A 288358-nucleotide genomic window follows, 5' to 3' on the forward strand; every position below is an offset into this window, starting at 1 on the left:
TATAACAGTGATTGTGAAAAAGAGAATGGAGGAACCCTTATGACTATTGTGGTTACTATAGGGATACCATTACCAAATTGGCTACTGTAGGGACACCATTACTATATTGGCTATAGTGGGATCACCATAGCTATATTGGCAATAGTGCGGGGGAAACCTACAATCTCTTTATAATCCAGGGTCCATAATGCACTTTGACGTTAAACTCATGTTATCTATGTGATGTTGTAGTATATGATGGGAAACTAATTAGCATGAGATGGACACAAAATTTGCCAGTCAGGAACATCAATATTCCAAGTGCCTTTAATAGAAAGGAGACTAAGCCCTGAAAACCAGGACTGGCCAGTTGAATCTAAAACTTAAGGCATAAAGTTCCTTATTTTAATTCTGCACTTAGAGTATATTTAAGAGCACAAACTAAATTTACTTTACTGTACAAGAGTAATTTATTAAAACTTTTTTTTGTACCACTGTACGCTTTTACAATATTATAGTTTTTTAAAGATTTTGATGCATTTCTTAAGACTGATTTATTTCATATATGATTACTTTATTATGATCAGAAAGGGTTAGTTAGAAACTGTTGGTATAAATGTATACAAAGAGTGTATTTCCTGACCAGCAACTAAATAAAGACAAGGCCAACTAATGGATGCAATGCAGGTTGCTTTTGCTACAGAATTTCCTTGTAGAATTTCAGCAACACTATCAATTATTACTGGTTCTTCAAAAAATACATAAATTACATGAGGCATTAATAAACTACAATGCTCTAAAATGCTTAACTGATATTTTTACTGATATTTTATATTTAGCAATACAATGATACTGTAATATGGATAAATTAGGCAAAAAAAATACCCAAAATATGGATGTTTATGCATCAAATACAGCTAAAACGATATCAAAAAGCAGATGGATTGATCTTATTCTCTTTGATAAAACACAGAAATTCAAAGGCTTAATGCTATCGGAAATTCATCACTCCTGCCAAATTCTAATTTCATAAAAATATGTCTTATCATTAAATATACATATCCAGAACATTTTGTTTGGAAATATGTTCAAGTCTTCATGACATTCTGCAGACAAACATTGCATTATAGAGGAATAGCAATTTTTAGTGTTGTTCTTGAAAAATGAACTAGATGTTTATTGCTTTAACCCCACAGCTATTTTCCCTTTTTACATTTGTGTTATTTACTCACTTCATTCCTAAAGCCATAACTTTTTTTTTAGTATGAGGACTTGTTTCTTTTGTGACATGTTCCAAGTGCAACCTTTAATAATTGAGCAAAATATTGTCTTTTAATGTGCAGTACAAATGAACCATTTATTCTTTGTGTCAGTACCCAAATTCTATAGGTTTTGCTATGCTTTAATAACTTTATAAACATTAGACACTTTAGGAAACTACATATTCTAAAAGATATAACTTATTTATACTTTACTACACAAAGCTGTATAAGAAGTCAATTTCTGCAGGACAAACTGTTGTAATGACAAAATATACTTCCTTTAATCACTTTTTTAGAAAAGTTTTTATGGGTTCCAAATTCATAAACAACAAGTCACAAGTAATCCCTGAGTGTATGAGAAGTATCCCATATGATTGAATCTGGAAGGCCAAAAAATAATTTTGCCTCTGCCTTGAGCTATTTTTGTACATGTTACTATGTTACATGTTAACTAACAACATACATGTGACAAAATATCTATATAAAATACAACAAAATACATAGTGAGCACAATATTTATATATATATATATATATATATATATATACATATATATATATATATATATATATATATATATATATATATATATATATATAAATACACATTTGAACACTACACTAGTTCCATCCATCCATTAGATGAAAATATAGAGACGCATGCACAATAGTATATATATATATATATATATATATATGTAGATCCAAGAGTTAATGGGATAAGGCTACAGGTTGTAAATGTAGTTACACTTATACTAACATATTCACTGCAAACACTTCCTTATGTATATATGGTAAAAAACATAACACCTTAACGGAGCCAGCGCCAGAAGCTGCAGGTGTCAGCTATATATTATAGCTGACACCTGCCTCTAACACCCACGATCAAAGATTCCTTTGATCGCGGGTGTTATCCCCTTACACGCTGCGGTCATGCTTCACTGTGGCGTGTAAGGGGCATTTCACAGGAATCGAACCCCCCACGCAGTGCTTACCGTGGGGGTCCGCTGCTCCGATCGCAGCCCCGGGTCTACTAGTGCTCCAGGGCTGCACGATCCTCTTCTGGAGCCGGGTCCTGCCTCCTAGAAGGACCCGGCTGTAAAACACTGAGCATGCGCAACAGCTCAGTGTGTTACATAACACAGAGTAATACATCTGTATTACACTGTGTTAGGTGAAGAAGAGCTTGAACAAGCGATCAGCCAAACTGTAAAAGTAAAGAAAAATTTTTAAAAACACCTAATAAAAACTATTTTTAATAAAAAGAATTAATTAAATAAAGGAAAAGTCCCCTTAACACAAAAATTCCCTATACACATCTAATAAAGTAAAAAAAAACCCAGAAAATCACCAAAACCCCCCACATATTTAATATCGCCACGTCCGTAACAATCTGTACAATAACTCAGAAACATTACTGGATTTTTCACAAATTTTTCAGAAAATCCCTTCACAAAAATGTTCCAAAAAGTGATCAAAAAAAGTTAAGTGCGCCAAATGGTACCACTGAAAAGGACAACTCAGTACCTAAAAAATAAGCCCTAAACTAGCTCTGTCAACCAAAAAATATTAAAGTTATATTTCCTTTATATTAGTTATTTTCCAGTAAAATTGTAAAAAAAAAATATATATATATATATATATATATATATATATAGCAAGCCCCCTGGTATCAATCAAAACCCTATCTATGCCTCTCACCTTCAGTTTTGATCCATCGCACTGTGCGATGGATCAAAACTGAAGGTGAGAGGCATAGATAGGGTTTTGATTGATACCAGGGGTGGGAACTGGAGAAAGGTGTTGGCACAAAGAGAAACAAAATGGATTTACCTTCTGAACACCGTCACCCCACGGGGTCTCAACGAGAACTTGAGCTTTGCGCCATTCTTGTAATCATACTTTCCTTACTGGGTCCCCTTTTAAGTGTAGGTTTTCTTTTAATGTAATTTTTTAATTCTCTTCTGCATTATTACTTTGTTTGTTGTTTTTAGACTCGTGGGTCTTTCACATGTTTTCTTTATTTTTTCAGGAATAATTTTGGACCTCTTGTTCTGCATACTTCAGGAGTTTGACCTTGGCCCCATTTTCCATGCTGCCCTCCCCACCACTTTTATTGTCACCATCACGTGTGTTTCACTGTGTGGCACTTCACTGTGTGTTCACATACCATATGGATTACCCTTTTCCGGCATGCATATGCCGGCTTTATTTATCATAACCTATGCAATTTATTGGAACTTGTTCTTTCTATGTGGTTCTTGTTGTATACTACTGTATATATATACACTTTTGTATGAATTATATCAGTCTTCATCGCAATGTTATAGGTATATTCCACCTTTTGCTGACCTCATCTCTGCACTTTATACCGTCTTGCACTTTATAGTATTGAAGCTTTATTCATTGTAGCACTTTATTCTTTACATTCTCAGTTCTTAAACCTTATGCCTAGTGTATATTATAGATTGTCATATTCGTGTGTCATTTTTATCCGTATTACTGTTGATGCATTTTTATAGCACCTGCACTTTATCATGTTCCACATATCCAAATTACATTGGACCATTTTCATGTTTTTTGTACCTTTTTTTCATATAGGCATGGGTTGACCACTGGCCATTTTATCTTATTGATACATCTTTTGGTCCACGTTTATATCACTCCTTGATCTAATCTACCCTTGGTGGCCGTCTTGGTCCTCTCTTTACAATTATGCGCCTGGTTTCATACTTACCTGGTATTCTCAACATAGTTGTATGATCTGCGCCACTTTTCTGCGCGTGCGCCACTTTTCCAGCGAGACCAAAATCTCGCGACACTGTGGAAATCCCGCGCATGCGCACTGGGCAATCGCGCAATGTAGTGAGCCAGACCGTTTTTACCTGTATGTGCGGCTCCTTTCCGGTCCGGACATTCACTGCACTCAGGCACTTTCATAATTCAGGTGTGTACAAACAACTCCATTGGTCCGCTTCCCCTTTTTATACCCATGAGTCCCTCTTCTCCTACACTCCCCTTGATAAAGCGCTCATAGCGAAACACGTGTCGGGGCAACTTCCCATGTGTGATCTGATTTGGTATGGTATTTGTTTTCCACTTTCCTTTTGTCATTTTTTCCTGCAGGATTATCTGTGCATCTATTCTAACCCCATTGTCTTATGCATGTTTACTTGGGGCTATGCTATGTGACAAACTTATTACCTACCCATATACATAGACATAATTATTTATTGTACCACAAATGGCTTTTAACCCATTGTAGTTCATCTATTGTGTGTCTTGATTATTTGTATGTTACTAATAAAGATGGTAATTTTTTACATTTATTCTTTGTAAGTGTTACATCACTTTTTGTTCAAACTATTAGTGTTCTGCATTGGGACCCGAGTGTGGCCGACTTTATTGTCCACATATATCGGGTCCAATAAATTCTGTTGGTGTTCTAAACCCCCAAAAGATACAAAAAAAGGAAACCATAATTGATAATTTTCTTTTCCGCCATACATTCAAGAGTTAATAAAATCTCATTAAAAAGCTAATGACCCACTACAATGAAGTATTTGGAAAGTGCATCTTATGTCGCATATAATAAGCCCTTATATGTCCAAATTGCCAAAATAATAAATATTGTATAGCCTTTATAAAGGGACAATGCATAATCTGCTGTGAATGGCGCAGCTTCCCTTCAATGCTCTGGCATGTGCCCATACAGCAGGTTACCACCACATATGGGGTATTGTTATACTCGGGAGAGATTGGGTATCAAACTTTGTGGAGCGTTTTGGTATTTTATCCACTGAGAATTTGTACATTTTATGAAAAACACATTCATTTAGCCAAAAAAAAATGTAATTTCAAAATGGCATCCGATCTTGTTCTAACCCCTTTAAAACAATTAAATGGTTAACAATCTTCATAAAAGTTGTTTTACGTACGTTGAGGGGTGTAGTTTCTATAATGGGGTAATTTGTGGGATTTTACTATTATTTAGACCTCTCAAAGTGACTTCAAACCTGAGCAGGTCCTTCAATAGCATTTTGCGTTTTGTATGAAAATGAGAAAAATCGCACCTAACGTTCAAAGCCCCATAACATCCTACAAAAATGAGAGAATGCATAAAAACTATGGCCACATAAAGTAGACTTTCGGTGAATGTTAGTTATTATGTATTTTGCTGTTAAGAATATGTGTGGAAAAAGTAGAACATTCTGAATTTCGAAATTTGAGAATTTTTCCAAATTTTCACCAAATATGTGATTTTCTCATAAATAAACACATACCACCAAAATTACATGAAGTACAAAGTGTCACGAAAAAATTATTTCACAATCACTTGGATATGTTAAAGCGTTCCAAAGTTATAACCACTTAGACTAGTGACACAGGGCAGATATGAAAAAATGGGCCATGTCAGGAAGGGGAAAAGTGGCTTCGGCGTTAAGTGATAAAAATAAATAGTGTTGTTATAAGAATTAGCTCACTATAGGTATTGGCATTTCCATGGCAGGAGGAGGCTGTGCACGAGGATTAACAAGACTGGTCTGATCACAGTTAAATTCAGGAGAATATTGTATGCTCAGCACAGACATTGCTGGAGTTTCAAAGATACTTAGAATCCAAATCTTTAGTTAAGAAAAGATTAAAAATATAAAAATGTAGCGATCAGTACAGCAAGGTAACGTATTTCAGACAAAAAGAGTGTATATTCATACCATAATACACGAGCGTAAACACCAGGTATATAAACAAGTATGACACTAGAGACGGGAGGGTAAGTGTGGGCATGGCTAGAGCTTCAGACACTCAATTTCACAGTCACGTGATAGTATAGTCATGGCAACAGGACAACAAAACCCATATGAGTCAGTATTCAGATAATGGAACAATGCCAAAGAGGAGAACAATACATATATTTCATCATTGTTGGCAAACTTGGACATGGCCAATGGAGAAGAGACACATTTGTATTAACCCCTTAAAGACGTGGCCTTTTTCATTTTTGCGTTTTTACTTTTCTCTCCCCACCTTCAAAAATCTATAACTTTTTTATTTTTCCATGTAAAGAGCTATGTTTGGGCCTGTTTTCTGCATAACAAATTGCACTTCATAGTGATGGTATGTATTATTCTATGTCGTGTACTGGTAAGCGAAAAAAAAAAATTCTGAATGCACTGAGCGCCCTATATTACATGTCTACTACTGGTCAGTATGATCATGAGGATTCCAAATTTATATAGGTTTTATAAAGTTTTCATACATTTACAAAAATGAAATACTCCTGTACAAGAAAAAATTTCTTCAATTTGCCATGTTCTGGTGCTAATAACTTTTCCATATTTCGGAGCTGTGGGTGCTGTCATTTGTTGCGACATGTTTAATGCTATCATTTTGAGGACTGTACGGCCTTTTGATCACTTTTTATAGAATTTTTTATATTTTTCAAAATGGCAAATAAAAGTGGCACTTTCGACCATTATTTTATATTATTATATTTTGATAGATCGGACATTTTGGGACGCGATGATACCAAACATGTTTATGATTCTTACTGTCTATCTACTTTTATATGTGATCTAGGGAAAGCGGTGTGAGTTAAACTTTTACTTTTATTACAATTTTGTTCATATTTTTTTTACATTTAATTTTTTTTTTAACCATTATATCAGACCCTCCAGATTACTTTAACCCTGCAGGGTCTGATTGTAATGGTGGCGCCCATTTAATGGTAAGTTAGATGCTTGGTTGGCTACGACTGCTGCACTTAACAGGTTAACTGCATGATAGGTGCCAGCACCGACCACGGCAGTAACAGGAGGGCGTCAGCTGTATTATGCAGCCGACACCCGCTGTGTATGGAGAGAGCTCAGCTCCTGAGCTCTCGCCATACACCCTTCGTAGCACGAGGACGATATAGTTTGTCCTGGGTCGCGAAGGTACAAATTGTTTTATTAACAATATAATATAATATATAGAGAACTGCCACATGGTATAGCTGGGAGATCATGAGGCAGCCGTGTTTTTGAGGAGTCTTTTAATATGATTGTACCCTTCAATTTAGTATGGAGTATGATTCCTCTATAATCTCTTTCCTTGCTGTTAGGTCATGTTGCCTCTAGAACTGTACAAAACAGTCTATATTTCAAATCCATAGCAGGCAACACATTGCTCATGCAACAAGTTGTCATCCTCAACATACAATACTTAACCTGCCTTTCGGTGAGTTTATTTCAGCCAAGCGCTCGTGCTCTACTGGTCATGTATATCAGAAAGAATGTCAGACGTTAATGTTAGATGTTAATCCTAGGTTACAAGAGAGGGTATATAAGAAAGGCTTATACCATAGAGCAGGTAACATAGTAGACTCCGAACCCAGCAAACACTACCATGATATGTTAACAAAGTGTGTGGGAGAAACTGAATATAGCAGTAACTTTAAGGATGTTGTACAGATTGTTAAAAAAAAAGGACTTCACCATGAAAAAGATACTGGTTACTGGCATTTCCTTAGTATCTATTAGAAACCCTATGCAAGCCAATATACTTTCCCTAATGTCTTTCAGATGGCACCAGTCCTTTACTGGAATTATATGTTGTGGTGGAAATAAATGTTCCCTATTTCGACATATGATTAAACCGCCCCCTTGCAGTCTAGAAAATTTTTAGGGTAGATAATAATGGATCCAGATGCAGGTGCGAACCTGACTCAAAGGTAGGCAAACAGGTAATCCAAAAAATAGAAGACGAGGCAGCACTCCTGGAGTATTAAAGGCGTTTTATTCACCCAAAGTAGAAAGGTGCAACGTTTCAGCCCCTCAATGGAGCTATTTTCAAACTGCATTGAGGGGCTGGAACGTTGCACCTTTCCATTTTGGGTGAATAAAACACCTTAAATACTCTAGTAGTGCTGCCTTTGCAGTCTACTTTTACACAGTCTACATGTAATATAAAGAAATATAAGAATTCAAATGTAACCAATTATCTTAATGAGGGTAATGCATGCAGACTAGAATAAGTTGGATGCATGTCCAGAAAACTCAAAGTTTGTATCAATTAACACATTACAGAAGCCACAATAGAGAATGTCTTAAACCTTTTCATGATTTTCACCATGGTAATATTTCATCTATGTGGGTCACTGGTATTGAACACCATACACTACACTATCATGTAACCGTGGAAAGAAAAGGTCTGATGCTGTGGACAATTAATGTTTTACCTGCAAAAGATTTCACTTCCTCTCACGTTTTTTTTTTTCAAAATTCATTTATAAAATAAAAACATGCCTGCATTACAGTTCTGCTTTATTTTACACATCTCCTCTGCTGTCATCAGCATGATACAAAAAGGTCAGGAAATGCTAGAAGGCTCAATTATTGTTTTCCACTATGTTAACTAGATTAATGCTCATTCATGACAGTAAAATATGACATTAGTATTTAACTGATGTGGAAAGCATCACATTTTCCCTATAACATGTAGATAATACTTGCCATCATAGCATGCAATGTTCAGATTCACCTGTTTTTGATTCAAAAACACATAAAACTCATGGCTCAGTGATACAAACGCTAAATGTTGGGAAAATAAAAAAAAAGAGTTTGTGCTTCAATAAAGTGATTAGCCAAAAGATATTTTGAAGGTAAAATTCTTCCCTTTCCCTGGTAAGGGGGGTTTACATGACAATCCAATAAAATAGCAAGTCAATTGCTTGCAGCAAAAATTCCATGATGTGATGGCATATAAAGCATATCTAGAGAAAAATTGGAGTCATTGGGGCCAAGGAGGACATGTTGAACATGGCTTGTAAAAATCCATAGTATAATTCTATTTTCAGTTAACATGATCTAAGCCTCCTAACCACAAACTGTGTTGAAAATTGCACGACTTTGCTTTTTTGTTGCAGCGAACAAATTATCTTTCACTTGTGTCAGATTCTATCTGCTCTGAGCTACTTTCTTGAAACCTGTGCAGTAAAAACTGACTACATTTGGATGCCTCCTAGTGCTGCCAAGTCTATTTCCTCAGACTTGGATCAAAATAGTAAAAACTCAGATAAAAATGCATGTCTGAATAAAACAATATACTAACTATGTGTCAGAGTTTAGTCCAAGTCCAATGCAATGACAAATTTCATTGGACTTTGAATGAGAAAAACACTTGTGGGCAAGGGCCTAAGGGTCCCCTCATCAGGTCTAGATTAGGGCATAATTTCCATCTGCAGCTTGGTGTTCACTAAGAAAAAACTGAACACAGCACAGCTTTTATTTCTTAAGAACTCTATAAAAAAGAAAAGGAAGCTTTGCTGTGATTGGTTGCACTTAGGGTGCACTCTTTGTTTTTTTATGTAATAATAATAGAAAAAAACATTTTAAACCATAGCCAATTTTTGAAGAAAGGGTGTGTGGTAACATGAAATTTACTATGACATGGTACCTTCTCCAGAATCTGGGTGGGAGCTCAGTAGAAACACAGGAAGTTCTTCCTCTTCTGCCAATATATGATCAGTGCACACTCACAAGAGAAAATGGTAATACAACTAGGCTGAGTAAATAGGGGTGAAATAAGAGAATTGATTGCAAACAGGGAAAAACATATAGAATATCACAGATAATAGGATGAACTATTAATTGTAGAAATTGATTTAGAGAATATCCCAGTATTGGCATATATTTTATATTATTTTCATTTCTTTATGCATTGATCTGACCTAGAAGGTTGTTCTATTACAACTAGTGCCATCTATTTCTTTGGATTGCAAGGGAGAGTTATTTATGAAACAAGTGGTGTGTGACACGTTACAAGTGGGAACAGGAAAAGACAACATCTCTTGGAGGGGAAGAGGTGGCAGTTGAGTTATGCAAGGGAAGTGACTAGAGATGAGCGAGCATACTCGTCTGAGATTGATGCTCGTTCGAGCATTAGTGTACTCGCAACTGCTCGTTGCTCGGACGAGTATCTCACCAGCTCGAGAAAATGGCATCTCGCGGCGTTTAGTTTTTTGGCAGCCAGAAACAGAGCCAATCACAAGCCAGGAGACTCTGCAGTATGCCCAGCATCACGTGGTACCCTTACATGTCGATAGCAGTGGTTGGCTAGTCACAAACCACTTGTCAGGTTGCTGCTGAGCTCTTTCCCGATGCCCAGGTTTTCCAACGGTTGCAGTCTGTGGGTCATGATGACATTGTTGATGTAGTGGAAGAAGTGTGTAAAGAGGTGTCGGATGATGAGGAGACACGGTTGTCAGACAGTGGTGAAGTTGTTGTCAGGGAAGGAAGTCCGGGGGGGAGCAGACTGAGGGATTGGAGGATGATTAGGTGACAGCCCTAAGCTGGGTTGATAGGCCGGGTGAAGACAGTGCTTCTGAGACTGAGGCGAGTCCTATACCAGAACAGGTTGGAAGAGGCAGTGGTGGGGCCAGACGGAGCGGCAGGGCCAGAGCTGGTGCATCAGCGCCAAATGTTTCACGTAGTGAAGCTCCCGTGGCGAGGGCTAGATTTTAAAGAAACACCGGATGACCGACGGACTGTGGTGTGCAACCTGCGCCACACCAGGATCAGCAGGGGTTCCACCGCTACTAGCTTAACCACCAGTATGCGCAGGCATATGAACACCCCACTCAATGGAACCAAGGCCATTCACCTCCGGCCAGGCAAACCACTGCTCCTTCCCCTGTGTCATTTGCTGCCTCTGCTAGTCAGCCCCCTGCCCAGGACCCCGGCACAAACACCTCCCGCTCGAAGGACAAATCAGAAGGGTTAAGAAAAATTGTATGAATGAGGAAGATATAGAAAAACAAACCCAGGTGATTAAAGAAAGATTTAGGGAACGGGGTTACCCGGAAGAACTCTTCAGTGAGAGAGTAAAAGATAAAGAAAAAGAGAGTGAGAATGGGGACAAGATAAACCCCCTTTTCGTCACAACCTACTCTAAAGATGCACTAAAAGTCAGAACCATAATTAAAAAGCATTGGCATATATTGAAAAGCGATCCAATAATAGGGGAAAAGTTGGTAGAAAAACCTCAGACAGTGTTCTGTAGAGCACCCTTCTTTAAGGATATTTTGACCAGAAGCTATGTCAAAAATGAAATAGGCAATTCCCAGACCAAAATGGAAGGCAAATTCCATGGAAGGCAAGGCATGCAAAGAAACTAGACAGATAACGAAACCAGATAATAGGATTATAAAATACAATGGACAATATATAAAACTAAAAGAAAATATGAGTTGCAATACCACCAATGTAATATATCTCTTGATTTGGGGTATGTAGGCAGAACTAGTCGTAAGATCAAAACCAGGGTGGCAGAGCATTGCCGCAATATCAGGAAAAGCATCACGAATCAGTGTTCTGGCACATTTTAAGAAATGTCACAATTCAAACCCATCAGGGCACTTATTTCACAGCCATAGAGAAAGTTAGGACACACTGGCGAGGAGAACATATCAACACAAAATTGAACAAAAGGGAGGGATATTGGATACACAAATTACACACATTGGCACCTAGAGGACTAAATATAGATTTTGAATTGAAATGTTTTCTAAAAGAGGATTAATATACACGGATCACAGAGCTTTAGTCGAAGTCACATTTTTATCCTCGTTTTTTCGGTTGCAGACTACATTGATAAAACCTTGCATTATTATAAAATGATGGGAATCCCCACTGACAATATTTAGAAATATTTCAAAAGAAATGCATATACACACAAATATTGCACTTTAGTGGTGAACTTCTAATTGACACTATACTTCTAGACAATATTGAATACATACCTAATATTTGGATGGTTGAATGTGTTCAGTAACATGTCTACCTACATTTAGAAGAAACTGGAAGATCTAAACAGGGTTTTAAAAGTGGGATAGTTGTTGAATCATAGAAAAATATGGATGTGCTAAATAGAATAATCGAATTTTCCTTTTCGACCTATGGGTAATCTCCGCTGTAGACAGTAGAGAAGCACGGACTGTTAAACAGTTCATTCAGGACTAATGAACAGTATACCTGCGGGTGGGTTAGTTTGAATGCTGTCTCAGTTGGGAGGATTTAAAAAAAAAAAAAACCTTTTATTCGAGTGAGAGCTGCCAAGTGGCGGTAAAGGGTCTGCGATGACCCACGTGGGCCATGGGGGTGGTACTTGATCGTGGATTGGTCCAGCCAGACAAGTAGGACACCCATGGATTGGTCCGCAGTTGGAAACCGCCCATCAGCGACATACGTAGCTTTGGGTGGACGGGGCGGCAATGCACCTCTGGTATAGGTATAGGTGTAGCACTGGGAACAGTGCAAACTCAGAAAATATGCCTGCAGCTAATTTGAGCAGGTCACGTTGACATCTTAAGGAAATCTGTGTTATATATCGTATTGTTATAATGTTGCTATAATGTTGTATGCTGTATGTTGTATGCTAATTACCTCTTACAAGAGAGGACGGGAGTTAGACACCAGCTACACCCCGGAAGAAGCCGAGACGGCGAAACCCAGGGTCGGGCAGTCGTGTGAGGCTGGTGTCCATTCTATAGATATGCACATTTTTACTAAACGTTTGTGAGTAGTACTTAATTTTTTCAAAACATTTTATGAAGACATTCTACACGATTGGAGTGTGTGTTTCTTCTAGTGGTCCGCTGTGGTAAACAGTGGTAACAATAGGAGGGTCTGAACAGTGGGCTACTGTTATCTAGAGAATCTGTGGATTTGTGCTGTGAGCAGAACGGAGGACAAACGAGAACAATTATTGTGAACGTTTGGAGTGAAAACCTCTGTGAACGTCTGGAGCTCCGATCAGATAAGGAATCTATATATTTTTATTTCTATCACTTTATATTTCTACAATGAGGAGTGGACGTGGATGTCTGATATCTGTCAGGTGCTGAGTAACTTTGAGGAGTCAACACAGATGGTCAGTGGCAATGCCGCCATCATCAGCCTCACCATCCCGCTGCTTGGCCTGTTGAAAAACTCTCTGGTCAGCATGAATTCGGAAGCTTTGCACTCATCACAAGAGATAAAGGAAGAAGATTCCCTTGTTTATAGCCAGAGCACCCTCCGGTCTGTTTCTCAGAACGTATCGGAGGAGGTGGAGGAGGATGAGGAAGAAGAGGAGGAGAATGTTGGCGACACAGAAGAGGGGACCATTGCTCAGTCCTTAACTGTTCAGCGTGTTTGGCAGAAGAAGAGGAGTTGAAGGAGGAGGAGGAAATGGAGAGTCAGGCCAATGAGGGGAGTAAATTGTTGCGCGTTGGGACTCTGGCGCATATGTCAGATTTCATGCTAGGCTGCCTATCCTGGACCCTTGTATTCAAAGAATTTTTTCAAGGACTGATTACTGGGTATTCACTCTCCTGGACCCACGGTACAAGCATAATCTTTCCACTCTCATCCCTGTAGAGGAAAGGACTGTGAGAGTGCATGAATATCAGCAGGCCCTGGTGCACAACCTGAAACAGTCTTTCCCATCTGACACCGCTAGCGGCAGAGTGCATACTTCTGTGGGACAAGTAGCCCAGTCTCATCAGAGTAGGGCTGATCTTTACAGAAAGATGGTGAGGGAGTACGTAGCTGACCATACCATCGTCCTAAATGATCACACAGCTTCCTCCCTGAAACTGGGTTTCAAAGCTGAACATCTGCTCGAACTGGCGCTGTACGCCTTGGAGGTTCTTGCCTGCCCTGCCGCTAGCGTGTTGTCAGAGTGGGTTTTCAGTGCAGCTGGTGGCATCATCAACGATAAGCGTACACGTCTGTCGACTGACAGCGCTGACAGGCTGACGCTTATCAAGATGAATCAAGCATGGATTTCTCATGATTTCCATTCTCCACCAGGTGAAAGCAGCTCAACCATAATAATTCTCATGTATGCACTCCACCTCCTCATTCTCCTTCTCTTTGTACACTAAAGCAGAGGCAACTGGCTATTTTTTGTCAGGGCCAACTGGCTCTAGCTATAGTACTCTATGTATTTAATTTTTCTGGAGGGCCACCTACCCAGTCCTCTGTTTTAAAAAATTTTTTGGGAGTGCCACATACAGGTACTCGATCTATTTAATTTTTCTGGCGGGCCACCTACCCGGTCCTCTGTTTTAAAAATTTTTTGGGAGTGCCACATACAGGTTCTCTATCTATTTAATTTTTCTGGCGGGCCACCTACCCAGTCCTCTGTTTTGAAAACTTTTTTGGACTGCCACATACAGGTACTCTATCTATTTAATTTTTCTGGTGGGCCACCTACCCGGTCCTCTGTTTTGAAAACTCCCACATACAGCATCGCTCATCTCTAATGGTGATGCTAAAATGAACAAAATTTTCTCCAAATTAGCTTTTATTCTTTACAATCAAATAAAATACAAAAAACCTCCACATATTTGGTATTGCTGCGTCCTGTCAGGCTTGTGGGTTGTGGATCTTCTGGACCACTGCAGATGATGACTCAAGCCACTACCTGGGACCGGAGTCTAAGTGGTACCCGGTTTTCACCAGAGTCCGGCTCAAAGCGGGTTAGACAAGCTGCAGCGTGGTACCACCAGGTCGTTCCTCAGGCGTGACTTGTCTGCAGTGGCGGCCAAGGTTGAAGTACAGGAACAGCAGTCAATATCGAGGTCAAAGTCCAGGCACAGGGTCAGGGCAATGGCACAGGAGTCCAATCCGGAGTCAGCAACAGGAGGTCCAAGCAGAGGGGTACAGGAACACAGCACACAGGACAGCAGCACGGAGGAACACTGGTACACAGGAACACGGAGGGGTTCAGGAATGCAGGAGACACAGGAATGCAGGAGACACAGGAACGCTGGAGACACTGGAACGCAGGAGACACTGGAACGCAGGAAATTCGCAATAAAGCTTTCTATCAGGCTGTGAGGCACAAAGATCCAGCATGGTGTGATGAGAGAGGCAGGTTTAAATAGCCTCATGGGAAATGGCCAGCTCAATTAATGGCAGGGCTGGCCCTTTAAATTTACTAAAGCTGCCGTGCACGCGCCCTAAGGCACGGGGGCGCGTGCTCATGGAGCAAGGCCAGGACTAGGAAGAGGGGACAGGTATGAGGCGCTGGCGCTGCGCCTGCGGGGAGCGAGGTGCACAGGGGAGCCCAAGACCCGCAATATGGGTCGCGGGACCAGCCATGACACATCCGTAACAATCTGCATAATAAAACAAAATTGTTTTTAGATTCTCAAAGGGAACCCCGTAAACCCCCCCAAAAAAAACGCTAAAAAAGAGATAATTTTTAATTTATACCCTATAAAAAATGCTCTAAAACTGGTTAAACACTAAAAAGAACAATCCTTCTAGCAAAAAATAAGCCCTTAACCAGATTTGTGAGGCAAAAAATAAAAAAGTTATGCATATGAAGGACGGTGATGCTAAAATTAACAACATTTTTGCCAAATTAGATGCCCCAAAATTACTTACCAGAAAAGTGCATCTCATGTGGCAAAAGAAATAAGCCCCTATAGGTCCACATTAAAAAAACAAAAACATTATAGGCTGTACAATTTGACAATGCAAATCTGCTCTGGATGGTGCCTCCTTCCTTTCTATGCCCGGCTGTGCGTCCATACAGCAGGAAGGAATATAACAATTTGTAGACTGCACCTCCATTTTGTTTTAACCCCTATAAAACACCTAAAGGGTTAACAAACTTCTTAGAAGTGGTTTTTCATAATTTATGAGTTTAGCTATTATTTAGGCTTCTCACAGTCAATTAGAAGTTGAGCAGGTCCATCTAAATACGGGTTTTGGTGATTTTACAAAAAATTTGAAAAAATGGTACCTAAATTCTGAGCCTCATAACATTCTAGTAAGAGATGTTGAATCTTAAAAAACCATGGCAACATAAAGCAGACATTTGGGAAATGTAAGTTATGAATTTATTTGGGTGCTATGACTATCTGCATCAAAAGTAGAGAATTTAGAACGTTGAAAATTAAGAATTTTTCCAAATTTTTTCCAAATTTTTTTTCTCTCATAACTAAACACAAAAGATATCATCCAAATTTTTAAACTAATTTGACGTACAATGTGTCACGAGAAAACAATCTCAAAATCCCCTAGATAGCGTTCCAAAGCTATAACCACTAATAGTGACACAGGGCAAATTTGAAAAATGGGGCCGCGTCCTAAAGCCCAAAATAGGCCCGTAGGGGTTAAAGCAATGAGAGAAAGGGAAACTGCATGTTTATTGTTATTGTAAATGTTATTGCTGTGGCTTATATGATAGGTATATCACCTATACGTAATTTTTTAAATGTATTATATTATGTGTACTTCTCACAGTAGTTATTTTGTACATATGACTGATGGAGGGACCTCAGTGCTCTAAAACTTGCAATATAATTTTATGTTTAGCCAATGAATGTATTTTTTAGCACTTTTGTTTATATTTTTTTCACAAAGCTACTTTTAATCCTTTTTTGGCAGAGCAGTATTCGACTGCTGCATTATTTTTCCTTCCATATGATAAGAAACCATATTTTACAGAAAGAAACAGCTTATATGCTCCCTATCTTTTCAACAAACTTTGCAATGTGTGTGAAACAATTACTTATGCCTCAAAGAGAACCTTTCATATGGATTTCACATTTTCAACTAATGACATTGCTTCCCATTGCTTTTTTAATGCTAATTCCTAATCTTTTATAATTAACATTACTGCTTCCATTCACTTTTAAAAGTTTCGAAAAGTATACCTGGCTCCCTGATATTAAGCTGCATCACAGTGACACAGTCACAGAGTCATCACCATTATCTGCACACTACTCTTACTTCCTGCTCCCCTCAACCTCATGTAGACATGAGCTGACAGAGATTTGCTTGCAGCACAGGGTCAGCTCATGTTTGCAAGGGGAAGGGGAAGGAGGGAGGATGAAGTAGAGTTGCTAGAGCAGCGAGAAGACAATAATGAAGACTCTGTGACATGATACAGTTTGTTGGCAGCAGGGAACCAGGTATACCTTTATATACTTTTAAAAGTGAGTGGAAGCAGTAATTTAAATTGTAAAAGCAGATTAGGAATTAGTATCAAAAGGCTATGGGAACCTGCCATTAGGTGAAAATGTTTGAACCTATTCGTATCACTTTCCCTACCTATATACTTGTACAGGAACTTCCATTCCATTTACAGCAGATGAGAGCTATGGGAGTCAGGGGGACTTATTGCAAATTCTCTAAATAATTGTTGGTGCCATGCATATGCTATTACTTTTTAAGTTGACAATACCCCTCCAGTGATATCTCACCAAACACAGACTACCGCTGCTTAGGGTATTCTCTTATTTATGCATCAAATATTGTTGGAAACTTAGTGAAATACAAGCTTTATTCATTATAATTAAAAGAGCCATATCTATTGATTAGATATTTTACATTTACAAAAATTAAGAGTTTGCAAAAGCAGTACAGGCTGGAATTGTAGTAAAGACCAAACAAGGGCATGGACAGGAAAGCAACACCTTACATACATTTTTTGGTATGATGATAAAAAAATAAAATTGATGGGGGACCCTCAACAATCAAATGTCTCTGTCTAATGTATTGTGACTGCAGCCCGCGTTTAATTAAAGTAAATGGGATGTGAGATGCAGTAACACAGTTTAGCCACTACACAGAGAAAGAATATGCTGGTATCCTGAGTTTCAGATTCCAACCAATCTGATAGTAATGATCTATCCTTGAAGGTATAATACAAACAATATATATAAACATACATCCAATAAATAAGTTGACAATAGGAAAGGAATAACATAAATGGTAAAGGACAAGTACAAAGATGTTCTTTAACATATCTGAAAGCAAGTTACCAATGATTTGGGTATTCAACTTGGTTTTGCCTATGATGTGAAGGTCTGGATTGATCACCCAGTGGATTCTTTTCATCTGGCATCCAGAAATCTAGAAGGTCTTTTACCAACACAATGACCATTTCATGATTCAAAATATCTAATAATCTGATGTGTGTCTGTCTCCACTGATGTCATAGAAGAGCTATGTGCTATGTGTATTTAAGTTCTTCAAGGTCATTATGGTTGCCTCAGCTGTATGATAAAATGTAATGTTCCTTTCATAGTCATTTTTGTAGATAAAAATATAGATGCTACAATGTGACATAGTAACGTGGATTTCACAATACAATTTGAGATGCAGCAATTCATTCAATGAAAAATGCATTTAATTTAGGAATAATTTTCTTCATATTAAATTTGATTATATATTTATAATGAAATCACAATACCATTAACTTGGTTAACTAAAGTCTTTCTAGAAAAGGCTTTTATCTGTATCATTATATATACACATATAGTAGATATGATAGATAATTTCCATTCACTACACTTGAAGGACGCCATTCCAGGTGTACAAAGTTTTAGAGGCCAGGCATACTCCACTGAAGACTTTTGGAATAATAATACGTTTTCTAGGTAGGAAAAGGAAAATTATTGCTGTAATTTATCACCACGTTGTCTGGTTTCATTTACTAAACTTTTAGACTTATTTGTCTTAGTTGAAAGTGGAACAAATAGGTTTCAACTGGGACAAATACATCTCAACTGGGACAAATATGAATTAAAAAGTAGTAAAAGAAATCAAACAATGTGGTCACCACCCCATACTTCTATTGGTATCTTACATAGATCATAACTGTTTGTTATTGGAAATTATTCCCTAGTAATAATTTCTTTCCTCAATTCTATGATAACAACAAATTTTCCTATAATGCCAAATTCTTTTTTTGTAGCACGCATTTTAATGCTTCTTTGTGACTGTATTTAATATTAAAGGGTGTTGGCAACTCTGTTACAAAAGTGCCCATGTGCCTTTACTGCCTTGTGGATAATCCCTGAATGTTCATTAAGTGAATCAGCATTCCTGCTACCTACTTGTGCTGTATGCAGACTCTCAGTGATTCTTTGTTGAAATGTTTGTGACTCATCCTGCCCCTTTCCCTCTTCCTGTCTCTGTCAGTGAGGTTGGACAGTGATAGAGAGACACAGTGGGTTACACCAGGAGGACGGCCTAGAACAGTTAGGGGTCATTATATCTATTTTTATAATTCTACAATATATATATATATATATATATATATATATATATATATATATAATTAGATATATTTTTGTAATTCTACATTTCTATCGAGATGGGATATTTCTTTTGTGGACTTTTATAGTATGTTCATAGTATATATCATTAACACCTTATAGATGTGTTGCCTACTCTTATTTTCAGAATAGGGGGCCCCAGCAATACAGTGCTCATCAATCACATATCCTAAGAATAGGCCACATCTATGATGAAAATACCATTTATATTTACAAAGACTTAAAGAGAAATGTAGTCTCAGATTTTTAAATATTATATAAGATGAAGAACTTCAGAATCGCTTTTAATTGTGAACTGTAGGACATTTTGTTTAGACCAATGCAGACCTCTTAATTTGAAATTCCATAAAAGTGAAAAAATATATACAAATATACTGGATGTTAATGAGAATGTACTTCATTTGGAAACTTTTTATTGATATATTTTTGTAATGCAAAGGAAACTAAAATCCTATTTTTAAACAAGAAGATAAAAGGTAGCGTAGTTTAAGATGTATTAATAGTATAAAAAGTCAAAGAAACAGCGTTCAAACTTCACATTCAAATTATATCTATTTGAACCTACGTTTAAATATAACTCATGTTAACTAATGTATTCTATATGTTCATACTTCAAAATAATTTACTGTAAATCAATAAATTAATACATGTGCAAACAATAATGAACACAATGGAAAGAAAGTGGAAGAAAATATTCAAACATTTTCCATTATTATTCATATTCCTCAATAATATTCCATTCCGTAATAATATTCTGTAGCATTTTAAAATATAAAACTGAACTGTTTGTTGCAGAAAATGACACTATACATAAAATGTTGCAGGCACAGTGTTTGCCCTATAAAGCTTACAGTCTACTGCACTGTTCATAGGGAGGTAAGGTCATTGCTCCAATACTATCAAAAAGATTGGGCTGTGGAAACATGTTTGTCCATTTAAAGGCAACATCATACACATTTTACTACTCCTTGAACCCTGATCTTGAAAAATGCAAAAACAAGACATAGACGGAGGCTTCAAATTCTGTACTACAGTTTGAGATCACTGTTGCAGCATTTGCATTTTTACAGCTTATGAGATCTGGAAATCTTATATGCATTAAAAAAAAATCGATTGCATCTTTCCCAGTATTTTAACAGTCCAGGTATCCTTCTTCAATCTTTAGAAAGCCATGTTCTGTGTTGGTTGGTGTGAAGCCCTCCAAATCACAGGCATGATACACAACCTGGTCTACAAATATGTTAAAATATAGCAGTATCCAGATCCTAAATTCAGAAATTTTCCAAAATATCAATGGGTACAAATCCTTTTTTCTTCCCACTTATTACTTTAAGAAATCCATTGCTCTCCTTCTCAGAACTGGCACATATCTGGAAGTAAAAAAAAAAAATTGATTAAACAAGACAGAATGAAAAAAGCATGGAATCAATGTATTAGCCAAAAAAACACAAAAACTGTGATGTTAAATACATGCATGTAAAAATACAAAAGTGCTAAAGCAGTGATACGTTTATTAGCTAAATAGAAAATGTATGTTATAAGTTTTCATGACACACATGCCCCCTCATCGGACACAATTATTAAAGGGGTATTCCCATGAAGACAAGATTTTTAAATATACTCAGGATAACAAAATAACACATTCCCTAATTTATTGTTAGTAACAAAAATAAAGCATTTTACAGATATAATTACATCCTTTCTCTATTAGTTCTGGTGCATGCAACTTTTGTTGCCCTTGGATCTGATCATAAATTTTCTGGCAGGGAAGATTTTTCTCATGAATAGCCTCTCCTGTCTGCACGATGCAGTGTGCTCTCTTCCCCTCACTGTGCATTACGAGCTCAGACACTCACAGGAACAACATATGTTGTATTCTGTCAGTGCTTCATTTAGCCTGGTGAAGGGATGTGTGTGCCCTGAAAGCTTAATAATAAGAATAAAAAATCTTTATTTTTATAGTGGCTCAAATTTTTCAATGAGCTCAGGCGGGCAGGTCAGAAAAAAGGTAGAGAGCTGATTGTGGCCCAGGTCATGGATTACAGGGTTCATATACAAACAAAATAACACATCACAGAGTAATAACATGGACATATGAAACAATAGGAATGTAAAGCTTGAAAATATAATTTTTCTGGATAGCCAATAAAGGAATTATCTCCTTTGCACGTTTGCAGTGTTTACACATAAATATTTAGCATCACAGAATAATGTTATGAATAAAAGTATACAATGGCACCCTAAGAGTTTACATGAACAACATTATGAACACATATATCACTGTCATAAAGATGTAACTAGAATATTTGTAATGTATATGCAGACCACTCCATTTACATAAGGTGCTTGTTACAATTGCTGTGGCCCCATTTGTTAGACCCCCTATAATTAGACATCTTGTTGGAAAGCTCCTTTATTTCTAAAACTTCTGTTACTCCACTTTCTACAGTATATGCTACTTCAACCCTTTAAGGGAGTGAGATTGACAATTTATATATATATAATACACCAAGGTCAATACATTTATTTACATTGGCATGACAAGCTAACCAATCCAATTTTCCCACCACTTTTAAATAACCAACGCCAAAATGCAACTTATATTAGCAGAACGTGTAATCTTAATAATTTTTTTGTATATATTTTGACTTAACTTTATTGCTCCAGCTTATTATAATTTTTTAAAGAGACAATGAGACACTGGAGAATGAAACATAGATCATTATATAAGATACAATTGTTTTTAATAAATGTAATAGGAAAGTTGGCCACTAGAAAAATGCTAGCAAAGTTTCACAGTTTTGCTCATCTTGATGTATAACCTTAAAATATAGTTTAATGTATCGTACAGTTACCCTAATCTATCATCCATCATCATAGATACATTCATTATCATGCATGCCACTTTGCTATTTGTTTGCTGTACAGTCATATCCCAGGCTGTTACAATGAAAGACCATGCCCATGGCATTTTTCTTTTTTTTTTTTAAGTTTTTTTTTTATTCCCGCCTTCAAAATCCCTAACTTTTTTATTTTTGCATGTAAAAATCTAAGAAAAAATTCAAATGCACAAATGCATGTATGCTATTTTCCTCCCACTTATTCTTTGGGTTATTTAAATTTTGGAGATAGCAAATTTGAATACATTTTATTATGTTTTAATAGATTACAAAAAAAACCTTTCTGAAACCCAGAACTTTTTCATACTATGCTTTACAGAGCTTTGTAAGGTGCTACCATTTTGGAAACTGTAGGACCTTTTAATAACGTATTATTAAAAAAATATTTTTGTAATTTCTTATTTTTATTTTACAGGTTTGAGCCCCCCTAGGATCCCCTGATCGCTCATAACCCATAATGCAATACTACTATACTACCAATACTCAGGGGCTAGTGCCCCAGATCTTTTGGCCTGAGCTCCGGATCTCCCCGGGTCAGCAGGACATTTGTGAAGGGAAAACAGAGTAAGGACTACATGGGGGTAACAGTGTGGGCCACATTACTTACTGGGGGGCAGTGTGGGGGACAATACTGGGGGCTGTATGGGGGATATTAATGGGGGGCTGTGTCGGGGACATTACAGGGGGGATGTGTAGGCACATTATTAGGAGGCTGTGTGGAGGACATTACAGGGGGGGGGGCTATGTGGGCACATTACTGGAGGCTATGTGGGCACATTACAGGGGGCTGTGTGCCCACATTACTGGGAGGGCTGTGTGGGGGACATTACAGGGGATAGCTGTGTGGGGGACAGTACTGGGAGGGCTGTGTGGGGGACATTACTGGGGATAGCTGTGTGGGGGACATTTCAGGGGATAGCTGTGCGGGGACATTACAGGCGATAGCTGTGTGGGGACATTACAGGGGATAGCTGTGCAGGGGACATTATAGGGGGTAGCTGTGTGGGGACATTACAGGTGATAGCTGTGTGGGGACATTGCAGGGGATAGCTGTGTGGGGACATTACTGGGGATAGCTGTGTGGGGACATTACTGGGGTCTGTGTGGGCACATTACTAGAGGGCTGTGGGGGACATTACTGGGGTAACTGTGTGGGAGTTATTACTGGGGGTAGCTGTGTGGGAGACATTACTAGGGGTAGCTATGTGGAGGACATTACTGGGGGTAGCTGTGTGGGGGACATTACTGGGGTAGTTGTGTGGGGACACTACTATGGGGGCTGTGTAGGGCACATTACTGAGGGTAACTGTGTTGGGCTTGTTAAAGGGGAGATCTGTGGGGGACATTTCTTGAGGCGGGTTCACACGTCGCACTAGAATGGGCCTCGGTTTGATCTCATTTGCGTTTCCAGTGAAACACATGTGATGGGTAACAAGCACCTGGTGTTGTTTAAATGCAAGACAAACGTGTGAGCGCAGCCTTACAGTATTTGGGGGAGAGTGTTAGGGGCAGAAGCAGGGATGTCATGGTAACAGATCATTGCCCCAAGTGGTGCTCTGGGGCCCTGTGATCCTTGCCAAGATGGTAGGACACATGTGCTGTCAGCATTTAAATGTCAGCATTTAATGTCAGGGTTAAAGGGTTAACACCCATAATGGTTGACAGCACTAATTGCAGGTGTTAGAGGCAGGTTTTCCATTTATTGCGCTGCAAATACCCATGCTACGTGCTGTGGGTCCATGTCCATCATTTACATCCTGCAGATATGTCATGAATAGTTAATATGGGAGCTCAGTAAAACATTGTAGGGACATCAGCAGTGTTATTGCATAGAAAATACAAAAACTGAAGAAAAAACTAATATGTTAGACAAACTGACAGATCTTTTAAAATAACATTTACATAAAAACATAAAATTTATACCTCAGTCACTGTATGTTAAGCCTGGTGATATTTTGGCTGTACATCATTAGAACGTAAAATTCTTTGATCAGAGGCAAAGGATATCATGTTGCGTGTCAATTTACACATGCAGTGATAAATTAACACTCACAGTTTCACCTATGTACATCAAGTAGCCATGGAGATATGTGTTAATGGAAAAACAGCAGCCATATATCATGACATAACAGGCAGCTGCGGTGCTATAATTTGGGATAATTTACGAAGCTTTAAACATTATAGTGTAATATAGTCAGTTTTCATTTTAAAATGAATTACAAGGCCAATAATACAAAATGTAACGCTAATGTACCGTATTTTTCGGCCTATAAGGCGCACCGGACTTTAAGGCGCACCACTAATAAATGCCTGCTAAGACATCTACACCCACCGGCCACTTTATTAGGTACACCATGCTAGTAACGGGTTGGACCCCCTTTTGCCTTCAGAACTGCCTCAATTCTCCGTGGCATAGATTCAACAAGGTGCTGGAAGCATTCCTCAGAGATTTTGGTCCATATTGACATGATGGCATCACACAGTTGCCGCAGATTTGTCGGCTGCACATCCATGATGTGAATCTCCCGTTCCACCACATCCCAAAGATGCTCTATTGGATGGAGATCTGGTGACTGTGGAGGCCATTTGAGTACAGTGAACTCATTGTCATGTTCAAGAAACCAGTCTGAGATGATTCCAGCTTTATGACATGGCACATTATCCTGCTGAAAGTAGCCATCAGATGTTGGGTACATTGTGGTCATAAAGGGATGGACATGGTCATCAACAATACTCAGGTAGGCTGTGGCGTTGCAACGATGCTCAATTGGTACCAAGGGGCCCAAAGAGTGCCAAGAAAATATTCCCCACACCATGACACCACCACCACCAGCCTGAACCGTTGATACAAGGCAGGATGGATCCATGCTTTCATGTTGTTGACGCCAAATTCTGACTCTACCATCCGAATGTCGCAGCAGAAATCGAGACTCATCAGACCAGGCAACGTTTTTCCAATCTTCTACTGTCCAATTTCGATGAGCTTGTGCAAATTGTAGCCTCAGTTTCCTGTTCTTATCTGAAAGGAGTGGCATCCGGTGTGGTCTTCTGCTGCTGTAGCCCATCTGCCTCAAAGTTCAACGTACTGTGCGTTCAGAGATGCTCTTCTGCCTTCCTTGATTGTAACGTGTGGCGATTTGAGTCACTGTTGCCTTTCTATCAGCTTGAACCAGTCTGCCCATTCTCCTCTGACCTCTGGCATCAACAAGGCATTTCCGCCAACAGAACTGCTGCTCACTGGATGTTTTTTCTTTTTCGGACCATTCTCTGTAAACCCTAGAGATGGTTGTGCGTGAAAATCCCAGTAGATCAGCAGTTTCTGAAATACTCAGACCAGCCCTTCTGGCACCAACAACCATGCCACATTCAAAGGCACTCAAATCACCTTTCTTCCCCATACTGATGCTCGGTTTGAACTGCAGGAGATTATCTTGACCATGTCTACATGCCTAAATGCAGTTGCTGCCATGTGATTGGCTGATTAGAAATTAAGTGTTAACGAGCAGTTGGACAGGTGTACCTAATAAAGTGGCCGGTGAGTGTAGGCTCACATATAAGGCGCCCTGGAGTATAATACGGAGGATCAAATGCAGTACCTAAAATGACCAGCAGGTGGCAGACCTGTGCACAGTTCAAACCAGCTACTTGTCTTCAGCGTGTCAGAGAGCTCCGATCTCAGAGGTATGGGCTGCTGGGGGTTAATGCAGGGTGATGCAGCAGGGGTTAAGCGGTCTCCCTCTGCCCCTTCTCCTTCCCTCCTCAGCCAGGGTGTTATTCCTGTGGGGTTCCCTGTGGCTGCTTCTCTTTCCCCTGTTACAGGGCTGTCAGGTATGGGGGATTGTTTACTGATGATGATGATTGCCTCGTGGTCGGCACTATGGCAGCTCCTGTCTCTCCGGTCTAGGGGAGGGCAGGATGGGCACAATGTTAGTTGTGGTGCCAGGGCACTTCTGGAGCTAGGGACCCTGTATACTGTGTGGGAAGGTGCAGGAAATTTCTGGGAATGGAGCTATTAAAGGAAACCTACCACTTGTAGTGGCAGGTTTCCGATGGCAATACCGAGCACCAGCTCAGGGTGAGCTGGTGCCGGAGCTTATTTTAGTTAGTGTTTTAAACTGTATAGCCGGCGCAGGCAGGTACGCGCTCGGCGCTTACCATACGCGCGGCTCTCATTCACTTCCTATGTAGCCGCGCGCACGGTAAGCGCCGAGCGCGTACCTGCCTGCGCCGGCTATAAAGTTTAAAAAGTGTTTTAAACCGCGATACCGCGGTTTAAAACACTAACTAAAATAAGCTCCGGCACCAGCTCACCCTGTATTGCCATCGGAAACCTGCCACTTCAAGTGGTAGGTTTCCTTTAAACACTGGTAAATATACAGTACTACTTGTCTGTAGTACATTTCTGTATAAGTTCATATATAAGGCGCACTGGCTTATAAGGCGCACCTTTTTGAGAAAATTAAAGGATTTTTGGTGCGCCTTATAGGCCGAAAAATATGATAATACAAATCAAAAACATATTGAATGGTGTGAAGTTGATATGTGTTTTCATTATATTTTAAGACTTTTGGCTGCATGTGGGTAGAAGCTTTAATAAACCATTCCACTATACAGCTAAATAAAATCGGTGTGAGCTAGCTTCTGAAGATTCCACTAGGAAATCTGTCCAATGTGTCCATGGCCTTAAACACAATTTTAGGAATTTATAGTGGTTTATTTTAATTTTTCTTGTCACTATTTATATTTAGAAGAAATCCCAAAATATTTCATTTTCTGTGCTGCCATTGTTTCCTAAGCCCAATAATATTCTTGTTATTTATACCTTTCTGTTCATTTTTCAGCAGTCATTTGATTTTCATCACAGGCAGGATAAAAATGAAGGTTGGCATCTCTATTAACATATTAATGATGCAAGCTTGTTTGCATCATTGTTATCATTGTCATTGCATCATTGTTATCATCATTGTTTTTTATTGTCACCTTCCAAACAAAAGGGACTGTGATTTGTGTTTCACAGTGATCCTTTTAGGGGTACTACAAATGTTTTTTAACCCCTTAATGACCTGGCCCTTTTTAGTTTTTTCACTTCCATTTTTCACTCACCACCTTCAAAAATCTATAAATTTTTAATTTTCCCACATAAAGAACGCTGCGGCAGCTTATTTTCTGTGTAACAAATTGCACTTCATAGTGACGGTATTTAATATTCCATGCCGTGTACTGGGAAGCGGGAAAAACATTCCAAATGCAGTAAAATGGTAAAAAACGCATTTGCGTCTTTTTCTTGTGGGCTTGGATTTTACAGCTTTCACTGTGCACCACAAATGACATGTCTACTTTATTCTTTGGGCCGGTACGATTACAGGGATACCACATTTGTATAGGACTTATAATGATTTCATACATTTACAAAATTTTAAACTTCCTGTACAAAATGTTTTTTTTTATTTTGCCATCTTTCTGAGCCAATAACTTTTTCATACTTTGGTGTACAAAGCTTTGGGTGGTGTTATTTTTGCAACTTTTGACTGCGTTTTCATTGCGATCATTTTTAGGACTGTGCAACCTTTTGATCACTTTTAGATTTTTTTTATATTTTTAAAAATGGCTAAAAAGTGCCATTTTCGACTATGGACGCTATTTTCCGTTACAGGGTTAAACACAGTGAAAAACTGTTATTATATTTTGATAGATTGGGCTTTTTCGGACACCTAATGTGTTTATGATTTTTACTGTTTATTAATATTTATATCAGTTCTAGGGAAACGGGGTGATTAGAATTTTTAGGTTTTTTTATTATAATTTTTTAAAAACTTTTTTAATTTTTACTTTTACAGTTTTTTTTTATATTTTTCAGTCTACCTAGGGTACTTTACGTTTGTTTGAGGGATGGATAGACAGATATTGAAGCAATAAATCGATGTATTATAAGTGTAATTAAATAAACTGATTCTTCAAAAAAACTGATACTAACTGACAACTGAAAGACAAGTGTCCTTTCTTTTAACAAGGAAACATTAGGGTATCAGTTAAAATAAACGGACATTATGTCATCAATTACTGTCAGTTTATCTACCTTTATTTATCATCCGTTTTTTTAAGCGTAGATAAAGAGCGATTATGCCGACAGAAGTGTGAACTTAGCCATACATAGCTATCAAAGCTTCTACAATCTTTATAATATTTTATGGACTAATTCCATGTGAAAAATCTGCTGTGGATGCTGACTGTTAGCTGACACCACTGTGAGCAATATTGTCTACATACTGGATCCAATAAGGGAACCTGTCATAATGAAGGTAATTTTTACATGAAAATTATCTGTGCTTAGACTTATTAGGACATTTTCCACTTGCATATGGATTTTATGCAGTATTGAGATTTTGCTAAAAAATTAAGTCCGATAGTTTATACACTTTGGGCGCTCATAAGATATTAGATAAATTTGCATTCAACCCACCAGCATTTGCTACCATATGAATTATAAATCTATGCAAAAAGTACCAGGGATAAGTACCATCTTAACTGCAATTACTTTAAGGTTTCTAGGTGGATGATAATGTTCTATGTAATGGGAAACATCTATGCATATCTTTATTTCAATTTAGCATATAACTTACTTTTGATTTCAGGTCATTTGCCAGTAGCTCAGCATGTATGAGTGAGAAACCACTATTTATTTTATAATCTAATAATCAACCTAGTCTTCAAACATGATTCAGTTTGCACCTAATCTCACATATTATGTTAGTGGAATTTTAAAATCTTGTATTTGGAATTATTTAAAGAAAATTAGCATTTGGCAACTCTTTAAACTTACTCTGCAGTGTCGGAATTTTTTTATTCTATGTGTCAGCACCTGTCCAGCAACCAGGCAACCACAACCAGGCTTGGCGCTAGCTGTCGGACTAGGTAAGTGGTGGCGAACTCACCCTGCGTCGTCCCTGCAGGCTAAGGCCCTGCCTAAAGCAGATGAACCGCCCTGACAAGGGTGAACCCACTATCAGGTACCGAACTGAGGGTCCCTTAGTCACCCTACAAGATGACAGGGAAGACTTACTTCACCTGGCAGCTGCTGGATGGTGGAGTGGACAGGTAAGCGGAATACGGAGATAGACCAGTGTTCACACTGTTGCACAGAATACAAGTTTGAGACAGGGAAATTGGGATAACACCGGGAGAGACACAACACTGAGGTACAAACAACAGTTACAGAAAGACAAGCGGTACAGGTACAGAATTGTATAGCAAAATAGAATGGTCAGTAGGCAAATCAGGAGTCCATACACAGATTAGCAAACAAGATGGCAAGAGAACTAGAGATCACAGGAGACTGACTAACCAGCAGCCAATGAAGGGGCTGGGCAGAATATAAGGCAGTAATGGACACTACCTCGAGCACTGACTGGCTCAGCCGTCTTTCACTCAAACCGCAACTGCAGGCAAAACAAGTTCAAAGACACACCCAGCTTTCCCAGGATCAGAAATGGAGCTGTCAATCACATGCAGCCCTGGGTGTGGTTTTCTGCCAAGAAACCTGAAACCAGATCCCATCACAACAATTTGCGAGTTCTGACAATATCTTTGTGTGCAGTGATACCTCTAGAATGCCATAAAGATAAATTCCAGCTGTCTTGAAATATTTGCAATAATCAAGGCAGAGATCTTCATAGTTTCTGGCTCATAAATATAATTTACAAAATGGTAAAACTGTTCTTGTATGGTCCATGCCCCAGTAGCCTCTTTGATCCTCTTACCAGAAATTTTCAGTACGCAGCTACGAGGAGCTGCGCGCCTTTGTCCGTGAAGCCTGGCATCTGCGCATGCGCATAATAGCAGGCCCCTGGCTGCACAGTCACTGCTCCGAAGCTGTGCAGCCACGGGCCTATTGTTTTGTGCAGACGGCAGGCTTCGCGAACAAGGGTTCGTAGCTCTTTGTAGCTGCGCGTTGAATATTTCTGGTAGGAGGATCAAAGACGCTACTGAGGCATGGAGTAGCCGCACCGTGTAGCCACAGCTCCGGCTACTCTATATGCCCCAGGAGCCTCTTTAGAAAATCTGCATATTAGGGAATTAAAAGTTATTAAAAGATTGTGGGGACATGAGGATTAGCCCTTGAAAGAGCTTTCCTCACATCCTATAGTTGCACCTACCACCCGATCTACCTTTATAGGTAGATGCTTGGTGGTAGGTTTCCTTTAAAGCAGGGATGGCAAACCTATGGCACGGGTTCCAGAGGTGGCACTTATAGCCCTCTCTATGGGCACCCGCGACCTCACCCCAGCGCAGAGTTCACCAGACAGGACTCAAGGCCTCTTGCAGTCCCAGGCAGCCCAGGACCCTGATAGGAAGCTACAATGGTGATCCAAACTACTTCTTTCTACTGTATTGGTGTCCTCAAGTGCCTATACAATTTCAAGAACATCTACCCCCAGGATCAAGGAATGTAAACCAAGCACACTGACATGCTGTTGTGTGCCCTATTTGTCAGAATCTGCCTCTCTTTTAGATTGTCCTGGTTTTTACAAAAAAAAAAAAAAAGGCTTTTCAAATAATGCAAATAAGCCAGAGGTGCTCCAGGTTCCATTAACATCTATGGATTCTGGAGCCCCACATGCTTATTTGAACAACCTTTAAAGCCTCCTTCTCTTAAAAACAAGGGCATATCCTGGCAGAGGGGGCACAGCCTGTAAGTGTGCTTGGTTTACAATCCTCGATCTTGTGGTAGATGTCCTTTAAACCTGTGACAGACCAGGGAGTAATGCTTAAAGTCACTGCCTAAATTGTCACATTGGCACTTTGCGAAAAATATGTGGGTTTTGGTTGTAGTTTGGGCACTCGGCGTCTAAAAGGTTTGCCACCGCTGCTTTAAAGCATTGATCCTGGCTAGCTAAAGATGAAGGATATCTTGTAGGTTCCTTCAACTCCTTTTTAATGATTCCTAGTATCGCATTAAAAAAGGACACTTTTGAATAGTGGGTGGGGAAGTGGGCATGATTACACTCTCTTGCTGTATGTAAGCTAGATTTACCAAAAATTTATGAAAATGAATTGCTATAATTGGGTGGAGTAGAAAGCAAAGAAACCCAACTGTATCAAATTTAAAAACGATGCTCAATTTATGGTATTTCCGAATCCAGTAAAACTGACTTCTAAAATGTCTTTTTGATGTATAAGAAATAAACAGAAGCCATGCGGGCTTCTAAAAATTACAGTGAAACCAAGAATAAAATACATCATTTTGGCTATTTTATCATTATTTGTGTAATTTAGGGGCTGTCTGTGCATGTTTGCTGACTCAGCTGCACACTTTTATTCTGCATACTTAATCCTTGATTAAGTATGCACACTAGAGATGAGCGAACATACTCGTCCGAGCTTGATGCTCGTTCGAGCATTAGCGTACTCGAAACTGCTCGTTGCTCGGACAAAAACTTCGCCCACTCGAGAAAATGCCAGCTCCCGCCATTTTGCTTTTTGGCGGCCAGAAACAGAGCCAATCACAAGCCAGGAGACTCTGCACTGGTACCCTTGCACGTCGATAGCAGTGGTTGGCTGGCCAGATCAGGTGACCCTGGAATAGACTAGCCCCTGCCTGCGCTGCTCGGATCATTCTGTGTCTGGATGCCGCTAGGGAGAGAGCTGCTGCTGGTCAGGGAAAGCGTTAGGCTGTTCTATTAGAATAGTGTTAGGAAGGAGTGATTCTACAAGAACCCAACAGCCCTTCTTAGGGCTACAATAACGTTATACATTTTTTTTTTTTATTTGCAGCTAGTACCATATTGTGAGGAATTTGCAGGGGGACTTGCTACCGTTGTGTTTAGCTCTTAGTGACACACATATCCACCTCAAACACTAAAGTGGGACTCAGCGTCATCTCATCTGGCATAGCAGTGTGCTTTCATACTTGGCTAGAAAATAGCCATAGGAGAATCCAAACGGCTTACTTAGGCCTACAATAGCGTTATATATTTTATTTCTGGTTGATCTGCTGGTGGCTGTCCTTGCTGCAGTGCATCTACTACCATATTGTGAGGAATTTGTAGTGAGACTTGCGACCATTGTGTTTAGCGCTTAGTGACGCACATATCCATCGCAAAGACCGAAGTGGGAAAATTTATTAGGGGTTTGATTTCAATTAGGCACAGTCTGCCATTTACTTTTTATTTTACGTTTATTTTTTCGTAACTCAGCGTCATCTCATCTGGCATAGCAGTGTGCTTTCATACTTGGCTAGAAAATAGCCATAGGAGAATCCAAACGGCTTAATTAGGCCTATAATAGCGTTATATATTTTATTTCTGGTTGATCTGCTGGTGGCTGTCCTTGCTGCAGTGCATCTACTACCATATTGTGAGGAATTTGTAGTGAGACTTGCGACCATTGTGTTTAGCGCTTAGTGACGCACATATCCATCGCAAAGACCGAAGTGGGAAAATGTATTAGGGGTTTGATTTCAATTAGGCACAGTCTGCCATTTACTTTTTATTTTACGTTTATTTTTTCGTAACTCAGTGTCATCTCATCTGGCATAGCAGTGTGCTTTCATACTTGGCTAGAAAATAGCCATAGCAATAGGATAGCATCGTTTGGTTTTAAAAACTAAAAAACACAAAAAAAAGTTTAAAAAAAATTAGTTATAACTATCATTTTCAAAATGTTTAACCCGAGGGCTAGGGGTAGAGGACGAGGGCGGGGACGTGGGCGTCCAACTACTGCAGGGGTCAGAGGCCGTGGTCCTGGGCGGGGTGAGACACCACCTGCTGATGAGGGAGCAGGGGAACGCCGCAGAGCTACACTCCCTAGGTTCATGTCTGAAGTTACTGGGACTCGTGGTAGAGCACTGTTGAGGCCAGAACAGTGCGAACAGGTGATGTCGTGGATTGCCGACAATGCTTCGAGCAATTTGTCCACCAGTCAGTCTTCCACGCAGTCCACCCATGTCACCTAAATCAGCACTCCTCCAGCTCCTGCACCTCAGCCTCCTCCCCTCCAGTCTGCCCCCTCCCAGGAAAATTTGGCATTTGAACCGGCATACTCTGAGGAACTGTTTTCTGGACCCTTCCCACAGTCACAAACCACTTGTCCAGTTGCTGCTGAGCAATTTTCCGATGCCCAGGTTTTCCACCAGTAGCAGTCTGTGGGTGATGATGACCTTCTTGACGTAGTGGAAGAAGTGTGTAAAGAGGTGTCCGACGATGAGGAGACACGGTTGTCAGACAGTGGTGAAGTTGTTGTCAGGGCAGGAAGTCCGAGGGGGGAGCAGACTGAGGGATCGGAGGATGATGAGGTGACAGACCCAAGCTGGGTTGAGAGGCCGGGTGAACACAGTGCTTCTGAGACGGAGGAGAGTCCTCGACCAGAACAGGTTGGAAGAGGCAGTGGTGGGGCCAGACGGAGAGGCAGGGCCAGAGCAGGTGCATCAGCGCCAAATGTGTCACGTAGTGAAGCTCCCGTGGCGAGGGCTCCCGCAGCGAGGGCTAGATTTTCAGAAGTCTGGAGGTTCTTTAAGGAAACACCGGATGACCGACGGACTGTGGTGTGCAACCTTTGCCAAACCAGGATCAGCAGGGGTTCCACCACTACTAGCTTAACTACCACCAGTATGCGCAGGTATATGAATGCTAAACACCCCACTCAGTGGCACCAAGCCCGTTCACCTCCGGCCGTGCACACCACTGCTCCTTCCCCTGTGTCAGCTGATAGTCAGCCCCCTGCCCAGGACCCTGGCACAAAAACCCCATCGTCACCTCCACGATCCTCCACAGTATCCACCAGCGTTCAGCTCTCCATACCCCAGACGCTGGAGCGGAAACGGTAATATAGTGCAACCCACCCGCACGCCCAAGCCCTTAATGTCCACATCTCCAGATTGCTTAGCCTGCTGCCCTATAGGCTAGTAGAGACCGAGGCCTTTCGCAACCTCATGGCGGCGGCCGCCCCTCGGTATTCGGTCCCCAGCCGCCACTATTTTTCCTGATGTGCCGTCCCAGCCCTGCACCAGCACGTGTCAGACAACATCATCCGTGCCCTGACCAACGCCGTTTCTGACAAGGTCCACCTGACCACGGACACGTGGACGAGTGCTGCCGGGCAGGGCCACTATATATCGCTGACGGCACATTGGGTTAACTTGGTGGAGGCTGGGACCGAGTCTGACCCTGCGGCTGGTCATATACTGCCGACGCCGAGGATTGCGGGGCCTACCTCGGTCCAGGTCTTTCAGGCATACTATGCCTCCTCCTCCTCCCACCCCTCCTCCTCCTCCGAACTACCATCCGTGGGCATGGCGCCATCAGTCGCTAGCTCTAGGCACAGCAGCAGTGCCGTCGCTAAGCGACAGCAGGCGGTGCTCAAACTGCTGAGCCTAGGCGATAAAAGGCACACCGCCCAAGAACTATTACAGGGCATCACGGCGCAGACTGATCTGTGGCTGGCACCGCTGAACCTGAAGCCAGGCATGGTTGTATGTGACAACGGCCGTAACCTGGTGGCGGCTCTGCAACTCGGCAGACTGATACATGTGCCATGCCTGGCCCATGTGTTAAATCTGATATTCAGTGTTTCCTCAAGACATACCCCAATCTGTCTGATTTGCTCACGAAGGTGCGCCGCATCTGTGCGCATTTCAGGAAGTCCAGCACAGATGCTGCCACTCTCAGGGCAGGGCAGGGCAGCGCCGCCTCCAACTGCCCGCTCACCGACTGTTGTGCGACGTGCCCACGAGGTGGAATTCAACATTAACCATGTTATCCAGAGTTTACCAGCAGCGCAGAGCGATTGTAGACTGCCAGATGTCAACTTCCACCAGAACTGGTAGTCAGGTCAGTCAGCTTCCTCAAGTCTACAATGAGGAGTGGACGTGGATGTCTGATATCTGTCAGGTGCTGAGTAACTTTGAGGAGTCAACACAGATGGTCAGTGGCGATGCCGCCATCATCAGCCTCACCATCCCGCTGCTTGGCCTATTGAAAAACTCTCTGATCAGCATGAAGTCGGAAGCTTTGCGCTCGTCACAAGAGACGGGGGAAGAAGATTCCCTTGTTGATTGCCAAAGCACCCTTAGGTCTGTTTCTCAGCGCATATCGGAGGAGGTGGAGGTGGAGGAGGATGAGGAGGAAGAGGAGGAGAATGTTGGCGAGACACAAGAGGGGACCATTGTTCAGTCCTTCACTGTTCAGCGTGTATGGGCAGAAGAAGAGGAGTTGGAGGAGGAGGAAATGGACAGTCAGGCCAGTGAGGGGAGTGAATTCTTGCGCGTTGGTACTCTGGCGCATATGGCAGATTTCATGCTAGGCTGCCTATCCCGTGAGCCTCGCGTTCAAAGAATTTATTCCAGCACCGATTACTGGGTATTCACTCTCCTGGACCCACGGTACAAGCAAAATCTTTCCACTCTCATCCCTGGAGAGGAAAGGAGTGTGAGAATGCATGAATACCAGCAGGCCCTGGTGCACAAGCTGAAACAGTATTTCCCTTCTGACAGCGCTAGCGGCAGAGTGCGTAGTTCTGCGGGACAAGTAGCGAGGGAGAGTAGGCGAGCAGGCAGCTTGTCCAGCACTGGCAAGGGTACGCTTTACAAGGCTTTTGCCAGCTTTATGTCACCCCAGCAAGACACTGTCACCTGTCCCCAGTCTCGGCAGAGTAGGGCTGATCTTTACAGAAAGATGGTGAGGGAGTACGTAGCTGACCATACCATCGTCCTAAATGATCACACAGCTCCCTACAACTACTGGGTTTCAAAGCTGGACATGTGGCACGAACTGGCGCTGTACGCCTTGGAGGTTCTTGCCTGCCCTGCCGCTAGCGTGTTGTCCGAGCGGGTTTTCAGTGCAGCTGGTGGCATCATCACCGATAAGCGCACACGCCTGTCGACTGACAGCGCTGACAGGCTGACGCTTATTAAGATGAATAAAGCCTGGATTTCTCATAATTTCCAATCTCCACCAGGTGAAGGAAGCTCAACCTGAATAATTTATGCACTCCTCCTCCTCATTTTCCTCCTTCTCCTCCTCTTTGTACACTAAAGCAGAGGAAACTGGCTATTTTTTTGACAGGGCCCACTGGCTCTAGCTATAGTACTTTATGCATTTAATTTTTCTGGAGGGCCACCTACCCGGTCCTCTGTTTTAAACAATTTTTGGGACTGCCACATACAGGCACTCAATCTATTCAATTTTTCTGGAGGGCCACCTACCTGCTCCTCTGGTTTGAAAACTTTTTTGGACTGCCACATACAGGCACTCAATCTATTTCATTTTTCTGGAGGGCCACCTACTTGCTCCTCTGGTTTGAAAACTTTTTTGGACTGCCACATACCGACACTCAATCTATTCAATTTTTCTGGAGGGCCACCTACCTGCTCCTCTGGTTTGAAAACTTTTTTGGACTGCCACATACAGGCACTCAATCTATTTCATTTTTCTGGAGGGCCACCTACCTGCTCCTCTGTTTTGAAAACTTTTTTGGACTGCCACATACAGGCACTCAATCTATTTCATTTTTCTGGAGGGCCACCTACCTGCTCCTCTGGTTTGAAAACTTTTTTGGACTGCCACATACCGACACTCAATCTATTCAATTTTTCTGGAGGGCCACCCACCTGCTCCTCTGGTTTGAAAACTTTTTTGGACTGCCACATACAGGCACTCAATCTATTTCATTTTTCTGGAGGGCCACCTACCTGCTCCTCTGGTTTGAAAACTTTTTTGGACTGCCACATACAGGCACTCAATCTATTTCATTTTTCTGGAGGGCCACCTACCTGCTCCTCTGGTTTGAAAACTTTTTTGGACTGCCACATACAGGCACTCAATCTATTTCATTTTTCTGGAGGGCCACCTACCTGCTCCTCTGGTTTGAAAACTTTTTTGGACTGCCACATACAGGCACTATCCAAATTAAATTGTCTCCATAGCAGCCTCCACACGTTGTCTCCATTGCTACCTCCAAAAGTCGTCCATATAGCTGCCTCCATACATCGTCCCCTTATCAAACGAGGTGTGTCAGGCAGAAATTTGGGTTGTTTTCATGGATTCCACATCAAAGTTGTTAACTTTGTCGCCACCCTGCTGTGTAATCCACAAAATATACTGGCAAACTTTTACCATTTACGGATATTATTTCAGCGCTTCTTGCGCATCTGTTTACATTCCCCTCACCCGCCATATCCCAAACTTATAAGAACGCTACTACACTTAACTTGGTGGAGGCTGGGACCGAGTCTGACCATGGGGCTGGTCATATACTGCCGACGCAGAGGATTGCGGGGCCTATCTCGGTCCAGGTCTCAAAGGCCTACTATACCTCCTCCTCCTCCCACCCCTCCTCCACCTCCTCCTCCTCCGAATTACCATCCGTGGGCATGGCGCCATCAGTCGGTAGCTCTAGGCACAGCCGCAGTGCCGTCGCTAAGCGACAGCAGGCGGTGCTCAAACTGCTGAGCCTAGGCGATAAAAGGCACACCGCCCAAGAGCTATTACAGCTCTTGTCAGGCAGAATTTTGGGTTGTTTTCATGGCTTCCACAACAAACTTGTTAACTTTGTCGCCACCCTGCTGTGTAATCCACAAAATATACTGGCAAACTTTTATCATTTACCAATGGGGTAACACGAGGTAAAAGAATATTTAATGGTCAAGCCATTCTTCTTAGGGAATAGAACAAAATATAATAAATGGAATTGCTGTCGCTTGAACCACTCAGCCGTCATCTTATATACCAGGTCCAGGGTGAATGGGACTGCAGAGAAGTCTGGTGCCTGTTGGTTGCTGGATAACAGATGGGAGGACGACACAGGTTAGTAGAAGAGTTAAAATTTCATGCAGTTAATGAGTGTTATAGGCTTGCCTAAAGAAATGGGTTTTAAGAGCACGTTTGAAACTTTGGAGGTTAGGTATTAGTCTGATAGTCCGGGGCAGAGCATTCCATAGAATTGGTGCAGCTCTAGAGAAGTCTTGGAGACGCGAGTGGGAGGTCCGCACTAGGGTAGAGGTTAATCTAAGATCACTGGCGGATCTAAGAGCACGGGTTGGGCGATAGACTGAGATAAGAGAGGAGAGGTAGGGGGGTGCAGCATTATACAGAGCTTTATGGATGAGGGTTATTATTTTAAACTGTATTCGAAAGGAGACTGGCAGCCAGTGCAGCGACTGGCATGAACTGTAGGCATACATGGTCCCCTTATCAAACGAGCTGTGTCAGGCAGAATTTTGGGTTGTTTTCATGGCTTCCACAACAAACTTGTTAACTTTGTCGCCACCCTGCTGTGTAATCCACAAAATATACTGGCAAACTTTTATCATTTACCAATATTATTTCAGCGCTTCTTGCGCATCTGTTTACATTCCCCTCACCCGCCATATCCTAAACTTATAAGAACGCTACTACACTTGATCTTATACAAAAGGTTCTTAGAAGTGCTGTTTGGGGAGTAGCCTAGAGACAGGGGCTTGGATTGGCGAAAGCTCGCCTGGCAGCGGAGCGCCAGCTCCATCCCAAGATCCAACTAACATAGTTTTAACTGCAGCACCTTTAATCTACTACTAGTTCACTGCCTCCATACATGGTCCCCTTATCAAACGAGCTGTGTCAGGCAGAATTTTGGATTGTTTTCATGGCTTCCATGTTAACTTTGTCGCCACCCTGCTGTGTAATCCACAAAATATACTGGCAAACTTTTATCATGTACCGATATTGTTTGAGCGCTTCTTGCTCACCTCCTTTGGTTCCTCTCTGCCACCCATTGGTTTGAAGCCTGAGTCCATTTAGGGTATGTCGCCATGCCACTCTCTAGCCTGCCGCTGCTGCCGCTGCCTCTGCATGCCGTCCCCTATAGTGTCAGGGTCAATTATTGGATGTTTTAGATGCTATCTAGCTTCATTCTGTCACTCTGTCATGGCCATGCTGTTGCGCATAATTTTGGCATAATGGTGCGTTTAAGCAGCCTCAGAGGCATCCATGCATGCTGCCCCTGCTGTTTCCTGTCCATTTCTGTGGTGTTTCCATCCTTTTCTGAGGTTTCCAGGTGTTTGGCCAAGCTTCCCTGTGCAGAGCCTTGGTCCCCTTGAAAAATGCTCGAGTCTCCCATTGACTTCAATGGGGCTCGTTATTCGAGACGAGCACTCGAGCATCGGGAAAAGTTCGTCTCGAATAACGAGTACCCGAGCATTTTAGTGCTCGCTCATCTCTAATGCACACCTATAAAATAAAATTTTCTCCCTTAAACTTCATGGTCTATTTAAAAGTGCAGAACAAAATGAAAAACAGAGCTCAATTGTAACGACAGACTTTTGTACCTCAAATAAGGATGGTGGGCACTAAAATGTAATAAAACAGGCATAGCACTCAGTTCATCCTCTGAATGGTTTAAAAGCTGGGTTAGTAATGGACTGGCAGCTTAGAGATTAAAAAAAAACATTTGCGACACTGACTGGACCCAGGGGCGCACCTGCCATGAGGCAAGTTGAGCATCTTGCCTCAGGCAGCGCACCTCCTGTTCAACCAGGGGGTGGCATTGGCCTGCACTGAGCTCCCGGGCCGCACGCCGGACGGGACCGCATTGCAGCTCTCTGTCAGCCCACCTTGCTCGACGCTGCCGGCACCTTGCACCCGCCCCCCGATGCCGCCGGCACCGAGCTTCCGCCCCCTGCCTGCCTGAATCAAAATCCTGCCGGTTGGCAACACTTTCCGGTGCTCTGTCTGGCACCATGCTCTCAATGTGCTGCCGCCCCGCACTCTCCGCATACTTTCGCTCCCGCCCATACCTCCCCTCCCGGCTCCCCCTCCATTCCCTTCTCAACTCTGCTCATGACTCCCCTTCTCCAGGCTCTCCGCTCCCTGCTTCCCCCGCTCAAGTTTCAGACTGACTTCCCGCTCTCTGCCCCCTCCAGGCTCTCGGCTCTCCACTCCCGGCTCCCCCTCCATCCCTTCTGAAACCCCGCGTTTCCGCCCCCCCCCAGGCTCTCGGCTACCTGCTCCCCCCGTCCCCGCTCAAGCTCCAGGCTCCCCTTCCCCGCTCCCGGCTCTCGTCCTACCCGCTCCCGTCTCCCCCACCGCCGCTGCAGGACAAGGCCCCGAACTTTCCAAGAACAGGTTATATATATGTGTGTGTAATATGTATAAATATGTGTGTGTAATATGTATATATATATATGTAATATGTGTGTATATGTGTAATATGTGTGTATGTATATATGTATATGTGTGTGTGTGTATGTATATAAGTATATTTGTGTGTGTATATATGTGTATGTGTGTATATATGTATATGTGTATATATGTTTGTGTGTGTATATGCTGTATCTACTGTTTGTTTATGTGTATATATGCTGTATGTATATGCTGTATGCATTTTATACTACATGGCGGTACGCTGTATGTATTATATACTACATTGTAGTACGCTGTATGCATTTTATACTACATGGTAGTACGCTGTATGCATTTTATACTATATGGCGGTACGCTGTATGCATTTTATACTACATGGCGGCACGCTGTATGCATTTTATACTACATGGCGGCACGCTGTATGCATTTTATACTACATGGCAGTACGCTGTATGCATTTTATACTACATGGCAATACGCTGTATGCATTTTATACTACATGGCGGCATGCTGTATGCATTTTATACTACATGGCAGTACGCTGTATGCATTTTATACTACATGGCAGTACGCTGTATGCATTTTATACTACATGGCAGTACGCTGTATGCAATTTATACTATATGGCAGTACGCTTTATGCATTTTATACTACATGGCGGCATGCTGTATGCATTTTATACTACATGGCAGTACGCTGTATGCATTTTATACTACATGGCAGTACGCTGTATGCATTTTATACTACATGGCAGCACGCTGTATGCATTTTATACTACATGGCGGCACGCTGTATGCATTTTATACTACATGGCGGCATGCTGTATGCATTTTATACTACATGGCAGTGCGCTGTATGCATTTTATACTACATGGCAGTACGCTGTATGCATTTTATACTACATGGCAGTACGCTGTATGCATTTTATACTACATGGCAGTACGCTGTATGCAATTTATACTATATGGCAGTACGCTGTATGCATTTTATACTACATGGCGGCATGCTGTATGCATTTTATACTACATGGCAGTACGCTGTATGCATTTTATACTACATGGCAGTACGCTGTATGCATTTTGCATTGCTTTATTTTTACACCAAACCAATATGATGGATCTGGTCCTGACACTCCCTGATATATTACATGTATGGGCGGGGGGGCATCTCTCTATGGCTCGCCTCAGGCAGCAGACAGGCTTGGTACACCCCTGACTGGACCAGAGGACAGAACTATAGTTCTCTTTGATTCAAGTTTCAGAACCTCCCATTCATTTATTAGGCTAAAGTAGGTTAGGAATCTTTAAAGCATTTCTGTAAAGTTATAGTGATTTTACCAAATTATTATATGTGATTCCCCATTCAAAATAAACAGAACCTTGCCCACTTTGTGCTGCTTGCCCTTTTCTTTCCAAAGCTATGGCATTTTCTCTTCTGAAAGTGTTTGACCAAAATCTTTTTACCAGTTAAAGTGGGCGGAGACTAATGTCTCTCTGTCTATACCCTCAAGCTGAGGCAGTTAGCTTGCACACAGATCCCATGATGCATTGTGTTCTCTCTCAAAGGAATTTATCATTAAATCCATTTAGTTTCCCATTAGTTAATTCACTGAACACTGCACGGTGCACATACAGGATGTATATGGTGACTAGCATGACAGCTTCCATCACATTGTGGAGCAGGGAACATCTTATGAAAGGATTCATAAATAAACCAGTTACATGAAGTATATAGCCTGTGCTATGGGAGCACTAAGGCTTAATAGCTCAAGTGCAGACTTCAAAGTGCAGACTGCAAGGCCGGGAAAGGGCTGCAGCATTGGGTGCAGAGAGAAACAGAGCAAGCCCTGTAGAATCACAAACTGGGATGTAGAAACTGATAGGAAACAGGGGAAATTTTGTATCTCACTATTCTGTACAGGAGACGTCTGTTTCCACAGTCTTGAACACTCCAGCTCTGTTACATCCCATTACCTTCCCCTTTGTGAGCAGGGAGCAGCAGCCCCCCCCCCACCTCCCATGAAACCACAGAATTTGTTCATATTACAGATTCACAGGACTTGTCAGCACAGGCAGAGGAAGCTGGTACTTAAGATCATTTGAGGTGTATGGCAAAGAAACTGCTGGACATAAGTAACAAAGATAATAGACAAAGTTGTTCTGAGTACCATTTACATTCCATAATGACATAAAACATAAAATTTGATCACAAATCCTAAAAAGATTTGATGATAAGAGTTTTTAAGGTATAAATATATAAGGTCAGCCTTCCTATTGCTGTTCACTTTTTGATTGCTGCCTCCTTGTCACAGTGGCTGTAATATTTAGTCAGCACCATGTTTTACAATGTTCACCACATTTTATCATAGATCTAACTTCTTTCAGGTGCTGCAAACACATGTAAACACAGGTATAAACTTAACTAGTTTTTAATTTACAGGTTTGCTTCCCTTTATAATTGTATTTTTCTATTACATCTGTATATTACTTCACTTTGAGCCACTCATGTTATTAGCATATATTATATGCAGATTTATTTTTGTTAAAAATAAATAAAAATATGGTAATATCAAAATGTGTTACCTGATTTTCCTTAAGTGTTATCTGTTCTTGTTCTTTGCACCCAATAAATGTTCTGGTACAACGGAATAGTCTCTCATTACTTTGGATCTTTTGAACAAAATTAGCAGGAAAAAAGCCAATTCTTTCCTCAATTTTACCCTACAAATAAACAACTTGTAAATTAGAAGAGGAAAATAGCCCATTAAATACCATTGCATTTTTATTGTTAACAAATTGGCTTAATGAGTTTTTTTTATAATTATATTACTAGGGAGTTCTCTCATCCTTTTCATTAACAGCCCATTCTGCCAAATATTTTTGTGCCCCTGCATTTGAAGGGTTATATTACAAAGAAATGTTTCTTTGTTACCATGCTATTCACCACATGGGTTAACATCTATTAAACGAAATCTACCATCACATTCAAGGGGAGACCTGCACTGCCCATTGTAACAACCATTAAAAAGCATAATTGAGGGGCTCTGGAAACATCCCAAGAGCCTCTCAGGTTTATTAGCATAATTTTAAAACTTTATTTTAGAAGAAAGGAGACCAAGGGTAACAAATATATGAAGATTACCAAAGTCACAGTGCCTGAATCGTCCCTGAGTGTCGCTGGTTAAACATGATGGATGTTCTGCAACATTCTACTCTTGAAATGAAAAGTCAAGTCCCCTGGTTCAGATATGACTTTTACCTTATCAGCCAGCCATTGCTGTCCATAAAATGGCAGCAGGTGGATCTGATCCTAATTGTCCATGATCGATCTACATTTCAGGATCGTTTGATTGTATGCATGAATATGATTTTAAAGTCCTGAAAGTTAGATCAGAGGGCGCTGATCTATTGCCATGACAGGTAGGAGCCTGCTAGAGGCTCCCAAAGCTGTAATTAAGCCTTTTATATTACAGTCTGTAATAGAGAAGCAATATGTTCACAAAATAATTCAATTTAGTTATCAGGGCCCTTAGGGCCTGAAGTACCCTGGGGGGCCTGACATCATAGTATTTACCAAAGAAGAGGGGAGAGGGATCTCTCCTAGGCATGTTATTAAAGAAAATCCAAAAGGGGGTATCAATCAACCCAAAGGCACCATAGCCAGGAGATTAAAATTTAACTTTTATTAGAAATATATAAATAGAGTGACAAACAAAAAGGGATAATGTTGAGACCTAAAAACACAGGAAAGCCACCAATAGAGTGTAATGATCCAGCTAGAACTGGTCTTCCCGGGTAGCCAGACTAGAAACCGAATCTGGACAGATATAATGGTGTACCTGCAAAGTGCAGTAAATCAAAATTGAGTAGGGCAGATCGCGGTGGGAAATGTGGGTGTGCTGTGACTATTGCTCCACAATAGAGTCTGGACCACTGAAAATGCTAGTCGCATCCTATCCCTAAAGTAACAGGGTTTAGTCTCATTCAAATGATCCAGGAGGTGGTGGGTGTTATATGTCAATTAATAAATGCAGAAACAATCCTGCATAGGGCCAGGTACAGTGGTCTAGATCAGTGATTTTCAACCAGTGTGCCGTGGCACACTAGTGTGCCGTGACACATTGTCGGGTGTGCCGCGGGGAAAGTTCCCCAAACTATGGTGCCCCCTGTGTTTTGTTTCCCAGAGAAATGTAAAATGAGAAATACTATAGTCATGAGGCTGGAGTACTACAAGTACCAGCTCATATGCTGAGTATATGAGCTGGCACTCGTACTCTGGCCTCATGGTCATAGTACTTCTCACTAGTGTCTGTACCCCTTTATTTTGCAGTATATGAGCCACATAATAATCAGCACCATATACTAAAAACAGGGAGAAACTCTTGGGGAAAGAGCTTCGTGTGTGTCTTTCCACCACTCCTGCCAGGATATCCCTTGTGTGTTTATCAAAACAGGCCCAGGTTTCACAATGAGTAAAATAAATTTAGAATCTATATTATTAACTATATGTGTAATATGACTGTTTTAGTGTAATTTTGTGCTATTTTGGTGGTGGTGTGCCCCAGGATTTTCTAAGTATAAAAAGTGTGCCGCGGCTCAAAAAAGGTTGAAAATCACTGGTCTAGATGACATGTACAGGTAAGGTAGCCTGGAAAACATTTCTTGAATTGTCAACCCACAGGGACAGTAGGTAGCTACAGTGGTTTGATATAGCATGCATCAACACCTATGCCGACTTGTGGTGTCAGCAGAGGTGTAAAAGATGCAGTCAAAGACACAGCCATCAGCAGGTCAGGCGATCAGATTGTCAGCCTTGACATCACACTTTTCTGGAGTCACACACACAGATTGTTAGATTTTAGTTTTGTACTCCTACTGCAGCACACGCACACCCCACCCCCTCCTAGTCTGCCCACGATTCTAGTCTAAAGTACTCAGAGTCATACACATAGTCGCTGGATCCTGCTATTTAAAACTTATTACCAGAAGCCCCCCAACATGTTTCGCCATTTGCACGGCTTCATCAGAGGCTTAGCTCGCGTGCAGCATGCAAGGCATATATTTATATTGTAACCCAGAATTCCATCTGTCAGGGGTGCACCCAATCAGAAGTCAAGTTGGAGATAGGAGGGCTTAACTAGGTGTGTTGCTGTTGAGAGTCATCAGGTGATGTCACAACCTGGTGTGACTGGGAAACACCTGACCGGTCATCTGATACATGGTTTCAGTGATGCCAATCATTATTCCCGCCCACACCATGTAAGGTGTGTAAAGTGTAGGCGGGCCGTCAAACTCCGCCCACGTATGAGGGTCTGATCAGGTGATCGGGCCACGGGCACATGACGTAAGTCATGTAACCAACAGAGATGTCACGTGATCACTCTCGGGGACGTCTCCGCATCTCGGTCGGTACCCACAGCATCATCCCGTCAGGGCATGAGTATCAAAAAAATACGTAACTCATCAAAAGAAACTTTTACAGGGCACACATTAATCCTAATCTCCATAGTAATAAGAATAATTGGAAGTAAAGATACTGTACTGCAAAAGGTACCCGACAGTGTGAATAGATCAACGCCACATGGACTCACACCTCTCAAACTTTTCCCCTGATGAAGTCACCTCGTGTGACGCAACACCTACTGGCTGCATTAGGTGTTCATTTAACCTTGCACATTCCTTTGTCCGTTTATTGACTGACACACCTTGCGAACTTTTTATCTGACAGGTTGTATAGAAAGGGTTTTTAGTATCTACCTATCCATGCCTGTATTTCATCATCTGTTTACATTGTTTACAAAAATGTTTACATAAACATTGCTTGAATTTGTTTGCAAAATTGTTTACAAAAACACAGCTGTTTTGAAATTCTGGGGGGTAGACCGTGTAAAACAAGGCCCGAGATTGGGTGACCAGAATCAGAAATTGCCGCAAATTGAGGCTAGATGGATACATCGCCTCAAAATTACTATTCACTATTACCCCTTTTCTGTGAACATTGGTCATTATCTGTTTGCCTTATTGGATATGAATATAGTTTTTTTCTCTCTGATTGTGATTTTGTTCTCTGATTGTTCAAATACTTTTGTACCTTTTTTTGACAGCGGATGTTTGCTGTCTAATGTCTATTAACAATTATGATTATGGGATAATTTGACCATTTACTTTTAATTTTGCGTGCAGTTTCATAAAATCTTAAAGAATTTCTTCTGCTTAACTCCTACGGGACTCAGCCTCTTTTGGCCTTAAGGACTCGGCCCCATTTTTCAAATCTGCCCTGTGTCACTATAAGTGGTGGTAACCTGCTGTATGGGCGCACGGCCGGGCATAGAGGGGAAGGAGGCGCCATGCAGATCAGATTTACTATGTCACATTTTACAGGCTATAATTTTTTTTGTTTTTTTATTGTGGACCTATAGGGGCTTATTTTTTTGCCACATGAGATGCACTTTTCTGGTACATAATTTTGGGGCATCTTTAGCTAATTGGTGAGATTTTATTATCTCTTTGTTGGTGGAGGAAATGAAAATCATCAATTTTTAGGAACTTTTTTTGTATTTTTTTTTTTGGCCGCTTACCGTACCGTAAAAATAGTATATATTTTTATTCTATGGGTCTCCATGATTACGAAAAGACCTTATTTATATATTTTTTTTTAAAAAAACACTTTCCATTTTACTGAATAAGACGTAATTAGGCAAAAATGTAAATTTCAGCATCACTGACTTTCATATGCATAACTTTTTTATTTTTCAGCTTGCAAATCTGTTTAGGGGTTTATTTTTTGTGAGAATATTTGTTATTTTTAATGGTCTTATTTTAGAGTGTGTAACTTTTTTAAATCACTTTTTAGAGCATTTTTTAAAATTATTTTTGTTTCGCAGTGTTTTTGAGGGTTTTTTTTTACTGGGTTCATTTTGCAGGTCCAATAGCAATTCTGTTTAATTATGCAGATTGTTACGGATGCAGGGATACCAAATATGTGGGGGTTTTGTGTATTTTATTCAATTTTACTGAATAAAAACTAATTTGGAGACAATTTTGTTCATTTTAGCATCACCATCTTTTCAAATGCATAACTTTTTTATTTTTTGGCTGAAAAATCTGGTTAGGGGCTTATTTTTTGCAAGAAGGATTGTTCTTTTTAGTGGTCTTATTTTAGAGTGCAGAACTTTTTAAAATCACTTTTTAGAACATTTTTTAAAGGGTATTAATTAAAAATCACCTCTTTTTCGGAGAGTTTTTTGAGGTTGTTTTTTACGGGGTTCACTTTTCGGGTCCAATAATGTTTCTGTTTTATTATGCAGATTGTCACGGACATAGCGATACCAAATATGTGGGGGTTTTCTGTATTTTATTCAATTTCACTGTATAAAAACTAATTTGGAGAAAATTTTGTTCATTTTAGCATCACCATCTTTTCATATGCATAAATTTTTTATTTTTCGGCTGACAAATCTGGTTAGGGGCTTATTTTTTGCGAGAAGAGTTGTTTTTTTTTTAAAAGGTATTATTTTTTTCGGAACGTTTTTTGCTCCCCCCCGCGTTTACCGTGCAGGTCCAGTAATGATTCTATTTTATTATACAGATTGTTACGGACGCGGCAACACCAAATATGTGGCGGTTTTTTGTGTGTTTGTGTTTTTAATAGTTTATTCATTGTTTTTATGGGAAAATGTCATTTTAGTGGCTTATATTTTTATGTATTATTTTTTATTTATTCTAATGTGTTAACTTTAGTGTTTTTCACAGGTTTTACTTACTTGAACTTGAACAAGCAATGCTCTGATTGCTGATTCAAGTTCAATACACTGCTCTACAATACTATTTCATTGTAGAGCAGTGTAAACTGTCTGAGCATGCAGGTGCACAGTCAGACCCGGAAGCTGCCCAGACTTCGGAGCTGACCAGAAGAGGATCGGATCCCCCGGTAAACGGCACAGGGGATCCGATCCACAGCAGGAACACCCTTAGGCGCCGCGGTCATGCTTGACCGCGGCGTGTAAGGGGTTAACACCCCTGACAGCCGCTGCTTCTGGTACCGGCTCCGTTCGTGAGCTGGTCCCACAAGCTGGACGTTATACTTCTTCCCGGCATAAATCTATTCACAATGTCAGATACATTTTGCAGTACAGTATCTTTACTTATAATTATTCTTATTACTATGGAGATTAGGATTAATGTGGGCCCTCTAAAAGTTTCTTTTGAGGAGTTACAAATTTTTCGATACTCACGCCCTGGCGGGTGCCCGTGCCCGTGGCCCGATCACCTGATTGGACCCTCATACGTGGGTGGCCGGCCTACACTTCACACACCTCAGGGCGCGTTCACACGTTGCGTTTTGACCTGCGTTTTCATTGCGTTTGAAACGCATATACAACAGCTGAGGAGAGGTGATTTGCCTAATTTCATCACTGTTAACGCATGCGTTAACAAAATGCATCGTAAACGCGATGTTAACGCATGAGTTAACAAAGCGTTAACGCATGCGTTTTGTTAACGCATGCGTTAACATTGCGTTTACAAACATAAACGGTAATGTAATTAGGCAAATTACCTCACATCAGCTGTTGTATATGCGTTCCAAACGCAATGAAAACGCAACCAAAACGCAACGTGTGAACGCGCCCTCACATGGTGTGGGCAAAAATTTTAATATATACAAAGAACAAGAGACAAAAAAAAATAGATTAAACATTTAAAAAGTGTACTGGTGTATACTGCAAAGACTCAGGTGAATAAAATCCCCACCACAAACCCCTCTGGCTGTAACAAATGCAAGCGTTTCTTTTGTAAACATTTTTTGTAAACAAAGGCAAGCTATGTTCATGTAAACATTTTGTAAACAATGTAAACAGATGATGAAATACATCACAAGTCAATGGGATGGATAGGTAGATACTAAAAACCCTTTCTATATAATAAAAAGTTTGCAAGGTGTGTCAGTCAATAAACGGACAAAGGAATGCACAAGGGTAAATGAACACCTAACACAGCCAGGAGGTGTGAGAATTCACCCCACGCGTTGCATCAAGTTGCGAAAAGTTTGAGAGGTGTGAGTCCATGTGGCATTGATCTATTCCCACTGTTGGATACCTTTTGTAGTACAGTATCTTTACTTATAATTATTCTTATTACTATGGAGATTAGGATTAATGTGTACCTGTGGGTACCGACCGAGATGCGGAGACGTCCCCAAGAGTGAGTGATCACGTGACATCTCTGTTGGTCACATGACTTTCGTCATGTGCCCGTGGCCTGATCACCTGATTGGACCCTCATACGTGGGCGGAGTTTGACGGCCCACCTACACTTCACACATCTTACATGGTGTGAGTGGGGATAATGATTGGCATCACTGAAACCATGTATATCAGATGACCGGTCAGGTGTTTCCCAGCCACACCAGGTTGTGACATCACCTGATGACTCTCAACAGCAACACACCTAGTTAAGCCCTCCTATCTCCAACTTGACTCTGATTGGGCGCACCCCTGACAGATGGAATTCTGGGTTACAATATAAATATATGGCTTGCATGCTGCACGCGAGCTAAGCCTCTGATGAAGCTGTGCAAATGGCGAAACATGTTGGGGGGCTTCTGGTAATAAGTTATAAATAGCAGGATCCAGCGACTATGTGTATGACTCTGAGTACTTTAGACTATAATGATGGGCAGACTAGGAGGGGGTGGGGTGTGCATGTGCTGCAGTAGGAGTACAAAACTAAAATCCAACAATCTGTGTGTGTGACGGCTGGGTCTTTGACTGCATCTTTTACACCTCTGCTGAAACCACAAGTCGGCATAGGTGTTGATGAATTCTATATCAAACCACTGTAGGTACCTACTGTCCCTGTGGGTCAACAATTCAAGAAATGTTTTCCAGGCTACCTTACCTGTACATATTATCCAGACCACTTTACCTGGCCCTATGCAGGATTGTTTCTGCATTTATTAATTGACATATAACACCCACCACCTCCTGGATCATTTGAATGAGACTAAACCCTGTTACTTTAGGGATAGGATGCGACTAGCATTTTCAGTGGTCCAGACTCTATTGTGGAGCAATAGTCACAGCACACGCACATTTCCCACCGCGATCTGCCCTACTCAATTTTGAGTTACTGCACTTTGCAGGTACACCATTATATTTGTCCAGATTCGGTTGCTAGTCTGGCTACCCGGGAAGACCAGTTCTAGCTGAATCATTACACTCCATTGGTGGCTTTCCTGTGTTTTTAGGTCTCGACATTATCCCTTTTTGCTTGTCACTCTATTGATATATTACTAATAAAAGTTAAATTTTAATCTCCTGGCTATGGTGCCTTTGGGTTGATTGATACCCCCTTTTGGATTTTCTGACATAATAGTAAAAACAAAAGATTTTCAATAATAGTAAAAGAAATTCAAATCACCCCCTTTCCCTAGAATGCATATAAAATGTAACAAATAAAATCATAAACATGTAAGGCATCTGTGTGTTCTAAAATGTTTCATCTATCAAAATATAAAAACAATTATTGCTGGCAGTCAACTTGTACCAGTAAATAGTCCTTCATTGACACTTTTTTGCCATTTTGCCTCCATTAAACATTTTAATAACAAGTGATCAAAACAAATACAGGTGTCACAATGGTATCAATGAAAACACCCTTTCATCCTACACCTTGGCATCTTACCCAGCTTCATACATTGTAAGTATGAATTAGTTATGAGTGTCAGAAAAAGGCATTTTGCAAGGGTTTAAAAATTTTTTTTAAGTATTAAAACAAAACAAAACTATATAAATTTGGTATTTCTACAATCATACTGACCCAAAGAATAAAGGGCAAATGTCACCTGGACCATATATTGAAAACCATAAAAACAAATCCCATCAGAAAATGTCCATTCCACCACATTTGGATTTTTTTTCCAGTTTCCGAGTATACGGTAAAGAATATGAAATTGTGCCTCTAGAATTTGTTTTGCAAAATAAAAGTCCTTGTATAGCTGTGTAAATGGAAAAAAGTAAAAAAATAAGGCTGGTAAAAGGAGTGGAGTGAAAAATGCAAAAGCAAGATCCTTAAAAAACCTGGCCCTGAGGTGGTTATGCTGTGGGACAGTTGCATTATTAGAAAGTGACTCTTGTCTATATTACAGATGCTTTTTAAATCACATTTACCTTCCACCAGTCTTCATTTGAATCATCCAATATAGTTATTCTATCTCCAGGTCTGAAAAAAAGACAATATAAGATGAATGAAGCCTTCTACTATTTGAGCTCTCAGCTGCCATGCCCCATGTTCAGCTGGTCCCTAACAATTTTGACGGCCCATGTACACGGGGGGCCATGTCATATAGCCTCCGAATAACCTCCCCGCAGGACTACGTCCCACTATATATGCTCAAATGCGAGGGGAACCCAAGTCCTCTACAACACAGCCTACAAGGAGATAAACTATAAATTGCTCACCAGGTGGTATAAGGTACACTATGTATTTCACAAAATGTTCCATGAGGTCACACTGAACTGTTGGCGCTGCCCCAAACCCATCCCTTAATGGAGGATGGTTCTGGAGGTGATTTTCAACATGACAGGTTACCTCTTCAATATGGGACCCCTTCTTTGCAACAGTGTCTGGGAAAGGTCAATGAGTTGCAACAGTTAGAGATTGAAGACAAATGCTGGGATCAAGATAAAGAGGAGCAGAGGTGATTATCTGTAGTTTTTTTTAAATTACTTTTTCCTACTGGTTGTTTTCCTTTAATAACTGCAGGATGCCCAAAACCTGTGGCTACAAAATAATCCCAAATAATTTCCCCTGTACTACTGTGCCTGACACTTAAGGGGAAGACGGGGTGTCAGTGATCTTTAGTTTGAAGTTTGGACATTTGTGCATGTCTTTTTTAAAAAGGTTTGAATTTGTTTGATTTATCTTAGAGGGTGATATTTTTGGCATTCCAGTTTGATGATTTTTGAAACTTATTATTAAAAAGTTTGGTACAGGAGTCTTGAACTACTAATACCTTTCTATTGTTTATTTCTGCTTGTGACTTGAGTTTTCTTGCACAGAAAATTGTGCAAAAATGTGTGACTTTTTTATACATCGACATGATATATAGCTTGTAACACCAAATAAAAAGGTCTTTGATGGTCGGGTAAAGTCATTCATTTTTGTGCAAATATTTAAAAGTGCCAAAAATGCAGAAAAAAAGGAAATTGCAAAGATAAATGCCCCCCCTTGGTGTTCGGTATTTGTGCTGAAAGCCTATTTTTAGTGATCACCTAATGTGAAGTTGTGCAATACAGCCAAAAACATCTTCACTTCAGTCTTGTCTGTGTGAAGGACATTGTTCCAAGTCTTGCTATATCCTGATACACAAATATATAGAATTCAAAGAGGTTGTACTTTTTTAATGACTTTTCAGAGACTATTAGATTTGAAATGTTACTTTTACAGTAGGATTCACTTTACAGACTGAGGCTACATTCACACGAACGTATGGGGGATTTATATACGGCCGACGTATACATTGCAATAGCACACGTGCCGCACCGTACCATTCTGTAGCAAGATAGGACATGTCCTATCCTTCTACGGAATACAGCACCGCCCTCCTCCTCTCCCTCGGCGCCGATGTATGCCCGCCGTACTACAGTACGCTGGGCATAAATCGTGTGCATGCAGTCTGAGCTGTTGTTGTTGTCAAATGAACTGGACATCTGGATTAAAAGTGGGACATGTGAACAGATTCTTTGGATTCATTCTTGGTTTTGGTGTGAATTTTGTCTCATACATGTTTTCACAATTATTTCCTAGTTTTTTCTAAAACAATAACATGTAACTAATCCAAAATATTTAAAAAAACATACAGTAAATGAACCCCTTAAAGGGGCACTCCCATCTCGGCATTTACATTTAATTAAATTCATTTGCCATATATAAACATTTCTTCAATTGGATGTTAATAAAAAAAAATGTTCCTGTGTGAAGATAATTTCCCATAAATGTAGTCATGTTGTCCCTTAGAAACCAGAAAGCTTCCTCGGATACGGCCACCTCGCACTCTGGCAGCGGTGGCCAGACATGCCCTATAAAGTCCTGCCGGAACACCAGGATACAGCAATCATTACCACAGAACTGTTGCGGGACCTGCAGTAACTCCCGGACATTTTATATACAATAACCTTTTGTTTCTTTGTGCAATCTCTCCAGCAGAGGTGGCCGTATCCGTGGAAGCTATCTCGTTTCTAAGAGACAACATGACTACATTTATAGGAAATTATCTTCACACAGGAACATTTTTTTAAATTACTTCTAATTGAAGAAATGTTTACGTATGACAGGCTAATGAAACTGAATGTGAGTGCCAAGACGAGAATACCCCTTTAAATATTGTTTAAGTTGCAGGGCATCATTTCTTTTAGGTACTGGTTGGTGTACAGCCACAATACAATATTACAAGTACTTTTGTTGCCTCTGTCTTAAAATTGTGCTGTGATGAAAAGCCTCAGCTGGTAAATGGTAAATGAGTTTTCAGCGCTGTCTGCATGGAGGTTGTTTATCTGTCACGGGTATAACATCTGGGCCATGAATAAGCTGTGCAAAAAAATTCAGATGGCAGATTTCATTTAGTGTTCTACAGAACAGTCAACTGCACCTGCAATGTTTATTGGTGCCAAGAAAATGAAGTCACAGATGTGTATCAAAGTAGTATACAGCAAAAATAGTGCACAACAAGAAATGAGCGCAAGGATCAATGTATTTCAAAACCATGAGATAGCAATAGGAAAATCAGGCCCATTTTGTACAATATGCTTATAATTTCAGAACAATACAATGGGTAGTTTGATGAGAGGGAATAAAAACTAGATATTCCATGTTTTTTCCATTACTATTTGTTTATATAAAGGGAATCATACTGTACATAATTATGATAAACTTGCTATAATAATGGGACATAGAGCTGGGGAAGTGTATGTACAAGGTGATCAACTAAGACCAAAGATTTATTATTGATTGACACAATGATTTGTAAAGCGCTACGGAATTTGATGGCGCTATATAAATAAAGATTATTATTATCATTATTATGGTAGTATGTTAATACTGGTATTTTTGAATCCTTCATATTATATTGTCAGAAAAATACACTTGATCACTCTTGCAATCGTGTTGTATAGAGCTTAGTGTATATGGTGATGAGCATATGATAAAAGACCTTAGCTCCATTAGCACACGTTGAATAGTTATTATCATAGATTTGCGTTTGTGTGTAAAGAAGGGGTGGCAGGGGATGAATGCAGAAGTGTTAGCCAAAGGGGTATCGGGTGAGTTTAAACTTGAATATCTTAAACTTCTGTCTTCGAATAAGCTAATTGAATTGATCAGGATGATTTTTGGGAACCAGAGAAATGTTACTGAAGTCACAGTCATTGATAGGAGTGGTAGTGGCTTTAGACACAATGGGGCAGATTTACTTACCCGGTCCATTCGAGATCCAGCGGCGCGTTCTCTGCACTGGATTTGGGTCCATCCGGGATTTATTAAGGTAGTTTCTCCGATGTCCACCAGGTGGCGCTGCTGCGCTGAAGAGCATCGGAACGCACTGGAATACACCGAGCTGGGCCGAGTGAAGGTAAGTGCAATTTTCGCAACACATTTTTTAAAAAAAATCCAGCGGTTTTTCCGAATTCGTCAGGTTTTTGTTCGGCCACGCCCCCCGATTTCCGTCGCGTGCATGCCAGCGCCGATGTGCCACAATCCGATCGCATGCGCCAAAATCCCGGGGCAATTCAGGGGAAATCGTTGCAAATTGGAAATATTCGGGTAACACGTTGGGAAAACGCAAATCGGGCCCTTAGTAAATGACCCCCTATGTAACAGGTATCCTGTCTTTTTCTTGTGATAGGTATTTATCCGTTCCCACAAGGTTTGGGAGGTATGGCCCACGTATTGGAGCAAGCATGGACATTTTAGCACATAGACAACAAAGTCTGAACACAGTTTAAAAAGGACTAAGTTTGTATTAACTCTCCCGTAGTTACAAATGTGGAAGGTATAGTGAAGTGTTGAAGAATTCTGCAAGCTAATCATTTATTCTTGATGCTGCAAAAGGTGCTGAAAATAGTGTGGGTTGTAAGATAGTTGTCACTCTATTAGAATTGGTAGCTTGTGACCTGGTGGGTGCCAGTAGGGTTTTTAGGGTGGGTGGTCTAATGAAGGTTGTTTGTGGTATCATGGGTAGTACCTTGGTTATATGTGTGTCTTTAAGCAGGAGGGTCAAATGTTTCTTTAGTGAAATCTGATGAGGTTGTGATCCGAGGTGTAGGTGGTAATAACGTTTAGGTTCTTCTTTATTTTGGTTTTAAGTTTTGTGTGTTGACCAGACTTTCCTTTTCAGTGAGGCCATTTGTTCAAGCAAAGGCATCTCTCAGTTCCCCGAGAGGTAGCCTTTTTGTTGAAATCGATCGCTCAAAACCTTTGATTGTTGTTTGAAAGTGGAATCATCAGAGAAGTTTTTGTGAATTCAATTATATTGGCTATATGAGAACTGGAGAACTCCAGAAAACTAACAACAATCAAAGGTTTTGAGGGATCGATTTTGAGGGATCATCAAGTCTCAAGGCTTAAAAAATGGCCTGGGTTGACAGGCCAATACTGGAATGAGTAACCAAGATTAATAAATCCAGGCATTCAATATGATGAGATGTTAAGGGTTAAATTGATGTCCAATTGGGTTACTGTTGATGATTTGTAGCAAGTATTGTCTTCTTGTTCGTCTTCTTCCAAGATGATAAACAAATGGTTAATATATGTCTCTTTATATAAATCTATGTTGACTAAAGACTCTACCATTGCCATAATGACTGTTACTTCAGTAATGTCTCTCTGATCTCCATTGAACAAATCCCAATACATCACCCAGATAGACTGAATCAACTTATTCAAGAGAACTTTTGGATATTCCAGCTTAATACTTTGGTCTTAATGAGTCCGTGGAAAGAGTTTACACTTACCCAGCATCCTTCTGGCTAACAGTGCTACACTCAAGGTGTGCACAAATACACAAGTGATCAAACATCAAGGATTCAACAATACCAGCATTAATATATGACCATTGTGACAATCAATAATAAATCTTTTGTCTTAGTTTATCACCTTGTACATACGCTTCTCTAGCTTATACCTCAGCTCTATGTTTAAAAATGTTGATTACTATATTATATATATCACTACCAATAATTCTAATAATGCCTATATGTTTTATGATGCTGATTATTATATTTATCACCACCAATCATGCTGATAATTTACCATTGATTGTTCAATTGTTCCACCTTGCTCATTTCTTAAGGAAACAATTGTATATACCTTATTACCACTCTTCAATATTTTGTATTTTATTGAGGGTGTTAACCTTTTTTTGAACTGTAATTATTTGAACTGCTAGTTTTTCGATAATTGCACAATGAGGTTATTATGTTGCCAGACTGAATACACATGCATGCACATGACGCATGTCCAAGCCGGTCACTACGCCTGTTCAGCTGCCTGCCACTGGCATTTTATCTCTGGATGCTGAGCAGGTTAGATGCATCACACAGCATTCCTGCCGGCACTCGCAGTCCAAAGTAAATCTTCTCTCTCACCGTTGTTCTTACACTGAGCAAGTTTAACAATGAATTTACTATTTGTCATTTTCTAATTTTTCTTAGATTTCCTATTTTAACTGTGAGCACTCCAAATCCGTCCTTTTTTATTATTATTCCTTCTATTACTCATCTTTAATAGTAAGCCCCTTTACACCTGATGGTATACCTTATACTCAGGGAGCCAGGTAATCAATCGACTACTTTCTTAATATACCACTTTCACTCTATCTTCTCTATTATTACTCCAGTGCAAATATATATATATATATATATATATATATTTGCACTGGAGTAATATATATATAATTTATATTAACCACCATATACAGGAGCCATTGTCTGCTAGCTGCTGTGACAGTTAGCTACCAATCACAGCTAAGTTTCACCACTGGTCGTTAGTAGCAGCTCTTAGATTTGATTGGTTACTATAAGCAATGATTATGACACCTTATGTGTGAGGTAATATGGATAGAGACAGAGAGACAGACACAGTGACAGACTGAGAAAAAGACAAAAAGAGACAGACAGAGAGAGACAGACAAAAGGAGATATAGAGGGACAGATAGAGAGAGACAGAGAAATAGATAGATAGATAGATAGATAGATAGATAGATAGATAGATATAGAGATAGATATATATATCTATAGACAAGAGAGACAGGCAGACAAAAGAGACAGAAAGAGACATACAGGGACGGACAGAGAAAGAGAGACAGACAGAAAGAGACAGAGAGACAGAGAGAGAATAACAGCAAGAGAGAGAGAGAGAGAAACAGAGAGAGACAGAGAAATACACTCACCGGCCACTTTATTAGGTACACCTGTCCAACTGCTCGTTAACACTTAATTTCTAATCAACCAATCACATGGCGGCAACTCAGTGCATTTAAGCATGTAGACATGGTCAAGACAATCTCCTGCAGTTCAAACCGAGCATCAGTATGGGGAAGAAAGGTGATTTGAGTGCCTTTGAACGTGGCATGGTTGTTGGTGCCAGAAGGGCTGGTCTGAGTATTTCAGAAACTGCTGATCTACTGGGATTTTCACGCACAACCATCTCTAGGGTTTACAGAGAATGGTCCGAAAAAGAAAAAACATCCAGTGAGCGGCAGTTCTGTGAGCGGAAATGCCTTGTTGATGCCAGAGGTCAGAGGAGAATGGGTAGACTGGTTCGAGCTGATAGAAAGGCAACAGTGACTCAAATCGCCACCCGTTACAACCAAGGTAGGCAGAAGAGCATCTCTGAACGCACAGTATGTCGAACTCTGAGGCAGATGGGCTACAGCAGCAGAAGACCACACCGGGTGCCACTCCTTTCAGCTAAGAACAGGAAACTGAGGCTACAATTTACACAAGCTCATCAAAATTGGACAGTAGAAGATTGGAAAAACGTTGCCTGGTCTGATGAGTCTCGATTTCTGCTGCGACATTCGGATGGTAGGGTCAGAATTTGGCGTCAACAACATGAAAGCATGGATCCATCCTGCCTTGTATCAACGGCTCAGGCTGGTGGTGGTGGTGGTGTCATGGTGTGGGGAATATTTTCTTGGCACTCTTTGGGCCCCTTGGTACCAATTGAGCATCGTTGCAACGCCACAGCCTACCTGAGTATTGTTGCTGACCATGTCCATCCCTTTATGACCACAATGTACCCAACATCTGATGGCTATTATCAGCAGGATAATGCGCCATGTCATAAAGCCGGAATCATCTCAGACTGGTTTCTTGAACATGACAATGAGTTCACTGTACTCAAATGGCCTCCAGAGTCACCAGATCTCAATCCAATAGAGCATCTTTGGGATGTGGTGGAACGGGAGATTCGCATCATGGATGTGCAGCCGACAAATCTGCGGCAACTGTGTGATGCCATCATGTCAATATGGACCAAAATCTCTGAGGAATGCTTCCAGCACCTTGTTGAATCTATGCCACGAAGAATTGAGGCAATTTTGAAGGCAAAAGGGGGTGCAACCCGTTACTAGCATGGTGTACCTAATAAAGTGGCCAGTGAGTGTAGATAGATATAGATATAAAATAGTTTCTGTTAACACATTCTATTTTGTTTTGGATACTTATAGAAAGTCCAAACAGCACACAATAGAGCAATGGCGGGTGCATGCCAAACATAACCGGGCCTCAGGTCCTCCAAACATATAAATAGAAAGTAGGCAGCACTCCCAGAAATTGAGTAACTAGTGGTCATCTTTATTCCATAGTCTCATATACAGTGATGTTTTGGCTCAATATGAACCGTTTTAAAGCAACATGTCTTTTTATTATCCCTCATATACTATTTATTTTATGTTTGTACATTTAACTTTTTATATTTGTTAAATATACTAAGCATTTTACTGTATAATTTGGAGTACACAGCTATATGGACCTGATGAAGGGAACAACAACTTTCCAAAACGTGTCGTCCCACTTTCTTTTTTATCAAAATAAAATAGGTTGCTTGAACTTTAAGCACTTCTACCCACATGGATATTTTCTACTACTACATATTTATAAATCTGGGATTCACAACTACACTATCGCCCCCCAATAACATCAGAAGGACACGTCTACCATTGTAAGGCTACTCATCCCTCTATTTGGGATGTCACAGGTAATTTTATCTCTCATCCAGAGATTGCTATGTGTCAATTCATTTGTTTTACTTCATAAGAGGATAGAATAAAAGCTGAAACTTTATTTTTCATATTTGCCTCAACTCACACAATAATTTTTGCCATATTACAAAACTATTATGTAAATGAATGAAAACATTAAAAATTACAAAAAAATCCTTAATTTATCTCTGATATAATTTATTTTGTTATTCTGATATAGCATTAAAAATCTTGTTACCTCATTGCTAAGTCTTCATGTTCTTGCGGTACAAATTTGTACAAGGCAACAAACGTATCTACCGTATCTTTAAATATTGGAATCTGCATAAAGAAATAGAAACAGGAAATAAAATGTGAGTACAGGCGGTCCCCTACTTAAGGACACCCGACTTACAGACAACCCATAGTTACAGACGGACCCCTCTGCCCACTGTGACCTCTGGTGAAGCTCTCTGGATGCTTTAAAATAGTCCCAGATTGAAATAATTAGCTTAAAATTGTCTGCAATGAAGCTTTATTGATAATTCTTGATCCTATTACAGCAAAAAAATTTGAAACTCCAATTGTCACTGGGGCAAAAAAAAAAAATTGTCGGGAACTACAATGATAAAATATACAGTTTCGACTTACATACAAATTCAACTTAAGAACAAACCTACAGTCCCTATCTTGTATGTAACCTGGGGACTGCCTGTAATGTTAACCCTCACGGTACAGATAAACAAGAAATGAAATGTAGAATTAGGATTATGGTACCAAGGAAAGAGAGCCTGCATTATGTATGACATAAATTGATTTAATTTAACAGCAGCTCAGCAGGGTCTTCTCCTGTATGCGCTGCTGGGATTGAAGAGAGTAAGAGGGAGGATGCGGGAGTGTTGGGAGGTAAGTAAGTTTGGGTCAAAATTATGCAGAATTCTAACTTTATTTCAATTTCTTATTTACCCATTATTATAATATTGGGGCCACCACATTATTTTTTATCATGGGGTCTATTTGTACTATTATAATATGTATAACATCAGGGAATGATATATAATACAATTAAAGGTGTTATCCAACTGTAATAAATATTTCGGTGCTAGGCTTGAGAGGCCTTTTAAAAAAAATAAATGTGTACTCACCTGCTCCAGTGCTTCCGGTGTCCCACACCACAGTCTGTCGGAGCTGTGTACCTGTATGTTTACAGGGGTATAAAAGTTTCCCTCTGACAACTTCCAGGCTGCCGGACATGCCCACTCGTCCCTATGACCCAGAGCTGTATCAGGCTCTGGGACATGGTGACAAGTGGGCGCGCCAGACCGCCGGAAGCTGTCAGTCCGCGGTGTGGGACAACGGAGCAATGGAGCGGATGAGTACTTTAATTTTTAAAAAAAAGCATTGCTCAGCCGGTCACTTAAATATTTATTACAGTTGTATAATATACTGCCAATAAAATGTCATTGATTGGGGGCAAACAGTATGATTTGTTTATGAACTAAGATGTATAAGTTATTTTATTGAGAGGGGGATTGTTCAGGCACCTTTCTACACAGCTTTTTATATAATGTCATTTATTCTGTAAAGGTGGCTGTCTATGTTATAATTAAAAAGACAATGGAGCTGTCAGGGGGGGTGTCTACATAACTATTATAATTTACAAAGGGTTCACAGTGTATTATGACATATTTCCTATGGAACACAATGGTGAACTGTAGTGTGTGCATCTGGATTCAGAGAAGGGAAGGGGCACAAAATGTAAACTTTATTCCTCACAGCAGCCGTGCTGCAACTTTTACCTTCAGATTTGACCTGAGTGAAGTTGGCCCCCCCACCTTGTTCAAATCAAACAAAATTGGTGTCAAACGTTTGTGCTACGTTTGTGCTGGTTTGTGCAGCAGAAATTTTTGTTTGTGCCGCTATCATTTTCGAGATTTTAATGAAATTTTCCAGAGGTCATCAGAGGTCAACCAGCCCCCCCACATTGCCCAAATCAAACAAAACTGGTGCCGAACAATTCTGCTACGTTTGTGCTGGTTTGTGCTGCGCAAATTTTTGTTTGTGCTGCTTTTGTTTTGAATATATGAACAAAAAATGAAAGTTCAAAAGTTCAGCCAGCCCCCCCACATTAACCGAATCAAACAAAACTGGTGTCAAACGTTAGTGCTACGTTTGTGCTGGTTTGTGCAGCAAAAATTTTCGTTTGTGCTGCTATCATTTTTAATATATTCATACTTTTTTGCAGAGGTCATCAGAGTTCATTTCTTCCAAAGTACAATGTGTTTGCTAGCTCCCCCTGGTGATCAAACCAGGGAAGTGTCACTAAGTTTTTTTTTTACCTGTTCATCCTAAACACCTCAAACACCTGAACATACCTTAAAAATTATAGCAGCACAAACAAAAATTTTTGCAGCACAAACCTGCACAAACGTAGCACTAACGTTTGACACCAGTTTTGATTCCGTTAATGTGGGGGGGCTGCTTGAACTTTTGAACTTTCATTTTTTGTTCATATATTCAAAACAAAAGCAGCACAAACAAAAATTTGCGCAGCACAAACCAGCACAAACGTAGCAGAATTGTTCGGTCCCAGTTTTGTTTGATTTGGGCAACGTGGGGGGGATGGTTGACCTCTGATGACCTCTGGAAACTTTCATTAAAATCTTAAAAACGATAGCGGCACAAACGAAAATTTCTGCTGCACAAACCAGAACAAACGTAGCACAAACGTTTGACACCAATTTTGTTTGATTTGAACAAGGTGGGGGGGCCAACTTCACTCAGGTTCAGATTTGTGGAGGGCAGATTTTACAGCATATTATGTTAACAGCAATATGGATGAGGTTTTAACAAGCCTAATTTACATGCTATAGAAAATATCTGCAGCCCACATTTAATTATGGTGCAAATTTTATACCACCAACATGGGTCAGGAAGAGAGTTAAACTCCTGCAATGCAATGTTAATATAGGCTTACTCTTCATAGTGAATATTATGTTCAGGATACTTTTTAATTGCGTTTACCATTTTAGAGGAACTGTGACTATCATCATGATGACACTTTGTCAGAGGACATTGTAGAGACTATTATAGAGGCAAAGTGGTATGTTAGTGGGGGCTGTGCATGTTCTCTGTGTGAGCATACAATGGGTTTCATTATGGTGGTACTGCATATGTTACAAAGGGGAACTTAGCTGTGATATATGTGCACTTTGTTTTTGTAGAGGTCACCTTGACTGTCATTATGGAGATATTGGCATTTTGCTTAATATACTATAAAGACACTAATAGCATTAATATCTCAGGACTCCAGGTTTCCATCAGATTCTAAAGTGTCTATGCAGGAACATACTTATGTCCAAACACATCAGTTCCATTAGAAGTCACTGTTTTCCATGTTGGTTTTGCGTAATGTTTTAATATGATGCTTGAATTAATTATCCTTAGATCTGTCTGTCTTGCAAAACACTGATGTGACATGCAAATCAACCTCAATGTCAAAAAGAATTTGTGTTAATGGTTTGCATTAGCATGGGCTATTGACATCAAGCATGTTGTCAAGTGAAGTAATTATCGTCAAACAGTTTTATAGCTCCTTTACAGTGCATTTCTACAGCAACTAAAACCCTGCATTAGTACGAAATGTAGTTCCATTTAAAATGAGCAGAAATGCAAAGTGTTTCTGAACACAGTATTTTGCATGGTCGAATGTAGGGGGGGGGGGGAGATATGCTTCCATTCTCCTGAAGGGAATGGCTCCCATTTACTCCAGTCTTGGGGGTTGTCCGATGTTAAGCACATTCCAGCAAATAATTGATATTGTTTGTGCAATGAAATTTTATATGATGTTCCAATACTCTTTCTGTATCAATTTTTCACGGTTTTCTAGATCTCTGCTTGTTGTCTTCTTGCTGTCATTCTGTAGGAATTTTCATTGTTCACTTCCTGTAGATAAACACTGATCCATGGCCATGTGATGTCAGAGAGGTGTATAGACTCCTTATATCACAGCGTAATCAGAGCTGTCTGAAGCTAACGAGCCATGCACCTGTGTGACATCACATGACCATGAACCAACGTTTATCTACAGGAAGTAAACAATGTAGCTTCCTGTTGCATGGCAGCAAGAAGACAGCAAGCAGAGATCTAGAAAACCATGAGGAATTGGTATAGAAATGATATTGGAAAATGTAATAACTTTGTTACATAAACAATATCAATTATTTTATATAATGTGCTTAAAGTGGACAACCCCTTTTAACAGTGGCTAACACACATAAGGTACAATGTGCATGGAACACATTGTATTTTGTGTGTTAATGCTGGTTTATTGGTAAAATCCAAAAAAACTACATATGAATATAAGACAATTTAGGAGAGGGGCATGGGCACAGGAGCTGGTTGTCAAGGGGTGCTGTGCCATTAAGCTCGTTTAATGAACTTAGATGCAGAATATGGACATATGGACATTTACATTCATGTTAATTCCCTCCATTGTAAGGATACATGGGGAGGACAGACAAGGCAATTTAAGGTAGAAAATAGTTGTCTGGTGAAGATATAAGATTAATAAAGTTATCCTGTTTGGCGGATGCAAGTGTGTATTTGTAGGTGGAGACGGCCTGCTTGTATGGCAGAAGGTCTTCCTTCGAGAGGGATTTCTTCCAAGGCTGTTCAGCACTCCTGGCACTTTGCCTCAGATGTTTTGTGAGGTCGGCATGCCAGGGTTGCTGGTAAGGTTGACTATTTGTAGTGACAGTGAGGGGGGCTACAGAGTCCAGGGCTGAAGAAGGTAGCAGCAGGAGCGGTTGAAGATTGGTAAAGAAAGTGAGTAAGTTGTGGTCAGATAGGAGGAGAGTAGAGTTAGGCAGATTGGAGGAGCAGAGGCGGGTGAAGATGAGGTCAAACGTGTGGCCCTCTTTGTGAGTGACTGTGGAGGACCACTGTGAGAGGATAAATGAGGAGGTAAGCGAGAGGAGTTTAGAAGTTGCAGGTTTAGAAGGGATGTCAGAGAAGAGAAATTGAAGAATCCAGGTATGAAAGTGATTGATAAAAGCATGTACAATGATTTTGATGTAGCCCCAAGCTACAAAACCTCATATTTATACACTGTCTAAATAACAATAAATAATACATACCGATGAGTTGATTCCTTTCTGTTGCTGGTCTTCATTTATATTTTCTGTACCATTTTCCATATAACTAAACACTGAAATAAATAGGACATTTACTGGCAAAATACTTCTATGCTGTCAACGGGGACACAAACTTCTAGCCATAGACTAGAATGTGCACTAACACAAAGCATAGATATCATCTAATACAAAGGTGATAATAATACTGTGTCGTATGTGCAGTCAGCATTCTACCGCTTTAATCACTTTATCTTGGCACGTTAACTTGCCAAACTGCCAAATTCAGCATTAAGGTAGAAGATTGTTTGTAATGGAAAAAAGAAATTTTCCTGGCAAACAAAATTCATGCTGACACAAGAGTAAGTAGATTCTGGACCTTATGTAAAACTTTTGAATGGAAAAATCATTAACCTAATCTGCTTGCCAAGTGCAACATCCTTTAGAGGGTGCGTAAAAGGAAAGGATACTAAAATTATCTGAAATTGTAAGCAGTAATCTTTTCATTGACAAACATGCTGCACCTAGCGAAATAATGAGAACTAACATTTGCTTGATGGCAATGGAGTTATTAAATCATCCTATAGATAATGAAAGGATTATAACCTGTAACTTCTCAAAAGAAATAATGGTAACTGTTCATTGCTCCTATGAATACATCTCATGGCATGCCTTGACTTAAAGTACAACTGTAAAGTATAAAATCTTTTGCCTAGCTCTGCATTAAGCTAATATAAGTAATCCTCTAATTTGCACTCATATGCAGCTGTTTTCCAGCTAGCAGGGGTATTGCCTTGTCCCTCTGGCTGTCTTTGGTTGGTTGCCATGGGAATCCGTATCTAGAAGATGGAGAGGAGGGTGGGTGGATGTTGTTGGGAGGGGTTACTAGTAAATGTGCGCACTCATGGACTGTAGCCTTCTAGGTGCAGGAGAATATCAGTCCCGGGAACATGTAAAAAACTTTAGGACCTTGAGTGATTTAAGGTCATCCAATTACATACTAGGAGTGGTATGTAGCGGGGCTGTTTGTGTTTGAAAATTTGATTGTATGTGTGAAAGCTTCAATGGACAAATAAAGACAAAGCTGAGGCTCCCCATCCATTCTAATGATCCTTCACACACAGCAAAGTATATTTAGTATATATTAGTGAGTGGTTTGTGCACGTTCACATAAATGTCCTCAGTGCTCTGGCAACACTGTCCTGAGCACTTTTTATAAAAATGTTTGCAAAATGGTGAAAAAGTGGTGGTTTGGACATTTGAACGCTATTTTCCTTGAGGGGGTTCAATCCCGGGAATAACCATTTTTATATTTTGATGGATCAAGACTTTTGAGATGCGTGGATACCTAACATAATTATGACTTGTATTGTCTATCATAGAATACCTCCAGATTTGGAGAGGGAAGCTAAGTTAACCCCTTAATGACCAGGCCCTGTTCCATTTTCCCATTTTCATTTTTCACTCCCCACCTTCAAAAATCTGTAACTTTTATTTTTTCCACATAAAAACTGTGTGGGAGATAATTTTCTGCATAACAAATTCATTGTGTTGGTATTTAATATTCCATGCTATGTACTGAGAAGTGGAAAAATAATTCACAGCCTTTTGATCACTTTTTATTGAATTTTTAATTTATAGAATTTTTCAAAATGGCAAAAAAGAGGCATTTTTCGACTTTCATCGCTGTTTTCCGTTACAGGGTTAAACACAGAGAAAAACATTATTATATTTTGATAGATCGGACAATTTGGGATGTAGCAATCCCTAAATTGTTTATGATTTTTACTGTTTATTTATATGTGCATCAGTTCTAGGGAATTTTAGGGTTTTTTTATTTTCATTTTTGTAAAAATTTTTTAAATCTATTTTTTAATATTTTTTAGACCCCCTAGGGTACTTTAAAGTGTGAAGGTGATATCACAGAAGGTTCCTATATTAACATGTAACTTGGCCTGTTACGATGTTTTGGATTGGAAATTAATTTCAGTGAATGTGACCTCCTAATGCTGCGAATTCAATAAATGACCATGTTCAGTTCTTTACAACCTATAAAATGTTTGGAAATTCGGTTCTGCATAATATTTTGGAACTGTGTGTTTTGAGTTTTTTTTAATTTTGAAGAATATACTGTTATCATTGGGAGGTTTGTTCAATACAATTCAATTTATACTCATGGGTGATGGCTTTTTTTATACTGACTGTCATTTTCATCAACCATGTAGGTAAATCGGAGAAAAATATCATTTGCCTAATAATTTGGAACATATTGTACAAAAATATGTATTAGTTGAAAGTCTCCTCACCTCTCCCAGATAACCAATGCTGTTATGTCTCAACCCCTTTTCTTTTGCATAAAGATATGTGTAGAAAATGTAGAAACACTGATAAAACCTCTGTGTCATAACGAAGAAGGCAGAAACATATGCATGGAACCAGTGGCGTACCGACCGCGGTCGCAGCGGTCGCCATTGAGACCGGGCCCGTCGGACGGGGGGGTCCGGGCGACCGTATCAATGGCGACAGCGGTCGGTACGCCACTGCCAGGCCCCTGCCCGTCACTGTATAGTGCTTGATGCGGCCGTTTCCGGCCGGTCGAGCACTATTACTGGAGCGACGTGGCCGGAAAACCACCCCGGCGCACATCATTCCATGAACTAGGATGCGCGGCCGCGTGATGACGTCATCACGCTGCCGCGCACCTCTTCCTGTCTGGCCGCGGGCTGAAGAACGAAGAAGTGGGACCTGCTGCCAGAGGTGAGTGTACAGGGTTTTTTTTTTAATCAATCAGTTGTAAAAGGGGCTTATTGTATATAATAATTAATTTGATGTAAAAATTAATTGTGCGGGGGGGGGGGGGATATGTAATAATTCATTGTGGGGGGAATATTAAATAATTCATTGCGGGGGGGGATATTAAATAATTAATTGTGGGGGGCAAAATATGTAATCACTGAAATGTCGGTTAGCAGAAAGGGTTTTGAGGGGTTTTTTTAGGTATAAATGGGGGGAGGGGGGCCATTAGGAATTTTGTCCCGGGGCCCAGTGGACTCTAGTTACGCCACTGCATGGAACTAATGATTGGGCTCTCCAGTTTTGCTTGGTGTCTTCTGTTTGTATGACAATATAAAGAAACTAATTTGCATAAACATTCCAATAGAATTTTCCAGAGAACCTATCCAGTGTCTTGCATCAGGAACATTTTACTTGTGGGATGATCTGGCCCCTGATACATACAATGCTCAAGCTGAAAGCCATGGATTTGAAATTTTAGACATAAAATAAACTCACCACTGTCACTGCGCTGTCTACCTAAATCCAATAAGTAGGAATTATCCCCTTCTTCAGGAACGTCTAATAAATCTGTAGTCTGCAAGTTAAATAAACAAAAATACATTTACTATATAGCCTAGTAAGAATACATTATAATGTTATATACATGGATATTAATAAACATATAAATAATATATATATAATTATAAGTTCAAAACAATACAGTTAGGTGCAAACTTAACTGGTTAGCGACACAGAATGAAATAGATCGTCCTAATTAGCGGCCAATTTCATCCTTCTGATCGCGCTGACACTGTCAGTGTGCCAGCGCGATCCACAGCAGGAAACTGGCTGAACTCTGGAGATCTCACTCATCCAGATTGCCATTTTGTGTGAGACATTTGTTCAGCGGTTGCAAAAGTATTCATATGCCTTCAAAAACTTAAAGGCATCTGTCACCAGGAATATCATTTTTTATCATTTCACCACATGCTGCCGGAAGGGAGCAAAGTAATGTGAACAAAACTATTTTAAAATACTGAAATGATTGAGAATGCTGACAAAGACATTTTTAAAATCATGAAAGCATAGGCTTTTGAACCTGTCACCAGTTAAAAATTACATTCCTAGTAAAAGGTTGGCTGTAAATGTTTTTTATTGATATTTTATGTGGTAGAGCAACACAAAGTATCAAGTGTTTTTTTAAATTGTAAAGAAAATGATTTAAAGTGTGATGTGTATTCAACCGCCATATACTCTGATATCCCCAAATGAAATTCACAAGGGGGAATATTTATTGAGACAGGTGCATTGTGTTCATCCCTCACACTCGGAAATGTAAGCCAGGTCCAACCTGGCAGTGTTTTCAGCCATACCATGTCATGGCTGGCCTAAGTGTTCCTTCCCTGACCTGCCTTATGCTCATTTATGTCCACTTCAAAAGGCACTTTCAGGTTGTTAAACCTCAAAAGTCAGAAAATCAATGATGTATGCCTTGATTTGCTTATGGTTTTCCTTCTACTTTATGAGTTAAATCAATGAATATTCATGCCTTAAAATGTCCCAGTCACAGGCTAGACCTAAATCTAATTGAGTATCTGTGGCTTGACTTGAAAATTGCTGTTCACTAGCAATCTCCAAAGTAAAATTGGAAAACGTTCCAGCCCCTAGATATATAATGCAAACCTGTTATCAGGAATATAATTTTAGCTGGTGACAGGTTCCAACAACCTATGATATGCTGATTTTAAAACTGCCTTTGTCAGAATGCTGAATAATTTCAGTAACTCATAAAACTTTATTTCAACTTACCCGCTTGTGTGTCTATGCCTCAGTCTCCAGTACTCATTCATCTCCCTCCTCACTTCCTGTCATAGTTAATGAGGAGACAAGGGAGGGGGATGATGTGAAGGAGAGAAAAAATGCATGAGGAGACAAAGGCACACACAGGCTGTAGCTGCGCCCATCCCTACCAAGACTCACCACATACTACTGGCAGGGAGCCAGGTAATGTGAAATAAAGTTTTTATAAAGACCTGAACTTATTCAGAATGCTGACAAAAGGCATTTTTAAAATCACCATAGCATAGGCTACTGGAACCTGTCACCAGCTAAAAATTATATTCCTAAACAGTCCAGACTTGTAGCTGTCACTGAAACTAAAGGTGTCCCTACAAAGTATTGAATCAGGGGTGCTGAATAGTTTTGTGAGCCACACTCTTCAGGTTCTGCAAATATTTGCAAATATTTCCAAAACTACATAATTAATTTAAAAGTCACATATACTTTATACTTTGTATTGCTCTATCACTAAAAAACAATAAATAACATTTAAGTTTGTGGTTATAATAGCTAAAGATCAAGAAAAGTTCTGCAGCTCACTCTACATGCTTTTAAATTAACTTATTCCATTTTATCTACTCTACATTCACTAGGTGTAAAAAGGATCCAAAAAGTTCCTTTCTCACAAGAAGTCCCCCTGCTGGAACCCTAAGCAGTCAGCTGTAATATGTTGGAACACACCATAAATATCTCAAATAACAGTAGCCCATGAAGCATTACACAATGGTCATGCAACTTAAAGTGAACCTGTCCACACAATTTTCACAAATACAGCTATTGACAGGTTACCATAGAGTAACTAAATGCTACCCTTCTTTCAGCTAAAAATTGTCTCCTTTAACATCCCCACAAAAGCAAGTCTTACTACCTGGCATACAGCCAGATTCGAGCAGTCAGATCACATGAAATCACAGCATGTCTCCATATAAGTATTAGGAGAAGTAGAAGTCCATGGAGGCATGCTGTGATTTCATGTGATCAGATCTATAGGTTAGATTTTGTTAATGTCAGTGGGTAAAGGACCTTAGATGATATCACACTGGTCACATGACATGAAGTACTAAATGGTGACAAGGAGGCATAGGGCATGGGCAATAGTAAAAGTAAGTGAGGATTGTAGGGGCCACTGGACTTGGCTGAGCAGGACACACCCTGCTGACCTGTTGCTGGAGTCTGGTATTCAAGGTAAAATAACAAAGTTGAGGATATAAGGCAAAATTTTTTAGCTAAAATTAGGGTGTCATTTAGTTAAGCTAAGGGAACCTGTCACTAGCCGTATTTGTGAAAAATTGTATTTGTAGTTACGGGTTCCCTGTAATGGGTGGACTGTATTTTTTGCATGTAATGTGTTCTTTGTAATTGGTAAATACAGATTTTCAACAGACGGGTTTTATGAAGACAGATCTTTTTAACACTCACTGTTATAAGACCAGTAGCAAGACTGGTAAGGTGCCTTCTATACCTCATATAAAATCCATATAAAACAGAACAAATTGGAGCATATGTACTTAGAACAGTGCAAACAGTGGGGCATGTTCTGCATGACAATTCTGTCAGACTTTGCATGTTAAATCTGGCGCACGGTCCGACTGAGCACCAGAATGCCCCATTCAGAGCAGAAATTTGTGTTGCATGAAGAATAGTGCAACTGTGCCACAGTACTGCATGTGCTGCATGCACTCAAGTATCAGCATAGTTTTTCAGCTCAAAAATGTTCTGAAAAAACAAAACTCAGATACTTGAGTCTATAAAAAAAAATAAACTTACCTTTCCGATGCCTCCCGCAGGACCTCTTTTACTCCTCATTTACTTATGGCCCTGCACCACTTTTTTGTCGGACTTTGAAAGTTCTTTCTAGTGCAAACTGCTTGCACATGTATTTAAGAAGTGTCAGCGCCACATATGTGTCTCATGAAATTCATTTGTGTCGTGGCTGCACTATACCCGATGTGACACAAAATTGTACACTAAAAGGGGCATTCCAGTGTACAGACGGACCATGAGATACATTTATCATACAAAGTCTGACAGAAATATGTTGCACTCCCTGTGTTAAATGGGCACCACTATTCCTGAATCTGGCGCACCCTGCACACTCCACAGGCAAATGGCACATAGTGCAGTTTGAACTGTTTTTGAAAAATGCGGGTCACTATGATATCAAGAAGTGGACCTGAGGGAGACATCAGAAAAGTGAGTACTGAGTTCCACTGGGAATACTTGGGGCAGGGTGCTGGTTATATACTGTGGGGCATGGGTTGGCTGGATACATACTGGGAGGTATGGGCTTGCTGGCTATATACTAGGGGGCATGAGCTGGCTGGCTATATACTGGGGGGCATGGGTTGACTGGCTATGTACTGTAGGGCAGGAGGTCGGCAGGCTATATACTGGGGGGCATGGGCAGGCTGGTTGGCTATATACTGGAGGGAAGGGAGATGGCAGGTTATTTACTGGGGGGTAGAGGGCTCATTAGCTATATACTGGGGGGAATGGGACTGCCTAGTTATATACTGGGGGGCAGGGGGCTGGTTCACTACATACTGGGGGGCAGGGGACTGGATATCTATATACTGAGGGGCAGGGGCTGACTAGCTATATACTGGACTGAGGCTGCCACCAATGCATTTCCCACCCTCGGCTTATACTGGAGTTAACAGGTTTTCCAGTTTTTAATAGTAAAATTAGGTACCTCAGCTTATATTTGGGTCATCTTATACTTGAATATATACAGGTTATATATAGTTATTTATACAGGTTATATTTTGGGTTTGAATGTCCAAGTAATTTTCTTACTTTTTTAAATCCATAATTTTTTCTCCACTATTGACATATTTGTATTGGGGCTTGTTTTTTTAATGTCTTGTATTTTTAGATTGCACCTTTCAATCACAGTTTCTAGGGGAATTACTTGGGAACTTTAGGAAACCTCTTAACTATCATGGTCACTAAAGATGGCTGTAACTGTTAGGTTACCCATCAGCTTTCTCTACTCCACTCATTATTCACTGTTTGCTTTTACAATACCTCTTGTAAAGTCTCATGATGGAATAGTGAGAAACTGTGTACACATGTGCAACACCCTCGTCGATGCAAGGCAGAGGAGTGGTTACGAATACGTCCCACCATGTAGCTTGCAGCCTGTGAAGGGTCTGATCAACCCCACAGCAGGTCACAACATAACAAATACCTCACATAGATGGGCATTGCAGTGATAGATCCTGCCTGGTAAGGCAGGAGTTAATTCTTTGATGTGATGTAAGATGTGTCATCCAATATCATGTGTTATCCTAATGTCTGTGAGCTGAGAGGTAATTGGAGGAGTAGCCACCACCTGACCTTTGGGAATAACAAGACCCCTGGTCAAGAAACTTCTAGAAGCAGAAGAGGACTGGAATGAATCCAGTGAAATCAGTTCTCTCTCAGAAGAGAGTGCAGTGTGAGGAGAGAGTTCACTCTCTCAGATTAGAGACTCTGAGGAGTCAGTGCAGCTAGCACATCAGACCAGAGCAGGTGAGCCCAGCTCCCTGCTGAAGACTGTAGTGAGACAGTTAGTTAGGAAAGGGATATCATCCTACCTTCAAGGGTGAAATCTGAAGCAACCCAGGACAAGCTGAAGCATCCTTCTAGGACACAGCTATCTCCCAGCCTGCCCTTGCATCCAGGCTGATTATCTACATCCTGTGGCTCCCTCCAACTGCATCTCAGCAATCTACCATTCTGTTAAGGCACGTTGCTGTGGTTCCTGTCGGTTCCAATAAAGAACTGTAAGTTGTTTTTGTTCAACGTCTGCCTCCGTCTGGTCCCTGCTACTACGGCTGTCACCATCACGGGCACCCTGTCCACCACACAGAGACCCATACTCTAGACACCAAAGGGTTGCCCCAGGGAGATCCGCTATAGCAGCCTCTCACTCATCATTTCTTTCCAACACCACCCTACTGGAGACCTGCCAGGCTGTAGGACAGCCCTCCGGTTCCCCACACCAAGCACTGTGACACTAGCGTGCCTAGGCCGCAACCGCCAGCCACTCAGGTACTGCGGACCCCGGCTGACTCCAGGCCCCGAGAAAAGGCTAAGCCCCGGTGGGGGATGTTGCACATGCTACACCTCACAAGCTGCTGTTTGTACACATGACTTACACTGCTGTTTGTATAGGCTTGTATTGTGCCAAATGGTGCATATGGGCAAGACATACCTCTTACAAGCAGAACCCCTTTATAGCCTATGCAAACCCTGTTGTTGAATGAGCCAATAAATTGTATAAAAGACCTGGTAAATGTGATGTGAGGTCATGGTTAAAGCTTTATGGCTGCTTATTTGTTTGTTTTTATGCAAATAATATACAACTTTTAACTGAATAAAATGTCATCTCTGTTACATCCAAGGGGCTCTAGGGGATAGGCCATCAACATATAAATCCCCTTGACAACACATTTGAACTAAAAATATGTATACACTTGCACAATAAAACCACTATAACAATAACATGATCAAATACGTAAACTGAGACTTCTACTTGTGCACTGTATCTATTTCTGTCAATTGTTTAAGAGTGGACATAACTTTTCAAATCATATGACATAGATGTAGCTTAAAGCTTCTGGTCCCATTGTAAAATCTACCAGGTGCAGTACAAGGTCCCCTACTTTAATGTCTTATTTAGAATACTGTATGTTTAGTAAAAGAGAGAGAATATAAAGGGAAACATCAAAATACTAGCCCCCTCGGGAAGGGTATGAATGAACCTTTCTAGAATTTCCTTTTTTATGTGAAATCTCACTGGCTTACCTATAAATGAAATCTCCTCCAAAGTCAAGTGAAAATAAGCAGAGAAGAGTTATAATTTACCTGCGATGAGTCAAGTTTAAAGGCTGCACTCAGTGTCACTTCATACGCCCCCTGTTCATTTCTATAGTACATGCTTTTGGTTTTATATTAAATGTACAAATTGCAGGCTTGTGGTTCTCTGAGGTACAGAACATGAGATGTATACAGCTGCCCAGCACCTCTCCAGCACGCCCGTTGTGTGCATATGTTTGTGTGAATACATCCTAACTAATAATATGATAGCTATATAATATTTATAGATACTATGGAACCAAAGATAGTAGAAGCTCAAGTGACACTATCGCTGCAGCCTCTTAAACTTGACTCATCTCAGGCGGACATGACTCTCCTCTGCTCATTTTCAAATTACATTTGTTATAAATAAAAGGGCAAGATTTCACCAAAAAGGCGGAATTCATACAAGGATGTGTCATACTCTATCTCATGTCATAATAGCAAAAGGGGTAAAATCCCTTAGGCTCCTGGACCCCCTTAAATAACTGCCCTCCTCAGTATGCATTCTATGCCTATATGCCAAAATATTTTTCTTCATAATCACTTTAAAAAATCTATATCTTTTAGCATATAAGGAAAGACCCACTGGTTGCCATAGTAACAAACAGCACCCTACAATTGCACCATTCTAGAACAAGGTCCCTTAAAAAGGCATATTTCCTTAAATACTACGGGGGTTATTTATCATTCCACAGGCTCCTTGCGATAATCATACCACTGACTTTGGAGATCCACTGCCCTTCAGTCGTATTAAAGAAACATTGGCAAAATAATGACAAGGTGAGTAAAATCATCTCAGTAGGACATACACCAGGGGGGTATTGGAGTGCATATGCTAGTCATAAATGTGGCTTTACACAGCGTTGCACTATGTTTTAAGGACATCTACCACCAGGGTGAAGGACTGTATGCAAATGAGTCTCATTGGCTCCACAGGCTCATTTGCATACAATCCATCATCATGGTGGTAGATCCCCTTTAAGCCACTATTTCTGGGTGGTGTAAAAGGTCATTGAGATTTTGTAGCTACTTTTTATGCCCAAAACATCAAGAGAATCCTATGATTATTGCCCCTAATAGTTTTATTTTGCAGTTTACAGTTTTCCCCTCCATAGGCTTCATCTTCAACTTTCATTTGTCTCTGAGTTAATGAGCGCAGAAGTTGATATGATGTCTCCTATGGAGAGCAGTTGAAGAGAACAGGAGATATTGAGGCATATTTACTTACCCTGTCACCGGAGTTGACAGAAAGTGAATTGTCCGACTCCAATGCACTGTGTCGCGATTCACTAAGATTGTGCGCCCGATATCATGAATGTGTCGCTTCCCCGCTCAGGTCTGACAGAGTTCACTATCTTTTTTGTGGTGCATGTAAGTGCTAGGGCTTGCGATACAATTTGAAAGTTAAATACTGTGCTCATTCCGAATCAGTTGGATCGTCCGACGGCACCCCCCCCCTAATTTGTGTCTCATGAAGACACAAATGCAGCGCACCCACTACTTAAATACCTGTGCAAGCCATTTTCCCCTTTAGAGATAGGGCACAGTGCAAAAAAAGTGTGTCACCAAGCCTAAGTAAATGTGCCCCATTGTTCACTTATTCAGTAGAAGCAGCAGCAGTACAAAGCAGATTCAGTATTTCACAGTGAGTTACTGATTTAGAAGGGGAAGATAAAGAGTCACATAAGTGTAGAAAGAAGCAAAACAAGTCTTCTAAAGTGCTTCCTCCTAGGTCCCATGAAAGGGTTCTCAGAGGCTACTTTTGCAAGGTGAACCTCTTGGTATGAAATGACTTACTGCTAGACATGACGGTGTGAAACACTTAAGGTCATTTTGCCAAGTTGACTGACTTTGAGAGGAGCTGCATCAATGGACTGAGAGAAATAAGATGGTTGTTTTGATGTACTGCCCTCTATGTAGGCTAATATCAACAAACTGTAAGAAGGTGTAACATGAGGGCATGTGAAAATGAAAATGGGATTTGGATGTCCTGGATAGTTGTAATGGTCACACAGACAACTGAAGGTACTTGGGAGCACTAGGGAGGAAAGGCTCTATGGGAAGAGTCCGGAGGCGGCCTGGAGGGATGGAGGCGTGCAGTGGGAGCGCGCGGCCTGGAGGGAAGGAGGCGTGTGTCCTCCATGCCGGGACCCGAGCAGAGCCATGAGCCAGGAAAAGTGAGTAGGGGCCGGGGGGACACTGCACCACGTAGGAGGGCATGGGTGTACCCGCGATCCGTACAGAGGATCGTGGGTACGGCTGTGACAATAGTCACCCATTAATGATCTGCTGACAAGCAGCACCCATAGTTCTCTTGTCCACCATCCAGACAAGTAGCATAACTAATACAGACACAGGTCTCCGTCCGGACCGTTTCTAGGATCTTAGCAAAAGCCACTGTGCAGATTACATGTCCTGCTTTTGATAGCCAGTCATTATTGCTGCCTTAGTTTGCAATGGTTTCTTTGACAAGAAAAAGGGACTGCTGTAAACTGAAACTGAAATGTCTTTAGTGAGAAATCCAGGTTTTGTTTGTAACCTGTTTATAGTTGAATTGGAGAATGGAGAGCGCACAGGGGTCAGCAGTCACATTTTATTTATTTCATCTGCAAAATGCAGTACAAACATTTCTTCAACTGCACTTTATTTAAAAAAAGGGACCTGTGTGAAGTTAATTTCCCATAAATTAAGTCATATGGTTCCTTTTGAAGGACAGCTGTCCTTGGATACGACAACCTCTGCTACACTGATTGCACAAAGAAACAAATAGCTTTTGCATATGACATCTCCTGCGGCAATGAGCGCTGAATCCAAGGGGTCAGGCAGCTTAATAGTGAATTCCTGGCCACTGCTATAAGGGCGTGGTGGTGGTCATATCCAAGGACAAGTATCTGGTTTCTAAGGGGCCAAGTGACTACATAAAACTGAAACATATCAACTGAATTTTAGCAGGTTTATGCTATCCACATACAGTTACCGTTTTCTAGGAATATCAGATTGAAAATGATTCTTGGCCTACCAAGCTGCTAGATTCATGATCAATCGAGCATTTATGGGGCCAGGCTGGACACCTAATGCAACAACCTACGAGTACACACTATCTACAAGCCCAGTTGTAGTGTCTGTGGACATCATTCACAATATTTATGCCTCTATGCTTGTAACTAGGGTAGAGTTTGCCCAACAAGTGGCCACTTTAAATTGTACAAAATTTGTCCATAAATGCATCCTTCCACTCTAATACTGATAACAAATTTATCTTCATTTTATTCACACATATACATTTAATTTTAATCCAACACCTATTTCTTAGCACATTTTTTTTAGTTTGTCATTGAGTGTATTTCGGGGGAGAGATGAAGAAGAACCACACTGCTTGACTCCCTGAAATACTTATTAATTGTTTATTTAGAATATATATATATATGTATATATATGTACAATATATATTCGAAGATACAAATATAAAGCACATTAAGTCATGCAGAAAATATTGGTTGCAATTCAAATATAAGCATCTAAAAAGCAAAAAGTTGCAAATACAGTTTTAAGTATTTGTACATTTTAGAAATAAAATATTGTGAATGATCATAATAATAAAAATAGACAACCTGATATACACACAAAGAAAAAAACCATAAGATAAAGAAAGGAAACATCCACAAGACACTGAACAAGCATGAATGATATTCTTTCACCCTTTTATAATGACTTAGGGCATTTAGAAAGCTTGAGGTTCTCCACACCAGACAATGTCCAACTATATAATGCTTCTCATCTAAATTTATACACACATTTGTAGATTTTAGCACTCTTTTTTAAAGGCATTTATTTTCTCATTGCCTTTATTCTTTCTAAAGATCAAAGACTCCCTGGTTAATTTAAAGTACTATACATCACTTAAGGTAAGCCCTTTTTCAATATCAAACAATGTATCCTGCATGCAGCAAACACCAGGGGGAATTAGCTCCATACTATATGGTCACAATGGGGGAGATTCATTATGCCTTCTATGTCAGAAGGCACATTAATCTCCACTCTTCCCCCCAATTTTGCTTTTTCCCTAACCTCCATGCCACTTTGGTCGAGTCAGGCGGAGAGTGGGATGGGTGTGGGGTAGGCCTCTGCATGAACACCCGATCTGCCAGTGGAGACTATAGTAAAATCTCAGCTAGTTCAGATCTGGTCCGAGTTTGCCCCTGTATTTACTAGGAGTGTCAGTATACCACTTTTACCATTGTTACTGGACACCACCAGGTGATGATAAAACTCTTATCTTTTCCCACATATGCTCTCCTCTGATTATTCTACATCTAAATAACAAACATGTCAGGACTTACAAGGTGAGGTAGTGCTTTTAACATGGTCTGGCTCAGTAAGGGAAATGTTCCACTAGGGCGATGGTCCCAAGTTAAGACTTGAGACAAGTGGATATTGTTATCATTTTAGCCTTGGAGGGAAGGACAGGTCCATTCCCTCTACCCAGGATTAATTATTGATTATATTGACCCGCATCATTCCTACATATCTGCCTGTTGCACAATGAGAGATATTATGGACATCTTTTGGGTGACTTTGTTTGACCTCTCACTATTACTTTTGTCTGGAGGTTAAGAAATATACCATTTATGACCTGTTGTTTTAGTTTATGATTATGCTTTTAGAGTAGAATATCGGTATACTGGGAATATAGTAGAATAAATTAGTAGTTATAGTTAGGCCTCATGCACACAATCGTATGCTTACCCGGGCCATAGCATACATCCAAGTGTAGGAGGGAGGAGGGTTGAGCACTCTTTACTCTTCCCTTCTCCATTGAAAGCTAAGCGGCTGTGTTGTAATTCGGTAAAATATAGGACATGTCCGATATTTTTCTGTGCAGCTGCCCGGCTGTTTGTGTGCATGAGGTCTTAAGCTAATACTATTACTGAACTTAATAGATCCTGCACAACTCTGTATTAGCTGACACTGGATCTGCAGATAGATTTTCGACCCAGTCTACTGCTGGGGCTTAGTCTAGTCATGAGAGTGTACTTGTAGTACAGAGTCTCACTACCAATAAAAAGAAAAACCCTCTGGGAAACACTTCTAGAAAGTGTAGCCCCATATACAGTACTTTTATAGAAAATTACAATACATAAGATCAAGTAAAAAACGTTGTGTTTCTACCTAAGTTTTCAACTTTTAAAATCAATACTGAAAGATGCATCAAAGATAAGAGAATATTGACATTGACATTCTATTCTAGATTATGCATTTGTGGTATATTATGTAGCAGAGTATATAGTTTCTACAAAGCAGATCCACCAATACTGCACAGTACGACATATGCATACCAAAGATCTCCATACAGGGACACATGTTGTCTCTCTAACTATTATAACCATTGCCAACCATTATAATTACTGTGACCATTCATGTTACCAATGTAAAATGTGTGATAATACGAACAGAAAGCCCGAGCAGAAAGATGGTGATGATGATGATGTACAGAGGTTTGAGTGACTGACAGTAAACATACAAATTCTTGAAACTAAACAAATGTTTAATTCAAATACATACGTAAGTATTTATCAAAACACATTGAAACTAGAATATCCGCTTATGTGAAGATTTCTGAGGAGCTCATCTTAAAAGGGTATTCTCACGAATACAAGATTCTTAAATATACTCAGGGTAAAAAAATAACACATTCTCTAATTCACTGTTAGTAACAAAAATACAGAATTTCACATGTATAATTCCAACCTGTCTCTATCAGTCCTGTTGTTGCAGCTGGATCTGACTATGGTAAGACTATGGTAAGATTCTTCTCATAAATACTTTCTCATCAGCAAGCAGCAGTGTGCAGAGACTTACTCTAAGCTACAGACAGATAAGGTCTTTATCCATGGGAGGTAGGCATATAGCAGAGATGAGTGTCACTGGGGGTCATTTATCTTATCTCTGTTTGTTTTGGCTGGTTTTTGTCTGTTGTTTTTCTGTTTGCTTCTTTGGTAATTTATCAATTTCACTTTTTTTCTTGTTAAATGTTTTTTTTAAAAAAGATCTCTTGTTACAAATGTGAAAAAATGTTGCACAAATGCCGTGAGTAACTTCTTTCTATTTTCTAAGTTTTCCTTATGGTAGTATGGTTTAGTCTGGAGTTTTTTGTGCCAAAAAAGTCACACAATTTAGACAATTTGAAATGATAAATGTCATTTGCGACATTTAGCACATCTGGAATAAAAGATAAATGTGTCTTCCTGACAAAAAACAAATTACCAGTAGGCAATTTCAAAATGGGGAAAGGCGCAAAAATTGCAATGCACAAAAAAATGGCTCAAAAAGATAAATGACACGTATTTTGTTCTAAATCCTCATCATCTGTCATCTCTGATCAGTTTCATCTCTCTTTTTCTGTCTCGGATACTAGTAGAATGTTCATAAGCTAAAAAAAATGTAGATAAACCCTGTGCCCTGATAATCTAAGTACATTGTAAGCACACAGCATCTCATAGCACAGAGGAATCATGAAGTGACTGCTTAAAGAGTTTCCGCCCACACTCTGACCACCACTGAGTTATAGGAGGTAAAATTTCTTTCATAGGTATACCCCTTTAACTAGTTGCATAAAACTCCTGATATACAAAAAATGCAATAAGATTGTTAATGGGGTTTTCCAAACTAAAAATATTGATAGAACACATTCCCAGTATCAGATTTCTGGAAGTTCAACAACCAGCAGTAACACAAATGGGGCACATTTTCTTACAAAGTCACTAGAGTTCACAAAAAAAAAACTAAAGTGCATTGTCCGTCTGCGTGCAGTAAGTCACTAGGTTCTTGTGCCAGAAATCATAAATATGTCGCTTCCCCGAACTGGTCCGACAGAGTTCATCATCTATTTTGTGGGCGTGCAACACAATTTGAAAGTTAAGGGGCATGCCCCTTAATTTGTGTTGCATGGAAGCCAGCGCAGCTGTGCCACTTAAGGGTTGTGTGGGACACAATCACAGTACACACACTTTTCAAATACCTGTGTGCACCGTTTTAGCCATGAAGAATGTGCACGGTCCGACAGAAGTGCAGTCCGCAACCCTTTGTAAATGTGCCCCAATGTGAATACGCAATGTGAAAGTCAATACTAGCTTTCTTGAAATGGATGGAGTCGATGTGCAGTAACCTTGCCTTACTATACCTGACTCCCACCAATCTGATTTGAAACACCTGACCTTGAAATAGGTCATCAATATTCTCCCCTTAAAAATAACTCAGTAGTGTTAACATTCCAAATGGTAAAGATTATCTATAAAATAGCATAAAAATACAGATTTTCTGAAAGTATTGTTTAAATAGCTTAATGACATAAAATATTGTCCAAGAAATAGTAACATTAATGAAGACAAACTATTACAGAGCTCCTATTGGGCGAGTCGGACCCACTTCCTGAGCTGCTCTTCTTGTTTTTCTGCGCCAAAGAAGTTCCAAACCGGAGGGTTTCATAGACAGGATCTACTTTCTTTCCACAAGCTGTAAAACACAATAAATGTGAAAGAATTTTTACTTCTTTGTGTCCACATAAAAAAAAAAGTGGAGCACCAAATAAAGATATTTTAAGAACAGTTACATTTATAACATGTTATAATTTACAAACAGTTGTATGGTAAGGCAATCTGTTATATGGGACTGTAGAATTTATAGATGCAGAAATATAAAGTATATATATAGCTAGATAGATGATAGAAGGAAGGGGTATTAAAGGTGCAATACATCCTCTGCCCACAAAAGTCCACATGCAGGGGGTCCCTTTAGGACAAGGGGTCCTGGTTAAATGCCGAGTTTGCCACCCCCTAACGCTGGCCTTGGGACCACGACCACTTCAAGGAAAAGCAACTTAATGACCTCTGTACAATTAATTCAATATCCCTATAAAGGGGTTAAAGGGTAACTTAACTTAAGAGTGGCTCGTGGCCAAACCAACTGACACAGTCGCCCTTTGACTCACTGCTAATTATCATTAGAGCTGACCTAGTGTAAGACTTGCTGTGATGTGATATTGATTCAAAGGCATCTTCACTCTACACACCCCATTTAGGTTTCAGCTACAAATATAATACAGCTCCCATTGTAACTAGCAGAGGGGGGAACCTCATTGCAGAAGTCCATAGGCTTCTTCTCCTTGAAGTGGTCCTAGGCAAGTGACAGCTGATCTAGGGCTGAGATTCACCGATGCAGAGCACCAGGTGCTCAGTAGCAGTAAAACATAAATGGCAGTTTAGCACATTTGCCTCATTTAAAGGATAATTACCTTTCAGTTCCCAATCATTTTTAAGTGTGTTATGAACAAGACTCTTTTCCAAGGACAGGTAAAATATAGCTTATATACTTTACTTTTAATCAGTTTCTTAAAAACTCCTAAAAACTGATTTTATGTGATGTTTGAAAGAAGAATATGTAGTAATGTTGTTGCAGGGAACTATGGAATCCTAGTGTGAAATGCAACAATGATGTTGGAAGTCTGAGCATCAGATCAGTGTTAAGTTTGGCAAATTAGAAATTGCTATAGTTCCTATTTTATGGGCTGAATAACCTATCTTTATGGGGACAGATTATGCCAAAGAAAATTGAGGAAATAATTGAGAAACCACAGTAGCACTACTTTCTAATATGATTAAAGTTATACAATTTATTAAATCATTAAATCATCAAATAAACCAGTGATCTTGAAAGATTACTCACCAATAGGCATTACTTCTTTGATGCATCCAAACTGCTCATGTATAAGTAAAGGTGAGCTATAGTAGCGTCGAAAACCTTTTGGCTAAATATAGTTATATAAAAAGAAAAGAAAACATAAATGAGCGAATATTCCAGTAGAGAAGCACAAAATAATATAAACTTTTCACATTGCTATTTCCAAAAGTATTTTGAACTAAATGGGAATTAATGTGCATGGGCTGAGCCGAATTTATAAAGATAGACATTCTTAAATTCTGTCTTATATTGTCGATCAGCTTTATATCATCTTACAAAGAAGCTGACATACTAAAATAATTTTTTTCCATATCTCACCACCATCCTATGAATATTTCAAATCCTCTAAACAGTCTATTAATGATCTCTTTAAAAATAGCACATTTTTTATGTATGTACATTAAACATATTGCCATGGATTATTAAGTATTAATTATACATTCTTTTGAAGTGGGCAATTTTATGAACAGAGGCATATCAATACTTTGTCCTATATTCTGTAAGGCATTTCCTTGTAAGGCAATGTCTCCCTTTTAACATAATTAGTCCCACAGTCGATCTGTGATTTATAGCCGGGTTACATTATTTCCAAAAATGATAAGAATTTAACAGAAAAAATCTAAATTAGGATACTAATTTGTCACTTAATAAATCTTACCAGTTTTCCCATGCATCTTTGTGAACCAACTGTTTCTGTACATTTGTGGTGAATGCTCATTTTGCAGGCTTTGCATCGCAGACCATGTTTTGTGTTAGTTCCTGTCAACAAACATAGATTTTAATTAACCTGGATCAATAGTTCTCATGACTCTGACAAGTAAACTGTCTGGAGAGCTCAATATGCTTTCTTTTATTAGGCAGATTTATGTAGCCTTGTAGCATTTGTTATAATGTTCTATTTTAATTTTCAGTGATGTAGAGATGTGCATCTACATACAGCCATGAAAAGAAGCATATGCACTGTATCTATATATACATTGTTAAGGCTACAATCACATTTTGGTTTTTGGATACATTCTGTGTATATGTCATGCTTAACTTACCCCTACACTAAACTGGCAGATAGAGTCACCCTTTTTGCCTCCCTCTGCACAGTATACATAGCATCCAGCAGAAAACACTGGATGGAAAAACACAGCAAGCTCCGCCTTATACACTCAGCTTAAGCCATGATATTTTACAGATGATGGTTGCAGTTTTGCACCCATACCCGACCTCCATGGAGCCTATTCTCTGGGAAGCCCCCTGTAATGTAACTGTCCATTTAAGGACAGTTACATCTCTCGAGAGACAACTGGAACTTGGGCTGTCCAGCTTTCAGGTGGGAAGGATGGAACAGAAGGACTTATTTCACTGCAGGAGCATACTATTGTATACATACTAGTCCTCCTTTGTTAGGATACATTGGGTATCTGCCTAATGTATCCTTACAATGGATTGCAAAAACATGCTCTGACAATACTATACTTGTTTCATTGTATCAAGATCTCTTATCACAGTCATCTGATGAGAACCTGGATATTTCCAGATGATTTAGACACAATACAAATACTGTAACTTTACTTTTTTTTCAATTTTTTAAATGAATAAATTACAATGAATAAAAGCATTCCAGTTTACACAAAAGGGACTGTGTCAAGTTTTTGTTTTTATTCCTTATCCATGTGATTTCAATCTGACCCTTGCTGATCACAAAAATAGGGATCTCAAATTCATGGACTGGCAGGGTGAGCATGTCCTCCCTTTCCCAATTCAACACAATGTAAGTGTTCAAAATTGCTAAGCACACCGCTTAGGTATCTGTGCATGATCCTCTATTGGAGCGCTGGAGATGGAATGTCAGGGATTGGATTAATCAGTTCCTATTTGTAAAAGGTGGGGGTCCCAGTGGTCAGCCCCCAGGAAACTTATTACTATATCTTACATTGTGGATAGGGATACCTATAAAATTTGGCACAGCCAATTTAAAAAGACTTCTGCCCTGGATGCTGTTCACACAGTTAACACAAATAAAATGTGATATGCAGGTATTTCAGCTCATCTGTCTGAGAAGGGTTTGGTCAAGATAACAGAAACATGTTTGATTGTAGAAATATTGCCAGAGCAAAAATGACCAAATAATTTTACAAAAATATAAATTGTAAAAAACTAAAAAGTGTGGGTTCAGTTTCAATGTGAGGAATAACCTGGGTGTCATGGTGGAGAGATGTAGAAATCTATTGAATTTGTCTTTACCCAGGAAAATCCTATGGTGGATGACATAATCAGGAATAATGTAAATACTCCATTAAATGTCAGCTGCTTAACCCAGGAAGAAGTGGGCTCCTTAAATCCGGAAGAATGGACAAATCACCAGGAACAGATAGCATACACCCCTGGATACTGATGGAATTATGTACTATGATAGACAGACCATTATTTCTAATATTTTAAGAATCCTTAAAAAAAGTTTCTGTTCCGCAGGATTGGCACATAGGCACATGTGGTGCCAATATTTGCAAAAGGGTCAAAAAGTGATCCTCGAAACAACATCTGTTGTTGGGAAAATATTTGAGGGGTTTGTTATAGATGCTATCCTGGAGTATCTCACTGTGCACAACCTTATAACCCAGTATCAGCATGGGTTTATGAAAGATCGGTCCTGTCAGACTAATCTGCATGGCTTCTATGAGGAGGTAAGTTCTAAACTGGACATAGGGGAGGCCGTGGATGTTGTATATCTGGACTATTCAAAGGAATTTGATTCAGTGCCACATAAAAGTTTGGTACATAAAATGACCAGGGACCATGGGAAAATAACAAAGCCTGTAGCCAGGACAAGGGGGTATTCTCTACGCCTAGAGGAGAGGCTGTTCTGCCTTCTCCATAGACATGGATTCTTTACATTAAAAGCAATGAGACTATGGAACTCTCTGCCACAGGTAGTTGTAATGGCTGATAATTTGAACATGTTCAAGAGAGGCCTGGATGCCTTTTTGGTAACAGTGAGAATAAAATTTTCTGTAAGTAGTTTTGTTGAAATAGGGAGTTATTCTGACCACCATATTAAGGCTCTGGAAGGAATTTTTCCCGGTTTTGGGCCAATTGGCATCAGCCTTGCAGGATTTTATTTGGCCTTCCTCTGGATCTACACGGTACAATAAAAAAAATGGGTTGGACTTGATGGACTGATGTCTTTTTCGAATCTTATTTACTATACTATGATCATACTGGACAATGTAGCCATTATACTTATTACAATGGCTGAGCGGTGGAGGCAGGACAATAATTATGGTGCATTTTAAGACTATTGACATAGATTGTATTGCTTATATTTTCACCTCATATGGTTGACTCAGCAAAATGCCTGTTGATTGTTAATTCCCAATAGCCAGTTGAATCTAAAGCAGTGCCCCTTTAATTGACAAAACACACAGAAACTAAAACATGCAATGAATCTCATGTATAATCGGTAGGGTAGTTACTGCCTCAAATTAAGCCAGAATTCTGCCCCAATCTTTCAAATATTGAAATGATAACAATGTACTGTTCAATTTATCAAGAACAAAATTTGTGGGTCGTTGTAGAACCACAACAGGCAGGTACACTGGATGCCATCTTATGTCTTCCAAGAATCATATAGTGCCAAATCAGCATTGGTTTTCCATAATAAAGCATTACTATTGCTCAGTTATTGGTATCAGAACAGGTTTTCTCAAGTATTAAATGGACATGTTTAACGTTTGTGCCTACCTATATAAAAAGCACATTGCCTTTGTAAATATATCACATTACTAATCTTAATTACATATTAATGCTCCCTGCATTGGCAAGACTATTTTACAGATCATAACTATCAATAAGACTAATAAGGATAGTAATATGACTCAGTATAACATGTGGATGGAGAATACATAGAAACTGTAAATAATGTTGAGAGATGAATATACTGTATGCTTTAATATAATTGATTTCCACTTGGTTGTGCCATGCTCAGATAACTAGCACATAAAGTACTGTGTTATTGCTTTACAATTTACAGCAGGAATACAGATGCTTATCTGACTTCTTTAAGTACTTCAGGAAGATGTAATGCCAGGAATGACCAGCTCTATTAAACATTCAACTATAGAAGGGCCTTGAGCAGGTCGTACAAATAGGTTCAGTCAGCTAAATAAAAAGTTGAGCAAATGTAACAGGTTAAATGACTACGCTAATAAGTTAATGGACAAGAAACAATTTTAGAAAAAAAAAAGCTTTAAAGTGGTATTTATGTATCTAAAGTGATAAAGGGATATTAAAGCAGAATAGTCTCAATCACTGTTTTTGATTTTGAAAATAAATCATTAATTTAAATTAGGTTTCTGCCCCATGTTAATTAAAATTAAGCTCCCCTCAGATACAGGAGGAAATGTTCCCCTCTTCTTCTTTTCTTCTTTGTTACAAGTCACCTCACAGCACAGCTTCTGTGATGCCTGCAAATAGTTTAGGTAATTTTTAAAATACTCTATTACAGTAGATGGTATTTGTACTCCTCTCCTTTCAAAGGCAGCAACACAGTATAGTAAATTACAGTCTCATTATTGTTCATCTCTATAGGTACAATAAACACTTTTGGAGCATGTAATAAAAACTAAGAACACAAGATGAATGCAAAATTTTCTGTTTACCTTCCATTCCACATTGACATCAGTGTACGGAAGTTTGCCTTCTGTTATACTTCTGAATGGGGGATATTTATGAAAGTGTCGGTGAGCAGACAAGTAGAGCCATATTCTGCACCAGATAAATTGTGGTGGATCATTTATCTGTAATAGTTTACGATTTCAGAGTTTACTTTAGACCAGCTACTGTATTTGTTGGTCGAGTTTCTGTCTAAATTGCTGCACCCCTTTTCCTGATGACACACCCCGTTTCTGCACAAGTCAGAAAACTGCCTAGAAAGGTTTAAAACCCTTAATAAATGTAGCACATGCCATTTCAGGTGCAAATCACTCCAGAATTCTGAAGTAGACAGATTGATAATATCCCCCCAATATGCTCATTGTTTCGTTTGTTCACTTAAGAGGTGTTTTGTTTGGATTTTAGCAAAGTTATCAGTGTCTCTGTGCAAAGCAGTGTTGGGGACACTTAGAAAAGAATATACAATGCCTAATGTTAATTATGACCATTGACAGTATGTATAGTACAGTAACAAAAAGCTATAGAAAATGTGGGAAGCAATTAATAAACATGCTCTTGACAGTCGCAGATACTGTAGTCCATAAATTCCATAAAGACATGTAAAATTATATTTTTTTATCTTCTTTTTAACAAAAACACAAAGCAATATCCTGATCTGAGGGGAACACTGTTTAACTGTTCTCACTCATGAATAAAAATCAAACCTCTAACTAAAAATGCAATGGTGGAGGTCAATTATTTATTTTGTTTTGATCTAAAAAAATGCTGTTTTGTCTGATTTGAGCTCTTACTACTGGAGGTGCCTCTATATCTCTATATTTATAGTACTATTCTGTAAAAGGTGACAATTGCTGTTTTGATGGTTTGACTTCTGCCTCTGTGATTGGCTTAAACCAATTTAAGGTATTGTTATTGTTGTTAAAGGTGGATACTGAGAGGATTGAGGCAAGGGGGACAAAGGCAGCACAGGCAGCAATAACATACACTACTGTACCATGTTGATGAATAAAGTGTGTGTTCTTTCAGGAGAATCTAGTTCCAGAACAATGTACCACCCCAACATTCCTAAACCTAAGTACCATAGACCCTGCAAATACAGAACTTTCATTAAAGCCACTTTTAGAACCAATTGTCTCAGCATCATGTATCATATTACTGTACCCACACATTATATTATATTGTGCTTTTATGTATTATAAATTATGTGACCACTAGTTACTGTGATTACACAGTGGGGTAGATTTATTAATCTGTTAACTACAAAATTCTGTTGTAATTTGCAATAAAAGAACTGTCTGTGCCGCATTTATCAAGGGTTTTAGACAGTTTTCAGACACCAGTACATCAAAAGGGATGTATGAAGGGGCCTATGAAAAGGGCATGTGACTTCACTCCATAAAGTCCATGTGCCAAAAATAATGCTAAGTTGACAAAACTTTGTACCTCCTATTAGCTGACTTATTTTATGCCAGAAAACCAGAAACAAAGTATGAGTAGACAGTCCTATACTACAACCGAGTTATCATCCAGCATCAGACTCTTATATGAATCTTGGGTAGCGTAAAACTGTCTACTATAACTCTGTCTTACCCTACATCACTTTTGATAAATCTGTGTGTTTGTGAGGTGTTTTTTTGCTATCTCTGAAAAATGCTTTCTGAATGCTACCTACTGCTTTCTGAATGCTTCCTTTCTATTTTAAGCAACTTACTCATTAGATCTCTACATTGCCACAGGCAACCTTAAATCTCCACGAAACCATCAATGCAAAGAAAATCTAGAGTAAAGCATGAAATAGCTTGTAATATTCAAATTATCATTGTTTTTATTATTTTTATACTTGGTCTCAGGTTTTAACGTTTATGTACAAAGACTGCTATATTCAAGTCTGCTGACGTCTTCAGAGCATTAGCATGACACACGAAAGCAATGTCCTTTAAAGCAATTTCCATGATAGTAATAAAATAAGAACAGACACCAGATGAACGCTAAAAGAAAAGATTGTATATAACAAGATGACAGTTTTTCCACTCACTTAAATGGCTTGCATAACTATTATATTATCTATGACTTGTCAAGTAATAATCTCCCTGGAATGCAAGTGTTGTCTTTGTAAACATGAAATGCTAATACATTAAACTGCACTGCCAGCAGAGTTTTCATTTTCCACTCTTTCTCTCTGCTTGCAGTAATTTGTCTTTTTACTTAATAATTTATGGGATGATTTTGCTATTATATAGTAGAGGTGCTAAAATTATATCAGGATGCATCCACAGATTCGTGACCGAAAACTACTGACTGCCTATGAACTTAGAACTCGAAACACCTCATCCTTGGCCTCTGTTCATCCTAAGATTAGACATCTGTCTTTAACTGATCTTATGCAGATGTGGGGTGAAAAATCAGGACCAATAGTCGCGCTTCTCAGTGTTGACAAGGCTTTTATTGAGATGCATACAAGGACGACGCGTTTCGGGAGCGTACCGCTCCCTTCTTCAGGTCCGTATAGTTTTTTAAAAACAATGCTCCGTATAGCCTCAGTTTCTCCTGTGCTGGTGGTGGGGGACACCGATTGTTCCCTAGGATGGTGTTAGTTCCTGGTGGTGTTAGCGATAATTAGTGTCGCTGTATTAGTTCTATGGACGGGAAGGTGTTAGTCCGTACTTTATCAGGGTTCGGGTAGTCTGGGAGACCTGCGTGTGGTGTCTCCTGTTGCTGGGCAGGGAGCGCTGTGCCTGATGCCTATGAACTTAGAACTCGAAACACCTCATCCTTGGCCTCTGTTCATCCTAAGATTAGACATCTGTCTTTAACTGATCTTATTTTAAATGGGAAAGCTTGATGGATAATAATGGGTGTGTTGCATTTCTATCCTTTTTTAAAATAACTTAAATGTAAAAACTTAATAAAACAAAACACAAATATAAAATGCAACCACAATGGGAACACTCTTCTACTGTGGAAAAAAGCATAATTAGCTCAGTCTCTTGGAGCATTTTCATAATCTGGTTATTGTGGTGATAGTGGATCATAGAGTATCCAGTATATTAGAAGAAGCCACAATCCTAAAATATACATCTGACACGTAAGTAGTCTTATTTTCTTTGGAGTTTTCCCTAGTTTAATATAATAAGCTAGTAATAAGTCAGTGAGGTTAATATTACATAACAAAAGTCATTATAACTAGCTCTTCAGCTTCAGTCCTCCTGTTATCTGTCTCTATCAGGGTAATATTATTGTCACCCGCACCTAAGTCTCATGACTATTCAGGAACAATATTTGTTGGTTATTTACACAAATATACTAGGTTTAGATGCACTCTTGAAATGTTTCAATTTGCCTCCAAGGTTGAGAAGAATGTTGATGTTGTATCATGTGGTGTGATATATGACATTGAGAAGGAGAACTTGTAGTTCAGAAGTAGGCAAACCATGTCAGAAGCAGGCAAACCATGTAGGCCCCTTATGTTTATAGACCCAGCAACAGTAAAGACCTGCATAAAGTTGTTGGCTGGTGCATACTGCCAAAACAAATCATTGTCTGCTTTTTTTTATACAGGCAGTCCTCGGATAACGTCCAAGATAGGTTCTATAAGTTCGTTCTTAAGTTGAATTTGTATGCAAATCGGAACTGTATACTTTATCATTGTAACCACAGTCAAATTTTTTTTCTCTCTGTAACAACTGGATTTTGAAAATGTTGGATTGTCAGAAGAACCAGAATTAACAATATAGCTTAATTGCAGACACCTGTAAAAACTGTTATAGCTGTTTGTTGTAGCCTAAGCCTTAAGTACAGTAAATTACCAACATCCAGAGGTCCATTTGTAACTAGGGGTCGTCTGTACGTCGGGTGTTCTTAAGTAGGGGACTGCCTGTATGCACATACTGTTGGTTAGTGCAGCAAAGTTACCTCTGTGTGCCCCCTACCTATAACATCATTGCACCAGTTGCAATCTTGCAGAAGCCCAGGAGAGAAGACTGGCTGAAGAAGAAGTTTCGGGACTGCTTGTTGTAAATATATACACAGTTAAAACTAGAAGTTTACATACACTGTATCAAAAGACACATCTGACATGAAATCAGAATAAACCTTTACCAATTTAACTTAAATTATCAAAATTATTTATATTCGCCATAATAATGAGAGAGAGAAAATTTTAAGGCATTTTTATGACTTATTGCAAAGTCAAAAGTTAACATACACTTAGTTTGCTATGCCTTTAAACAATATGGGAGAGACCATTTTATGATGTCATGATTTTGAAAGTTTCTGTTAGGGTTATTGGTAACATAAAAGTTAAGAGAGACACATGTGGACAACTGAAATACATTTCTGCTTCATCTATCTTTATGGAGATGTCTAAAGAAATCAGCCAAGGTATCAGGAAGAAAATTGTAAACTTGCACAAGTCTGGTTGCAATTTCCATGAATCTGAAGGCGCTTCTTTAATCTGAGCAACAAATTATATGCACACGTACAAACAAAATTGGAATGTCCAGCCATCATACAACTTCGATAGGAGACGGTTCAGCGCCAAAGAAATGTGCTTTGGACCCAAATTTGCATATCAACACAAGAAATAAAGCAAAAGACCTAGTGAAGATATTGACTGAGTATGTAATTATTCACAGTGGAATGAGTAATGTATTGACATGGGTTGAAAGGCCACTCTACCAGGAAGAAGCCATTACTCCAAAAGAAACATAAAAAAGACATATAAGTTTTTATAAATACACACAGAAACAAATACCTCAATTTTTGTAGAAAAGTCCTGTGGTCTGACAAATCTAAAATTAAACAGTTTGACCATAACCATGATCCAAAACGTTTCACCCAAGTCATAGAGTTTAAGGGCAATGGTACCAAATATTAATTCTCTCTCACACATTATTCTGGAATTTGCTAAATATAAATAATTTTGTCAATACTAATTTCAGATCAGATGTCTTTATTTGTCTTTATATAACTATACTGCAAGTGAATGATATTATCGGGGACAGTTTGGAGAGGAGTTATTGTTCTGAAACTGTATCTGATGGAACAGATGGTGATAATATTCACTCATTATGTAGTGGTGATTAGTAGTGGACATGGTGTGACAGTATTATTCAATATCAGTATGATAACAGTAGTATTTATGGTGTGGTGGTCGTATACAGAAGTATGGTATATTTTTTATGAGCACCTACTGTATTAACCCCTTAAGGACTAAGCCTATTTGACCTCATGGACACAGCCCCATTTTTCAAATCTGACATGTGTCAATTTAAATTGTAATAACTTTGGTTGATTTTGAGATTGTTTTTTGTGACACATTGTACAACATGTTAAAACATTTGAATGATATATTCCAAATTAATTTATGAAAATATTTTTTTTTAAATGGGCTCTTTTTTAAACTTAAAACTCTTATTATTTTTTTTCTTCACTGTTCAAGGGGTTTTTCCCACAAAGAAAAGTTAGGCCCTATCCAGGGTATAGGGCCTAACTTGCTGATCAGTGGGGGTATCAGTGCTGAGAACCCCACAATATCACGAAAACAATATGAACGTTTTGCTCCATTCATCTCTAAGAAGCTGATGGAGATCATCGAGTGCGGCACTCGGCAATTTCCGTCAGCTCCATAGAGATTAATGGAGCAGAACGGTCATGCACGGCCGTCTGTTCCATTAGTCTGACTGAGCGACGAGGGGTCCGACTGAGGTGGGACCCCATCGGATACCTCATTTTGTGATCTGTGGGGCTCTCAGCACTGCGACCCCAACTGATTAGCAAGTTTGGCCCTATCCTGTGGAAGGATTTCTTTTCCTCCCATGACATGTTGCTGAGAGCCTCTCAGAAACCACTGGACCTTTGATCCTGTCAACCTGTGTTTTGTCAGGGAGACAGACGCCATGACATTCCACAACGTCATGGTGTCTTTATGCACTGCTGCCCTTTACATTGGGGAACGTCATTGGCTTAAAGGACACCTGTCATCAGGTCTCTGTCACTATTTCTGTCACCCCTACCTGTTGGAACTGCGCACAAGGATCCATCTCAGCCTTTATCTAGTCAATTCATACATTAATCATTGCAAAATCATAATTTCTTTATTATGTAAATGAGGCTGGTCACATGGTCAGGGGCAGTGATGTCACCCCTGTTACCCCTCCCCTCTCCTCCCCCTGCTCATGTCTGTTTGTAATGTATAGTAAAGCATTGCTGGTGTGTGTGCTGCATCTGCTGACATGCTGCATCCTCCTAATATACATGTGAGAGACACAGACATCAACTACACAAGTACCTGACATGTTCTGCTATAACATGGCTGCCTGGAGCTGTTGTCTCTCTCCTATACACACACAGGCTGCAGGGGGCGCCAGCACCAGGAAGCACATCATTATACAGCCTCACATCATTATACAGGCTGTCAGTCAAGCACTGGGGGTGTGACTGTGCCTCCCACTCATGAATAAGCTGGACAGCTTGAATATGATAATGACTCATTGGACATTTCACAGGTCATTTGCATACAGCTTTAGGACCTCATTGCTTAGGTTTACAGGCATGTAGAGGGACAATGAAGGGATAGAGGCAATGTTCTCTAATGGCAGTTTATGAAAATATATTTAGTTTAGGGGGGTTATTTTGCATAATGGGTTCTCTTGAAGGAGTTATTGTCACGTTCTGTATGATGTTCAAAGTAAAACTTTGTTGAAATTTTTCAAAAATTTTAATACTTAAAAAAATCTGCAGGAAAAAATGTATGTAGATTTTTATAAGTTATCTTGATACAAAAGTAAAAAAGGGCAAATGTATATGTATTATTGATACTCAAATATAGGATAGTAACAATCTGCTGTTTCTAAATGAAAATAACATGATAATGTGGTGCTTTATCAGAGGGTTTAAATTATGTTTTTCAATTGGGCTAGTTGCACGTTATGTGGCACAATGCATACTGCTAGGCTTTGAAAGCAGTGAATAAATCACCATTCTCACTACATTGATATTTAAAGAAAAAGCCTTTACCATCTATCTAGACATGCTTATTACATACAAAACTATCATAAACGTTAACAGACCTGTTCTGAGCCTCATCCCTTTAACAATGACCAAACGTAATAATGTTCTACAAGTATTAAAAGTGAGAAAGAGACCAACACATGGCAAGCAAGATAAAATTCATCCTCGGTTTATGGATTTTCTAATTTTAGGATCACACAGGAAAAGCTGTTGGAAGCATGCTGATAGCACAGACAATAATGTGAGGTTTTTAATAATGTCTGTTTGTAAAGGGATATCTTAAGAGACGGACTGCATTAAACCTCCTGAATGACAAGTCACCGGAGATAATTGCTCCTTTTAGGTAGAACATAAAATGATATCAATAACATTACAGTATTACAAGGTGTACGCTATTGCAGAGAATAGAAACATGGAACACATATCAATGGAGTCATATTTTAGTTTTGGAATGCATCCAAGAAGTCCTGCACAATGTAATTCTACTTTGCCTTTGTACAGAATAGGTTTATTGCTAAATTTAATAATACTATTCTTTCAGGATTTAACACTTTCAGCACTGCCTTTTTCTGTTCTCACTCCCAGCAGTTCATAAGACTTTTTTGCTTTCTGGTAACACAGCCATATGAGAGTGCAACATCCCCCACCGGGGCCTAGCCTTTTCTCGGGGCCTGGAGTCAGCCGGGGCCCGCAGTACCTGAGTGGCTGGCGGTTGCGGCCTAGGCACGCTAGTGTCACGGTGCTTGGTATGGGGGAACCGGAGGGCTGTCCTACAGCCTGGCAGGTCTCCAGCAGGGTGGTGTTGGCAAGAAATGATGAGGGAGAGGCTGCTATAGCGGTTCTCCCTGGTTCAACCCTTTGGTGTCTAGAGTATAAGTCTCTGTGTAGTGGACAGGGTGCCTGTGATGATGGCAGCCGTAGTAGCAGGGACCAGACGGAGGCAGAGGTTGAACAAAAACAACTTACAGTTCTTTATTGGAACCGACAGGAACCGCAGCAACGTGCCTTAACAAAATGGTGGAGTGCTGAGATGCAGTTGGAGGGAGCCACAGGAGGGATCATCAGCCTGGATGCAATGGCAGGCTGGGAGATAGCTGTGTCCTAAAAGGATGCTTCAGCTTGTCCTGGGTTGCTTCAGGTATCACCCTTAAAGGTAGGATGATACCCCTTTCCTCACTATACTATTAGTTCCACTCTTCAGGCAGGGGCTAGGCTCACCTGCTCTAGTCTGGTATGCTGGCTGCGCAGACTCCTCAGAGTCTGTACTGGATTAACTCCAGTCTGCTTCTGCAGACTCCTGGGTCTGACTGCTCTCTACAAGTGTCTTCTAGAACATTCCTGGCCAGGGGTTTTGTTACTCCCCACTGGTCAGGTGGTGGCTACTCCTCCAATTACATCTCAGCTCACAGAAACAGAGTGTAACACATGTGATTGGCTGACACATATTACATCACAGGAAACAATTAACTCCTGCCTTACCAGCCAGGATCTACCACTGCAGAGTTCATCTGTGTGATGTAGTGACATGCTGTGAGGCTAATCAGTCCCTACACAGGCTGCATTGGCGAGGGTGTTGCAAGAGCTTGTTATCTGCATTACAAATAATACTTCACAGTAACTTTATTTAATTTTCTGTGCAATGCGCAGGGAAATAGTGGTGGATTTGACAAAGACAGCCCACTTTGAGCCATGTTCTTACATGCTTTTAAGAGCTTAGTACAAATACAAACATCATCTGTAATATCTGTTGCCCTTTAGGCTTGAGCGCCATCTCCTGACTATAAAGCACATCTCGAGATATGCTGATTGAGTATGATTTCATTATTAAGTCATGTAGGTCTTGCTAGTCTGAACATCATCTTACTCCTTCACTGGCTTTCCTAATTTATTTCCAACAGTCTCATGTGTCTCCTATGGATTTGCTGTAGGTTGCAAATAGTCCAGTCACCTGAGATGGACAGACTCTTCCTCCATTCAAACTCTCCTGCTGGTCTATATCATCTGGAAGTCAGGGATGGTCCAATCATATTCCGGACCAGGACTCTGACACCTCATAAAAGGTTTGCCTCTCATCTCAGCTCTGCTTGTTACAACTCCTTTTTTAAGTTTGCTGGCATTTATCTTGACTTCTGTTTCTGATTCCATGACCCATTACCTGCTTTTTGACCATGGATTCTGTACTGTATGTCTGTATGTCAGAATAGACTTGAAAGCAATTGTGAATAAGATAGTGGTCAATGAAGAGTGTGAGGAGGCTGAAACTTTGTTAGTTGAGATTCAAAGCCTGGAAAGCTTTGGAGTAATTTATAGACCCCCAATATCTCTGAGGAAATAGAGGGTCACCTATGTAAACAGATGGAACAGCTAACAGAGGGGACAGTAGTGATAATGGCAGAATTTAACTTTCCAAATGTAAATTGGGGTCATGGCTCTTCTTCATCTGTGAAGGGGAGACATTTTATCAACTTTCTGCAGGATAATTTTATGGTACAGCTTGTAGAAGATCCAACAAGAGGTGAAGCTTGGTTGGACCTTGTGATTTCTAACAATGCAGTGATTGTCCAAAATGCCAGCATCCGGGAAACCCTTGGGAACAGCAATTTTAAGAAAACTAATTTCACAAAATTGGGAGACATTCAAATCTATACTGGGTCATAATACTTCTAAATTTATTCCAATAGGTAACAAGTATAGACAAGCCAGATTATACCCCGCCTGGATTACAGTTAAAAGGGCATTAAATAATAAAAAGAAGGCATTCAAAAATATGGGTCAACCGAAGCCTTCAATAATTACAAAAAACTTACCAAAATCTGTAAGAAGGAAATAGAAATAAAATAGAAAATAAAAGACAAGTGGACAAAGATAGAAAAACAAATCCCAAGAAATGTATATCAATGTGAATAAAATGGGTCAGAGCAGCATAGACCCCTATATTCTGAAAATGGGGCTTTGGTGACTGGAGACCAAGAGAAGGCGGAGAAACCAAATGAGCTTTTTATCTCAGTTTATAGAATAGAAAGAAGAACATCTGGAGTGGGTGCTGCCAGTGCGGTTATGTATCCTGTAATAACCTAGACTGGCCGAAAGTATACATGATCCAATCTAAGCTCAATAAAATAAATGTGTACAAGGCCCCGGGACCAGATGGGTTACACCCCAGAGTTCTTAAATAACTCAGTTCTGTTATTGCTGTGCTGCTGTCTAAAATCTTCACAGATTTCCTAGTGACTAGCGCAAGGCGAATGTTGTGCCAATATTTAAAAAAGGCTCTAGAACTTCACCAGGCAATTATAGGCCTGTAAACCTGTACTAAAAGACTACATACATGAGTATATCAAATAGTATAATAAGTGAAAGCTGGCATGGGCTTACCAAGGATAGAAATTGTCAGACTAACCTGATCTGCCTCTATCAAATGGTAAGCAGATTCCTAGACAGAGGAGCTGCTGTGGATATTGTGTTCTTGGACTTTTCAAAGTCAACCAATTTCGACGCCTGATAGGTAACATAAGGTCTATTGGTTTTGAAAAAATAATTTGCAGTTGAATTGAAAACTGGCTGAAGGATCGTATCCAGAGACCTGTGGTCAATGATTCCTACTCAGAATGGTCACCAGTTATAAGTGGCGTACCCCAGGGTTTTGTGCTTAGACCACTACTATTTAATTTAATGATGTAGAGGTAGAAATTTATACCACTGTACCTATTTTTTTTAGATGACACCAAGCTGTGTAGCATAATACATTTTATGGAGGATGTTCATAGGCGGCAGGGTGACTTGCACAAAATAAGTTTTTGGTCATCCACTTGGCAAATGAGGTTCAACATAAAGTTAAATTAAAGGTTATGCACATGGGAGCTAAAAATCCACAGGCAACATATGTCACTGGTGGAGTAAATCTGGGAGAGTCCCTTGTTGAAAAGGACCTGGGCTTATTAGTAGATTAAATAACAGCATGCAATGTCAATCAGCTGCCTCTAAAGCAAGATCTTGTCATGTATCAAAAGTGGTATGGACTCTCGTTATAGGGATGTTATATTACCACTCAATAAGGCATTGGTTCGGCCTCACCTGGAACATGCCGTCCAGTTCTGGGCACCAGTCCATAAAAGGATGCCCTGGAGCTGGAGAGGGTACAACAAAAAAACACAAAAATGATAAGGCGTATGAAGGGTCTCATCTATGAGGAAAGCTTAAAACAACTAGATTTATTTAGTCTGGAAAAGAGACAACTGAGAGGGGATATTATTTAATAATTTATATAAATATATGAATTGTCCATACAAACAATATGGTGGAAAGTTGTTTCATGTGAAATCAAAATCAAAAGACAAGGGGACACTGTCTGCTTCTGGAGAAACCAAGGTTTAACCCCTTCACGCTCCGCGGCGGATATATCCGCCACGGAGCGCAGTGACTTAGCGCTCAGTGGCGGATATATCCGCCACGGCGCTTATGCCGGCTCGGCTCTGGATCAGAGCCGAACCGGCATCGGGAAACACGGGGTGCCGGCTGTAACTAATAGCCGGCACCCCAGTGTAACACCCGCGATCGGAGTTGTCTCCGATCGCGGGTGCTTAACCCTTTAGATGCCGCGGTCAGCGCGACCGCGGCATCTAACAAGTATCTTTCCCCCACGATCGGCCCCCCCGAACCGTTTTCGGGGGGCGCCGATCGTTGCTATAGTAACTCTGGGGTCCGATCTGGACCCCAGAGTTACTAGCAAGAATTGCCAGTAAGATGGCGTCTGTGACGTCATCTTACTGGCAAAGTGCCAGCCTATGCAAGTGCATAGGCTGACACTGATAATACTCTGCAATACATCAGTATTGCAGAATATTATCATGAAGAAGCAATCAGATGATTGCTTGTTCATATCCCATGGTATAAAAGTGAAAAAGTAAAAAAAAAAGTTATTCAATAAAAAAATAAAGTCATAAATCACTAAAAATGCTTCAAACCCCCAAAACATATAAAGAGACATATAACTCAAAAAAAAAGTCTAAATCATAACACAAACCCCACATATATAGTATCACCGCGTCCGTAACAACCTGTAGAATAAAAGTAAATCATTATTGAACCCCCACGATAAACGCCGTAAAAAAAAACTGTTATAAACCCTCCAAAAATTATGATTTTTACCTTTTCAATCCCACAAAAAATGCTATAAAATGCGACCAAAAAACCATATGTACTCAGACATGATACTAGTGCAAAGTACAACATGTCCCGCAAAAAACAAGCCATCAACCAGCTCCGTAGCCAAAAACGTAACAAAGTTATGCCACTTGGAAGATACAATATATGCCACTTGGCAAGTTATGCCACTTGGCAATACAAAAATTATAGATTTTTCCCCACATTAGGGTTTTGTTTGACAAATTTAGTAAAACGTAAGAAAATATATTCATGTCTGGTATCCCCGTAATCGTATCAACCCATAGAATAAAGCTAACATGATTATTAGTCTATACGGTGAACACCAAAAAAAAAAAAGTCAAAAATCCAGTACAGAATTGATGCTTTTCTACTCCTGCCCTCAAAAAAAGTTCCTAAATTTTCAACAATAGGTGATACCAACCCCAAAATGGTAACAATGGAAAAAGCATCTCATCCCGCAAAAAAAATGCCGTCACATGGCCCCAATAACGAAAAAGCGAAAATTTTATAGCCTTCAAAAGGGGCCAATGAGGAAACTAAAATCCTGGCAGCTGCAGCGCCCTCCTTCCCTTCTGCGCCTTGCTGTGCGCCCATAAAACAAGTCACAGCCACATGTGGGGGGTCTTTGTACTCAGGAGAAATTGCAGAACAAATTGTATGGTGGGTTTTCTCTTTTTATATTTTGGAAATGTGTAAAATTTAGTGCTAAATGAACGTATAAGGGAACAGTATGACCATTCTAAATTTCACCTCCATTTTGATTCAATTACTATGAAGATCTCAAGGGGTTAACAATCTTCGTAAAAGCTGTTTCTGATAGCTTGAGGGGTGCAGATTTGAAAATGGGTAGATTATATAGGGGGTTTTGATGCTAAATATGTAAAATTTCATTCAAAACTGTATTTATCCCCAAAATAGTCAATTCTGAAAATCCGGAAAAGCGATATTCTATTTGTAAGCCGTGTGACATCAAAATAAATTATCCAGACATTTCAGAAATTATGAAAATGTAAAGTAGACAAATGGGAAATGTTATTCAGCAACTTATTTAGGTGGTAAATCTATCTGCCTGAAAACGCAATGATTTAGAATTTCTCAAAAAATTTATCATATTTTCTTTTTTTTGTAAATAAACGCAAAACTTATCTGCCAAAATTTACCACTAAAATGAAGTACAACATGTGGGGAAAAAACAATCTCAGAATCGTTTTGATAAGTAACAGTGTTCAAAAGTTATAACCATATAAAGCGACGCATGTCAGAATCCAAAAAATCGGGCTGAGCCTTAAGCTGTAAAATGGCTGCGTCCTTAAGGGGTTAATCACTGAAGGTGACAGAACTTTTTTACTATGAGAAAATCTTAGGAATAACCTGCCTCAGGCGCTGGTCACAGTAGGGAGAGAGCTTCAAGAAGGGTCTAGTTGCCTTTTTACACCTAAATAACATTGATGGTTATGTTATATAGAATTGTTTCCCCTAAATCCCTTCCTCATCCAATCCCTACCCTTCCTTGGTTGAACTTGATGGAAACAGTATAAACTATGTAACTATGTAACTAAGTAACTGCATTGTTATCTTGGTTCCAACCCATATTTGATTGTTTTGTCTAGTCATTGTTTCCCTTTTTTGCACTTTGGCGCAGTAAGGGAACATTGACCAATTGTCACCCCCTGCTTAGGGACAGCAGGGAAGGGAGTTTAGCCTTAGGGCTCACTATCCTACGTCCTTCCAGTGCACCTAAGCTATTCCCTCACTGCATTACATCCTCTTTATTGCCCTGTTTTTGGTCAGTGGGATCAAGGAGTTAAAAATTAATGTATATATAAAACTTTGGGAAAACTATAAAACTATATGTTGATATAAAACTTTGTGAAACACAAAAAAGACAAAAACCTAAATGCCTGGAATTTTTTTTTTAACCCAAACATCATTTACATCACTTTGGGTATTATAATTACAACGTACAAATACAGCGGACAGCGCAGAGATCTGTCTAATGATCTTTTTATATCTAGGCCATTTAAACATTATCTTACCCCTAGGTAATAATTTCTCAATAACTTGAATAGGAAGTAAGACATGCCCTTTGATGTACGCAGTCATATAGGTTGTATGTGTTTGATTTCCACATACAGTACTGTATTTGTGGTTTACCTTTGTTAGTAATTAATACCTGTAAAATAGTATAATTTATATTTTAGCTTAGGTTTTTAACTTAAGTTTAACTTAGGTTAAAGGTATTTAGAAATATATAATAGGATAAATAACACATTTAAACATAAAAGATTAAAATAAATACTTACTGTATCAAACTTTCGCATATTTCTCCATAGTTAAAAGCATCTATTTGACGACTATAACAAGGCTTTCCTACAATATGGATATACTCAAACAATGTGGACAAAATATGAACATAAGACCTTTTCTAGCAACCAATTAATTAATATCCAGTCTAGTCATAAAAAACTGTAAAATGTATTAAAAGTCCATTACAATCAGTTAGTGGTGGAATACAGTATAAAAAATGATTCATAAAACCCAACGTAAATAGTCCCTTACTTTATGTACTTTTTAGCATCATATAGTAAAATTTACTTTTTAGTAATCTAAACAGTCAGTTATGGCTTTCACAAAGCTCTAGTCTTCAACAGTTATATTATATTAAAATATGTGAACATTAAATGTAGCTATCCTACATTTATGATTCACAGCAGCTGGCAACGAATAGTCACAGAGGTATCTTTACTTTATAGTTTTCTATATTCTTCGAACCAATAAAGTGCTTTTCCCAATGACATGAGGCCAGCATCATAATATTCTATGACCAAAACACCATAAAACATGGATTCTTTTTATCTAACCAGCGCTAAAGGATACAGAGGTAACACATGCAGCCGGACCTTAGAGGCTAAGCTGGTCCAAAGGCCCACTGCCAATTTTTATTTAAGGAGCTTGGTTCTAGTGCTGTATTTAGATCCAAACTAATTCAGTATTCATGGGGAGAACACTTTTAGAGATTGGCTCTGTTGGATAAGAATTGACCTTTACAGATATAACATTGTGCGTAGTGTGTCAATGAAAACACTTTATACTCCCTCATACAAAGAGAACTATGCAAATAATACAGTGACTATACACCTATTAGTCATCATGAAATATGCATGTTTTATGCGGCTTCTATAAATAAATCATCATTTGAATGTAATAATGGCTCAACCCTTTTATCTGTCAGAAACTGTGAAAGGCAAGAATCTTGAGTGTTTTGAAGATAATCTTACTTCTAATACAGCACAAAAAATACCATATGTGAATTTATTAAAATACTTTTGATGATTGCATAATGATCATTAGACAAACTTCAATTAAGTCTAGTGACCCTTAATGTTAGTCATCAAGGTAAAAGACACAATGAGGCCAATGAATCATTTCTTTATTGACAGTATTCTGGCCCTTTTTAAAACAATGTACAGGCAAAGAATCATTTCCTTAATCTGCTCCATAAAACTGATGCAGGATATAGCTGAGATCTACACCAGCTTGGGACTGTCATAAATTTCCATGACACCATTATCACGCCAGAATTATTAAAATGATGGAACCTCTTTATAATTCTGATTTGATGCATGTTGTCTGTAGCAACATGTTGCTTAATATATAGGCCTGTCTTGATATAGTGCTGGGTGTGCCCATTTTTTGTCTAACATTGCACTGAAAAGAATGTCTTTGGAGCTTACACATGTATATAAAAAGTGTCTGCACCAGTTTTGTGTTGCCAGTGTTTTGTATCCGACAAGATACCTAGTGCTTAGTCGTTTGCAACAAATTTAATACAGCCACTCCACAGAATTGTGTCGCACGCTGTTTATTAAAGGTGCACCTACAAAAGATGGTGCACACTTTCCGAGCAGTGCAGGGCGCGCCTTATAACTGAAGACCATGCACCAGTATTCAATTGTCGGGCACACCCTGCACATTCGTGAGGCAGGCTACAATATGATATACACTCACCGGCCACTTTATTAAGTACACCTGTCCAACTGCTCGTTAACACTTAATTTCTAATCAGCCAATCACATGGCGGCAACTCCGTGCATTTAGGCATGTAGACATGGTCAAGACAATCTCCTGCAGTTCAAACCGAGCATCAGTATGGGGAAGAAAGGTGATTTGAGTGCCTTTGAACGTGGCATGGCTGTTGGTGCCAGAAGGGCTGGTCTGAGTATTTCAGAAACTGCTGATCTACTGGGATTTTCACGCACAACCGAAATTTGAGGCAGATGGGCTACAGCAGCAGAAGACCACACTGGCTCATCGAAATTGGACAGTATAAGATTGGAAAAACGTTGCCTGGTCTGATGAGTCTCTATTTCTGCTGCGACATTCGGATGGTAGGGTCAGAATTTGGCGTCAACAACATGAAAGCATGGATCCATCCTGCCTTGTATCAACGGTTCAGGCTGGTGGTGGTGGTGTCATGGTGTGGGGAATATTTTCTTGGCCCTCTTTGGGCCCCTTGGTACCAATTGAGCATCGTTGCAACACCACAGCCTACCTGAGTATTGTTGCTGACCATGTCCATCCCTTTATGACCACAATGTACCCAACATCTGATGGCTACTTTCAGCAGGATAATGCGCCATGTCATAAAGCTGGAATCATCTCGGACTGGTTTCTTGAACATGACAATGAGTTCACTGTACTCAAATGGCCTCCACAGTCACCAGATCTCAATCCAATAGAGCATCTTTGGGATGTGGTGGAACGGGAGATTCGCATCATGGATGTGCAGCCGACAAATCTGCGGCAACTGTGTGATGCCATCATGTCAATATGGACCAAAATCTCTGAGGAATGCTTCCAGCACCTTGTTGAATCTATGCCACAAAGAATTGAGGCAGTTCTGAAGGCAAAAGGGGGTCCAACCCGTTACTAGCATGGTGTACCTAATAAAGTGGCCGGTGAGTGTATAAGTAAACTTAAAAAAACTCCTATTGCTTTTCCCTACAGATTGAACATGATCATGTTGTGCATGCTGCCTGTACTCATATCATTGATATTCCACTACTAAATATCAGTTGTTTGCCCTTAAGTCCGTAAAGGGTCCACTGGGGTTAAAATACTGTTGGTTAATCCTTATGATCATCCTTATGATCATCAATATCAGATTGGTGAGAGACTTAGAGCCTGCAATTATCAGCTGATGATAAGTTCTACATTTTCTCTTTGGTGCAGCATATTGCAATTGATATCTTGTACTACATCAGCGTTCTCTTTTATACATCAGAAAAACACGTTATCATCTAGACCCCTGAGGATTCACACAAACAAGTAATTCTGGAGACTGTACAAAATAAGATACCTTTGGATGCCAATTTTGGTAACGTGAGTGTACCCCATCTGTCAAAGATCAACATATGGCTTGTTAAAATCAATTAGACAGCAGCTCAAGGCAATACTCCCTAGGAACTGACTTGCAGCTCTTGGATCCATTGTCTTTTGTTTGTAATAGCTGAATAGTAATTGCAAATTTGGTAAACAACTTAGTTTTTTTTTATGAAGGTGACATATTTTGGATCATACTGTACACATATGTGTTTTATTTATATAAATGTAACAAAAAAAGTTTTTGGACTGCATTCTTAAATCTTTTTAATGCACCCAGCAATGAAACATCCAGCGGCGCGTTCTCTGTGGTGGATTCGGGTCCGGCCGGGATTCATTAAGGCAGTTCCTCCGACGTTGACCAGGTGGCACTGCTGCGCTGAAGAGTATCGGAACGCACTCAAGTTCACAGGCCTATTCCTAGTGAAGGTAAGTGCAAGCTCCGTGACACATATTTTTTTTAAAATGCGGCGGTTTTTCCGAATCCGTCGGGTTTTCTTTCGGCCACGCCCCCCGATTTCCGCCGCGTGCATGCCAGCGCCGATGCGCCACAATCCGATCGCGTGAACCCAAATCCCGGGGCAATTCAGGGGAAATCGGGGCAAATCGGAAATATTTGGGTAACACGTCGGGAAAAACGCGAATCGGGCCCTTAGTAAATGACCCCCAATATCTTTTGACAGCAAGTGGCTAGTTCCTGACACAACTAAGAGACAGCCACAGACTCTGAGGAGGAAATATAATTCATTTATTACCATTTCTGTCTATTGAATGTTATATATTAAAGAAATAAGAATCAATGCCATTGCCTCTATCAGCTCAGTTATTAGGCACTGGATGCCCCTGCAACATTCTAGATCTGTTCTGTGGTATATCACCAAAAATGTTCTCCTTTTTACTGGGACTCTAATTGATGTCCCAGTTATAGTGAAAACTGCTAAAGTAAGTGTAATTGACCCCTCCAATGCTATCTCCTTGCCTCTTTTTTAATTATATAATGAGATTCTTCATTCTTAATTTTAGGTGAAGGTGTTGAAAAGTGCTCTTAAGTGTCCTGGGTATGTACCTTTCTCTATGCCAGTGATTTTCAAACAGCGTGCCGTGGCACACTAGTGTGCCGCGGCACACCCGACCAAACTATGGTGCCCCCTGTGTTTTGTTTCCCGGCAATACGCAGCGATGCGCAGTCACGGCTTCTTACAATGTAGGAGACGTGTACACGTGCACAAGCTTTGAACCTCGCGCAACAAAATGACGTCACCGAGGCCGGTGCATCATCCTGAGAGCGGAGAGACTCTCGCATTTGCCCACCGCCAAGGTAATGACCACCAATAATGCTGACTATATGAGCTTTTGCCTGAGTATATGAACTGTTGGCAGAATACTGTTGGCAAGTTCCAGCTCATATGCTGAGTATATGAGCTGGCACTTGTACTCTGGCCTCATGGCCATAGTACTTCTCATTGTACCCCTTTATTTTCAAGTATATGAGCCACATAATAATCAGCACCATATACTAAAAACAGGGAGAAACTGAGAGCTGTTGAGGAAGAGCTTCGTGTGTGTCTTTCCACCATTCCTGCCAGGATATCCCTTTTGTGTTTATCGAAACAGGCCCAGGTTTCACACTGAGTGAGTAAAATAAATTTAGAATCTATATTATTAACTATATGTATAATATGACTGTTTTAGTGTCATTTTGTGCTATTTTGGTTGGTGGTGTGCCCCAGGATTTTCTAAATATAAAAAGTGTGCCGCGGCTCAAAAAAGGTTGAAAATCACTGCTCTATACGTATAATTTGTGGTTATATATAATATTTAACATTGTGCCTTGAAACCTCTTGAAACATGGTTGGTTCAAAACCTTATCTTATCTTTTGCCTTTTTAGAACCCAGACTGAGATTTTTCCACCTTTAGGATAAACCAGCTCTAATTTATGGAATTCAATAGAATTATAATATGCTAACAAACTTTTGAAAGGTTTTGAAAGATTTTATTTGCATATGCTTTACTTAAGAAAATCATCTGCCCCAGTAAATTAAAGTGAACCAGAGTTTTTGTTAGAAATCATAATTGACTTGCACACTAGATCAGGTTTGCTTGTTGCTTATTCACCATTTCTTATGTTTCTGAAACATTCTCTGATGGCACTGCTCTTTGATGTCCCAAAGATCCCTGGTTTCTCACTCAATGACAATCAAACTACCCACCCACATCAGGCTGTGAGGCCACCCACATCAGGCTATGAGGCCACCCACATCAGGCTAAGAGTCAGGTACTTGAAGCTCATTGTAAGGAAAATTGCAGTTTACTGATATTTTGATAACCTATTTCGATACCTACCGAAATTGTAACAGTATGTTAACTATGTGGTAAACTTTACCCTGATACCATTCCACAATTCTATCACATAACACTGAGTAACGACAAAGCCAATAGCTAGATAAACCACAATGACATTGAAGTTTATCCATCAATAAGGTTACCATTAGCGGAGAACACAAGTATGGAACATTGTGCAGACCCCAGTGTCTAAGAGAGTAACAAAGAGAGTTATAAATAATAATAATAATAATAATAATAATAATAATACCATATTGAAAACAGCGTCAGTCAAATAACTTGTTGGAAAGTTAACTATAATATCACAAAATTTTACTTCTAAAAGCATGAAACAGTTGAAAATGACTTACTGAAAAAGTGGATGAGCAATCTTTTAACCCATATAAATAATAGTAATAAGTACGAACAGTCAACCATAGCTAAGTACAGAAGGCTGAATTTTTTCTGGCTTTAGCTTGTAGGTGAAATTTCGAGAAATTATACCTTACTGGCTCACTAGATAACCATCACATTACTAGCTTTAGGAGCATATGTCTTCTTTGTCATGTTTACAAGTTATGAACTGAGAAGAAAGAACAATTTTTAAAAATGTTTAAGATGTTATACAGAGACATAGTACATCAATTACCGATGATTCTGTTGCAGAGGGAACGGTAAGAATGATAATGACTTAATTGGTTGTGATGTGTGAAGAGTACTTAGTTCTGGAATAAGTCTTTTCTGACAGTGGTGGAAAGTTACATAGCATGGTTTAATCCATTAACAGCACACAGAATGTGTCAAATTTGCTCAGTAGATTTTGCACTACACATAGAACATGAACAAAAGAAGATTGTGGAGTAGCACTGTGGTTTGAAGGGTTAATACCCTTGCATAGGATGCAAGCCTCAGCCAACCCAACTCATAGGTAGGTACTGTATGTGAAATCCAAAAAAGTAGTAGAGTAGCAGCACTCCTGGAAGAATAAGACATTTATTCAGCTAAAGTTAACCTAAGGAGCGAAATTTCAACCCCACAATAAAGCTATTTTAAAGCCCATTATTTAAACCCTTAATGATGTGGCTTGAAAAGGCTCTAGTGACCAGGCAAAGTGACCATTATTAGCAAATATTCTTATAAAATGGGTCTTACCTCTTTCTTTGGTGTGGTACCTTAAAAAATGTTTGCAGTGTTTTTTTTTCGGGACACGTAGAGCTAGTTAAAACGTAATAAATGTGTTCAAGATTTTTTTAAATTTTTAGTTTAAGTTGGGGTTAAAAGTGGAGAAAAGGCTTTTTTTAAATTCATAGTACAATTTTTTTTTATTTTCAAATCAACGAATAATGAACATTATTAATGAATTCCCTATTTTGTTTCAGTCATTTTGATTTATAACCTGTACAGTCTCGGGCAAATGGGGCAACTATGGCAGCAATTGTAGCGTAGCCTGGGATTTTTTTTTAATATGGGGAAATGCAAATGTATATTTAGGAATACTTATTAAAATCTTGTGTGTGGTATTACTTTGTATGTTCCCCATGATGTCATAAAAAACCCCTGGGGGTTATTTTCACAGTTTTTTAATCTTTATTTTTAATGGCGCATCAATAACAGCGCCAGTTACAGGGGGAAACAACTCAGCAGCTCTGGTTAACCCCTTTGCACCCGGCGGTCACTTCTATAGAGCCTGCGGCAGTGCCAGCACCGTGCTACTTCAACAAGATGTTGTGAGGAGCTGAGTAGGACAAAGCGTTAATAGACCTCATCTCCTGTCAGGGCTCAAGGTCAGTGAACCCCCTGGACCACCACGGGAGATGGTACTAGCCAACACCTGAGACCGGAATCTAAGTGGCACCTGGTCTTCACCAGAGCCCGCCGTAAAGCGGAGTGGTCTTGCTGCGGCGGGGTGCCACCAGGTCGTTCCACAGGTGCGACTAGCCCGCGGTGGCAGCCAAGGTCAAGGTACCAATTCAGGAAACAATCTTGTAGTCAGGTTCAGGCTGGTAATTAGGCCTGGCGGCAGAGATGCAGAGTCAAGGTTCAGCAAGGTTCAGCAACAGGAGATCAAGGCAAGGCAGGAATGAGGAACAAACGCAGGGAACACGGGAATCACAGAGGAAGATTTCTCTTATTGTTAGGTAGCTCAAAGATCCAGCAGGGAATGATGGGAACAGCTGGCCTTAAAGGATAACCCGGAAATGCCAGTGCCAATCAGTGGCGCGTTAGCCCTTTAAATCTTCGAGAATCGGCACCCTAGGGGGCGGGAATGCGCACGCAACCTAGCAGGGACAGGAGCAGGAGTGTGGAGTGCGGGCCAGGGAAGCAGTGCCATGGAGAGGAACACCCGTGACATCTCCCTTCTCCCTAGAGCTAGCGTGGGAGCAGTAAAAAACTGCAGCGACTGGCCTGAAGAGAGGAGTTAATAGTGGTGCAGGCTCTTAATTAATCTGGACTGTTTTCAGGATGTGCACACAGTTACACCTTTTTATATTGGTGCACTTTGCTTCATGCTGTTGCGGCACATATCTGTGGAAGTGCAGTAATAAATGTGGCACAAACTAGGAACACACCCTAAAAAGACCCTTTACATACACAGATTTCAACACAATAGTGATGCAGACAAATAATAAATACAAAGATATTTTTTTTTCATGCAAACAGACAACTTTTGTTAACTCTTTCTAGGAAGATGTAAATAAGCATCTAAGTTATTAGTTACTAACGTATTAAATGTATATGTATATTAGTATATATATTTTTGCAGGGGAAGCATTTGGTTTAACAGTAGACACATTTTACTTGTCATTTACTCATTGCAATAAATAATTTATTTACTGTACGAGTTATGTTACAGGGTTTAATTTCCATGTTCCATCCCACCCACCAAAAGACGTGCAGCAGAGGAAAAATTGTGTTAAATAAATATCTATATATCTTTATATTCCTGTACATTCCAGTACATACTTGTGAAAATTATTACAACTAACATTTTTGACAAAAGTATATGCATAAACTAAACTGTGGAAGACCCTATACTGTGGAAGACGACAACTATATTCCCGTTGAGCAAAGTAAGGCGGCCTGTAAATTTAAATGATTCTAGACCATTTGCCTTAACAGCTCTAAACATGAAGGTTTTTGAACGCCTTGTTTTAAAAAGACTTAGTGTAATTGACTCTCCGTATTTATAGCTACTCCAATTCGCTTATCAACAAAGGCTAGGGGCAGTGTATGCTATATATTTATACTTTGAACAATGCCGTATAATTAACATTTTTTTATTTTAGTACTTTTAATTGTATAATTACAGAGGTATTGGCGGATAAATTAAGCAGTTTATTTGTAGGGTGAGAATTGGCAGTCACTGGTCAAGTAAAGTTTTGTCCAGAGTAGAAGTCCCAGAGGGGTGGTACTTTCACTTTTTTTTGTTTCTTATATATTCTTTGGATTTAAGGAGGTATAAGAAGGGTTTCTTAAAAAAATACTCAGATGACACCATCTTAGTAGAATTGTTAACCCCTACACACACACCAGGACGTACTATAACATCCTGGTACTGCGTGGGGTGTATGGAGAGAGCTTGCATGGGCTGACCTGTCTCCATACACAATGGTTGTCAGCTGTATAATACAGTAACATGCCTGATACTGCTGCAGTCTGTGGTAATAAGCATGACAACATTGGAGGCCGGCAATTGGTTGCCATGGCAGCCTACAGTCTCATTGAGACTTGTAGGCTTGCCATGTGCAATGATCTCTAATGGCCAGCAGATGGCAGAATATTAGAGATCAGTAGTAAAATTGCTATATGCTGAAATACAGTAGTATATGGTATAAGCAATCAGATCTTGCAGGGTTAAAGTACCCTAGAGGGTCTGACATAATTGTAAAAAATTGAAAATTAAAAAAAAAAAAATTGTGAAAAAAGTAAAAGATAAATCACCCTTCATTCCCTTGAATACATATAAAAAAATAAACAGTAAAAATTAACATGATAGATATCGTCGCTTCCCAAAGTGCCTGCCACTTTTTCCCAATTTTACCAGCCATGAATAATTGAATAAAAAATGATCAAACAGTCATGTAGGTCCCAAATCGACATAAAAGAATAAGACAGTACATACTGCAAAAAATAAAACATTACATAAGTCCGTACACTAGTGTGAAAACATTATTGACCTCAGAACTTGGCAAAATAGCAAATTTTTTTATGTACAAAACATTTTAATTTTTAAAAATCTATTAAATACAACCTATATAGATTTGGTATCACTGCGACTCAAATAATAATCAGAAAGTATAATTTGGAGCGCAGAATAAAACCTGTAAAAACAGAGACCTCAACGAAATGCAATCAAATGTGTTTTTTTTTTATAATTTCACTGCACTTGGAATTCTTTGGCAGCTTTCCTGTACATTGCATGAAATATTAAATGGCATCACTAAAAAGTACAATTTGTCCCGCTGATAACAAGCCCTCACACATCTCTGTAAATGTAAAAATAAAAAAGTTATTGCTTTTGGAATGAGTTGATTAAAAAAACAGAAACGCAAAAACGAAAAGGGCTGAGTCCTGTAAGGGTTAAGAGATGGAGTTGATACGGAGTATAAGCACTCGGTGGCTACATTTTCTCACTGGTGTTCAGCAAATAGCCTTAAGCTTAACGAAAACAAAAGAGATGTTACTAGATTTTTCTAGGAACAAGCAGGATCTAATTGAACCGTTGGCTTTAGATGGGGTGGAAATTGAGCGAGTAAACAAATATAAATATATAACATAAGAGTAATGCTTGATAATAAATTAAATTGGCAGTCACAAGCAGGTGTATAGCAGCATGGTGAAGAAGCTGTACTTCCTAAGTTTTTTTACGTTACTTTGATGTCAATAAGAAGCTCGAGATCAGTTTTTATGACTCGGTAGTTATGGGGATGTTATTTTTTGGGGTATGTGCTTGGGGTCCTTGTTTGTCTGTGGTGGAATCAAGCAAGTAAGAAAGCAAGTGTAAGAAAAAGTGTAAGAAAAGTGTAAGAAAAAGTGTAAGAAAAATGAAAAAGGTGACAAACATAATTGGCCTACGGGTGGATGGATGGGAAATCGTGTTACTCCATCGTGTATGTAAAAAATTTGATCGGATGTTGAAAAAAACGCATCCCATCCACTCTATAGTCTACTACAGTCCTAGAAAAGTAGCGGTAGCGATAGTTTCAATGAGATGAAATGTCGCACTGGCAGGTCCAAAAAATCATTTGTGCCAAGCACTCTCTACTTGATGAAAAACCTGGGGCAATTAGGATTGTAGTAGGGGAAGACAAGTGTTCTTTTTGCATGTCTTTTATGCTTTTTATATATGTGTTTTATATTGTATCTATACTTTATGTTTTTATCCATTTTGTGCTTTAAAATGGAAGTGACATATTATTTTCCCTGTGAGGATAATAAATTGCTATTTTTATTATTATATACCTGTTTCATTTCATCACCAACTATTATCATAGGGTTATTAGTATCAGTGAGAAATGGCTGAGTGAGAGCAGAATAATGCTCTTAAATAACACCAAACAAACCAAACTGTGCTATTCCTTTTTCTGAAATCTTGCTTATAAATTATGTTTTGCCATTCAGATCTATTTAGCATAATTTACTTTGTGTGTCATCCTTATCCCACAAGCAGAATATTTTGAGAAAAGATTTACAAATAAAGTTTTGCAAATGTTCTCTGTAGGGACTCAGTGATAGATAGGGAAATATCATGACAGATTTAGCTGTTCTAGTCTAAATATATCTATCACTTGATCCCCAATGACAAAAGTGTGGACAAACAATGTTTTTCTTTAGCTAAATATATTCTTCCCAAAATACCAGAGGATAATTTCACTTGTTCGGTCTACATACGGATGTCCCTGGATACCTGAGACAGTAGAATAGTGGCACTGGATGGATTCCAAAAATATACCCCAGCAGAGATAATGTGAGGCCTTCAATTTCAAACTTAATAATAATACAATAAGTGTCTCTGACTGCATTTTATAGAGCAAGATAAAAAAAGCCCCTAACTGGAGTCTACTTATAGATCATGAGGGTGATTTATCATATCATTTTTGGCTTTTTTAAAAAAATCTTCCTTTTTGCAGCCTTTTTGGTGCAGTGATGGATTTGCGTTTTTTGCATTCAACATTTCATGCAAACAGAGAAACCCACCAACCAAAAAGTAAGATTTTACAAATGCTAAGATAAAGTAAACAAGCTCAAAACTCTGAAATAAATAGGTTCCACAAAGATAAATACTCTCCAGATTAAAAAAAAATAGAAAACAATAAACAAAGCACATCAATACAATTTTATTGAATTAATACATTTTAACTAAATCAACTATTTTGTACAAAAAGAAAATAATACAACATGAACATTAACTGCTTTAAAACCTAAGATTGCTTTATGAGACCTTAGGTTTTATATGGTCTACTATAGTTTTATGGCTAGTCACCCTTAACAGCTGTAGGATCAGAACAATTTAAGTATAATACACTAATTGATAGATAAAGGATTAATTTATCAAAATGGAAATATCTGTATATTAGTGCAAGAACTACATTAAATGATCAACACTGCTCCACTGTGAGAATATTGTTATATGCGGGCTTTGCACCAAAATTTGCACCAAAATTGAGACTTTTTTTTATCCACATCTGGATCTTAAATATATATCAGGCTCAACACAGAGAAATTCTAACTATTGCTATTGGAATAGAATAGTTTCACATTTTTGCGCAAATATGAAAATGCACCATAAAAAGTCATAAATATAATTAAAAAAAAAACAAAGATAAATTACCCAATGGTATCACAAAGTGGTGCCATACCGAACATTTGCTTTATGCAGTAGTCTATATACCAAAATATAAACATAACATAAGATAATATAAAGATAAATATATAGATAACAAAGATAATATAAAGATAACAAAGATAAGACAAAAATATATAGGTACTGTATAACTTATGGATAACAGTGGTTGAATAATGTACAATAATTAGAATACTGGCAAATTATATTATAAATGCTATAATCAGTGAGAAAATGTTCTGCAAAATCATTGAACATACTGTGTTTCCCGATGAGACCCTTGGGGACAATGAAATGAAGCATGAAAATACAACAATTCAAGAAGGTTTAGTGCATATGCTGGCAGGGATTGGATTAAGATAATAAAACCCATATTTATTAAAGAGTGGAACATTACATTTTTACAATTCCTCAAACTGTACAGTTGTTTTCCACCAGTACTACAAGGAAAATGTGTATTTTGGACTCCTTGCAACTGACATAAAAGTTATGGTAGCTGCTCCACTCCCCACTCTACTTGTTCTTCAGCTACTCTGCACTTTCTGCTCAAGTATTAATGCCCCAAAACAGAAACATGTCACCCAGTAAAGGCAATGATGGGCTCTAGGGATATCAATCCCCTATACTGGGATGTCATTACTGGATACGGTCCAAGAACTCTTTAGTTAACATGGTCTCAAAGAAGTCTCCCAGAGGATGAACTTCTGGCTATGAAACATGTGCAAGAGTTGTACAAGAAAGGAGTTGTGCAAGAAAACATTAGTACAACTTTTGAAGAAAAGCTCAATATGCTTTCAGAAAAGCCCAGCCTGTCTATTCTTTATGCCTTTGCACTATACACAGTCTAAATCGTCTAGATCTAAAATCTTAATCACTAACCCTTAAATACCCAATGGATTGAACTGTGGTACTAAGATAAATTATGTAAATCACTGGTAACATATCTGCCCATTTGGGATTCAGTGCCATCCTCTGTCTGTAAAGTACAGCTGAGGATGTGTTGAGAAGTGAAATGTCTTCATTGATTTCCACCACACCTGTACAGTCATGGTCATAAGTTTTGAGAATTACACAAATATTATATTTTCACATGATCTGTTTTTATGTGTGTTTGTCAGATGTTTTTATCACATACAGAAATACAAGTGCAATCATATTATGAGTAACAAGCCTTTATTGACAGTAAGAATGAGTTAATGCAGCAAGTCAATATTTTCAGTATTGACCCTTCTTCTTCAGGACCTCTGAAATTCTCCCTGGCAGATCTCAATCAAATTCTGGACCAAATCCTGACTGATAGCAGTACATTCTTGCACAATCAATGCTTCTCAATGGGATTAAGATCTAGGGAGTTTCCAGGCCATGGACCCAAAATTTCTATGTTATATATCTCTGAGCCACTTAATGATCACCTTTCCATTATGGCACGGTGCTCCATCACCAAACTGCTCTTTGACGGTTGGGAAAAGTTGATCTTGGAGGACATTCTGGTACCATTCTTTATGCATGGGTGTGTTTTTAGGCAATACAGAGAGAGAGAGAGAGACAATTCCCTTGGCTGAGAAGCAACCCCACACATGAATGGTTGCAGGATGCTTTACAGTTGGCATGAGACAAGACTGGTTGTATTGCTCACCTGGTCTTCTCCGAACAAACCGTTTTACAGATGTTCCAAACAATTGGAAAGGGGATTCATCAGAGAAAATGACTTTACCCAAATCCTCAGCAGTCCACTCCCTGTACCTTTTGCAGAACATCAGTCTGTCCCTAATGTTTTCACTGGAGAGAAGTGGCATCTTTTCTGCCCTTCTTGACAAGAGGCTTGTTCCAAGAGTCTCCACCTTACAGTGAGTGCAGATGCATTCACACCTGCCTGCTGCCATTCCTGAGCAAGCTCTGCACTGCTGGTAGCCCAATCCCGAAGCTGAAACACTTTTAAGCATTTTGGTAACAATGGAACCTCTCTCCTTGAATTCCTTGATGATGCGATAGATTGTTGACTGAGGTTCAATCTTTCTAGCTGCAATACTCTTCCCTGTTAGGCCAGTTTTGTGCAGTGCAATGATGACTGCACGTGTTTTTTTTAGAGATAACCATGGTTAACAGAAGAGAAACAATGATGCCATACCTACTTGAGTATAAGCCAACCCGAGTATTAGCTAAGGTACCTAATTTTAACAAAAAAGACTGGGAAATCCTATTGACTAGGGTATAAGCCTAGTATGTAGCCTGCCAGCTCATACCCCCAGTATATAGCCAGAAGCCCCTTGTCCCCAGTATATAGACAGCCAGCCCATGCCCCAGTATACAGCCATCCCATTGCAACAGTATTTGTCCAGCAGCTCTTGCTCCCCAGTATGTAGCCTGCAGCTAATACCCCTGAGTATTTAGCTTGAAGCCCCTACCCTCCAGTATATAACCTGTAAATGCTGCTCCCAGTATATAGCCAGCAGCCCCTCCCCTCAGTATATAGCCTGTAGCCCCCAACCCCAATATATAGCCTGTAGCACCTGCCCCCATTATTTTCTTTTACTCCATACATTCAAGAGTTAATAAAATCTCATCAATAAGTATTGTAAAGTGCATCTAATTTCACAGGAAATAACCCTTACATGTTCAAATAAACAAAAAATAAAGATTGTATAGCCATTATAGCCATTGTAGAGCAGTTTATCACCACATATGGGTTATCGGAATACTCTGGAGAGACTGGGTATGAAACTTAGTGGAGCATATTGGTATTTTACCTACTGAGAATGTCTACATTTTTTGAAAAATACCTTCATTTTGCCCCCAACAAATCTAAATTTCAAAATTGCACTCGATTTTGTTTTAACACCTGTAAAACAATTAAAGGGTTAAAAAAAACTTCATAAAAGTTGTTTTACATTTGTTGAGGGGTGTAGTTTCTATAATGGGGTAATTTATAGCGTTCTACTTATATTTAGGCCTCTCAAAATGACTTGAAATCCGAGCAGGTCAAACAAAAGCGTGATTTAGCATTTTTTATGAAAATGTAAAAAAATCACACCTAAAGTTCAAAGCCTCATAACCTCCTACAAAAATTAGAGAACACATAAAAAGCCATGTCAACTTAAAGTAGACATTCGGTAAATGTTAGTTATCAAGTTTTTTTGGTGTTATGACTATGTGTTGAAAAAGTTTCGAAAATCAAGAATTTTTCAGAATTTTCACCAAATATCTTTTTTTTTTCATAAATACGCAAAAAACGCAAAACATACCCTCACAATTTTACATGAAGTACAAAGTGTCACAAGAAAACTATTTCAAAATCATTTTGATATGTTGAAGCATTCTAAAGTTATAACCAGGAAGGTGGAAGGTGAAAAGTTGCAACAGGATAAAGGGAGTCTCCATGTATGAAACCAATAAGTATGGAACATAGTCCCAAGTCCACTAGTATGTGTGCTTGAGCGAGGGGATGCAGATAAGTATAGAGTCATAGTAAGGGGAATATTGGTTATAATATGATGCTTCTAGGCAATAACTATGATTATTTCAATCTACTGTAATCTATAACAGTACAGCAGATGTACCAGCAATTTTATATATCCTGTAAAACCAGAACAGGGTGGGTTTTGCAGCAGTAAATATGCTATTAATTTGACACATAAACAGTGTCACAAGCTAGTGCACACATTTATTTCATGTTGAGTTCAATTTTTACGTCACAGTAAACTGATAGTTCAGCAAAACATTGATACAAATGGGCTTCTATTACTCATGTTGAAGACTTCTGTTGATTCAGATTGATGACTAAGGACAAAATACTATTTACCACTCAGACTCATATACCAGAGAACTGTAATTGAAACTCCAAGACGAGACCTCTGCAGAATAATTGAATCGAGCGTCTAATCATCTGTTTCCATCTAAACCTGACTTCGGAGCAAGCTCATATTTGCTACAGAGAACAACAGTTGTTCCATAAAAATTCCTTTCCTAGTAAGAATATGAGGGATTGTGTATTCTGCGCATTACCTTAATAACATCATCGTAGACTTAGTATCGTAGACTGGAACAGTCACATAAATTTATTTTTAAGTCAATGATTTTGTAATCATTTATACTTTCTGCTGGAACAAAATCATGAACAAGTTTAATTCCAGAAAACAGAATGCGATATTGCAAAAAGTAGTACAGATCAGAAAATAAAATTAAAGTTCTAAAAATGATTTAGTGGCTTTGTAGAAGCTTTTTTAAAAGCAATTAAATGCTCAACATGGAAGAATCCCTAACCGCAAGGGAACTCTTTCAGCACAGGTACCACATTTACACATATAACTGTCTTCCATGTAATATGATAACAGTGATGTTGCATAATATTATCCCCATAACTGTTGTCCTTCATGCCCTTTAATAGCTCACTGAAAATCACCTCATGATCGACTGGGTTTAGCGTCACTTGTACTGAGCAATGTGAGCATCTTGAAGTCCCTGTGGCGTTATCTTACTATCCGCATGACTCACAGGATCTGAATTTGTACTGATCTTTTGACTTTGAACCTTGTGTGAATAGTCAAGAACATAGGGGCAGACCATCCTAATAGGCATTTGATTTGTTCTCATTTGTCTCCTGCACTCAATCTAATCTGATCAGTGTGAACATAAGAAGCACCTTTTTATATTATATTATGTTGTTGGATTGCCTACACTATAAGATTGTAGGCTTCATACATCACCTACCAGGAGGTGCAGAGATTCACATAAATATAGCTACCCTTTACATATAAATAGAGCACATGTGGCAAAGCTGTATAAGCTACTGTGCGAGTCTAACTTAAATTAGATTAAATTTTCTGAATGTTTATCCCTAGAATCAATATTTCTAAAAACATAAAGTTTTTGTTTTTCCTAAATACTGTATAAAATACAGGTGATCCCCTACTTAAGAACACTCGACTTAGATACGACCCCTAGTTACAAACGGACCTCTGGATATTGGTAATTTTCAGTACTTTAGTCCTAGACTACAATGAACAGCTGTAACAGGTATCACAGGTGTCTGTAATGAAGCTTTAGTGTTAATCCTGATTCTTGTGACAACCTAACATTTTTAAAATCCAATTGTCGCAGAGACCAAAAAAGTTCTGGCTGGGATTACAATGATAAAATATACAGTTCCGACTTACATACAAATTCAACTTAAGAACAAACCTACAGACCCTATCTTGTATGTAACCCAGGGACTGTCTGTATTTGCTAACAATTAAGTATTTGTAGCATAGAATCTACAGTATATACTTAAAGAGAACCTGTCATGCTAAAAAGGACTACGAGCTGCTTACTTACCTTGCACTTCACCCTCATTAATTTGCTGGACCACTATAAGTGTTCTGAGAGCATTGAGCCGCAGTGTCTGCTAACTTTATCGAAGAGTTGTGATAAAGCTAGTGATTTAACACTGCTAAAAATGGGGTAGTGCTAGGAGCTGCTTACTCTGTTTTTTTTTCGGGTGACAGGTCCTCTTTTACAGCAAGAGAATGTCATCTAACATTATGGTCTGTAGGAGTTACACCTTTAATTTAAAAAGTAAGTATATGTAACAAATTGATTTGGCGTATTCAAGTAATGCTTTACAACCCTGCTTTATGGAATTTAGAATAAGAACCACTGCAATAAACAGCATGCATTCTTTCAAAATATTTCTACACAGTGAATACACACCTAATAAATGGAAACCACTAGAGATCTTTCAACAAGACAATTACCCTTCCATGGGTTGATTTCAGCCTAGTGGCACCCAGATGTGATAAAACTGGGGAAGGCAGCTGAGCTGCAGAACAAGCTATTCCATCAGGGGTTTGAAATCAGTGTAGATAAACACTGACTATAACTCATGCATGTAACCAGAATTATAGGAGTACTGAGGGAAATCACATTTTGACATTTAAAGAGAACCCGTCAGCAGAAAATGTCAGATTCATGTGTAGCTGATGTCTGTGCCTCTCACCTGTATATTAGGAGGATGCAGCATGTCAGCAGATACAGCACAGATACCAGCAATACTTTACTATACATTACACACAGACATGAGCAGGGGGAGGAGAGGGGAGGGGTAACAGGGGTGACATCACTGCCTCTGACCATGTGACCAGCCTCATTTACATGATAAAAAATATGTGATTTTACAATGATTAATGTATGAAATAACTATATAACGGCTGGGATGGGATCCTTGTGAGCTGCTCCAACAGGTAGAGGTGACAGGACAAGTGACACAGACCTGATGACAGGTGACCTTTAATTGTCAAATTCACATACCAAGTTGATACATCAATAGATACTAGATGAGAAATAACACCATTCTTATATAACCTGCAGATTGCACTTTTGGAGTATTGTGATACCTCTATAAGCTACACTCCAATTTTTGGAAACAAAATGATCTGATGATAATTCATTTACTATGGGTTCAGGAGCCCAGTGGATGGTCCTACTCAACTATCTATAAGCAGCTGTAAAAACACAAATATCTTCTGATATCCAAAACTTTGCAAAGTCTAAATACTTTTACATCTTCTGTTAATGACTTTTATGAACTCTCATTTCACTAGTAGATATTTCATGCAGCCTAGAGGACTTATGCACCATCATTGCACAGATCCAGATTACAGGATAAAATCCAGATTACAGGATGAGGTGCAGTGTGAATGTGCTTTAACACACAATTGGGGACATTCATTATTGTGAAATCTATCAACTTCTAAACCCCTTTGTGAATGTGGTTTGATATTTCTCATGATCATTTGTTCTTACGGTACACCAAATATATTCTAATGCATGACATTAATGAAACATCACAGTGCAAATTACAGCTAGAATCATGCATTAAAAAAAAAAACCTAGCGCCTAAAATAATAAATGTTTCCCAATGTTTGAAGAAATGCATTACTAGATCTTCTAGATCTTTTTCCACAAAATCACTTATCACTCCATTTAACTATTCTAGTCTGTACTTAAATGATCACTAATATTTAAAACTGCATGAATCAATAAAAAATTTAAAAAAACAATAAAAAAATATAGAAAATATTATTAGAGCAAAGTGCTTCTTGCTCCATTTACATTGGATCCTACTCTCTCTCCGATTCATTTCTCTGTTGCTTTTCTCAAGCACAATTTACTCTACTTAATTTTGAGAGAAAATCAGACACAGTATATAGACTGCAGGTGGGAAAGCAGCCTGTAAATGAAGATTATAAGTCAAATAATGTAATGTTTTATTCCTCATGTACACACATCAGACTACTAATTTCTGCTAAGCTTAAAGAGAACCCGTCATGCAAAATAACCCCCCTAAACTAAATATATTTTCATAAACTGTCATTAGAGAGCATTGCCTCTATCCCTTCATTGTCCCTCTACATGCCTGTAAACCTAAGCAATGAAGTCCTAAAGCTGTATGCAAATGACCTGTGAAATGTCCAATGAAGCATTAGCATATTCAAGCTGTCCTCTCTATTCATGAGTGGGAGGCACAGACACCCCCCAGTGCATGACTGACAGCCTGTATAATGATGTGAGGCTGTATAATGATGTGCTTCCTGGTGCTGGTGGCCACGCCCCCTGCAGCCTGTGTGTGCATGTGTGTGTGTGTTTAGGAGAGATACAGCAGCTCCAGGCAGCCATGTTACAGCAGAAAATGTCAGATTCATGTGTAGCTGATGTCTGTGCCTCTCACCTGTATATTAGGAGGATGCAGCATGTCAGCAGATGCAGCACAGATACCAGCAATACTTTACTATACATTACACACAGGCATGAGCAGGGGGAGGAGAGGGAAGGGGTAACAGGGGTGACATCACTGCCTCTGACCATGTGACCAGCCTCATTTACTTGATAAATAATATGTGATTTTACAATGAATAATGTATGAAATAACTAGATAAAGGCTGGGACGGGATCCTTGTGAGCTGCTCCAACAGGTAGAGGTGACAGGACAAGTGACACAGACCTGATGACAGGTGTCCTTTAATGAAAGGTGGGACACTATCAATTAATATAACTTTATTTTAATTGTCTCTGACTGTCTCTGACTTCTCCAGCAGTTTCTGTTTTTGGCTGTCTCTGACTATTTTTGTCTCTGAGTGCCTCCAACTGTGTCTGTCTCTTTCTGTCCCTGACCATCTCTGACTACCGGTGACTCTGGTTTTCTCTGTGTCCGACTGTCTGTCTGTCTGTCTATGACTTTGACACTGACTGGCTCTGTCAGTCACAGACCGTATCTGTATTTGTCTCTTACTGTCTCTGTCTACAATTGTCTCTGACTGTCTATGGGTTGGGGGGGGGGGGGGGGGGGTTATCAGAAGTCTCTGAGAACAGATCTGTTCTAGTTGCCCATGGCAACCAATCAGAATTCAAGTTTAATTTTCCCACAGCTGTTTATAAAATTACAGCTGATCTCTGATTGGTTATCAGGTACAGCTGGAACTGTTTTAAATCAGACATTTCTGATAAATATTCCCTTATATCTGTATCCCAATCCATATTAGCTCACACATAAGCTGCCTTATACTCATTGCCTATAGTAACCAATCACGGCTCAGAGCTCATATTTTTGACCTGTGGCAAAATAGCAACCAATCACTGCTCGGCTTCTAACTGCCACAGCAGCAACAGGCAATGGCTCCTGCTTATGGTGGTTAATTAAGTGTATTTTAGAAAGTGTGGTGTGAAAATTTTGGTTCAAAACCGAGTCTATGACGTTCCCTTCCCTATGACGTGAGTCACATTGAGCGGCTGTGCAACATTTGGTGATTGTAAACATGACAGTACAGATTCCTTTAGTGGACATACATAACCCACATACCATACACACACATACACTCAGATTTTCTATATTAGATTAATAATATAACCTCGATATAACATAATCATATAAAATAAATATGTATGGGAAGAATTTACAAAAATTTGCAGTGGAGAATTCGTAATCCTTTTTCTATTAACCTTTGCTGAGACTTTACATAAATTTCAGCATCCCAGTTCTTATCACTATATACAGTTTTTTATTAGTTTTTTCATCTAGGTGAGAGTCGCGAAAGTGGAGAGGAGAAATGGGACATGAGTAAACAAGACAGATAAATGTTAATGGTGCAGTACAGCGAATGTCTCTATGGGGGAAGTAATTTTCCATCTGGCCTCTATACTGTAGACAGGCAATAAATTAAATTGTAATAAATGTGACTTATTTTTGTCAAAGCTGATGGCTCATGCTATTGTTGAACATATTGTCCTAAGCTTGTAAATTTCGTCAGTGTGACAGATAAATCATGGTACATTTCTTAAATAGAAATAACAGCTTCTGTTTCATGGCTTCAGTTGTTTGTGCTGCAATACCAGATGGCTCGTCATGGCCTTGGCCCTGAATCTTTATATCTGGAGTTAACAATGCAATGGAGCCAAGAATATCTAAGGTAAATTTCTAAATATATGGCAAGACTTTAGTATCTTTACATTTTAGCATCTGAAATATAAAAGCCTTCGAAGCACAGTTTTACTAATACATGTCATGCAGGGCCTGATTTTTTTAACCCCTTCCCACCACTCTTTTCTATCTTATCAGTTTCCTTCTGTCACTCCTTGCATTCTACATACCATAAATTTGTTTTTGACTTTTTATATCTACAGTACAGAGCTGTATGAGGGCTCCTAGAAACAATATGTGCTACCTATTGGCACAGGGTAGAGTGTACTAGAAGAAAATTACAAATGTGATGGAATTGGTAGTGCTCAGGTCGATACAATACAATTAAAGGGAACCTACCACCCCGATTCTACCTATAAAGGTAGAAGGGGTGGTAGGTGGATGAATGGGACGTGAGGATAGCCCTTTTTGGGCTAATCCTCACGTCCCGGCTATCTTTTTATAAAGTTTATTGCGGGCATATGCAAATTTATTTATGCGGCTACTGGGGCGTGGAGTAGCCGGACATGAGGCTACTAGTCGCGGCTACTCCACGCCCCAGTAGCCACATTACTCTGCCTACCATTTAATCTTCAGCGCGCAGCTCCTCATAGCTGCGCGCCCTCGTCTGAGTCCCCTGCGTTCTGCGCATGCGCAGAACCCAGGCCTTTGGCTGCGCAGCCGCGGCTCCGGGGCCGGAGCTACTGCGCATGCGCAGTAGGCCGCAGATGCCGGGGGACTCGGACGAGGGCGCGCAGCTACGAGGAGCTGCGCGCCGGAGATTAAATGGTAGGAGGAGTAATGTGGCTACTGGGGCGTGGAGTAGCCGCGACTAGTAGCCTCATGTCCGGCTACTCCACGCCCCAGTAGCCGCATAAATAAATTTGCATATGCCCGCAATAAACGTTTCTAAAAGATAGCCGGGACGTGAGGATTAGCCCAAAAAGGGCTATCCTCACGTCCCATTCATCCACCTACCACCCCTTCTACCTTTATAGGTAGAATCGGGGTGGTAGGTTCCCTTTAAGCAGATATCTATAAAAAAAAAAACCAAAAAGTGCAAAATATGGGCCATAAAAATGATTATTATAGTGATATTCTGACACTGGTCTTTTCTATACTTCTGTTACAAAGCTGTGTAAGGGGTTATTTTTGCAGGATGAACAATAGTTTTCATTCTACACAGTTTTTTTACACAAGTCTGTGTGAGCAATTTGTTCAAGGAGAATATAATACAGTGATTTGTACACACAGCTCAGCACTATATATTCCACTAACATTAGTTTACAGTCAGGACATTTTGCTCTCACACGGAGCATTTTAGACAAACCAAAAGATTGATACAGGTTTAAGGAGGAATCATGGGTCTGCATTTTATAAGATGTATATAAAATAAGGTAATGTTACTTTTTTATTTACCATTTTCTGTCTGTAGAAAGCTAGAACAACCTGTTTCTTTCCAACATTCCTCTGAATGCAGATTCCAGATAATAATAAATGAATGTCTACTGGCCATAAAAACATTATTTTTAGCGATCTGTGTACACTGGACAACTTTGAGGACACAGATCTTGTTTTCCTAATACCAGTATATCCTCTATCATATTGCTAAAAACATGTAATTCATTGAGATATCACAGGTATACAGCGGGTACAGAAAGTATTCAGACCCCTTTACATTTTTCAGTTTGTTCCATTGCAGCCAGCTGGAAAGATCAAAGAAGTTACTTTTTTTGTTCATTAATTCATTAACACTCTGCACCCCATCTTGATAGGAAACAGAAATGTGAATAATTTTGCTAATGTATTAAACAAGAAAAACTGAAATGTCACATGGTTATAAGTAATCAGACCCTTTGCTCTGTATTGAGTAGAAGCAACTTTTGAGCTAGGACAGCCACGAGTCTTCTTGGGAATGATGTAACAAGTTTTTCACACTTGGATTTGATATGCTCAATTGGGTTTAGGTCGGGGCACTGGCTGGGCCAGTCAAGGATGGTCACAGAGTTGTCCTGTAGCCACTGCTTTGTTATTTTAGTTTTGTGCTCAGGGTCATTGTCTTGTTAGAAGGTGAACCTTTGTTCCAGTCTGAGGTCCAGAGCATTCTGGAAGAGGTTTTCATCTCTGTACTTGGCCACATTCATCTTTCCTTCAATTGCAACTAGTCACCCTGTATCTGCAGCTGAAAAACAAAGCATGATGCTGCCGCCCCCATGTTTGACTGTTGGGATTGTATTTGGCAGGTGATGAGAAGTGCCTGGTTTTCTCCACATATACCACTTATAATTATAACCAAAAAATTCAATCTTCAGAACAGAGTATCTTATTTCTCATTGTCTGGTAGTCCTTCATGTGTTTCTTTTTCAAGCTGCATGTGGGCTATGTCTTGCACTGAGGAGAGGCTTCTGTTGGCACACTCTGCCATAAAGCCCGAATGGTGGAGGCTGCAGTGATAGTTGACTTTGTGGAACCTTCTCCCATCTCCCTACTGCATCTCTGTAGCTCAGCCACAGTGATCTTGGGGTTCTTCTTTGCCTCTATCACCAAGGCTCTTTTCCACGGATTGCTTAGTTGGAGGGAAGGCCAACTCAAGGAAGAGCTGTGGTCATCTCACATGTGTTCCATTTAAGGATTACAGAGGCCACTGTGCTCTTGGGAACCTTCAGTGCTGCAGAAACTCTTTTGTAACTTTGACCAGATATGTGCCCTGTCACAATTCTGTCTCTGAGCTCCTTGAGCAGTTCCTTAGACCTCATCATTCTTATGAGCTTTGACATGCACTGTGAGCTGTGAGTTCTTATATAGATAAATGTGTGCCTTTCCTAATCAATTCCAATACATTTAATTAAACACAGCTGGGCTGTATTGAAGGAGAAGAACCATCTCAAGGAGGATCAGAAGGAAATGGACAGCATGTGAGTTAAAAGGAGTGTCACAGCAAAGGGTCAGAATACTTATGACCATGTGATATTTCAGTTTTTCTTGTTTGATAAATTAGCAAAAATATCTATGGTTCCGCTTTTTTCTGTCAAGATGGGGTGCAGAGTGTAATTAGCAAAAAAATATTTTTTTTTAGTCTAACCAATTGGCTGCAATGAAACAAAGAGTGAAACATTTAAAGGGGTCTAAATACCTTCCATACTCACTGTATGTGGCAATGTTGAAAGAGAAAAGGAAGCTTCCTGAATTTGGGCCGCATGGCAGAACACCTTATAAGCATGTTTCATCCCAACCTCTTTAAAGGCAGAGCAATCTGCCATAACACTAGACCAGTTAAATTTTCATGGCTGTAACTATGTCAATAGACAGATTAGCAATATTTATCTTAACTTGTGATGGAAATATCCTTAGATGTCCAGCCAAAATAAGATGGACATTTCTGATTTTACTTGAATACTTGTTTTAGTGAGTCCAAATTATGCCTATAAACAAATCTAGACAACTCTTACCTACAATCATGTGGTTGCATACATCGCAAAATGTGGGCTTTTTAAAGACATGTTCCTGAAAAACATGTGCTTTGCTGTCAGGTGGCTGTGGGACTTTGGTAGGAGTTGAAGGCTGAGTCTCTGAACTTTGGATCTGGCTGGAATTGGTTGGACTACCTTCTGGCTCCAAATCAACTTGGAACTTTATTTCACTATTATTTCTTTGGAAGAAGTTGTCGGCACTTTTACTTCGTACACTCTTGGTCTTGAATGACAGCGATTTCTTGAGTTTCTGGAGCTGTAAACAAAATATGAAGATGTTATAATCAGTTTAATGTTTCCTTGTAATATTTTTGTAAACCTATGAAAAGAAAAAACCTTTCAGCACTCAATAAGTGCCACTCTACTGATGCTGTTGATGACAGTTGATTTTTTTTTCTTGAGCCCCAACTGTCCCTTAGTAATCACTACAATTATTATTGATAATAACCCAATACTTTTATTTAGTTCTCAACTGTCAGGTGGGTGGTCCTGGTACAGTGTAAGTTTGGCACCAACCACCTGACAGTAAAGGACCTAATTAGCCTATGATAGTTTAGGAATGGTAGGTGGATAAATAAAAAATCCAACTTCACTGGAATCTATGGTTAAGCACCTTCAAAAATATGACGATAAAGAGGGGTTCAGCAAGGAAAAGGAGTTGACAGATAACCTTGACAGATGATTTTGTTATATCAGATGTAAGTAACAAAACATATTTTTTTATATAATCCCAAATGTGTTGGCCACTCTACTTCATGAATATTATTTGCCAATATACATCTATTAAAAGTTCTGATATTGATATGTTCTTCATATGGCCTCAAAAGCAAGGATATGTGATCCTAACTGTTCATGACCCATCGCCCTTCCAGGACCTTATGATAGTATTCATGACAACAAGCTTAAGGTCCTGCAAGGGAGAAGTGTCATGGGCAGTTAAAATAACACAGGTTGTAAAATTGTCCAAACACTAAAAAGAGAATGCACATTTTTAAAAGATTGCTCACTTACAACATACAATTATGAGCAAGAACTTGCACAAGCTACTGTTATGCAATTAGAAGATATGATAACAGAATATAAACAGTGTAAAATCATCTGAAGATCATGTAAATGTGCAATTGTATAGAAAGGGTTAATCATTATTCATCTATTGTCATTTATCTGATGATGAACCCATTGCTGTTTAGCTCCAGCTCCAAAGTATGGGGTTTGAACATTCGTAGTGTATATTTCTGGTATTCAAGAGAAGTAACTATTGTGGCCTTTGTTGCTCTTAGAAACCAATCACGGCATAATTTTTTATTCAATAAAATCTTGAATGACTTAGTTGTTTCTTCAGCTACAACCTTATCCTGCCAGCCTTGGCCCATGGATCATTTACTTACACTATACTTGAGACCAGCCAATGGTCATTGTGATCCAGCAGAAAGCCAAATGTGGAGTAGTCCTGATTTATCCTTATTGAAATGTTTTTTATCTATTTTTGAAGAGAGTAGTTGTGTAGTATAGCAGTTGACTCCATGATCAGCACGAGTATCTGGCCAAACACATACCAGACTAGTAAAGTAAAGCTTGATTAATAAAAGATAAAAGTATTTCAGCGGAATTGACTGCAGTGAGTCACATTCACTTTGCTCCTAAAAAGACTCTTCTAATGGCCTAGCAGGGGATATAGCAATCAAACCTCATTAGTGCATCTAAGAAGAGAAAATTATAGAATCATGAAGTGTCTGGAATGACATTCATTATTGATTTGACATGTGCTGTAATTTAGAAGGGTTGCACTAAGCCAATTAAATAGCATATTTTATCTTATGTTGCCCAGATGCTTTCTATACAAGGAAAGACATCTTCACTTCAGCTATAATCAACTTCTAATGTATATCTTAGGACGTAACCTAAATGGCTAAGTATTTAGCTTCAAAATGTGCTTGGTGCCTCTTTTTGCCAGAGGAGTCTTCATGGCACTGAAAGAATTAAATCAATGTGACGTATGGAGGACAAGTTATGATAATACAAGATGATATGATGCTGTTCCAGTCTTGTTTATGTGCATAACCATATCCATAAGTATCTAACAAACGTTCCCTATGCATTTGTGTATGACTAGTTTTCAGCTTCTCTGCACTGCCTGTACATAAGATCCATTTGTTGACATATTGGGGCTTATTTACAAATGGTCAGCGGATCGCACTTTCATCAGATTTTCGAAGTTTCCGGGATGCGTGCCGATGTGACAGGTATTTAATTAGGGATTGCGTCAAATGCAATCAAATTGTGGCGCAGCATTTGACAGAAAAGAGGGGGGCGGGCCGTCGGATAATCCAACTTATTCGGACTCAGCACACAATTTAAGATTCAATTTGTGTCGCAAGACAATGCTCTTACATACACCGGGAAGAAGAAGGTGCGACACATGCAGGAAATCGGGCACATGATCTTAGTGAATCGCGGCAGATGTGCATTCTGGTCAGACAATGCACTTTCGGGGATCGCGCAGGATGGGTAAGTAAATGTGCCCCATTGTCTGTAGTGTGAATGATTTGAATTAGTCTGTACAAAATAAGGTCCATCAAAATTTCTAATCAGCGCCCTCTAGAGTTTGGCAAATAATAAAATATCAAAAATAAATTTACTTCCTGCGATCACACAAAGGTATACTCCTGCCAGGGCTTCTGGACATGTGATAATTTTTCTTGTTTAATTTGTTTAATATATTAGCAAAAATATCTACATTTCTATTTTTTTCTGTCAAGATAAGGCACAGAGTGTACATTACTGAGCAAAAAAAAGAACATTTATCTAACCAATTGGCTGCAATGAGTGAAAGGAATGAAAAATTTTAAGGGCTCTGAATACTTTCCATATCCACTGTATGTATTAGAATTTTAGATTATGTATTCATTGTACAAGTTTTTAAGGCTCTCTGGACGCTTAGAATTTGCTGAGAGTGATCTTCCTTCTTAACCCCTTACAGACATGTGACGTAGTATTACGTCACATGCCGGGTGCCGGGTGCCGGGTCCCGGGTCCCGGCATGTATGAGGAGTAAAATCTCCATATACTGCCATACTGTAGTATGGCAGTATATGATAGGATCTTACAGACAACCTAGGGTTAATGTACCCTATGGAGTCTGAAATATAGTAAAAATAAAAATTAAAAAAAGTTTTAAAAAAATATATTATAAAAAACCTAAAAACTCAAATCACCCCCCTTTCCCTAGAACTGATATAAATAAACAGTAAAAATCATAAACACATTAGGTGTCACCGCGTTCCAAAAATGCCTGATCTATCAAAATATGATAACGTTTTTTCACTGCGTTTAACCCCGTAACGGAAAATCGCGCCCCAAGTCGAAAATGGCACTTTTTTGCCATTTAAAAAAAAAAAAAATTCTATAGAAAGTGATCAAAAGGTTGCACCATCCTAAAAATGATAACATTGTAAACGTCATCAAAATCCGCAAAAAATGACACCACCCACAGTTCCATACACCAAAGTATAAAAAAGTTATAAGCGCCAGAAGATGGCAAAATCCCCCAAAAAATTTGTTATACAGGTTTTAATTTTTTTAGTTAATATGAAAACATTATAAAACCTATATAAATGTGTTATCCCCTTAATCGTAACGACCCAAAGAATAAAGTAAACATTTCATTTGGGGCGTACAACGAAATCCGTAAAATCCAAGCCCACAAGAATACGGCACAAATGCGTTTTTTTACCAATTTCACTGCATTTGGAATTTTTTCCCGCTTCCCAGTACACGGCATGGAATATTAAATACCAACATTTTGAAGTGTAATTTGTTACGCAGAAAATAAGCCATCACACAGGAAAAATAAAAAAGTTACAGATTTTTGAAGGTGGGGAGTGAAAAATGAAAACGCAAAAACGAAAAAGGGCTGCGACATTAAGGGGTTAATGCTCTTTTAAATATATTTGTATCACTGTTTCTATGGAAGTTTAGAAATATATTTCCCTTAATGTTTATATCCTGCTGTCAAGATCCAAAATCAAAATAAACTCACGTATACAGTGGTTAAACGTTTATATGATGCTGATGCTACAAATAATTTATGTATTTCACAATAACAGTGTTTGAATTCCAAAAAACTTTTCCATAAGATTAACAAGATTTTTAGAGACTAGTCTGGAAGAAAGGGATTCCACACAATAAAATGGTTACATTTCAGCATTCTAAAGAGGACAGATGGCTTGGTTCTACCTAACCTCTGACTATACGCTCTTTCCTCTCAGCTACAACATCTAGGAAGTTAGGGTGAGTCTTTTAGGGTTATCATCCTATATACTCCTAAAGTCCTTAGTGGGCGCAGATAATCTATTAGGTCTAGAGGCAGGACTTTTCAAGAAGGTTAATGGGACACATTTACTATGAATGGTTCAAACTGAACAAGTGTTGCTTGCCTGTGTATTATGCATGGTGCGCCAAATTCATGATTTGTTAATGAGTCTGGTGCTCCCCGAACTGGCCCGACAGAGTGCACCACTCTTTTTCTGTTCTATCTTTAACATGGGGCATTCAACACACTTCTGTTGGACTTGCATGTTAAATGTGGCGCACGGTCCGAATGAGCACCGGACGCCCCCTAATTTGTGTTGCATGCTGCCTAGTGCATCTGTGCCACAAAAGGGTCTCATGCAACACAATTGTGGCGCAGATACTTCTTAAATACCCGTGCAAGCAGTTTGCACTAGAAAGAACGTGCAAAGTCTGAAAGAAAACTTGTGTAAAGCCCTTAGTAAATGTGCCCCAATATGTTGGAAACCGCTATCTGGCCCAATATCCTCAGTCCTGAAATTTTAAAAACTCCCACACTTTGATTACAGGACATCCAGACGTGTTTCTATTTCTTTTCTTCAAAGGGGACTCCCTAAAGTCCTTTGACCAGTAAGATTAATTTATTTTCTTTCACACATATTGGACTTTTGGGGTATATTATGCAATTTGTTTTTGAGAACTTATACTGATGCTGGAGGGAGTGCATTGTTTTCTGTATGCCTTTCTTGTATTTCTAATAAAAAAAACTAATACAATTTGCTGACAGAGGATATGTGCATAATATCTGAAGGTATATCTCCTCTATATTCTTGATGTTATCCCAGACAATTTATCTTCAAAATCAATTTCTGCTGTGTCTCAGCTTTGAACCATTGATGCTCAGATAAACTGAAAAGAAGGGAGAAAAGTACTTTTACAACCAAGATGATGAATGGAAAAATGCAAAGCTATGACACACAGATAAAAGAAGTACATTCAAACAAACAGAATGTGGCTTCTCTTGACCCTTAATATTGACCATATTTTATGTGATCTACAGATCTACAGTCTAATATAAAACCTATATTCTCACACAGCAGATTTGTTGTAGAAATTTCTACAACTAAAATTCAGTTTTATTTTTCTGAATGAGTATGCGCTGCGTGTGAATATATACTTATAGGGTGTAATGCAGATCTACTGATGGGTTTAGAGTCAAACTCACAAACAGAGATAACATTGTGTTGATGCCTAAACCAAGCACCAGGTATTTAATTGTTTAAATTCCTAAAGACACAATAGGCTACAGTATAGTAAAGAATAGAGATATAATGATTTGTTTATTGCTATAATCAGTACTGTGAATCTACAGAAATTCATTCAATAATGAAGAGGGCTGTCAAGGAAACCTATTACTATACCACTACTAGTTCAGTTCGTTGAGGCAGCATCTTAGCAGCAGTCAATTGATAACATTATTAAGTAAAAAGAAATGGGAAGTATAATTTTTGTGGGAGCAGAACATCAATGTAGGGACACAATTTTGCTCCCTGGCCAATCCCTCAATGTCTTTTTTGATTTGTCATGGACCAAAATTTAAATTGGTAGCCTAGGGTGGGGTGGGGGAGGGGCATACGTCTGTCCTATCTTTTCCCTGTGTATGGAGCATTATGGTGCCGCACGTGTGCAGCACCGTATCGCTCTGTACGCCCATTGCTGTCGATGGGGGTCGTATGTACGTCCGCAAGCTTGCGGCCGTACATACATTCCCTCGACGGTCATGTGAATGCAGCCCTAGGATAATATTTGAAACAATGTGGTATCTTTTTTTCACATACATTGTTGTGGGAGGGGGCCCCGTATTGGCTGCTGAGCTGGGGGGCCCCAAACTAAATGAGGTACTCCATACCGCTGGGACCCTTAATCTGGCCCTGGGCAAGAGGATGAAATACAGCAAGAAAAAAATAATTATATAACGATATTATGATTACCCTGCTGTTTAATAAAGTATCACAGATGTTATAAATATATTGAGCATTAAACAGTATTAAAAACAATAGAAACAGTCAAAAGAAAACACCAGAGATGTAGTACAAACATTTACCTACTTCTTATATAGCTGAATATAGAAACTGATTCTACAATGCTTGGCAGCTTTATGAAAGGTGCTGAGCTACCTGAGATTGAATTTTAAATGTATCATGTACTGAATCTCTGGAGCTAGAATACATTTCATTATATTTACAGTAAAAAGATGGGTGCATATTGGAGATTGAAATTAAATAAATTAATAGAATAAAGTTAAAAGGTTATTTCTAACATATCATAAAAATTATAAAATTGAAAACCTCAAAATGGCACCATGAGCCACTAAAAGATGTCATAATATGTGACAACTAAAACATGTGGCACAAGCTCATAAATGGGCTTGCCAAAGCTACTGGTGTTTATCACAGGGCCGCGTGAGGTTCTATCTCCGCCAGTTAATGAAACCTTTGAACATTAGATCAAACAACGTTTTTTATTGGTGCTATTTATTTTATAAGTCATATTGTTTAGCCTACCCTGTAAGAGTTAGAAAATATATGTAATGTTAGAACTACCATACCATGGATGAAAGACATAACTCTAGCAGCAAGGATGTTCAGTGAATTTATGATTTGTGACTGTTTACTTTCCTGATGAATATATTTTCCAGATTTTTGTCAAACCCTCTTGCAAAGGGTAATGGTGGATTCACAAATAGATTTCTCTGCACAAGGGATTTTCTTACCATCTTAATTGCCATTTTTAATAGGTGTTACATGTAAGTCAATAGAAAAGAATCACATCAGTGTACGAATATATTAAAACATTTCTGACATTTATGACATGCTATTAGAAGGCATAGAAATATCACCCCAAGAAGAAAATCAAGACACAAAAAATGTTCATTCCTGTTCATTTCAATCAGGGGATGTTACGATATAAAGGTTGAGGCTTTTGGAAACTTGGCAGGTAATACATGCCTGAGATAAAGGACATGAAAGTTTTCCCTCTATTGAATTTTTTTCAATCTCAGCAAAAGAAAAGTAAGTATATCAATCATCAAAGTCCTCCAGTATGGATGAAACAGCCTTTACCCAGTAGTCTGAAACCCAAACAGTCTTAGTGACTAAAGAATAAATTACTTTACCTAATGAATAACTGGGTTTAAGGGTATTGTATACAGGGGCGGACTGGGAATTTAAAGTGGCCCTGGAAAAAAAGTGGCCTCATTCTGTGGGCGGGGTCAAAACAATTAGGCGTGGTCATGTGATGTAGTTGGAGTTACTAAACTCCACACAAACTGTATATAGATGGTCTAAATTAACATGTACAGCACAGTGAAAGAGACTCATACTGCCTCCCAGGAATAAAGCATCTTTAAAAAAAAAAAAAAAACACAACACAACTTAACACTGCCTTATATATAACTGCTATAATACTGCCCCATGTGTACAAGAATGTAACTACTATAATACTGCCCCCTATGTACAAGAATATAACTACTATAATACTGCCCCCTATGTACAAGAATATAACTACTATAATACTGCCCCCTATGTACAAGAATATAACTACTATAATACTGCCCCCTATGTACATGAATATAACTATTATGATTCTACCTGATATGTACAACAATATAACTACTATAATACTGCCTCCAATGTACAAGAATATAACTACTATTACTACTACTACCACCAGCCAGACAGCCCCCCAGTATACAGCCAGTCCATCCAGTATATAGCCAGCCCCATCCCCTGTATACAGCCCCAGTATACAGCCAGCATTCCACCCCAGTATACAGCCCACCTGCCCCCCAGTATACAGCCAGCCAGCTCCCACCCCCTGTATACAGCCAGCCAGCTCCCTATATGCAGCCAGCCAGCTCCCTATATACAGCCAGTCAGCTCCCCCCTGTATACAGCCAGCTTGCCCCCCTTCTGTATACAGCCAGCCCCCCTCTGTATGCAGCAAGCACCCTCTCCTGTATACAGCCAGCCCCCGTATACAGCCAACCCCCTGTATACAGCCAGCTACCCCCTGTATAGTCAGCTCCCCCGTATACAGACAGCCAGCCCCACCCCCTGTATACAGCCAGCTCCTCCCTGTATATAGACAGCTAGCCTGCCAGCCAACCCTATGTACAGCCAGCCTGCCCCCCTTCTGTATACAGCTAGCCCCCGTCTGTATACAGCAAGCCCCCTCCCCTGTATACAGCCAGCCCCCCGTATACAGCCAGCCCCCTCTGTATACAGCCAGTTCCCCCAATATACAGCCAGCCTGCCTCCCTGTATTCAGCCAGCCTGCTTCCCTGTATACAGCCAGCTCTCCCCTGTATACAGCCAGTTGGCCTCCTTTTATTCAGCCAGCCTGCTCCCCTGTATACAGTCAGCTCCCCCCTGTATACAGACAGCCAGCCCCAACCCCCTGTATACAGCCAGCCCCCCTCTGTATACAGCCTGCAGCCCCCCCTATGTACAGACAGCAGCCCCCACCCCATGTATGTATACAGCCATCCCCTGTATACAGCCAGCCTACCCCCTATATACAGCCAGCTCCCTGCTGTATACAGCCAACCAGCTCCCCCTGTATACAGCCAGCCTGCCTCCCTGCATACAGCCAGCCATCCCCCTGCATACAGCCAGCCCCACTGTATATAGCCAGCCATCCCCCTGTGTACAGCCAGCCCCACTGTATACAGCCAGCCCCCCTGTGTACAGCCAGCCCCCCTGTATACAGTATGCTCTCCCCTGTATACAGCCAGCTCCCCCTGTATACAACCAGTCCCCCCTCTGTATACAGCAAGCCCCCTCCCCTGCATACAGCAAGTCCCCTCCCCTGTATACAGCCAGCCCCACCCCCCTGTATACAGCCAGTCCCCCTGTATACAGCACAGCGAAAGAGACTCATACTGCCTCCCTTATACAGGAATAAAGTATCTTTTTTTAAAAAAAACATAACTTAACATTGCCTTATATATAACTGCTATAATACTGCCCCATGTCTACAAGAATATAACTACTGCCCCTATGTTCAAGACTATAACTACTATAATACTGCCCCCTATGTACAAGAATATAACTACTATAATACTGCCCCTTATGTACAAGAATATAACTACTATAATACTGCCTCCTATGTACAAGAATATAACTACTATAATACTGACCCTATGTACAAGAATATAACTACTATTACTACCACCAGCCAGACAGTCCCCCAGTATACAGCCAGTCCATTCAGTATATAGCCAGCCCCTCCCCAGTATACAGACAGCCAGTTCCACCAGTATACAGCCAGCCCCCTCATATACAGCCAGGCAGTCCCCCCAGTATATAGCCAGCCAGCCCCCCCAGCATATAGCCATCCAGCCCCCCCAGTATACCGCCAGCCTTCCCCCCCAGTATTCAGCCCGCCTGCCCCCTATATACAGACAGCCTGCTCCAACCCCCTCTTTACAGCCAGCCAGCTCCCTATATACAGCCAGTCAGCTCTCCCCTGTATACAGCCAGCCTGCCCCCTTCTGTATACAGCCAGTCCCCTCTGTATACAGCAAGCCCCCTCCCCTGTATACAGCCAGCCCCCGAAAACAGCCAGCCCCCCTGTATACAGCCAGCCCCCCTGTATACAGCCAGCCCCCCTGTATACAGCCAGCCTTCCCCCCTGTATTCAGCCAGCCTGCTCCCCTGTATACAGTCAGCCCCCCCCTGTATGCAGACAGCCAGCCCCACCCCCCTGTACACAGCCAGCCCCACCCCCCTGTACACAGCCAGCCCCCCCCCTGTACACAGCCAGCCCCCTCTGTATACAGCCTGCCAGCCAACCCTATGTACAGCCATCCTGCCCCCTTCTGTATACAGCCAGCCCCCCCTCTGTATACAGCAAGCCCCCTCCCCTGTACACAGCAAGCCCCCTCCCCTGTACACAGCAAGCCCCCCCGGTATACAGCCAGCTCCCCCCTGTATACAGCCAGCCTGCCTCCCTGTATTCAGCCAGCCTGCTCCCTTGTATACAGTCTGCTCTCCCCTGTATACAGTCAGTCAGCCCCACCCCCTGTATACAGCCTGGCCCCACTGTACACAGCCAGCCCCCTCTGTATACAGTCTGCTAGCCCCCCCTATGCACGGCCAGCAGCCCCCACCCCCTGTATACAGCCAACCTGCCCCCACCCCCTTTATACAGTCAGCCAGCTCCCTGTATACAGCCAGCCCCTGTGTATACAGCCAGCTCCCTGCTGTATACAGCCAGCCAGCTCCCCCCTGTATACAGCCAGCCACCCCCTATATACAGCCAGCCATCCCCCTGCATTAAGCCAGCCCCCCTGTATACAGCCACCCCCCTGTATTCAAACAGCCTGCCCCCTGTATACAGTCAGCTCCCTCCTGTATACAGTCAGCTCCTTCCTGTATACAGCCAGCCTGCCCCCTGTATACAGCCAGCTCCCTCCTGTATACAGCAAGCCCCCTGCCCTGTACACAGTCAGCCCCCCTCTGTATACAGCAACCCACCTCCCCTGTATGCAGCCAGCCCCAACCCCCTGTATACTTGCGGACGTCATAATCTGTGCGACTCTGGTGCACACAGAGCTGTCGCCACTGGCCGGACTGCATCAGCGGGTCTTCGGGGGAGCGTCGGAAAGGTAGGTACATGTTTTTTTATTTTTCGACCAGCTCCACCAGCCCCGTACCAGCCCCACACCAGCCACAAACTAGTCAAACCTAATAGTCAGTCCACCCATGATTGTATAACAGAATGATCATTTAAAATTGTGATCTATAAAAATAATAACCCTGGACAATTCCCATTTCATATACCATATATACTCGTGTATAAGCCAAGTTTTTCAGCACAAAAAATGTGCTGAAAAATGTCCCCTCGGCTTATACACGAGTCAATACTTGTAAAAAATAATTAAAAATGGACTAAAAAAAATTAACTTATATACTCACCCTCTGGTGGCCCCGGTGCGCAGCGCTGCTACCCCGATGTCATCGCGGCTCCTCTTCTTGCTTCTGCGCTGTCTTCTGTCTTCTTTAACATCGTGCTGGGCGCCGCCATTATTCTTCTCCCGTGCGGCGCCTAGTATGACGTCAGCAGCGTCGCGTCATACTAGGTGCCGCACGGGAGAGAACAACACGATGTTAAATAAGACTGAAGACACCGCGGAAGCAAGAAGAGGAGCCGAGAAGCCAGAAGAGGAGCCGCGTTGACATCGGGGGAGCAGCGCTGCGCATCGTGGCCACCGGAGGGTGAGTAAATAAGTTTTTTTTTTTAATTCTGGGCTGGCTGTATACTACTGGGGGCATGCTGTATACTACTGGGGGCAGGCTGGTGTGGCTGTATACTACTGGGGGCAGGCTGGGGTGGCTGTATACTACTGGGGGCAGGCTGGTGGGGCTGTATACTACTGGGGGCAGGCTGGGGTGGCTGTATACTACTGGGAGCAGGCTGGGGTGGCTGTATACTACTGGGGGCAGGCTGTATACTACTGGGGGCAGGCTGGGGCAGGCTGTATACTACTGGGGGCAGGCTGTATACTACTGGGGGCAGGCTGTATATTATAGGGGGCTGGCTGGCTATATACTTGGCTGGGTCTGTGACCAATGCATTTCCCACCCTCGGCTTATATTCGAGTCAATAGGTTTTCCCAGTTTTTGTTGGTAAAATTAGGGGTCTCGGCTTATACTTGTATCGGCTTATACTCGAGTATATACGGTATGTAAAATGCCCCCCTTCTGTATACAGCCAGCCTGTATGATATATATATATATATATATCATATTCCTGCTCTAATTATAGTAGCACAGATGTTAGGAACACACTCAGCAGTATACAGTAAAGCAAAACATAGACGTTGTAATATGAAAACACCAGAGGTGTAGTACACACATTTACCTACTTCTTACATAGCTAAAAATAGAAACTGATTCTAAAAATGCCTGGCAGCTGTGCGAGGGTGATGTGATATCTGAGATTGAATTTAAAATGTATCATGGAGCCTGAATATATTTCATAAAATTCACAGTAAAAAGATAGCTGCATATTAGAGATAGATATAAAACTGAGACATAGATAAATAATAGATTGATATGAGAAAGGTTAAAATTGGATATTAAAATTTAAATCATAAATATTAAATTGATATAGCTACAGATAGATACATAGATAGGAGATAGATATATAGATAGATAGAATGAATGACCATTGTGAATATCTAGGTTTGGGGTAACATGCGATTGGTACCAGGTAGGATAATACCATGTGTTATTGGCCATTAGTGAATAAAAAATGCATTTCAGAAAAATCTGCTTCACATTTCTCTCTCTTTTGATGTATTTTTATGTTGATTAGAATTATATTATATGTACTTCTGCTTGTCAACAATACAGTCATATTGGCATATAAAATTCACTAGGGTCAAGTGTTTCAGAAAAACAATGGATTTGTGCTTTATACTACATGTTGATATTATGTGCGGAGGGCAGAGCATCAGACCTATTCATCTAATGCTTGAACCTTGTTTACTAAGACCTGACACTCATGCACTCCATGTAGCAGCTCAGCTTATTAGACCTGTAATAAGGGCAGGAATTGATACTGTATAATAAGGACTTATTATGGTTGCATAATTCCAGCCTAATGTAAGTGTATTAACCTTGCTAAAATGTGAGAACGGAAACTGAAATAATGCATTTAATATGCAATCTAAAAATATTTCCTATAGGATTCTGCCCTCAGGCTGGTGGTGATAGCTCCGTTGATCTGTTCTGTTTATAGCCACCATTTAACAGTCACACTTGCCATTATCTGACAGTCTTTCACACACTATAAATGCAGCAAAAATACTTGACAAATTATAGCTCATGGAGTGTAAAGTTATTTTTCACACATTCTACTATGTTACCTATGTTGCAATTTGCTGAGCTCTTTTACCCTACAGGGTTATATTGCCAGGTATAGAATAAGGCTGGCCATTATCATTAAATACTTGTCCACAATGTGAATGGTGACGGCTTTACTGTACAACAGTAATAAATAGGATGAACTGAACATGCTGGCTGAATCATCTTTTGTAGAGGCACACTTTACACCTCGTAGAACTGAGGAGTAATGGGATATGGACTGAATGGATGTATCCACAGTTTGAACATTAAATTTGAGAACATGCTGTGAACATTGCCCTCAAGTTAATGTACACAATACTAAAATAAGTAATGCTATGGATACCACATTACAGATCCACCGAACACAGATTTATACACATGTATGAATTAAGACTCATACTTACTAGAAAGGAGCTTACTCCTTCAGTGTGGACTCTACGAGTCGCCATATGTATACAGATAATCAATCTGTTCTAGAAGCCTGTCAGGCTCATTGGCATAATTTAAAAAGTTGATTTTCGAAGGAAGGAAGGCATGGATAAAACTTGAAAAAGATTAGCACAGTCACATTGCAAGGATCTATGAGTAAGTGCTCCCGGTTTATCATGCTTGATTTTGATGGTAGATTTGCTTTAAAATATAGCCTGGTGCAGATTACAGCTATGGACCTCTAAAAAAGCACTTTTACAATCCTATAAAAAACATAGCTGGGCCCACTTTACAGCTCTACAGACCTTTATGAAAGCTCTTGTACAATCTTATGCAAAACACAGGAGCACGGTACAACCCAATGGACTCCTATCATAGCCTCTTATAGTATTTTACAAATGTAGCTAGGAGCACAGTACAGTCCATGGACCCACTGTATGACAATACTATTACAATAATATACAAAACATTAAAATTAATTTTATATGTGAAATGTGCACAAATTCTAGACTTTCGTACCCTCCGAGACTTTGTAGGACTCGCTGTGTCCGTAATGTGCAGAGCGGTTATTTGAGCCATTGCTTGGAGATACCGTTTCATTACAGAGGCAAATGCTTTCTTTGTCAGCCACTCATCAGGTTTCTCTTTTTTTCACAGGATAAAGAATGAGGTGCACTTTCACTGAACCCTGATCTATGCAAGGTGTCTGTTCTTGTTTGCTTGTTGGTAATAGTCTCACACATGGGACAAGCATACAGTCTAGATCAAATGGCATCACTGAATGAACTGTAATGTGCCTGGCTAGCTCCTCTTTCATAACATAAACACAAGGGCTATGAGTCACAAAGGATTGCAACTGATATTGTCCAGGAGAGATCTATTACTCAAGCATCCTGGCAGTAAAACAATGTAGATTATTACAGTCTATGTGACACAGCCAATGATACTCACTGATGCACGCACAGCCATGAAAAATAGTTCTGTGAACAGGTAATCTCAATACAAGCTTTAAAAATTCACTTCTTTCCATGGCTCCATTAGCACCAACATATACATAGCATATACTTCAGGATCTGCTGCACTATTAAAAATGTGACTGTCAATTTAGCATTCAGCTGAAATCTCAGGAGGAACTTCTATGTCTACAGTAGTAAAACATAAATTCTCTTGATCATCCGCTCTGGACTTGTTGGGCACAAGCAATGGGCTGTGTGCCAACGCTTGAAGACCATCTCACATCACCCCCCAATGTCTATAGGAAGTGACTGCCGGCACATGAAAGATGGGCAGGAATAGGATCGGACTTATGTTTTGCAGTGCAGGCAGTAGGGACATCGCCGTTGCTGTGAGGCACGGACTGCATGGACAAGCCAAACCACACAGTGAACGTGCCCCATAGAAGGCTATGGGGCTGTCAGCAAGCCGTTGTGTGGGTGGCTAGCTCAGCCTTAGCCCACGTGTGCATGAGGCCTAGCACTCAGTACAATAGCCCTCAAATGTGCAGCAAAACAAATGAACTAGAAGCCGAATATTACATATTTACATATTAATGTACTTCAATATTCAATATTCTATTATTAAAACAAAAGAAAAACACTGATTTACTAAATATAAAATACTGAAATGAATCACCTAACTGACCTTGATGTTCATTGTAAATGTGATTCTAAATGGAGTCTTTCAATAACACTCTTCATCGGCACAGTGTATTATAGTTATTTACGTCTCCCACGTTCATGTATTCACCATTGGCATTCAAAAAGCAGATTATTAAACAAAAGTTATGTCAAGTGCTTATTATATTTTAGTCTGATTTTAATTTGATTTTAAATTACATATTGGGAGTCAAAACAGAACACACAGAACAAGTGAACATCTTTTATTATGTGTTATTGTGTCTCCACACCTGATTTTGGCTCACAATAACTGATGCAAAAAACTTATGAAATAATTGAGATTTGAACTGGTTGTTATTTGTGAACTGAAATGCTTTTAGCTATTATATTAGTAATAGAGTATACTTAAAGGGAATTCCTCGGATTGAAAACTCAATTCAATGAAACGGCAGCATGTTATACAGAAGAAAGAACTAAACAGATTGGCATATAAATTAGTAAGGTCTATAGTTGTGAGATCCCTGTAAAGTGTATCACAAAGTGCTGCCCCTGTAACCATAAATATGAAATAAAATAAAGAAATCTACTATGAGAAAATAAAAAGTGTATTATTTTGTTATTTAGTTTCAGAAGAGTACCAAGCAGAAATTCCCAAAACATTCCCTTTACATTACACTGTACCAGTGACATACCTACAGAACATACATATAGGAATGATTGAGCCAAAGGTACTTGTGTTAGAGTAGTCAGGTTTTCAAGTGCTCATCAAATGTGCTCACAAATGGTTTCTATATAATTATCATTGAAATGATATATAATCTTTTTCTTTGTTATTATACATCTGTGTGAAGATGTTAATAGGAAGCCACCATGCTGTTACAAGTCTCTGCCCAGCTTAAAATTAAAGCCTTTATCATGCAAATATAATGGTTTTCCTTCAGGGAGGAAGAAAAGCAAATGCAAAACCAGGTTATCATTGTACTTAAGAGATCATCCCCATTCAGGTATTCTAAAAAGATTATGGAAGGCTGAAATGGTTAAATAATAGTGGAATAAAGGTTTAGCATGTACTCATTTCGGAAAAATTTTTCAGGGTAATTGGAAAAGCAGAACCCATATGGAAATCCTATAGAGATGTCCAGTGCAACCTGTGGAAGAATTCTCACTAGTCAAATGATTTTAGCGAAAGATAAGTTTTGCATACCAATTGAAAAGTAGAAGGTTAAACATACTTACGATGACTACCTATAGACTAGACTGGACTAGTACCATTATGCATTGGGGCACAGGAAGGTATGGCTCGTAGTAACCTTAAGAAAGACTCTGTCAAGGATGATTGCTGGACCATTTTTAATAAAAGGTTAGATATCAGAAACAAGCATCTGAACCAAACATGTGCTGGGAAATAATAATTCTGGGGAATTTAAAGGAAATCTATAAGCAAAATCAAGCATCATAAGCCATGGGGCACTAACTCATAGATCCAGGCATCATTACTGGGGTAATCTTCTTATATTTGTTAACCATGGCCTCATTCCTTCTAGAATCAACTTTTAAAATCATGCTACATCAGCAATACTCCTTCTTCCAGTTGTTATCTCGCCCAGTGGGAGGGAAAATTGCTCCTGCACGGTGAAACAGACTTTGAAGCTACAGCACGGAGGGGTTCTGGTAATGGCTAGTTATGACAATTTTAAAAGTTAATAGATGCCTGGATCTATAAGTATGTGTCCCTTTGTTTATCATGCTAGATTTTTATTGTAGATTTCCTTTAAAGGGATCCTGGTTTGGTTCCCAGAGTTCCTCGGTGCTGCAGATTAATAGGCTGTTACACTGTGGAGAGCACTTCCCCCTCCTACTGTGTGCTGAAACTTCTAATGCTACAGTGAGATTACAGGAGGCAAAGAGAGGGGTGAAGTGCTGAGCAGGAGCAGAGGGACAGTGCTAGACAGTCTATAGCCTTTTGTAGATTTCCTTTAAAAGTATCGGAAATAGAACTAGAAATAGAACAGATTTATCAAGCCATTTGCCCATGGTAAATGAGCACTGGTAAAACAAAAGCTGAGATGTGGGCAACTAGAAATATTCTGACTTTCAGACAGCTTGATAAATCTGTCCCATTAACTCCTTAACGCTCTGCGCCGTAGCTCTACGGTGGCGCATGGGTGTTGCCATCTATCTTCCGATCGTCGCTCCCCTGAACGTCATCGGGGGGCGGCGATCGGTTGCCATGACAGCCTCGGGTCTGATAATGGTTTCTGCACATTCGTTACAATGAGGCAGTAGTATTGCAGTATATGGTAGGAACGATCTGACTATCTAGGGTTAATGTACCCTAGATGGTCTAAGAAATAGTGAAAAAAAGAAAAAAAAAGTTAAATTTTTTTAAAAAATTAATAAAATAGTAAAAAATCACCCCCTTTTCCTAGAACTGATATAAATCATAATAAACAGTAAAAATTACAAACACATTAGGTATCGCCGCGTCCCAAAATGCCCGATGTATCAAAATATAAAAACTGAGCCCACAAGAACGTGACACACATGCGGTTTTTTCCATATTTGGAATTTTTTTCCTGCTTCCCAGTACACAGCATGTTATAATAAATAACATCACGGGAAAGTAAAATTTGTTACGCACAAAATAAGCCCTCACATAGCTCTGTACATGGAAAAATGAAAAAGTTATGGATTTTTGAAGATGGAGAGCGAGAAATGAGTGAAAAAAGCCTGTGTCCTTAAGGGGTTAATGTGTGCATGTAAATTATGTATGGAAACATGTCAAGGTTTGAATGGAAATAAGATCAATTTGGTTATTTTTCATTAAAATTTTTGTTAATGATATATATTTTTTTTTGTGCTTTATCAGAACCAGGGACTGCCGTCGGGATGGTTGATAGGGAAAATGCACATAAACCTCATCGTAATATTATGGCCGTTTGTGGGAAGTCACTTTTGCCAGTGCCACACATGAGAAACAGTTAAAGGTAAAACGCTTTTATTAAATCTTTAAAATAATTTATTCTGAATGACTAAGATTACACGAACCTCATGTAAATATCACACAACCTCATGAAATCAGGATCGCACGTTTGTAGCAGGGGTTTAAATTTTACTATGAGGATAGTAAATCCATCTCCTCAGGCAGGACTATCAAATTCCCTAACTGCATGTAACTTTCACTCTCTTTTCACTAACCTCCACTGTGCAGTCCTCCTGTCTATGTATTCCTGCAAGAAACCAATATACAGGTCACTGCACACCTTGGACTCTATATATAAAGATGGCGACTGGTGACTGCTTTATGCAGGATTATTTATTGATTTTTTATTTGTTCTGGCCCATAATAAAGAATTAAAGGACCACTGTACAAGCTCTTATACCTCTTGTGTCACCCCTTTATCCTGACAGATTGTAAGCTCTTGTGAGCTGGACCCTTACTTTTCCAATAAAATTATTATGTTAGGCATGTTTATTGTGGGTAAGATAATGTTTGTGTTAGTTATTATCCAATTTTGATAGATTTTTTTTAGATTTTTTGATAATTTTTTTGTTTTTTATGCCTTTCACAATATGACATGCTCTCAGTCAAGGTCAGAAATACTCATGATACCCTTCATGAAATTTTTTTTAAACTTTAACTTTTCTTTTAATGTCCCAACAGGGAAGACTTACACCTCCAAGTCCATGATCCCTGGTACAATACACCGCAGTACTTTGGGAAAGGTGCAGTAGGGACCGGGTTGTGTATAACAACTAGCCTCCTGCTGCTGATTGTGCTAGTACACTGGAAGTCCCAAGCATGATCTGCAGAACGAATATGCTCATCCTGATGTGTTAAGTATTAATTATTAGGACGTACATACTCGTCCAGCACCGTTAAGTGGTTAAATGACTTGTCACTGGTTACTATGTGGGCCAAAAAAACAGTTTCCTTCTGTCATCTTATTTGATGGAAAAATAAAAAAGGATTAATATCTCTGTCACACTAATATATACAGAGGCTCAATGTTGATGTAGCCTTGACAGTACGCACCCCCATCATCACTGAGCTGCTCTATACTTACAGAGACCGGTGATGATGAGAACGCTGTGCTGGACTGGAGAGACAGAATGAGGTATCACTTCTTCTTATTTTGACACATCCTGGGGGGCATAGTATACAAACCGAGAACCCCTTTAAAGCTAAGATTACATTACAGAATGATCTCATATGTATATGCAGGCATGACTGCAAGTATTTAATACATTTATTTTATAACCTGGCATGTTACTGCTACTAATGTACACTAATAATCAATCAAAACTGTCTAGAAAAAAAACCTTGAATTGTTGTGTGTGATGAACTACCACTCTTGAGTCCAACCGCGGGATGCACCTACTCTATGGAGTAGCAGAATTTAGCCCTTAAGCTCCACCTACATACACAAAATGGTGTCCTTACGCTAAATTTACTCCTGAGCACTCAGCACTCAAGCCAACTCACCGCCACCACCCACAAATTACTTATACTAAGCACCTCACCTAACCACACAGACAATGCACACTGATGTTTCACACAAAACATGCAATCACTACATAGGATATGCCGAAGAACCTGGCAAAGTAATCCCTTCAGGAACTTAGATTCTTTAGGGCTACAAGCAGAGTCTTATTAAAGGTAACACTTTAATGTACATAATTAACAATACACTCAAAACATAAACTTATCAGATTTAAAGGAAAAAAAAGAAGTTACAAAACAATATAAATACAATACATACAAACAGTTATGGGATGAAGAAACAAAATACCCTTACTATGAGATAGAGAGAGATATCTTGGTTGAGGGACACAGCATGGAGAGATTTGACCAGCCTTCTGATGATAACAGTTCCTAGATTGACCAAGGACTTTTTCCAGATTCCCTAATTCACTAAACCTATGGGGACGCCATTTCCTCCTCCCTCCAGAGAGGTACTTTCTGTGTCTGGGTTTTTATTAAAATACCATAAATTTTGATCGGAAGATGACACAACCATTGCCATTGTTTCCAATCATCAGGGTATCTTGTTTCCTCTCACCTCATACCAAACTTGGGGTGTCTAGGCCTAACATTAGGGGTGTTCTGCAAATGGACTAGATTTCCATGAAGCAAGGGTTTTGATACGCGGGCCAAGAGAGTATTTTGATTCTAATAACTCTGCCCAGTAACTGAGGAACCATAATTGCAAATTACCGTATATACTCGAGTATAAGCCGACCCAAGTATAAGCCGAGACCCCTAATTTTGACACAAAAAACTGGAAAAACCTAGTGACTTGAGTATAAACCAAGGGTGGGAAATGCATTGGTCATAGCCTCCCCAGTATATACCCTGCCAGCCCCCTGAAGTATATAACCAGCCAGCCCCCTGGAGTATATAGCCAGCCAGCTCCATCAAGTATATAGCCTGCCAGCCCCCTAGAGTATACAGCCTGCCAGCCCCCTGGAGTATATAGCCTGACATCATAGTGTCTGCCGATGCGGCTGACGCCACGAAGATTGTGACGGACCAGGACCTGATGTCGGAGCCGCGATGGATGCCGGGGAGCGTCAGAAGGTGAGTTCACTTTTTGTTTTTTTCCTTTACTCGAGTATAAGCCAAGTTAGGGTTTTTCAGCACATTTTTTGAGCTGAAAAACTAGGCTTATACTCAAGTATATATGTATAGTCATGGAAGCTATAATATCTTTATTGTCTGCCCTGGATTTTCGGTGGTAAAGCAACACACATGTCTTCTATTTCTATGATCTCCTGTTCTCAAGATGAGCTCACACTTGGTGCACAAACATGCTTCCTTCCTATCTTTGGTCACAAAGAGACCTCCTGTTGTGTTTGGACCCCAGCTAACACTGGCAGATTTTAAGGAGTAAATAGCATTTGCTCTGCCAAATGGAGACACATGCCTGTAGTGTACTTTAGTCAGTAATAAAAGCCAGCGCAGCTGCGCCACAGAAGGGTCACGTGGGCCACAATCCCAGCGCACACACTCCTTAAAAACGTGCACAAGCCGTTTTAGCCCCGAAAAAGATGCAAAGCCCGACAAAAGTGTGCAGCGCAACCCTTAGTTAAAAAGCCTCACTATGTGTAGTAACTAACCAATTCACAGGGATTGTTTTGATATAAAACAAAATGAAGAGTAAGGGCCTCCAGGTCTGCCAACTACGAAAGTCTAAAACCGAAAGTTGTTATACATTGCTATATAGAAGTATTTCTGTGAATTGTAAAAGTGATCAAGTAAATGCATGTTGCTTAGTGGAACATTCAAAAAAGTTAGTCTTATGAAATGATAAACATATTAAAAATCAAACAAATTATCAAGTTTATTATTTACTGTATAAAAAGAAAAAACTAAATAATAAAAAAAACCATAAAATGACATAGTTGATGGCCTTGCTATAAGGAGGAGCATAAGGCCTCTATGGGAAATATATCGCTGTATGCTATATGTAATATAAACTAGGATGACAGATGCCATTGAGGGGCTAGTCTTGCACCCAAAACAGTTACAAAAAATGGAGAGAGACATAGTGGAGTACATGCAAGTCCTATTTATTTATGCTATAAATATTGTGGACAAGACACCCAATTAGAGATGAGTGTAGATTCGTTTTTTGTTATTCAGGCGTGTTCCATCTTGGACATATTGACAGATTTGGCAAATTAACGACCCTAACAACTAGCCAAGGTTATGATGGCTAGGGGACACCTTTATATACAGTTGAAACAATACATTTCCGAACACTGTATAAAAAGACATGCATGTTTTTCTCTTTATCTGACATGAAATCAAAATAAAGCTTTTCCATTTAAGTCAATTACCAAAACTATTTATATTTGCCAAATGTTAGAAAAATGTGAGTGATTTTTATGACTTCCTACAAAGTCTGAAGTTTGCATACACTTAGACTACTATGCCTTTAACCCCTTATCACCGACGCTTGTTTTCAGCTTAATGACCAGACTCGATTTTTATAATGTGACATGTGTCACAATAATTGGTTATAACTTTGGAATGCTTTAACATATTCAGGTGAGTTTGACATTATTTTCTTGGGACACATTGTACTTCATGTTAGTTGCAAAATTTAAGTGATATGTTTTGCGTTTCGTTCTGAAAAAAATTAAAATTTGGCATGAGTTCGGAAAAATTATTCATTTTCAAAGTTTGAAATGTTCTGCTTTCCAGGTTGATATTTAAACTACCCAAAAAGATTGACAAGTCATATTTCTGGAATGTCTGCTTTATGATGACATTTTTCTAGGATGTTAAGGCTTAAAATTTTAGGTGCAATTTTTCTCATTTTTATGAAAATCACCAAAACTCACTTTTGGAAGGACAACTCAGCTTTGATGTGACTTTGAAAGACCTAAACAATAGTAAACCTCCATAGATTACCCCACTAAAGAAACGACACACCTCTACATACATAAAACAACTTCTATTACATCAATTAACTCCTTCCCATCACGCGCTGTTATAGTACGGCGAGCGCCGGGTCCCGATGCATGGAGAGGGGGTTCCTGGGAGGTCGATCCATGGGGCATACACTTACACGCCACAGTCATGCTTGACCATGGAGTGCAATGGGTTAAACACCCAGGATCAGAGATTTTCTGATTCCCAACTGTTAGTGCCGGGTCTGTGATGACACAGCCTGACATCAGCACTTACAGGGCCAGATGTCCCACAATCTTTTTCTGACCGCCATTGTAGATAGATGCCATGTCAGAAGAAGTACCCTGCTGGCTGAAGCTGGTCAAAGTGTCATTATCCATAGTAAGATTAAAACTGGAACAACATGGACTGAAAGGCCACTCTGCCAGGAAGAAGCCATTACTCAAAAAGAAACATAAAAAGCCAGGATAATGTTTTCAAATGCACACAAGAACAAAGGCCTTGATTTTTGGAGAAATGTCCTGTAGTTTGAAGAAACTACAACTGAAGTGTTTGGCCGTATTGATTATCTAGTTACATTTGGAGGAAAAAGGGAGAATCTTGCAAGCCTGATAACACCATCCTGACTGTGAAACATGGGGGTGGCAGCAGAAAAGGCTGGTGCACCTCACAAGATAGATGGCATTATGAGGAAAGAACATTGGAGAACATGTATCATTATTTCTGCTAGTCAAATTGTCTCATTTTTGCAACTTTTGTCGTATTTGCGACTTTTTTGCGAGTTTTCACTTGTCGTTTTTCAAGTACTTCTTGGTCGGCACCTTGTGCAGTGTGCCTTATGTATAAGATACATTAGTATCTTATTTTATCTTATCTGACTTTTCACTTATGTATTACTTTTTTTGCGACTTTTAGGCGCAAATCTGCACCTGGTCCAGGGCAGGTGCAAAGGAAGAATTTTTTGCACAGTAGCCTGGTTTGTTTTGAAAATTCTGAAATTTTTGCATTTACATTTTTTTTTTATTTATTGGATACATCTAAGGGTGAGGTCACACGTAGCGTTTTAATTGCACTTTAATTGCATTTTGAAACCTATTACAACAGCTGAGGAGAGGTGATTTGCCTAATTACATTACTGTTAACATTTACATTTACAAAACAGAATATGAATGCGACCTTACTGGGTGTGTTAACATCACGTTTACTATGTGTTTTGTAAACACCACATGTGACCACAGCCTCATGTCATCATCTCCCTGGAGTGTGATTACAGTACTTAAAAATGCAGTACACAGCCTCAAATCCCAAATTAACAGTAGTGTCCACTCCTGTATATAACCCCCTCACGTGGCTTGTGTCCATGTGGATTTGAGACATGTGCAACAAAAAGTTTCAAAAAGAAGCCAAAATTTGCGCCTGCCAGGATAGGAAAAACTGAACATGTATCACAAGTAAAAAGACAGGATCATACATAAGGTGCAAAAAAGAGCCGCCAAATGTCTCAAAAATTCACCTCAGAGAGACAAAACTATGATACATGTCCCCCATTATGTAGCAATACTGAAGTAACAGCTCAAAACATCAGCCAAGAAGTTAGAACTTGGGCACAAATGAGTCTTCCAAAGGATCAATAACCCGTAGTATACTATCAAACTGGTTACAAAGTGGCTAAAGGATAACAAAGTCAATGTTTTAGAGTGACCATCACAAAGTCCTGATCTCAATCCTATTAAAGGGGTATTCTCGTCTGGGCATTCACATTCAGTTTCATGAATCTGCCATATGTAAACATTTCTTCAATTAGATGTTATTAAAAAAAATGTTCCTGTGTGAAGATAATTTCCTATAAATGTAGTCATATGGTCCCTTAGAAACCAGATGGCTTCCCCGGATACGACCACCTCTGCTGGAGGGATTGCACAAAGAAATAAATGGTTTTTGTATGTGAAATGTCCGGAATTTACTGCAGGTCTCACAGCCATCCTGTAGTAATGATTGCTGAATCCTAGTGGTCTGGCAGGACTCTACAGTGCAAGTCTGGCCACCGCTGCCAGAATGTGATGTGGTCGTATCCGAGGAAGCTATCTCGTTTCTAAGGGACAACATGGCGACATTTATGAGAAATTATCTTCACACAGGAACATTTTTTTATTAACATCCAATTGAAGAAATGTTTACATAAGGCAAATTAATTTAATTAAATGTAAATACCCAGATGGGAATACTCCTTTAAGTATTATGTTCAACGCTGAAAAAGGCAGGTGCAAGAAGGTTGCTCAGTTACACCGATTCGTTTATGAGGCATGGGTCCAAATTCCTATCAACTATTGTGAGAAGCCTGTGGAAGGATATCCAAAACAGTTGACCCGAGTCATAAAGTTTAAGGGCAAACCAGATACTTATAAAATGTATGTAAACCATTGACTAAAAATGAGTAATAAAGTAATAAAGATGACTTGAAAAATTATCTCTTATTATTCTGGCATTTGGCAAATATAAATAATGTTGGTAATGCTAATTGGGTAAAACTGGGAAGGTTTATTCTGATTTCATGTTACAGAGTGAAAAAAAACATCCTTATGTGTCTTCATATAGTATATGTAAACTTCTGTTTTCAAATGTACCAATGAAATGTAAGCACCAAAAAATTAAAGCGGTCCTGTGATTGGCTGGTTTTGAGAAAAGTTATTCTGTTCTGATAAATGAGGTTCTGAGATTGTTTTGATGAATGAGGTTCTGCATTAGCATTTTGAAGTAGAAAAATGTTAACTGAACAAATGTTTATAAACCGCAGTGACATAAATCATTAACACTGGAGACTACGTTCTTCCAAACCTCAACAGAAAGAAGTATTAGTGACATAGTGTAAAGATTTTCCATAAACAGAGAAGAAGGAAGTCTAGGGTCACTAATGATGACTTGCAATGGTACAACATGTAACATTGCAGGTGCGCAGGGCACTTGGCCTAAATGACAAATAAATTACAATCTTCTGCTGATCTTGACACCTCATCATAGATTGGGGAACGCTATGCAACGGTGCAGTGTGTTCCTCAGTGAAAACTATTAAGTATTAGTAACTACTGGTCATGGGAAGGCATCATGATTTTAACATATTAATCCTATCACCTATGTCTCACTTGAACACAGATGTCACATTTGAAAGAGAGAAAATACTGTAACACTTGACAGAGGTGTTTTAAAGAAATATTCCCACCAAGGGAAGTGTAATTTAATCCAATCTAGGGTTATTATCTAGGGAAAAGACACAATCTACATTATATAAATACCATTGACAATTTGTAACTCTTATACATTTTAAAAAGAGTTGTTTGGTTCTAAACACCCCTTTTTTTTTAGAAACAACCTATAAGGGTAATATTAAGGCTAAGCACACAACCACACTGGACAGGAGCGCTGCTTACCCCTCCCCTCTCCATAGTGATGCATAGTGACAGAGGTGTTTTAAAGAAATATTCCCACCAAGGGAAGTGTAATTTAATCCAATCTAGGGTTATTATCTAGGGAAAAGACACATCTACATTATATAAATACCATTGACAATTTGTAACTCTTATACATTTTAAAAAGAGTTGTTTGGTTCTAAACACCCCTTTTTTTTTTAGAAACAACCTATAAGGGTAATATTAAGGCTAAGCACACAACCACACTGGACAGGAGCGCTGCTTACCCCTCCCCTCTCCATAGTGATGCACGGTGCCATAGCTGTCCATGGGGACCGATATCCAGCCATAAACTAGTGGCTGGATATAACTCCCCACAACGGCTGTGGGAAAGAAGACTAGCTACCCTGTTCCACCTAGTATTAAAGGGGCATACAGGCAGTTCTTTAGATTTGTTCTTAAGTTGGATTTGTATGCAAGTTGGAACTGTATATTTTATAATTGTAACCCCAGCGACAATTTTTTGGTCTCTGAGACAATTAGATTTTAAAAATGTTGGATTGTAATAAGAACCAGGATTATCAATAAAGCTTAATTACAGACACCTTTGATAACTGTTACAGCTCTTTATTGTAGCCTAAGACTAAAGTTCAGTAAATTTCCAACATCCAGAGGGCTGTTTGTAACTAGGGGTCATCTGTAAATCAAGTGTCCTTAAGTAGGGGACCGCCTGTACTTGCTAAATGCTCCTATAGCTGAACATACATAAAATCCTGCAGTCAAATCTTTAATGGGAAATGCACTAACTCCCAAACACTTCAACAATAAACAAATACATTTTGTATAATATGTTGTGTACAATATTGGTATACTGTACACCCTCAACACTGTTTCTCCTTTGCATCTGTAAAGTGAGATACACAAAGGCTTGTGTGCCATCATCGGTGAAATGTACTGATAACACTGTCCTCTAGAAAAGACCAACACAAAAACATACAATGGTAGTATAGGGTCAACTCTGGAGGAATTTATAAGAAATTGTGTTGTACAAGTATATTATATTGTACTGTTTAACTTACTCTATTGGAGTAACTATTGGAGAATATGGGGAAAAAAACAATATTCAGACATGGAAAAGATCTAGAAACTGCAGCACAGCGGGATACTGAAAGGCTGATCCTTTGTAAAATGAGACATGACATTGAAATTCTTAGTGTTTATAAATTACAGGTCCCTGTGACATCCCTCAGTCTCTAAGCTCACGTTGTGATTTCATTCTATCTTTTACCTAAACATAGATTAGTACCTGCTGCTCAAAAAAGAACTACCGAAGACTCTCAATAACCAAGAGAACACTTTATCATTAAATCTCGCCAACTGGACGCATAGAAAAAAAAGAACGATATTAATAAAGTGGAGTATATACACTCACCAACCACTTTATTAGGTATACCATGCTAGTAATGGGTTGGACCCCCTTTTGCCTTCAGAACTGCCTCAATTCTTCGTGGCATAGATTCAACAAGGTGCTGGAAGCATTCCTCAGAGATTTTGGTCCATATTGACATGATGGCATCACACAGTTTCCGCAGATTTGTCGGCTGCACATCCATGATGCAAATCTCCCGTTCCACCACAGCCCAAAGATGCTCTATTGGATTGAGATCTGCTGACTGTGGAGGCCATTTGAGTACAGTGAGCTCATTGTCATGTTCAAGAAACCAGTCTGAGATGATTCCAGCTTTATGACATGGCACATTAAACTGCTGAAAGTAGCCATCAGATGTTGGGTACATTGTTGTCATAAAGGGATGGACATGGTCAGCAACAATACTCAGGTAGGCTATGGCGTTGCAACAATGCTCAATTGGTACCAAGGGGCCCAAAGAGTGCCAAGAAAATATTCCCCACACCATGACACCACCACCACCAGCCTGAACCGTTGATACAAGGCAGGATGGATCCATGCTTTCATGTTGTTGACGCCAATTTCTGACCCTACCATCCAAATGTCGCAGCAGAAATCGAGACTCATCAGACCAGGCAACGTTTTTCCAATCTTCTACTGTCCAATTTCGATGAGCTTGTGCAAATTGTAGCCTCAGTTTCCTGTTCTTAGCTGAAAGGAGTGAAAGTTCGACGTACTGTGCGTTCAGAGATGCTCTTCTGCCTACCTTGGTTGTAACGGGTGGCGATTTGAGTCACTGTTGCCTTTCTTATCAGCTCGAACCAGTCTGCCCATTCTCCTCTGACCTCTGGCATCAACAAGGCATTTCCACCCACAGAACTGCCGCTCACTGGATGTTTTTCCTTTTTCGGACCATTCTCTGTAAACCCTAGAGATGGTTGTGCGTGAAATTCCCAGTAGATCAGCATGTTTCTGAAATACTCAGACCAGCCCTTCTGGCACCAACAACCATGCCACGTTCAAAGGCACTCAAATCACCTTTCTTCCCCATACTGATGCTCGGTTTGAACTGCAGGAGATTGTCTTGACCATGTCTACATGCCTAAATGCCCTGAGTTGCCGCCATGTGATTGGCTGATTAGAAATTAAGTGTTAACGAGCAGTTGGACAGGTGTACCTAAAAAAGTGGCCGGTGAGTGTATATATAGATCTACTCTCTGCTGTATTGACCAAGCTAATCGATGTGCATTTCAATTATAACTTCAAATAATAAAATCTATCAATAAAACAAAACTGCTTTATACAACCTGTGGATCATATGGCTGATAGCACTGGTTTCTGAGGATGTTATGTGGTTGCAATTGTCCGCTGGTGCCTTGTGGATGGCTGTGATATGTTTAAGAAATTCTTTCTGCTTAATAATTTCCTTTATACAGTTATACAGAGTGAAGATTTCTATTTGTAGTGGTAATAATGTAATACTGGTCATTATTAGAGATGAGCGAGCACTAAAATGCTCGGGTGCTCGTTATTCGAGATGAACTTTTCCCGATGCTCGAGTGCTCGTCTCGAATAACAAGCCCCATTGAAGTCAATGGGAGACTCTAGCATTTTTCAAGGGGACCAAGGGTCTGCACAGGGAAGCTTAGCCAAACACCTGGAAACCTTAGAAAATGATGTAAACACCACGGAAATGCACAGGAAACAGCAGGGGCAGCATGCATGGATGCCTCTGAGGCTGCTTAATCGCACCATTATGCCAAAATTATGGGCAACAGCAAGGCGATGACAGAGTGACCGAATGAGGCTAGATAGCATCTAAAACATCCAATAATTGACCCTGACACTACAGAAGACAACATGCAGAGGCAGCGGCAGTAGCGGCAGGCTAGAGAGTGTCATGGCGACATACCCTAAATGGACCAGGCTTCAAACCAATTTAAAAAATTCCTTTTGGCGAGGATAACGTGTAGCACTGTATGTATCAGTATTTTGCCTGGTTAAGGCGGCAGAGAGGAACCAAAGGAGGTGAGCAAGAAGTGCTGAAATGACTTCCTATGTGAACAAAAGGATGACGGTATTTTTAGTCGATAACACAGCATGGTGGTGACATAGTGACCAAGTTCCATAACGTATCTGGTGAAACACCCGAAAAATGAGCCTGACACAGCTCGTTTGATAAGGGGACGACATGTGGAGGCAGCCATGGAGACGACTTCCATGATTAAGAGCGACAGTATGGGACATCCATATTGCGCTGCTATGATTGAAACTTCAGGTCTCCAGCATGGCGGCGACAGATGGGCCGAGTTCCATTATGTATCTGGTGAAACACCTGAAAATTCTGCCTGACACAGCTCGTTTGATAAGGGGATGATGTGCTGTATTTCCTCTCGCGCTCCAGCGTCTGGGGTATAGACAGTTGAAAGTTGTGCATGGAGACATTGGTGGATGCTGTGGAGGATCATGAAGGCGAAGGTGTGTTTTTCGCATGGGAGGTGTTTGAGCCGGGGTCCTGCGCAGGGGGCTGACTAGCAGAGGCAGCAGATGACACAGGCGAAGGAGCAGTGGTGTGCACGGCCGGAGGTGAACGGCCTTGGTTCCATTGAGTGGGGTGTTAAGCATTCATATGCCTGCACATACTGGTGGTAGTTAAGCTGGTAGTGGTGGAACCCCTGCTGATCCTGGTGTGGCACAGGTTGCACACCACAGTCCTTCGGTCATCCGATGTTTCTTTAAAGAACCTCCAGACTTCCAAAAATCTAGCCCTCGTCACGGGAGCTTTACTACGTGAAACATTTGACGCTGATGCACCAGCTCTGGCCCTGCCTCTCCGTCTGGCCCCACCACTGCCTCTTCCAACCTGTTCTCATCGAGGACTCGCCTCCGTCTCAGAAGCACTGTGTTCACGCAGCCTATCAACCCAGCTTGAGTCTGTCACCTCATCATCCTCCGATCCCTCAGTCTGCTCCCCCCTCGGACTTCCTGCCCTGACAACAACTTCACCACTGTCTGACAACCGTGTCTCCTCATCGTCCGACATCTCTTTACACACTTCTTCCACTACGTCAACAATGTCATCATCACCCACAGACTGCGACCGGTGGAAAACCTGGACATCGGGAAAGAACTCAGCAGCAACCGGACAAGTGGTTTGTGACTCTGGGAAGGGTCCAGAAAACAGTTCCTCAGAGTATGCCGGTTCAAATGCCAAATTTTCCTGGGAGGGGGCAGACTGGGGGGAAGGAGGCTGAAGTGGAGGAGCTGGAGGAGTGCTGATATCGGTGACATGGGTGGACTGCGTTGAAGACTGACTGGTGGACAAATGGCTAGAAGCATTGTCCGCAATCCACGACATCACCTGTTCGCACTGTTCTGGCCTCAACAGTGCTCTACCACGAGTCCCAGTAACTTGAGACATGAACCTAGGGAGTGTAGCTCTGCGGCGTTCCCCTGCTCCCTCATCAGCAGGTGGTGTCTCACCCCGCCCAGGACCACGGCCTCTGACCCCTGCAGTAGTTGGACGCCCACGCCCTCGTCCTCTACCCCTACCCCTAGCCCTCGGGTTCAACATTTTCAAAATTAAAGTGTAAACTGTAGATTTGTATTTTTGTTTTTTTGTGTGGTTTTTTTGTGTTTTTTTTTTTAACAAAACGATCAGAAGAAATCACACAACAACCACAGGAGATGATGATGATTGCTATGGCTAGTTTCTAACCTACACTGACAGCACACAACAGGATTTTGTGCTGTGCCTAAAAATCGGCAGACTGTGCCTAATTCAATCAAACCCCTAATAAATTGTCCCACTTAGGTGTTTGAGATGGATATGTGTGTCACTAAGAGCTATATAGAATGTTGGCAAGTCTCCCTGCAAATTCGTCACAATATGGTACTAGCTGCACTACTAGTGCTAGCAAGGCCAGCCACAAGCAAATAAAAAAAAATATATATAACGCTATTGTAGCCCTAAGAAGGCCTGTTGGGTTCTTGTATGACTAGTTTCTAACCTACACTGACAGCACACAACTGGATTTTGTGCTGTGCCTGTGACTTTCAGTTTTGAAAAAAAAACTGAAAAAAAGCGGCAGACTGTGCCTAGTTCAATCAAACCCCTAATAAATTGTCCCACTTAGGTGTTTGAGATGGATATGTGTGCCACTAAGAGCTAAATAGAACGTTTGCAATTCTCCCTGCAAATTCGTCACAATATGGTACTAGCTGCACTACTAGTGCCAGCATGCCCAGCCAAAAGCAAAGAAAAAAAAAATATTCTAGCCCTAACAAGGGCTGTTGGGTTCTTGTAGACTCACTCCTGCCTAACAGTAAGCTATATAACAACCTAACGCTATCCCTGCAGCAGCAAGCAGCGCGGGCAGGGGCTAGTCTATTCCAGGGTCACCTGATCAGGCCAGCCAACCACTGCTATCGACGTGTAAGTGTACCACGTGATGCTGGGTGGAATGCAGAGTCTCCTGGCTTGTGATTGTCTTTGTTTCTGGCCGCCAAAAATCAAAACGGCGGGAGATGCCATGTTATCGAGCTAGCGAAATATTCGTCCGAGCAACGAGCAGTTTCGAGTACGCTAATGCTCGAACGAGCATCAAGCTCGGACGAGTGTGTTCGCTCATCTCTAGTCATTATTGATGGCGTCTTTTTATATGAAAGTGCTTCTCAATAAATTAGAATATCACCAAAACATATGTTTTTTTCAGTAATTCAATTCAAAAAGTGAAACATATATTTTTCAAGTGCTTATTTATGTTAATGTTGAGGGTTATGGCTTACAGCTAAGGAAAACACAAAAGTAATTGGGGGAGATTTATGGGGGGGAGTATGACCATTTTATTTTTACATTCTGTCTCTCACAGTTGAAGTTTACCTACAATAAAAATAACAGAACTCTAAATGCTTTGCAACTGGGAAAACCTTCACAATCGGCCTGGGATTAAATAATTTTTCCCACTGTATATATTATTATAATGATTTCAATCATAAAGGTAAAACATCTGTATAACAGCATATAAAGAGATAAATATGTAATGCAACAAAACTATGTAAAAAGAAACGTATTTTACAGGTGGGTCACAAGGTGAACCACCAAAATAAAATTTATTCAATATATCTGCGCCTACTCAAATTAACAAAACACTGAATCACACAGCAACTGTGGTACCTCAAATAAACTCATATACGTGTACCCTATGCGTCGTTAGTGGTATAACTCAAACACATCAAATTGTATGGGTACCTGTGAATGTAGTGGTGACTTGTTGCTTCCGGGTATTGAGTTTTCCAAATGCTGCAATAGCACGGACCACGATGCGGATCAGATCTTAGGGCATTTGTTCCGTCCCGGTTGGTCCACGTAGTGTGTGCTGATGCACAAGCTGTGTGATGTTATCCTGCTAGGAGTGGAGCCCCGGGCCGGTGGCTAACACTCCGATCGCTGGTTTGCAAAGTTCTGTTATGGTGACGTCACCAGGTACGGGAAGTCCAGAGGGACAAATTGCTTCCTACGCATTTCGAAGACCTCAAACTGTCTTCTTCTTCCCTGACAGCTTGTGCATCAGCACACACTACGTGGACCAACCAGGACAAAACAAATGCCCTAAGATCTGTTCCCCATCGTGGTCCGTGCTATTGCAGCATTTGGAAAACTCAATACCCGGAAGCAACAAGTCACCACTACATTCACAGGTACCCATACAATTTGATGTGTTTGAGTTATACCACTAACGACGCATAGGGTACACGTATATGAGTTTATTTGAGGTACCACAGTTGCTGTGTGATTCAGTGTTTTGTTAATTTGAGTAGGCCCAGATATATTGAATACATTTTATTTTGGTGGTTCGCCTTGTGACTCACAGTGTGGTTTTGGGTGCAGGTCACCGACCAGTTATATCAGCGACTACCAGTTGTACGTATATTAAAGGGGTATTCTCATCTGGGCACTTACATTCAGTTTCATTAATCTGCCATATATAAACATTTCTTCAATTGGATGTTATTAAAATAAATGTTCCTGTGTGAAGATAATTTCTCATAAATGTAGCCATGTTGTCCCTTAGAAACGAGATAGCTTCCTCGGATACGGCCACGTCTGATAGATTGAGTGCACAAAGAAACAAAAGGTTATTGTATATAAAATGTCCAGGAGTTACTACATGTTGCACAGCCGTCCTGTGGTAATGATCGCTGAATCCTGGTGGTTTGGCAGGACTCTATAGCGCAAGTCTGGCCACCGCTGCCAGAGTATGACGTGGTCGTATCCGAGGAAAGTATCTCGTTTCTAAGGGACAGAATAACTACATTTATGAGAAATTATCTTCACACAGGAACATTTTTTTTAATAACATCCAATTGAAGAAATGTTTACATATGGCAAATGAATTTAATTAAATGTAAATGCCCTGATGGGAATACCCCTTTAATATTAATTTTATAGTTCTTTTGGACGAGCGCCAATCCGATTGCTTTTTATTGTATCTTACAGGTGGGTTCGATATACCATGAGGCTACATAAACATACTGGAATACTTTGTGTATCACTCCTGCAACATAAAAAGTATCTTTGAATGTTTACTATAAATGTGTTTATACTGAGCATTTATATAAACAGTATATCAGATATGCTGCTTGTCAGATATGCTGGTTGAAGTTCTACGCTGGGGACCAGAATGTCAGTCACGTTGTCTGGAACTGCCCTGTCCTGTGTCTGCCGTCTCACTTCCAAAGTCCTCCAAGCCTCTGGTGGGTCTCCCTGCTCCGTATCTGGACTTTGCTGATATCTTTTCAGAGAAGCAAGCTGAGGATCTTCCACCACACCAACCCTATGACTGTCCAATTGACTTGATGCTGGGCGCATCTCCTCCAGGGGGTTGAGTCCATCCCCTATCTGTTCCCGAAATCACGCCCATGACGGCCTATGTGAAGGAGAACCTTCAGAAGAGCTTTATACGCAAGTCCTTATCCTCTGCCAGTGCAGGATTTTTCTTAGTGGCCAAGAAAGATGATTCTCTCCGTCCGTGCATTGATTACCACAGTCTCAATAAAGTCATGGTGAAAAACAGCTACAAACTACCTCTGATCACGGAACAGTTTGATCGGTTTTCACCAAGTTGGACCTGCGAGGAGCATATAACCTCATCCGCATACAGGAAGGTGATGAATGAAAGACCGCCTTCAATACTCAAGATGGCCACTTCAAGTACTTTGTTACGCCCTATAGACTCTGTAATTCACCGGTGGTGTTTCAGGATATGGTCAACGACATATTCAGGGACTTGTTTTATACCTATATCGTGGTCTATCTAAACGATATCCTGGTGTTCTCTGCAGACATTGAGTCCCATCAAGTCCATGTACGGCAAGTTCTCAAGTGCTCAAGGGCCAATCATTTGTATGCCAAGCTTGAGAAGTGCCAGCTCCATTGGAGGAGTCTCCTGTTCCTAAGCTATATTATCTCGGACAAGGGACTACAGATGGAACCTGCAAAGTTGTCTGCAGTACTTCAGTGGCTGCATCCAGTGGGGCTTTGAGCTATCTAGAGATTCCTGGGCTTTGCCAATTACTACCAGCAGTTTAACCCTCATTTATCCTCTCTGGTGTTTCCCATTGTGGCGCTGACCAGAAAGAACGTCAAAGAATTTTGTGGGCTCCTGCACTTCCTGCGCCTGAAACAAGCCATTTCATCTTAAACCTGCTGGTCTTCTTCTGCCATTACCAATACCTGGCTGCCCATGGACTCATGTGGCAATGGACTTTATCTTCCATCTTCCTCGGGTAATCCTGTAATCTGGGTGGTAACCGACTGGTTCTCAAAGATGTCTCACTTTGTTCCTCTGCCAGGTCTGCCGTCAGCTTAATGCTTTGCTAGCCTGTTCTTCCGGCTTCATGGAGTCCCCTTGCACAATGTCTTGGACTGTGGGGTCCAGTTTGTCTCCCGTTTCTGGCGATCCCTGTTCAGTCAGCTACAAGTAAAGCTGGACTTCTCGTCTCTTGTTATGCGAAGACCAATTGACAAATTCAGAGAGTTAATCAGACCCTGCCAGCTCCTTTGCATTTTTTATTATATATGGACTACATCCTCGTCCTCCTCTCCCACTTGCAAAGAGTTCCTGCCATGGAGGAATAGGTCCGAGATCTCAGATCTATCTGGGAGCAAACATGTCAATCTTTGCTTCAGGCATCTGTCCGCACCAAAACGCAGGCGGACTAGAAGCACAGATCTCCCCCAGTCTTCTCTCCACGGGACAAAGTATGGCTGTCTTCCAGGTACGTCCGTTTGAAGATACCCAGCTATAAGCTTGGTCCTCGTTTCCTGGGTCCATTTGAGGTACTGAAGCGCCTCAATCCTGTGGCATACAAGCTGCGCCTTCCTCCCTCCATGCGCATCCCGAATTCCTTCCATGTCTCTCTCCTGAAACCAGTCATCCTGAATCGCTTCTCTCGGCAAAAGCCTCCTCCTGCTCCTGAGGCTGATTCCACCAATGTCTTTGAGGTAAAGGAGGTCCTGGATATGAAGACAGTTAGAAGGAAGCAGTTCTTCCTTGTTGACTGGAAGGGGTTCAGGCCAGAGGAAAGATCCTGGGAGCCAGAGGATAACATTTTGAACCGTGGTTTTCAGCAAAAATTCCTCCAGGCTAAAAAGAGGGGGAGGCTGAAGGGGGTGGTGGTGTCACGGGTGCTCCTGCGACCCATCACCTGGTTTGCAGGTGCACCCATGCCCCAAGTGATGACTCTAGCAGCGTGATGCGTGCTTCCCCGGCTCTCAGGGCGCATGCAGCAGCTTCAAGAAATTTAAAGGGCCAGCGTGCTGATTATTGGCGCTGGCTTGCTGGCCAGCCATCTGCTTGAATTCCAGCCCCTTCCTGTACCCCCTGCCGGATCATTGTAACTCACAGCCTTAGAAAAAGCTCCCTAGCGATTATCCTGTGTTGCTGTGTCTCCTGTGTCTCCTGCATTCCTGAGTCTCCTGTGTTCCTGTGTAGCCTGCATTCCCGCTCCCGTGTGCCTGTGTTCCCGTTCCCATCTGCTTGGACCTCCCGTTGCTGACCCCGGATCAGACTTGACATTGCATCTCTGCTGCCTGCCCTGACCTTGTGCCTGGACATGACCAAGAGACTGTCTCCTGCTAAGGCACCTTAACCTGGGCTGCCACCGCGGGCTAGTCGCACCTGTGGAACGACCTGGTGGTATCCTGCCGCAGCAAGTCCAACCCGCTTTGCGGCAGGCTCTGGTGAAGACCAGGTGCCACTTAGACTCCAGTCCCAGGTGTCGGCTAGTATTACCTCCCACGATGGTCCAGTGGATTCACGCATTACGAATCCTGACACTGCTCCATTTATTATTATGCTGTAGAATTTCAATACTAGTAATGATTTTAATAAAATACAGGCAGTCCCCTATTTAAGAACACCCGACTTACATACAACCCCTAGTTACAAACAGACCTCTGGATGTTGGTAATTTACTGTACTTTAGCCTTAGGTTACAATAAACAGCTATAACAGATATCAAAGGTGTCTGTAATGAAGCTTTAGTGTTAATCCTGGTTCTTATGACAATTGAACATTTTTAAAATCCAATTGTCACAAAGACCAAAAAAAATTTGGCTGGGGTTACAATTGTAAAATATGCAGTTTCGACTGACATACAAATTCCACTTAAGAACAAACCTACAGAACCGATCTTGTACGTAACCCGGGGACTGCCTGTAGTTCATTTGTGTCTCAAAAATTACATTGTTGCAAATGTTAAATGAAAAAAAATGTCAATAAACAAAGCACAAAATAAAATCCAATCTGTCTCAGTATATGTTTGGAAGGCAGCAACTGTTTCTTCACATTACTTATGCCTCGTATCAGTACATAGGCGGAATCCCATAGAATCCATCTGTTCTTCTGCTTATCCACTTACATTGTGGATTCTCTCCCTGTGACATTATAAGAGTTACCATGGCAATCCCAGAAAACATCAAAGCGACAGGATTTCTCTGGCTTTCAGGTGTGGATCGTTTTATGGAAATTTGACCATACTGTCACTGTCAATTTAATAAAACTGCATGGAGCTACCAGACGTGAAACAGCGTAATAGGAAATCATTATTCTCTGATGCATCCACTTAATAGATGACATAGCCCCTTGATGTGTAGCAACAGAGGGGAAAATACATTGGTGATGCAAAAGGAAGTGAGTGCAGAAGCTATAAATATCCCTGAAAAGGGAAAGCTGCTCTTTGTCTACCATCTATCTATTCTTTTTAGTCTGAAGATGCAATATCTTAAGTTTCAAAGGCTGCCTAAGCCAAAACAGATAAAAGGATGCAAGTTTTCTATTGGCTATAGTAACGCATAAATACCTTTAATGTTACAGCTCATTACATGTGGCTGCTAAAAGAATAGAAATCTTATAAAAACATCACAACATATTGTAGAAATAGCTATGAATTCACTTCCCACTTAAAAAATATACATATTAGAGTTACAATCACATATACACATGTGAGTTACAAGCACATATAAATACACTCATGCTCACACAGCATATACACACACATACAGTGCCATGTGCAACATACTCACATACAGTGTATACAGACACCATATACACATCACAGATACTGCATATATAAATCACAGTATATGTTATATACATATTATGCTGGACAACATGCAGTACAATATAGATATAATGGTGCACATCCTCCATTCTTTATTATGTCAGGTCGGATGACGGGGCCAGCTGACACTGCGGGTCCCATAGCGGCTGCTATGGCTGCTCGCGCTGTAGTTATGCCCCTGACCAGAACCAAGAGAAGTTGTGTGTAGCATGTGTCACATTAGAGAGCCAGTCCGCTAACGTATAAGCTTGTCATACACCATTATGACTGTGGTGGTGCTCAAGTTCGATAACAGATCATGCTATAAATTGTAGATGATAACTGATATACTAAAGCTAGTGAAACAAACTAGGTCATAATTGAATAAAGGCTGAAAGACGGAGGAAAGAGTAAGAAAAAACTGACTATTTGGGATATACAGGGTGGAACAAAAAGGTAAGGATGGCGGAATATCTTGCAAAATACACATTGTATCAAAAAACTAAAAATATACGTGACAAATATTTTTCCTACCTTGACTCCTAACAGGGAAGAAACTTAAAAATCCTAAGTGGGAACCCCCTTCCTTCCCTCTCCTACCATTTAGGGGATACTGCATAATGAAGATTAGTTTGCATGTCTTTGGGGGATCGGGTGAGATAAGTGTTGGTCAAACAAGTTTTTATTGGAAACTTATTATTGGAAACTTTTCCACAGTACAAAGACAGTAAAGTGTTATATATGGCTTTTTGTATAGAAAAATGTATAGCAGTTTTATCTCTTAAAGCTGAGAACAATTCTTACTAGTATGATACACATCAAGCTTCTAGGAGCAAAGGGATTCTTTTTTTATAGGATTATGTTGTTTAATTGTAAAAATCTTTATATGTGAAATCTTTAAGATTTCAATAGATCACTAGACAGATATTGTCAGAATTCGTATCCTCTCTGTGCCTCTGAAGCCATGAAATCAAAGGTTAAGTAGATTCACCTTATTTGCATCTTAATTGCTTTCACAGAAAGCTCAGACATGAGTTGCCCACAGCCCTGTTGTCACTAAGATTTGTGTTCATATTGACAACCTAATGCAAGTCCTTTTCATAGGTCATGTTATGCCTAGTAGAGCTTAAGACATGGGGAGGCAAATGCTAATGTGACTGTAGCATCAATTCATTACAAAATAGACTTGCTTCAGCAAAAAAAATACTAGTTGAAAAAATAAATTTGTTAGCAATTTTAACTTTTATTCTAGTTGATCCCAGAAAAACAGGCAACCTCTGTCTACACGTTGGCCTTATTGTGTGAGTATGTCAGGGGGTTTGTCTACAAGGAAGAAAAGATAACTTGAGGTATCAAATTTAAGAGGTTATCTGGATTGACAATTGATCACATAGTTGATTCAACAACAGTTTTCCTTCTGACCATCTGCTGAAAACAGTGGTGGTGCTCCGGCCACACACCCCTTTCACTGCACAAGCTAGAAACATTACATTAATAAAATCGCCCCGGATGGTGCAAGATTAAGAAAGAACTTAGACTGCTTCAACAGATTTCACCAGCTTGTGACTGGATCCTGTACCGGTCCATAGCAAGTGGAAGTTGTTGATGTCGAGCATTCTAACATAGGCTGGAGGTGCTGGGAGATGTTGCACTGGAACGCAGGTTAGGACTGAGATAAGTTGAAGTACTTTTTAATTTTACACCACCTGAGACCAAAAATTTAAAAAAAATAGTCATCCCGGGCAACCCCATTATATAGTTGCTGAGCACTATCTATTACTACTGAATAAATCATCAGCAAAACCACATTAGGAGCATGGATTTTATTATTGGATATTACTGCACATCTTCTTTACAACAGTTTATTATATAGGTTTGCATGTTTTTGATTAGAAACAACTTGGCATACACAATTAATTTAATTCATCTACGATATGTAAACATTTGAATTGAATTGGTTGTGTATGCCAAGATGATAATAACCCTTTAAGTCTTTGATATCATATAAAGACATACAGAAATTGGTTTTGCAATAATGAAATCCAGAAGTTGGCCATACTCCTAATGCGGTTATGAGTTTATTCCCATAAATGGAGCCATGTTGCACTTTAGAAATAAAACAGCTGTCCTTGGATATGACCACTTCTGCACCCTGGCAGCTGTGGTCAGGCATGCAACATTAAGCCCTGCCTGATCACCTGGATTGAGCTTTCATTACCACAGGATGGTTGTGGGGCAAACTGTAACTCCCGACCATTTTGTATGCAAAAATATATTTGTTTCTTTGCACTCTCTCCAGCAGCAGTGGTCTAATCCAAGGGCTGCTTGGTTCTAAGGGACAGCATGGCTACATTTAGGAGAAATTATCTTCACACAGGAACATTTTTTAATAACATCTAATTGAAGAAATGTATCTATATAGCAGGTGAACTAAATAAAATGTGTAAGCCCAGATGAGAACACCCCTTTAAAGAGACGGTATGGCCCTATGAACCTTTGTATACATGGCATATTATAGCTCCTTAAAACCTTGAGACTGTATGGAACCATAAAGCTCTGCTTACACCTCTATACTCTTCAATTATAGTTGATATTACTGCATCCAGCACTATTTCTACTGTGAGAATGGACGCACATTATGACAAAGCCAAAGTAAACCCTAATGTAGACTGTAAACCCTTTGACTGGGTTTAGATGCCTGTCATTTAGCAGGGCATTTTGTAACTCCGTCCTCCGTCCTCTCTAACATGTTAAACTTCTACACCCAATTTTATATGCTATATAAAATAAGATTATGCCATATGGTCTACCGTCTACCGTTTAGGATTTACTGACCTTGGAGAATGCCCTAAAGCAGCTGTCCTTAACTCTTATTTGCACTTGCATGAATTACAACTGAAGTGACATTTCAAGTATTCAATGAGAAAAAAATATAAACCAAAGTTAAAACTTAACTTTCCATATAAACTAAGACTAAAAGCTATCCAACACCCTAGGTGCTGAAAAAAACATTTCACTCAATAGTTGGATTCCTCACAGGTATGTCTGTTACAGTAACCAGTCAAAAGGAGTTCACATCCTCTGCATGGGTATATAACCCCAACAGTAGAAGGACTGAGTATGCCCACACTTGTGCCAGTTGACTGCTGTCCATATGGCGATAGGCATAGGAAGAGTACTTTTGGAGAACTTTCACAATGACCCTTTTCAGATCACCACCAATATACTCTCTCTGAAGGAGGATTCTTGGACTGGTAACTCCACCAGGCACATCTGTACGAAAATACTTGAAGTTCTCTGATCCAATCTTTTTTTAGCTCTTAGGGTGTTGAGATTTTACCTTTTTTACATTAAAAGTTATTTTAGTTCTGCTTTATATTGTTTTTCACAGTAAATACTTCTTGTTATTCGGACCAGTACAGGCATTGGGCACCTAGTACATTAATGAGTCCAATCGGTAAATAGCAAAGTGACAGTGTGAATGCAATGACACGGCCTAATACCAACATGCTATCAGTCTTTAGTCTGCCTATGCCAGCTGCATAGTATTGTATCCCTATCCAGGCACAGTATCATTCAGAATATTAATGTTCCACCAGATACCAGATCGAAAGTGAGAAGATTAGCAGTTTACAAATGTCTTCTTTATCAGTCTCTACTACAGAATGAAAGGGCATGATTCACTGTACTTGACAAACAAAATGGACAATAGACCAAGAATCATCCAACTCTGATCTGAGTGGAACAATTGAATTACAAGTATTAGTCGTGCTGTGAGTCACATAACTAAATAATCTCTAACCTGATTTTAATTGCAGATCTAATTTTCCTCTTGTCAATAGATTATGCTGAATGCTAGCACAGATATACTCCTATACACTGAGGTGCGGTTCAGAAAAGGAAAAAATTCTTGTCCATTTATTGAGAGCTGTAAACCGTATTGTACAGTATGTCGCTAGAGGCAAGTAATATTAAAAAGAAGCAATATTGGAAATTGCAAGCCAAGCAGATGGTTTAAGCTACCTGCTTCTGCTTTGTAAAGCTATTAGCCCATAAGAACAAAGCATGAAAAAAAGGCTTGGCTCTATATTTAGCACCTTAAAAAGCTTTTCTACCCATCAGGTAATCACAACTCATGTACATCAAACTGCTCTACCTCCAACCCTCAGCCTCCCAGCTCAATTAAGTAGCATTACAGTACCACTGCTTCACACACCTCCAGGCACACTACTGTAAATGCAACGCGCTGCAGTAAACTTTTTCTGTAAAAAGGATCATTCTGTTAAAAAAAATTCTAATTTATATCTTTTTACAGCATTTATGTCTTTGTGTGCTAATATTGTGTTAAAACTCAGATCTTTGGGCACCTAAGTAATAACCATTTGTTTAGATCCGAAAACCTATTCTACAAAAGCCTATTTGAAAATTGGGATTTAATATAGACCCAGAACACTTGTTAATTTATGTCAGAGCATTCACATTTTAATGGAAATTGTGTACAATTAGCCATACATATAAGACAGCTGTCGGCTATGTTGCTTGCCTCTCTATACAAATGTAGGCTCAGCAGGACTAGGTAGATAATGTGTCCCGAATAGGGAGAAGGGGAACAGATGGACCTGAGCAGGCTAATATTTAGGTGTCTGCGATTGCCATTTATTAATTGAAATCCCATCTTGCCCTGTGCTGATATATCAAGGAGGCAGTCCTACCTGGGACTGACAGCCTCTTCTCTATTACAAATTCAAAAGAATGCAGCACCTTATCTGTGGGAAAAGCTCAAACGACGGTCCCGGATGGATCCAGAATATCCAAAGATTTTGCTGAAGATTATTAAGTAGTGTTACCGGAGCTCTATACAATCTTCTAGTCCCTCAGTTTTGTTCCAAATTCATACGTGTTACAAATATATCTTCCAATGGAGTCCCTTGACCTGTTGAACCATTAACGCCTCAGATAAAAAAATAAGGCACCATCCAGACATGGAACCACTTAGATGTTAGTCCTTAACATTCTCCTAGTAGCATATCCCGCTATCTACTCACATAAAATCAGATAAAATGCACATAACAAATCCACGAGGACGCCAAGTCATCGCCCGACCCTGGGTTTTGCTCGTCAGCTTCTTCTAGGACATGCCAGGTCAAGGGACTCCATTGGAAGATATATTTGTAACACGTATGAATTTGGAATAAAACTGAGGGACTAGAAGATTGTATAGAGCTCTGGTCACACTACTTAATAATCTTCTCTATTACTATGCATACAGAGTTAGGCACAACTATTTTTTTTTCACTTAAAAACTGCCACCGTAAAGTTTTTTATATGTCCCAAAAATGTCCCCATTGACTTAATTGGGAAATACGGTAGCCTATATCCTATTTTTGGACATTTTTACAGCACATTGTCTCCATAAAAGTCTATGGGACTGTGAAAAATGCGGGATATTGTAAAGTTGCAAGTAACTTCTGTGCAATTTTGTTGTATATGTTTTATATACTAAGCCTTTCAAGTGAGTTGCAATCTAGTTTGGTCATTCATACACATACTTAAGCGTAGAAAACTGGCAAAGAAGCAGTGATAGATCTGCATACTAAGTTATAATCAAAACATTAAAAAAATCTGAAAAAGGGGCTAAAATGTGGGTTGTCCCACAATGTACGCTAGTTTCATCAAGTTGTGAAAAGTTTCTTAGCGCTAGGTACTGCACCCTGGGGACTCCCATTAATAACTATATATATAATTAGGAGACTTATGTTTCTCCTTACTATATGGCTATGGTAATAAGAGATAAGGCAAAGCATTCATTGTTCTACTGCATCCTAGTAAAAACAGTTTCAGTGATCAGAAACTGAAAGGAGTGGCAGAGTACATTCTCAAGAGTCTCCTGATTGTGGTCGCTCGCTGCTCTTACTGCAAAGAATCATTGTCTACGATGAAGATGAAACTGTCTTTTCTCTTATTGTAGTTATGGTTATAGGCCTGGATGATTAACAATCTCTGTACCAAAATATATACTTTGACCTTTTTACATTGATTGTGTAGCCTATACAGATGAATCATGTGTAGATAAACCTTCAGCTTCTCCTGTGAGTCTAAACTTCTGTTTAAAGGAAACCTACCACTTGGGGTAGGGCTTATAAGCTGGACATGCCATGCACCAGCTGAGGGTGAGCTGGTGCCGGCGCTTATCTCCGTTATGTTTTTAAACAGTTTTAACGTGTTTTTACAGTTTAATAATGTTTATATCCTTACTGGCTTTCCCGCACCGGGTCCGCGCTCGGCGCACCATGCGCGCGACCGTGCGTGCATCTGAATAGGAAGTGGTAGCGCGCATGGTGCGCCGAGCGCGGACCCGGTGCGGGAAAGCCAGTAAGGATATAAACATTATTAAACTGTAAAAACACGTTAAAACTGTTTAAAAACATAACGGAGATAAGCGCCGGCACCAGCTCACCCTGAGCTGGTGCACGGCATGTCCAGCTTATAAGCCCTATCCCAAGTGGTAGGTTTCCTTTAAGGGACCACAGGACTCTGGAATCTGAGTTGTTACATTAGAATCAGACCATTTATGTTACATTACAGAAACTCTTAAAAGCCCTATGCAAAATTTAGTTGGCTGAAACATATATTATTGAGGACAAGTTAACCAAGAACCCGCACCTGTGGATTACCACATAGAACAGCATGTTATGGTACAGATATATAGGATGGAAGTTTGTGCTTTAACATTAAATGACAGACATGTGCTGAAGAAACTAGCACTATTATCACTCTCAGATTCTTATTGTACAGCCTTTCTTATGCTTTTACTTACAGTAGGTCTGTTTCAGTTTCTCCTTCAGCACATCATTATTTGAAACAGTTATTGAAAAAGTAGGCAATGTTTATACAGTCACTGCAGAACTTGATTTTGTTCCAAAATGTTTCCACTGCCCCATTAGTAGCAGGCAGTGTTACTGTTAATGTACTGTTTGAGTAGCATAAACACGGCCATTTGCACCTGACTAGTAAGAATGAACGCACAACATCAAAACTACGCAGTAGGTCAAGGATCCTGGGATAACAGCAGTCCATCACTGAGCTGATCTAAGTTGTAGACATCATTGGCATACAGAACATTCCGTGCCAAATCTTCACCCTGCTTTGCGTATGTGCCTGTTACATGCACTTTATTACAAAGCTCCATCCACCAGTGTGTCTGAATAACCTGAATATCTGAATCGTATCTCCAAAATAGGGAAGGTATGCTTATTAAGAATATAAGTCCTAATGTTTCATTGAATGGAACTAGTATTTCTTTCTAAAATTATATCTTTTCAATGTGCAAGCTAGGTGTAGGTGTACTCTTATGTATAGTGGTCTACCATTTAAATTATCCTTAACTACCATAAAACAGTAAAATGCATTTTTGATATACCATTATAGAGTATGTTTACACATGGCCAAGTTATCACTGAATTTTCAGAAATTAAAATTGATTCCATACATCTCAATTTATTTGCATTAATTTGCATGAATTCCTGCACATATATATATATATATATATATATATATATATATGAAATCTAAAAAATATGTTGGCATACATATGAACAAATCCTTCCAATGTCTGAGACAACTCTTCACCAACTACAGGTTGTCATAAACAGCACCTACTTGTGCCTCCACTGGCTGCAAGGTGGCATTGGGGGATTTTATTTTTCTTAGCCTCTCTGGTTTGTTTTTGGAATTGCTCTGAACAGTAAATTAAGTGATTCCAATAAAAAATATTGTAACAAGGAACAATGACAGAAGCACTGAAAGTTTTTGCAAAATGAAAAAAACATGTAAATATTTTATAAACACTGAAAGTAGCAAACTGCAATTCCTCCAGGACAACCAGAAAAATAATGGATACTGGGTCAAATTCAGAAGACATCCACAATATTATTGACCCCATAGGCTGCAGTTAGAGTAACAACCTGTGGGATCTTTATTCTAAAGTCAAGCGGAAATACCTTTGATTCTTGGCTACTGGTGGAAGCTGGAGAATGAGGCTGTTCGGTGTTTCCAAGTTCATCATCCTTTTCCACATTGTCTCCCATGGTGCCACTTGGAGGTATCATTCTCTCTAGGATGTACTGGCTATTAACTCTGTCCCCTTCAATTAAAGAGGGATAAGTAGAGTCTCATGGACCGCTGGCTGCTACTGTTTCCCCTCCCGTGTGTACATGTTCTCATGATTAGAAGAATGTAAAAGCTTGGTTTATCATCCTGTAGATTTCCTTATAATAATCCAGTCTGAATGCAGTCCCTCTTCCAGGCAAGTTGTGTTTTGACTAGAATTGCTTTTGCAGGGCTGCACAGCATGTGGATGAATTGTGTTCTCCCTTTATAGTAAAAAAGCCTGGAGGTATGGGACATGGAAGTGTGGCTGTCAGCCCTGGTGATCAGGATAGAAGTGAGCTGAAGCAGAAAGCCTGGGCTGCTTACACATGAGGCATGAGAAGGAGGAGCTCACTTCCAGACAGCTTAGGTTAGCTTGTATAGGCATGTGCTGTTGCCTTCTTACTACTGCACAAGCAATACAAGCAGATGGCTAAAAAGCATTTGTTGTATTGCTTTTAGAATTATAGTAAAAATCATCACTGACCCAAGGAAAGGGGCAATGAGAAAATGACAATGTGTTATGTTGGAAGGAAAAGGGGAAATTGTTACAAAACATCTGAAATATACGATTAGGCAAGATCTGTGATAAACTCTAAAGTGGTGTTTATGATCTACCGAGTTCTGTTATGATATTCATTTACATAAAGTTTTGTTCCATCATCTGTGCTAACACAGTATCTCCCAGTGTTTTGATAGGATTTTGGAAATCTAGGGTTCCTTTAAACGTGGTCATCCAGAAGAAAGGTGTAGATGTTAGAAAAACTATTTTTACTTCTTAGATGCTTAATATATGGACAGAAAAAGCATATGACAATTCTCATCCAATTCACATGCTATTATTGTGTACAAGTTGTTACAATAATAATTCCTTTATTTAAATAGCACACACAGATTACGCAGCGCTACACAGAGTTTGCCAAATCAGTCCCTGTCCCCATGGGGCTCACAATCTAATCAACCTACCAGTATGTTTTGGAGTGTGGGAGCAAACCCACACAAACACAGCGAGAAGATACAAACTCTTTGCAGATGTTGACCTGGATAGGACTTGAACCCAGTTTTCCCACTACACCTCTAAATTGTACAGTACAGGCATAGAACAGAAGATTTTTCCAACCAAATTTTGGTGTAACTTTAACCATGCCTTTTTCCAGTAAAACACAACCCCTTTTCTTAGGTCATACCCCTTTTTTATAATAGCCCCAAAACAGTTGTCTAAAGCCCTTTATACATATAGCATTGTGTTTTAGACATAAACATAATAGCATGTATTATTTTGGCTTCCCTGGCAGACAGTCAGCAGACTACAGGCTATATTGCACTTTCATTTATCCCTTGAAAATTATATATTAAAAACACTACAGATTATTTTATAAAAGGAACTTAGTCGCAGCTCTACATACTGTGATTTCCTATCATCCTTTTCTACTACCGGTATGTTTACTGTATCCTGCAAGCATTCACTTTCAGCTCAGACTTGCTCTGTGTGCGGTGTGCAAGATTTATTGGACTGAACTGGGAAAAACTGAACTGGACAGACATGTTGAATTGAATTCAGTGATTCTGAGCTGGGTCTAGTAAATCCTCACATCAGGTAGACCAAAGTTGCTAGTGGGCAACAGGGTTAAGATCAATTAGGGGCATTTGTGTTTATCCTTACCTTTTTTATTAGGTTAAAGATTCATGATAAAAGTCAAATACAATATATTAACCCTTATTTGTCTTAAAGCAACCATTTAGTCATCACGCATAGCCAAGTAGGGGTAGACCAGGGTACAAGATTTTTATCTAGGCCTCCAACAAGCCTTCTACAATTGTATGGTGATATACACTCACCGGCCACTTTATTAGGTACACCTGTCCAACTGCTCGTTAACACTTAATTTCTAATCAGCCAATCACATGGCGGCAACTCAGTGCATTTAGGCATGTAGACATGGTCAAGACAATCTCCTGCAGTTCAAACCGAGCATCAGTATGGGGAAGAAAGGTGATTTGAGTGCCTTTGAACGTGGCATGGTTGTTGGTGCCAGAAGGGCTGGTCTGAGTATTTCAGAAACTGCTGATCTACTGGGATTTTCACGCACAACCATCTCTAGGGTTTACAGAGAATGGTCCGAAAAAGAAAAAACATCCAGTGAGCGGCAGTTCTGTGGGCGGAAATGCCTTGTTGATGCCAGAGGTCAGAGGAGAATGGGCAGACTGGTTTGAGCTGATAGAAAGGCAACAGTGACTCAAATCGCCACCCGTTACAACCAAGGTAGGCAGAAGAGCATCTCTGAACGCACAGTACATCGAACTTTGAGGCAGATGGACCACACCGGGTGCCACTCCTTACAGCTAAGAACAGGAAACTGAGGCTACAATTTGCACAAGCTCATCAAATTGGACAGTAGAAGATTGGAAAAACGTTGCCTGGTCTGATGAGTCTCGATTTCTGCTGCGACATTCGGATGGTAGGGTCAGAATTTGGCCTCAACAACATGAAAGCATGGATCCATCCTGCCTTGTATCAACGGTTCAGGCTGGTGGTGGTGGTGTCATGGTGTGGGGAATATTTTCTTGGCACTCTTTGGGCCCCTTGGTACCAATTGAGCATCGTTGCAACGCCACAGCCTACCTGAGTATTGTTGCTGACCATGTCCATCCCTTTATGACCACAATGTACCCAACATCTGATGGCTACTTTCAGCAGGATAATGCGCCATGTCATAAAGCTGGAATCATCTCAGACTGGTTTCTTGAACATGACAATGAGTTCACTGTACTCAAATGGCCTCCACAGTCACCAGATCTCAATCCAATAGAGCATCTTTGGGATGTGGTGGAACGGGAGATTCGCATCATGGATGTGCAGCCGACAAATCTGCGGCAACTGTGTGATGCCATCATGTCAGTATGGACCAAAATCTCTGAGGAATGCTTCCAGCACCTTGTTGAATCTATCCCACGAAGAATTGAGGCAGTTCTGAAGGCAAAAGGGGGTCCAACCCGTTACTAGCATTGTGTACCTAATAAAGTGGTCGGTGAGTGTATTTACATCTTTGTTCCCAGTGCTGGAATAACAGGCACTGAATAGACACAGACATTTAAGCTGCACTTAAAGGGGTATTCCCATTACAGCAAATGCATGGTATTGTTTGTACTATTAAAAGTTATACAATTTCCCATTACAGTTTCTGTATCAATTCCTTAGTTTCCTAGATCTCTGCTTGTTGTCATTGTATAGGAAGCTTCATTGTTTACTACTAGTGGACAGAAATCTGACCATGGTCACACAGGTGCACGGCTCGTTATATCCCACAGCTCTGATTACTCTCTATGATACTTACCAGCCGTGCACCTGTGTGACCATGGTCAGATTTCTGTCCACTGGAAGTAAACATAGAAGCTTTCAATCGAATGACAGCTAGCAGAGATCTATAAAACAATGAGGAATTGACACAGAAATTGGAATATATTTTGGAAAATTGTGCAACTTTTTATCATAAAAACATTAACAATAATTTGCTGTAATGGGAACACTCCATTAAATTACTGTGTTTATTTCAAGCAGGCAGTCGTGTATGTTTAGGCAGAAAATGTGCCGCTTTCTTGTGGGCTTGAATTTAAGCTTTTAACTGTGTGATCCAAATGACATGTCTACTTCATTCTTTGGGTCAGTTCGATCACAGGGATACCAAATTTGATGATTTGGGTGATTTGAATTATTTTTTTTAATATATTACACAAGATGGCTGAATCATGACATGGCTGACAGTGGACAACATGGTCCCCGGCTAAAACAAGATGGCCTAAGGTTGGACAAAATGGCGTCTAGAGAGAAATATGATGGGGCTCATTTACTAAGGGTCCGAACACCGCACTTTCGTCAGGTTTCCCGAATATTTCCAATTTGCGCCGAATTGTGAATCGCCAGCTTTCACGTGACAGAAATTCGGGGGCGTGGCCGTCGAACAACCTGATGGATTCGGAAAAACAGCAGAATTTAAAAAAGTATTTGTGTCGCAAGATCAGCACTTACATGCACGATGACGAAGAACGTGTCAGAGGAATTTTCCTTTCAATGGGAAGCAGACACGATATCATATCTAGAGATAAAATTTGCTACCCATTTCTAAACTTGGAAGGTCAGTTATCAAATTTATATAGGTTTTCTAATGTTTTTATACATTTACAAAAATTAAAACCTCCTGTACAAACCAAAAAAATTCTTCATTTTGCCATGTTCTGGCGCTAACAATTTTTTGATACTTCAGTGTATGGAGCTGTGTGAAGTGTCATTTTTTGCGACTTTTGATGATGTTTTCAATGCTACTATTTTGAGGGCTGTAAGGCCCTTTGACCACTTTTTAAATAATTTTTTATCATTTGCAAAATGCCAAAAAAGTGGGCTATATTTTCTGTAACGGGGTTAAACGCCGAGAGTAAAAATAATAATTTTATATTTTTAATAATATTATATTTTGATAGATTTGACATTTTGAGATGAGGTAATATCTATCATGATTATGTTTTTTTACTGTTTATTTATATTTATATCAGTTCTATAGAAAGTTGAGTGATTTGAATTTTTCAGCTTTTTTTTTTGACTATTTTTTTTACATTTTTTTACTATTTTTCAGACCCCCTAGGGTACTTTAACCCTAGGTTGTCTGATTGATGCTACATTATATCGCCATACTACAGTATGGGAGTATATATTGGGATTTTCCATATCATCTATTAAAAAGTGCAAATCACACATTGTAATAGATAGTGTAAAAAGAGATAGCTTAGGGTCTTTGTTTGACTTTGTCAGCCTGTGAGTCCTCTCCAAACACCCCTAACCGACGTGTGACGTAGTAATACGTCAGTTGTTCTTGAGGGTTAAAACTATAGGGCCTACATTGATATCCTCGAATCACCTGGTTGGCTTTTTAGAAGCCAAGTAAACTACTCAAAACAGTCAAATCCATGTATGAAATATTGAGGAACCCACTCCCCCACAAATCTCCCATTTCTATATGGCATGCAGACATGGGTAAAGCCATATACTGGGCAGTGGGGTAAAGCCATATACTGGGCATCTAAGGCTTCGGATATTGCCAATTTATTAGAAGTCCACCTCAAAAACCTCATGAAATGGTACCTTACTCCCCACAGGCGAGGGAGTGTTGTAACAGAGAGGGGTCTATGAGGGGTCACATTATCTATAGATGTCTAATCCTTGCAGTATTTTCAACGACCAAAGTCATCTTTAGGCTTACTCAGTTTGGGCATAATACATGTTCTCAGTTCCTCTTGTAAGCTAGTTAGCATGTTATAGAAAAGGGCTTTCTTCAGTTGCAGCATGTTTGGAGGTTACGATCTAACAGTGCAGCTGTCAGCCTATGCAGAATGCTTAGGATGACTATGTAATATGCTGCAATACATTAGTATTGCAATATATTACAATGAACAAGTGATCAAATGATCACTTGTTCATGTCCCACCCTGGAGCAAAATAAAATAGCAAAAAAAAAAGATTTTTTTAAAAAGTGCAATTGCAAGAAATTATTAAAAAAGAAGAAAAGTCCCCTAAAAGTCCCATATTAAAATCAAACACATAAAAAAAAAGTGAAAATCACTAAAAAACCATTTTGGGTATCACCACATCCATAACAACGGTACAATTAAATAAAATTGGCACTGAACCCGTATGGTAAACGCCATAAAGAAAGGCAAAAAAACCCTCCCAGAAATATTAAATTTTTACTTCAAACCTCATAAAAAGTCATCAAAAAGTAACATTTACCCCATCACGGTACCAAGAAAAAGTCAAGGTAGTCCAGCAAAAAGTAAGCTCTAAAATAGCTCTGTAAACAAAAAAATATAAATAATATGCCCATTGTTACATGGCAATGCAAAAACAAGCAAATTTATCACAAAATGAGCTCTGTATTCTGCAAAACAAGTGAATCATAAAAAAGCTAAATAAATAGGGTATCAGAGTAATCACAGTGAGCCATAGAATAAAGATAACACATTATTTTTATGTTATGGTGAATGTCCAGGAAAAGAATTCTAAAAATTATAAAGAAGAATCAATGATTTTTTTTAACCACCACCAAAAAAGAGTTAATAAAATTATTAGCAATTAACCCCCCCCCCCATAAATGATGTACATGAAAATTGGATCTCATCCACAAAACAAATTATCCCCCATATGTCCAAATTACAAAAAATAAATATTTTACAGCCTGTAAAATGTAACAATGCAGATCTGCTCTGAATGGCTCTCCTTCCGTTCTATGCCCGGCCGTGCGCCCATACAGCAGTTTACCACCATATATGGGGCAACTTCATACTTGGGAGAAATTGGGTATCAAACCGTGGAATTTGTTGGCATTTAATACTTTGTGACTGTTTAATTTTTGGCCAAAATAAACGTATTGTCTAAAAAAATTACAGCATGTAAATTACACTACCATTTTGTTTAAAACCCCTGTGAAACATCTAAAGGGTTAACACACTTCTTAAAGTTGATTTTTCACACATTGAGGGGTGTGGTTTCTAAAATAGCATAATTTATGGGGTTTTACTGCTATTTAGGTCTCTCAAAGTCAATTAAAGTGACTCAAAATAAGGGATTTGGAAATTTTCATAAAAATGAGAAAAATTGCACCCAAAATTCTGAACCTCCTAACAACCTAGAAAAGAGAGAGGATGCATAAAAACCCTATGCCGATATATAGCAAACATTTGGCAAATGTTAGTTATGAAGTTATTTGGGTGCTATGATTATCTGCTTGAAAAGGAGAATATTTAGAACTTTGAACTTAGAAAAAAAATTCTATGCTATTTTTCAGACCCCTAGGGTACTTTGACCCTAGGTTGTCTGATGGATCCTACCATATACTGCCATACATGGGGGAGATTGGGGAGATTTATCTTTTCTCTTTCTAGTTTCTGTTAGGATCAGTGGATCCTCTGGATCACCACGAGAGATGGAATACCCGGGACCGGAGCCCAGCGGCACCTGGTATTCACCAGAGCCCGCCGCAAAGCGGGTAGGTCTTGCTGCGGCAGGATACCACTAGGTCGTTCCCAGGTGTGACTAGCCTGTGGTGGCAGCCGAGGTCGAGGTTCCTTAGCGGATGACAATCTCGTAGTCAGGTCCAGGCACAGGGTCTGGGCAGGCGGCAGAGATGCAACGACAAGTCCAAGTCCAGGGTCAGCAACAGGAAATCCAGGCAGGTGGGAACGGGAACACAGGCACACGGAACACAGCAACACGGAGGAACTTGGGTAACACGGCAACATAGGACTCAGGAGCGGGAACACACAGGAACACAGGAACGCAGGAATACACAGGAACGCAGGAATACACAGGAATAATCGCTTGGAAGCTCTCTCTAAGGCTACAAGATGTTATCCTCTGGTTCCCAAGATCTCTCCTCAGGACCAAATCCTTTCCAGTCCACCAGAAACAGCCGCCTACCTCTCACTGTCTTAGTATCCAGGATCTCCTTCACCTCGAAGACATCAGTAGAATCCGCTTGCGGTGCCGGAGGGAGAGGAACTTGTTGGGTCAAGCGGTTTAAGATGACTGGCTTGAGGAGGGTAACGTGGAAGGAGTTGGGTATGCGCATGCTAGGAGGCAGCCGCAATTTGTAGGCCACCGGGTTGATGCGACTGAGGATTTCAAATGGACCCAAGAACCGGGGTTCTAATATGTATCCAGGGATCTTCAGTCGGACGTACCTTGAGGATAACCAGACCCTGTCACCAGGAGCTAAGACAGGAAAAGGCCGACGTTTCTTGTCCGCTTGATGCTAGGTCTTGGCAGAGGTCTGGAGCAATGAGGTACGGACTTGTTCCCAGATGGCTTTTAGATCCTGTACCAATCCTCCACAGCAGGAACATCTGCAGACACAGGTAACGGAAGAGGAGGCCATGGGTGCAGTCCATAATTTATAAAGAAGGGAGCAGAACCAGCAGAAGTAGAGTCCAGGGAATTGTAGGAAAACTCTGCCCATGGTAAAAGAGAAGCCCAGTCGTCCTGACGAGCGGACACAAAGTGGCGGAGATAGCACCCCAAAGTCTGATTCACCCTCTCCACTTGGCCGTTGGACTGAGGATTATAGGCAGAGGAAAAGTCCAATTTCACTTGCAGCTGGTTGCACAGAGATCTCCAGAACTTGGACATAAACTGAACACCTCGATCAGAAACAATGTGCCGGGGAAGGCCATGAAGCCGGAAGAAGAGACTGGCAAGACGTGGGGCTGAAGGCAAACCTGGTAGAGGGACAAAATGGGACATCTTAGAGAAGCGGTCTGTTACCACCCAGATAACGGTATTGTCAGATGATGGCGGCAGATCAGTAATGAAGTCCATTGCCACGTGAGACCACGGGTAGGTAGGCACGGGTAACGGCAACAGAAGACCAGCTGTTTTTTGTCGTGAGGGCTTATTGTGAGCACAAAAGGCACAAGACCGCACAAAATCCCAAACATCCTTGACCAAATCAGGCCACCAATAGAAACGGGAAATCACAGCCACAGAGCGCTGCACCCCAGGGTGCCCAGCCACTCAAGAAGAATGTCCCCAGGTCAGGATCCTCTTTCGAAGTCCAGGTCATACATAAGTCTTGCCGGGAGGTAATTGCCGAAGGTCCACCGGCGCTGCCAACACAAGCCTCTCTGGAGGAATGATGTGTCTCGGAGCATAGTCCTCCCCCATAACATCGGAAGCACGTGACAGGGCGTCAGCCTTGATGTTTTTCTCGGCTGGGCAAAAATGGATCTGGAAGTCAAAACGGGAAAAGAAAAGGGACCACCGGGCTTGACGTGGGTTCAACCATTGAGCTGTCTGTAGGTACATGAGGTTCTTGTGGTCCGTGAAAATACTGACTGGAAATCGAGCTCCCTCCAGCAGATGACGCCATTCCTCCAAGGCAAGTTTGATAGCCAGAAGCTCACGATCTGCAGGCCTCTGTCGGAAATAATATAGCCAAGGAATGGAAGGCTCCTTTGATGAAAGTGGCATTTTTCCAGTTTGGCATAGAGATGGTTAGTCCTGAGGCGACTGAGCACTTGCCGTACGTGGGACTGATGGGACTCGAGATCAGCAGAAAACACGAGGATGTCATCCAGGTAAACCACAACACAGCTGTACAATAAGTCCCTGAAGATATCATTAACAAATTCCTGGAAAACGGCTGGCGCATTACAAAGTCCAAAGGGCATAACTAAATATTCAAAATGCCCCTCACGGGTGTTAAAGGCGGTCTTCCACTCGTCACCCTTCCTGATGCGAATAAGATTGTAGGCACCACGAAGATCCAACTTGGTAAAGACTCTCACGCCCCATAGACGATCAAACAACTCCGTGATCAGCGGCAAGGGGTAGCGATTCTTAACGGTGACTTTGTTAAGACCGCGATAGTCTATACAGGGGCAAAGAGAGCCATTTTTCTTGGTGACAAAAAAGAAACCTGCGCCAGCTTGAGAGGAGGATTTACGTATGAAACCTCTTTGCAGATTTTCCTTAATATATTCAGACATGGCGGCTGTTTCGGGTACCGAGAGCGGGTACACCCGACCCTGTGGAGGAGAAGAGCCGGGCAGCAAGTCGATGGGGCAATTGTAGGGACAATGTGGAGGAAGAGTCTCAGCCTGTTTTTTGGAGAACACATCTGCGAAATCCAAGTATGGAGTGTGGAGCCCCTCCAGGGGCTTGGGAGACAAGGTGGAAGTCCAGACAGGGAGCTGACGAGGGATCTCCATACAATGAGAAGAACAAGCCGGGCCCCAACGGAGAATCTCCCCAGAGGACCAGTCCAGCACAGGGGCATGTTGCTGCAACCAGGGGAGACCCAACAGGAGGGTGGAAGTGCTTTAGTGCTTTAGGGTAGTACAAAAAAACAAAGTCTTTCTTTACGTTAGGCTCAAACTTTCAGAAGCAGGGGTTCCGTGCGAAACCGGATGAATCTGGCCACTGAGGCAATGGACAATGGTTTCTCAAGACGAACCACTGGGAAGTGATGCCGGGAGACCTGGGCTGTGTCCATAAAGTTCGCTGTAGAGCCTGAATCCAGGAAAGCAGAAACTTGGATCTGGGTGCCGGTGTCTATGCTGAGGAGCACAGGAATAATAAGACGTGGAGAAGCTTGGCACACACCTAGGGACGCTTCTCCCAAGAGCCCTAGGTGCTGGCATTTCCTGGATGTTGGGGACGAACAGGACAAGTCCCGATGAAGTGCCCTGGATTGGCACAATACAGACAAAGGTTCTCCTGTCGTCTTCTGGAAAGCTCTTGTAGAGAGAGCCGGATTCTGTCCACCTGCATGGGTTCCTCAGCAGACGATACAGGCGGAGGCTGGAGCGGCCTTTGGAAGGCAGGTGCTAGGCGAGGATAACATCTTACCTGAGCTTGAGGATGCTCAGAGCGAAGTTCCTCGGCGTGTTCCTTAAACCGGATATCAATCCGAGTGGCCAGTGTGATGAGACCACCCAGAGTTGATGGTAGATCCCAAGCCGCCAGCGCATCTTTGACCTGCGGCGAGAGTCCTTTCTTATAGGGAGCGATGAGAGCTGCATCATTCCAGGCAAGTTCAGAAGCCAGAGTGCGGAACTGAACTGCATACTCTCCCACAGATGAGTTGCCTTGGCGCAGGTTCAACAACGCAGTCTCGGCAGAAGAAGCCCGTGCTGGTTCCTCAAAAATGGCCTGGAACTCCACCAAAAAAAGCTGCGAGAGTATCCGTGAACGGGTCGCCTCTGTCCCAAAGAGGAGTGGCCCAGGCCAGGGCTTTCCCAGAGAGCAGACTGACGAAGAATGCCACCTTGGAACGCTCCGTGACAAATTGCGAAGGCATAAGTTCTATTTGTATAGAGCATTGAGTAATAAAACCCCTGCACTGTTTGGGCATAGACAGCCATAGTCGTGGTTCAGTAGCAGGAAGGCAGACCGGGGTAGCAGGAGCCACGGGAGCAGACACGGGAACCTGTTGGTGTTGCTGGGCGGCTAGCAGCTGTTGGTGACTTGATCCAGCTGTTCGCGTTGAGCGGCAATCTCCCGGGATTGCTGGACCACTATGGCGGCAAAGTTTGGTCGATTGGGAAGCGGAACCTCGGCGGGATCCATGGTCGGATCTTACTGTTAGGATCAATGGATCCTCTGGACCACCGCGGGAGATGGAACTAGCCAACACCTGGGACCGGAGCCCAGCGGGACCTGATATTCACCAGAGCCCGCCGCAAAGCGGGTTGGACTTGCTGCGGCAGGATACCACTAGGTCGTTCCCAGGTGTGACTAGCCCGCGGTGGCAGCCGAGGTCGAGGTACCTTAGCGGATGACAATCTCGTAGTCAGGTCCAGGCACAGTGTCAGGGCAGGTGGCAGAGATGCAAGTCCGGTGTCAGCAACAGGAAATCCAGGCAGGTGGGAACGGGAACACAGGCACACGGAACACAGCAACACGGAGGAACTCGGGTAACACGGCAACACAGGACTCAGGAGCGGGAACACAGGAACGCAGGAATTCACAGGAACGCAGGAATACACAGGAACGCAGGAATATACAGGAATAATCGCTTGGAAGCTTTCTCTAAGGCTATGAGGCACAAAGATCCGGCAGGGGGCACAGGAAGAGACACAGGAAGAGGCAGGATTCTTAAAGGTGAGGTGTTCAGCCAGTGCACCAATTAGCGGTGCACTGGCCCTTTAAATTTTCGGCAGGAGCCGCACGCGCGCCCTAGGAGGCGGGGACGCGCGCGCATGGCAGTCCAGGGAAGAGCAGGAGCCGGGAGAGGTGAGTGAAGAGACCGGGCTGCAGCGGGGGCACACGGGGGAGCACCCATGACAGTTTCTATTTGTCATATTCCTTTTTTGTCCAGTTTCTTATTCTAATTTGTCTTAGGTGGATACTCCTTGAGTTAAATTGAACCTGTGCCAGTTAGTCTAACATCATTGCCTGGTTGCGCAAATGTCAGCACAGTCAGCTGTCCAATAAATCTCCATCCTTTCTTTATATAATGCTTTTGGTTATATTGTCTGCATATTGCAGCCGAAAACTGCCAGGTTTTTTTTTGTCTAAAAATGAAAATCTTTCCAAAAAAAGTGATTGCAATCAGCAGTTTTGTCCATTGGCCAAAATTTGCACAACTTTTGATCTGTCTAAATAAAGCATTTTAGATCTAAAAGTTTTTTTTAATGCATTTTTACATTACTGTCTAAAATGAACTTTAACCTGAAATTATTTTTCAAGGTGTTGAAAGCTGTGCTGTTAGGATCTTGAGATGTTTCTTGTGTGGTACCTTAATAATGAGATACCATTTAGGGTGCAAAATGCATGCATCAACGTGTTAAGTTGACACTGCAGGGTTACATTTACAATGCTGTGTTACATTGACACTGCATATACATAAACAATGTGTTAAAACACGCATTTTGTAAATGCAATTGCATTGCTGTCAAATTGCATTTACAAAACACAAGTGCTAACACAATGTTAACATGTGGGTAAACACAAGCATTTGGTAACACTTTGTTTACACATGCATTTTAGCTAATGTTCTGTTAACAACAATGTAATCAGGCAAATTTCCTCTTCTCAGCTGTTAACGCCACATGTGAACGCAGCCATATAGGTTATCAGTTGAACCAGCTAATATTATTGATATTATTTTTCATGATTTCTCTCTAATTACTAATAGATTTCAGCTGTTTTTATGATTTCCAGCTTTTTATATCTCTTTTCATGTTTTCAATACTATTTCCTATGATATTGCTCATTATCACACGTGAGTTGTTACCAAAATCATGTCAGTGGGACCTCTGTATATTTAGTTTGTTAAAAAATTAGTGGTGTACGAAAAACTGATTTCGTCCTGTGCATTTATAGCATGTATAAATGGATGTACATGGTATATTTACATCAGTTACATATTTATATGTGCAGCATATTTACTGCAAGTACAAGTTTATATATGCATGTTTAACTGCAAATGATATCATAGTAGTTATCTGCTAAGATTTCTGTATTAGAATTTAAAATACAGTTATCAGGTATCGGGGTTCCATTTCATTTTTGTCTGAGGCAGTAAGATTCAGAAGTACAACTTTGGTTTATAGGCGTATATTAACGTCTGATATAAAAACACGGGCCATTCCTGATGCACTGCAACCAACCGATTACAGCCAAACATAGTGAAGATCACATGGCCTGCTCAGGCAGGTGCAGGCCATGTGATGTGCACATGTGACCAGCGGCCATCTTCTGTCCTGTGTCTTCAACGCATAGAGAAAATTAATGGACTGATTAAAGGGTCAATAGTATTTTAATTCTCCATTACAGTGTATGTCCACCATTTTTCTGCTAAGGGGAGCAAAATTTTAAATAACAACCAATTACATATTAGCTTATATTTTACTGACTCATTTGTATATGAATTATGCTGATTCCTGGAATACCCCTTTAAATATTCGTAAGAAAACCCCAGTTTGTTTAAATGCAGCAGAGTACTTAGAGCTAAAAGCTGTAGTAGTGTCCAATTTGATATTAATACATAAGGCTCATATACAACCGGCAAAAGAGGCCAAGGTGGCAATATGGTGAACCTTTCCTATATGAGAAGACTATTATTCTAAACAATACACTATAATTGTAAACCTGGCACACATTTTGCGCTGGGGTCTGACAACTTTAACTTCTGCCACTGACTAATGCCTAGCACATGAAGAGATGTTGCCAGGCAGTAATGATGTTCTTTGCCTGGTGAGGTAGTAACTTCTCTTTGCCACATAATAATGGAAATGTTGATGACATGCTTTGCCCTTTCATTTTATTCCATTGATCATTTGCAGTATAAAAAAAATCACGTTTTACTTTGCAAAAAAATGGAACCATTTAAAAGAAATGAAGGCGTATAAAACTTCCAGAGCATGTTTCTTTCATGGCCCACCAGGGTGGCATCATACCAAAAATCAACTTAAGGGATATGCAAATAAGTTGTAGGAAGTCACAGAATTGGAGAGTTTGATACTGAAGTCAAGAGGACCCCCTCCCTTGTTATTTAAATCCCTGTGTCCCATTACTACTCTGGATGGCTCTCCTGGAAGATGCAACATCGTCAATCACAGTGCAGGGGGCATTTTGAGATGATCTGCATGTTATTGTGAAGAAATTCACCAAATTAACCAGTCATCTACTAGATACATGTTGATGAATGTTCTGTGGACCCTGAATTTGACAATGGGGCTGAGGAGCAAATGGCTAGCGACTGTGCCCATACTTATGAAGGTTCATTGCCACACTCAACAAAGGGTTACCTTCTCGACATTTGAGCCCCCATAGAATGATGTTTCTGGCATAAAACACCTGATTACCATTATTGGCTGTACACAAAGTGATGCCAGCTGCCGGTGTCTGGTTCTACTGGTACCCGTGAAAGGCACTTGATATGGTGAATGTCTTCCAGGGAATAATGAGATTTTTTGACAGAAAATTGTGACATGTGATACTTCCATAATAGTTCACAAGTTGCTTTTGAGAGTTCAACAAACAATTTCTTATTCCTGGGACCTTAATCCAAAAACAAATATTTTAGCCTGTTCAACATGTTCATTGACTGGATCTTTCAAATAATGTTGGATGCATTGCAATCTTCAAATATTCAGATGTATTAAGATGGGGCAGTGTCCAATAATCCCAAAAAACGACTTACATATAGGTGGGTGCACACTGTTAGTAGAATCCAGGGTGGATACGATGATTTAAAAATATCAGCAGCATACCAGGAAGATGTAATGAATGTAGTTTCATCGTAGTATCATACCTCTGATGAAGAAAGAAAACTACTGATTCACTGGATCTTCCTGGTGTGCTGCTGATATCTTGCATCAGTGCAGTCTTTAAAGGCCCCTGGCTGTCATTCATGCTGCCAGAGATGGTTATTCTGGATATTACCTGGTGGTTTCTGGTGGTGTGACTTGAGTGTCTAGTAGACTGCACTGTAAGTTGTATTAGAACTTTTCCTTATAAATGAATGTTTCTGGCACAATGGAGGCATACAAGCAGTGAATCTGTTATTTCTAGAACAATATGGGGGACATGAAAAACTCTGCAAAACATGGCACATTATTGCTTTATAGAAACATAATTAGATAATGTTTTCTTGAACAAAGTTGGCTACTCCCCCATGAAGCCTCCTACTGCTAATAATGGGGGCTGGGAGCCAGATGGTTGTTATGTTGGATGAAATAGTTTACAGAGTATAAAAACTAGTGAAAAGTAAGCGCTCCTTAAAAGACCTAAAACATCAAATGCTAATAATCCAGTGACTCTAGTCATATACGTTGACTCAGTATAAGCTTATTACTGTGTAAGTGTCCAAAATATGAAAATTAATAGACACTGTTACATGTGTGTCTGGGTCTTCTGCAGTTCGTACTGTGAGGCCAAGAAGACATTGGGGCACATTTACTTACCCGGTCCAGTCGTGATCCAGCGGCGGGTTCTCCGACGCTGATTCGGGTTCTGCTGGGATTCACTAAAGTCCGTGCGCCGATATTCACCAGGTGTCGCCGCTGCGCCGAGGTCCGCCGAAGTTCACCTGCTTTTTTCTGGTGCATGTGAGTGCTTGATCTTGCGACACAAATGGCTTTTTAAATTCTGTGGTTTTTCAGAATCCTTCGGGTTGTCCGGTGGCCACGCCCCCTGATTTCTGTCGCGCGAAAGTCGGCGCGATTGCGCCAAAAATCGATCGCGTGCGCCACAATTCCGTGAAATACAGCGCAAAGAGGAAATATTCGGGAAAAACCCGACGGATTCGCGGCTGCGGACCCTTAGTAAATGTGCCCCATTGAATTCCATCTGGTGCAATTCAGTCAGCCGTCTGAAAAGTGCCCTGTTGGCTGGATTGCTAGCTCTTTGCAATTCTTGCTCTAAACCAGAAAGGGTTAAGGTTCTCACTTTCCAAGTTCTGTCATTCTCATCTGGAACTTGCCTCATACCCTTATAAAAATCCAATTTAAAGTTTGTCTAGCTGTCTTTTGTATTAACTTTTTATTAATTTGTACTTTTGGATTTTCGATATCTGGCTTACCTTCTTAAATATTCTTCTTTGTTTTAGTATTTTGTACTTAATATCTATCTCAGTTGTGACCCTGATTGCTGACCTCCCCTTTGTGTTATTTGTTTGTCTGTCTTGTTACATGTCCACACTTTGGCACAGGGAGGGACTGTCTTTGTGGTTACTCCGTATCATCCAGGATACGCAAAGACAAGCATGCAGGGCTGTTGGGCAGCTGGAGTTTTAGGTTTCACTATCTTGTCTGTTGTCCCTGAGTCTAGTGTCTCCATTGCAGCCACATTTCAACAACACAACAAATAGTACTTAAACATGATGCAAAGAAAGTGACAAGTCATATTTTATAATATTTGAAATATTTTCACATAGGGAAAACAGGTATTCAATAAATTGGTAGCTGACCTTATTGCGAAATTTGGGTTTGTACCATACCTTTTGGGTTCTGATCCCTTAGATGCAACCCAAACTTCATTAGAGGCTTAACCCCTGAACTTCCCGTGCCCGTGCTTTTAACTGGTAAAAATTCCAGTTTGCTATGGTCCCACGAGTTGGCCTCTATGGGACTGCAATAACATTGAGAGCAATACAGAGTGCTCAGTGTTAATCTGGATGTTTTTCTTTTTAATCATTTTTCTTTTCCCTCCCACTGTATATATTATTTAAATTTCTTCTGAGTTAATTTGGAGTTAAGAATATTTTTCCCCTCTTTGGGCTTATTGCCATTGGCTTTATGGGATTTTTTTTATATTCCTCTGGAAAAACACTGTAGCATAATAGGTAGTGTTGAGTTTGGGTCTGTACTAAATATGGTAGGTTCGGCACCCACAACCCAGAGTCAAATGACAGGCTGTTGTTTGGGCTTTGGGTTTGTGTTCCTTAAAATGTGGAAAGCTGGTTGATTTTTAGGGCTTTTGGGTATTTAGGGAGAGGAGACTGATGCTGTGGAGATCTGAAATAATTGCCCTGCATGAGTAGAACTGAATGTGGATACTCATAGGCTGCTATAGTACAGGGCCAGTGTTAGTATGGCCCTTGACACTACCAGTCTTAATACTATTTGTATCAGTGTTACCTTACAGTACCAATCTTAGTAGTATTTACACCAGTATTACCCTGTAGTACCATTCTAAGTACTATTGGGATCAGTGTAACTTTACATTATTTTCATCAGTGTTACTTCACAGTACCATTCTAAGTAGTATTAGTTTTATAGCATCATACAGTGTTCCGTTATACTACCAGTCTTAGTACTATTTGCATCAGTGTTGCCGTGCAGTACCAGTCAGTACTATTTGGATTAACAGCACCATACAGTGTTCCATTACACCACCAGTCTTAGTAGTATTTGTATCTGTGTTACCTTGCAGTACCAAATGGTAGTAGATGATGAGCGTTTAATTAGGCGCTGGATACTTCGCCAGAGATAAATTACTTTTATTTTATATTAAAAATAAATAAATGCTAAAATAGAATTAGAACAACGCGTTTTGTGCTCTTCCGAGCGCTTCATCTGGTTCATATTGTGATATAGAAAACATCAGTATTTAAAGGGTGAGTCGGGTCACAAGGGGCATGACCATTTCCGGTCAGCTGGGCTTCTGACTGGACTAATAGAACAGCATAATAATCACTAGCACATGCATAAAAACTTATGTGTTAAAAAGTATATAACACTTAAAATATATAACATGACGTTGTATTAAATCACGCTGCATGAATCTAAATGTTTCGTGCTGGTAAACAGTTAGGCTCTCCTGTTCGGTGCGCTGAATAAAATGCCTGAGAACTACCTGAAAACTACAAGTACGGAGGCTGTACGGTGTCAGTGAGGAATTACCACTACGGAAGCCGATATATGCCAAAAAGTGTTTCTGTCTGATATATGGTGCTGGAGTAGATGCATGAGAACTACCTGAGAACTACAAGTACGGCGGCTGTAAGGTGTCAGTGTAGAACTACCACTACGGAAGCCGAGATGTGCCAAAATGCATTTCTATCTGGTGTATGGAGTGGGAATAACCTGGGATTAAGGTACGGAGAATCAACATCGTCAAAGTATAGTTTCATTTGCTTCATTAAGCCCTGCTGGTGATAATGTGTTAAGTTTAAAAATCCAATACACTTTGCGTCTGCAAAGTGTTTGGAATCGATTTGCTGTAGTATCGGGTATGTGGTCTATCGGCATAATTGATATCGGAAATGTTGATTTTGGATGTTTTAATGCACAATGTTTGGAAAGACCATGAAGAAGAAATTTTTTCTTTATATTTTCTCGGTGCTTATTGAGACGGTTATGCAGGGATTGGACAGTTCTGCCCACATATTGCAAATGACAGATATTGCATTCTATAAGATACACTATATATTTGGTTTGACATGACATATTATAATTGATGGTATGTATTTCTTTTGTGTTATTGGACTTAAAATGGGAGCCTGCGTTGATTGATTTGCAGCAGAGACATCTTTTTCTGCCGCATTTTCTTATATATCCCTTGTCTTTATTGGTTTTGTTTTTTTTTGTGTGGTCTTAAAACACTGGGTGCTAAGATGTTTTTGATACTGGCTGATTTTTTGTTTGTAATTTTTGTTTTTTTGGTAAGTAGTTTCCTAAGTAAATATCATTGGTCAGGATGAGCCAATGTTTTTGTAGAATATTTCTAATTTCTTTGTGCTCTATGTTGTACCGAGTAAAGAAATTAGTTTCATAGGAGTTTAATTTGTTTGTTGTAATGCAATCGATCTGGCTTAGGGGTCTTGCTTTGTGATAAGCCCGTTTTAGTAAATGCTTTGGATATCCCTTTTCACTGAATCAGTCTTTTAGTGTTTTGGCTTGTTGATCAAAGGAGTCGGTAGTGGTACAGTTTTTTTCTTATTCTTTTATATTGTGAGAATGGGACATTATTGATCCATTTCTTGTAATGAGAGCTTGAATATTCCAGATAGTTGTTTGAATCGACTTTTTTAAAATGGGTTCTGATTTTGAAAGTGTTGTGTTCATGGTAGATGGCTAAATCAAGAAAAACTATTTCAGCTGTGTTTTTTTCCACAGTAAAAGAGATTCCCCAGTCATTTTTATTGAGATAATTGTGAAATTTAAGAATTTCATCTTCTGATCCTGTCGATGTTACGTCTGTATAATACACTATTTTGAAAGAAAGGATTGCTTGGATTCTGTATGAAGGTTTCTTCGAAGGCTCCCATAAACAGGTTTGCAAATTAAGGGGCTACACGTGTCCCCATGGCCGTACCTAACCGTTGATGGTATAGGTCTGTGTTGTAGGTGAAGTAGTTGTTTTCCAATACTATCTATTGCAATTTAATTGCAATGTACAAATATATAAATGGACAGTAAAGAGATGTTTCTAATGATCTTTTTACGCATAACCCTGTAATAATAAAAAGGGGACATCCTCCACACTTCGAGGAAGGCCAGTTTCACCATTGTCAAAGACAGGAATTATTTACTGTAAGAGCAATGAACTTGCTGATGAATTTACTGTAATGAACGTGCTGATGTTTTGATGGTGAGACACTGGACAAGTTCATGTTAGACCTGGATGCCTTTCTTGAAAGTAAAAATATGACATGTGATTGGAACTTTATTATTGGGATGTAATTAGCAGGTAGATGTTGCCAGTAGCAATGTTTTCACTGAAGAACTAGAGAATGTAACAGCATCTTGACAAAACAAGCGTGAGCATTTGAATGGACTGTACTATTATTGTCTGCAGCGTGTGCATGTACCTTTACTATCTTTTAAAGAGTCATTGTTTGCTTTCTGCCATCCAACTAGCCTACCCCACATGATTTAGGGGTCTTAATATGGTTAAACTTCCTAGAGTATCTCTAGGTGTACACCTCCAGATGTGTGGAATGAATGTGACTTTTATTGATAATAACTTTTTCATCCCTAAAATTATTTGTGGACCACTTCTCCTCTGTCCAAACAACATGCTCCGCAGAAAAGGTGAGTCTAAGCCTTTTTATTCTTTCTGTTAATGAGAGGTTTGGTCAAATAACCAAGGAGATTCTCTGCATTATACTATTTTCTCATGCATTTGTCTTTCAAGGGCCTTCTTGGGGGCCTTCAATAAGTGATGTTATATAGATGCAATATACTAGTAATCACCTGGAACAGCCAACTTCTCTTGCTATGGCTGATAGGGTCACCCCTCTCGCTGTTATCTGGACATCGTGCTGACAGAGGGTTTTAGTCACTTTGGAACGGTACACCATTTTTGCAAAGTCATTGACAAGTGGAGAGTAAGGCTGCCAGTTGAATATGGTTTGTCAGATAATTAAGGAAATTAGCACAAGATTCTAGGTCATCTACCATTACAATACCTGATGGTAGATGCTTACTACTCACCACCCATCCCCTGCCGATCTGCAGTAGGCTTCTTTTAGAATGTCTGTTAGGTGCAGCGTTTCCTAGAAATAAAGCTCTTAAAAATATGTAAATGAGCCTGAGGCCCGTTACCAAGCACCTATTGGCTCCTCCGATTATGAATTATTCATGGCTGCCAGCCTGGCTAGCTCTGCCTATACAGCAGTCAGGGAGCTGGTAAAGTCACCCGCTCTCCCTCAGCAATTGTTGTGCTATGCACAATCATAGAATTATATCTATACACTCTGCTATGATTTCACATAATGCGAAAATTCCAGAGGGAGAGCTAGTGATGTCACAACGGCTCTCTGACTGCTGTGTAGGCAGACCTAGCCGGGCCGGGAGCCATGAATAATTACTGATCAGAGGAGCCAAGAGGTACTCAGCAGAGCACCTCAGGCTCATTAACATCTTTTTAAAAGCTTTATTTCTAGGAAATGCAGCACTTCTAAGACCTCCTAAAAGATGCTTATTGAAGATCGGGATAGGGAGGTGAGTAGTAGGTATCTACCAAAGCGTATTCTCATGGTAGATGTCCTTTAATACCAATTACTTGCAGGTATCTGAGAGTGTTCTCTAATTTTGATTTGTGGTCTTTTACAATAACCTCATTTACATTTTTATTTTGTGCTTTAGAATATCATCAGCCCTACTCTCATCTGGAACAAAAGGAAAATATTGTAAGAATAACTTACTTTGACTTCTCCAGCGCATTTAATACCATAGACAATGCACTCATGAGGGATAAAATGACAAAACTCAATCTACAGCATCCAATTGTCAACTGGATATTCAATTATCTTACCTCAATTCCTTTAGCTGGCTAACACAAGGTCAAGCGTTGTTGTCAGTAAATGAGGCATACCTCAAGGAATTGCTCTCACCGTTCCTCTTTACACGTTATACATCTGACTTTAGCCATAACTGTACCACCTGCAGAAATTCTTGGATAACTCGGTCGAGTCAATTCCATAAAGGATGGTAGCGATGAACATTACAGAGACATCATCAACTCCTTCATGGCATGGCGTGAGGGCAATAACCTTATCCTTAACAATGAAAAAAACATTAGAACTTACAAGTACATTGGTGTCCTAGTTGGACTGAACTGAAAACTGCGACCGGACAGTCTAAAAAGTTGATCCAAGATCTTATTTTTTCAGGAAACCAAGTCCTTTGATGTTTGCAACAAAATCATGAGAATGTTTTATGAGTCATTGATTCTCACCGTTACCTGCAAGAGATTCGGTTTTATAATAATTCGGATAGTCTATTTTGTGTTTTATGTTTATTTTTATATACTTATAAAATATAGATAGTGATAGTTTTTATAACTATACTGCTGACACCTGCTGGTATGGAGAAGTCTGGAAGCAGTCTTAATATACCATTTCACCATTGGTCGAAGTAAAGAATAGAATAGCCTTTTTACTATTTTATAGAGAAATGTTGATAAAAGATATTTTCGTCTTGGAAGAATGTATTTAATTATTTAAGAAAGGAATCAAATGAGCATTTCTTTCGACAGTGCAGAAGGAGATCCTCCCAGTGAAGCCTAAAATCATGCTAAGAGCTGGTTACTGACCATAAAAGCAAAAACATTAATCTCTGGTGGATTCAAGTAACATCCATTTAGAGGCAGAGAATGGCAAAGTATTGCAGTTAAACTGTCTGGTTCACCTGATATATGATACAGGCTGAATCCTTAACAAGATAATTCTGCTGTGTGCTATTTAGAGCTACCAAATAGCCCACACGACTTATACTCAGGCATTGCTTTAGGCTAACAATAAAAATAAAATATAGTAAATAAATTGTAGAAACAATTTGTATAACAAATCCTTTGTAATCTGCCATACATATTTCCCACTAAAAATCATAGAGTATACAGCAAAAGAATTTGGAGTTGGTACTGAAAGTATATTGTTTAGAAAACATTATTTTATAATACAGATTCTGTATACAAACAGCTTTCTAGTCCTTCACAATAAGTAGCTCCAGACCTTGAACTCCCCTGCAACACAATCATGGTCTGTTGATGGGTTCCTTGGCAAGGTGTAATATAGGCACCCACATATGCCATCACTATACTTTTTTAAAAAGTGGCCAGAGTTTTTCACAGACTAAGATATAGTAGCAATTAAATGCATGAACAAAAGTTTCATAAGTATAAAGGTGAAAATTCTATGAAAGACCCCATGATGTGACCCATCCATTAATCTCTACAGAAGTAGTGAAATTCTTGGAGTTACACGATCAGTTGTAGATTTATAAGGATTATTCATCTAGAATTAGCTTTGCCAGACTTGAAGGTCACACTTCACACATCAACAGCTTCTATGCCTACACATAAGGCTCATCTACATACCATCATGTTGTAGAACTCATCAAAGAGGTTTGATAGAAAGAAAAATCTTAAATTTTAATGCCCTAGTGATGTTTACACAATAAAGATAATTTTAACCCCTTACTTTACAATTGTGCTCAGCTTTATTGCTGTTTTATTTCCTATCACACCCAAGGCTGGTCAGTGTAAAATTCCAGTTTGTGGGTGGGGACTCTCTTACCAGACACTTCATGATTCCTCTACCTCTGTGTGCTGACAATGTGGTTAGATTATCAGGGTACAGGTTTATGTACACTTTCATTTAGCTTCTGAACATGCTACTAGTATCTGACACTTGGAATGCATATTGCACATAGCATTCTCTCCTCTGCTGTCACAGCCATTACATACTCAGCTCTTCTATATGCCTCCATCCTTCTCCCCTGGATAAACATCTTATCTGCCTGTAGCTTTACTCTCTTCATGCTTTGTACATGCCGACAGGTATGGGTGTGTGTCTGTGTGTGTGAGCTCATCTTGCAATGCAAGGATGGGGGCTAGAGGCAGAGAGCAGCTAAGCTCACTGCAGTGTCAGACAGAAGAACAAGATGTCTGCCGACCATAAAGTCGGAAGATCCAAGGTCGGGTCCAGGGGCAAGATAAAATTGTGTATACCAGGACAGATAGAGACAGGTTGGAATTATATCTGCGAAATGCTGTATTTTTGTTAATAACAGTGAATTAGAGAATGTCTTATTTAGTTATCCTGAGCACATTTAAGAATCTTGTATTTGTAGAATACCCCTTTAAGGTGAATGCGTTCACTTAGTCCTCTTTGTTTACTTCTACTACTCATCGATTCTCTTTCTATGTTATGGTGGCTCAAGAATGTTAACAGAGCAGAGAAAAGACGAAGCTCAGGCAAGATGGCAGCCACCAAAATCATGGAGAAAAATATAGAAGAAATAAACTATTGTACAATCAGGAAAAAATAATATGCAAAAAATGTGGTTAAAAAAGTTATAAAAGAGAATTGGTAATACATTAACCTATTGATGTTTAATTGCTGGGTTTATGATCTGTTACAGAGCAGCAGTTTATGTCTACAAAGTATTTCTATGGAAAAAGTAAAGCAAGCAGGTACTTTACTCACAGTAGTTTTAAAGATCTTGGCTATCATCCAATGAAAGAAAGATGACTGTGCTGGCTCAGCAATAAAAAGCAGTGATCCTGTGACAGAACATGCTTAAGGTGATAGGTTAACTGAGTCTTAAATGCAAATTGACTAAAGTTCAGCTGAAGAGTCAGTCAATTCTCACCTATAAGGAATGGTTCTAAAATATACAGCCTGCCATATTCAACTTTGCTTTTAATATAGTGATTATGGGTGGTATTTATTGGGGCTTCAGTGCCACACCAGAAATAATTGCAATTGCAAGCAATAAGCTATAAGATCATTTCCCCTTTCCGCCACCTCCTCGCCAGGGGGCATGGAGGAGTGTGAAGGGGGCATCGCCAGCTGGGAGTGGGCCGGTGTCGGGCCTTCCTGTCCCCTCTCCTGGGTACTCACTGCAGCCAGCGAATTTTCATACATGAAAATTTACCATCTGGGCGTAGAAATAAATGCTGTGCAGGCCCCTGCAGGATAAATTAAGCGTCTGAAACCTCTCAATGTATCGAGCTGTGCCAAACTTCCAGCGCACAAGCACCAACTTATGATAAATAAGCCCATTATGTTTTATATATATATATATGTAATGTTAAATCCCGCAATTAGTCCGAATCAGTCGGGTTGTCCGACGGCCACTCCCCAGATTTGTGTCGCATGAAAGTTGGCACCAAAAACCCCAGTTAAATGCGGTGCAAAACTGAAAAAGTCGGAAATTAGTGTCAGGTACCAGATTAATATCAATAATTTGTAGGTATCAAAAAGTGTTTTTTTATAACAAATTTGTATAAAGGGAGGGAGGGACTAGGAATGTTAATTGCATGATAACTGGGTTTAATGCGGTGTGATGAAAATATGAACACTGTAACACTATCAAGTTTGTTATTTGTATATTTTGCAAAATTCAATAAAAAAAAAAAAAAAAAAAAAAAAAAAAAAGGTATCAAAAAGTGTTTCCAAATATTTTCAATGTTCATTTACAATGATCTAATTTACATTTTTATTATGTGCATTAGAATGTATACAATGTATTTAATAAGCTTAAAAGTCATCTACCATCAGTTTACTGATGATAGATGTGCCTTAACAAGAAGGTCCATGAGTTACAATGTTTATCAAGACTTCTTTTAATATGCCCAAATTGCGCAAATATAGAGTTGCAAAAGTTATTCTAATCACCTTTGGGCACTCAGGTTATGTCACCTGAGCACCGGCGAGCACATATTTTAATATATGCACTGCACCCATAGTGCTAATAGAAAGGCAAAAAAGTTTTTTCTAACTGGACATTCTAATAAACTAAGCAATGGCAAGGAAGCATACAGTAAACTGACTGATTTATGCTGGGAATAGTTATTATTGTGGATGTCAAAATCTATCAAGTAAACTTGAGTTGTGTAAGTCAAGGTGAGAGAGGTACTTGTAAGAAATGTCATAATGTGGGATTGAAATGATGCGTACATAACAACCTGTACTATTTCTGCCTGGTATAGGTAAGAACCATATAAAAAGATGAAAATTGGCTGTACCCTGTGGGGAAAACATGACCTATTTGAACGGGTTGCCTATAAAAAGCAATCTATTATCAGTACAATAATTCAATATAGTTCATTAAACAGCCCAGGGAGAAATCCGATAAACTGGAAGCTGGATCTGAGGTATGCTCTACAAGCTCTATAAGTTTGTTTTCTCATTATAACATTCTTCTGCTTTAGCGGTTACATTTATTTCATAAAAACAGTTCTGTACCTATCTGGGTAAATAGCTTTAGAACTACAAAATTCTGTAAAATTGTTAAACATCTATGTTTTTGTGTACAATACTGCTGTTTTAATTTATGATTTGGGACAATCGATATCATATTCTATTTAACTATGACGTATCCCAAGTACCAAGTATCCCATGGTACCAAGAAAAAGCCAAATAGACACAAAGAAAAAAGATCTCAAATTCAACCAGATTATCTTTTCTATTTTTTTTTATTTTTGCAAATAGATATGCCAATCATTAAAATATATACAACAAAATATTTAATTGACCACCCAGTCAATTAGGTAACCCACTCACCCTATAACAGATATGTCAACATTTTCAGCATAAAGTGCTTAAACTATGACATGTTTTAGAGTAACACTTTGTTAAAGTTAGAAAAATTTTGTAAATATTCACACCAAAAGAAAATATTCTTGTATCCTGGGTTTCTTACAAAAAATACACTGCAAAAATCTTGCTGTTAGCAAAAAAAAATTTAAAAGTTAATGCCATTTAATACCTGTATCAAAATGAACGTCTAGTCTTAAACCTGTTTAATAAAATATATTGGCAGTTTTGAATATTGCAGCACTGGAGAACTGTGTAGTCATACCTCTTGCAGTAGACAGCTGGCTGTGAAAAGTGAAATTTTAATCTGGGTTTACTAAAGGGTCTTACAGGTGACAAACTTTCTACTCACTGCCCCTCCTCTCTGCTCTGAGTGATAGCTAGTATCCAACCATTATCCAGCTACGGGTATTACTCATAGCAGAGTGGCGAGTTGCTAGCTGAAATAACCGCCCTTAGCAAGTGCTGAAAAACTTCACTTATCACAGTTCTGCTGCCATCAACAACATACACAAAGGTTTGGTTACATATCTCTCCAGGGCAAACACACTTAAAAGTATCAGTAGAATGAGTGTGAGTAGTATGAAGTATGAAAAGTATGAAAGTAGGTGTTCACCTATTCAAGTTGTTTAGTTCATGTGATTTCTTTATTTAAGTAGTCAGTGTCTGCCACAGAGTGTTTGATGATTGAGTAATTTGTTGATACCCAATCAATAATCCACAAATCAAATACTGAAATGTATACATTATTTATTACGGTGGTAATCTGAATATTATACCGAGGGCATATTTATATTAAATCGAGACAGTGTATAAATGAGACATATATGAGTTCAAAAACATGTTTGGTGATTACCTGTCTAATAATCCTTAGGTAGAACAAAAATGACCTCCTTGAAGAAACTATAGTTGCTGAATTTGAGGGTTGCATTTTCAAATTCAAGATGGACTTTTCATGGTCCAAGTATCCCGCAGCATAGAAGCCCTGATTAAAATCCCTCCAGGTTCTTGCATGCCTATGAAATGGCCATAGCATCATCAGTGAGAAGTCTCTTCTAAAACATTTCTCACCTTTCATGTAGTCTGATAATATATGCTTGCTCATTTTGATAACTATGCATGGAAACATTTTCAGAGGTTGTTCAGGTTAGCTAGACAGCTTGATGACAAGGAAAGAGCACACGAAAGAGATTAAAAATAGTAACCGGAAAATAAAAGATGTAAAAACACTAGGGAAGAATTCTAAATGATATAACCCGGTGTCCTAATACAACTCTGTGGAAAATTGACCTCTTCAAAGATTGTCAATGACTGTTCTTAAGAGACAGAATACTGTATATTGAAAAAGGAAAAGAGAGAGAACTGTACATTGCTGTATTTCTCATTATTCAGCAATTGAAGCAAAATGCACAGTTATCCTTAACTAAACATACAGGCTCCATTGCTGTCTCAAGGAGAACTAATTAGCACCAGGGGAGGATAAAACAATATGTTTATACTGTATATAGAATAATTATAATAATAGCCTTTGATAAAGACTTTGCATCCTGCACGCTACTATATTACCAGATGAGTGCAAAATCTCAAAATTGCCACTGCATGAAGTGGAAGAGGAGCATGCCTGGCCACTAAGAACTGTGGGGCAGATTTATCAGCAGTAAGATAGCTTACCCCACTCATTTGAGTTTATTATAAGCATTTTAATGTCTTTTGCAAGACCGCTAGTCTTAGGCACAAATGTGCATAGGGGTCTAGTGCTATCCATTGTTTCAATGGCCATCACATGTTCCCATTCAATGGGCTCATTTACACAGGATTGCAAAGAGGTGCATGGATCTGTTGCTTGAGGCCTGTGAAAAAAGCACATTTTTATACAGTTAGCCCTTTGGGTGGTTTTACGTTGGCATTTTTTTCACATCAGTGATTTATCACTGAACCCATTTTGGCTTATGGACACAAACAGATTTGTTTTCTCTTCCTGACTTCAGTGATTTTTCACTGATAATAATAATTCTTTATTCATATAGCGTCTAAAGATTACACAGCGGTGCACAAAGCATGTCAAATTGTTCCCTGTCTACATGGTGCTCACAATCTAACCAACCTAACAGTATGTTTTGGAGTGTGGGAGGAAACCGGAGGACCCGGAGGAAACCCACGCAAACACGGAGAGAAAATACAAACTATTTGCAGATGTTGACCTGGGTGGAATTCAAACCCAGGACCCCAGCACTGCAAGGCAGAAGTGCTATCCACTCAGCCACGCCTTACTGACCCATTCTTTTCCATGGGCTTTTTCACACTTCAGTTTTTTTCATCAGTGATCAGTTTAGAACCTTTTCTTGAGTTCAATGACAACAGTGGATCAGTGGAAAAAAACTGAAGTGTGATAAAGCCCATTGAAATGCACAGTTCAATAAGACATCAGTGAAAAATCACTGAAGCCAGGAAGATAAAACAATCTGTATGTGTCCATAGGCCAAAATGGGTTCAGTGAAAAATCAACGATGTGAAAAAAAACCTGCCAATATGAAACCACACAAAAAAGTGACACAAATGCGTTTTTCTGCCAATTTCACCACATTTGGATTTTTTTCCAGCTTTCCTGTATACGACATGGAATAATAAATAATGCCAATAAGAAGTAAAATTTGTCATGCAGAAAATAAGCACTAAAACTGCTTTGTACATGGAAAAATGAAAAAATTATGGATTTTTGAAGGTGGAGAGTGAAAAATGAACTAAAAAATCCTCCGCCCATAAGGGGTTAAAGGTATTCCTCAGAACATTATATTAGAATTTAGAAAAAGAAATATAGAAAAAAAACCCATTATATTAGATTTTAGAAAAAACCTTTCCAGTGTAAACACAGCTTTCCATCTATGGATCATTAGGAAATATTGCTTTCGGTATTGAAAGTTCTTAGACCTGCAGGATCTACGGGGTTAAGCAGTCTGGATCGGAGTCATAAGACAGCAAGGCAACTGCTCTTCCCTGCACAGGAGACCTGTAGGTCTAGCCTAAGATTCCTTAGTGAGTTAATAATTCCTTAGTACAGAACAACATTAGCATACACATTAATGTATGTAGATATGCAAAATATTTGCTTACACGAATGGTCCAGTACAATCAACAGGAGATCAGGAGGGAAATATTTTCCATTTAGGATGGACAGGTCCAGGAAAAAAAAGTTACAACTACCACTTCTCTTCCTTTCCCGTCATCATTTCAAGCCACCTTTACGTCTTTTGTGGTCACAGGAACAAGCTCCAAAAGCTGTACTTTGTTAAACTATCAAAATTTTCATTGGGTTTTTCCCACACGTATACACGTATGTATCTTGAAAAAAAAACATGTTCACTCGGGGTCGATAAAATTAAGTAGTGGTGGCTATTTGTTTGTATAAGGACCTTAACAAAATGTCCCAATTATTCAATTACACAATTATTTTTGGTGGCTATTTGTACATGGGCCATGACAGTTACATGTGTGTGAGGGAGTATGTCGAGGTCTATTAAAAATGAAGCTTGACGAATAGTGATTGTGACTGGGAAATAAAAGATTTTTTATGAGAAGGACATCAATTGCTTTGTAAAGAATTCAGGGTACCAAAGAATATGGGGTATTTTCTTTCTCACATTTCCATCAAGTGTCAGAACCGTATATTAGAGATAATCTGTGAGTGATAAGGTACCAGCAATATCTTAATTCTGTAGTATTTTCTAAACGATAAATGTATCCAGAAACTTTGGGAATAATAGTGAAGACCATTGCCCACTGATTTTCAGTGATGCTGAGATTTAGTTTTACTGACAATTTTTTTTGTTTGGCTTGAGGTTCTAGAAGGATTTTTTACAGGTTAGATAACCCTTTTATTGAGAATTAGCTTCAAAAACTAATTTTGTTAATGGAGTACTTTGGTCATTGAAGGAAAGTTTTACCTTGTTGAATGTGGTTTTAACTTTAAACGTTTTAAAAATTCTGTCTTAATTCTCAGCTTTTTATACCGCCAAATGTAAGTCCTGATAGTTTTGTGTATTTCCTTAAGAATTTTTAAAGGTAGTGGTATAGGAAGGTTTGTGGAAAATGTAGAGAATTAGAGGGAAACAAACATTTTAATAGTTTCAATTCTGCTGATCCAACATAAGTCATGTTTGTTATAATTTTGGAGATGTTTGTATGGTAGTTTAATGGGAGGGTCTCTTTAGAAGGGAATGTTAGTTAAAATATGTTCCCATTGAAAACTATACTTGGTCTTTAGGAAATCGATTATGTTACTTTGGAGGCCCGGGTTTAATACTTGATTTCATTGATATGAGACAGAGCTGTAGAGTTCTTAATAACTTTCATGACATCTGGTAGGGATTACAAGGGTTTGTTAATATGAGGGCGGTTTAATAAGTACCGGTGTTAGAAATGAAGACACCATTTTTTCAATTTTTTTATTTTCAACATAGTCCCCTTTTAGAAAGATACTTTTCTCCCAACGTTCCTGTCATTTTTTAACCCTTCTAAAAATAGGATTTGTAGGACTCTCCAAAATATGCCTCTGTTTCAGCGATGACTTCCTCGTTTGAGCTACATTTTTTTCCCGCAAGCCATTTAGCCATTCATGTTAGGGAACAAGAAAAAGTCGCAGGGAGCCAGATCGGACAAATACGGGGGGTGCGTCAGCAATCATAACGTAATTCATGCAGTTTGGCGGCAAAAACTCCAGATGAATGTCCTGGTGCGCTATCTTGTTGAAACAGCACCTTCTTTTTCGCCAAATGTGGCTGTGTCTCCTTTAATTTTTTGTCGAAGTGGTCGAATAACTCACTGTAGTATTGTCCAGTGATCGTCAATCCTTTTTCTAAAAAATCCATCAGGATGACGCCGTTCGCATCCCAAAAATTTGTCGCCATCACCTTTCCGGCCAATGGGACCATCTTCGCCTTCTTTGGAGCAGATTCACCAGGAGAAATCATTGCTTAGTTTCTGTTGTGTAATGATGAATCCAGGTTTCATGAACGGTGACTACTCGATGCAAAAACTCCTTCAGATTTGACTTAAAGTGCGCCAAACACTGCTTCAAAGTTAACAGCCGCATTCGTTTGTTGTCCACCATGAGCAAAGAGATGGGTGAAAAAAAAAGTTTGACGAATTTTTGGACAAAATTTGATCCAACCAAAATCGAATCATGGCGAATAACATAAAAAAAACAGGTATTTCCTGGCTGCAGAGAGCCTGTAGGGTGTTGTAGAGCGTTGTGCCATGCTCAAATATGCATAGAGAGCGTGGTTAGGTCTTCAAACAATGCTGTGTTTTAGTGACACGCACATAACAGTGGCTACTCTAAGAATCGTTTCACTCTTCAATTCCATGGGCACTTACAGGGGCCAACTTGACCAAATAAGTGAAGCAGGAATGCAGTCTGACAAGTTAACGTCTGTGCCAGCTCGAAAGGACTGAGCTGAGGGCCAAGATCTCAAGTTTTTTGTTATGCCCTTTATATATATTTATATATGTATGTATGTATGTTACTTATCATTAATGTGTATTTAATGTAAATCTACCATGAATCTACATATTTATTAACCCTTTGTACTGCTGGGTAGTTCCAAGTAGTGTGAATAAAGACATATGTTTATTAGGAGCATTATTCAATTATTTGAGGGGCTCCAGTAATACTCACTTGTGATTCATTTACATAAAGATCTCCCCTGCGCTGTGACTCTTTGGGGCTCATTTACTTACCCGATCCTGTCGCGATCCAGTGGCACGTTCTCCAACGAGGATTCGAGTCTTCCGGCAATTCACTAAGGTCGTGCGCCCGATGTCCACCAAGTGTCACTGCTGCACCGAGGTCCGCTGAAGTCCACCATCCTATTCCTGGTGCATGTAATCGTGTGTCAAGCAACACTTTTTTTTTTTTTAAATAGCGCGATTTTTCATAATCTGTCAGGTTTTGTGACGGCCACGCCCCCAGTTTTTCGTTACATGCAAGCCGGATGCAATCCGATCGCGTGCGCCAAAAACCTGCGCAAAACCCTTAGTAAATGTGCCCCATTGTTTTCTTCTCCAGCGTCACATACTGTGATAAATCTGCTGCAATGAGGATTGAAATTGTGAGAATGTTAATCCTTGCCGGTTCAAAGCAATGCAGAGAGCTAGCAGTCCAGCCAAACGAAGCACTGTTCAGACTGCTGACTGAAAAGAACCAGAAGAATTCAGTGTCTTCTCGGACTGACGGTATGAACTACAGAAGACCACCGACACAGATGTAACAGTACCCCCCCCATATGAGCGGCCATCGTACCCTCATTAGGACCACCAGGTTTGGAAGGGTTCTGGTGATGGTACAGCCTAAGAAGACGCAGGGTATGAAGATCTTTGGCAGAGACCTATGTACACTCCTCAGGCCCATGCCCCTTTTTTACAAACCGTTTTCTCAATCTTGCGAGAATAAAGAATTTTTCTACTTCAAATTCTAATTTCCTCTGGATAACAGCAGCTGGTGGTTTAGAGCTAATCAAGACAGGAGAAATGTATTATTTCAACACTGACTTGTGATATACATTATATATATGTATCTTGAGAGGGGCACATTTTCCACTCTAAGATTCAAGTTCTTGGTCGATAACCACACACTTATTTCCCCAACACTTATTCATGACCTGAATACCAACTTTTATAGGATTAATGCCATTATGTGTTTTGGGTGTTAGCCAAGTTCGAGAGAGAGAGGCTGTTCCCAGACTGAATTCAGTCACTGAAATGTCAATTCTGCAGACAGGTTAAGCGCTTCAGTGTTCACACAAGCTGAGTATTTGGGGTTAAACCCATAATTACAATAGATTTGTAATGAACCGGTCCAGCAACAGCTCAACCATCACCAGGCTTGGCGCTAGCGATGTCCCTGAAGGCTAGGGCACCGCCTGCAGCAGATAAACCACTCTGACAAGTGCAGACCAGCTATCAGGAACCTAACTAATGCTCCCACTGAGTGAACGTACAAGGTGACAGGGAAGACTTACTCTGTCTGGCAGCTACTGGTGAATAGACAGGGGCACGGCACCAAGGGCCTGTGGTGCGGGACACTGAGAGCACCAGAAGAGGTAAATACACGTTAATATTTTGTGCAGCCCCGACCACCTTGCTATTTTTGCTTAATCTAGGACAAACAGATAAGCTCTGCAGTATGTTTATCATATGGATCGTTTTTAGTTACTAGACAGCCAAAGAATCAGTCTGCATCCACAATATAGCGAGGGAGAAGGGTTATGTACTTATTCCTTTCTAGTGTGGCAGGTACTCCAGTATCCAATGTTTTTAAGATATGGGCAAATCTCCTCATTCTTCTCCTTGTTTTTCTGGTTTGTTACAACCCCTGAGTGATAAGTTTAGAAGTAGAGCTTTTCAGTAAATCAGTGACACAGCATGCATGCTTCTTTGTCATTTGTAAAAAAATTGATTTGGACATTGAATAGCGGACATCCTCCTTTGAGATCTTATCAAATCTACACTGAATATAAACCATTGAAAAAAACAGGCAAAGACTTAAGACATATTTTCAGGGAAGCTGTAATGAATTATGCATGTGGCTACTGTAATCTCTAGGAGGGAAGAATGGTCATATATAACCACCACTGTGCCCTCAATGTCAGATAGGAGCTCCACCATTACTAAAATCTGTTTTCAGACAATTTTTCTATCACGAGCTCCAGTGGTCGAATCATGTTTTTGTCTTTATAGCACAAATTTAGCAGGGTACCCACGCATTAATGGCCACTGGTGGCTATTGCAAAAATCACACCCTTTCTCTCACAGCCATAAATGGCACAATGGAAAAAAATGGCCCTTCCTCGCACTGCCATAAAAGATGCAATGAAAAAAACCTGGCCCTAAATAGTTTTGTTTTTGTAAATGATGGGGTTAGTGTTTAAATCAAAGTTAGGCATGAAGTTCAGGTCCTGAATCCAATTTTGTTGCAAAATTGGGACTAACCCATTGTACCCGAATTTCACCCAACCAACTCATCTCAAATCATTAACAAAGTGTTGGAAGACAGCAGGAGCAACTCACAAGCTAAATGGCATCACAAATGGCATCTCAAATTGTCCTTGAGTAATATTGAGTGCAGTCTTTCATAAATCTCCTTCCCTGATCCAAATCAGATTGTAGAACCCATGAAGATTAATCTTAGAGAACCAATTAGTACCCCCTATCTGATTGAACAAAACAGTGATCAATAAGAGTGGAGATTTGTTTATTTTTTACAGTGATGTTATTGAGCTCAAAATAGTCAATACATAGCCTAAGGCCACCATCTTTTTACTAACAAAATAACCTTCCCCCATAAGAGAGTTAGAAAGGAGAATTTGGAGAATTTGTTCCTTTTGTGAACTCAAATGTACTACCAAATAGCTTCACGCTCTGGAGGGGACAGGTAAAAATCCTACCCTTAGGTTCTGAAAAAAACCAGACCCGAATTCAACGTCTTCTCAATGTGACAGTTCTGCAGATGACCCAGACACAGATGTAACACTTGGTTTCAGTAATGTATATATGTAATAATCTTGGTTCTGCTTCTGTTTTTAACTACAAATATTGGTTTTGCTGCCATATCTATGTAGAAATCTTTGTTTTGATCCTGTCTCTATGTTGTATTCTTGGATTTAGTCCTGCCTCTATGTAATTTTTTTGGTTCCAGTGCTGTATCTATATAGTAATCTTGGTTCCAGTCTTGAATCTATTTAGTAATATTGGTTTCTGTGCTGTTATCATGCAATCTTAGTCATGTTATAGTTTTTATGCTATATGTTTTCTTTTATTATAGTTTTTATGCACTAAACATCAGTTCATCTAAAATCTTTCCAACGTTGGGGAGGACACCGCTTTATAGTACAGGGCCTGTGACTTAAACATATATTTTCATGTGTTGCAGTGGTATAAGATTGGAAAATAATGGAATTGGGAGGGGGGGCACAATTTGCCAGTTAGGGGCACCCAAAATTCCTAGTGGCGACCTTGGGAAGCACAGCAAGGTGGAAGGAGACTGCAAACAGAAATGAAACAGTTCTAACATAAGAAATCAGAAAAAGATACATGCAAGACGATGGGGCTCATTTACTAAGGGTCCGAATGCCGCACTTTCGTCAGGTTTCCCGAATATTTTTTTATTGCGCCGAATTGCCCCAGCATTTTGGCGCACACGATCGGATTTTGCTGCATCGGGACCGGCTTGCTAGTGACAGAAATCGGGGGGTGTGGCCGCCGGACAACAAGACTGATTCGGACAAACCGCGGAATTTAAAAAAGGTTTTGTATCGCAATATCAAGCACTCACATGCACCAGGAAGAAGAAGGTGAACTCCAGTGGACCTCGGTGTAGCAGCAACACAGGAAGGAACTCGGACGCATGATTTACCGGGTAAGTAAATCTGCCCCATTGTGAAGCTTTCCGAATATTGCCATGAAATGTGTGTCCTTAGGACCCTCCCATATTCTCAACTGTACGGCACTGTACTCTGAGGAGAGAAACAGCCACATATCTGTAAAATAAGTTACAGCCACACTATATTTTCCACTGTTAACTGATTCTATCCTGACACTGAAACATTCTGGGAAATTTTCGGTGTAAAGGCTATCATGGGTATCCATTTAATGCCTTATCTTGCTGACTAGTGGGTCATGTACTCATACTGCATTATTTGTGCTGACTTCCTAATAACTAGTTCATCAGTATTTTAACTTAATACGTTGTGGTAAACATGCTTGAAGAAAGCAGCTGTTCTTATGACTGCCTGCATGCACATTTAACTGTATTGCCTTGAGTTATAGCAATACTCTAATATTAACATAAGGTATAGCCAGATGCCATAGCCTTCTGAATATGGCACACTTAATGGGAAATCTACCTGAAAGTATACTTGGCCTTTACCGCAGACAAAATAGATTTTGTACAGTAGATAGTTCTAGTCAGGTCTTATTGGTCTTTAAAAAAGACATTTCACCAAATATTTTTTACTTCAAAGGTGGTGAGAGTGAATGGAGAACAATACTTTATTGGCTATATTTTTATTAATGTATTTGTGAATTACATGTCAAACACTACACATTTTATTTAGCTTTTTTATATATTAATTTGGTTTATCATTATAGTATGAGATTGTTCAGGAGTGAATATTGAAAGTAAGAAGTAAAAAAAAAAACTACCCTTCCCTTTTCTGTTCTATATGAAAGAATATGGTAATGGAGAGAAGTAGAATTTTGTGACATATTTGTTTAACCCCTTAAGGACGCAGCCTGTTTGTAGGTTGAGGCTCGGTCCTTTTTTCAGAAATTTGACCAGTGTCTCTTCCTGTGGTAGTAACTTTTCAACGCTTTAAGATATCCTTGTGATTTTGAGATTGTTTTCTCGTGAGACTTTGTAGTTTATGTTAGTAGTATCATTTCGGTGATCCGTTCCTTTTTGGGGGGGTAAAAATTCACAAATTTAGGAAAAATTTGAAAAAAATTACAATTTTAAAATTTTCAAATGTTATACTTTTTAGACAAAATGTCACACCACAATTTTTTGGGGGTAGAAACCTTTTGCCATTGGTCTTCTTTTTATTTCCATTATTTGTTTTACGTTCCCATTTTTTTTACGGATGTGAGAAGGTTTCAAGTGTTAGTAGCAAATTCTCAGATTTTTTTAAAATTTGAAAAATGTAAAATTTGTGGTGATCAATGCAGTTTGGAAGTGCTCTATAAAGGCTTTTGTACTATATACCCCCACAAGTAACACCATTTTATGAACCTAACATCTCAACCTATTCAAATCAGCATTTAGGAAGTCTGTTAACCCTTTTATTATTTTTCCAGAAGCAAACAAAAATGGATTTGAAATTCTGAAATTTCAATTTTTGATTACGATTTTTCTCATTTAGCCCTAAAATGGACACATTCATTAGAAATTTGAGGTAAATATACATCCCAAAATTATTGCCCTGCTTCCTCCGAGTACGGCAATACCAGACATGTGGATGTCAAGTGCTCCTTTGTCGCACAGCGATGTCCAGAACAGAGTTCGTACTATTGCGTTTTGGAAGGCCAATTTGGCTGCAAATGTTTTGTGGTGCCACAGTGTACTTGAAGAGCCCCTGAAGTAACAGTATAATAGAAAACCCCCAAAGATGTCACCATTTTGGAAACTAGACCCCTCAAAGAATTCATCTGGGGTTGTGGTGAGCATTTTAACTCCCAACACGCTGGTCAAAATCTAATGCAAAGTAAATGGTGCAGAGTAAAAAATGCGTTTTTATTGCAAAAATGTCAGTTTAGTGCCTAATATATTGTGCCCAACCCATGGCAATTTAGACAAACACCCCAAAAATCATTCTGCGGGTTGTCCCGAGTACGGCAATATCACACATGTGCCAATAATTGACAGGTTGGGCACACGGTAGGCCTGAGACGGAAAGGAGTGAAATTTAGCTTTTCCAGCTCCTTTTTCACACGTTTGGATTTGGAGTGCCATGTCATGTTGGCAGGGACCGTGAGGTACCAGTGCAATAGAAACCCTCGATAATTTATACCATTTTGGAAACTAGACCCCTCAAAGAATTCATCTGGGGTTGTGGTGAGAATTTTAACCCCCAACATGCAGGTCAAAATTGAATGCAAAGTAAATGGTGCATAGTAAAAATTGCGTTTTTATCGCAAAAATGTCAGTTTAGTGCCTAATATATTGTGCCCAACCCATACGAATTTAGACAAACACCCCAAAAATCATTCTGCGGGTTGTCCCGAGTACGGCAATATCACACATGTGCCAATAATTGACAGGCTGGGCATACAGTAGGCCTGAGAAGGAAAGGAGTGAAATTTTGATTTTTCGCCTCCTTTTTCACACGTTTGGATTCGGAGTGCCATGTCATGTTTGCAGGGTCCGTAAGGTACCAGTGCAATAGAAACCCCTGATAATTTATACCATTTTGGAAACTAGACCCCTCAAAGAATTCATCTGGGGTTGTGGTGAGAATTTTAACCCCCAACAAGCAGGTCAAAATTGAATGCACAGTAAATGGTGCATAGTAAAAATTGCGTTTTTATTGCAAAAATGTCAGTTTAGTGCCTAATATATTGTGCCCAACCCATGGCAATTTAGACAAACACCCCAAAAATCATTCTGCGGGTTGTCCCGAGTACGGCAATATCACACATGTGCCAATAATTGGCAGGTTGGGCACACGGTAGGCCTGAGACGGAAAGGAGTGAAATTTAGCTTTTCCAGCTCCTTTTTCACACGTTTGGATTTGGAGTGCCATGTCATGTTGGCAGGGCCCGTGAGGTACCAGTGCAATAGAAACCCCCGATAATTTATACCATTTTGGAAACTAGACCCCTCAAAGAATTCATCTGGGGTTGTGGTGAGAATTTTAACCCCCAACAAGCAGGTCAAAATTGAATGCACAGTAAATGGTGCATAGTAAAAATTGCATTTTTATTGCAAAAATGTCAGTTTAGTGCCTAATATATTGTGCCCAACCCATGGCAATTTAGACAAACACCCCAAAAATCATTCTGCGGGTTGTCCCGAGTACGGCAATATCACACATGTGCCAATAATTAGCAGGCTGGGCACACGGCAGGCCTGAGAAGGAATGGAATAAGATTTTGCTTTTGGAGCACCCTTTTCACTAGACTGATGTTGGGGTGCCCCTGAGGTACCAGTGCAATAGGAACCCCCGACTAGTGACCCCGTTTTTGGAAATGGCAACCCCGTTTCTGGGGTTGTATGAGCATTTTAACCCCTGAAATGCTGGCCCAAATGTCATACAAAGTGAATGGGTCAATGTAGAAATAGCATTGTTTTCTCAAATGTGCCATTGTAGTGACAAATGAAAACAGCCCAACTCATGCCACTATGGATAAACACCCCAAAAATCTTTCTGCGGGTGATTACGGGTATGGCAATACCCCATGTGTGGCAATAGTCTACAGGCTGGGGACACGGCCGGGCTGAGAAGAGACCAGCAATATTTAGCTTTTGGAGCACCCTTTTCACTAGAATGTTATTGGGGTGCCCCTGAGGTACCAGTGCAATAGAATCCCCCGAGTATTGACCCCGTTTATGGAAAGGGCACACCTCAAAGAATTGATCTAGGGTTGTATGAGCATTTTAACCCCTGAGATGCTGGCCCAAATGTAACAGAAAGTGAATGGTTCAGTGTAGAAATAGCATTGTTTTCTCAAATGTGCCATTGTAGTGACAAATGATTACGGGTATGGCAATACCCCATGTATGGCAATAGGCTACAAGGTGGAGACACGGCAGAGCTCGGAATAGAATGGTATTTGGAGCACAGACATTTAATTTTTTTTTTACATCAAAAAACATTTGTAGATGCCCTTCGGGATCAGTACAGTAGAAACCCCTAAAAGCTGACCCTATTTACAAACTACACCCCTCCATGAATAAATCTAGGGGTGTAGTGAGCATTTTAACCCCACAGGTGGACCCCAAGGATGATGCATAATGGATAGTGCATAGTACAAATTATCCATTATGTCATCTTGTGCCCAGCTCCTGCCACGGGAGACAAAAACCCCAAAAATCATCATGTGGGTTCTCCCGGGTACGGCAATACCCCATATGTGGCAATAATCTACAGGCTGGGCACACGGAAGAGCTCAGCAGGGAAGGTGCGGCATGCGGCATGATGTATAAGCTGTGTGAGCTGTGTGCATCAGGGTACAATTATACATCCAGGGACGTGTGATATATCCTAAAACACTCCTTCATGCATAACCCTGGTTTGTCGGGGCATGTGTCACACTGATATATGGTTTCCTTCCTTATGCCCCTTTTTGAGCACACCCTGCACCTTTTTTGATTCCTTCCCTTGCTGGCTGTTGGGGAACTTCTCCTGGAAAGTGCTGCCCTGGTACAATCCGTGATGTGGCTTCGCTTCCAGACGTGCTAGCACTCTCCCCTTCCTGGTCTCTAAAAATCAGCTTCTTGACTACCACCTCTTGAAATTCCAGGAAAGTTCCCCTCTGGCCGGCATATCGATGCAGCACAAAAGCATTATACAATGCCATCTGCATGATGTGCACGGCCAGCTTCTTGTACCACACCCTCTACTTCCGCATGGCATTGTACGGCTGAAGCACCTGGTCTAACAAATCCACCCCTCCCATGTACTTATTATAATCCAAAATACAGTCCGGCTTGGGGGCTTCTGCACTGGTACCTCGTACATGGGCAGGGGTGATGCTGTGCCCATGTATTGTTGTTAGTACAAGGACATCCCTCTTGTCCTTGTACCTAACACACAATACTGAGTCGCTGCTTAGTGCTCGGCTCTCATGCCTTCTGAGCTTTTCCCCTAGCAGCGACTTAGGGAGACCTCTCTGATTTTTCCTAACAGTGCCACATGCCGCAGTTTGTCTGGAAGCGAGGCACTTGAACAGGGTAATACTCGTATAAAAATTATCCAGGTAGAGGTGGTAGCCCTGGTCCAATAGTGGGTGCACCAAATCCCACACTATCTTTCCAGCTATTCCCAGGAAGGGGGGGCATTCAGGGGGCACTATCCTAGAGTCCTTCCCTTCATATACCCTGAACCTAAAAGTGTACCCTGATGCACTCTCACACAGCTTATACATCTTCACGCCATACCGTGCCCTCTTATTGGGCAGGTACTGGCGGAACTGAAGTCTCCCTTTGAAATGTACCAGGGACTCGTCCACTGATATGTGCCTCTTTGGAGTATACACATCCATAAATTGGGCACTCAGGTAGTCTAATATGGGTCGGACCTTATATAGCCTATCATAACTGGGGTCATCTCTGGGTGGGCACTGAGAATTGTCAGCAAAATGCAGAAACCTATGGATGGCTTCAAAGCGCATCCTATTCATTGCCATGCGGAACATCGGGGTGTGGTACAGAATGTCTGTGCTCCAATAATCCCTAATAGAGGGCTTTTTGACGAGTCCCATAAGAAGTACTATGCCCCAATACTTCTCCATCTCTGCTGCACTAACAGGGGTCCACCTGTAGGGTTGCGCATAAAAAGAAGTGGGGTTGTGGGCAATGTATTGTGCAGCGTAGAGATTAGTCTGGGACACCATCAAACTAATAAGCTCCTCAGTAAAAAAAAACTTAAAGTAGTCCACTGGTCCGAGCCCTGCCGTGTCTCTGTGTATCCCAGGGCTGGCCGTAAAATCAGGGACCTGAGGGGCATAACTACTGGGGGTCACCCATGTGGGGTCAGAAGTCCCGGACACTCCAGCAGAAGTCCCGGGCACTCCAGCAGAAGTCCCGGGCACCCCAGCAGAAGTCCCGGGCACTCCAGCAGGAGTCCCGGGCACTCCAGCAGGAGTCCCGGGCACTCCAGCAGGAGTCCCGGGCACTCCAGCAGGAGTCCCGGGCACTCCAGCAGGAGTCCCGGGCACTCCAGCAGGAGTCCCGGGCACTCTGACACTACTGCGTAAGCGCCTTCTCGGGGGTTCCTCTGACTCGCTTTGTGAGGACGAGGAAGACAAATAAAACTCGTCCCCACTTGCTGACTCCGTATCGGAGGCCATAAAACTATAGACTTCCAAATCCGTATACGTCTTTTGGGACATGATGGGGGGGATAGTATGCAACCTACACTACAACTACTCCACTCCACTACTACACCGCCTACTCCTCCTCACAACGCCTTCTCCTCCTCACAACGCCTTCTCCTCCTCACAACGCCTTCTCCACCACACACGCCTTCTCCTCCACTACACTCCTTCTCCTCCTCACAACGCCTTCTCCTCCTCACAACGCCTTCTCCACCACACACGCCTTCTATTCCACTACACTCCTTCTCCTCCTCACAACACCGTCTCCTCCTCAGAACGCCTTCTCCTCCTCACAACACCTTCTCCTCCTCACAACGCTTTCTCCTCCTCACAACGCCTTCTCCACCACACACGCCTTCTCCTCCACTACACTCCTTCTCCTCCTCACAACGCCTTCTCCTCCTCACAACGCCTTCTCCTCCACTACACTCCTTCTCCTCCTCACAACGCCTTCTCCTCCACTACACTCCTTCTCCTCCTCACAACGCCTTCTCCTCCTCACAACGCCTTCTCCTCCTCACAACGCCTTCTCCTCCACTACACTCCTTCTCCTCCACTACACTCCTTCTCCTCCTCACAACGCCTTCTCCACCACACACGCCTTCTCCTCCACTACACTCCTTCTCCTCCTCACAACGCCTTCTCCTCCTCACAACGCCTTCTCCTCCTCACAACGCCTTCTCCACCACACACGCCTTCTCCTCCACTACACTCCTTCTCCTCCTCACAACGCCTTCTCCTCCTCACAACGCCTTCTCCTCCTCACAACGCCTTCTCCACCACACACGCCTTCTCCTCCACTACACGCCTTCTCCTCCTCACAACGCCTTCTCCTCCTCACAACGCCTTCTCCTCCTCACAACGCCTTCTCCACCACACACGCCTTCTCCTCCACTACACTCCTTCTCCTCCTCACAACGCCTTCTCCTCCTCACAACGCCTTCTCCTCCTCACAACGCCTTCTCCACCACACACGCCTTCTCCTCCACTAAACGCCTTCTCCACCACACACGCCTTCTCCTCCACCACACGCCTTCTCCTCCACCACACGCCTTCTCCTCCACCACACGCCTTCTCCTCCACCACACGCCTTCTCCACCACACACGCCTTCTCCTCCACCACACGCCTTCTCCTCCACTAACGCCTTCTCCTCCACCACACGCCTTCTCCTCCACTAACGCCTTCTCCTCCACTAAACGCCTTCTCCACCACACACGCCTTCTCCTCCACCACACGCCTTCTCCTCCACCACACGCCTTCTCCTCCACCACACGCCTTCTCCACCACACACGCCTTCTCCTCCACCACACGCCTTCTCCTCCACTAACGCCTTCTCCTCCACCACACGCCTTCTCCTCCACTAAACTCCTACTCCACACACTTCGCACTTAAAAGTGCGGTTTGGGGGGAAAGGGAATACAGATGATGGGGGGGATAGTACAGGGAAGTGGGATTACACTGGGAGGGGATGGAGGATGGGTGTAGTAGTTTTTTTTTCACTTTTACAGGACAGATCCTAAAACCCTCTGCTCTCCAACACTACCAAACGCAGAATGGCGGCGTTGGAGAGCATGGAGGGTGTTGGGTCTGCCCTCCACAGTCACTGATCGCTGTGATTGGCCAGTCTGTACAGACGGGCCAATCACAGCGATCTACATCACAGGACCAATCAGATCGGTCCTGTGATGTCAGAGGGGGACGTCCCCTCTCGATCCCAGCATGCTCCGGGGTTTTGTCATCCCGTCTCACAACGGGATGACGTCATTAACCCCGGAGCCGCCAGCCTGCAGCCTCTGATCGCTGCAATTGGCCGTCTGTAAAGACGGGCCAATCGCAGCGATCGACATCACAGGACCGACATGACAGGTCCTGTGATGTCAGAGGGGGGATGTCCCCTCGCGATCCCGCCAGGTTTCGGCGGTCGGTCATCCCGTCTTGCGACGGGATGACCGAATTTCAACATGTCGCGCCGCTGGCGGATATATCCGCCATCAAGCGCTAACTCACTGCGCTCGATGGCGGATATATCCGCCGCGGAGCGTGAAGGGGTTAATGTATGTGATTTAAAGTAGTATTCCTGAGTAAAAAAAGAGACTTTATTAGACTTCTAGGAGAGACTGTGAGAGTCCGCTAACCTCTCCCACATACAGTGGTTGACAGTTTGCACTATTTTACGTCCTTGTAAATCCTTGCTTGTGGTTAGGGCAACAATAATCCTTTCCGGTAAAGAGACCTCTTTTGTATTCTGTATAGATATGTATAGCTATATGTACAGACAGTTCAATGCTATGTCACCGTCAGACCTCCGGGCAAAGAGTGGGCTCATTGTGTCACTATAATAATTGGCAGGGGGTGCAGAGTTTAAAAAATTTGTTTCAATAATGAAAGGAAAATCCTAGGTTGTGTCCCCAGTGTAGTCCTAAATATGAACTGATGATGGTTTCTAGATAGAAAAGATTACTATAATCAATTTCTCACACATCTGAGGTCAGGGCAGGCATGGGGCAAGTAATATGGGAAAACAGATGTAAGACAGGGAAGGCAGCGATCAATAAACGCAGTCAGCAAATCGTACAGGAATCCAAAAATAGCAGACTAATAGCACATTTACACAGGAACCAAGATTTAGACATCTTAAGCAGGTTTTTTGAGCACCGACTGAGTGACATGTACTTTACCCCCTTGATATGTGGCACAAGATGCAAAAAATAAAAATAAATTGTGGAGCACAATGAAAGAGATGCCTGCCAAAAAACATTACAGTGAGCAGCTGACAAGAGCTTGGGTGTAGACTGAAAACTCCATCACCATCAAACGTTAAGGTAAATGGACGAGAAATACTTTTACAGTGTAATCACAGCTTATAGCAGTTACCAGTTCTTGCCTTTGGAAATCTACTATTTACTTGACCAGTTGTGCCTGAGATACAAATATAAGTCTATACTTTTGTCTATTGCTCTAAAAACTTTCAAACTTTGGTAATTTAATGGTTTTTGTGAATTGTTTTCCATATGATTTACAGTTACAGTTACAGTAAAGAAAAAGAAGTAGTAAGGACTTTCTCATTGGCACCCTAGAACAGCTTTTTGGATCTGACATGTACAGTAATTTGACTATAATATCAAAAGTTTGACTGACAAAGGGAATGATGCATTTAAATGGGGTCAAAGGTTTGCTTTTTCTTTGCAACCTGCCCTAGATTTAATCCATTAGTAGACCTACTAAGATGAAATAAAACACTTGCTCATTGTTCCCCCAGGAATGTTCTATTTCTGAACTGCAGACTCCATAGCAATGTACTTTATTTAGGCTGATATTCGTTTCCACAACTTGTAGGCTGAAGAGTCTATACCCTAGTGTATATTACTGAACACAATAAGTAATTGGTTTCCTTAGGTAACATTCATTTAAAAAGTGGAACACATTAATGATGTGTCGCAGAGAGAGGAAATTAGGACAGCGATGCTCAGTGTACTGGTCTTTGCTACTTAGTGAAGGCAATAGTCAATAGCGGAAAAATCATCTAGCTGTAGTAACTCTGTGTTTCAGCTTAATAGAAAAGATTAAGTGATGTTGTATATTGATGTGATATATAATGTGGACAAAAAGGTTTAGTGAAATTGAATCCATGCCTAGTTTCATGTTAAGGGAACAGCAGATGAAACATGTAAAGTGAACAATTGTTGCATTTTCCCGACAATAAAATATAAGTTTTAATACTATCAAGGGTGCACCCCCCCCCACTGTAGCTAATAGTCACAATGACCCCAATAGCCAATAGACACAGAACCTTCCCCACAGTAGCCTTTAGCCCCAGGGCCTTTACAGAAGCCAATAGAAAATCAACTTGTGTATATGTAAATGTACTGTACCAGAAAAATGCAAATACCGCTAAAAATATGCAATGCCAAATATACAGTACACACAGATACAACTGCTACACATTGTACATATGAATAATGTTGCCATGTTCAAATAACCATACACATAGGGAAAATTATTGAGGTTAGAATTCTCTCTATAAATGGTATATTATAGTAGCGTATGGAATTTTATACAAAGTGTACAGAATAAAATGTACATACAGAATACAGACACTTTTTTTTGTCTTTAGATATAGGCGAATCTATTCTAACGAGGTGGAATTCGTTTAGAAGTTTACGGTGATTTGTGGGAACTATTTTTTTCTCTCTCTATTAGCAAAATGGCCACGACCGCAACGTGTTACATGGGGTAGAGAACTCTTGGAAGAAGAAAGGAACACCCTCGATCACATGTGCAGACATGTAAGCCAATCAGTGACTGGCAGGCGTATGTGATGTCACAGCCCTATAAAAACAGATGCCCATATGTAATCCCGTCATTTCACACTGTATGTGCTGTCTCTTGCGTCTAGCTGCTTGTACTCAGTAGCTGATGGAGTGATTTTTGCTCAAAGTCCAGGGTTTCAGTTTTTGTGGTTCTGTATTCCCCACATTTCCATTATTTTATGTTGCTAAAGTAGATAAAGAAATCTGTGTCAATTCAACATAGTTGATGGAGTGATTTTTGCTCAAACTCCAGGGTGTCAGTTTTTGGGGTTCTGTATTCCCCAAATTTCAATTCTTTTCAACGAGGGGAAGGGTAGCAGCAGCAGGACATGGAGCAGACCCAAGTAGGTGGTGGCCTCCTTGGACAGCACGCCACCATCCCAGGTAGAGGATCCCCTGGACTACTGCGTAGTAGAGATGGGCAAATCCGTTAGAACGAAGTGGAATTCAATACGAATTTCCCAGAAAATTTGATTCGTCATGATTCCAAAGTTTACGCTGGGAACAAAGTTTTTTCCCCCTCTTTTTTAGCTAAATGGGCACGAGCACATCGTGTTACATGGGGCAGAGAACTCTGGGAAGGAGAAAGGAACACCCTTGATGACGTCTTCTCTAATTACATGGTATCCGTTGTGGGGTATCCATATAACGCAAATTCTCATACTTTTCTGTTGCTAAAGTTGAGAGCAAGAAATACGTGTCAAATCCACGTAGTTTATAGAGTGATTTTCGCTCCAATTACAGGGTGTCCGTTGTGGGGTATCTGTATAACGCAAATTTCCATACTTTTTTGTTGCTTATGTTGAGAGCAAGAAATATGTGTCAAATCCACATAGTTGATTAACCACCACGTCAGGCAGATAGGTGGCAAGTGGAGCAGACAGAAGTCGCAGCACAGAAAGGGGACGTCATAGCAGGGGTAACTCTGTGAGGCCAGAACTGCTGTTCATGTCCACCTAGGAGACCGATAGTGGCAGGGATTGGGGGATTGTCTGAAAAACTGTGTATTTATGTTGATTTTTATTTACAACCCCTTGTCCTGGTCTTGCCATCATTTGTCAGAGATTCTATTGACTTGATTAAGAAATTGGAACTTTTGTCTTTTGATGCAGATACTCTCATTGTGACCTTAGACGTGGAGGCGCTTTATGCTAACATCGCCCATCATACTGGCTTGTCGGCGGTTGGGTTTTTTCTGGATGAGAATTCCTCGGGGGACCGCAGACATGATTCCTTCCTTCTGGACTTGCTGGAATTCATATTGCAGCACAACTACTTCACCTTCGACCGAATGTTTTACAGGCAAGTGTCTGGCACGGCTATGGGGGCGAGATGTGGGTTGGTGGGAGAGGGTGCATGTCCGCCCCCATTCACTGTACCAGAAACATGTGAGGGACTGGTTCCGGTTTATAGATGACATCTTGATTTTCTGGACCGGCCCCCTCACACTTTGCCAACAGTTCATCCAAGAACTTAACAATAACCAGTGGAATATTGTTCTTATTGATCTCCTCTTCCTCGGTGGAATTCCTGGACCTCAAAATTACACTACATAACAACAAGGTGGCGACCTCTCTATATCGCAAAAAGACTGCCACGAACAGTCTGCTCCACTTTGAGAGTTTTCATCCCTCCCATAGCCGACAGGGCATACCGGTTGGTCAATTTTTGCGTTTGAAGCGCAACTCCACTTTGGACACTGACTTTAGAACACACGCTTCGGATGTCTCACAGAGATACAAGAATAGGGGTTACCCCAGGAAAACCATTTCACGTGCCTACCGGAGGGTGCGGGACTCAAATCGTCAGGAGCTTCTTATGCCAAACATCAAACAAGGTTCCACCCTTCCCAGGTTGGTTACCACCTATTGTAACGAATGGACTAAGGTCCGCTCACTAGTTACCATCAAATGGAATATCCTACAGAGCGATGAGCGTTTGAAAGCCTTTATTCCGTCGAACCCCCCACTGATGGCCCTGCCCGCTAAAAAGTTGAAGGACGTCCTAACACGTAGTCACTTTGAACGATCAACACGCCGTATCGCCAGGGGTGAAAAATTGAGGGGTTCGTACCCCTGTGGGTCTTGTTCTATCTGTCCATTGATAAACCCGAGGAGGACTTTCACCAATCCAGGTAACCAGAAAACGTTTTACCCTGAGGAACTACGTGAACTGCCGCACTCGCAATGTCATCTATACGCTTATCTGTCCTTGTAACAAGGTGTACGTAGGACAAACTTCTCAGGAGTTACGCAAAAGGACACAGCAACATCTCTCTACAATCATCAATGCAACCTCCCATTTCCTTCAGGATAAACCGCTCTCTACGGTGGCAGAACATTTTAGGAGACACCATGCAGGTAAGGCAACTGGGATCCAAATAGTGGGGCCTAATTCTCGTGGGGGAGACATCACCCCGGCCCTCCTATGTTGTGAGAGTCGCTGGATCTTCACCCTGGGGAGTTTAGCAGCCTGAATGACGATCTCTTGTTTACAGGATTCTACAAATCACTTTAGACCATCCCAACATTTTCTATGCCTGCCTTACTCCCCGGGTTGAATTTACTTCATCGGGGTGGTGTCTTTCTTCATCGGCGACCCATATTCTGTCATTTCTTGCTGATATGTTGCCTCATAATTTTATCCCCTACTTTTCCTTTCTGTAACCTCGTCCTTCTCTTGCTTTCCCCCCCCTCCCCCCTCCCCTTTTGCTTACTTTTATTTCAGATGGTCAAATGAATTACTCATCCTTCAACTAGCACGATTTTACAAGCACAAACGTATAGCGGTAAGTTCTTATATTCACCCATGCCTCTTCTCACACTTTGGGATCCCTAACAGATTTTTCAATGTACTTTTTGTTGGCTTCCTGTTTTTTCTCTCTGATCCCCTCCTTGGGTGGCATGGTTTACTGCCCTGTCTACCCTCTTCATCACAATTGGTGGTGGTTCTTGTTCACCTCTTCACATTCTTTTTCACCCACCTTCCATATCACTTGGCTTGGACTTATTTTCCAACGCATGATGGTTCATCTGTTTGCCGTACATTTACTCTAATCTTACATTACAGCTCTAGATATATGATCACCTACTGTTCACACAACTGTGATTTTGGTCATCCTCTGGTTGCCTTTATGACCCTTGGGCCCCTTGGACTCTCCCTTGCATATGATCTTCGTCCTCAACTGGATGTACTGGACCAGCATGACATCGGCCTTGCCCAAACATGGCTACGGACTACAACTTTATTGGATTATTTTTATTACTTGACTTCTTTTTGAACCCAATAGGCCAGGTCTTGTAAGGGCTATGACCCTCCTGCCTATTACACCCTTGGTGCACATTGACTCACGGGCGAGCATTGTTGGCTGCCGCTCTTATTCACGTGTAAATTACTGCACATCTTTGTTCATATGTACTGTTATTAATTTTGTTATTCATATACTGTTGTGTGTAGTTGCCCCCCCCCAACCCAGTGGTACCTGTCAGTATATTATTTGCCTTATTTGCCTTTTCCATCGGAATATTGGCCACACTGAGCCTTGGTGCAGTGTATGTCTGGCCAGATTGCCACGCAAGCACTAAATATGGTGACATATCCTAATATAATGTACGCCTGCGTCTACTTACTTTAGATTATTTGTTTATTTTGTATACCTTCCACACGTCCTTTTATGAGCATATTCGTCTGGAAAGGGACATAATGCGCGAAGACATTTCTCAGGCTTGGTACATCCCATACTTGTACCACATATTTTCGAACGTCACATATTTTAACCAGTGTCTTTCCGCATGGTCAGCCATTTCTAGTAATACATGGTTCTGTTTGTTTTATACATGAGACCTGTTTTCTTCCTTTGGATTGTATAGCTATCGGGGTGCGTTGGCTTACATACATTTGTATACCTAGGTAGTGCCTGTTCTACACAATTTCGGTCTATCCAGAACTGCCGTTTTCATCTAGGGGTAGTGTGTTGATCAACAACCCAAAAGTTGTTGATTGGTTGACGAGGTCATCCAATTAGTCAAATATAATATCTGACAACCCCAGCCAAGAGTCTGTGAGTTTGTCAGATGCAACAATTGGTTGGCATGGCCCAGGAGCAGATCAGCGGCCCTCACCTGTTCTCAACCAGACTCTGTCCTGTTCATTTCACTCTGCCAGAGATCTACCAGGTGGTCTGGGCTCAGCGCCACTATACAGCGAGGACAAAGTCGTTTCAGCCAGTCAAGGTTCCAGCAGCTCGCTAAAAGGAGCTGTTTGTCTATGACATCATCTCCCAGTCCAGATGTTCCTGCTCCTCACTATGCATGGCGCCTGCAGTCATAGAGCAAAGAGATGCGTCCAGCCATCCTAAGGTGCAGAAGCTGTCCGTGCTCCTGTCCAAGTTGTTGGTACTGCACTCCCTCCCTTTCCACGTTGCGGACTCTGCACCCTTCAGAGAACTAATGGCTTGCGCCAAACTGAGGTGGAGAGTTCCAAGCTAAAATTTCTTTTCCAAAAAGGCAGTACCAGCCCTTCACAAATGTAGAACAGAAGGTGGGCCAGTCCTTGAGCTTATCGGTTTCTTTCAAGGTGCATGGCAGAACGGACGCGTGGAGCTATAACTACGGTCAGTGGGATCTTGACCCTCAGCTCAGTCCTTTCAAGCTGGCACAGACGTTACCTTATCAGGCTGCATTCCAGCCAGTTGGCCCATGTAATTGCCCATGGAATTGAAGAGTGAAGCGATTCTAAGAGCGGTGGCTGTCATGTGCGTGTCATATTAAAACACATTGTTTGAAGAACAAACCACGCTCCCTATGCATATTTAAGCAACATTCTACAACACCCTACAGGCTCTCTGCAGCCAGGAAATACCTGGTTTTTAACGCTATTTTTCATGATTCATGATTTTCAAAAAAATTGTCAATTCGCTTCGTATCGAATTTCAACAAATTCGCCCATCTGTACTGGGCAGCCAAAATTGATGTGTGGCCGCAACTTGCGTAGTTTGCAGTAGAAAAGCTGTCCTGCCCGGCCAGTAGTATGGCCTCAGAGCGGATGTTCAGTGTGGTTAGGGCCATCGTTACCCCAAGGAGAACCCACTTGTCCACTGGTAATGTGGAGAGACTGACCTTTGTCAAGATGAATCAGGCGTGAATCGGCCAGGATTTCAACACACTGATGCCTTATGCATTAGATTAGATCAGCCATTATTCTGATGCTGCCACCCACCTGATGCCACATATCTTCTACCAGTTGCTCCATCTGCCTCCCACCATCTTTACCAGGGATTGGAATTGTCACCCACCTACATACTCTGTCATTATGCCACTTTCTTACCTCCTGCTGCAGCTGCTGGCACTTTGTCATTGTGACACACTGTGGCCTACCATGTTGCTGTCACCACCAGATTTGTCATTGTGCCACCCTCTGATTATACTGCTGTCGCCCACCTACACACACCGTGATTGTGCCACTCTTTGACCTCCTGCTGCTGCTGCTGCCGCCACCTCCGCACTTTGTTATTGTGCAACTCTGTGGCCTACCATGTTGCTGCCACCACCAGAATTTGTCATTGTGCCACTCTCTGGCCTCATGCTTCTGCTACTGCTGCCACCCACCTACGCAAACTGTCATTGTGCCCCTCTCTGACCTTCTGCTGCTGCCACCACCTCCTCACTCTGTCATTGTGCCACACGGTGACCTACCATGTTGCTGCCACCACCAGAATTTGTCATTGTGCCACTCTCTGGCCTCATGCTGCTGCTAAATTTGCTGCCCACCTACACACACTGTGATTGTGCGACTCTCTGCCCTCCTGCTGCTGCCACCACCTCCAAACTCTGTCATTCTGCCACTCTGTGGCCTACAATTTTGCTGCCACCTCCATAATTGGTCAATGTGCCACTCTGCGGCCTACTCATGCTGCTGCCAACTGACCGCTGTCTCCCTGGAACACCCTGTGATTTCGATAATGCTGTTTTCTCCCTCCATCACTATATGATGTTGCCACTATGTTTGGTTTTCCCCTTCATTTCATCTGTCAGAAGGAATGAAAGCTTCAGGATTGATAGCCAAAAGCAGGAGTGGATACAGAACACAGAGGACATGCAAATGTCTCATTTCCTGGTAATTTCTGTTTTGGATCAACTCCAGTTTGTTTTTGGCTTTAGCAATACTGATGAATTATTGACCGATTGAAAGTAGTCACTGACGGAAAAGAAGGGCAAAATGATCAGTGACGTCAATGCAAAATTACTGCCGACACCCTCTCCACTCTTTTGGGGGGTTTCTACATGTATCAGCATGTAACAGAATAGGTTCTGTCATAATCTATGGAATCATCTGATGTCAGTGTAAAAAGAGTGCACTCTTTGCTATAGTGGGATCTTGGCCCTCAGCTCAGTCCTTTCGAGCTGGCACAGACGTTACCTTGTCCGGCTGTGTTCCAGCTTCACTTATTTGGTCAAGTTGGCTCCTGAAAGTGCCCATGGAATTGAAGAGTGAAACGATTCTTAGAGTGGCCGCTGTCATATGCGTGTCATACTAAAACACAGCATTGCTTGAAAACCACATCACGCTCCCTATGCGTTTTTGAGCATGGCACAACACCCTACAGGCTCTCTGCAGCCAGGAAATACACGGCTTTTAATGTGATTCACCATGATTCGATTTGGGTCTAATCAAATTTTGTCGGAAAATTTGGCAAACTCGGCTAATTGAATTTTTGAAAAATCTCTAATTGCCTTTTTTAAATTATAAGTCTATTTGTGACTCACAGTTTTTTGGTTTGAGGTATATGTAGGGGAATTCCCCCATATATATTTATATATACATCTCTTATGTATGGAGATTGCAATCCACATTTTCATGCAATAGTTGCATATACCACATAAAAGTTTTGCGGGATACATAAGTTGCACATGTTTACAAATTCCACATCTCTTTCCATAACACATTCATCAAAATGACATGCCTATATATCTAACTTGTGCATATAAACATATACTCCATTTAGGTGAAACTAAACACATTCACACAATCCACGGGCACACACATTGCACATGTATGCCTATTCTACACTGATATATGAATTACACCCATATGAAAAGTCTGGTCACAGTATATCAGCAGGTGGGTGATAGAAGGGGCTAAAGATAATACTAATCAGATAGGGAGGGGGCAAAAAAGCATCTGGGAGGTTTAAAACATAGAAGTGAACAGATGCGGGTACAGGAGTGAGCAACTTACGGATGTAAAACATAAGATTTCTCAGGGGTGAGCAGCAGAGTTTGGGGGAAGGGGTCCAGAAAGAGCCACTAGTGGGGTTATTATAGGAGCGTATAAGAAAGTATAGGAACCTATAGGAGAGAGCAGGGGCTAGAATGCAAGAAACTCTTGTTTCATCTTCTTGTTATCCAACCCTATTTCAAACACCTGTCTCACCTTTCCCCTCCTGTCACTGCAGATGCACAGTGATCTTAGCAAAAATAGTGCAGGAGAGGAAGGTAGGCACAGGATCTCTGGTGGAAAAGCCCTTGCTGCAGCGCGTACCAAATTCTAGCTGTATTAAACTACAGACAGCCGCTCTGCAGAAGCTCCAATCTGATGGGTAGAACTTACCCTGCGGTGGGCCATTCTGATGCTAAAGACACAGGTGCATCAAGTCCTACTCTTTTGATCCATAGATCAAAAGGCAAAAAAACAACCATAAATTTGATGCATATTCTTTTCTTCTCTCTGAAAGAAACATAAACTTAAATATATTTCAGCTTTAACCCACAACATGGTTAGTTTTCTTTCCATAGACTACTAGAATCTGTGTGCTTGGCACGAACTAGCACCTATGTGGGTCAGCTACTAGACTATGGCCACCCAAACCGCCCACCAAATTTTATACTGTGTATAGCCTTCACCATGCAATCCTTGCACAATACAATCAACACACATATACGCAATACCTCCACTTATACCTCCACCTCAGCCCCCACTTGAGAAGTAGAAAGGCGGCCCTGGGCCAGTGGTCAATGAACCTTAGCTAATAGACCCAACTACTCCACTAACCCCATCGCTCAGTACACTAAAGGTCCACTGCACAAGGTGGCAGTGGTTGTCACCAAGCACCCCCCACACTTGATTTTCCTTCGTAACCCCTTCTGCGAGCTTATCGGGGTATTTGAGCCGGCAGCTCCTCTGGACACTGGGTTCTCCCTCCTGGCAGGACCAGACTGTAACTTACTTTGCATACTCAGTTACTTACATTATACACTGCAAGTGAAAATCATTTTATAATAAAAAATAAATTAATAAAATAAATATCCCCTAAAAAAACGTGAAAAACTTTCAATAATATATAATTTTTCCATGAAATATAATCATTAAATACTCTTACAAAAAATGAACAGCCCTTTTTGCAAAAAATAAGCCCTCAACCAAAAATTACAAAATTAATGCCTTATGAAAAGTTTTGATACTAAAACAAACGCGATTTTCTCTAACATTGGTTTTGCTCAGTAAAATTGAACAAAGATAAGTAAAACGATATAAATGAGGTATCAACTTAATTATAGTGAACCAGAGAATAAAGTTAAAATATTATTTTTATATTATGGTGAGCAGCCAAAAAAGGACTAAAAATCCAAAACAAAAATGATTTTCTTTGTGTCTACTTTGCAATAGTTAATAAAATCTCATGAATAAGCTATAGACCCCCAAAATTAATTTTTTATACAGTTCCTCTCATCCCGCAATTAATAAGCCCTCATATGTGTTGTGAGGGATGTATAAGATGATATGTTTGATGATGAATTGTCAGCAGTCCACTTTATACTACTCAACCAGGTACTCATCCAGGACAGATAACCTTGGATCTTTACTTTATTGAATTTCAGGCCCAGAGACTCCCAGACATAGACAATGGTGTTAATAACAACGGTCATAGCTTTGGCTTGCAAATGTAGATGAATGTACTATCATACTCAGATCACAACTCCATTCACCTATATCCTCCCCCCTCCTCCATTCCTCTGTACCCTTCTCATCCAAACTGCTTTCTCCTCTTATACAATTCTCTTTACATTGACTAACATGTAGAGAATATCTTATTGGTTAAAGCAGAGATAACTATACTACTTGCTATTGGTTAATTAATGGACACTTTTGTTATGGTGACAACTGAACCAACTTCTTCTCTTTGAAAGGCAGAGGGGTAGTTGTGTGGCAGACACTCCTCTCTCTGCAGGCATAGCCATAAACTAGGTGGATAGTTTCTTTTGTATAACATGTAAGAAGTCAAATGCCACCTACTTGTACTTATAACATTTGCACATGTATCTTTACTGCTCTCGTCTACACATCCAACAGCATATTGAAGTTAGCATAAATAACCATCCATTGTTTACCAAAGCAATAGATTTGTTATAGTTATAGAACATCCTTCTAGGTCGGATCAATTCATATAGGAATTAAAATAATATAAAATATATAACTACAATATGTTGGCATTACCCAAAAAAGAAAAGTTTTCTAGCCTGTAGAATGTGACAATACAAATCTGCTCTGAATGGTGCACCTTCCCTTCAATGTCCTCACGTGTGCCCATTCAGCAGGTCACCACCACATATGGGGTATTGGTACACTCAGCAGAAATCAAAGTTTGTAGAACATTTCATCATTTAATTAATTGTGAAAGTGCAATTTTTGGCCCAAATTAATGTATTTTAACGAATGTACATTTTAACCCTTGTGAAACACTTAAAGGGTTAACAGACTTTATAATAGTTGTTTTACATATGTTAAGGGGTGTAGTTTTTGTGTATAATGTATAGTATATTTAGGTCTCTCAAATTCACTTGAAAGCTGAGTTGTCCCTTAAAACGCGAGTCTTGGTGATTTTTAGGGAAAAGAGAAAAATTGCACCATAATTTCTAAGCCTCATAACATCCTAGAAAAATACCATGTCATCATAAAGCAGACATTCCAAAAATGTTAGTTATCTAGCTATTTGTGTGGTATACCTAAATACCTAGAAAGCAGAACATTAAAAAAATTTTTTGAAACAAAACGCAAAACTTATCACTTCACTTGTTCAACTAACAAAAAGTAAAAATGGGGCACATTTACTAAGGGCTATGCACCAGTTTTCTGTGAAACTTTGCAGTTTCTCTCTAGTGCAAACTAGATTATTTCAAGAAAATCTACCATTTGTTTATGCATTGTGAACTAAGCATACCTTGAGAATGCTGTAGCGGCACCGATGCAGAAACATATCTTGTTAAATCCCTGAACCAAGTGGTTCTGCTCTAAAAACAATTATATAATTCAGGACATTTGGAAAGCTGGGTTTAGACTGATAAACATATTACAGGGAGCTTCCTGAACTGTCCAGACAGGACTAATCAACCTGAGCTGTATGACTCAGCAGCTGGGGGATGGTGCAGCGATTGATTACTTCTGCCTGTCAGGGACAACACAGTGACGATGTAGTCTCGCTTACGATGGGCAGGACAAGGCTGGAGAAATGCATAATTAGGGTGAGAAAAAGTGTCGGCTCAGCCACAGCAGCGTCAGAGCCTCATTATCATAATTTTTAAATTGTTTTTTTAACAAAACCATCCACGTTCAAGGATTAAAGATATGCTTCTGCATCAGTGTAGCTACAGCATTCTCAAAGGTGTGTTTGGCTCATAATGCATAGAATCAAATCAGGTTCAGGTGCTCAGGCGTCACATTTAACATGCAAAGTCCAACAGAAATGTGCCACACGCTTCATGTTAAAGTTGCACCAAAAAAGTGCAGAGCAGTGCAGAGGGCCCCAGATTCAGGATTTGTGGCACACTATACACAGGCAAACTGCACAGTGCCCCAATGTGTCACGAGAAATAAATTTCAAAATCACCTGGATATGTAAATGCATTCTGAAGTTATAACTAATTATTGTGACACATGTCAGATTCTAAATATAGAGTCTGGTCATTAAGCTGAAAACAAATGTCGGTGATAAGGGGTTAAATTGTAACTTTTTGTTAGTTTTTTTTCCAGTATCCACTCCAGGTTATTTCCAATGACTGGGTGTGTTTTTTATGCCAAAAATTAGGTGATAACTTATGGAACACTGCAGAAAACTTGACCATAGCAAACATGGAAAAAGGATGCAACTCTACCACCGGGCCTCAAAAGTAAAAATAAATAAAAAGCAAGAAAAAAAGAAAACAAAGTAAATGATAAATGTGCCCCAGTGTGTCCGCAACCTGCAGCATGATACACATGAAAATCACTAATGAACCACTGCTAACAATTACAATGCAATCTGAAAATCTGGATTGCCTGGATTGTGGTAGCTTGTTATTCACATCTCAAGAGCCTTTATTTCCAGTCATTTCCGTAAATTATTGGAAATTCTGCTTGTATTTTTACAAGGGTATACCAGATCGGTAATACAATCAATATATTTCCATATTAATAATAGAGTTACAGTATATAATAGAAACAAATGACCTGGAAAAAAGGAAGCACTGGCTCACAAGACAAGAGAATATGAAGCTCTTTAATGAAATTACTCTTTTTCAACAGTTTATCGCTTCCTGATAAATTTATTAAGGTTCAAATATATGAACTTTCATTTAAGCAGCAAAGTAAAATCTCCCTCCTGGCAGTCCTGTCATGTTAATTGGCAAGTTATGTAATTTAACATGGCAGCACTGAGTAAACAAGTCAACATTTTGTCTGCAAGTGAAGGATCCACAAACTGCACAAATCATTATATGTTAATTTTTTTGTTAGACACAAAGACCTCAGAGGAATACAGAAAAAGTCAGGCTGATTTACATTGTATCATTAAATCAAAGTAAAAGCGACACTCACAACAATTACTTTCTATCCAGAATATGAAATACAAAGTAGAAAGATTAGTTTTACCTCTCAACCTGCATCCATTTCCCTGATATTAAACCAGGCACTGAAGAAACTGTACGGTTATATATGGAGATGGGCAAATCGATTTGAACGAAGTGGAATTTTTTTTCCCCTTTATTAGCAAAATGGGAGTGAGCACAACATGTTACATGAAGCAGATAACTCTGGGAAGAAAGGAACACCCTTGATAACATGAGCAGACCTGTAAGCCAATCATGGGCTTATGTGATGTCACAGCCCTATAAAAACAGACGACCATTTGCAATTTTGGCATATCACACTGCATGTGCTGTCTCCAGCATCTAGTTTGTACTGTACTGTGCTGTAGAAATTTCCACTTCAATCCCAGGGTGATCTATATACCCGAAATAGCAGTTCTTTTTTTGTTGCTGAAGTTATTAGCAAGAACTCTGTGTAAAATCTATATAGTTTATGGAGTGAATTTTGCTCCAATCCCAGGGTCTCAGTTTTGGGGGATCTGTATTCCCCAAATTGCAGTTCTTTTTTTGGCAAAGACATAATATTTTCAGGGAAATTGTAATGAATGATGCATGTGGCGTCTCTAATCTTCAAATTTAAATAAAAAAATTAAACTTCAAATTAATTTCAAATTAATCTCAAACTTCAAATTCATGTCAAACTATGTCATTATGCCACTCTGTGGCCTACCATGTTGCTGCCACCTAAAGAAATTGTCATCATGCTACTCTCTGATCTCATGTTGCTGCTGCTGACACCTCCACGCTTTGTCATTGTGCCGCAATGTGGCCTACCATGTTACTGCCAGCTCCAGAATTTGTCTTTGTGACACTCTCTGATAATAATAATCAATTACACTCTCTGATAATAATAATCAATTAACCAGCAATTTTCATGCAGAACAATGCCCCCTATTATGCTCCCTATCACAGAAAATATTGAAACAATGAAATGTCCAGGACAGAGTCCTGATCTAAAACCAATAAAAATACCTCTGGGAAATCCTCACACAAAATCACACCAGAGCAGTGTGAGAGACTAGTGATGTCCTATGGCTGCACATGTGCTGAAGTCATTCACAGCACTTCCTACTGATTGGCAACTGTTATATCCTTCAGAAAATGTCTTTAGAATCTTTCTATGTGCTACATTGCTGTTCTCTAATTATGATCATCACATTTTTTACAAAAAATGGTTTTGTGTTTATTTACTTTGGTCATTTTTAGAGATGAGCGAACACTAAAATGCTCGGGTACTCGTTATTCGAGACGAACTTTTCCCGATGCTCGAGTGCTCGTCTCGAATAACGAACCCCATTGAAGTCAATGGGAGACTCGAGCATTTTTCAAGGGGACCAAGGCTCTGCACAGGGAAGCTTGGCCAAACACCTGGGAACCTCAGAAAAGGATGGAAACACCACGGAAATGGACAGGAAACAGCAGGGGCAGCATGCATGGATGCCTCTGAGGCTGCTTAATCACACCATTATGCCAAAATTATGGGCAACAGCATGGCCATGACAGAGTGACAGAATGAAGCTAGATAGCATCTAAAACATCCAATAATTGACCCTGACACTATAGGGGACGGCATGCAGAGGCAGCGGCAGCAGGCTAGAGGGTGTCATGGCGACATACCCTAAATGGACTCAGGCTTCAAACCAATGGGTGGCAGAGAGGAACCAAAGGAGGTGAGCAAGAAGCGCTCAAATAATATCGGTACATGATAAAAGTTTGCCAGTATATTTTGTGGATTACACAGCAGGGTGGCGACAAAGTTAACATGGAAGCCATGAAAACAACCCAAAATTCTGCCTGACACAGCTCGTTTGATAAGGGGACGATGTATGGAGGCAGTGAACTAGTAGTAGATTAAAGGTGCTGCAGTTAAAACTATGTTAGTTGGATCTTGGCATGGAGCTGGCGCTCCGCTGCCAGGCGAGCTTTCGCCAATCCAAGCCCCTGTCTCTAGGCTACTCCCCAAACAGCACTTCTAAGAACCTTTTGTATAAGATCAAGTGTAGTAGCGTTCTTATAAGTTTAGGATATGCCGGGTGAGGGGAATGTAAACAGATGCGCAAGAAGCGCTGAAATAATATCCCTAAATGGTAAAAGTTTGCAAGTATATTTTGGGGATTACACAGCAGGGTGGCGACAAAGTTAACAACTTTGATGTGGAATGCCCTGTAATAGCTCTTGGGCGGTGTGCCTTTTATCGCCTAGGCTCAGCAGTTTCAGCACCGCCTGCTGTCGCTTAGCGACGGCACTGCTGCTGTGCCTAGAGCTACCGACTGATGGCGCCATGCCCACGGATGGTAATTCGGAGGAGGAGGAGGTGGAGGAGGGGTGGGAGGAGGTATAGTAGGCCTTTGAGACCTGGACCGAGGTAGGCCCCGCAATTCTCTGCGTCGGCAGTATATGACCAGCCCCAGGGTCAGACTCGGTCCCAGCCTGCACCAAGTTAAGTGTAGTAGCGTTCTTATAAGTTTGGGATATGGCGGGTGAGGGGAATGTAAACAGATGCGCAAGAAGCGCATGATGCGCATGGAGCTGGCGTTCCGCTGCCAGGCGAGCTTTCGCCAATCCAAGCCCCTGTCTCTAGGCTACTCCCCAAACAGCACTTCTAAGAACCTTTTGTATAAGATCAAGTGTAGTAGCGTTCTTATAAGTTTAGGATATGCCGGGTGAGGGGAATGTAAACAGATGCGCAAGAAGCGCTGAAATAATATCCCTAAATGGTAAAAGTTTGCAAGTATATTTTGGGGATTACACAGCAGGGTGGCGACAAAGTTAACAACTTTGATGTGGAATGCCCTGTAATAGCTCTTGGGCGGTGTGCCTTTTATCGCCTAGGCTCAGCAGTTTCAGCACCGCCTGCTGTCGCTTAGCGACGGCACTGCTGCTGTGCCTAGAGCTACCGACTGATGGCGCCATGCCCACGGATGGTAATTCGGAGGAGGAGGAGGTGGAGGAGGGGTGGGAGGAGGTATAGTAGGCCTTTGAGACCTGGACCGAGGTAGGCCCCGCAATTCTCTGCGTCGGCAGTATATGACCAGCCCCAGGGTCAGACTCGGTCCCAGCCTGCACCAAGTTAAGTGTAGTAGCGTTCTTATAAGTTTGGGATATGGCGGGTGAGGGGAATGTAAACAGATGCGCAAGAAGCGCATGATGCGCATGGAGCTGGCGTTCCGCTGCCAGGCGAGCTTTCGCCAATCCAAGCCCCTGTCTCTAGGCTACTCCCCAAACAGCACTTCTAAGAACCTTTTGTATAAGATCAAGTGTAGTAGCGTTCTTATAAGTTTAGGATATGCCGGGTGAGGGGAATGTAAACAGATGCGCAAGAAGCGCTGAAATAATATCCCTAAATGGTAAAAGTTTGCCAGTATATTTTGGGGATTACACAGCAGGGTGGCGACAAAGTTAACAACTTTGATGTGGAATCCATGAAAACAACCCAAATTTCTGCCTGACACACCTCGTTTGATAAAGGGACGATGTATGGAGGCAGCTATATGGACGACTTTTGGAGGTAGCAATGGAGACAACGTGTGGAGGCTGCTATGGAGACAATTTAATTTGGATAGTGCCTGTATGTGGCAGTCCCAAACATTTTTCAAACCAGAGGAGCAGGTAGGTGGCCCTCCAGTAAAATGGGATAGATTGAGTGCCTGTATGTGGCAGTCCCAAAAATGTTTCAAACCAGAGGAGCAGGTAGGTGGCCCTCCAGTAAAATGGAATAGATTGAGTGCCTGTATGTGGCAGTCCCAAAAATTGTTCAAACCAGAGGAGCAGGTAGGTGGCCCTGCAGTAAAATGGAATAGATTGAGTGCCTGTATGTGGCAGTCCCAAAAATTGTTCAAACCAGAGGAGCAGGTAGGTGGCCCTGCAGTAAAATGGAATAGATTGAGTGCCTGTATGTGGCAGTCCCAAAAATTGTTCAAACCAGAGGAGCAGGTAGGTGGCCCTGCAGTAAAATGGAATAGATTGAGTGCCTGTATGTGGCAGTCCCAAAAATGTTTCAAACCAGAGGAGCAGGTAGGTGGCCCTCCAGTAAAATGGAATAGATTGAGTGCCTGTATGTGGCAGTCCCAAAAATTGTTCAAACCAGAGGAGCAGGTAGGTGGCCCTGCAGTAAAATGGAATAGATTGAGTGCCTGTATGTGGCAGTCCCAAAAATTGTTCAAACCAGAGGAGCAGGTAGGTGGCCCTGCAGTAAAATGGAATAGATTGAGTGCCTGTATGTGGCAGTCCCAAAAATTGTTCAAACCAGAGGAGCAGGTAGGTGGCCCTGCAGTAAAATGGAATAGATTGAGTGCCTGTATGTGGCAGTCCCAAAAATTGTTCAAACCAGAGGAGCAGGTAGGTGGCCCTGCAGTAAAATGGAATAGATTGAGTGCCTGTATGTGGCAGTCCCAAAAATTGTTCAAACCAGAGGAGCAGGTAGGTGGCCCTGCAGTAAAATGGAATAGATTGAGTGCCTGTATGTGGCAGTCCCAAAAATGTTTCAAACCAGAGGAGCAGGTAGGTGGCCCTCCAGTAAAATGGAATAGATTGAGTGCCTGTATGTGGCAGTCCCAAAAATTGTTCAAACCAGAGGAGCAGGTAGGTGGCCCTGCAGTAAAATGGAATAGATTGAGTGCCTGTATGTGGCAGTCCCAAAAATGTTTCAAACCAGAGGAGCAGGTAGGTGGCCCTCCAGTAAAATGGAATAGATTGAGTGCCTGTATGTGGCAGTCCCAAAAATTGTTCAAACCAGAGGAGCAGGTAGGTGGCCCTGCAGTAAAATGGAATAGATTGAGTGCCTGTATGTGGCAGTCCCAAAAATGTTTCAAACCAGAGGAGCAGGTAGGTGGCCCTCCAGTAAAATGGAATAGATTGAGTGCCTGTATGTGGCAGTCCCAAAAATTGTTCAAACCAGAGGAGCAGGTAGGTGGCCCTGCAGTAAAATGGAATAGATTGAGTGCCTGTATGTGGCAGTCCCAAAAATTTTTTAAAACAGAGGACCGGGTAGGTGGCCCTCCAGAAAAATGGAATAGATTGAGTGCCTGTATGTGGCACTCACAAAAATTGTTTCAAACAGAGGACCGGGTAGGTGGCCCTCCAGAAAAATTAAATGCATAAAGTACTATAGGTAGAGCCAGTGGGCCCTGTCAAAAAATAGCCAGTTTCCTCTGCTTTACTGTACAAAGAGCAGGAGAAGGAGGAAAATGAGGAGGAGGAGGAGGAGTGGATAAATTATTCAGGTTGAGCTTCCTTCACCTGCTGGAGATTGGAAATTAGGAGAAATCCATGCTTTATTCATCTTGATAAGCGTCAGCCTGTCAGCGCTGTCAGTCGACAGGCGTGTACGCTTATCGGTGATGATGCCACCAGCTGCACTGAAAACCCGCTCGGACAAGACGCTAGCGGCAGGGCAGGCAAGAACCTCCAAGGCGTAGAGCGCCAGTTCGTGCCACATGTCCAGCTTTGAAACCCAGTAGTTGTAGGGAGCTGTGTGATCATTTAGGACGATGGTATGGTCAGCTACGTACTCCCTCACCATCTTTCTGTAAAGATCAGCCCTACTCTGCCGAGACTGGGGACAGGTGACAGTGTCTTGCTGGGGTGACATAAAGCTGGCAAAAGCCTTGTAAAGCGTACCCTTGCCAGTGCTGGACAAGCTGCCTGCTCGCCTACTCTCCCTCGCTACTTGTCCCGCAGAACTACGCACTCTGCCGCTAGCGCTGTCAGAAGGGAAATACTGTTTCAGCTTGTGCACCAGGGCCTGCTGGTATTCATGCATTCTCACACTCCTTTCCTCTCCAGGGATGAGAGTGGGAAGATTTTGCTTGTACCGTGGGTCCAGGAGAGTGAACACCCAGTAATCGGTGCTGGAATAAATTCTTTGAACGCGAGGGTCACGGGATAGGCAGCCTAGCATGAAATCTGCCATATGCGCCAGAGTACCAACGCGTAAGAATTCACTCCCCTCACTGGCCTGACTGTCCATTTCCTCCTCCTCCAACTCCTCCAACTCCTCTTCTTCTGCCCATACACGCTGAACAGTGAAGGACTCAACAATGGTCCCCTCTTGTGTCTCGCCAACATTCTCCTCCTCTTCCTCCTCATCCTCCTCCACCTCCACCTCCTCCGATATGCGCTGAGAAACAGACCTCAGGGTGCTTTGGCTATCAACAAGGGAATATTCTTCCCCCGTCTCTTGTGGCGAGCGCAAAGCTTCCGACTTCATGCTGACCAGAGAGTTTTTCAACAGGCCAAGCAGCGGGATGGTGAGGCTGATGATGGCGGCATCGCCACTGACCATCTGTGTTGACTCCTCAAAGTTACTCAGCACCTGACAGATATCAGACATCCACGTCCACTCCTCATTGTAGACTTGAGGAAGCTGACTGACCTGACTACCAGTTCTGGTGGAAGTTGACATCTGGCAGTCTACAATCGCTCTGCGCTGCTGGTAAACTCTGGATAACATGGTCAGTGTTGAATTCCACCTCGTGGGCACGTCGCACAACAGTCGGTGAGCGGGCAGTTGGAGGCGGCGCTGCGCTGCCCTGAGAGTGGCAGCATCTGGGCTGGACTTCCTGAAATGCGCACAGATGCGGCGCACCTTCGTGAGCAAATCAGACAGATTGGGGTATGTCTTGAGGAAACGCTGCACTATCAGATTTAACACATGGGCCAGGCATGGCACATGTGTCAGTCTGCCGAGTTGCAGAGCCGCCACCAGGTTACGGCCGTTGTCACACACAACCATTCCCGGCTTGAGGTTCAGCGGTGCCAGCCACAGATCAGTCTGCGCCGTGATGCCCTGTAATAGCTCTTGGGCGGTGTGCCTTTTGTCGCCTAGGCTCAGCAGTTTGAGCACCGCCTGCTGTCGCTTAGCGACGGCACTGCTGCTGTGCCTAGAGCTACCGACTGATGGCGCCGTGCCCACGGATGGTAGTTCGGAGGAGGAGGTGGAGGAGGGGTGGGAGGAGGAGGAGGCATAGTAGGCCTGAAACACCTGGACCGAGGTAGGCCCCGCAATCCTCGGCGTCGGCAGTATATGAGCAGCCCCAGGGTCAGACTCGGTCCCAGCCTCCACCAAGTTAACCCAATGTGCCGTCAGCGATATATAGTGGCCCTGCCCGGCAGCACTCGTCCACGTGTCCGTGGTCAGGTGGACCTTGTCAGAAACGGCGTTGGTCAGGGCACGGATGATGTTGTCTGACACGTGCTGGTGCAGGGCTGGGACGGCACATCGGGAAAAGTAGTGGCGGCTGGGGACCGAATACCGAGGGGCGGCCGCCGCCATGAGGTTGCGAAAGGCCTCGGTCTCTACTAGCCTATAGGGCAGCATCTCCAGGCTAAGCAATCTGGAGATGTGCACATTAAGGGCTTGGGCGTGCGGGTGGGTTGCACTATATTTGCGTTTCCGCTCCAGCGTCTGGGGTATGGAGAGCTGAACGCTGGTGGATGCTGTGGAGGATCGTGGAGGCGACGATGGGGTTTTTGTGGCAGGGTCCTGGGCAGGGGGCTGACTAGCAGCTGACACAGGGGAAGGAGCAGTGGTGTGCACGGCCGGAGGTGAACGGGCTTGTTGCCACTGAGTGGGGTGCTTAGCATTCATATGCCTGCGCATACTGGTGGTAGTTAAGCTAGTAGTGGTGGAACCCCTGCTGAGCCTGGTTTGGCAAATGTTGCACACCACAGTCCGTCGGTCATCCGGTGTTTCCTTAAAGAACCTCCACACTTCTGAAGATCTAGCCCTCGCCGCAAGAGCCCTCACCACGGGAGCTTCACTAGTTGACAGTGGCGCTGATGCACCAGCTCTGGCCCTGCCTCTCCGTCTGGCCCCACCACTGCCTCTTCCAACCTGTTCAGGTCGAGGACTCTCCTCCGTCTCAGAAGCACTGTGTTCACCCGGCCTCTCAACCCAGCTTGGGTCTGTCACCTCATCATCCTCCGATCCCTCAGTCTGCTCCCCCCTCGGACTTCCTGCCCTGACAACAACTTCCCCACTGTCTGACAACCGTGTCTCCTCATCGTCGGACACCTCTTTACACACTTCCACTACGTCAAGAAGGTCATCATCACCCACAGACTGTGACTGGTGGAAAACCTGGGCATCGGAAAATTGCTCAGCAGCAACCGGACAAGTGGTTTGTGACTGTGGGAAGGGTCCAGAAAACAGTTCCTCAGAGTATGCCGGTTCAAATGCCAAATTTTCCTGGGAGGGGGCAGACTGGGGGGGAGGAGGCTGAGGTGCAGGAGCTGGAGGAGTGGCGATTTCGGTGACATGGGTGGACTGCGTGGAAGACTGACTGGTGGTGGACAAATTGCTCGAAGCATTGTCAGCAATCCACGACATCACCTGTTCGCACTGTTCTGGCCTCAACAGTGCTCTACCACGAGTCCCAGTAACTTCAGACATGAACCTAGGGAGTGTAGCTCTGCGGCGTTCCCCTGCTCCCTCATCAGCAGGTGGTGTCTCACCCCGCCCAGGACCACGGCCTCTGACCCCTGCAGTAGTTGGACGCCCACGTCCCCGCCCTCGTCCTCTACCCCTAGCCCTCGGGTTAAACATTTTTAAAATGAGAGTTATAACTTTATTTTTTTTTTTACTTTTTTTTGGTTTTTTTTGTGTTTTTTTTTTTTTTTGTGTTTTTTGTTTTTTTTTGAGTTTTTAAAACCAAACAATGCTATCCTATTGCTATGGCTATTTTCTAGCCAAGTATCAAAGGAAGCACAGTACTATGCCAGATGAGATGACACTGAGTTATTGCCTAATAGAAATCCAACCCCTACTGAATTTTGCCACTTCGGCCTTTGCTATGGATATGTGCGCCACTAAGCGCAGAACACAGCGGTCGCAAGTCCCACTACAAATTGCTCAGAATTGGCAAGTACATGCACTGCAGAAACTACAGCCACCAGCAGATCAACCAGAAATCAAATATATAGAACGCTACTGTAGGCTTCAAGATCAAGAAGCTGTTTGTATTCTCCTATGGCTATTTTCTAGCCAAGTATCAAAGGAAGCACAGTACTATGCCGGATGAGATGACACTGAGTTATTGCCTAATAGAAATCCAACCCCTACTGAATTTTGCCACTTCGGCCTTTGCTATGGATATGTGCGCCACTAAGCGCAGAACACAGCGGTCGCAAGTCCCACTACAAATTGCTCAGAATTGGCAAGTACATGCACTGCAGAAACTACAGCCACCAGCAGATCAACCAGAAATCAAATATATAGAACGCTACTGTAGGCTTCAAGATCAAGAAGCTGTTTGTATTCTCCTATGGCTATTTTCTAGCCAAGTATCAAAGGAAGCACAGTACTATGCCGGATGAGATGACACTGAGTTATTGCCTAATAGAAATCCAACCCCTACTGAATTTTGCCACTTCGGCCTTTGCTATGGATATGTGCGCCACTAAGCGCAGAACACAGCGGTCGCAAGTCTCACTACAAATTGCTCAGAATTGGCAAGTACATGCACTGCAGAAACTACAGCCACCAGCAGATCAACCAGAAATCAAATATATAGAACGCTACTGTAGGCTTCAAGATCAAGAAGCTGTTTGTATTCTCCTATGGCTATTTTCTAGCCAAGTATCAAAGGAAGCACAGTACTATGCCGGATGAGATGACACTGAGTTATTGCCTAATAGAAATCCAACCCCTACTGAATTTTGCCACTTCGGCCTTTGCTATGGATATGTGCGCCACTAAGCGCAGAACACAGCGGTCGCAAGTCCCACTACAAATTGCTCAGAATTGGCAAGTACATGCACTGCAGAAACTACAGCCACCAGCAGATCAACCAGAAATCAAATATATAGAACGCTACTGTAGGCTTCAAGAAGCTGTTTGTATTCTCCTATGGCTATTTTCTAGCCAAGTATCAAAGGAAGCACAGTACTATGCCAGATGAGATGACACTGAGTTATTGCCTAATAGAAATCCAACCCCTACTGAATTTTGCCACTTCGGCCTTTGCTATGGATATGTGCGCCACTAAGCGCAGAACACAGCGGTCGCAAGTCTCACTACAAATTGCTCAGAATTGGCAAGTACATGCACTGCAGAAACTACAGCCACCAGCAGATCAACCAGAAATCAAATATATAGAACGCTACTGTAGGCTTCAAGAAGCTGTTTGTATTCTCCTATGGCTATTTTCTAGCCAAGTATCAAAGGAAGCACAGTACTATGCCAGATGAGATGACACTGAGTTATTGCCTAATAGAAATCCAACCCCTACTGAATTTTGCCACTTCAGCCTTTGCTATGGATATGTGCGCCACTAAGCGCAGAACACAGCGGTCGCAAGTCTCACTACAAATTGCTCAGAATTGGCAAGTACATGCACTGCAGAAACTACAGCCACCAGCAGATCAACCAGAAATCAAATATATAGAACGCTACTGTAGGCTTCAAGAAGCTGTTTGTATTCTCCTATGGCTATTTTCTAGCCAAGTATCAAAGGAAGCACAGTACTATGCCAGATGAGATGACACTGAGTTATTGCCTAATAGAAATCCAACCCCTACTGAATTTTCCCACTTCGGTCTTTGCTATGGATATGTGTGCCACTAAGAGCTAAACACAACGGTAGCAAGTCCCCCTGCTAATTCCTCACAAAATGGTAAAAGATGCAAATTAAAATAAAAAAAGTAGAACGTTATTGTAGCCCTAAGAAGGGCTGTTGGGTTCTTTGAGAATCACTCCTGCCTAACAGTAAGCTAATAGAACACCCTAACGCTTTCCCTGAGCAGCAGCAGCTCTCTCCCTAGCGGCATCCAGAGACAGAATGATCCGAGCAGCGCGGCCAGCGGCTAGTCTATCCCAGGGTCACCTGATCTGGCCAGCCAACCACTGCTATCGACGTGTAAGGGTACCACGTCATGCTGGGTGGAGTGCAGAGTCTCCTGGCTTGTGATTGGCTCTGTTTCTGGCCGCCAAAAAGCAAAACGGCGGGAGCTGCCATTTTCTCGAGCGGGCGAAGTATTCGTCCGAGTAACGAGCAGTTTCGAGTACCCTAATGCTCGACCGAGCATCAAGCTCGGACGAGCATGTTCGCTCATCTCTAGTCATTTTGTAAAACACTGTTTTAGTGGCATGGTGTACCCCATACAAAAAAAAACATCAAATGTTGATCAATGGAGATTTAATTATTTATGAAAAAATCAAGCGAACATACATTGTTCTCTAATTGTGATCTCCAGGGTGAGACAATACCCTTTGAGCTATTAAGCGATTTTAATTCTGAACAAAGTATCACTCACTTCATTAGTAAAAATGAAAAAAAAAAACCCAAAGGCAATGTTGAAATGTGGAGTTTAATTAAGGATATCTATGATACAGGTGCCTTACTAAAGTCAATTCACCTTTTTCATGCCAATAGAAATTTGGTATCACAGTAATCGTACTGATCTGTAGAATAAAGATAACAATGTTGAACATCCAAAAAATTCAATTACATAATTGATGTTTTTTTCAACAACCCCCCTCAGTAAAAGTTTTTAACAATAGTCCATTGTTGTATCACTGAAAAATGCATCTAATCCCACAAAAAAAGAAGCCATCACATGGAAACATTAATGGAAGATCAAATGTTTTATAGCTTGCACAAGTGCGTCAACGAACCAACCAAAAACCACTAAATTATGTAGGGCAAAACTGGCTAATGTATTGTCCTCCTTCCCATCTGTGCCTTGCTGTGCGCCCACACAATAACGTCCACGTGTGAGGTGTCTCTGTACTCAGAAGAAAATTAAGATGGGTTATGTTTTGTGGATGTGTAAATTTTAGCGATAAATGAACATATTGCCAACAAAATCGAACAACACTAAACATAATTACTATGAAGATCTCAAAGGGAAACAGTCTTTCTAAAAGCTGTTTATAATAGTTTGAGGGTTGCAGATTTGAAAATGAAGTGAAATATAGGGGGTTTCTAATATTCAAAATTTCAAAATTCATTAAAAACAAAAATGACCCCCAAAAAAGGTCAATTCGGAAATCTCCTTGAAAATACAGAAAATCAGTGTTCGATTTATAAGCCACGTGACATCAAAACCTGACATTTAAAAAATTATGAAAACTTAAATGTTAGTAACTAATAATAACAAAATCATTTTGAATTTTGAAAATGGTGAATTTTTCTCTAAAGTGATTACTCAAAATCACTTTAGTAAGTTTAAGTGTTCAAAAGTTATAACCATGTAATATATAACCATACCACCATAACAAACATACTATAACCATATAATAGTAGTAGAATGTAATATTTTTGCTTTTAAAAAAGGTATCCAGGTTCTTCTTGATCCTTTCTAGATCATCTACCAACACAATGGGGGTCATTTACTAAGGGCCCGATTCGCGTTTTCCCGACGTGTTACCCGAATATTTCCGATCTGTGCCGATTTTTCCTGTATTGCCCCCGGATTTTGGCGCACGCGATCGGATTGTGGCGCATAGGCGCTGGCATGCATGTGACGGAAAACGGGGGGCGTGGTCGAAAAAAACCCTGACGTATTCTGAAAAACAGCCGCATTTAAAAAAAAAAAAGTGTTGCGGAGCTTGCACTTACCTTCACTATGAATAGGCCGGTGAACTTGAGTGCATTCCGGGGAACTTCAGCGCAGCAGCGCCACCTGGTGGACGTCGGAGGAACTGCCTTAATGAATCCCAGCCAGATCCGGATCGCGAATGGACCGGGTAAGTAAATCTACCTCAGTATCCTGTGGCATTTCAATAGTCTCCTTACAGTAGAGAATCCCTAGACTGACTGTGGGCATAAAAAGGTTAGTGATTTGTTTAACCCTTTAAGTACAGAGGGTATTTATTCTCATTTCTCGCTCTCCACCTTCAAAAATCCATAACTTTTTCATTTGTTTTGTTTACAGAGCTGTATGAGGGCTTATTTTGTGCTTAACAAATTTTACTTCTCGTGGCTTTATTTATTATTCCATGCCGTGTACTGGAAAGCTGGAAAAAAAATTCTAAATTTGAAAAAATTCGAAAAAAAACCCCACATTTGTGGGCTGTTTTTACGACTTTCACTGTGCGCTCCAAATAACACCTCTGCTTTATTATTTGGTTCATACATTAGTGTACGGAGCTGTGGGAGGTGTAATTTTTTTGCGAAATGAGCCAACATTTTCATTGCTACCATTTTGAGGACTGTGCAAAATTTTGATAATTTTTTCTTACATTTTTTATGTAAATTGTACATAATGGGGCTTATTTACTAAGGGTCCACAGAACGCACTTTCGCCAGATTATGGAAATTTTCGGGATTTGCGCCACTATGACAGCTATTTAGAAAGGGAGTGTGTCGCACATGATCAGATTTTGGCGCATCGGTGCCAGCTTTCATGCAGCAGAAATCGGGGGGCCAGCCGGCGGACGATCCGACTGATTCGGACTGAGCGCAGGATTTAACTTTCAATTAGTGTCACAACCAATGCACTTACATACACCAGGAAGAAGAAGGTGAACTCTGGCAGACCTGAGTGGGGAAGCAACACATGCATGATATAGGGCGCACGATCTTTGTGAACCGCGGCACAGTGCATTGTCGTCGGACTATGCACTTCAGGTGAACTCCGTCGGCCGGGTAAGTAAATGTGCCCCAATATGTACATTGTGATGTAAAATGGTGTAAAAGTAGCGTTATGGACATTTGGGCGCTATTTTCCGTTATGTGGTTTACCGCCGGCAATAACCGTTTTTATATTTAGACACTTCAGGAATTTTGGAATGTGGTGATACCTTATGGCTAGTCCGAAACACGTAGATCCTGTATTGGATGTTATGCAAGATGTGACCTTGTGTTTTTAAACATTTATACAATGAAAATCGTCTATTTTTAAAGAAGAAATCGAGTGCTGGAATACCTTAGTTTCCTCAACTTGCACATACCTTATGGCTCATTGTAACAAATCTTCAGAAACCATGCAGCCTCAGGTCTGCACCGCCTTCTTTTAAATGCAAACTAGGGGTTAACACCCGCAGCAATCGACAGCAATATGCAGCAAAACCCGTCTCTGTATGAAGAGGGTTCAGCCCTCTATTAGCGCTTAGTGCCGTACTAGTTCTGCGCTGAGCTGATGCCTGTTTGGCTCTGCAAAGGAGATGAACCAGCATCAGGAGTCGCGAGGTGTCAGCGGTAATCTTCGGGGGGGTGGGGGGAGAGGGCGCCGATTGTTGCTGTGGCAGCCCTGGGGTCCGATCTATGACTTCATCTTAAAGGCACAGTGTCAGCCTATGCATGTGCACAGAGCCGGATCATCATTGGCGCTATTGGAGCGCTAGCGCCGGGCCCCCGGATCCGGATTTATTGATTGGGGGCCCCCGGGCTGGCGCTCCAATAGCGCCAAAGTGCAGTCCCCTGCTGGGCCCACCGACGGGCCCCGACCCTCTATTCAGCAGTCGGGCAGGGGCCTCGGTCCGTCCGGACCGGAAGCTCCTGCCCGTCACTATATAGTGCTCGATGCGGCCGTTTCAAGCCGCTCGAGCACTATAACTGGAGCGATTTCGCGGAAGACAACCCCGGCGCACATCGCACCCCTTCCTGCCCGGACGCGGCAAGAACATAGAAGCAGCGGAGCCAGAGGTGAGTATAAGGTTTTTTTTTTTTTTTGAAAATCAAACAGCAGTAAAAACATGGTGGGGGCTTATTGTGTAAAAGCATTCATTAGGGGTGAGGGGTGGTCGGCGGGAAGAACATGAAATAATTTATTGTGGCAGCATATAATATATAATATATAATTTATTGTGTGGGGGGCAGCATATCATAAAATTCATGGGGGGGGGGGAGCGCATCATATCATATAATTCATTGTGGGGGGGCAGCATATCATATAATTCATTGTGGGGGGGGCAGCATATCATATAATTCATTGTAGGGGGGCAGCATATCATATAATTCATTGTGGGGGGGGCAGCATATCATATAATTCATTGTGGGGGGGAGCATATCAAATAATTCATGGTGGGGGGGCAGCATATCATATAATTCATTGTGGGGGGGGCAGCATATCATATAATTCATTGTGGGGGGGCAGCATATCATATAATTCATTGTGGGGGGGGCAGCATATCATATAATTCATTGTGTGGGGGGCGGCATATCAAATAATTCACTGTTGGGGAGCAGCATATCAAATATTCATTGTGGGGGGACATATCATATAATTTAGTATTAGTATTCCAATATTCATTCTAGTATATTAAATTCTTAACGCTCCACACTGTACTATTACAGCATGGAGCTGTTAAGCATTTATCAAGAGGGATCACAAATAGTTCACAAGGCGAGGGGGGGCACTATATTAGATAATTAATTGATTATGGCAGTACATTAAGTAAATGTATTTTAAATAATTACTTGAGGTGAGCAGCATCTAAAATGGGGCACCACCGTGTATTAGAGAGGGCTATAAATAGGTAAATTAATTAAAGGGGGCAATAAAAATGAAGTCATTCATTGGGGGGCAACACATATACCGCATATACTCATGTATAAGCCGAGTTTTTCCAGCACAAAAAATGTGCTGAAAAACCTCACCTCGGCTTATACACATGTCAATTTAAAAAAATAAACTTAATACTCACCTTGCAGCGCCCAGATCCTTGGCGCGGCTCCTCTTCTTTCTTCTCTATTTCTTCTCTAGCCATCAGAGTCGCGTCCATGCGACCTGACGGATGGCGCACGCTATGATGCGGCAGTGTAGCCGTATCATAGTGTGTACCGGCCAGCAGATCGCATGGACGCGACTCTGACGGCTGTTACAGCAAATAGAAGAAAGAATAGGAGCCGTGCCGAGGATTAGGAGTGAGTGAGTATTGCCGGACGGTGAGTATTAGGTTTTTTTTATGTGCTTGGCATACAGGGGGCTGGCTGTATACTACTTGGGGCAGGCTGTATACTACTTGGGGCAGGCTGTATACTACATGGGGCTGGCTGTATACTACATGGGGCTGGCTGTATACTACATGGGGCTGGTTATATAGTACAGGTAGCTGGCTCTATACTACAGGGGGTTGGCTGGATGTATACTACATGGGGACTGGCTGCATACTACATGGGGACTGGCTGCATACTACATGGGGACTGGCTGTATACTACATGGGGGCTGGCTGTATACTACATGGGGGCTGGCTGTATACTACATGGGGCAGGCTGTATACTACATGGGGCTGGCTGTATACTACATGGGGCTGGTTATATAGTACAGGTAGCTGGCTCTATACTACAGGGGGTTGGCTGGATGTATACTACATGGGGACTGGCTGCATACTACATGGGGACTGGCTGCATACTACATGGGGACTGGCTGTATACTACATGGGGGCTGGCTGTATACTACATGGGGCTGGATGTATACTTCAGGTAGTTGGCTGGATGTATACTACATGGGGGCTGGCTGGCTGTATACTACATAGGTGCTGGCTGTATACATATACTGTATATATGATATATGTGGGGGCACACTGTGGTCAGTTGTGGTGTGAGGGGTGTTTATGATATATGTGGGGGCACAGTATGGTCGGTTGTGGTGTGAGGGGTATATATGATATATGTGGGGCACAGTGTGATCAGTTGTGGTGTGAGAGGTATACATGATATTTGTGGGGGTACAGTGTGGTCAGTTGTGGTGTGAGGGGTATATATAATATATGTGGGCGCACAGTGTGGTCAGTTGTGGTGTGAGGGGTATATATGATATATGTGGGGGGTACAGTGTAGTCAGTTGTGGTGTGAGAGGTATATATGATATATGTGGGGATACAGTGTGGTCAGTCGTGGTGTCAGGGGTATATATGATATATGTGGGGGTACAGTGTGGTCAGTCGTGGTGTGAGCGGTATATATTATATATGTGGGGGCACAGTGTGGTCAGTTGTGGTGTGAGGGGTATATATGATATATGTGGGGGCACAGTGTGGTCAGTTGTGGTGTGAGAGGTATATATGATATATGTGGGGGTACAGTGTGGTCAGTCGTGGTGTCAGGGGTATATATGATATATGTGGGGGCACAGTGTGGTCAGTTGTGGTGTGAGCGGTATATATTATATATGTGGGGGCACAGTGTGGTCAGTTGTGGTGTGAGGGGTATATATGATATATGTGGGGGCACAGTGTGGTCAGTTGTGGTGTGAGGGGTATATATGATATATGTGGGAGCACAATGTGGTCAGTTGCGGTGTGAGGGGTATATAAGATATATGTGGGGGCACAGTGTGGTCAGTTGTGGTGTGAGGGGTATATATGATATATGTGGGGGCACAGTGTGGTCAGTTGTGGTGTGAGGAGTGTATATGATATATGTGGGAGCACAATGTGGTCAGTTGCGGTGTGAGGGGTATATATGATATATGTGGGGCACAGTGTGGTCAGGTGTGGTGTGAGGAGTGTATATGATATATGTGGGAGCACAATGTGGTCAGTTGTGGTGTGAGAGGTATACATGATATATGTGGGGGTACAGTGTGGTCAGTTGTGGTGTGAGGGGTATATATAATATATGTGGGTGCACAGTGTGGTCAGTTGTGGTGTGAGGAGTGTATATGATATATGTGGGAGCACAATATGGTCAGTTGTGGTGTGAGAGGTATACATGATATATGTGGGGGTACAGTGTGGTCAGTCGTGGTGTCAGGGGTATATATGATATATGTGGGGGTACAGTGTGGTCAGTCGTTGTGTGAGGGGTAAATATGATATATGTGGAGGCACAGTGTGGTCAGTTGTGGTGTGAGGGGTATATATGATATATGTGGGGGTACAGTGTGGTCAGTTGTGGTGTGAGGGGTATATATGATATATGTGGGGGTACAGTGTGGTCAGTTGTGTGAGGGGTATATATGATATATGTGGGGGCACAGTGTGGTCAGTTGTGGTGTGAGGGGTATATATGATATATGTGGGGCACAGTGTGGTCAGTTGTGGTGTGAGGGGTATATATGATATATGTGGGGGTACAGTGTGGTCAGTTGTGTGAGGGGTATATATGATATATGTGGGGGCACAGTGTGGTCAGTTGTGGTGTGAGGGGTATATATGATATGTGTGGGTACAATGTGGTCAGTTTTGTATGTGAGGGATATATATGATATATGTGGGGTCAGGTGTGAGGAGTATATAGGATGATGCCAACCATGTCTGTTTTATAAACCTGCAGAGATGAGTCATGGATGGAAGAAGCCTCATGGAAGATCAGAAAGAAGGGAAGAGACAACATCAGGGACGTCACCTGTAAGTCATTGGATCACACTGCAGCCTCTGTGCAGGACTGGTATATACTACTATATAGTCACTATATGGTGGTACATACTGGTCTGTGTGAGGTTATCATATAGTATTGCGGTATTATCCAGTCATTATGTAGTGGTGATAATCCGGATGTAATGTTATTATTTGGGCTTGTACAGAGGTGTCACTAGTGATATTGCCTTTTGCTCGGTGGTGTTTGTATAATAACAATATGGCGGTAAAGGTCAACAGTAAATGGAGTTTATATGTGGTAAATTATTGGTAATACTGGTCTGTGTATAGAGGCTTGTGCACATTATCAGGATGATGGTATTATCTTTATGTTGTGGTGATGCTATGTGCTGCATTTTGGAGGAATCATTTATAAATTGTAGCGCTAAATGTTTGGAATACTGGTCTTATGGTAGTTTTAATTGATTACAGTATTGTGGTGCCATTATTTTATAATAGTATGGCAGGAGTATTTTTTTGTTTCTTATATCTCTAGAGCTTTGAAACAGTATAACTATGTGGTATCTTTTTACTTATATTGTTGTGGGAGGGGGCCCCGCATTGGCAGCAGAGCTGGGGGGGCCCCATCCTAAATGAGGTGCTCCATACCGCTGGGACCCTTAATCTGGCCCTGCATGTGCATAAGCTGACACTGCTAATACCCTGCAATACATCAGTATTGCAGAGTATTATCATGAACAAGCAATCAGATGATTTCTTGTTCATGTCCCATGGTGGAACTAATAAAAAAGTTTTAAGAAAAAGTTATTCAATAAAAAAAATAATTAATCAATAAAAATGCCCTTAAGCCACAAAACATATAAAGACATATAATGTTTAGCATGATCTGCACATTTTAACCCCATAGCGCAACAAGACGTACCCTTACGTCTTACTGCGCATTGGGGAGTATGAAGAGGGCTCACGGGCTGAGCCCTCTTCATACTCACCGGGCATTTGCTTCATAATGAAGCAAATGCCCGTCGCTAACACCCGCGATCGGTGCTTGCACCGATCGCGGGTGTTAACTCTTTGATCGCCGCCGGCAAAGCTGCCGGCGGCATTAAAGAGCCGGCGCCGCGTGGGCGCCGCCATCTTGGCTCCGATCGTCACTCCCCGTGACGTCACCGGGGAGCGTCGATCCGTTGCCATGACAGCCTGGGATCACACAAAGATCCGAGGCTGTCATGATCGAGGCTATCTATTACAATGTGCGATCTGCACATTGTAATAGATGGTATGCAAAATCCCCATATACTGCCATACTGTAGTATGGCAGTATATGGTAGGATCAATCAGACAACCTAGGGTTAAAGTACCTAGGTCAACCAAGAATGAAATATGATAGAACAAATGAACAACAAAATAGATTGAAGGTAATTAATCTTTCTACTTACCAACTGTCATCTGTAGATCTAGAGGTGCTATCAAAAGGTTTGACTTTTGCCCCCTCCTCTCCTTTCCATTTATTCACAGCAATAAAAGACCTGCATCTTTTCACTCGAAACCTTTTCTTCAAACGTATCTTCTTTAATCATAATGATGATACTCATCTCCCGTTGCAATTGGAAGGCACACAGGACGCCGCAGCAGTCCAAACCCTAGAAGAGCTCATGTCAGAGCAGAACCATCCCATACAGGTAATACCACCTTCCTCTCCGGAATACCAGGCCTCGTCGGCATCTAATATCAACACAGTCCCGACTAGTATTAGACCTAAATCAAGGAAGTTCCCTTCATTTTCATCATGCCCAACACTTGATGTTTTTGTCCAGGCAGTCACACGAGAGTTCGAGAATATACCTCATTCAGTTTCAAATGATAATCTTTCCCCACAGGAACGAATTAGCCTTAAAAGACTGAGATCCCTGGAGGATATTCAAATCAAGCCAGCGGATAAAGGGGGCAATATTGTACTGTGGCCCACTGATATGTATGTCAGGGAGGCCCAGAGACAACTGCGTGACACGAATTGCTACAAAAAATTGACGTTTAACCCTTTAACTTCTTTCAGATCTCAATTATTGAACATCTTGGAAAAAGCTATTGATGAACATATAATCTCAAGATCAGTCGCAGAAGCACTTTATGTGAAAGATCCTACCATCTCCACACTATATCTTCTCCCAAAGATTCATAAGAACACCTCAAATCCCCCTGGAAGACCCATTATTTCGGGAAGAGGTAATTTAACAGATAACATCTGTAAATACATTGATTCCATATTACAACCCATGGTATCTAATCTCCCATCCTACTTAAGGGATTCCACTGATCTCCTCCGGCGGTTAGATGGAATCCAGCTTGACCAGGATGACATCCTTGTAACATGTGACGTCGAATCATTATACACGTCAATCAGGCACCAGGATGGCATCGAAGCAGTCTCCTACTTTCTAGGGATGACTGATTACACAGAATCTGAACAGAGATTTATCCTGACACTACTTGAGTTTGTCCTCGGACATAATTTCTTTACATTCAACGGCTCCTTCTTTCTGCAGCTCCAGGGAACAGCCATGGGGGCAGCTTGTGCCCCCTCATATGCCAACCTGTTCCTGGGGCTGTGGGAGAGGGAGCTTTTTCTGTCTGATGATGCATCGATGTGCCGGATCCCTCTCTGGATCCGGTACATCGATGACATACTGTTCATATGGAGGGGTGATCCCACGGAGTTGAAGATCTTCATAGATGGCTTGAATGTCAATTCTCGTAACATCAAACTGACTTATGAGTGTAACACCAACTCACTTAATTTTCTAGATGTGTCAGTAACTAGAGATCATCATGGATTTATCCATACGAACATCTACAGAAAGGCGACTTCAGTGAACACTTACCTGCATTATTCATCATCACACCCGAGGCGGGTCCTGAATGCCATCCCGATTGGACAGTTTCTGAGAATTAGGAGGCTTTGTTCCACGGATTCCCAATTCGAACAGCAAGCTCTTGACCTGCAACGCAGATTCCTGGATCGAGGGTATAGTAGACGTTCCATTAAAAGAGCCTACAGACGGGCAAGACATACCGACCGCTCAACCTTACTTCATTCACAACCATCTCAGCAAAAATCCGTTGCTCAGCCACCACGGTTCATAACCCCCTACCATGATCAGTGGAAAATGATGATTAATGCCCTAGAGAAATTCTGGCCTGTCTTGAGGTCTGACCCAATTCTCAGACAAATTGTGCCTAAATACCCAGCGACCGCCCCGAAAAGAGCCCCGAATCTCCGAGACCTGATGGTCAGGAGTTACCTGACCCCTACTCAATCTCAACCACGGATATTCGGGGCTACTACACCCAAACCAGGCAGTAAACCATGTGGGCGCTGTATAGCTTGCCCCAATATGGAAACAACAACGGTCTTTTCTAATTTGAAAGGTGGACGCGAGTATAAGATTAGGCACAAAATAACATGCGACACAAGAGGTGTGATTTATTTTGCACATTGTCCATGCCCTCAAATTTACATCGGCATGACGACTCGGGAGTTGCGAGTCAGAATCAGGGAACATGTCAACGATATCTCCAAAGCAACAACTATGGACCTCTCTCAGAGTGACAAACTGAAACCGATTCCTCGCCATTTCAAAAAGTATCATTCCTGCAATCCAAATCTTTTGCAGATTCGGGGCATTGATCACGTCAACCTTGACATGCGTGGAGGGGCATTAAAACAGAAACTACTACAGACAGAGTCCAAATGGATTTGGACTCTGAATACAGTGCACCCAGCAGGCTTAAATGAAAATTTTGGCTTCTCTGCATTCCTATAAGATATCTACATTATTTGCTCGAAACGAGGCATTTCCTGCATCGGCCCATTTCACCCTATTCAGAATGTTCATGATCTAACTTTTTAATTGATTTTAACTTTCCATTTTATATAAGTGTTCTAGGTTATGCACAATATCAGGTATTTGTAAATTTTTGTTTGGCAGACCATCCAGCCCAGGTTGGCTATCTGACCCCAATGAGTGCCTTAGGAGAGGCTTGCTGATTAACATGCGTTGACCATTACCTCCCAGTTTTAATATCTATAGATTCATGTTAAGTTTACGTGATGTCTCTACAAGCACGCTACCTTTATCCCAGAGATAGGTGTACTGACCACCAATAATCCATCCTGCATTCTTGCGAACTATGTAAGTATGCTTGCACCTGCTGCACCCTCCCTCACCAGGTTTGTCACTGCACCTGCACCCACTTCCACACGTTTTGGTCATGGTTTCATCACTGCACCTCCTCACCCTCCCCCCTGAGTTTTATTCACTCACTTGGCTCCAGCATGGGCACAGATATTATATATGCCCTCCTTAAGCTTCACAAATTCTTGTTCATCCTTACACTTCCTACATTCACACTTCACCATTTTCTCCACATTGCAATCGGTTTCATGTGGCTTTTACGTACGGCACAACCTCACACGATCACTGCTGACCGCTTTCGTCCAATCCATTCTCTTCCCTTCACACACATACACTTATCATTCATCCTCACTATCCACAGCATTCGACTTCACTCGAACACCTTCCCTACACTAAATATGCCTCAATGCTTTATATCACATTTCGTAGATGCACATCCAATTAATCCTATTCGCATTAATACACAGCACTCCAGAGACATCACATAGTAATCAAATCTTTTATCCACTTTCAGTATTATTATCATATCTATATATCATATCTATACAGAGAGAATTGAGGCCAATTATTGGCGAACACCACCGACATGCCTGGTCTTGGGTATCATTATATAATGATATCTAATAATCTATTTAATGTTCAATTCATTATTTATTTTTGATGGAGGTATAGATTCAGCTTTGGGCTTCCCACCGTTTTAGAGAATCGCATGCTGATTGCAACATTGTCCTGTACATCCTCTGATGGAGAGTACCTACTAGACCTCTCATTATATCTGGTGTTGTAGTTGGAGTATAGACCAATACCGCACGGGGGTATTTCCTCTGCACCCTGCACTCCTCACCTAGTGCGCATGTCGGCCGGCCGCTGGTCCATGTCTTCCGTGCCTGGAGGCGTGGTGCTGTGATCATGTGATGCGGTCATGTGACCCGCCTCGATGACGTCAGCGCCCGATCCGGCCGGTGACGTGGATGCATGCCGACAGCCATGCGCCACTTCCACAGGTGACTGCTATCATCATTAAGCACTTCATTGGTTGGCCAGCGTTTAAATTCTGGGTCAGGCATTTCTAACATCACCCCTTGAGAAAGACCGGCGGGTCGAAACGCGCGTTGGGGCTAATTCAGCGACCAGGTAATTATGGATACAGTTTTGGCAACTTTCAGCTATGCCAATTGCTAAGTACTAATGACTATTTTAGTCATCTGATGATGCATATGCTGATTCCATTTTACTACTGATATTTGTGCAGGTACATCTATTGCTATAATGCTTTACACTGACTATGTCTCCTTCATATGTCCTGCATTCTGCAGTATATAGTTTCTGTATTCCATGATACCTGGTCTGTATGATCTTCTGTCTCCTGTAACCAGTGTTCCTTTTATTGTTCCATATATGTTTTTTATCCAATCACATTGTAACCAATAAACTTTTTGTATTCTTATATTTTATTGTTCTTGAACTTTCATTTAGTTCCCCATTTTTGTGCTGTTTGATTTGTAGTCTGAAAAATAGTAAAAAAAAAAAAAAAAAAAAAGTAAAAAAAAAAAATTATATTAAAAAAACATAAAAATTCAAATCACCCCCCTTTCCCTAGAACTGATATAAATATAAATAAACCGTAGAAATCATAAACACATTAGGTATCGCCGCGTCCGAAAATGCCCGATCTATCAAAATACAATAACCGTTTTTCACTGCGTTTAACCCCGTAGCGGAAAATAGCGCCCGAAGTCGCAAATGGCATTTTTTTGCCATTTTGAAAAATAGAAAAAATTCTATAAAAAGTGATCAAAAGGTCGCACAGTCCTAAAAATAGAAGCATTGAAAACGTCATCAGAAGTCGCAAAAAATGACACCACTGACAGCTCCATACACTGAAGTATGAAAAAGTTATTAGCGCAAGAACACGGCAGAATGAAGAATTTTTTTTCTGTACAGGAGGTTTTAATTTTTGTAAATGTATGAAAACCTTATAAAACCTATACAAATTTGGTATCCCCGTGATCGTATTGACCTAATGAATGAAATAGACCTGTCATTTGGGGCGCACAGTGTAAGCTGTAAAAACCAAGCCCACAAGAAATGGCGCAAATGTGTATTTTCATCATTTTCACTGCATTTAGAATTTTTTTCCCGCTTCCCAGTACACGGCATGGAATATTTAATACCATCACTACAAAGTGCAATTTGTTACGCAGAAAATAAGCCATCACATAGCTCTGTACACTGAAAAATAAAAAAGTTATAGATTTTTGAAGGTGGGGAGTGAAAAATAAAAATGTAAAAACGAAAAAGGGCCTGGTCCTTAAGGGGTTAATCTGGACAGAAACCTGTGAGAAATCCACTTGTCATATTTCTTCAGCAAAACATCATAGAGCTGAAACATTGGGGCACATTTACTACCGGTAGGAAAGGGGCAAACTGCACTAAAAGCGGTTTGCCATTGTATAATGCAGTGTGCCCCAGATATAATGAATTTGGCGCACCCTGCATTGTCCCGACAGAGTACACTAACTTTTTTTTTGGGTGCACCTATAACATGGGCCATGTGACACATTTCTGTTAGACTTTGCATGATAGATGTGGCACACGGTTGCACAAAAAAGTAAGCTCCTCTCTCCAGCATTACCAAACCAAAATGGTGCCACTGGAGGGAGGGGGTAGGAGATAAAACCCTGTTTTTCTGCCAAAATATGCTGCAATTGGCCAGTCGGACTTCACTGGCCAATCACAGCAATCGGCGGGCAGCACCAATCTGATTGGCTGGGTGACCTCAGTTGGAGGTTCTCCTGTTTCCGTTACCCAAATCCAATCATGATATCACCATGTCATGTGACATGGTGACAAGCAATGGCAAGCAATGCACCAAGTGTGCTGTCGCCGTACTAGTATGGAGCTGAGCACGTATCGCGGGAGCAGAGCGCCAATGGGTTAATGAAGACCCTTTGTTTTCCAATTCTTAATCCAAACACATATATTTTCCCTTAGTCTCAGCAATCTGATTTAATGTACCAACCTTTTATGCAGTATATTATCAAATGCCTTGGGAAAAAAAATGGAAACATAACACCCACAACCTGCACCAGAGCTTTCATAAAGATAAGTTCTGCCACACCAACATGCTAAACATGTCCAATAGTTTTGGGATTTACATTTTTCATTAGTGGCGTAACTAGAATATTCTGGGCTCTGGGACAAAATTCCCTGTGACTGAAACCATCATTAGTGCAACAAAAAGACAAAAACTACCATCATACAGACAACACAAAAATAATTTTTATCCTGTGGCTGGAGCAAATTTTACCTCAGTACAGTTATTAATTTTACCTTCATAGACCAATATTAAGGGTAGTGAATTCAAAAAAAATATTACCAATGATAATAGCCTGTATGAGGCCCAAATAATACAGCTACACCATTATAGTTTCGATAAACAAACTTAATATTAGCACCAAAAAATATATCTGTAATCTCATTTTGCGGCCATACAGTTTTAGAAATAATTTAAAAAATGATACTCTTTCCCCTGATGTTTCCAGGGGAGTGATAGATGTTTTGGCAAAAAATGTGGTGGAGGACCCTCAAAATGTACAGGCGGTCCCCTACTTAAGAACACTCGACTTACATATGACCCCTAGTTACAAACGGACCACTGAATGTTGGTAATTTATTGTACTTTAGTCCTAGGCTACCATTAACAGCTATAACAGATATCACATGTGTCTGTAATGAAGCTTCATTATTAATCTTGATTCTTATGACAACCCAACATTTTTAAAATCCAATTGTCACAGAGACCAAAAAAGTTCTGGCTGGGATTACAATGATAAAATATACAGTTCCGACTTACATACAAATGCAACTTAAGAACAAACCTACAGAACCTATCTTGTATGTAACCCGGGGACTGCCTGTATTTAATTCTATAGTTAATGCTGCAAATTTAGTGAGATCTCACATACTGATACTCAATATTAATCACACTTCACTGGAAAACCTCAAATTCCCGGAAAATCTCAGCTTCTACAGAACCTCATAATACACAAATCAGATGCTGCAGAACCTCATAATATACACCACAGTTGCTGCAGAACCTCATACTACACACCTCAGCTGCTGAAAAACTTCATAATTCATACCTGAGCTGCTGCAGAACCTCATTACACACATTGAATAGGCTTGAATTGCATTTCAGCCTATTTCAGCTTGTTAATTGCAGCTCCGATAATTGGCTTTGAAATCACTGCTGGGTAAATTTTCAAATAATTTCATGTCGTAAACAGATTCCCTGAGGGCGCCTTCCCACGTGTTGTTTTTCTTGCATTTTTAAACGCATCCAAAACGAAAGAAGGAGGGAGTATGCCTTAAACGCATGCTTTTCCAATTCGTTTTGCCCAAACACCCTCCCATTTTCGTTTTCGATGCGTTTAAAAACGTGATAAAAATGCCACGTGGGAATGCGTTCACATGTGGCAGTAATGCATGAGTTTTGAAACACAATGCAGTAGCTGAGAAGAGGAGATGCGCCTGATTACATTGCTGTCAACATTGCATTTACAAAATGTGTGTTAGCAAAGTGTTAACAAACATGTGTTTACTTACCCATAGGCAATTATCATAAAGCATTGATGCACATGGGGAGAAAGCATTCTGGTCTTATACAGGTACAAACCCTGAAATAATCACAATTCCTTGTGCACCACCAGGAATTATGATAATTTTCTCCCAAATGGGTGTGGAGGAGCGTGAAGGGGCCCGTTCAGGTGCAGACTATAGTGCAAATCCACACCGGGTAGGATTCCAGCACTGCCATCCCTGGAAATATCAGAGAGGCAGGGTTATCATTATATGCTGGTGGATAGTAAATTCCCTCCGCTGATCTGCACATTTTAATCTGGACAGAAACCTGTGAGAAATCCACTTGTCATATTTCTTCAGCAAAACATCATAGAGCTGAAACATTGGGGCACATTTACTACCGGTAGGAAAGGGGCAAACTGCACTAAAAGCGGTTTGCCATTGTATAATGCAGTGTGCCCCAGATATAATGGGCCATGTGACACATTTCTGTTAGACTTTGCATGATAGATGTGGCACACGGTTGGACTGAGTGCCGGAATGCCCCCTTATTTGTGTTGCATGAAGACTAGCACAGCTGCGCCACAAAAGGGTTGCATGCAACACAAATGCGGTGCAGACCGAAGCTCCCTGCAGCTGGTTAGCTTCTACTCTGCTCCAGACGGAACGCTCCCCTCCCCTGGGCCCCGCTGTTGCACACCCTGCCACCATAATCGTAACGCGCCTGTTTTGCAGACTTTTAATTCGGACTAATAGCCAGTTCCCTGTCAGCACCGTCCCAAATTATACAAAAGAGGTTTTACTGTGTTCTTTTTACCTGCTGATTTTTTTGCCTGTGTTTTTTGTAGGCAGAAAAGTGATTTTGGGTAGATTTAAAGGGGTATTCCAGGAATAAGCATAATTCATATTCAAATGGGTCTTTAAAATATAAGTTAATATGAAATTAGTTGTTATTTAAAATGTACATATGTAATTAGCTGTTATTTAAAGTTTTGCTTCCCTTAGCAGAAAAATGTTGTGGATATACACTGTAATGAAGAATTAAAATGTTATAGGCTCCAATCTTGTTGAGTTTTAGATTCTTCTAGCTGTCAGAGGTCATCTCTCAGGCTTCAGGTCCAAGAAGGCTCATATTTATTTGAGCAAAAATAAGCAAAACATATAAACAAAAAAAAATGCTGATAATTCCGGGGTCAGGTTGCAGCTACCTTGGAAAAGCAGCTCCCCTGTGGTCAGCCCTGATACTCTCAGCTAGAGCCATTCTATGTATACACACTTCTTAATATTTTTATTTGAGGCCAGATTCATTTTATACTGGGGGGGGGGGGGTGCTGTGTATATTTATAAGGGGACAGATTTGTGTTATACTGGGGGGCTGTGCATATTTATGCTTGGGCCAGATTCTTCTTATACTGAGGGGAGGGCTGTGTATATTTATATGGGGCCAGATTCTTATTATACTGGGGGGGGGGGGGGCTATATATTTATATAGGGATGGATTCTTCTTATACTGAGGGACTGTGTATATTTATATGGGGCCAGATTCGTTTTATACTGGGGGGGGGGGCTGTGTATATTTATGTTTTGGACAGATTCCTCTTATACTGGGGGTTTGGGGGGGGGGGTTGTATATATTTATATGGGGACAGATTCTTCTTATACTGGGGGGCTGTATATATTTATATGGGGATGGATTCTTCTTATACTGGGGGGCCGTATATATTTATATGGGCCCAATTTGTTTTATACTGGGGGGGCCATATATATTTATATTTGGGCCAGATTCTTCTTATACTGGGGGCTGTATATATTTATATGGGGGCAGATTTGTTTTATACTTGGTGGGGGGGTTATATATTTAAATGGGGTCAGATTATTCTTATATTGGGGGGGGGGGGGTGCGTATATTTATATGGGGCCAGATTCTTTTTTTTCCTGGGGCAGCTGTATACATTTATATGGGGCCAGATACAGTTTATTGGAGGAGGTCTATATGTAATAAGCTAAACATATATAGCTATATATAATATAAACAAACTGGGGTGGCTATATGTGAGGCTGTATATAAATTAACCGGGTGGCTTCTAAATATAATAAAACTGGGGTGCGGAAATCTACCGTATATATGGGGCAAGTTAATAATTAAACCAGGGGTTGTGCTATATGGGAGGCTGTGTATAGTGTGGGGAATTGCTCTGATAGATGCTTTGTAGTAGTGCAGGAAGCAGGGACACACACTGAGTTAAAGTCCAAATCAAGTGTTTTATTCACACTTCCTTGCCAAAACACAACTTCAGCCTTTGCTTAGGCACTGGCTGGGCACTGCCTAATACAATAACAGCACCTAGCTTTACATGTACCAGGCTGCCTGGCACACGCTCTTGGCCAGCAGAATATCAGGAGGCACTCAGTTACCTTTGCTGTGTGAACACGGTCCAGCCTTCAGCTCGACAGGTAGTGCCTCACCTACTGCTTCTGGCCTGGAGTCTAAATCAGGCTCTAACGAGGTCTGTGACCCGCACCTGTGGGCTATACAGAAACCCAGGACCGAATCCCGGATGGAGTAGGAGTCCCACTACCAGCCTACCCCTACTCCATAATAAGCAGGCCCAGTACAGACATTACAAAGGTGTCTATGCTAGCTAGGCCAACATAGACCATGCAGACTTCTCCTGCTTACCACATGTCTGCATTAACCCTTGGGTTACTGAAGACAAATCCAAGGCTTTTACCATGTACCTTTTATCTGCCAGCAGGGCAGATAACGGTTCTCCCACACGACACCTCTCACTTTGTCACAACTGAGGTGGATCTAAATATGGGGGCAACATATTAATTAAACTGGGGGGCACTATTTGGTGAGGCTGTATATAATTAAACTGAGAGGGTGGGCTATATATTGGGACCAGATAGTAATTAAACAGTGCTGGTGGACTATATGGGAGACTGTAAACTAGTGGAAGCTGACTGAGCTGACTGTCTCTGCAATGGATGCTGCCACACATGCATAAGCTCAGACTTTGCTGGTGGAGGTCCCTTTAGTAGTAAATTGATATTTGTAAATTGGTGAGGACCCTGGGACACGCGTCCTGGGAGCCTATCTGATAATCTGTCCCTGGGCTTTTTGACCCCTTTTTAAATACCATAGTGGTACACCAAACCTGCATGCTATGTCCCACATATAGATATGAGGGTCTGAGTGATTTGTCTATTTTAGTTCTTTTAAGGCAACCCTGCACCTCTTCTTGGATTACAGATGATATTTTATAGAAAATGTACATTGTTCCTGATCATGGGATTTTCCTATGTAAAGAGAAAAGGTGTAATTTATCTGATTGACCTTTCCTCATTCTCCTCCACCATTGCATTGACATGAAAGAAAAATTGAACTGGATCTACATCACAAAACTGACATGTCACATATTTAAGGGCATGTTATGATGGAAAGAATCTACATTGTGTGCATCAAAGTTTCTTAATTTTATATACCTAAATGTTACTGATTGTGATTGATGCAGTGTATTGCTAATAGGGAAAATCAGCACACTATCCTGCTTGTGGGAATTTACTGTAATTGTCACAAAAAACCCAAGCACATTCATTGGTTTTTATAAATGTGAATGGCAATTAACATACAAATCCCAACACACACATTCCACATGTATAATTCCACCAAGTAAACTTTGTTTTTTATTATGCCATATAAACATTGTAGTAGAAAGCGTTCATACAGTATATATTCATGAATGAATCCATGACTCTTCACTTTGCACCATTAAAGATCATTTAACAGTTATTTCCATTTCATGTGTCTTTCATAACTCTAATTATAAATGTTAAAATACTGTAATGAAGCAAAGTAATTGTAGAGAAGATGGTACAAGTGCTGCTTTTTATAGCACATGCCGCCCTTTGACACCTATTAATTGCAGAGGGGGATTTTTACATAAATGTGGTCCTTTGCTATTTATAATACAGGGCTTGAGTAAAGCAATCATTTAAGCTGGGAGCAGTCTTTGCAATTTATACAATGATTGAATGGCTGAAAGAATACAGTTATCATCACAGTTATTTTTAGAACAGATCTGAATATCTGATATCTTGGGAATATATTAGCGAGAACATATTATATAAAACAATACAGCAATATATCATAGTCACCAATTTATAGTGCACAGTTTTTATGTTATAAACTAGCTGTAGATCCCAGCATTGCTCGGGATAGTAAATAACTGCTCTTAGCTATAACAAAATAGAATTGGTTAACAAAAAAAATATATCTATCTATGCATCTATCTCTCCCTGTCTGTCACTCACTCTCCCTGCCTGTCTTTATTCACTCACTCTGCCTCTCTCTCTGTCACTCACTCTCCCTGTCTGTCACTCAATCTCCCTGCCTGTCTCTCTGTCACCAACTCTCCTTGCATGTTTCTCTATTTATCCATCTTCACATATTAGTTGCTTTATACTCATTGCCTATTGTAACCAATCAAAGCTCAGAGCTCATATTAATGCCCTGTGGAAAATCAGCAACCAATCATGGCTCAGCTTCTAAGCCACAGCAGCAGCAGACAATGGTATATGGTGATTAATATGTGGATTTTGGTAAGCTGGTCTTCTGAAGACCTGAGGCTGTCATGACGACCGATCGCCACTCCCCGATGAAGTCTTGAAAAGCTCCTTTTACACTACATATTTTGTATAAAAGTAAGAGTTTGTGCCGGAGTTGTAAACAAAATACATCCTCATACTTCTAAGAACCAGCATTGTAAACCTAACCTAAACAGAATCATTTTTAAATAGTTCTGTAAAAAAATTGATTGTTTTTATGTGCACTTAAATGTTTAAAATCTTTATTTCCACATATAATTATGACTGAATTAAGACTTAATAACATCCAACTGATGCAAGTGCACTTTAGAACATAACGCTGAGTTTATATGCTTGTTGAGAATCAATGTATTAATCATGTTAAACTGCATTAAATACATAGGAGTATCACCGGGTTCCCATTATACATGAATACAGTTAGTTATTTAGATGTCAAATATAATTGTAATGGTAACATATGCCCCATAAATATTTCTATATTTCTTATTTTTCCTTTCGTTTTGCTTTATTTTACAATATTAGTGTTTTTCTAACCTCACATGTTACAAGTAAAATTAACATGGCTAATGTTAATCTGACATGTGAAATTGGAGAGGTAAGGAATATGCAAATAAGTATAGAAAAAGCAAAACTGCTTAGGGTCATTAACAGAGGTAACAAAAACAAAAATGTGCACTTGCCACATTTCAGCTCCCGTTTCCAGCATTGGTCTGTGACTGGTGGCTCTAGATGAAAAGTTAAGGCTATAGCTGCTGAATACCATTATATCTATCTATTTCTCCTTATTGACAGAAAAAAATTACTAATGACTCTATTTGATATGATTGTATATGTTGCATGATCCCTCCCATAACATTGTGGAACACTAGTTTCTATTGATGCCCACATCTTGCAATTTCTTCATGACTAAGTTAAAGGAAACGCACCACCAAAATCAAGCAGGATAAACCATGGGCCTAGATCTTTCATGTCTTATCCGCCAGTTTTCTGGTGGAGAAAGCCTAATTATCTCCTGTCCCTGCCACTGCATGTCGCTATGGCTGGGTCGTCGTGTAGAACGTGTGGGGAGCCGGGCAGGCAGAGGGCAGATGCGGTGTGAACACCCGGGCCACCGATTTTTCTTCTATAGTCTCCACCGGAGTTCCGGCATAGACTAGAGCAAGAAAACTCTGCCAACTAGCGGAGTTTGCACCCATATTCACTAAGAGGCTGGAGCCTCTTGGTGTTTATTGCGACTGGACTTATGGCAGGAGGAATTTTAAGACTGGGTAATCTTATATTTGCTATCCATGGCCTCCTTCCTTCTAAAATAAAGTTTTAAAATTCTGCAAATGTGTCTGAAAGGCTGCAGAGAGGATTCCCAGGTCATTTGTGTGCTGCAGATTCACAGGCTGTTACACTGTCTCCCCCTCTGCTCCTGCTCATCACTTCCCCCTCTGGCTGCCTGCTGTAATTTCACTGCAGCACAGGAAATTCCATAAAACAGTGGGTGGGGAAGTGCTCCTTGCACACTTTAACAGCCTGTAAATCTGCAGCATGGAGGGGCTCTTTGAATAATCTCACTAGAATAATAATAATAATAACTAGAGTGGCGAGCTCCCCAAAAAAGTCTGAAAACACGAGGGAAATACGATGCACGGAGCCTTAGTAAATAAGCCCCATTGTACTTTATGTTCTACATGTTAGTTTAAAATGTTGAGTGATAAGTTATGCATTTTGTTTTAAAAAAAAAATGAAAATTTGGCATAAATTCTGAAAAATTCTTAATTTTGAAAGTATGAAATGCTGCTTCCTAGGCTTAGAAATTTAGGTGCAATTTTTATCATTTTCATGAAAATTGTCAAAATCGGTTCACGTTTTGAGGGACAACTTAGCTTACAAGTGAATTTTAGAGACCTAAATACTAATAAAACCCTATAAATTACCCCAATTACTACACCCTGTAGCGTATGTAAAACAACTTTTACTATGTCTGTTAGCCCTTTAAAGGTCATCTATAACTAGAATCAAGGATTGTTAACCAAGACGACTGGCATTCTGGTGCGCCCCCAACCCCCCTGGCAGGTTTCACTATTCATGCTTGCTATACCCTCGCAAAGTTTGATACCCAATTTTTCCCCAGTGTACAGATGCCCCACATGTGGTTGTAAACTTCTTTTTGGACACATAGTCGACAAGGTAGGGAAGAAGATTTGTATTGTCACGTTGCACAAGCTATAAAATTTTTGGTCATGCGAATATATGATTGCCTATTATTTTTGGGATGTGATACACTGTATAGATAATTCATAACTTATTAATGAGATTTTATTGACTATTTCAAGGTGCACACAAAACAACTCAGTTTTTGTTTTGGATTTTTAGCACTGTTCACTATGATACCTCTTTATATAGTTTTTCTTATCTTTAATAAATTTTAATGATCAAAATCAATATTGGAGAAAATTGTTTTAGTATCAAAAACTTTTCAGAGGCATAACCTATCTATTTTTTTGCTTATTTTTTGTGAAAAGAGTTGTTCTATTCAGTGGTATCATTTTGGGGTACGTAACTTTTTTGATCACTTTTTAAAACATTTTTTGTGAGGGTATTTGGTGAAAATTTTTTTAATATTATAGTAAGGTTTTTGTGTTTTTATTTTACTCCATTCACTGTGTAGGTTTAATATTGTTTTAGATTTATTGTACAGATAATTAAGGATGTGGTAATATCAAATATGTAGGTTTTTTGTGTTTTACATACTTCAAACCATTACACACTGCATTACAAATGTATTGATGCATGCTGCATGTGTTAATTGCAGCCGGGTCCTGCCAGGAGGTAGAACCCAGTAAACAGATGACCCGGCAGCCTCAGGGCACACACCAGACCCTGGGGCTGCCACAGGATTGTAAGCTCAATGGAGGAGAGGGGGTTTGATCCAGGGAGAATACACTTACACTTTACGGACATGTTTGACTGCAATGTGTGAGGAGTTAAACACTCTACCAATATCATTCTATGTCTGCACGTAACTGGAGTTTACTTGCACAAAAAATTTGACTTTTTACTGTGATTGCACAAAAATGTGTGCCTTTTTTATATGCCCACGTCTGGATTTTAAAGATATATTACCAAAACTTTGCTGGGTAGACAAAAGTCACACATGCACAAATATTAAAATGCGTCAGAAAAGTTACAAAAATAAGAGAAAAATACCCTAAAATAAATGTGTATATCTCAAATCCATTTTAGGTAGCTGCTCTTCGATGCTCTTCAAATCCGATGAAAACCCTCCACATGCATCCTTATAGCATTAGTGCACAACGTCTATGTAGCTCTATGCATGCCCATATAATACTGTATTATAGATAGGAAAATTGGAAAAGCAGATCACTATACAATACAATATTGTATTATAGATAGGGAAACTGGAAAAGCAGATCACTATTTTAATACCATGAGGTCATACTGTATAGAACACAACCTCTTGTAACATTATATCTCTTTGAATACATTATATCTCTTTGAATACAGCACATGGAAACTAGTTCCCTAGCCTCAGTAATATAAAGGGTTGAATAATAAAAACGCAGTCTGTTTCACAGAGAATTACTAAAAGACATGCATGAATAATAAAATAACATCACAATGGAAAAAGCTCCCTTTCACCTCACGTCTACTATTAAATCGTATTTAATTATAACTACCTGTCAAGAAGAATGAATTATTCCCACATCTTTTTTTTTCATTATGACTCATTTTTTTAACAAAATGCGTAAATTACTTTAATAAGCTGCTCTTCTGTGACCAGCATACATGCTCTGAGGAGTAAAATCTTATGAATTTAATAAGTAAAAGGAATGTTTCAGAGCAATATCAAAAGAAGAATAGAAACGTTAGGGTCTAACTGCAAATATGTCACTTCTGTGAGGGATATGTGAGGGATATTGTTATTGATATCTATTGTTAAAATAAAGTTTTTATGTTAGGCATAATGAATTTTTTTGTGATTTTCTATAAGAAACATACAAAATCATTTAAAATTTGTCAATTTTCTATGAGGATAATGAGATGCCTGAGATACTATGGAATGCCTTTTTCCTCCAGGTATTGCTTCTCATAAGTCATTTAATCCCAGGTAGAATTGCAGTCACAGGTTATGTACTAGGCCACAATGCTCAGTCTGAAGCGGACTGTGTGGAGGCCAGATACCGTGAATCCAGCACAATAAAGCAAGTAGTTCCTCTCGCTAGCAGAAAAAGAATGGCGAGCTGTGATTATGATTAAAGTTTGGCGCTGATGTTCTGTGGGGAAGCATAAACTCCTTGCATCATATTTCACAATCATGCAAGGAGTTCCATCCCCGGGATTGTGCTTGGCTCGTAAAATTGGGCTAGTCTCTGCTTGCTAGGGGAACAGGACTGCCATACTGTGATTTCGGGTAACTCTTTTTATTAAAGAAAGTGCAGTATCGCAGCAATAACATATGAGGCAGATTGAAAGATGATATAGTTCTGAAAATATTACAACAATGCAAAATAGCAGGGTACTCAAAACACATTATAATAAGTGAATTTCAAAATAGTAGTGTACTATTATCTTAAGGAAACCACAAAGAGACAATCAGGGAAATGAGAAAGAACAAAAGGGAGACACATAAGGGGGAAGGGTAGAAGTAGTGTGGACTTGGTGTCCACCTCGGCCATATTATCCTCCATTAAGCAAAGAGGACAAGGCTACAGGATCACGGAAAGCAGTCCAGCTAGAGTGGAAAGAATAGCATGTATCAAAGTAATTTTTATCAAGAACAGACATTCAAAAAATTTGGTGCTGGTGAGAGGGAGGGGACAGGACCTCCAATGATGAGGATTGACAGCCTATGCAGTGATTACAAAATGTATGAAAAGACCCTTTTTAACCTTGACAATTGAGACTAGGAACAAGGATAACAGTGCCAGCTCCTGAGAGGAGGAGATCAGACCACCACTCACTGTTCAGAAGAGGTCAAAAACTTCTTCCCAAAACTTTTTGAATGATCTGCCATTCCCACCATATGTGAAGGTGAGCACCTTTAGATGAAAGACAACACTAACATGCATCATCCACCTCCAGGAAGAACCAATTAACCACTTTGGGACATCTGTAATGCCTAAATACCATCTTGGAGTTGGCACAAGGACTTGGAAATCTTTGTCTTCTCCTTGTCCTTGTCTGTCCTTGTCTGAGATTTACTCATGTCCTCTTCCCATTTGCTCAAGTAAGGTGGAGAAGGGACCGAGTCCCCACTCCACTCCCCCAGTGCATAGACCCAAGATTTTCTGTGAGAAGGGAGAGAAGGTTGGACACAAGTCTCTTCAAACATTGTTAACATCCGGCTAAGGCCTTCAGCAGGTCCTAAGTATTCAATTCCCCTACTAGATGTAGATGATTAGCTGATCACTGCTTTAAGTCTGGTAGACCAACACCCCCTTTCAATTTATTGTGGTCAATAAAGAGTAGCTAATGAGGGGGCATTGTGCTTTCCAAATAAAATGAATGGCTTGGGGCCAAGAATTGCTGAAAAGGGACCCACTGAGGGGAATTGGTAGTGCCTGTAGTATATAAAGTATTTTAATTGCATGTCATCTGCCCAAACCATGAAACCAATAAGGGGTTCCACCATGATAGCTCCCCTGTTAGGGATTGCATACGTTTTTCAAAGTTGGCTGAACTGTGATTATGATTACAGTTTGGCACTGCAGCTCTGTGGGCCAGAGATCCTGGCATCAAATTTCACTATATACTCATTCTACACTCTACAGACGCCATTTTTGACCAAGCGGACGCCATTTTAGTCTTAGCCGGGGGTCATGCTGTCCAGCCATGTCATGATTTATACTCTATATTGTATGTGAACTTTTTAGAAATTACAGTGTCTTCGCTCCTCTCTGCAGCTACTCTGCCTGAAGGTCAGGTTGACACAAGGACAAATAGTATAAAAATTTTATATGAGTTTATATGAGAACAAGGCCTCTGGAAGAAAGGGTGCATAGTTCATCAACATTTTGGAAGAATGTCTTAAAGGGAATGTTCTGGTATATTCAGCTGGCCTATAGCATTGCAGTATTTTATCACCTTTTTGCGCCCCTATGCAGATGATTTGCTGTGTTTTATATATGCGGATGCACGCTAATAAAGATGGTGTCTCATTTTCTAAGAGACTGGTGTGTCTTTGTTTCTGCTCTTATCCCAGTACCGGTTCCATGACTATTAAATTACATATTAGGGCAGAGGCAGGCAGTAGGAATGTACCATCAGCTCTACTTCTGATAGCAGATCCCTTATGGTAGGTTTCCTTTAACCCCTAGGCGCACCAGGACGTTATAGTACGTCCCCGGGGCTAGATGCTTAGCGCACGGGGACGTTCTATAACGTCCTGCTTCTGGCACCGGCTCATGAACGGAGCCGGTACCAGAAGCAGCGGCTGTCAGCTGTCTAGTACAGCTGACAGCCTGCGCTAACACCCGCGAACGGAGCCGGCTCCGATCGCGGGTGTTAACCCCTTACACGCCGCGGTCAAACATGACCGCGGCATGTAAGGGTGTTTGCGCTGTGGATCGGATCCCCCGTGCCGCTGGGCAGCTCCGAGGACTGGCATGTGCCCCGGAGCTGCCCGGTCTCCATGGCAGTCAGACCCCTTCCGGGTCTGACTGCAAACTGTCTGAGCATGCGCAAGCTTGCTCAGACAGTTTACACTGCTCTACAATAAAATAGTATTGTAGAGCAGTGTATTGAACTTAAACCAGTGATCAGAGCATCACTGGTTCAAGTTCAAGTATGTATAAGTAAAAAAAAAGTCAAAAACACTAAAGTTAATACATTAGAATAAATAAAAAATAAATGCATTAAAATATAAGCCCCTAAAATGTCACTTTCCTATAAAAACACTTAATAAAGTATAAAAAACACAAAAACACAAAACCCCCCCGCATATTTGGTATTGCCGCGTCCGTAACAATCTGTATAATAAAACAGAATCGTTACTGGACCCGCACGGTACACGCCGTAGAAAAAAAACGCAAAAACGTTCTGAAAAAAGATCATTTTTAATTAATACCCTATAAAAAATGCTCTAAAAAGTAATTTAAAAAATGTTATGCACTCCAAAATAAGCCCACTAAAAAGAACAACTCTTTTCACAAAAAATAAGCCCCTAACCAGATTTGTCAGCCGAAAAATAAAAAAGTTATGCATATGAAAAGTTGGTGATGCTAAAATGAACAAGATTTTCTCTAAATTGGTTTTTATTCAGTACAATTGAATAAAATACACAAAACCCCCACATATTTGGTATCCCTGCGTCCGTAACAATCTGCGTAATAAAACAGAATCGTTATTAGATCCGCAAATTGAACCCCGTAAAAAACAAAACAAAAAAAAGCTCCAGAAAAAAGATCATTTTCAATTAATACCCTATAAAAATGCTCTAAAAAGGGATTTAAAAAATGTTATGCACTCTAAAATAAGACCACTAAAAAGAACAATGCTTCTTGCAAAAAAATAAGCCCTTAAACAGATTTGTGAGGCGAAAAATAAAAAAGTTATGCATATGAAAGATGGTGATGCTAAAACCAAATTACTTTTTATTCAGTAAAAATGGGAAAAAAAATAAAAAATCTATATAAATGAGGTCTTTTTGTAATCGTGGCAACCCATAGAATAAAAATAATATACTATTTTTATGGTATGGTAAACAGCCAAAAAAACTTCCATAAAAATCTTCCTGAAAAGTGATGATTTTCATTTCCTCCACCAACAAAGAGTTAATAAAATCTCACCAATTAGCCTATAGATTCCCCCAAATTACGTACCAGAAAAGTGCATCTCATGTGGCAAAAGAAATAAGCCCCTATAGGTCCACATTAAAAAAAAGAAAAAAATTATAGCCTGTACAATGTGACATAGCAAATCTGATCTGGATGGCGCCTCCTTCCCTTCTATGCCCGGCCGTGCGCCCACACAGCAGGTTACCAGCACATATAGGGTATCCGTGTACTCGGGAGAGATTGGGTAACAAACTTTGTGGAGCCTTTATTCATTTAATCCATTGTAAATGTTTAATTTTCCACCCAAAATGGGTGTATTGTGAAAAAATATTACAATTTGCAGACTGCACCTCCATTTTGTTTTAACCCCTATAAAACACGTAAAGCGTTAACAAACTTCTTAAAAGTGGTTTTTCATACGTTGAGGTGTATAGTTTCCACAATGGGGTAATTTACGAGTCTCACTATTATTTAGACCTCTCAGTGTCAATTAGAAGTTGAGCAGGTTCATCTAATACAGGTTTTGGTGATTTTACAAAAAATGTGAAAAATGATACCTAAATTCTGAGCCTCATAACATTCTAGTAAAATATGTGGAATCTTAAAAAACCATGCCAACATAAAGCAGACATTTGGGAAATGTAAGTTATGAATTTATTTGGGAGCTATGACTATCTGCATCAAAAGTAGAGAATTTAGAATGTTGAAAATAAAGAATTTTTCCAATTTTTGCCAAATTTAGTTTTTTTTCATAACTAAACGCAAAAGATTTCATCCAAATTTTTAAACTAATTTGAAGTACAATGTGTCACGAGAAAACAATCTCAAAATCCCCTGTATATCTCATAGTGTTCCAAAACTATAACCACTTATAGTGACACAGGTCAGATTTGAAGAATGGGGCCGCGTCCTTAAGGCCAAAAGAGGCTGAGTCCCGAAGGGGTTAAAGCTGCCAGGTATTATATGTTGTTTTGAATTAGTAAGAAAACAGCCACCAAAATACTTCTGTGTGAAAGGAGGTTGATGGGAAACCTAGTTAAGAAATATACATGACATGTTAAGCCCTGGTAGCTTAGAACAACTTTTGCTAAATACTGAGCATTGGACCTTGAATGTGCCCATTGCAGCAGGGTATGAACCATGGGAGGATTTATCTTAGTTTTAAGAATTTTGTATTTGTGCAATTTTCAGCAAGTTTTTCATGTGCAGTCAGAAGTTTGTTGTACCTCGAGTCCTGGTTTGTACCTTATTCATCTAGGTTTTTCTTGTGCTTCCAGATGTTGGCACTGTATCTATAAATGAATTGTGCCAAAAAAATTGCAAAGGTGCACAAAAATACACCTCAACTATAGGAATCGGTTGGGGGACAAAATTGCAACTAAAATGTCACAACAATTATCAACAATTAAATCCCAACCAATGGAGCAGAAAAGCTACAAACAAAAAAGAATCTGTTGCAGTGCTAAAGTAAAGATCTTAATGCAGGGGACTGAGCTTCTGTGCAGTGTATTTGTTTCCTCCTGCAAAGGGAAGGAAGAAATTATGATAGACAAATGATTCTAATAATACATGATAAATGAATATATATGAAATATTATCCTTGTAAATATAGCACAGACCATTTAATAATTTCCACTTTAATGAAGATAAGCATTAACAGAGCAGTATACATGAGTAAGGGCCAACTGTTCCAGGAATATACCAGGAATATACATACTTCACCAGTTTTCATTCTTATAATTCACAAATATAGCAAGGTTAACGCTGTGTCTAAAAATATGCCACCAATCGCTATAACACCTACACTTACATTCCTGCTATGTCTATTCTCAAGTGTATATAATAGATTTTCTAAATTTATTCAGCTTGCACCTTGTATGAAACATGGATTAAAAATCCTGCCTCTTCCGCAAGATTCTATGCATTTAAAAATCTGAAGTCTTACGTGGCTGGAAATAGCAAACTAAAAAGCGTATATTGCTGATCAACCGCCAATAAAACTATTTGTCAGCACCAAGAAGAATGAAAGTGCCATTAAATGCATTATAACTAGTTCTTTCTGGTTTTTTATGAATAGCATTTGAAAAGCAATTACACCTACCTCACTACCTACTCCTACCTAAGCAGCTCCACTTATTTCTATTATTATAATAAGCATGCAGACATTATGGGGCACATTTACTAAGAAAGTAGGAAACTGTACTAAAAGTGCTTTGCCTTTGTATAATGATCGTTGCGCCAGATTAATTAAAAATGTGTGTCAGAAATCATGAATCTGTTGCTTCCCTGCACTGGCCCCACAGAGTTCACCAACTTTTTTTGGTGCACCTTCAAGGGAACCTTTCACCGTTGTTCAAAAAAAATGGGCTAAGGACAGCTTCCAATAGAGTCCTCAAGTCCCACACTCACCCCTAGTTCAACTAGCAAGATCGATCCTCACAAAAGCAGAAAAACACTTTTTATCCGGTACCTGGTAACTATGGATGGAATAAAGGTAGTCCAGCGGGGCGTATCTTATCCGCCCGAGTCCAAATTCCTCCCTCCTCCACGTCCGTTTGTGCACGCCTCTCTAGTCACTCGGCTACTCGGCCGAGTTCTTGCGCATGCGCACTTCCGTCATGCGCAGCGAACATCGTAGTACCCGCCAAAGCCGCCGGCCTACTGCGCACGCGCGGCGATGCGCCCTTTGTTGCTAAGCACTGAGGTATACGCAACTCCCTACGGAGTCTGCGTATCTCTCGTCCGGCGCCTCTCAGTCTAGACACTGTACTCGCAATGAGTGTAAAACTTTGTTTGACACTCATTGCGGACTTGTCTTGCCGAGAGGTAAGATGTCTCATAAATGGCAGTGTATAATGTATTTTCTGAAGCCTCTGCCGAGTTTATTTTACAATCGTGGGGGGGGGGGCAGAATTGTATATTGGCTGACATAATAATGTTTTGCTGTGGTGGGGGGGGGGGGCACAAATTAGCTGGGATTACAGGGGGGGGGCATTGGTGCTCATATGGGCTGGCATAGTAATGTGATGTTATGTTTGGGGGCATATTAGCTGGGATTACAGGGAGTGTGGACTTTGGGGGCATATGGGCTGGCATACATAGTAATGTGATGGTAAGTTTGGGGGCTTATTAGCTGGGATTACAGGGAGTGTGGACTTTGGGGGCATATGGGCTGGCATACATAGTAATGTGATGGTAAATTTGGGGGCTTATTAGCTGGGATTACAGGGAGTGTGGACTTTGGGGGCATATGGGCTGGCATACATAGTAATGTGATGGTAAATTTGGGGGCTTATTAGCTGGGATTACAGGGTGGGGGGTCTTTGGGGGCATATGGGCTGGCATACATAGTAATGTGATGGTAAGTTTGGGGGCTTATTAGCTGGGATTACAGGGAGTGTGGACTTTGGGGGCATATGGGCTGGCATACATAGTAATGTGATGGTAAGTTTGGGGGCTTATTAGCTGGGATTACAGGGTGGGGGGTCTTTGGGGGCATATGGGCTGGCATACATAGTAATGTGATGGTAAATTTGGGGGCTTATTAGCTGGGATTACAGGGTGGGGGGTCTTTGGGGGCATATGGGCTGGCATACATAGTAATGTGATGGTAAGTTTGGGGGCTTATTAGCTGGGATTACAGGGTGGGGGGTCTTTGGGGGCATATGGCTGGCATACATAGTAATGTGATGGTAACTTTGGGGGCTTATTAGCTGGGATTACAGGGTGGGGGGTCTTTGGGGGCATATGGGCTGGCATACATAGTAATGTGATGGTAAATTTGGGGGCTTATTAGCTGGGATTACAGGGTGGGGGGTCTTTGGGGGCTAATGGGCTGGCATGGGATGTTATGTTTGGGGGCATATTGGCCATCATTGCATATTGTGTGTAAATTTGTTGAACATGGTGATAAGTTAATACACGTCCATTGTATGTGTGTGGGGGGTTGAAACTTTGCTCTTTGGGGGAGTGGGACAAGCAGTTTTCATGTTCATTTATAAATTGTAATAAAAGAAATATGTTTTATTTTAAAGTAACCACTATATATCTTTTTTTTTTTTTGTTAGCCTATTCATCATGCCTAGTTGTCTTATAAACCAATGCAATAGTAAGACTGGTACAAAGGGACAGCAACCAGGCGTAATTTTACATTCTTTTCCGCATGATTTATCACGAATCAGAAGATGGCTTGTCAGCACTGGACAACAGTTTTCTGATATTGATAAGCTAGCACAACGGATTAAAGACGAAAACAAGACCAATAAATTTTGTTTGTGCTCTAAACACTTTGCTCTTGATGCATATATTTTTAATGCTTCTCAAAGAACCCTCCGCCCGGAAGCTGTACCAACAATTTTTACAACTGTGGAAGAGGGGGAATGTCTTATTGAGGAGTCATTGAAAAAAGCTGTCAAAAGAAAGAGAATTGTGGAGACTTCTTGTCAGGTACCTACACCAGAAGCAAATTTGGAGAGTGCAGTTTTTGAGAAATACAGAGAAATATCTACCCAAACAGATTTTGATTTATTGAACTCAACAATAATGTATAATACAGAGCCACCCACATTATCCGAAGAGATGTCCGCCATTGCTCCTCTTATCCATCATTCTCAAAGAGGTAGTTTAGATAGAATTCTGTTGTTATCTACTCCAGATCCAAAAACTACAGATTCACCCCCAAAAAAAAAGGCAAACCGAAGTAGTGGCGATATAGAAGATTCACAAACTTTGAATACCTTTTTTTGGAACGCATAGAACCACTCTCTCCTATTCAACAGAAGGATACAGATATTGACTTTGCAAATTGCGACTATACTTGTGAAATGTCTGTAAATGATACAAGCTCATCATTTTTTGCACAAAGCAAAATTCAAGATGATATGAAGGACAAAGATTTTTGCCCTCTGGAACAGACATTAAATGAGTCAGAATTGAATCTAATGGATTCCATCATTGGAGACAACCAACAAATGCCAACATCACAATTTGGATCTAATCTGATTGAAGCAGAACAAGTTACAGAACGGAAACTTTTAATTTTTGAATCATGTCTGGACCAATTGTTATATAAAGTCAAATGTCAAAAATATATCAATTGTGCAAGCCTTGTTGAACATGTGACCAAAAAATTTGATGGGAGCTACTGTTTAATTAGGGCAAAGTGTTCGAAGGGGCATGCTTTCAACATTATGGAAACACAACCCAAAATTGGACAATATGCTTCAGGTAATCTGTTATTAGCCTCAGCCATTCTGTTCAGCGGATTGAATTTTCAGAAAATAAAAGAGTTCCTGACTTTACTCGGTGTTGTCAACATATCGGAGACTACCTATTACAGATACCAATCACTTTTCCTGTTCCCAGCGATCGATATTTCATGGAAAAAGGAGCAAAGTCAATTATTCAACAACCTTCAAGGAAAAAATGTATGTATTTCAGGAGACGGCCAGTGTGACAGCCCTGGTCACAGTGCAAAATACTGCATTTATACATTGATGGACTGTGTTACAGAAAACATAGTGGACTTTGAAGTGAATCAACGCACCCAGTGTTCATCATCAGTAGCTATGGAGAAGTATGGATTTGGTGTTTGCATGGAACGGATTATTGATCAGGGATATAGGATAAAACTTTTTGCGTCCGACCGTCATGTCAGCATTCGCAAATTAACCCCTTCCCGACGCGCGCCGTACTAGTACGGCGCGCGCCGGGTCCCGGTGCATGGAGAGGGCTCGCGGGCCGAGCCCTCTCCATAGCCGGTAAGTCTTTGCTGCATATTGCAGCAAAGGCTTACCGGTAACACCCGCGATCGGTGCTAGCACCGATCGCGGGTGCTTTCACCGCGATCGCCTCCGGCAATGCTGCCGGAGGCTTCAAAAAGATGGCGCCGCATGGGCGCCGCCATCTTGGCGCGGATCTCCGCTCCCCGATGACGTCACGGGGAGCGGTGATCCGTTGCCATGACAGCATCGGGCCTCACGAAGGCCCGAAGCTGTCTTGTTTTAACCTATTCATTACAATGTGCTATCAGCACATTGTAATGAATGAGGAGTAAAATCCCCATATACTGCCATATTGCAGTATGGCAGTATATGGTAGGATCGATCAGACAACCTAGGGTTAAAGTACCCTAGGGAGTCTGAAAAATAGTTAAAGTAAAAGTAAAAAAAAGTTTAAAAAAAAAAAATTATATTAAAAAAACCTAAAAATTCAAATCACCCCCCTTTCCCTAGAACTGATATTAATATTAATAAACAGTAAAAATCATAAACACATTAGGTATCACCGCGTCCGAAAATGTCCGATCTATCAAAATATTATAACGGTTTTTCACTGCGTTTAACCGCGTAATGGAAAATAGCGTCCAAAGTCAAAAATGACATTTTTTTGCCATTTTGGAAAATATAAAAAAATTAATAAAAAGTTATCAAAAGGTAGCACAGTCCTAACAATGATAGCAATGAAAACGCCATCAAAAGTCGCAAAAAATGACACCACCCACAGCTTCGTACACCAAAGTATGAAAAAGTTATTACCGCCAGAAGATGGCAAAATCAAAAAAAAAATTTTTGTACAGGAGGTTTTAATTTTTTTAAATGTATGAAAACATTATAAAACCTGTACAAATGTGGTATCCCTGTGATCGTAGCAACCCAAAGAATAAAGTAGACATGTCATTTGGGACGCAGAGTGAAAGCTGTGAAATCCAAGCCCACAAGAAAACGTCGCAAATGTGTTTTTTCACCATTTTCACTGCATTTGGAATTTTTTTCCCGCTTCCCAGTATGCGCCATGGAATATTAAATACCGTCACTATGAAGTGCAATTTGTTACGCAGAAAATAAGCCATAACAGAGCTCTTTATGTGGAAAAATAAAAAAGTTATAGATTTTTGAAGGTGGGGTGTGAAAAATGGAAGTGAAAAAACTAAAAAAGGCCAAGTCGTTAAGGGGTTAATGAAGCAAAATTACCCAAAAATTATACATCAGTTTGATGTCTGGCACTATGCAAAGTCTATTCGAAAAAAGCTGACCCAGGCCAGTAAAGGAAAATTTAACAAGCAAATTTTCCCTTGGATCGAAAAAATTAACTTGCATTTTTGGTGGTGTCTACAAACATGTGACGACAATGTTGAGCTTCTCAGAGAAAAATGGCTGTCTTTGTTATACCATATTTCAAATGTCCATTCTTGGGAAGGAAATCTCTACACTGCATGTGCGCATGGTCCCTTGGAAACTCCTGATGCAGATGATAAAAAGGTGTTGTGGTTAAATCCTGATACCCCGCCATACAAAAATATTGCTAAAGTTGTGACAAATCAACAACTTTTAGATGATTTGCCAAACTTGGTACACAATTGCCACACTGGTGCCCTTGAATGCTTTCATAGTATGGCATTGAAGTACCGTACTAAAAGAATCCACTTTGGAGTCGACGCCATGGAAGCAAGAACTAAGCTGGCAGTACTTACACACAATTTTAATACTGGACGAGAGCAAGCAACAGTCAAAGTCCAGCGGAAAAACACTGAACTTATTGGCACCGAAAGAACAAAGTTGATTATCCCAAAGGGTAAAAAAAAATGGATAGTTCGTAATGTGTATGAGAAATTGTCCGTAGACTATCTAGAAGCAATCATGACTGATGTTCTAAGGTTGTGCAAGGGGGAAATTTCACACAACTGGCAATCCAGGGCTCCTTCACTTCCATCAAATTTGGCTAATTTGGAGAGACCAAATAAAGAGCTTATAAAAGAAATGCGAATCGCCCGTTTTCGGAAAAACAAACTTGTCAATAGTTTTGATTTCGAGGTAGATTTGACTGACACTAATCTTTTTGAATAGAAACTGTTGTATTCACAGCTGTACCTAAGAGGAAGTTATGGTGTTATCTTATTATTGTGGGATTGCAGGTTTTGTTATTCACTGTTGTGTTTATAGTCATTCCTATCAAAGTTTTTTTCCTATCAAAGTGTTTTATAAAAAATTATCTGAACAAGTAATGTAAAGCCAAAATGGTTCATTGGATTTGTGATGATTGATTAAAATGTGTTGAATTTTTTAAAAAATAAATGTTTCATCCAGTGGTATGCTTGTTTCATTCAATACATTTAATATGAACTTTTTAAATAAATGCAATAAGAAAAAATAAACATGTAGAATAATTTTACAGTATAAATTATTAAATATTAAAGTGACGTTGGATTTTTGAAAAACCTTCAAGTAAACAAATAATTGTAACAAATCTATGTCTATTACTAAAATTTTTGTTTCAGCCAGTACAGTCACTAATTGGGTTAATTATCATCTTTTTGTTGAGCAACACTCAATTTCAACATTATCATTAGCTACTCCCATACATTAGTGTTGTATCTTGTAAACAGATGGTTTGATGTAAGTTATCAAGCTTTTTTTTTTGGATAAACTATAACACAGAGGACAGTACTGGCTGAGACAAACATATCAATAGCAGTGCTTCATTCAAAAGCCATGAACTCGGCCACCCCGTCGTTGCTTGCTTTGTAACCCATGTATTCATTGTTTGGGTCTGGAAATGCTGAACGTACCAAATGTACTACACATGAAGGAATGGGTCGTCTGTTTCCCATTCCTAGGTACCCGTGTACCAATGCAGTAAATGCACGGTAGGCTGTTTTTCGATGTAACCTGAAAGAAAGACATTATAAAATATTATATTCATAATATTTATCTAATTTTTTTATACATTTTAGTTTACTAAACAACATGTTTTTATATATTAAATTAGTTTAATACTAAACTCCAAAATGTAATGACCGTTGCTGTACATTTCTATTATGAAAAAATTATGAAGATTACATTATACTGAACATTTTGCAAGAAGTAATAGACAAGATGGCTGGATCACACAGGTTTCATAAACTAGTTATGTATAAATTATGTAACTACACATATGTCTCAAGGCATCTCAATCATTCCACTTACAGTCTGTGCTTTACAAGCTCACATATGATTAAAACCAGCACAATGGGAAAAGCCAAAACTAGAGATAGAAACTTTCAGATAGGCTTGTTTGACTATTATTTATAACAATAGTAACCTAACTTTATTTACAGATTTCAATGAATCACTTTGAGGGCAAAATTACTGTTCTAAAAAGTTCATTAGCAGCTCTTTTATATATGAATCACGGTATATTCTCCAAGTTATATGATGAAAAGCTCACCTATTTTTCGCTTTCTCCAGTGGGGGATTCATTACTTGTCCGATAACTCTTAATATAATATTAACTGTGTCAGCTCTCTGACAAAATATTCTAAAGTATTCATGATCTATAATACATGTATGATTAGTGACGTAAGGGATTGCATTCTCAACTTCAAGGCAGCAAATTGACTCAATGCTTGTTGACATGGGAACACAATTATTGCAATTACACCAATTAACATTTCCGATTCTCTCATTGTTTTCTTCTATTTCCAAATCAATATATTGGGAAAAATCGACTCGCAGAGGATTTGAAGGAAAGCATGGCTCATTTGTTTGGTTCCCTCCAAACTTGGATCTTAATTCGACCAGCAAATCGGAAATCTTAAAAAAAGAAAAAAGTTGTTAAAAAAATGGGGTTAATGTTAACAACAATCACATTTTTCAGTTTAATTTTTAATCAGTTTAATATTATGTAATTTTTAATTAATAGGGCATTATTACAGTCCCTTGAAAATTGGTAATTGTTGTAAGGGGACTGTATCCTTTATGTGGTATGGTTGTTTAGTCATCAACTAATGTGTAGTGCATGACAGCAATTGGATGACCACACTTGAGTAGAGAGACACAATGCATTTCTTTAGTCTAACAGCCCCTTGTGACAGACTGCTACAGAAGACCAGCAGAACAAATCTCCCCCAATGTGCTTACATCCTCTTCATCTTCAGTGCTTGTTGTATTATCCACAGTGTTTATTTGAGAGTGGCTACACCCTGGTATCTGAATGTTGCCAGTAGCAGCTAAAGAGATGGCCTCCTCATTGTTGTCCTCGTTTTCAAATAGTGCCTTTATCAAAAAAATACGATTAATTACATTTTTTTTATAATACGGGCTCAAAGTCTCAAATTTGGGAAGGTATTTGCTGTGGGGTTGTATTGTTACATTACTGTACCCTGGGGGAATACATATATTTACCGTATTTTCCGGACTATAAGGCGCACTTAAAAGCATTGGATTTCCGTGGAAATCCAAAGTGCGCCTTATAGTCCGGTGCGCCCTATGTATGGCGCTGGGCACAGGGCAGCGGACCATACTTACATAGGTCCCCGCTACCGGAGATCTCCAGCGGGAGATCTGCTGTCTCCGGTAGCGGGGACCTATGTAAGTATGGTCCGCTGCCCTCCTCCACCTCCCCCTCACCTTCCCCGCTCACCTTCCCCGCGTTCCCCGTCGCGTCTCGGCGTCGCGTCTCGTCGCCGCGTCCCATCGCCGCGTCCCATCGCCGGGTCTCCGCCACGCCCCCGGACCTCCGCCACGCCCCCGGCCGCCGGACCCCGCGCCTTATAGTCCGATGCGCCTTATATATGTAATTATTACATATATAAGGCGCATCGGACTAATGCGCCTTATAGTCCGGTGCGCCCTATAGAGCAGAAAATACGGTAGGTTGTGGGTATCCATCTACAACAATTAGAGAAGACGTGTAGTAACAGAATTTTTGTCATGCATAAAGTTACTTACTTGAATGTTGTAAGATTCTCCATCATCCGATTCAACTATACAAGACAGAATGTTGTAATTGGATTCCACCATAATGCTAGAATCAGGCATACAGGTAAGATTTATCACCAAGGATTCTTCGACAAGATTATCTACCACCATTGGTATCTATATGGGATGTAGCAATGTAGAATATTAATCCAAAAATTAGTGTTAAATAATACAATTAAACAAAACATAATTATGAGACTTACATAATCTTGATCTGCAAAAAGGTTGCTGTCTTGTTCATTCTCCATTTTATTGATATGAATGTTTGTTTCTGATACTTTATTAATCTTTTATGAAAAATAAATTTAAAAACACATATGAGAGACAAGTTGGTCATTATAGACCAGCAACATTTACCACTACCACACAAACAATGTCAATCCTGATAAATTTCCAACCACACTAATTGCGATATCAGCCACTATGAACCCCCAAAGTTCCCACAACATTCGTTGCTAATATGCCCCCAAACATGCCATCACATTACTATGTATGCCAGCCCATATGCCCCCAAAGTCCACAATCCCTGTAATCCCAGCTAATAAGCCCCCAAAGTTACCATCACATTACTATGAATGCCAGCCCATATGCCCCCAAAGTCCACAATCCCTGTAATCCCAGCTAATAAGCCCCCAAAGTTACCATCACATTACTATGAATGCCAGCCCATATGCCCCCAAAGTCCACACTCCCTGTAATCCCAGCTAATAAGTCCCCAAACTTACCATCACATTACTATGTATGCCAGCCCATATGCCCCCAAAGACCCCCCACCCTGTAATCCCAGCTAATAAGCCCCCAAACTTACCATCACATTACTATGTATGCCAGCCCATATGCCCCCAAAGACCCCCCACCCTGTAATCCCAGCTAATAAGCCCCCAAATTTACCATCACATTACTATGTATGCCAGCCCATATGCCCCCAAAGTCCACACTCCCTGTAATCCCAGCTAATAAGCCCCCAAACTTACCATCACATTACTATGTATGCCAGCCCATATGCCCCCAAAGACCCCCCACCCTGTAATCCCAGCTAATAAGCCCACAAATTTACCATCACATTACTATGTATGCCAGCCCATATGCCCCCAAAGTCCACACTCCCTGTAATCCCAGCTAATAAGCCCCCAAATTTACCATCACATTACTATGTATGCCAGCCCATATGCCCCCAAAGTCCACACTCCCTGTAATCCCAGCTAATAAGCCCCCAAACTTACCATCACATTACTATGTATGCCAGCCCATATGCCCCCAAAGTCCACACTCCCTGTAATCCCAGCTAATATGCCCCCAAACATAACATCACATTACTATGCCAGCCCATATGAGCACCAATGCCCCCCCCTGTAATCCCAGCTAATTTGCGCCCCCCCCCCACCACAGCAAAACATTATTATGTCAGCCAATATACAATTCTGCCCCCCCCCCCACGATTGTAAAATAAACTCGGCAGAGGCTTCAGAAAATACATTATACACTGCCCATTTATGAGACATCTTACCTCTCGGCAAGACAAGTCCGCAATGAGTGTCAAACAAAGTTTTACACTCATTGCGAGTACAGTGTCTAGACTGAGAGGCGCCGGACGAGAGATACGCAAACTCCGTAGGGAGTTGCGTATACCTCAGTGCTTAGCAACAAAGGGCGCATCGCCGCGCGTGCGCAGTAGGCCGGCGGCTTTGGCGGGTACTACGATGTTCGCTGCGCATGACGGAAGTGCGGATGCGCAAGAACTCGGCCGAGTAGCCGAGTGACTAGAGAGGCGTGCACAAACGGACGTGGAGGAGGGAGGAATTTGGACTCGGGCGGATAAGATACGCCCCGCTGGACTACCTTGATTCCATCCATAGTTACCAGGTACCGGATAAAAAGTGTTTTTCTGCTTTTGTGAGGATCGATCTTGCTAGTTGAACTAGGGGTGAGTGTGGGACTTGAGGACTCTATTGGAAGCTGTCCTTAGCCCATTTTTTTTGAACAACGGTGAAAGGTTCCCTTTAACATACAGTGTGCAACACAATTCTGTTGGACACTGCATGATTAACATGGCGCATGGTCCGACTGTGCAAAGAAACACACCTTTCGGTGCAGAATATTGGGGGTCATTTACTAAGGGCCCGAAACGCGTTTTTTCCGTTGCGTTACCCAAATATTTCCAATTTGCGCCGATTTTCCCTGAATTGCCCCAGGATTTTGGCGTACGCGATTGAATTGTGGCACATCGGATTCGGAAAAACCGCTGCATTTTTTTTAAAAAAGTGTCGCTTGACACGCACTTACCTGCACCCAGCTTAGGGCGGTGAACTTCAGTGAACCCCGATGGACTTCAGCGCAGCAGCGACACCTAGTGGACATCGGGCACACTACCTTAGTGAATGGCCAGAAGACCCGAATTATCCACACAGAAAGCGCCGCTGGATCCCGACAGGACCGGGTAAGTAAATCTACTCCATTGTGTCTCATCGGGTATAGTGCAGCTGTGGCATCACTTTATAAATACATGTGTAACCAGTTTGCACTAAAAACAACATGTAAAGTCCACTGCATGGCCACTGTATAACTAGATATGGAATGTTAATAGGATGTTCACTATATGAATGTGTATCTCTTCTGATGTAAGAAGATGAAATTTATAATGTATTTTTATGATAATTGATTGATTTTAATGTACTCCTCCCATTATGTTCCAATTATGCTCCAAAATATGTTCAATTGCACATGTAACTTCACTTGAGAAAGGCTCAGTTTGTGTGAGAGCTAAAACATTGCCACCTATGGATTAACCCCTTCCAGCCGATGCCCTTTTTCGTTTTTGCGTATTCATTTTTCACTCCCTGCCTTCTATAACTATAACTGTTTTATTTTTCCATGTACAGAGCTGAGTTATGGCTTATTTTCTGCGTATCAAATTACACTTTAAAACTGTGGTATTTAATATTCCATGCCGTGTACTGGGAAGCAGAAAAAAAATTCCAAATGCAAATTGGTGAAAAAACGCATTCACGCAGTATTAATGTGGGCTTGGATTTTAAGAATTTCATTGTATGCCCCAAATGAAATTTCTACTTTATTCCTTGGGTAGGTGCGATTACAGAGATACCAAATTTGTATAGTTTTTATAATGTTTTAATACAGCTACAAAAATTAAAACCTCCTGTACAAAAAAACATTTTTGGATTTTGACATCTTCTGGCACTAATCATTTTTTTATACTACAGGGCTGTGGGTGGTGTAATTTTTTGCGAATTTTGATGATGTTTTCAATGTTATTATTTTTAGGTCTATACAATCGTTTGTTTACTTTTTATAGAATTATCTATATTTTTCAAAATAGCAAAAAAGTGCTGTTTTCGACTTTGGGCGCCATTTCCCGTTACGGGATTAAATGCAGTTTTTTTTGGACGTGGCGATACCTAATGTGTTTATGATTTTTACTGTTTAATTATATTCATATCAGTTCTAGGGAAAAGGGGGGTAATTTGAAATTTTATGTTTTTTTATTATAATTTTTTTAAACTTTTTTTAATTTTTATTTGTACTATTTTGCAGACTCCCTAGGGTACTTTAACCCTTCTTTGTCTGATCGATCCTACCATATACTGCTATACTACAGTTTTCCTCCTCATTCACTACAATGTGCTGACAGCACATTGTAATGAAGGGGTTAAAACGAGACACCCTGGGGTCTTCGGAAGACCTGAGGCTGTCATGACGATGGATCGCCGCTCCCTGGTAACGTCACGGGGAGCGACGATTCACGGCATGATGGCAAGATCTTTTTGAAGCTGCTGGCGGCAATCGGTGGGAAGACACCCGCTATCAGTGCTATTGAACATTTGATCACTTGTTCAATATAATATATTGCAATACTTATGTATTGCAGCAAATTACATAGTCAGCCTATGCATTCTGCATAGGGTGACAGACACTGTGTTAGATTGTGCTGATATTTAATAATTTTATCTCTGGTCTCTCTAATAATCCTACTACACCCTTCCCTCTTTATTGACAACCTAGGTGGAGCTACCTGTCACAGATCTTGGGCCTATAGACCTGGTCACCCACTTTAAAGATAAAATTGGCTGCATTTTATCTCCAGTATATAATTTCCCAATCCACTAGTGTCAGGCTCCAGGGGTTGTGGACCCACTGTACCCGACGATGACGTAAGCCGACACCTGAACCAGAATCTAAGTGGTACCTGGTATTCATCAGAGCCTGCCGCAAAGTGCGTTGTACTTGCTGCGGCGTGGTACTCCTAGGTCGTTCTACAGATGCAACTTTTTCCGCGGTGGCAGCCAAGTCGAGGTACACAGACGTTAGGCAGAATCGTAGTCAGGGAAAGGCAAGGAGGTCAGGACGGGCAGCACGGAATCAGAGTCAGAACGAAGCAACAGGTCAGGACAAGCGGACCAGGATCAGAGAGAAATAAGGAACCGGGGTCACAACAGGAAACCACACTAAGAACGCAGGGCCTCAGGGAACAAGCTTTTTCAACGGCACTAGGCATGAAGATCCGGCAGGGAATGCTGGGAGAGGCCAGGTTAAATAGCATACTGGGAAATGGCCAGCACCAATTAAACCGTCAGCAGATTTGGTTTTCAGCATTATCTTTATGCTGCTGATACCCAGCTATATATTTCTGAATGTAACCCCTGGCTTACTGCAGAATTCTAGTGATTGTCTCTTTGCTGTCTCTAACATCATGTCCTTATTCTTCCTGAACCTTCTAAAACTTAAAGGGGTATTCTCATCTGGGCATTCACTTTCAGTTTCATTAATCTGCCATATATAAACATTTCTTCAATTAGATGTTATTAAAAAAAATGTTCCCGTGTGAAGATAATTTATCATAAATGTAGTCATATGGTCCCTTAGAAACAAGACTGTGTCCTTGGTTACGGCCACGTCTGATGGAGGGATTGCACAAAGAAACAAAAAGTTTCTGAATATTAAATGTCTGGGAGTTACTGCATATCCTACAGCCGTCCTGTGGTAATGATCGCTGAAGCCAGGAGGTCAGGCAGAGCTCATTAGCGCATGTCTGGCCACCGCTGCCAGAGTGTGACGTGGTCGTATCCGGGGAAGCTGATCTCATTTCTAAGGGACTACATGACTACATTTATGAGAAATTATCTTCACACAGGAACATTTTTTTTAATAACATCCAATTGAAGAAATGTTTACATATGGCAAATGAATTTAATTAAAGGTGAATGCCCAGATGAGAATACCCCTTTAACTTCTTGTCTTTCCACCATCTACTTACAAATCGACCCTGACCTCTCCATTTCTGTCTGTGGTATCACCATAAACCTCAGGCAGCAAACCTGCTCTATAGAGGTTGTGCTAGACTCTGACCTGAAAGTTGTCAATGAACAAAAAAAAAAATACATTACTGCTTAAATTGTTGCGCTGGCACTGTGCAATAAATAAATAGCTTTTGGTTGAAGTTTGGGCACTGAGGCTCTAAAAGGTTCGCCATCACTGTTCTAGTGTCTGCAGAGTATCTAATGTCTGTATTATCTGTTCTAGTGTCTGGCTCAGCTTTGCTGCTGGGAATGAGCTGCTCTGCACAGGGGCTCAGTGTCACTTCTCAGTTTACTCCACCTTCGGGCTGGAGTGTTTTTGCGCCCGTTTTTGCGCCTAAGTGAAACAGGTGCAAGTGATGAATATCATTAGGCGCAGCAAAACATCTGAATTGGTAAGATAGATGAGGGAAACCTGGTTATTTTTGCTGCGCCACTTGTTTGGCGTTTAATCGCAAAAATGGCGTAAAAAGAGTGCGCCAGTATGAAAAGGCGCAAAAATAACAGAAAAACCGAGTGATACATGTGGCCCCAAGTCCGCACAGCTTTGTGGAACCCTTAAGGAGGGGGGTGCAGAGCCTGCAAAGATCCTGGCTTGGTCCTTACACAGATACAAATTGGAAAAAGCGAGCAGCACTCCAGAGGTGGAATTCAAAAGTTGGTAATCTTTATTGAGGCAAGTGGCAACGTTTCGGTTCGCTTTTTCCAATTTAGATAGATATATATGAGATAGATACATAGATATGAAATAGCTGGATAGATAGACGTGAGATAGGTAGATAGATAGATATTTAGATAGAAATGAGATAGATAGATATTTAGATAGATAGATTGATAGATAGAAAGAAAGAAAGATATGAGATAGATGGATAGATAGATATGAGATAGATAGATAGATAGATATGACATAGATAGATAGATAGATAGATAGATGATAGATATATGATAGATGGATAGAGGGATAGATATGAGATAGATGGATAGATAGATACAGTAGATACATAGATATGAGATAGATAGATAGATACAGTAGATACATAGATATGAGATAGATAGATACAGTAGATACATAGATATGAGATAGGTAGATACATAGATATGAGATAGGTAGATAGACGTGAGATAGGTAGGTAGATAGATAGATAGGAGATAGGTAGATAGATAAATAGATAGATAGGAGATAGATATTTAGATAGATATGCGTACCTCCCAACTTTTGCGGAGGAGAAAGAGGGACGCCGTGGCAATTTTTTTACCCACAGAAGCCACACCATGGCCACGCCCCCTAACCACACCCCCTGTGCCACTGCTCATACCTCCAATGCATCCACTGACACCAATGTATATATATATATATATATATATATATATATATATATATATATATATAAATATATGCTGATTAACCCCACTGGCACCAATGTATATTTATGTATATAATTGGGGGGCATATTCCACTCCCCCTAGACAACGAGCGTGTCCCCCCCTAGACAGTGTTCATGTCCCCCCCTAGACAACGAGCATGTCCCCCCCTAGACAACGAGCATGTCCCCCCCTAGACAACGAGCATGTCCCCCCACTAGACAACGAGCATGTCCCCCCGTAGACAACGAGCATGCCCCCCCAGACAACGAGCATGTCCCCCCCAGACAA

At 40.7% G+C, this 288358-nt stretch overlaps 2 protein-coding genes and 3 long non-coding RNA genes across 6 annotated transcripts; 3 read left to right on the forward strand and 2 right to left on the reverse strand.

Annotated features, from left to right (window-relative positions):
- Nucleotides 1-17544: 17544 nt before the first annotated feature.
- On the reverse strand, nt 17545-173722 carry STAC (SH3 and cysteine rich domain). 2 transcript variants are annotated; one of them, XM_072153226.1, is made up of 11 exons: nt 173292-173722; nt 127184-127460; nt 83575-83675; nt 82902-82983; nt 81577-81692; nt 68013-68091; nt 64728-64798; nt 59849-59931; nt 51521-51572; nt 42936-43073; nt 17545-20713 (listed from the first exon to the last, which is right to left on the reverse strand). In XM_072153226.1, the coding sequence occupies exons 1-11, from the start codon at nt 173397-173399 to the stop codon at nt 20615-20617; spliced, it is 1206 nt and encodes a 401-aa protein (XP_072009327.1). In that variant the 5' UTR covers nt 173400-173722; the 3' UTR covers nt 17545-20614. The 2 variants fall into 2 exon arrangements, with proteins under 2 accessions (XP_072009327.1, XP_072009325.1); XM_072153224.1 differs by having other exon boundaries at nt 81571-81692.
- Nucleotides 122928-146557, forward strand: LOC140133257 (uncharacterized). The gene is made up of 4 exons (XR_011855857.1): nt 122928-123049; nt 123650-123744; nt 145324-145441; nt 146119-146557. It is a non-coding gene; the product is annotated as an uncharacterized lncRNA (long non-coding RNA).
- A 47912-nt stretch (nt 173723-221634) lies between the features above and the next one.
- LOC140134198 (uncharacterized) lies at nt 221635-222834 on the forward strand. Its single transcript, XR_011856114.1, has 3 exons — nt 221635-221740; nt 222108-222168; nt 222450-222834. It is a non-coding gene; the product is annotated as an uncharacterized lncRNA (long non-coding RNA).
- A 51900-nt stretch (nt 222835-274734) lies between these two features.
- On the forward strand, nt 274735-278702 carry LOC140134138 (uncharacterized). Its single transcript, XM_072154774.1, has 3 exons — nt 274735-275275; nt 275413-276308; nt 277647-278702. Exons 1-3 carry the CDS (start codon nt 274735-274737, stop codon nt 278499-278501), a joined length of 2292 nt encoding a protein of 763 aa, XP_072010875.1. The 3' UTR covers nt 278502-278702.
- A 1912-nt stretch (nt 278703-280614) lies between these two features.
- On the reverse strand, nt 280615-281703 carry LOC140134199 (uncharacterized). Its single transcript, XR_011856115.1, has 3 exons — nt 281597-281703; nt 281364-281510; nt 280615-280688 (listed from the first exon to the last, which is right to left on the reverse strand). It is a non-coding gene; the product is annotated as an uncharacterized lncRNA (long non-coding RNA).
- Between the last annotated feature and the right edge of the window lie 6655 nt (nt 281704-288358).

The sequence above is a fragment of the Engystomops pustulosus genome, chromosome 5 (assembly GCF_040894005.1).
Source record: "Engystomops pustulosus chromosome 5, aEngPut4.maternal, whole genome shotgun sequence".
Lineage (NCBI taxonomy): Eukaryota > Metazoa > Chordata > Amphibia > Anura > Leptodactylidae > Engystomops > Engystomops pustulosus.

Coding starts and splice junctions, on each gene's coding strand:
- STAC (XM_072153224.1), bottom strand. CDS start 173,399: ATGATACCTCCAAGTGGCACCATGGGAGACAATGTGGAAAAGGATGAT. Junction 83,676..127,183: donor ATGCAACCACATGATTGTAG/GTAAGAGTTGTC, acceptor GTTTGTTGACAG/GAACTAACACAAAACATGGT. Junction 20,714..42,935: donor TAACACTTAAGGAAAATCAG/GTAACACATTTT, acceptor TTTTACTTCCAG/ATATGTGCCAGTTCTGAGAA.
- LOC140134138 (XM_072154774.1), top strand. CDS start 274,735: ATGCCTAGTTGTCTTATAAACCAATGCAATAGTAAGACTGGTACAAAG. Junction 275,276..275,412: donor TATCCATCATTCTCAAAGAG/GTAGTTTAGATA, acceptor TGGAACGCATAG/AACCACTCTCTCCTATTCAA. Junction 276,309..277,646: donor TTTTTGCGTCCGACCGTCAT/GTCAGCATTCGC, acceptor ATTATACATCAG/TTTGATGTCTGGCACTATGC.